This window comes from Colias philodice, chromosome 18 (assembly GCF_061535455.1).
Source record: "Colias philodice isolate Cphi_HAF_F1 chromosome 18, ilColPhil1 Martin Lab GWU primary, whole genome shotgun sequence".
Classification (NCBI taxonomy): domain Eukaryota; kingdom Metazoa; phylum Arthropoda; class Insecta; order Lepidoptera; family Pieridae; genus Colias; species Colias philodice.
In genome coordinates this window covers 4,316,462-4,530,176 of record NC_143103.1, presented here as the reverse complement: position 1 = coordinate 4,530,176, position 213,715 = coordinate 4,316,462, and the positions used below count along the sequence as shown (strand labels likewise).

At 34.6% G+C, this 213,715-nt stretch overlaps 17 protein-coding genes and 2 long non-coding RNA genes across 24 annotated transcripts; 10 read left to right on the top strand and 9 right to left on the bottom strand.

Annotated features, from left to right (window-relative positions):
* Nucleotides 1-17,506: 17,506 nt before the first annotated feature.
* On the bottom strand, nt 17,507-25,255 carry LOC149480380 (uncharacterized). Its single transcript, XM_089706519.1, has 3 exons — nt 24,984-25,255; nt 23,658-23,754; nt 17,507-17,931 (listed from the first exon to the last, which is right to left on the bottom strand). The coding sequence occupies exons 1-3, from the start codon at nt 25,101-25,103 to the stop codon at nt 17,579-17,581; spliced, it is 570 nt and encodes a 189-aa protein (XP_089562645.1). The 5' UTR covers nt 25,104-25,255; the 3' UTR covers nt 17,507-17,578.
* LOC149480381 (uncharacterized) lies at nt 18,927-19,794 on the top strand. Its single transcript, XM_089706518.1, has one exon. It carries the CDS (start codon nt 19,018-19,020, stop codon nt 19,768-19,770), a length of 753 nt encoding a protein of 250 aa, XP_089562644.1. The 5' UTR covers nt 18,927-19,017; the 3' UTR covers nt 19,771-19,794.
* A 2,397-nt stretch (nt 25,256-27,652) lies between the features above and the next one.
* LOC149480378 (putative Rho GTPase-activating protein CG5521) lies at nt 27,653-56,469 on the top strand. Of its 2 annotated transcripts, none has more exons than XM_089706527.1 (34): nt 27,653-27,925; nt 28,537-28,647; nt 28,828-28,845; nt 29,477-29,648; nt 29,724-30,304; nt 30,385-30,678; nt 30,856-31,037; nt 31,174-31,320; nt 31,892-32,070; nt 34,535-34,617; nt 34,710-34,861; nt 35,144-35,333; nt 35,678-35,785; nt 35,931-36,029; nt 36,151-36,252; nt 36,755-36,984; nt 40,154-40,257; nt 41,918-42,048; nt 42,435-42,589; nt 42,946-43,071; nt 43,458-43,625; nt 43,875-43,971; nt 44,082-44,266; nt 46,995-47,150; nt 47,450-47,678; nt 47,884-48,022; nt 48,208-48,316; nt 48,768-48,928; nt 49,492-49,680; nt 50,055-50,181; nt 50,994-51,149; nt 51,491-51,649; nt 52,477-52,723; nt 53,353-56,469. In XM_089706527.1, the coding sequence occupies exons 1-34, from the start codon at nt 27,820-27,822 to the stop codon at nt 53,517-53,519; spliced, it is 5,559 nt and encodes a 1,852-aa protein (XP_089562653.1). In that variant the 5' UTR covers nt 27,653-27,819; the 3' UTR covers nt 53,520-56,469. The 2 variants fall into 2 exon arrangements, with proteins under 2 accessions (XP_089562653.1, XP_089562652.1); XM_089706526.1 differs by having other exon boundaries at nt 31,165-31,320.
* Nucleotides 45,451-46,788, bottom strand: LOC149480379 (endocuticle structural glycoprotein ABD-5-like). Its single transcript, XM_089706522.1, has 3 exons — nt 46,482-46,788; nt 46,284-46,399; nt 45,451-45,834 (listed from the first exon to the last, which is right to left on the bottom strand). Exons 1-3 carry the CDS (start codon nt 46,491-46,493, stop codon nt 45,642-45,644), a joined length of 321 nt encoding a protein of 106 aa, XP_089562648.1. The 5' UTR covers nt 46,494-46,788; the 3' UTR covers nt 45,451-45,641.
* Nucleotides 56,470-56,909: 440 nt separating the features above from the next.
* mr (anaphase promoting complex subunit morula) lies at nt 56,910-59,384 on the bottom strand. Its single transcript, XM_089706468.1, has one exon. It carries the CDS (start codon nt 59,328-59,330, stop codon nt 56,994-56,996), a length of 2,337 nt encoding a protein of 778 aa, XP_089562594.1. The 5' UTR covers nt 59,331-59,384; the 3' UTR covers nt 56,910-56,993.
* A 945-nt stretch (nt 59,385-60,329) lies between these two features.
* Nop10 (Nop10 ribonucleoprotein) lies at nt 60,330-61,764 on the bottom strand. Its single transcript, XM_089706674.1, has 3 exons — nt 61,599-61,764; nt 60,691-60,733; nt 60,330-60,495 (listed from the first exon to the last, which is right to left on the bottom strand). Exons 1-3 carry the CDS (start codon nt 61,650-61,652, stop codon nt 60,398-60,400), a joined length of 195 nt encoding a protein of 64 aa, XP_089562800.1. The 5' UTR covers nt 61,653-61,764; the 3' UTR covers nt 60,330-60,397.
* Nucleotides 61,765-63,709: 1,945 nt separating this feature from the next.
* LOC149480368 (uncharacterized) lies at nt 63,710-159,030 on the bottom strand. The gene is made up of 3 exons (XR_016317004.1): nt 158,975-159,030; nt 64,568-64,890; nt 63,710-64,245 (listed from the first exon to the last, which is right to left on the bottom strand). It is a non-coding gene; the product is annotated as an uncharacterized LOC149480368 (long non-coding RNA).
* On the top strand, nt 67,469-79,443 carry Epp (Ecdysteroid phosphate phosphatase). 2 transcript variants are annotated; one of them, XM_089706474.1, is made up of 14 exons: nt 67,469-67,734; nt 67,959-68,199; nt 69,663-69,858; nt 70,251-70,337; nt 70,916-71,085; nt 72,471-72,609; nt 74,030-74,125; nt 75,904-76,074; nt 76,167-76,231; nt 76,425-76,591; nt 77,276-77,442; nt 77,756-77,894; nt 77,998-78,107; nt 78,264-79,443. In XM_089706474.1, the coding sequence occupies exons 1-14, from the start codon at nt 67,628-67,630 to the stop codon at nt 78,512-78,514; spliced, it is 2,106 nt and encodes a 701-aa protein (XP_089562600.1). In that variant the 5' UTR covers nt 67,469-67,627; the 3' UTR covers nt 78,515-79,443. The 2 variants fall into 2 exon arrangements, with proteins under 2 accessions (XP_089562600.1, XP_089562601.1); XM_089706475.1 differs by lacking the exon at nt 70,251-70,337 and having other exon boundaries at nt 78,264-79,441.
* Alg12 (Alg12 alpha-1,6-mannosyltransferase) lies at nt 80,462-89,005 on the bottom strand. The gene is made up of 8 exons (XM_089706469.1): nt 88,784-89,005; nt 85,964-86,096; nt 85,687-85,860; nt 85,347-85,500; nt 84,976-85,120; nt 83,030-83,256; nt 81,866-82,006; nt 80,462-81,781 (listed from the first exon to the last, which is right to left on the bottom strand). Exons 1-8 carry the CDS (start codon nt 88,907-88,909, stop codon nt 80,557-80,559), a joined length of 2,325 nt encoding a protein of 774 aa, XP_089562595.1. The 5' UTR covers nt 88,910-89,005; the 3' UTR covers nt 80,462-80,556.
* puf (ubiquitinyl hydrolase 1 puf) lies at nt 89,352-134,359 on the top strand. The gene is made up of 58 exons (XM_089706849.1): nt 89,352-89,531; nt 89,681-89,777; nt 89,917-90,680; nt 90,902-91,173; nt 91,382-91,600; nt 92,019-92,186; nt 93,177-93,255; nt 93,521-93,596; nt 93,946-94,064; nt 94,486-94,597; nt 95,285-95,441; nt 96,238-96,375; nt 97,003-97,130; nt 97,219-97,297; nt 97,508-97,731; nt 98,021-98,201; nt 98,497-98,662; nt 98,911-99,211; nt 99,434-99,626; nt 99,795-99,923; nt 100,246-100,425; nt 100,737-101,076; nt 101,234-101,358; nt 101,525-101,644; nt 101,942-102,064; nt 102,565-102,714; nt 102,895-103,006; nt 103,090-103,304; nt 103,446-103,614; nt 103,872-104,098; nt 104,696-104,899; nt 105,470-105,642; nt 106,111-106,277; nt 106,387-106,480; nt 106,728-106,905; nt 107,185-107,325; nt 107,698-107,855; nt 108,081-108,207; nt 109,355-109,465; nt 109,765-109,841; nt 109,920-110,028; nt 110,691-110,849; nt 111,179-111,373; nt 111,619-111,765; nt 112,209-112,376; nt 112,957-113,232; nt 113,596-113,730; nt 120,758-120,948; nt 126,594-126,791; nt 127,491-127,627; nt 128,097-128,212; nt 128,634-128,828; nt 131,856-131,937; nt 132,180-132,353; nt 132,698-132,837; nt 132,934-133,068; nt 133,312-133,516; nt 134,064-134,359. The coding sequence occupies exons 1-58, from the start codon at nt 89,489-89,491 to the stop codon at nt 134,357-134,359; spliced, it is 9,894 nt and encodes a 3,297-aa protein (XP_089562975.1). The 5' UTR covers nt 89,352-89,488.
* On the top strand, nt 108,404-108,887 carry LOC149480373 (uncharacterized). Its single transcript, XR_016317037.1, has 2 exons — nt 108,404-108,680; nt 108,789-108,887. It is a non-coding gene; the product is annotated as an uncharacterized LOC149480373 (long non-coding RNA).
* On the top strand, nt 121,160-125,575 carry LOC149480372 (uncharacterized). The gene has a single exon (XM_089706289.1). It carries the CDS (start codon nt 121,227-121,229, stop codon nt 122,190-122,192), a length of 966 nt encoding a protein of 321 aa, XP_089562415.1. The 5' UTR covers nt 121,160-121,226; the 3' UTR covers nt 122,193-125,575.
* Nucleotides 139,010-140,816, bottom strand: LOC149480370 (iron-sulfur cluster assembly factor IBA57, mitochondrial). Of its 2 annotated transcripts, XM_089706434.1 has the most exons (3): nt 140,734-140,816; nt 139,557-140,660; nt 139,010-139,397 (listed from the first exon to the last, which is right to left on the bottom strand). In XM_089706434.1, exon 2 carries the CDS (start codon nt 140,645-140,647, stop codon nt 139,622-139,624), a length of 1,026 nt encoding a protein of 341 aa, XP_089562560.1. In that variant the 5' UTR covers nt 140,648-140,660; nt 140,734-140,816; the 3' UTR covers nt 139,010-139,397; nt 139,557-139,621. The 2 variants fall into 2 exon arrangements, with proteins under 2 accessions (XP_089562560.1, XP_089562558.1); XM_089706432.1 differs by having other exon boundaries at nt 139,519-140,810.
* Nucleotides 144,813-147,768, top strand: LOC149480369 (THAP domain-containing protein 1-like). The gene is made up of 3 exons (XM_089706558.1): nt 144,813-145,011; nt 145,125-145,320; nt 145,819-147,768. The coding sequence occupies exons 1-3, from the start codon at nt 144,935-144,937 to the stop codon at nt 146,218-146,220; spliced, it is 675 nt and encodes a 224-aa protein (XP_089562684.1). The 5' UTR covers nt 144,813-144,934; the 3' UTR covers nt 146,221-147,768.
* LOC149480367 (uncharacterized) lies at nt 149,964-172,161 on the bottom strand. 2 transcript variants are annotated; one of them, XM_089706496.1, is made up of 7 exons: nt 171,991-172,161; nt 153,002-153,114; nt 151,585-151,932; nt 151,303-151,465; nt 150,950-151,093; nt 150,430-150,631; nt 149,964-150,179 (listed from the first exon to the last, which is right to left on the bottom strand). In XM_089706496.1, the coding sequence occupies exons 2-7, from the start codon at nt 153,069-153,071 to the stop codon at nt 149,964-149,966; spliced, it is 1,143 nt and encodes a 380-aa protein (XP_089562622.1). In that variant the 5' UTR covers nt 153,072-153,114; nt 171,991-172,161. The 2 variants fall into 2 exon arrangements, with proteins under 2 accessions (XP_089562622.1, XP_089562623.1); XM_089706497.1 differs by lacking the exon at nt 171,991-172,161 and adding an exon at nt 168,121-168,723 and having other exon boundaries at nt 153,002-153,099.
* Nucleotides 172,162-173,508: 1,347 nt separating this feature from the next.
* LOC149480366 (uncharacterized) lies at nt 173,509-180,625 on the bottom strand. Its single transcript, XM_089706678.1, has 4 exons — nt 180,026-180,625; nt 179,712-179,888; nt 177,245-177,372; nt 173,509-177,087 (listed from the first exon to the last, which is right to left on the bottom strand). The coding sequence occupies exons 1-4, from the start codon at nt 180,114-180,116 to the stop codon at nt 176,299-176,301; spliced, it is 1,185 nt and encodes a 394-aa protein (XP_089562804.1). The 5' UTR covers nt 180,117-180,625; the 3' UTR covers nt 173,509-176,298.
* LOC149480365 (uncharacterized) lies at nt 178,170-182,058 on the top strand. 2 transcript variants are annotated; one of them, XM_089706679.1, is made up of 4 exons: nt 178,170-178,214; nt 180,715-180,837; nt 181,382-181,535; nt 181,731-182,058. In XM_089706679.1, the coding sequence occupies exons 2-4, from the start codon at nt 180,725-180,727 to the stop codon at nt 181,950-181,952; spliced, it is 489 nt and encodes a 162-aa protein (XP_089562805.1). In that variant the 5' UTR covers nt 178,170-178,214; nt 180,715-180,724; the 3' UTR covers nt 181,953-182,058. The 2 variants fall into 2 exon arrangements, with proteins under 2 accessions (XP_089562805.1, XP_089562806.1); XM_089706680.1 differs by lacking the exon at nt 178,170-178,214 and having other exon boundaries at nt 180,538-180,837.
* A 2,681-nt stretch (nt 182,059-184,739) lies between these two features.
* LOC149480364 (putative RNA helicase mov-10-B.1) lies at nt 184,740-202,446 on the top strand. Its single transcript, XM_089706746.1, has 20 exons — nt 184,740-185,007; nt 185,157-185,279; nt 185,794-185,914; nt 187,658-187,820; nt 187,906-188,033; nt 188,387-188,493; nt 188,595-188,729; nt 188,890-188,986; nt 189,221-189,317; nt 190,687-190,792; nt 191,334-191,504; nt 192,112-192,259; nt 192,768-192,916; nt 194,041-194,175; nt 194,424-194,617; nt 197,731-197,879; nt 198,150-198,268; nt 198,834-198,945; nt 199,426-199,602; nt 200,148-202,446. The coding sequence occupies exons 1-20, from the start codon at nt 184,985-184,987 to the stop codon at nt 200,373-200,375; spliced, it is 2,682 nt and encodes an 893-aa protein (XP_089562872.1). The 5' UTR covers nt 184,740-184,984; the 3' UTR covers nt 200,376-202,446.
* A 1,035-nt stretch (nt 202,447-203,481) lies between these two features.
* Gnpat (dihydroxyacetone phosphate acyltransferase) lies at nt 203,482-211,907 on the top strand. The gene is made up of 11 exons (XM_089706477.1): nt 203,482-204,008; nt 204,202-204,378; nt 204,512-204,641; nt 206,137-206,340; nt 206,660-206,811; nt 207,648-208,137; nt 208,568-208,705; nt 209,209-209,288; nt 209,844-210,005; nt 210,765-210,913; nt 211,280-211,907. Exons 1-11 carry the CDS (start codon nt 203,826-203,828, stop codon nt 211,419-211,421), a joined length of 2,007 nt encoding a protein of 668 aa, XP_089562603.1. The 5' UTR covers nt 203,482-203,825; the 3' UTR covers nt 211,422-211,907.
* The last annotated feature ends 1,808 nt before the right edge of the window (nt 211,908-213,715 follow it).

Below are 213,715 nucleotides of genomic sequence, written 5' to 3'. Positions count from 1 at the left end.
ACAAGTCAGAGGTAGATGTAAAGTGCACTTTTCAATTCAGAAATTGTTGTGTTTCAAATATAAATGTAGCACAGGAGCCCAAGAGAGGATTTTGGTATTTACTCGTGCGAGACAGATAAACGTATCGCAGCATCTCTACCATGCTAGCGGTCCGCCCGCCCCAGCTTCTCTCGGGGTAAAAAGTGCCTTTAGCACTTAAGGATCACGTACACATACACCGATGAAAGAATTGTGAAATCGGTGTAGAAATTTGCGAATCCAAAAAAATAAAGAAACTGCAGTATTATTTATTTGTTTATATTTAACCCCTATAATTTATACATAACCGAACAACGCGAACAGTGAGAAGTGAGAACCGGCTACAATTTTCGATGAATTTTTTTTAAATCTTTAGATGTTTGATACAGTGATTTGTCGTTCATAGAAAGTCTAATGTATGATCTCACAATCACTTTAATTCCATCTACTTACTATAATAAGATTTGTTTTAATTACATTTATTTTTCATATCTAAAAAAATTATCAATCCCAATTATTCGATTTAAAGTTGACTGTATGGAGTAGGTAAGTTTTACTTATATCGGGCCATATCTGTATAAATATTCATGTTATTTTAAGGCTTAGATTTATGTGTCACGAGTTTGACCCACTTTTTGTGTTATTATAACACGAAGCAAATAGTGGTCATAAAAGTAATTGGTTATGTATGTAATTAAGCGCCTAGCATATTTTTTACACATAGAGCGAATAAGAAACGACGTTACATGATTTAATTAATTAATTTGCATGTTTTCTATATACAAATTAGGTATTATTATTTAAATACACCGCAAAAGGTTAAAACATAATGAAATTTAAGCATTAAATCTATCTAACTAGTAACTGACTTTCGCGTAATCCATCTTAAATTCGCAAAAATATTGTACCTTTCCTACCGCTATATGCTACACTTGAACATATACTTTTTAATAATTGGTTTATATGTACTGAGGTACATATATAATAGTGTAATTTTATTATAATACTAACTTCCGCCCGCGACTCCGTCCGCGCGGATGTCGGTCTTCGCGTGGATGGTCTCCATTTTGATTAACTCTGACAATGACATCTTATAAATATCTATTGGACCCAAATACAGCTAGGCCTATAATAATACGCAACGTGTGTTCGCTGTTCTACAGAACAACGTCTATGGATAAAACTGAAAAATTAAGATTAATTTTTTTTCTAAGTATTTTTCCAGGATAAAAAGTACCCTATTTTACGCCCAGGATAATAAGGTATAATTATACCAAGTTTCATCGAAATCGAACCGTTAGTTTTCACGTGATGTCTTCACATACAGACAGACAGACAGACAGACAAAAAATTTTTTAATCACATATTTGGGTTTGGTATCGATCCAGTAACACCCCCTGCTATTTATTTTTTCAATATTTTCAATGTACAGAATTGACCCTTCTACAGATTTATTATATGTATGGATGATGTAGGTCGCGCCTATAATGAGTATCCACTGACCTACTTGCCTCACGATGTTTGCTCTCGTTGTGTGTAGTTCATCAATGTCTATATCCTGATGCGTGAGGAAATATTAAGTAAAGTGTACTGCATGCACAGTCATTACCTAGCTTACGTACTTGTATCGTAATTTGATGTACTAAATAAATATCGCACTATATAGAGCAGCCCGTACCTAGATAGCAGAAGGGCTAAAAGACACTCACAATCCACCGTAAATACTGATAGTCTGACACCAATGACCTAAGCAAGGCACTTGCATATTTTTGTAGGTAGATATTGAGTTCAACAATTCACGATTAGGCTTTACAGTAACAGTTTAGGCTAATAATAACATAGACAATGTTGAGATGTATGATGAAAATGTTACTCACATGTACAGAACACGCCATACATTCTTCAGTACCTACGTTAAAACAATTTTTCATCTTACAAAATAACTTTTATATTAATCCCGATGAAACCTTACTATCGTCAAATCTCGTTCGAGGGTTGAGTTTGAAATTGAAGGTCGAAAGCAAGAAATCGCTAATCAGGCTGATGGGCAGTGGTGAACGAATGTGGGTCAGCGATCAATTGCGATAGCAAACTTGGTCGCGATTATATGGAAATTAATTGAACTTAAGGTTGATGTTCCGACCGTCCCTCCATACATTTTTGATTACCTCTAAACACTTAACACAGACACTATTTCTTTAAAACTAATCATTTTATCACTTCTCTATAATGAAATGTGTGCGCGTTCGACCTTTTTAATCAATAATTTACAATATTTACTTAGAAAAACAACAGTAAAATACCGGAAAAATTTGACACTTCTACAGTAGTGTGCGTGACTTTTGCCAAGCGAAACACGACATAAAGCACGACATCTAGCGCATAGACTATATACTTATTACAGATCTAGCGCGTCAATGTCTAAACGAAAGGCGATGTTTAGACATTGACGCGCTAGATGTCGTGCATTCGCGTTCGTTATCTTATGCATAATGAGCATAATTCTAATAAATCAAAGTTCTGTGTAAAAATTGAGTAATTTCATTTCCAATCGTTCAAAGAAAATAACAATAAAATAAAATAAAACTAATGACCTTAGAAACTATGTTTTTTTTTTTTTATTACTCATTATTGTTCGTCCGTCGTAGGTCTGTAAACTGTATTGTACACTGAAGGTAAATGGTACTGTAGGTACTTTAGTTCGGCGTCGTCGCTCGTCGGCTTGATATAAAATTACATTCTTGATTTCATTGACACGCGCTATGATTTGCGCGCGGAATTTCTTGTGTTGTGAATTTATTTTTGTATGCTATGCATTTTAATTGATTCAAATTGCAATGTTTCTCTAGTATGCATTTGAGACTATATTGTAAATTGTAATAATTGATCGTGGGTATAGTAATTAATTATTCTAATATCGCAATTAGTAATATATGTATTTTCGGTGGGATTCAAAACAAAAAATTGGCCCGTGATTTTTATGAAATTTCACCACATTGCAAATCACATCAATCATAGTTCATACTTCATACACATGTATGACGAAAGTGATTAGTATTGTGGCTAACATTGACTCATCAGTTCATCACTGAAACCAGTGATAAATCAGTACCTATATCATATTGTGTTTGAATATTTTTAAACAATGATATAAGTATACAATTATTATAAATCGGTAAACTATCAAAGTAATCACAAACTTGCAAACATTGGTAAAATGTCCAGTAGTTTATGAGCCTATTCATTACAATCAAACAAACAAACAAAGTTTTCCTCTTTATAATATTAGTGTAGACAAACACTATGAATACGATCACGAATGCAAATTCGGGGATTTTCTAATTATTGCTAAATAATAATTGAATTCGTTTTGAAATACTCTATAATTTTTAGTGTATAAATAGACATTTATAATGTGGTGCTCATTTTTTTTGTACTGCTAACGCTATTGTAGGTACCTATTTTCGTTGTTTTATTTCAAGTGAACACGGCCATACAATTTTGTCACGAGCCGCCTATGATTGTAGGTACTTTTGTTAGGCTCCTTCGTCGTCCGCGTCGGCTCGAAAGTTCTTGATTTCATTGTCACGCGCTATGATTTGCGCGCGGATTTTCTTGTGTTGTGAATTTATTTTTGTATTATTATTATTTTTTATTTTTTTTTTTTATTTTATTGATTCAAATAAAATATTTCACTAGTATGCATTTGAGACTATATTGTATTATGTATAATTTATCGTAGGTATAGTTATTCTTATAACGCAGTTATATTTTCGGTGGGACAATTTGACCCGTGATTTTTCTGAAATATCACCACGTTGCAAATCACATCAATCATACACACGTATGACGAAAGTATAGTGGCTATAATTGACTCATCAGTTCATCACTGAAACCAGTGATAAATCAGTATATCATATTTTATTGTGTTTGAATATTTTTTAAACAACGATATATACAATATTATTATAAATCGGTAAACTACCAAAGTACTTCCGAATTTTCAGACAGACAAACAAGTAGTTTGAACACGCAGTTTTCTTATACTAGTAGCAAAAATCAAAACCATAATATTATGTTTACCTACTATATTTTACTAAAAGTCGAGTGCGTCGAAATCGTAAATAATAATATGTTTTTCACCTTCCTGGTTATTTTCCCATAGTAAATAGTGTTTTAGGTTTGTTGTTGTAGGTAGGAATAATAATAATTATTCTTACATGTTGGTTATGAAATGTATATTGAAATAATTTACTTTTACAAATCATTAGTGATATAAGTTTTGAGTGAAAATGCTTGGATCAGCATAATATTATATGGTACTTCAAATACATGTTTTGATAAAAAAAACAATAGTGTAATAAAATAAAACTGCGTTTTATTGTAATCAATGTTGACAATTTTAAATTCCAAAATTATTGATCAATAAAATAGTTTACACCAACAAATATAACTTTTATTTTTATAACAATCGTTCATAATATAAACCGTAGCAGGTGGCGTTTTGAAGTTCTGTCTACTCATACAGAAAAATGGAAAACTTGTTTTTTTTGTAAACAATTTATTACTCATGTTGTTTGGCAACTCGAAGCGTGGTCGTCCGTCGTAGGTACTTTTGTTCGGCGTCGCGTCGTCGTCCGCGTCGGCTTGATATAAAACATTCTTGATTTCATTGACACGCGCTATGATTTGCGCGCGGAATTTCTTGTGTTGTGAATTTATTTTTGTATGCTATGCATTTTAATTGAATCAAATTGCAATATTTCTCTAGTATGCATTTGAGACTATATTGTAATAATTGATCGTGGGTAGGTATAGTAATTAATTATTCTAATAACGCAATTATATTTTCGGTGGGATTCAAAACAAAAAATTGGCCCGTGATTTTTATGAAATTTCACCACATTGCAAATTATATATTATACAATTACAATTACAATTATTATAAATCGGTAAACTATCAAAGTAATTACAAACTTGCAAAATATGCTTTTCCGAATTTTCAGACAGACACACAATTTTATTAGTTTGTTTTAGCAAAGTAGGTACCTATACCTATACGCTTACGTCGCGCGTCGCGTCGTCGAAAACGGTGCGCCCAGAAACAAACATACCTAATTCAGTTACAATCCTTTTTTTGTTCCGTAATTTATTGTATTTATTCTAATACGATTTTTTTTATTCGTCGGCCAGTTCTACTAGGTATAAAAAGATAAAATTGAAATATAATTATTGTAGCGACAGCCATATTATGTTACTATGTTTTCGTAAATATGTTTTTCACCTTCCTGGTTATTTTCACATAATCTTATCTTATATATAAAAATGAATCGCAAAATGTGTTGGTAAGCGCATAACTCGAGAACGGCTGAACCGATTTCGATCATTCTTTTTTTATTATATTCCTTGAAGTACGAGGATGGTTTTTATGTAGAGAAAACGTAAATATTATGTACCACGGGCGAAGCCGGGGCGGACCGCTAGTATATATATATAAATGAATCGCAAAATGTGTTGGTAAGCGCATAACTCGAGAACGGCTGAACCGATTTCGATAATTCTTTTTTTATTATATTCCTTGAAGTACGAGGATGGTTCTTATGTAGAGAAAACGTAAACATGTACCACGGGCGAAGCCGGGGCGGACCGCTAGTCTTATATATAAAAATGAATCGCAAAATGTGTTGGTAAGCGCATAACTCGAGAACGGCTGAACCGATTTCGATCATTCTTTTTTTATTATATTCCTTGAAGTACGAGGATGGTTTTTATGTAGAGAAAACGTAAATATTATGTACCACGGGCGAAGCCGGGGCGGACCGCTAGTATATATATATAAATGAATCGCAAAATGTGTTGGTAAGCGCATAACTCGAGAACGGCTGAACCGATTTCGATAATTCTTTTTTTATTATATTCCTTGAAGTACGAGGATGGTTCTTATGTAGAGAAAACGTAAACATGTACCACGGGCGAAGCCGGGGCGGACCGCTAGTCTAATATAAAAATGAATCGCAAAATGTGTTGGTAAGCGCATAACTCGAGAACGGCTGAACCGATTTCGATAATTCTTTTTTTATTATATCCCTTGAAGTACGAGGATGGTTCTTATAGCTAGAGAGCTAGTTAGTTTAGTTTTAGTGCAGTGGCAGTGTAAATGTTGTTGTTGAGGTTATGTAAATTTAACACTTTAGTTAACTACCAAGATATAAAGAAATGAGGATAGGACACAATAACTATTGGTTGAGGTATTTATAAACTCATAATATACTTTTAAAAAAATCACGTTTTAATAAATTTCTAGAATTAAATTAGAACAGCTGATTCAAAATAGCCTAAAAAGTCTTAATAATAATAATTACGCTTCACAGCAAGAAGAAATGTACCATATGTACCCGCACAAAGTCGATATTGTGTTGCCTACCGTTCGACTCAATGGCTAGGGTTGTAACTACCTTTAATAATTATTACCAAACTAATAAACCGAGTGATGCGAAATAACCATAATTCTTTTAGAGTTTGATAAAATGATCAGGCAGGTATTTTCTTTAATCCTCTGAATTCTCGGTTACTAAATTGTATCGTTGAAATTATTCTTAATCGCGTAAATTTAATAAATAATCATATGGAAAACACTTTTCATTTGTTTTTTTACTTTCACGCCCAACTACTATACAATAATTACGTTGTTTCGGTATTTTGACGAGAAAACGCAGGAAACATCCGTTGTATCATTTTAGATAGATTGTATATTTTGTATCTGTAGAATTGAAATCAAAGCTATGTATATGTTGTCTCCATTCTTTTCTTATCGGATTGTTGATCCCAATGCGAATGCGTCACTTAAATTTTATAAAAGACAATTAAGAACATCAAAAATAAAGTGATACGTAAATATTTCACAGTGCAATATATTATGTAATTAATAATAATTATATATTTATGAAAAAATAATTACATCAGATTTAATAATAGCAATTGTTTTGAATGTACATAATATGAATAAATGATTACATCATAATAGTAATAATCACAATTGTTTTATTTCCCATTTGTTGCAACCCTAGCATATTTTCATGTAGCAGCAGAAGTACCTACACTGGCGGCGCGGCGGCATCGTGCGACATCAAAGGCATTGCCTTACTAGGTAAGTTTATAATGACTCATTTCTTTTATTATATAATTTACGTTTTACTTTTACAGAATCCGATTCAATGGATTATGAAGACGAGTCACACAACGCCATACGATAGTGATGATGAATGAACATTTCAATAAATGCATGCGTGTTTTTTTATGTTGTTTTGTAATTGTTAATTGTTTCTTAAATAAAGAAATAAACTAAATATTTAAATGATGATTTGTTATTTGCAACACAACTTTATATTTGAGATTCTTTACAAATGTATATTTAGTTTTGTATCATCAAATTTATAAATTTTATTCCATAGTTTTCAAAATTAAATGTAAATGACCATAAAAACATTAATAAAGTAAATCATTGATGTAAGGTCAGGGAACGTAATACATATATACATCTGACCATGTAGAAGCTAAGTCTTGTTGACTGCTGAAGTCTGTAAAGTTTTGTTGTCTGCTGAAGTCTGTACGCAATGAAAATGTCTGCCGTTTCGAAAATAAGTTTTTAAGACCCTAATAAATAAAATATATGAATGGCAGATCTGGTCAAATACTTTCAAAATTGTATTTTTTTCAGCACTTTCATAAGTGTCTGCCAGAATGTTATCCGCGTGATAATGGTCTGCCATTGTTATTTTCCGATAGTAATAATAATCTATTTTCAAATATCAAAATGGCAGACGTGGTCAAATGGTTTCAAAGTTCGCCAAAAATTTCCACCTGTCTTACCTAAGCGCGCGCCCCGTCCACCACTCTGGGCTTAGTGACTCCTCATCTCATGTATAGTAGGTATAGGGGAATCAACACACAAAAATCCAGGTCTGGTCAAATACATACAGGTAGCTTTGCGCTAGCTCTCTAGCTATTACTTCTTATGGAGAGAAAACGTAAACATGTACCACGGGCGAAGCCGGGGCGGACCGCTAGTAAATAATAAAATAATAAATAGTGTATTAGATTTGTTATTGTATCTTGTATACCTACGAATAATTATTCTTACGTCTTGTTGGGAAATGTTCAAATACCTACCTATTGAAATAATTTACTGTTACAAATCATTAGTGTTATTAGTTTTGAGTGAATAGGCATGGATCAGAAATTCAGAATATAATATGCTACTAACTACTCAAATACATACATGTTTACACAACAAACACCACTATAACTTATAGTTATAGAGGTCAGTGACCGTCAGTGACAAACACTATGGATACCTACGCTCGCGAATGCAAATTCGGTGATTTACTAATTATTGATACCTAGTCATTGAATTCGTTTTGAAATAGCCTGTACTTTGTAATTTTTAGTGTTATAGACATTTATAAAATGTGGTGCTCATTTTTTTGTAATAAATCATCCCGAACGCTATTGTATTTTCGTTGTTTTATTTCAAGTGAACACCTAGGTATACAATTTTGTCACGAGCCGCCTCTGGCCTCTGGGTGAAATAAACAAGTCAAATGATTTTTGTTCTAATTGTATTTTGGTAGTAGTTTGTTTAGAATTTACATTACCATTGTTTAATTTTTATTTTGTATTTGCAGTAAAATAAAAAGATGAAAAACTTCATTAGGTATATTGTACGACACCTCACTCTGAATCGCGCTAGCGAAATTTTTTCGTTACAGAGCACATATACAACTTTCGGACAATCTTCATTGAGGCCGGCCGGCAAATCGAGTATGTCGAGAAACTTCACTTATTCGATGGAGGTATTCTACCTTCCTTCCTCCACAGTTGTGGGACCCCGACGTGCATTGAACACGCAGCTTTCTGATACTAGTAGCTAAAATCAAAACCACAGATATGTCTGTGATCAAAACCATAATAATATTTTTACCTATTATTTTACTAAAAGTCGAGTGCATCGAAATCGTAAATATGTTTTTCACCTTCCTGGTTTTTTTTCCATAGTAAATAGTGTTTTTGATTTGTTGTTGTATGAATAATTATTCTTACTTGTTGGTTATGAAATGTATTTTGAAATAATTTACTTTTACAAATCATTAGTGATATTAGTTTTGAGTGAAAATGCTTGGATCAGCATAATATCATATTTGCTACTTCAAATACATGTTTTGATAAAAAAAAAACAATAGTGTAATGTAGGTAATAAAATAAAACTGCGTTTTATTGTAGGTAATCAATTTTGACATTATTTATTTCCCAAAATTACAATAAAATAGTTTACGCCAACAAATATAACTTTTATTTTTATAACAATCCTACTTCCTACTAATGCGAAAGTTTGTGAGGATGTGTATGTGTGTGTTTCACGCAAATACTACTGAACCGATTACAATGAAATTTAGCACACATATAGAACGTAACTTGGACACATTGAATAGGTTTTATCCCGGAAACCCCACGGGAACGGGAACTATACGGGTTTTTTTTTGAAAATGCGGGCGGAAAGCTAATCGTTCATAATAATATAAACCGTAGCAGGTGGCGTTTTGAAGTTTTGTCTACCCATACAGAAAAATGAAAACCACAGGAGATTGCCCAAGTGACTATGGCACTTGGTATCGCAATCAAACTTATTGTGTCAAGATGAAATATAGCTCAATTTAAAGCTTGATGTTAGTACTTTTAGATATGATTAAAGTTTTTATGTAAATAAGCCGCAGTTCGCGACAATAAAAATAAAACAATAGTTTTATTCAACACTTCAAAAAACTACTTAATCGAGTTTAAACTAACGATGAACGTTAAGTTTTACATTTATTACATAGGTAATATTTTAATTTACAAGACAAATGTGAAAAGTAAATCGTAATTTAAACATTATTTCAAAATAACATCGAACAATGCGTCGAACACATTCATTTGACATTTCAAATAGAAACTATGACATATGACGTTTGCAAGAGAGATAGATATAGGTATGTGTCAAAACAAAACTTTTACTTTTATTTCTATTTATTCGGTATAATTACAACTTAATAGTGATAAATATGATCATTATAAATACAAATAGGAATTAACAATATCACGAACACGTGACACAACTAGTATTTTACCGATTCCATACGTAGTCATACATGTTTCAAAAGAAAAACTTTTACTTTTACTATTATTTCAATTTATCCGGTTTAATTAAGACTTAATATTGATACATATGATCATTATAAATACAAATAGGAATTAACAATATAACGAATACGTGGCACAACTAAAATTTTACCGATACCACCCGTGGTCATTCTCCTTTGTGGGTCATTTGTAACAGGATGGCGGTTCTACAGCGAAAAAAGAAAAATGATGGTCAGAACGCTGATACCGGATACCTTAAGATACTGTAATATAAAATATTACTAGATTAGATAAAATATTATAGGTAGTATCTTCACCGTGTGTGACGCGCTTTACATTCACGCCATCTAGAGTTAAATCTTTATCATTTTTGTATACGTCTGTGTGTGTAAACGACCCTGTATGCAATGACAGATGTTAAAACGCATAATTTTACCGAATTGGGTGGATTTTAAGGCAATGATATAACATATTTCAATAAAATATAATATTCAGTAACCGCCATGACTATTCCTAGGTTTGATGACTATTCCAATTACGCAAAAACTCAAATAAACTAGAAATGTAGAATTCAGCGCCATCTAGCGGGATATTGGCTGGGAACAGATCGTAGCAATCACCTTAAGAATCAGGCTTCTAGAGTAATTTATTTGACCCCAATTTAGCATTTTTTAATATTTTGTTAATTACAGTCAATAATTTCCATAAATTGTGCAACATATTTGACTCACTAAATAAATTAAGTAAATTACATAGTAAAATAAATTAAATTTGATTAGGTATAGGTAAACCAGAATCTGATGGCAATTAGGGAAATCAAAATTTTGAGTGTGCAACCCTAGGGAAAATGGACTGAACGATCTTGATACTGCTTATTTTTTATTTTGTCCTCAATATCATTACTCACATTGCATAAGTGGACAATACTGTACTTAATAATGATATATCCACTTAATAGTAATAGTAATAATTATGTAGGTACATACTTACATGTATAATATATAGACTACAAGCCCGCATAGGACAAAAATATGGGTCAAATGAACCACCAGGGGACATATCTAGAACGATAGCAGAGCAAAAAATAATAAGATTCATCACTATGCCGTCACTTGTAAGCTGTCCAACTGAGTGCTGATGAGAATTGAAAAGTACAGGTAGACTCGGTAAATTTTGGTCATATATTTTTGTACGGCATTCTTAACCATCGATAGATCCATTAAAAATAATAAGAAACCGCTCAGTGCCGTACAAAAATGGTGGTCCACCAAGTCGGAATTTTTATTTAATTTCCGAGAGTTACCGGGGGTAAATTTGGTCATTTGACCATGTACGGCATCTGTGTCATACTATTGCTATACTGCTTTAAATCCATTATTCCGCAACGCCGTACAAAAATCATGGGGACAAGGGGAAAAAATCGAGAGTTGTAATCCCCTCTCTTTCCCCACTCCAGGGGGTCATTTGACACAACACGAAATAAATTTATTTTTAAAGTATTTTATGCATAGATAATATTTTTTCATGTGCCGTACATTTTCGTTGGTTCAAAGGGGAAAAATCTGAAAAAGAAAAAAAATCGATATAACGAAATGTTTGCTTTATATTTTTATAATAAAATATAAATATACATTAATATTAAGAAGCTCGAGGTGGTTAATTATCACCTTGGAAAGTCGGAGTCAGGTGGAATGGACTCCGTTAAATTGATGAACTAATAAAAAAGCTATGAACGAAAAGATGTGAATTATATGCAATCAGTCCATGAATACAGGTAAAGTCACAAGCAAATGCTAGTAATATATACATATTCAAAATGTACAAGTAAAGCGCTTTCAAATGATACCAAACACTGCATATTTATCTTAACTTTATTTTTTTACTCTGTATGTTTTGTCCGCTAGAGGGCGCCACATTAGATTTTGTGAAACCCCATATAGCCTTTAGCTAGCTGGTCGTTGGTTATCCAGTGAACAATTCAGACGCCTCTAATGATATGTCATTTGTCGAATTCTGATAAGTAGTTTAGAAGTTACGAGGGAATAGATGAACATACATACATGACCTGTAAACAACCATAACCCTCCTTTGGCTTTGCCGTAGTTGGGTAAAAATATGTTAATGCCGTACTGTATCAAATGGCCATAAAGCACTCTTAAAATTGTAGCTTTTGTCGCTTTCATCAGCCTAAAAGATGTGGTCTGCACAAAAATGTACGGCATCGTTTTTTCCTAATTTATCTATGTTAATACTATTTAAAACAACGGATAAAGTGTAGAAAACTATTATATTTCATTAATCTACGTTGTTTAAACTTTAACAAAATTTCTGGTTTTGCATTTCTCTATAACTTTTTTTAGAACGGTTTCTTTTGAACGGCAATACTATACAACAATTGAATTTTACAATATCATGTTAAAAAAAAAGTTCCCGTGCAGGGTCAAATGACCTTACAGCTCTTTATATCAAGAATTCGATGAAATTAAGATGATTATTGGTATACATTTAAAAGAACAATTATTTTTTGACGGCATTGCTTTTAATAGTACTTTTGAGTGCTAGATAATGTTTTGGAACCGAAGCCGTACTTAGTCAAATGACCCCCTGGAGTGGGGAAAGAGAGGGGATTGCATCTCTCGATTTTTTCCCCTTTTCCCCATGATTTTTGTACGGCGTTGCGGAATAATGGATTAAAAGCAGTATAGCAATAGTATGACACAGATGCCGTACATGGTCAAATGACCAAATTTACCCCCGGTAACTCTCGGAAATTAAATAAAAATTCCGACTTGGTGGACCACCATTTTTGTACGGCACTGAGCGGTTTCTTATTATTTTTAATGGATCTATCGATGGTTAAGAATGCCGTACAAAAATATATGACCAAAATTTACCGAGTCTACCTGTACTTTTCAATTCTCATCTGCACTCAGTTGGACAGCTTACAAGTGACGGCATAGTGATGAATCTTATTATTTTTTGCTCTGCTATCGTTCTAGATATGTCCCCTGGTGGTTCATTTGACCCATATTTTTGTCCTATGCGGGCTTGTAGTCTAATACAATTATACAAATTACTTTTATACAGGTAATACATATTATTATTTACACATACCTATATTTGTATATTCATTACCAGTATGCCATGTGAAAATATCGATATAATGATAATGTAGATCAAAACTGCTTATATAATTTTTTATAAAATAAAATAAAAATAAAATAAAATTATGTTTATTTTCGTAAGTATTAACAGACACACATTATAAAATTGACTTGGACAGCTTGGACTTGACGAATAGCCGTATTAGTACGGGATACATCGCCCATTTTTGCAAGTGATTACTATCAAGCTAATTTTTCGTGAGTAGCTTTATTTTGATGAGATGCCCAATAATTTCATATACGAAACTCTCGATTGTGGTAGCTTACAGAGGTAACAAGGATAAAAATTTATGATTTGACGGTTCTCAAATATTTATTACGCAATTTGTAGGACAATATGTCTGTTGAATTATATAAGTATTAAATAAGTGAAAATAAAAAAATCAGCTGGTTAGTAATCATTTATGATGACTTCGTTATCGATACACATTGGAAAGGGGGACTCTTTGATCAAACCATAGATTTTGTAGGACATATATTTTTTCGAATAATTTAGATAATTATCTTGAGATTGAACAAAAAAAAACATTCAGTTAGTAATTAATATTTGAGAACCATCAAATCAAAATATTTTATCCTTGTTTCCTCTGGTAGCTACCACAATCGAGAGTTTCGTACATGAAATTATTGGGCATCTCATCAAAATAAAGCTACTTACGAAAAATTAGCTTGATAGTAATCACTCGCAAAAATGGGCGATGTATCCCGGACTATATTGGAAACTCCTGTAATAAGTTTTCATAAAATTATATTCTTATCAACAAACAATATTATAGTTACCTACATACATGGACGTATAAAAAAAGACGGACGCCGTATTACGAACAAACAACGTGAAGCCACCATAGTAAGCTAGCGATCGTGTCAAGACAATAAACACGCACACGCTCTCACCATAGTAAGCTAGTCGGCCGCCATTACGTCGTGAACTACCGACTGATTAGCTGCGTCACTGTTTCACAAAAAATATTTAAAATGCCGTCTTGCGTGGTTAAATGGTGTCGCATCAGTACAATTTTAAATAACAAAACACAAGGGATTACATTCCACAGGGAAGCAAGTTATTTCTTTTATGTTTTAATGACAAAATTATTACGGCAAAATTTATAGAAAAAAATACAGCCGCCATTGTCATCAGGACAGCTGTTGCCATGGCAACATGGCACACACACATGGATGTTTCGCCGCCATTACTAGGCTTCACTCAATGTTTAGGCGATATACCGTCCGTCTTTTTTTATACGTCCATGCCTACATATAATATTTTTTAATTTATAGTATCAAAACGGGTAAGTCCAATTTACCAATAAAATCTTCAAAATTGAAAATTGTGATGTGTTTGACCCTTCTTCATCGAATGTTTTTCTATACACATTATAAACAACACCTCTTGCTTGTGATCGCAGCGGCTTTTTCGACATTTTCGAAGATTTTTTAGACAAAATCCTAAAAATTATTCATCAACTGCAAAAAAGACAAATAATTTGACATCCAATTTGATAGTTGTCAAATAAGTTGCCACATAAAAATCTTTTATTTCTTAAATATAAATATGCCATCAGATTCTGGTAGACCATAATAATGCAAACTACGGTACTAGAAGGACTTGAATTACCTGAGATCTTTTAGTTTGCCGTGTATTTAAATATGAACTTAATTTAATATTTAAAATATTTATTGATAATTTAAAAAATATGTAAATATGGTAAATATTAATAAATTCAATTTTGAATGTGACGTTCACAATTTAAATAAGTTTACTTAGTATATTTAATTTAGGTGACATTGGTTCTGTTGGAGTTATACTAAAAGTTAAGAAACTATAGTTTTAAATACTCACATATTTAAATATCTTCATAAATTATGTCCTCCTATTTAAAGTTACATAGTATCTTGTATTATTTCACTGAAGTTGTTTATTACAGAAGTTCAATTATTATATAAAAAACAAAAATGTTTTACAGAAAATAAACACGATTGAAATTATAGAAGCAAAATACATTCAGATACTTTGCACAACACAATAGTTCTTGTAGCGTTGGTATACAGATGGACGCCATGGCAACAAATTACTCCGCTTTATTACCATGGATCCCAGATGGAGTTATTCAAATCATTTTATAGTTTAGACCTAAGGTTTAGACTTTGACTTTCGAGCGATTTTAAGAGCCACTTCTACCATATTTCGAGCATTACCTACGTATTTGCACAATATCTTTGTAAATTTTTTATTATTTGCTTTGAGGCAATTATTTAATTTTGTTTACTTGTAAAAAATATAATTCCATCGGGGAGCTTCTCGCATTTTTATTTATTGTAAATTCTAATCAGTGATATAATCTATCGACATTAAAAAAGAGCTTGTGTGCCGAGCACACGTGTCAGAAGTGAAACTTCTTTGGCAATATTCAAAGATACCAAAATCGTCGCCTTACTCCATGACGTGACCGTATTGACGCGACCGTGAAATTTTATTTTCAACACTTCTAAAGAAGTTTCAATTCAAAAATTCGCGTGGTTTTGGGGAGATATCTTACAAAGTTTCTTTTAATTTTGGACGTGTGTTGAGAGCTGTTAAGAGAAATTTGTTGTCATTCAAGCTTAATAGAGCATTCAGTAGATTTCTACGATTTAAGTCTTATAATTAAGTTTTAATTTCTTGAATCTTACATAGGTACATGATTTTATTATAAACTAGCGGTCCGCCCCGGCTTCGCCCGTGGTACATAATATTTACGTTTTCTCTACATAAGAACCATCCTCGTACTTCAAGGAATATAATAAAAAAAGAATTATCGAAATCGGTTCAGCCGTTCTCGAGTTATGCGCTTACCAACACATTTTGCGATTCATTTTTATAATATACAGGGTGTCCCACTATTGGTATACTAAGCGCGAAGGGACTTGTAGTTTTGCATATACTGATCACGTAAAAAATACTTAAAAAAGAAAATTACATCAAAAATTTTTCGCTAAATTTTTCCTGAAAATCTATATTTTCTTCTCTAGCTTCGCGCAGCCGGCATATACCGCTCCTCTAATGTGAGCATTTTGTCTATGAAAACATAATCTTAAACGATAGCTCACGTGCTGGTGGCAAAGTTGGGTGGGTTGCTTGTTATGGGTGTACACATAGAGTTTTAAGAATTCATCTTTTTGAAAAAAAAATGCGTCAGGAATTTTTTAATTATTTTTTACGTACTCAGCGTATTCAAAACTATAACCTCCTTTGAGCTTAGTATACCAACAGTGGGACACCCTGTATAAGAAAGAAGATAGAGGAGGTAAAAAATAAAGATCGATAACAGGGTTTTCCCCGCGTAATTACCGATTCAAATATTTATGATTTACCTTTATAAAATATGCATAGGTAATAGGAATAGCAATAAAAAATCCCTATTCAGTATAACATTATTTTGATAGGTACGATTCATATTTGTAGGTATATTATGATCTCTCTTATCGACAGTTTCAGCCTTAGAGCATTAAAGTTGGTTTAATGCTCTATGGTATAACACTACATTTTTAATTACCTTCAATATCTTATTGTACCGCGCTACAAATAAATTATTAATAAGCACTTCACCAATACATCATCATCATCATCATCATCAATGCATACACTCGGGTGCAAAAAAATCGCACATCCCGTACATTTTTAGTTTAACCCTTATTAAAACGCTGGGAGCTATACTTCCCACGTCTCAGATTGAAGTAAATCGTGTTTTATTTTTATATGCTTAAACCTAATGCAGTGTAACATTTATCTACGCAATCTTAACATTTCAGAGAACTTTTTTTCATGGAAACACTTTTCAGAGAATTATTACATGTCATGGTAAACACACGTCAAAGTCAGGTGACGTGATTTTGCAGCCGAAAACGACCGTTATTTTTTAGTTTTTGGTGTAGTGCTGAAAAAAAATTAGATAAGTAGATTTGAGTTCTAGCTATGTAAACTAGACTATATTACGGTTGCGTGAAACGTAAAATATGCCCACAATCTTTCGTTTATACTTTGGTAGAGTCGATTGAAATTAAGTCTTTTAAGTGGGAAGATATCATCCCAGTGTTCGTCACTGCACAAGACATTCGGAAATTCTATACCTATATAAAATCAGCTAGTTGATAAATAAAACTTCATAACCGTCAGTATATTCATAGTTTATTGAAGCATTAGCTTTTATATAATTTTACATAAAAGTTACATTATAACGAATTTACGTTATCAAAGGCATACACTTCTTCTTAATACTTCTTTTGCAACCCGGTAAGCAAGTATCACCGATATCGGAGACAAATCTGTTATCAATATTTATAGGAACACAATCTACAGTGACTGTGGTTGCATTTATCCAAAGGGTTGAGAGAGGGAACACATTTCTACAAGGTTCCATGGCACCTAAAGCCTCGCATTTCCCATTCCACAAAACTAAGCCATCTTCACAAGGATTTTTATTACAGACTGGTATAACAGATGTTAGGGCAAGCAGTATCAAATGTTCATCTTCCTTACACGGTCCACGTCGATACGATGGCCAGCAAGCATCTGAATCTGGGTGGTATAGATAACCTGAAACCAAAATTGATTGAACCGTAAACGTAGGAACTTTAATATTGTACTAATTCTAGCTGAACTCGCTCGTTAAAGCCCACTTCGGTGGACGTTATGAATTAATTAATACATGTACATTAATCAACGAACAAATATTATGGCATTTGTCAACATTTACTTTACACAGTGCGATCACGAGGTTACAGAAAAAGCGATCTACATCGCGAATTTCGTGTTATAGTCCAGTTATTTCAGGCTTTGACCAAGGAAAATTGAGATACCCAGTATATTACAACGAAAAAACGTATGTGAATTTTGAGGACAGTTTAGTTTTAGGATGCCAGAATACAAAATGTTACTTGGTAATATACTGAGTATCTCAATTTTCCGAGATTTGCACCTAGTTTGGCCTAAGATTGCTGCACTTTTATGGTTCTAATGAGGATTAGTTTCTAGAATGACTTTATGAATTCTATTAGCTATTATATTTACCAAAAGTCTGTTTTAATGGTGAAATCGAACTGATAAAACGAAAATATAGCAAACTCGAACTGAGTTCTACTGAACGTATTTCTATGGGTTGTGTTTGGAATGTGCTAATGTGAATGTCAGCCCTTATTGAGCGACTGCTTTGATTTAGTTTGTAAAATCAGATAACAATTCAGCACCATATATTTTTGCATAGCAGGATTTCCATAAAACGTTCATCGACGCACGCAATTTTACTTCGTTTACGGCTATGGTTTACGGTATTACTCAATACATATGAATGATTTTTTTTAGATTGTGAGACACGTGCTATAAGTTAAACATTCTCATTCTCATCTCATGAATGATTGTTTATAATTTATATTAATATGTCCTATCTACTTTAAACAAAATCTTTATACGTACCTACCTACATTATTGAGGGTAGGAGCAAAAAGTAGAAACACGTTTTTTTTGAAAGCTCTTGTATTTAAATTCGTTTTATATACATAATTACAGTTGTTTTCTTACCTCTATGTGTTAAATTTGTGCCTTTGCCCACTAGTTCACTTTCCTTACATAAATTTTCAACATTTCAACACTACTGTAATAACATCATTTTTGAATCTCATCACAATGGAATCCGTCAAACACTCAATGGCAGAAATGGCAGCATTGTTTAATGATAAAATGGCTGAATTTCAACGAGAGCTGCAGAATGTCAACAGCACTAACAATCCTCAACCTGCATCTGCCAGCCCCACTTCAAGATTAGCGGCGGAGTTCAATAGCTTTCGCTCATTTGTCATATCTTCTCTTCATACTTTACAATCCCAAATTGAGTTCCTCTCTAACCAATACATTAAATGGGAGATGAGAAGTCGGAGAAAAATGTTGCTGATCCATGGAGTGCCAGAAGCAGTAAAGGAAAACCCTTCCAGTCTTGTAACCAAAGTTGTAACAGATCACTTAAAAGTCCCGCATTTTCAACAAGAAGCTATATCCCGGTGCCACCGTTTAGGAGCTGTGAAGTCAGATAAGCCCAGACCGATCATCATTAAGTTTAAAGATGTTTCTGTGCGGGACACCATATGGTTCTCAAAAACTTCTTTGAAGGGTAGTGGTTATACATTATCCGAATTTCTGATCAAAGAAAGACATGATGTCTTTATTTCGGCAAGATCTCGCTTTGGTGTATCCAATTGCTGGACCAGAGACGGTCATATTATTGTGCAAACCACAGATGGAACAAGACACAAGGTCACAATGATGGCTGAACTTGATGGCATCCCATCTGCTGCTGGGGGTTCTTCTGGCTCGGCTTCTACTTCCACTAACTCAAAACAGATGCCTAATTCAAGACCCAAGAGGTTCGGTAGAGTTAAGTAGGTTGCATTCTGTACTCTTTTATTGCTTTTTGACTTCACTTGTTAGACTCAAAATTGGTAGTTGTTTTATCACTGTATTATAATATTTAATATCTCATTTCAAAATATTTCTATGTTTCGGTATTTACTACTTTAACTTCTTGATTCTTTAAATAGTGTGAACGTCTCTTTTCTTCAAGTAACTTTTAGCTGTATTTTAGCTGTATATGTTATTAAATTTTAAGGTAATTTTAAATTAAAATTTCACATCAAGTAATTATTATTGTAGGTACCTTTGTTTTTGTAATTTGTTGTGACATTTGACAATGATAATTCGTGTCATTCTTTTATTCTTTTAGTTGTCACGGATACTAGCGCTTTGGACATTTGAATTGTAATTTACTCAAGTAGTGTGTTAATTTCGGTATATAATAACTGGTGGTAAAGGTCTTGTTAGATTATTGGATTTTAAACTTAGACTTATTATTATATTTAATATATATTTTTTTATTACTATATATATACATATTATATTTTAAGAATATTATTTTTGATATTAATTATTTATTATTTTCGTCATGGCTTTAAATGATAGCACGGAAAGCGAAGCGTTTTTTTCACTCTCTTCAAATGGTTCAGAAAGCGACAGTTTTAATAGTTTGACTTCCTCTTCTTCTCCTTGCATTTCCTCTCTATTCTCCAATCAACCTAATAACTTTAATGTAATTCATATAAATGCCCAGAGTATTCCGGCACACTACCCTGACCTCCTTGCTACCTTTGACTCCCATCCTGTACATGCCATATTAATTTCAGAGTCCTGGCTCAAACCCTGTCTCCCTTCCTCTTCTTATAGTCTTCCAGGATTTCAGTTAATAAGGAACGATCGCATGGGTCGGACCGGAGGAGGGGTTGCAATTTACTTACGTTCTCACATTCCTTACACTATTGTTAGCTCCTCCCCTCAGCCGCCACCTAGCGATGCAGCTGAACATCTCCTTGTCGAAATAACTTCTTCCAACACTAAAATCCTTTTAGGCGTCTTCTACTCCCCTAACCTCTCTGTTAACTATTTCCATTCCTTCGACCAGATCCTTGAATCCTTTTCTCCTCTTTATAATCATATTATATTTATGGGAGATTTTAACACCTGCTTACTCAAGGGTGATCATCGTAGTAATAAGCTTATAAATTTAGTTGATTCCTATAATCTTAAAATCCTCCCTTTACAGGCTACCCATTCCTCTCCCAACTGTACCCCATCCCTCCTTGATCTCATTATTGTTTCCTCCCCAACGCATGTCGCTGAGCACGGACAGCGTTCAGCTGACATGTTTTCCTTTCATGACCTTATTTTCCTTTCTTACAAATTAAAACTTCCTAAATCGAAACCTAAGATTATTTTGCAACGTAATTTCGGTAAAATTAATTCTGAGCGCTTGTGCGAAGACGCAATAAACATGGACTGGTCGGTTGTTTCGTCTGCTGAAACCATCAATGATAAAGTGTCACTTTTTAATTCATTAATTCTTCAACTTTATGATTCGCATGCTCCTATGCGTCCAGTTAAGTTGAAGCACCTGCCTGCCCCTTGGATGACCGACAACCTTAAATCACTTTTACGGAAGAAGGCGCGTGCAAAGACTAAATTAAAGTTGTCTAATTCGGATATAAATCGTGAAAAATTTAATCGAATTCGAAACCGCTGCAATACTTTGTGTAGGGATGCTCAACGACTTTATATATCTAAGTCGGTTGACAATGGTGATCCTTCTAAAACTTGGAAATTCCTAAGATCCCTTGGAATTGGCAGATCCCAACAAAATCCTTGTCTTAATTCAACCCAGGCCAATGTTCTCAATTCCCATTTTTCCAATCCTCCCTCAGATTTCCATCCTACCCTTAAATCTTATACACTATCCTACCTAAATAACCTACCCCATTCCAGCTTTCCTCCTTTTGTATTCAATCGTTTTACCGAGTGTAGTGTTAAGAAAAGCATATTGTCAATCACTTCAAAGGCCGTCGGTAGTGACTGCATTGGTCGGAACATGATCATTCCAATCCTCCCTATAATCAATCCTACTATCACACATATCCTAAATTTTTCCATTACATCTGGCATATTTCCTGATGATTGGAAAAGTGCTCACATTATACCTCTCCCAAAAATTCCTAACCCTTCCACTACATCTGATTACCGACCCATTGCCATCCTTCCATTTCTCTCTAAGGTTCTCGAACGACTGGTTCAAGAGCAATTGAGTATTTTCCTTAACTCCAATAATCTCCTTAATCCTTTCCAATCTGGTTTCCGTCCCGGTCACAGTACGACCACTGCACTTATCAAAATCACTGACGACATCCGGCGAGGTTTTGACAATAAGCAGCTCACAATTCTAACGTTGCTGGACTTTAGTAACGCTTTCAATACGGTCGATCACGACATATTGCTGGCTTTACTGCGGTCCCTTAATTTATCTGCATCGGCTATCGATTGGGTACATAGCTACTTAAGGGGACGTCGGCAACGTATACAGATTGAGGAGATTTCCTCATCTTGGTGCAATGTTACTGCTGGCGTTCCTCAAGGCGGCGTTCTCTCTCCCCTCCTTTTCTCCATTTTTATTAACACCATTTCCAAAAATATTGAGTCACCCTACCATATGTATGCAGACGATTTCCAATTATATAAACACGCATCACTACTCGAACTACCTGAAGCGATTTTTCAAGTAAACGCTGATCTTGCGACAATCGTCTCATGGAGTAAACATTACGGTTTAACAGTTAACCCAATTAAAACCAAAGCTATTATTTTCGGAAGCAGGCAGCTCGTATCAAAAATCGACTGGGCCGATTTACCAAGTATAGTTGTTGATGGTGTGTCTATCCCTTATAGCACACAAGTAAAAAATCTTGGTTTGACACTTGACCAAACTTTTTCGTGGGATGAGCAAATAAAACAAGTCCGTAAAAGGGTTTTCTCATCGGCGTTCTCGCTACGGCGCTTACGAAACTTTTTACCGATCGCTACGAAAATTACGTTAGCTCATTCTTTACTCCTTCCTCTCCTTGATTTTGCCGATTCATCCTATCCAGATCTCCACGAATACCAACTAGACACCCTTGAGAAGCTTCAAAATTTTTGTATACGATTTATTTATGGATTACGTAAATTTGATCATATTTCTGAGTTTAGAACAAAATTAAACTGGCTCCCCGTTCGCTTCCGCCGGAATACTCACATTCTTCATCTCCTGTATTGTATTTTATTTCACCCTAAAACACCGTCCTACTTAAAAAACAACTTTAACTATCTTAGCTCTACTCACACTCTCACTCTTCGTTCTTCCAACCTTTTATTATTATGTACTCCTGTCCATCGGTCAAACTTTTATGACAATTCGTTTACTGTTCGTGCCATTCAGCTCTGGAACGCCTTGCCGGAAAGTATCCGACGTGCACAAACGCTCTGTTCTTTTAAGTCCCTATTGAAAGCTCATTATCTAGCCATGCAATAGTTGCATTAATTTATGTATAATTATAATTTTTGTATATATTGTTATATATATATTTTTGTAGTATGTGTAGTGTATAATACAAGTATATTTATATAACTATGTGGTATCTATGTACAGTATATGTAGTTTATGTAGTATGTAGGCATTTTTTTAATATATCCTTTCTTTTATTTCTTTTTGCGCTATCCTTATTCTTCTTACATTTCCTTTCCTACCAGGTTGCCTGGCAGAGATTGCTGTGTAGCAATAAGGCCGCCTATTGTGCAAAATTTTCGTACCTCATTAATTTGTATCTACCACATTTCCTATATTGTTTTGTACAATGAAGTGTTATAAATAAATAAATAAATAAAATAAATACTATAAATATAATAAAAAAACTCACCGGGGCGACAGTCACAAATCCAATCATCTTTTTGATCTCCTGGATAATACAACTCGTTTTCTCTACATGTTGATGGCAAGAAAACTGGCAGCCGATCCTGTACGTTATTGTTCCAATATTAATTATATGTGCCGTTTAAATATAAGCTATAATATAATATTAAAATAATTTTACTATGAGAATTGTATACGTATTGTCAAACCTACTTAGTCCACCTTATTAACTTAGGTACTACTTAGTTTTTACACCTCAGTACCTACCAGCCTTTATGTTTTTCATGAATTACATTCTATCAACATATTCGCTATTTCTAATTGCAACAATGGCCATTATTAACAATCATTATACATATTTTTATAATTAAGAAAAAAACTTCACCACAAAAATTAATCATAGTTGTAATATAAATTTAATTAGTCGGAACATAAAATACGAACAGGAAAACATGGTTAATGTGTAAAGTGACCTTGCTAAATTTTTCAGTTCATTTGTCTGTACGTTCAAAATTGAATAATGCTGCGAAGGTGAACTTTATCAAGTCTTTTAGGTGTGCATAAATATGATTGATAATTATCATAATATGGAGAGAGTAAAAATAAATGTATTGAGTAGGTACATAATTACTTTAGCATCTTTTACGAAATTTTCAGACAAGTAACTATGTATATATATTGAGGTACACATATACTTATAAAGAAATTCATATTGAATATATGATTATGTAATGGGATTCGGGTCATTGAATTAGCGGTATTTTTGCAAAAAAGGTAGGTAACTCTAAATACCAGAGATTGTAGGCTAACTGTTTTTAAACCGGATACCTACTTTTAGTTTTAAGTGCCAAAGCATTTTTAACTCTGTGACCTGTGTTTATGATACATGTAATCAAGGATCAACTAAAAATTACAGATATAATGTAGCTTATTCTATTTCTAATCTGTTTTGTTTACTGTGGTCTCTCTTATCAGAATAATTTACAATACATATTCCAATAGCGAAGGACGACTGTGGTTATAATACCACTAGCTGCTCCGCGCGGTTTCCCCCCCGTGGCTCCACTCCTGTTGGTCGTAGCGTGATGATATATAGCCTATAACCTTCCTCGATAAATGGGCTATCTTACACCGAAAGAATTTTTCAAATCGGACCAGTAGTTCCCGAGATTAGCGCGTTCAAACAAACAAACAAACAAACAAACTCTTCAGCTTTATAATATTAGTATAGATTAAAAACACACAGATTAACTATTTAGAAAAATATTATTAGTTACAGAAACAAATATTGTAGTTTCAGGTTTGTTCAATATTTAACGTAAGATAATCTCACCTGCTTATTAACTAAAATAATATTTTCCTCGACCTCCGGAAAACCAATAGCGTCCTTGATTATTTTCGCTGACTTAACACTAATGAACAACGAAACCCACAATACATGAAATAAAAGCATTCTAATGTACCTCACTTTACTTAACTTTATAAATAAATTATTTTCCCTGAATATTTTCTACTTTAAGTACGATTTGTATACGGGTGATTAATAGGCAATCATTATAGCAACTGGAATGAGTCTGCGTAAATAACACAATGAACTTGCGGTCATCTTTAAATCAAAATACGAGGCATTGATAATGTACGTTAAAACCAGTTACGTATAATATAGGCATTAGGTAGATACAAACTTAAACATAGAATATGTAGCCTGTAGGTAGGTATATGAGACGGTTTTTACGCGGCGTGGGCGTTGAAATTAATTTTATTTATATCATAGTTAGTTAGTCTTTGTTTTAGTTACTTTTGTAAATACATAGTTAGGTATATAAAATATATTAAGTAACTAATAAAATATTTATTAATATTATACTTAGGTAAACGCGAAAAATACAGTGTTTCTTCTTCACGCCTCAACCATTGAACCGCTTTGCATTCAATTTGGTAGATACAAATATAGGTCGTTTTTGACCCGAGAAAGGACAGAGGATATATATATTTTCCTAACCCGGATATGCCATCTGAAAGAAAAACATGCGGGATTTCCTTTTCAACAGGTGAAGATGAAACTTTAAACCTCTGAAATTAAGAAATAATAATATTTAGACTTTACGGTCACCGCCATCATCATGAGGCAGGAAGAAATACCCACCTGCACCCAAATTTCTAATTTTGACTATTATCCTTCTAAATTCAATTATTGATTTTCATAAGTGAGAATTACCTGGCGCCTGCGCTAGAATGAAGGCAATTTTTAATGTTTTCATGTTTATCTATTACTAGCTGTGCAGTGTGCGCGGTTTCACTCACATTGCTCCGCTCCTGTTGTTCTTACTTCTTAGTGGATCATATTATACAGACTTTAGCCTTCCTTGATGAATGGGCTATCTAAACACCGAAAGAATTTTTCAAATCGGACCAGTAGTTTCTGACATTAGCGCGTTCAAACAAACAAACAAACAAACTCTCCAGCTTTATATTATTAGTTTAAATTTAGCACCAAACAACAGTGGGTACAAATATTTTTAAATGTAATTTTGAATACCGAGTTAAGTACCGAGTACCGAGTAGGTACCGACCTCATTATTGCTCTTAGGTACCGACTCATTACGAGGTATGAATTGTATTGTAGTGTGGTATGAAGTAATCGTGTGGTAATGTGGTAATCGTCATCAGATCAGTTAAACTGATCTTTTGAGATATCGGTGAAATCTGGGAATCAACCAAAGAGTAGTATACCTAATATTATGAACTCAACCGCATGCGCTATACACTACCCGTAGGGATTAACATTTAACATACTCTTTGTGTACACTACCTTGACTTTAGTTTTCACAGATTATTACAAAAGGCAGATGGAGGCGCCAAGAAGCTTGGAGGCGCTTAAAGGTCACTCGAAAGTCACGTTGGAAGATTAATCTTGAATCTTGCTATTATTTTTTTGCAGAAAAAACACGAGTGAGACTTAAAAATCCAACTGCTATTACTTCACTAAATTCTTCTTTTTAATTACTCTTTTAATATTTCATAATATTATGAAATGATGTAGCCTTAATGCATCTACAGACGCTCCGATTTGGTTGGTGCCAACCATCCGACCACGACCAAATCGGAAAGTGTAGAGAGCGGTCGGTCCGACATAATTATTATTAATATTGGTTTGACGTGGTCGGATGCGCCAGCAATACCGACCAAACCAACTTCCTATCCGATCCAACCAAATTGGAACGTGTGGAAGCTTTGTTCCGACCAAATCGGCTCATTCCATAGAGTAATATAGGTAATTGGCTCATTCACATTTGCAACGCCGCCGGTGTAGGACGTCAACATGAACGCCGAGGGAGTTACGGTCACCGAACGTGACATATTAATAAAATTACTGGAACTATATAAAGACTTTCCCTGTTTGTGGGACTTAAGTAACAAAGATTACGCAAATAGAGATGCCAGAAATCAAGCGTATTTTATTATGTTAGAAGTATTAAAAAAATTGACAGTGCGGCTACATTAAAAACCTTAAAAAATAAGTTATAAGAGCCGCATATGACTGTAATTTTCTCTATTTCTATAGTAGAATTTAGCCCATTCTCTTCGTACTATGGTCAACTGACATATTACTCTATGGTCAACTGACAGTTGGAAGGCCAACCGTCGGACAATCTGTAGCAATGTTGGAATGGTTGCCATGTCGGTTCCAATATGGTTGGCACCAACCAAATCGGAGCGTCTGTAGATGCTATTAGATCATTAAGTAATGATCTAAGGATGTAGCGCCAAAATATATGTCATATAGTCTATGGTCAATTTTATACGAAACTAAGAACTGGATAATGAATATTGTGAATAAATATAATTCTTTCAATTTCACTGATGCTATTTTTTATAGATATTTTTATATACATTCACTTTAAAGTACAATAAATTTTATTATTAAAATTACAACAAGTTTTAGAACGAAAACGTAAATAGAAATTGTCTATGGATGTCAAAAACATAGCTTACGTCAACTTGGGAATCATGATATTTGTGACAAAGTGAAAACGAGAAACTTAATTCGTATTTATACTTATGCAAAAGTTAAGTTAATTTATTAAACTTAAAGAAAAACAATGTGAAGTATCATAATGTTAACAATGCATACAACTACGTCCTAAAATTTAATTATATTTAGCGATATGTTTACAAAAAAATCTCACCAAGATGTCAAAAAATCTACAGTTAAAATACAAGACTCTAAAAAAGATTCTACAACCCGATTAAAACATTTGAAAATAGTACTAGGTAAGTATATTTTATTTTTTATCATTTAAAATACCATCAATAAAGTTTTTCCCATCTATAGTCGCCGGATACCGTTCAACATGCTAATTAGTAAAGAATAACTGTATCTCACTTTTCTCTATTATGATTTGTAGACAGAGGCTTATTTTTATTTAAGAATTTATCTTTTAATGAAATTTGTTTGTCCATGAAATGTAGTACAATGGTAAATAATAAAAATGTTGATTGATACATTGATTGTAATCAATATTATTTTGACTTAAAATATTCTATTGCTTGGTAATTGTTACTGAAGGGACTTTATTCACAAATCTATTTATTACATACTAGCTTTCCGCCTGCGGCTTCGCCCGCGTTTTCTAAGAAAAACCCGCATAGTTCCCGTTCCCGTGGGATTTCCAGGATAAAACCTAGCCTATGTTACTCGTGGATAATGTAGCTTTCGAATGGTGAAAGAATTTTTAAAATCGGTCCAGTAGTTTATGAGCCTATTCATTACAATCAAACACACAAACAAACAAACAAACAAAGTTTTCCTCTTTATAATATTATATTATTAGTGTAGATTTAAACTCAGTTGAAGTGAATCATAAGTTAATTTTTTTTTTCAGAACATTTTGATGCAGATGAAGCAAAAACATATTTCGAAACAAATTTTAGCCATGTTTATTTTATTTTGTATGATAATTTCATTTTGGCAGAAAATAGTTTACGGCAAAGAGGTATGTATCAAATATATAATTATTGTTTTTAGATTTTGCTTATGTACCTAACTTATGTTTCAATTTAAAACATATATATTGAAATTTTTTGTGTTAATCTGTATAAAAAAAATTATCTGGAGCTAGTAGCTTGAATATGATTTTCTATTTACTTATATTTCTTTCTGTTTTGCCTCACAGAACTTCCGTTCCACCTTGGTGAGTTTGGTGTTAAAAAATTCCATCGTTTTTTTCATTGGTGGTGATATAGCTTTCATATTACATTGTCTTGTGTCTCTTTAATTTGGATTACTACGCATCAGCATTCATTTACACACAAACATTATCAGCTTATCTCTGTTATCTGATAATCATCACAACTTTTGAGTGGATAGGCTTAAGTTTTGTATGTTGTCATGTGATTTCAATTTTATTTATTGCATACATTTAATATTCATCAAGAAATAAAATATATAAAAAATAAGAGGGCTAGTTTATTAGAGTTTTTAATAATTTATAGACTCTCCACTCCCACAAGCATTATGGCTACCTCAAAAATTACACCAAGGAAGCTTGCAACATATTTTTTAATAGCATCTACTTCAGTATGGCTATTTTATTTAATTAATTATCCTATTTGACTTGGTGAATTCTCAAGCTTTGCATCCAGACTTAAGTTATTTTAACCCAATAATCACAGACAAACACAATAATATCATTCAATACATTATCAATTTAACACATGCATTATATAATAAGGTAAATGAAGATTCATATTCAACTAATATAACTAAATGCTAGTGATGGTGCATTGTGTTTGGTGAAAGAAAACCATAAAATTATATTTTAGTTCACAAGGCTGGGAAGGAAGAGTTGGAAGGTGCTCTAGCTCTTCTTGAAAAAGTTTTATGTCTGCTACCAGAGTTATTAGGTAAAAGATGGCAATTGCATTCATTAACAAGAATATTTTCAAAACTCCTCCACGGTGGAAATTCTCAAAAGCTCCGTGCAGATGCAATAAGGTAATGACTTATCATTAGAGAAACATTACCTCTCTGCAATGTTGTTACTAATCCATGAAATTATTTTTATTTCAGATTTTTTTTATTATGGTATCAAGCTCTCGGTGACAATGCCCCAAATGAGGTACACAGGATGTTTGCTTCCCTTGTGCCTGGCCTACCAGACTCTTGCTTACCTCCAATTGGCTCGCCATTCAAACCAAAGGTCTATGATGTAGTTACAAATATTTCACAAGAAAGTAGCGAATTTAAGGTGGATGATATTTTGCAACATCCAAATTTTGCATCCACCACAGATAATGCAAAAAAAATAGTAGTTGAACAAACATCCACTGGATTCATGGGGAAATTAGCAAATGTGTCAGCTTCAATATTTCATGATACGAATGCTTTGAATCCTGTTCAAAGTGTTGACATTCAGCCTTTACTACCTCCCAGTGCAAGCGAGAAAGTAATTGAAAATGAAACTAAACACTTTTTTGAAGTGTTGCTTGATGCGATGGCCACATCTGTTACTAAAGTACACTGGAAGGACAGATCGCACGCAAAGGCAATGAGGAGCTTTGCATTTTTACTAGAGAAATTTAAAATATACTACTTACCAGTGATATATCCTCAATTTAATTATAGAAACTCTCTATATAAGCCAAACCTAGGTAAGTTAGAAATTGTATTTTTTTTAATCGTTAATAAAATATACAGTAACAAAATTAATTCAAACCTTTATCCATTTTAGAATTGCCAGTGCAACATAATATATTGGAAGACGACTTTGCCCTGTGCAGAGTAGTATTGATAAAATGGGTTGCAAATTATACCCATTTCATGAAGAAACAAGGGAGTGATGGTGGCCAACCATCTTCAATGACGAGCACGGGTTCACATATCGTTCACTCGAACACTCCCACACCTGCAACATCATTACATCATGAAGAAGAAACATCTTTTACTGTAGGACACCCATCTGATTCAAGTAGAGCATCTTCTCACGATTCAGCGTCGAATACACCGCATCCTAGTTTGGAATCTGGTAAGTAATCAATTTATTAAGTACCTCAACAGTAGTTTTAAAAATTATTGATTTTCATTTAAATTTTTTTCAATATGTTACAGAGAATATATTTTTATACAGTAGCATCTATTTTATATACCTAATTTATCTGAAATTTAATCTATCAATCGCCTATAATATGTTTTATTTAAATAGGATCTGGCATGTATGAAGAACTGTCATCTGATCAAGTAGTGCGCGACGTACTGTGCTGTTCGTCGCGGGAACACGTTGATTTCACGATAGAAGTATTACGTCAAGCATTTCTGCTACCTTTCTCGCATGCTGCGGCTGTTAGACGAGTTATAGCACTGTATAAGGACTGGATCCAAATGAATGTAAGTTAAATACTTTTAAATTTGATGACTCAAGTGAAAAAAATTGTTATTTACCTGAGTGTAAATAGACCTTATTTAAACATCTCCAATTACGTAAATCTCTTGATGAATGCATTAAAGATTATAGTATTTACAGGTTACTGAGATACCACCATTCTTATTGGAAAATACATATGATCAGCAAGCAAGTGGGGAACCACAAGTGCCTCCTAGAAGGCTGAGAAATGATTCTTACTTGGGAGCAGTGGGGAGGGACAACCTGATGGTTCGGGCTGGTTTACAGGTATATAATAAATCCAATGGAATAATAAAATGCATAGTAAAAGTTTCATTTTATTTAGCTTTGATATTGATGGAAGATCACACCCCAAGTATTATTAAAAAAAATTGATTTAGCTTTGACTTTCCTATGACTTTATTATATTATATACTAGGTTTCCGCCCGCGGCTTCGCCCGCGCAGTCAAAGAAAAACCCGCATAGTTCCCGTTCCCGTGGGATTTCCGGGATTGCGTAATTTTCCCGGGATAAAAAGTAGCTTATGTCCTTTCTCGGGTATCAAAATATCTCCATACCAAATTTCATGAAAATTGGTTCAGTAGTTTAGGCGTGATTGAGTAACAGACAGACAGACAGAGTTACTTTCGCATTTATAATATTAGTATGGATATACATGAATGCACTAATACTCGAAATTTATTTTTCATTGATTGGCCATCAGTCATGTCTGATCTAAAACCTTCCTATCTGCAGTTCATTTGCGTCATAATCATCTGTCACATAAACTTACCCATATGCTTACGAGCTTTAACGACAAAACTTACCTTTGTATAATCTGTACATGGAATGTTCCAGAACGTACTCCAAGTATTCATGACGCAAGCGGCGAACGTGTTCGTGTGCAGTGCGGGCGTGGCGCCGGCGGGCGGGCCCGCACCCCACCAGCTGCTCGACGAACAGACGGACACGTGCAAACGCGTGCTCAATATATACAGATATATGGTCATGCATATCGCTATGGATGATCGGTCTTGGTGAGATGCTGTTTTTTGTGGACTTTAAAATCATTTTAGATTCACCTTTACGATAAAAATTCATGTTACCCTTCATTTTTTAAATTAATAATCTATATGGATGTGAACATGTCTGATACCCACTCTTAAAAATAACCTATCAGTGGAAGCTAGAAATTGTGTAATTAATGTTTTTATTAATATATACAAGCAAATAAACATATTTAATTTATTTGTAGTACAGTCACGAGCAATAATATATGCCTAGGGGGCGATGTGCAAAAATATCTGTCACTAGAACTAATTCAATAATATCTGTCTGCCCGTATACAGCAAAAATATCTGACATTAGTAGGCAGCATAATAAAGTGGCATCAAAATTATGTGACGAAAATGTTACAGCAAATAATTGTGACAACCTCTCACGGCATAAATATGTGACATCAACTAGGAAGCAATAATATCTGACACAATTTCATATTTCTGTATTTTGCATCGATTCCTCATACAAATCTATACTTCTATACTAATATTATAAAGAGGAAAGATTTGTATGTATGTATGTATGTATGGTTTTCACGCATAAACTACTGGACCGATTTTGATGAAATTTGGCACAGATAATCTTTAGACCCTGAGAAAGAACATAGGCTACCTTTTATTTCGAAATATGTACCACGGGCGAAGCCGGGGCGGACCGCTAGTCATAAATATGTGACATCAACTAGGTGGCAATAATATCTGACACAATTTCATATTTCTATATTTTGCATAGATTCCTCACAAAAAGCATAAATATGTGACATCAACTAGGAAGCAATAATATCTGACACAATTTCATATTTCTATATTTTGCATCGATTCCTCACAAAAAGCATAAATATGTGACATCAACTAGGAAGCAATAATATCTGACACAATTTCATATATTTTCTGTATTTTGCATCGATTCCTCACACAAAGCATAAATATGTGACACCGACTAGGTGGCAATAATATCTGACACAATTTTATATTTCTGTATTTTGCGTTGATTCCACACTAAAAGCATAAATATGTGACATCAACTAGGAAGCAATAATATCTGACACAATTTTATTTTCAATTTAATATTGAATTAATACAAAATAAATAAATTTTATTTTAACTCCGTTGTTCTAAAATATTATTACCATATTAATTAATTTGTGCCGTCGTTGTAGTACATATTGTATGTCTAGATATTACATATATCTTACTAGTTTAACACCCGCGGCTTCGCCCGCGTTTTCAAAGAAAAATCCGCATAGTTTCCGTTCCTGTGGGATTTTCAGGATAAAAGCTCTCATAAGCGTTAATCCAAGTTACCTTCTATGTGTGTGCCAAATTCCATTGTTTTGTCTTTTATTTGTGTGAAAGAGTAACAAACATCCTTACATGATACGAACTTTCGCATTTATAATATTAGAAGGATATCATATCATGACAAAATTAAAGTATTCATATACTTATGTGAATGCCCACTTGGGTAGATCTATTTTATTTGAAGGTTCAGTGTAACCTTCATGTATTATTTAGAAATTGTTTTGTCACATGTTTTGTTATATTTGACGTTAGCGGCGTTTGACACGATTGCTCCGTTATTCATTTTCATTTACCTATAATTAGCCTATAATATTGCTATTATTCTATTGAGTATCGAAAATTATGGCAAGTTATATTATCGTAATTTTATTAAAAAAAAAAATATTTACAAAATATAATGTGTCTTTTGTTCATATTCTTACCCCAGCAAAATACATAACACTAATTCAATAAATAACGTTTTGCCTTTTTAAAATCCTATCCTATCTTATCCTACTAGTCCTACTATAATCCTACTTCCTATCTTACTAATCTAGTATTATTAAATATTAATGCGAAAGTTTGTGAGGATGTGTATGTGTGTGTTTGTTACTCTTTAACGCAAATACTACTGAACCGATTACAATAAAATTTAGCAGACAAATAAAGGGTAACTTGGGTTAACACTTAGGATAGGTTTTATCCCAAAATTCCCACGGGATCGGGAACTATGCGGTATTTCTGTGAAAACGCAGGCGAAGCCGCGGGCGGAAAGCTAGTGTCACATATTTATGCTTTTTGTGAGGAATCAATTATATTTTACAATACAGAAATATAAAATTGTGTCAGATATTATTGCCTCCTAGGTGACGTCACATATTTATGCTTCGAGAGGTTGTCACAATTATTTGCTGTAACATTTTCGTCACATAATTTTGATGCCACTTTATTATGCTGCCTACTAATGTCAGATATTTTTGCTGTATACGGGCAGACAGATATTATTGAACCCGTTCTTATGACAGATATTATTGCTAATCTGCAAATGGTAATATATTTATGCTTCTGACTGTACATACATATTAGTATATCAATAAAACAATCAATCAATAAATTAAAGGTTTGTAAATGCATGTTTTAACTAGATATTTTCTCTTTGCAGGGAACAACTTTTGTTGGTTCTTCTCCAAATCACTTCAATCGTTTTGACTAAAATTCCACCAAAGAAGAAACAAGATACCCTAGGTAAGTTGTTTTGTATCATAATTATGCTTTTTTCGAATTTTCAAAAAAAATAGCATATGAATCCAATTTACGACTATTTTCTTCCATTTCAGGAGGGTTTTTAGCTCCAGCTTTATTCCAAACATTAATTGTGACGTGGATTAAGGCAAATCTGAATGTAGCTGTAAAACCAGAGCTGTGGCAAAGCTTTATGGAACTATTGACGAGGCTCACGCATTGGGAAGATTTAATCAAGGAATGGGCGGTAAGTTGAATTGTTTTTTAATCAAGAATTCATTTTTTCGAAACTAACACATGTCAAAGTTATTTCGTTTGCATAATTATTTTTTACTATTACGGATTCGAAAAAATTTAAAATGCTAATTTTAATTCCCTAACAATTTCTTTAGATAATTTTGCATTATTTACAAAATCTTAACCTTTGGAACATACATATATTCAAATATCCTTTCTTGTCTTACAAATATATACTAACATTAAAAAAAAACTGACCTACCTAAAACCAAAAAAATCGTATTCCTTCTAGAAAACAATGGAAACACTGACTCGCGTGCTAGCGCGTCACGTATACTCGCTCGAACTATCAGAATCCGGGTCTAGCGGGGCGGGTGACGGGCGAGGCAGGGGGCGAAGGCCCGCGCCCGTCGCCTACCCGCACAGGCCTCCGCCCCTGCGCAGGCCGGCGCTGCAACCGTGCGCTGATACCAGGACACCGGGTGAGATTATTGTATTTTGATATTTATATAACCTAAGTTAAGCAGAAAAAATATACTACGAATTAAGAACATTCGTTGTTTTTTAATGTTAGTTAAAAAAAGAATCCAGGCACAATATTGAATGATATTCCAAAAATTTTAAATTTATTTATTACTTGTATTGTATGGCAACAAGATGTTTTTAATATGGGATTTTTTTATAGGTGATTATGTATATTTAAAATTATTTGTGAATTTTCTCTGTTCAACTTAAAGGAAAGACACGAATGAACATAATATATACGTGTAAAAAATTTGAATAAATATTTTATATTATATTTATATAATAATGTACGTACATGCAGGAAAATCGCCCCGTGTGAGTCACGAGGTACACCCGCGAAAGGACGCACGACGACCGTTAGCACGATGTCGTAGCGACCCGCATCTATCGCGACATACACATCATAGTGGTAAGTGCACATTAAATTAATCAATGTATAAAAATAGCAATTATATAAAAAGATAAACTTTTAGCTACGTCTTCTCTCCAGAAATCAGGAAGCTACGAATAGCATGTTAATATATAACTCACAATATTTAATTTAATTTTAACAGAGGAAACTAAAGACTCGATTGACAACAAATCTCGGCGGTGGTATTCACTGGATTCATTAAGGCAATCATCGCAACAGGAAGAAAGAGATTCAGCTAGCGGTAAGCATTTAAATTTTAATATTAAATTAATTTTTTTGGATCAATATAAAATATGTTAGCTATATTTGTTTTCAAGTAAACGTGATGTGTTTCTAAAATTTTAACTAAAATGTTTCTTTAGGATCTCGCTCACCTTCTCCGGCTCCATCGAGCGGCGTTGAAAGTAGTTCTATCAAAGATTCACCGTTACAAATAGACTTGGCATCTGATGGTGGCAATGTTGGTAAGTAATAATTTTTAGTCTGTTTTTATTTTCACGAATTATAAATTTTTATTGTAAACAAAAAGTTTTCATATAGATTTTATTGTATCTATGGCGATTCATTTGAGGAAAAATTATTTTTTTGAGAGTAGAATTATAAAAAAGAAAGATTCTATTTTTAATTTGAAAATTTAATTTAGTTGTAGGGCTAAATGTATGTTTTAATATTGAATGGGTCGAAAAAATATCAGCCTTTGTCAAATAGGACGCGTACTTAGCGCGCGTCAGACCGTCAGCCGTAAAGTGTTTATAGCACGCTAGTTAGCGATCTGACGCGCGCGCGATATTCTTTAGAGTACAAAGAGATGAACAAACGAATTGAACCAACTGAAACGAAGAGAATAAAATAAAAAAGAGCCTGTGAGCCGAGAACACGTGTCAGAAGTGAAACTTCTTTGGTAAGATTCATAGGTACCAAAATGGCCGCCTTACTCCATGAAATTCAACCAACTCCGTATTCCAGAATGGTCGGAAGCGGACGGTTCCGGGGAAGGTTCCGGCGTGTCCGGGGTGGGCACGCTCGGCGTGGGCGTGGTGGTGGGGGGGCGCGCCCGGGGCTGGCTGCCCGACGTGGCGTGGGTCATGTGGCGCCGCATGCTGGCCGCGCTCGGCGACCCCAACGCGCTGCGCGACCCGCACGCGCACCAGCACCTGTTCAACTACCTGATACACCTCAACGCGACGCTGCTCAAGGTGCGTACACTTGTAAACTTGTTCAAGCTAAAAAGGAAAGATCTTCACCAATTTTCATTATCGAATCCATATACTTACAGGATTTTACACAACACCAAAACACTAATTGTATGTTTATCTGAAATTAAAAATAAATAAACGTTGTTGTCTTTCAAAAATGTAAGAAAAATTCTGTTCGTCACTGTCCGTAAATTCATGGAGGATACTGCGCAAAAGACGCTGACGATTGCGAGGCTACAGCCAGTCTGAGACTCTGAGAGCTGTGTGTGGACGGTGTGCGAAGGGGCGTGATTAAGTCTCCTTGCGTGCACGAATAGTGAAATAATTTTAAGGAAAAATTGAGACATAAAATATATATTTTTTTATTTTATTGAATTTACGTTCTATACGTGAAACCAAACCACCGATTTCAAGGATAACGGTGTTTAATAATTTAATTCATTAAATAAAATATTTTTGAATATATTGTCACGTCAACACATTGACCAAACCTGTACGAATACCCACGGTAACTAAAGCTGATATATTCCCAGTATTCACTAATATAATTTTTGTAACTAAAGTTTACAAAAATTGCGGTTAATGAAAAACTAATCTACTTTTTTGTAAGTAAATATTATAATAAAATGTCCATTGTAATAATAATAGTTAGTATGTACTAAATTCAAATATATTTTAATACTAGCGGTCCGACCCGGCTTCGCCCGTGGTACATGTTTACGTTTTCTCTACATAAGAACCATCCTCGTACTTCAAGGAATATAATACAAAAAGAATTATCGAAATCGGTTCAGCCGTTCTCGAGTTATGCGCTTACCAACACATTTTGCGATTCATTTTTATATATAAGATTACCTCCAAGTACATACGTAAATAATAACATGTCTATTCACAGACGGACGCTTATGAACGAATGCAAAAAATGCACTGTACTAATCATTACTAGTAGCAAAAATCTAACAAAAGCTTTCTCCTTTAAAAAAAAATGTCAAGTTGGTGTTTACGTCATCTATATAATTTTTTATTACATAACCCTACTTATTAACGCTATACGCTGTGCCGTGTTTTAGTATTTGATACCACTTTAACATTTTTAAGTCGATCAGAATCTAGGTTTAACAGGTTTGTTAAAAAAACTTAACGAATATACCGCGAAAAATAGATAATATCCCCGCGTTCACCTGCGTTTAAGTAAATTAAGGCTAATATGGTGTTAAAAAAACACCAGGACCCGACTCTCGCATATAATCAAACATAATTGAAAAATATACACGATAATTAAATTTTAGCAATTTACAAAATAACCCAAAAGAATGACTTACCTGGAAATTTTTTATACTTTTTTAATTATAAAGATTTAATATCAAGATTTAATTAGTTAAAATATTTAAATTTTACCTATTATTTAAAAAGTTAAGGTAACATTAAACTTCTTTGTATTTAAAATTAATGTCTTATATATCCAAAAATCTTTTTCACGTAGGGCACACTAGAACTAATGCCGGTCAACGAGCGCCACTCCATAGAATGTGTAATTTGCATAACTCTCTACTTAATGACACTGATATGTTTTCATGCTCTCAAATTAGTTTTAAGAATTGAAAGAAGTTGTTTTTTTAATTAATTTAATTTAATTAATATCTAATTAATAACAGTTGTTAAGATAACTGCCTGCTGTATGCTTATTTTCTGATTTTTTTTGTTATTTATGTATTTAATATGTACACAGTGAGACGTTGAGGGTGCAATTTAGATTTAAATACCTAATGTTCCGATAATGCTATGCTATCATTTTTGTAATTGTACCTGTGTATTCTCCAAATAAATAAATAAATATAAAACTTCTATAGGTATTAAATATTTTGTAATACGCTGATGAAAATACGACTATTATTTATTATCGTAACATAAGGAAAATTCTAGGAAAGCGATAGTGAAACTATAACATTAATGCATGTCCGTAGCGATTTTCACGGTTCATTATAGACTATTATAATTTACATAACTACTGGAACTGTGAAAGACTTTATACGTTTTTAATTTAATTTTGTGTTTACTTAACCAATGTTTATACATTCTTATGTCCGTGGAGTCATAAATTTAAATGTGTTTTGTGATAGGTTTTTATTTCTGTAGTATCAGTAATCTATTAAAGTGTACAACTAAATAATCGTGACTTAACAATAAAATTGAGTATATAAATTATAAATATACGTGAAACCCGTTATAAGTTACAAATAGACAAATCGTAGGATGTTCATTTACACTCAAATTAGAATGTAAACAGAGTGGGTATTTAACCTTAACCGTCAACACCTACGTCAGGAGCCGTTGGTCGTTTCGTACTACGCATCGCTAATATTTATCACAAATATGATGTATGACTTATCACACGGTATCGTGCAACGTTCGACAGATGGTGAAATAGGATATTTATAAATCCACGTTTATCTCACTTATTGAAACATTTTGTGTATTCAATTACTGCATTGTTTTTAAACACGTTGAATCATTGCGCGCTCTGTCCGTGCATGGTGCTATTCAGGTTGTGCGAACTGTTGTCCAATACTAAACTCTTTAAAGACTGCCAATGCGAAAGAGGAGCAGGAAAAAGAAGATTGTTAAGGCGGCTGCGAAAGAGAGAGGTTTTGAATTGATTAGTTTTTTTTTCCGAGGGTAGATTGAAATTGGTTTGTTAAAATGTCAATTTGAAGTACAACTTGCGTGTTATTTGTATGTTGAAGTTAAAGTAAAACGTTGTCGAATGGAATGTGATGTATTATTTAAATCCAATGGTTTCTTCAATGGTAAAGTATTTTTTTGTTTTAAACAGATTTAGATTATCAATAATCTCAGATTAAGTTTAAGTCACAACGAAATACAGATATAATATTTCGATTGTTATTTAAAAAAGATTACATATTTATTTTGTGTTGATATTAGTGATGAATTTATAAACATCTAATTTACCGCCCGCGGCTTCGCCCGATTCGTCTAAAACCTGATAAATTATATACTAAAACCTTCCTCTTGAATCTATTAAAAAAACCGCATCAAAATCCGTTGCGTAGTTTTAAAGATACATATAAAGGGACATAGGGACAGAAAAAGCGACTTAGTTTTATACTATGTAGTGATGAAGATTAGTGATGAAGTAATGTTATTGCAGATAAGCGCAAATCAGACGCTTAATGGGAACACGGAGATCCACGTACCTTTCAACTTGGTGGCAGGATGGTGTCTGGAAGCGGAGGCACTGCCTCCATCACACAGGTATTAATTTGTTTTATTTTTATGTCAATAATTTAAATAAAATAAATTGAAACAATATGAAATGCAATAAGATAATTTAAAATTACATAAGTAGAATATTAATTTAAATGAGTTAGAGTGGTAGCAATTTGATAATAATCTGTGTAATTTCAATTAATTCGATTTGTAAGATTGCACATACTGTTGATTATGTATATTGTTTAAGATAAGATATTGCATTATATGCAAGTGTGCAAGTTACTTAATTTATGTAAAATTGCAGTTTCATTGATTTCTTACTTAATCACTTTTGATAACATTTTTATAGATTTTTTTCTATTATACTTATACTTTTAAAGAGTCTAGGAAAATATAACGTTAATTTTTGAAAACATAGTTTTCCCAAACTTATACATAATAGTGATTTCTGAAAAATATCATTTTTTTTAAAGTTAAAGGTGTAAATAGTGGTTGGTTCTATTAAATTTTTAAATTTCCATAAAATTCCAAGTTCGAGAACTATGAATTGCGGAAACATTCCTTAATTTTTTATTCATTTTCACAGCCATCTAAATCTAAAAAAAGTTTGGAAAATCCAAAAGTGCACGCCTCATAATTTTTTTTTAATAATTATTTATTAATTATTATTTTTGTTTATTTAATAACAATTAAACCACATCGAATCAGACCCTGAAAAATGAAAGGGTTCTATTCCTGAGCATACTCAAGCGTAAGAGAAAAAAAAAGACTCGATTAGTAAAGTATTTCGGTCGCTATCGTGTTAACAAGAATAAAACCGGCCAAGTGCGAGTCGGGCTCGCGCACAAAGGGTTCCGTAGCAGCAAATATAATAAATTACAGTTAAATCAACCTATCTCAAAAACTATAAGAGATACTTTGATCAAACCAAAAATCGTTGAAAGAGTTAATTAGCATGCATCACCTCTATTTTTTTTAGAATTTTATACCCCGTAGTTATAAAAATAGAGGGGGGGGGACATACTTTTTACGACTTTGAGAGCTGATATCTCAAAAACCGTTCACTTTAAGAAAAATGTTTTTTAGAAAACTTTATATCATTTTAAAAGACCTTTCCATTGATACCCCACACGGGTATGTACATCGAAAAAAAAAATTTCATCCCTCAGTTACATGTATGGGGGGCCCCACCCCCAATTCTTTTTTTTACTATTTAGTGTCATATTTTTGTAGCGGTTCATACAACACATATTCCCATCAAATTTCATCACTGTAGTACTTATATTTCCGAGTAAATCGGCTGTGACAGACGGACAGACGGACAGACGGACAGACGGACATGACGAAACTATAAGGGTTCCGTTTTTGCCATTTTGGCTACGGAACCCTAAAAAGGATCCGCACATACAGACACACGGACGTCCAAGACAGAACTTTTTTAAACTGTTTTTTAACTAGTTTAAATAACAAAAATGACATCAAAAATATCATGAACGTTAAAAATAGTGTTTTTTCTTAATATGTGTGTGTATGTATTATCTTACAAGTGCAATGTATGATACATAAAGACATTTTAAGTTTGAAAAATCAGATGTTTTGCGCGAAGTGACAGTAGTACCCACCTCAACGCTTCGCTTATGAGGCGTGCAATATATATTCATTATTAAAGCCACTTCTTTATTTAACAATTTATTAAAAACAGGGCGGGCAAGTTACTAGCTCTCCGTCTTTTATGCGAGTCGACGCAAGCGCAGGGCCCCGGATCGCCTTCCTCATGCAACAATCGGTTACATCTAGCCCATTTGAACTTGTACCAGCGGGCTTTGCATCATGGTGAGAAATATTTTAATAAATTAATAACCGATTTCATAAGTTATGGATATGTTCCGGATAGGTTATGTTGACAAATATAATGTTTGAAATGATTATTGTAGAATTTTAAGTGATTCAAAATGTAAACTCTTCTTATATTCGCCATAAAATTGGATTAAAAATAAAATCTTACGAAAAAGATTTTGTTCATACACTAATTAATAATTCTTGTTAATTTTATCAATGTTTGGTGTTTATTAATCTCACTTAACTTATTAAATATCGATTTGTTGTCACTTTTAACTTTATAGGAATATTTTTTATGTATTTTTGTTTGTATAATATAATGATGAAAGATTATTTGTTCAAATAGGCTTAATATACAACATTTTCTTTTTTCGTAACAGGCTTAACAGGCGAAGATCGTTCTGTGGTAGACGTATTAGTTGAATATGCTGCGCCGCGCTATCTCTCTCTCGCTCTAGACGGATACTCTCTATTGTTACTGGACTTCGTACACGCATCCACTGTGGTACTCAACTCTTCGGATATGGGGCCGTCTGTAAGTTGTGTTCATTATTTGTATAAAACATATTCGTTTATTATTCCTGATATTCCCGATTGTGTTCAATTTTTAAACCATAAAGTAGCTTTATAATAAAAATGTAATATTTTTTTTATCGAAGAATTTACTAAACTTACTAATTCGTTCTAAGATTTTCCTTTTCTCTTAGAAAACTAAATAGCCAGAGATTGTATACAAATTACAAACACTTTAATTGTGCCCAAATTTTGAAATAATGAAAATTAAACGCATATTTCACGAATATTTTTGAATGACAGAATGGTTATTACATTAATATTCGAAAAATATATATAAATTATAAAATAGGAAAAATAACACACCATCCCTTACAGTGTCCTCGTACAGCGGCGGTCACGTTTCTCGGCTCGCTGCTCTCTCTACCCGACGGGCTGATGAATGCGCCCATGTTGCAGCCCTACCCTCATCAATATAACACCGTATCTTGTCCTGATCTTAAGGTAAGGCATTATTCATTTGGAAATATCATAATTTTTAATTCATGTTTGTTGCTTATTGAAATAAAGCAGACATTCAATTTGATTGTTAAAAAATGTTGGTTCGTAGAGGGAAAAATCACATAAGAGCGTAAAACGCCACATTCTATGATGTTACCCAAAAATCAATTAACCAGAATATCATAAATCGTTAATTTATCATACGTAATTAAAAATTTCTCACGATTAGCGCGAAAATTTAGTTCAAAAATTACCAGTATATCACATAATTCAACTTTTTTTTTTAAATGTACCCATTTAACTTGAATAAGTTTATGGGTGGATGGAAGAAATATTAAATATTATATTATGTTAAATAAATAACAAAATAACCATAACCCGTTGCGCAGGAGCACGTACTAAACATAGTGGTGCGTGTATGTCGGCGAGAGGGTGCCGCCGCAGCACGGTGTGCGGGCGCGTGTGCGCTCACTGCGCACGTTGCGCATGCGCTTGCGTCGCGGATTGCGTGCGAACGTCTGCCTTCTTACGTCACGTGCTTGTTGCAGATGCTAATGGTACGATTGAAGAATGAAGTATGGAATGAAATTATCTGAAGTGTAGAAGAAAATGTATCTGTAAATATTATGTTTATAAACACAGTTCCACTCCTTATGTACTTAAAAATTATCAAACAAAGCTTTATATCTAAAGGAGTGTCTGCCTCAATATTAAATAAATTTATAACATATACAAAAACAATTTTTACTTTGTGATAAATAAATAAATAATTTACGATCCGCTGTATTGTAATGATATTGTTTCAGATGAAAAATAAAACTATTGCCAAAGTTGTGAGTGATTGTATTCTGGTACTGGCTGACTATACCGATCGGATCGTGGAAATGTACCCGGGATTAATAGGTAGGATATACGAATAAAACCAATGTATAATTTCGTATAGCGTAATAATAACATATTGGCACTCATATTTCGTGAGATCACTTGAAAATCAAGCAAAAATTTGTCCACAGAGAAAATAATAAAATGGATATGCGCGTGCCTGGCACAAATATCGCACGCCAGCAGCAGGGACGCAGTGAAGCCGCTGGCCGGCTCGCTGCTGCTCTGCCTCGCCGAGTTCGCGGTGCGCTGCGGGCCCGCGCTGCTCATGCGCGAGCGGGACGCCGACCAGACGCTGCTCTTGATGATATTCCGGGTGAGTGGCACAAATATCGCACGCCAGCAGCAGGGACGCAGTGAAGCCGCTGGCCGGCTCGCTGCTGCTCTGCCTCGCCGAGTTCGCGGTGCGCTGCGGGCCCGCGCTGCTCATGCGCGAGCGGGACGCCGACCAGACGCTGCTCTTGATGATATTCCGGGTGAGTGGCACAAATATCGCACGCCAGCAGCAGGGACGCAGTGAAGCCGCTGGCCGGCTCGCTGCTGCTCTGCCTCGCCGAGTTCGCGGTGCGCTGCGGGCCCGCGCTGCTCATGCGCGAGCGGGACGCCGACCAGACGCTGCTCTTGATGATATTCCGGGTGAGTGGCACAAATATCGCACGCCAGCAGCAGGGACGCAGTGAAGCCGCTGGCCGGCTCGCTGCTGCTCTGCCTCGCCGAGTTCGCGGTGCGCTGCGGGCCCGCGCTGCTCATGCGCGAGCGGGACGCCGACCAGACGCTGCTCTTGATGATATTCCGGGTGAGTGGCAACTTTAATCAGCCGTTTCGTTAAAAGACTAGTGTCAATCACGCCGTTTAATTAACGGCCTAAATTATATCCAGTCATTTCGTTTAATAGGACATTTAATGATTGAACTTACTAATGCTTAGCTTATTGTGATAAAAAGTAAAATAAAAATAATATAAAGACCTGGATTTAGAAAAATAGTTATAGACTTACACAAAGTGGAAAAAATAGATATTTTGAATAATCCGAGCTTTTGATATAACGAGTTTTTCAAGGCCTATATCCTATTTGGATATGAAACGTGTTAATGAAAAACTAAACAGGATAATCATCATGCTTTTAGAAAAATCTTAAACATAGCTATAGGTTCCTTTGAATATAAAAATATTAAAACAGTCTAAGCACATGATAATGTGACATTATTATGATCAACAAGTTGAAAGATTTTTCAATATATCTTTTATGACATGCCCAAATATGTATGTTGCAAGTAGGTTAAGTGTGTTTAACACTTGTCAAGCTATTTACTATTAAATGTTAAGTGTAAATGTATATTTTAAGATCCCGAGTTAGATTTTTTTAATGTTTCCATAATCTTGGAACAGATTAAAATAAAAGAAACATGTAAGGAACAAAACTTTATTTGCATAGATTTTTAAAAACAATATAAAAAAATAACAAAATGTAACAAAATTTTACAATGTAAAAATATGAGTTCTACCCAAACATTGAATTCCATTAATGTAATAGAAATCAATATCTGATAAAGTTACAAAGCGACATGTTTTCAATTTACATTTATGAATAGAAAGTGCAAAATTTATAAATAACGAGTAAAAAATTACCCGCAATTTATAAGCGAAAGTGCGAAGAAGGAATGACAGAAGACAGAAGTTCTAAACTAAACTTATTGTCCGGGGTGTTCAACATGCTCTTGTGGTTGGAAACCGTGTTCGTCAGCGACGTAGGTGACGGTGTAAATGAGGCCGTCGGGGGCTGCGTACTTGTAGCTGCCCTGCACTTGGAGGGCCTGCACGTTCTCGTCCAGTTGCTTCAGGTTGCCCTGTTCTTGGCGCTGCGTGCCGTCGCTTGTCTCGAACCTGTTAAACGATTTTCAACGCTATGTTAAACGGTACAACTCTATGGTAAACGGTATATCTTAATACTATTATAAAGGCGAAAGTTTGTATGGATGTATGGATGTATGGATGTAGGGATGTATGGATGTATGGATGTTTGTTACTCTTTCACGTAAAAACTACTGAACCGATTACAATGAAATTTAGCACACATATAGAGGGTAACTTGGATTAACACATAGGATAGGTTTTATCCCGGAAATCCCACGGGAACGGGTTACGGGAACTATGCGGGTTTTCCTTTGAAAACGCGGGCGAAGCCGCGGGCGGAAATCTAGTAGTGCATAATTGATGTAAAAATATGTGTTAAACATTTTTCAGTGGAGACAGTCGTGAATGTTTGTTTGATTTGACCAATTGAAAGACTTTCTAGTATTTAAAATTTTATAGATAATTATTCAGTAACTTACTCGAAGTTATAACCGTCGGGGTTGACAACAGAATCCTGTTTGAGAATGTAGGTTGGCTCTTGTGGCTGCTGGGGAGCTGCAGCGGCGACGGCGAATAGAGCAAGGGCTACTAACACCTAGGGAAAAAATGAAGTTTTATTGATGTTCACTGTACAATTTATCGTCTAGATTAGAATGTTGAATTTAAAGATAACTCACGTATTTCTGCATGTTGAACAAGTTTAGATGTTGTTTTTAGAAAATACTAAACAAGGTACTTCAGCTGAAGTCGAATGTTGAATGTGAAGATTCGGTACCACAGCGGCCGTTATAACTGCAAAACAGTAATTGATGACAAAACTATCTCCCGACGAAATATTGCACTCGTAACATGGTGCTAATGAATAAAGCGATGGATATCTAACAAATATGTCTAGTGCTAAGTTATATTTCTTTACGTAACTCGAGTTTGTTTTATCAGAGACTTGAGAAAAGCCTTGGCTCATTTTTGCAGACTTGAATTGTCGCAATACACACATTATGACCTCTTGTATGACTCACCCCATTTGCTAATTCAGATGAACTGTTTGAACGAATCTTTCGTTGTCATAGTTTCAAATTTGCTGTTTTAACTTTTACGCCAATTAACTTGAGTTACTAAAACACTAACTATAGTTTAGTTTTATTGGGTGTCTTTTAATACGCGATTATAACTAACGTATTCTGTTTCAGGTGTTGTATGCTGTAATGAAAGGCACGAATGGTTCAGATATTGAAGGCTTGACTTTGCCAGTGGATGAAGATTTCGACCCGAACATTCAGCTCGATAATCTTGGACCAAAGACCGCCCCTGCTTCGAGTATCGATGTCAAATTATGGGCTCAGACGGTAATATATTTTGTTCAACTCATATTTAAATTTGAAAGTATGTGAAAGTAACTTAAACGTGTTTGAAAATAAAATTTAAAATGATAAATATCCATATCCCAACGATAAATATGTAGATAGACTCTAATTTGATGATTATATTTACTTTTCAACATACTGGTATTATACTTATCTATCTTTTTTCCTGTAAGTTGTTTAAGATTGTGGATTTTTCGCATTATATTTATTCTGATTCCTGTAATTTAGTTACCATTTTGTTTTTGTACTGTTCATTAACATGCAATAAACTTACCCCCCAGATCTGTTCCCAACTCGTGCTATACCTCGGGCACTGGCCCCTCTGGCCCGGCTGCCAGCTGTCGTCGAGCGTGTGCGAGCAGCACGACAGCGTGCCGCCGCTCGGCAGCGAGCTGGGCCCACCTGTACTCAGCGCACCGCATATACAGCTTATGCGGCTTAGTGATTCTACTCTAGCGTCATTTATTGAACTACCCTCGCTGGACGCAACACAAGGAGGGACTACACCGGGTATGTGTTCTATTTTGGTTTGGAAAGCGTCACGATAGCGTGCCGCCGCTTGCAGTGAGCTGGGCCCGCCCGTGCTCAGCGCACCACATATACAGCTTATATACAATATAGCAAACCGAAATATATTATATTGGCCATGTGCACTATTCCCTTATATTTCTAAATAATCAGTAACAAAACTCATCCCATTCATAAATGTTGTCAGGTCTAATAACATCGGATCGGCAAGTGCGTGTGCTACTACGTGATATAACGGGCAAGGCGTGCTGGGACGCGTCCGCGCTGTACTACGACCCCGCTGTGGTGGCCGCTGACGTGCTCGAGTCGCTGCCTTTGCCCACTGTGTACGTAAATATAATAATACACAGTAATAAGGATTATAGCTGTTGTGAATTTCTTTAATTTTTTCTATTATTTATAATTTGAATGCCATAAAACCAAAAATATCGAATTTTTTAATCCTTTTCTTTTCTGATTTATGTGGTATAGATATTGGTCTTAAATAAAAACTTGTTTCATTTCCTTTCAGTGTGGACAGTCCCCGAGACAATACTTTATCTTCTCTCCCGCCGCCGTTACCGCCGGATCTTTTGCCCGACTACAGAAATTCGCCCCCGGATAAACATCAATTAGATCATGTATGAGAATTTTGCAATATTTTAGCGTACTTTAAAACTTCTTTTCAAGATCGCGTCATATCAATACCGTCACGTCATGGAGTTAGGCGACGATTTTGGTATCTTTTGAATCTTGCCAAAGAAGTTTCACTTTTGACACACGCTCTTTTTTAATTTAATAATTTGTATTAACTTTTTTATCTTTAAATCTTGCCAAAGAAGTTTCACTTCAGACACACGCTCTTTTTTAATTTAATAATGTGTATTACTACGCGGTCTGTCCCTTAGACACATAAAACTGAAAGAATAGAATTAATTCGATCGCTCTGGCGGGTCACGGGTGGCCGAGTTGGTGAGGCATCCGCCTCGGATTGGCGTGAAAGGATTCGAGTTCGAGTCCCGCCTCGTGATCGAATTTTTTCTATTCTTTATAAATTTATAATGTGTATTAATTTATTTTTTATATGTATAGGTGCTAGCGTACATAGGGCACACGTCGCCCGAGGTGGCGTGCGGGCGGCGGCTGGACGAGGCGGGCCCGTCGCCGCTGGCGGCCGGCGCGGAGGACCAGCTCGTGTGCGCGCTCGTGGCGCACCGCAACGCCGAGCGGCACTATCTGGCGCACCGCGACACGTGAGTATTGCCATCTTACAAATTAAAATCGTATTTAAAAAAAATATTCGCCAAATGTTGTTGCAAAGCGTATTATTGAATTTGATATTTTTGATTTAGTGGTATTCAAATGCTTTATAAATATAAATTTATAAAGAATAGAAAAAATTCGATCATGAGGCGGGACTCGTACCCGCATACTTTCGCGCCAAACCGGGCGGATGCCTGACCAATTCAGCCACTCGTAACCCGCCAGAGCGATCGAATTATTCTATTCTTTCATTTTCATGTGTCTAAGGGACACCGCGCGCCATCTATCGGGGTTCGAGTCCCGCTTGACCGATTCGGCAATGTTTTTAAGGTTTTGTTAACGTTCACAAGGTTCTTTTGACGATTCGAAAGTGCTTCTAGTCTAATTGAATACATAATTAAATGTGTGAGTTTGAGTTTGAACGTCTGCCATGATGGATACTTTTTAACAACTATCACGTATTCATTTATATATTATTAATTAATTATCAGTTAAAATAATGTTCTAAAATGAAGAAAAAAAAACACTATATTAAATTGTATCTTTCCACCAGTGAGGAGGAAGTGGATTCAGTGGAGTGGTCATCCCAAAGCAGCGAGTGCACTCCGACCAGCCCGTTCGCGTGGAGCCGGCAACTTGTAGCGCAACTTGGCACGTTAGCGCCCGCACGCCGTGCGCATGCGCATCTATTGCGTCGTACTGACCGTCTGCTGCGGGAGCTGAGGAATTTGGATGCGCAGAGGTAATACACAGAAATATGGACACGTTAATATATATGCGCACGCACACACACACGTGCTGTTAAAAACGCGCGCACATAGAAATACGTGCATATACAATCACAAGTGCATTCGCGTGCACAAAAACTCGAACACGTTTACACATTTTCTGTATTTTATTAAGCGAGGTTCAGTATAGAGATAGTGACAAATAATACTTTTTTTTTCAACTTAAATCAAAATTTAGTGCTTAGGATTCACTAATGGTACACAAATCGTATTTATTAAACACATCAAAAGTATATGACTTTTTTAATTTTAATTTTTATCTAGAAAACTAACAAAAAGTTAAAAAGACGACATACGATTCACATCAAATATTATGTATTTTGAACAGGTGTCGAGAAACACACAAAGTTGCAGTTATTTACGTTGGAAAGGGACAAGAAACGCGCAATGAAATATTGTCGAATCGCTGCGGGAGTCCGGCCTACGAAGCGTTCTTGGCGGCACTGGCCTGGGAGGTATGACTTTTTTGAACCTATGAATCTGTTATTTTTTTAATAAAATAATTATTAAAACGACACCAACATCTTTTTTTGTTCGTAATATACTTAAAAATATTCCGAGCGTTCAAAAATTTAATTGTGTTCTTACTTATCAATATATTATCTACGTTACCAGTGCAGGTAATATGCAGGTAATATACAACAGGAGGTGGTGTATTCAAGACATCATATTATTGTAATATCTACGAAGCCGCAGTTGGGCAATAGAGTTTATGTTTAGAAATAAAAGATGTATGTTTTAATGTGTTATACTCGCGTAAAATCAAACACAAGAAAAGAGTCTTTTCTTTTCAAAAGACTAAGTAGAGTTTATAGCTTATGACCTTATTTTTATTTTATTTTTAAGCTATTGCATAGCTTCTATCGCGGGCCTTGAGCGCGGGGACCGAATCGAGAAATTCCGTAACGAAAAAACCTCACGCTCCCCACTCCGACGGGCTCGGAGGTGTGGTTTGAAGGCATGCTATGCAATAGTTTTACCGCGGAAGTCCCCTTTTTTTTTCTTTATGTTTGCGCCTTCGCGTTTAACCAGCATCGTACATGTCCTTTATTTTTATGGTTGCCTGGAAGAGATTGCTTTAAGCAATAAGGCCGCCTATTGTGCACTTACCATATTCATGTTCTCCATGTTAAATTATATATGTTTTTATTACTGGTATTGTACAATAAAGTGTCATAAATAAATAAATAAATAAACCTCATAGGAATAGTGTCTTAGCGCTGGACAAAACAACAAACAGAGTAAATTGGCAATAATGTATGTATAGGTGGAGCTAGAAAGCCACGTGGGCTTCGCGGGTGGTCTGCGCGGTGGTGGTGGGGGGGGTACTAGTGCGCCATACCTCGCCACGCTCACGCTAGAGGCGCTGTTCCACGTGGCCACGCGCATGCCTGCGGATACGCCAGACGCTATACTTAACAAGGTCAGCTTTATATCTACTCTTTGTAAATATCTATAGTAGGTTATAAAAAACTTCAAAGTTAACAGTTTTACTATAAATAATGGATAGCTCTTTTAGTTATCCGTACTTTAGTTTATAATAAGTTTATGATAAACGGCACTGTACAATAATTAGGAAACTACAAAAAAAGAATTGATAGATTGTTCTATTCTGAGTTCCTAAAATTAATTTTTGGTAATTAAAGTTAATGTTGCTTAAAAAACAAGGAAAAAAGCATGTTTATTTCTCGTATTATTTCATCCTCGCTACCACATTTTTATGCGTGTATGTATATGCATCACATATTTAAATAATATTCCCAGACTCGACACTTGGGCAACGACGAGGTGCACGTAGTGTGGAGCGAGCACTGGCGGCCGTACAAGCGCGACACGCTGCCCACGCAGTTCTGTGACGTGCTCATAGTGTTGTACCCGCTGCCTGGCGGCTTGTTGCGCTGTACTGTTTCGAGGAAACCTGATGTGAGTGACTTGTATTGTTTTTTCTAAATACAAATATCATAGTGGAGCTTTAAAATGTAAATATGATTTTATTTTGTAGCCACATGTTATTTATTTGGTTATATCTATCTTCTTCTTCTTATATATAAAAATGAATCGCAAAATGTGTTGGTAAGCGCATAACTCGAGAACGGCTGAACCGATTTCGATAATTCTTTTTTTATTATATTCCTTGAAGTACGAGGATGGTTCTTATGTAGAGAAAACGTAAATATTATGTACCACGGGCGAAGCCGGGGCGGACCGCTAGTATACGATAAAAATAATAACAAAGACTTGATTCAATGTTATATACTATTTTTTTACTGCTCAATAGTTTATAACTGCTTCTTTATGGATAGCTGACTAGCAAGAAAATTCTTACGTAAAAGCATAGATCTGTTGTTGCATACCCTACCAAAAGGGTCTTCATTACAACTGTAATCTTATCCTACGTATTGTACATCAGCCCATTACTTTAGCGATTTGATTGCTAATTGTATCTGGAAGAATCGTATGTCTAACCACTTTCAAACCCCTTTAGCTATACGAGTAGATATCCATACTAATATTATAAATGCGAATGTAACTCTGTCTGTCTGTCTGTTACTCAATCACGCCTTAACTACTGAACCAATTTGCATGAAATTTGGTATATAGATATTTTGATACCCGAGAAAGGACATAGGCTACTTTTTACCCCGGGAAATAGGATAGGTTTTATCCTGGAAGTCCCAAGGGAACGGGAACTATGCGGGTTTTTCTTTGACTGCGCGGGTGGAAAGCTAGTATATGTATAATTTATCCAGGTGGGCGTGTTCGGTCCGCTGTGGGAGGAGTGCGTGGTGCGCGCGCGGTGCGGCGCGGCGCTGGTGCGCGGCGCGGCGTTCGCGGGCGGGCGGGCGGTGCGCGCCACCATGCCGCTGTACCAGCACGCGTGCAGCGAGCGCGCACGCGACCTGGACGCGCTCGTGGCCGCGCACACGCTGCCCGCGCCCTTCGAGACCTTCGTCACAAGGGTGCGCGACCCCGTGCACGCGCACCCGCCGCCCGCTGGTTGGTTGACACTACACTAACAGTTTAAAGTGCCATGATAAGTGATAACATTATGCTTGTGAACAGTAGAGTCTTGTTGGTTTATCCCCGTGCACGCGCAGCCGCCGCCCGCTGGTGTGTACACGCCATCAATTATTATATAATAAAAAGTGTAGCCGTTCAACTATTTTATGAAGTTCTTATATTCCACTTTGTATTGTTACGTGGTACTTTGTTGCCCCTTGATGGAACCATATTTTATAGTTAAAATTTCTTATAGAAATACACAATTCACTAATTGTGTTTCTTAAAAATCTTAACTTTGTGAAGTTCTTTGACTTTAATCGAAATTATATCCTGTTTTTAAAGTATATTTATAGTGCTTAAAAATTAGTTACATCAATGTTATAATAATTGCAATTTATAACGAGAAATACATTATACAACCATTCTTTTTAACAAAAAAAGTCGAACAGTGGGATAATATTTTTTTTAATAAAATTCGAAGCAGCTAAATACCCAAGAAGATTAATATTAATGGTCATAGTGCAATCTCCAGTGTATTAGATATAAGCTTCTTGTAAATACCCAATTTGTATTAACTCGAAAATTGCAAAAATTTATATATAAATCAAAATATCCATCCGCAGATCAAAACAGCGGTCGTCTAGCCGCAGCGCTGCTGGACCACGGCGCGAGCACGTGGGCGTCGTGCGAGCCGCACTCGGTATCTCCGCGGCCGGTCAAGCGGCTCGGGCCCTTCAAGCGGCCGCAACAGGCCGCACCGCCCGCACCCGCGCCACGACGCAACCGGTGAACCAGTGACGTCACAGGGAGACTAGTGCTCGATGATTCTTACTACCTACAACACCTAAAGTGAAGAATTACAATACCCAAAGTGAAGAATTACAACACCTAAAGTGAAGAATTACAATACCTAAAGTGAAGAATTACAATACCCAAAGTGAAGAATTACAATACCCAAAGTGAAGAATTACAATGCCCAAAGTGAAGAATTACAATACCCAAAGTGAAGAATTACAATACCCAAAGTGAAGAATTACAATACCCAAAGTGAAGAATTACAACACCAAAGTGAAGACAAATGTTAACACAAGTGCAACTCCTAATAGTGATTACAAGAGTTTGCTGATACTTACCATCTTGTATGATACCTAATAGTGACAAGTGTTTGATAATTACCACCTCATACAACACCTAAAACTGTGGAGACAAGTTTCTCATGATATTTATCATACAACACCTAGTATTGAAAACAAATATTTAAGTATATAATACTATGATGCATTAGGTATCATACCTAATGCATCATAGTGAAGATAACATAATATGTTCGATGCGCGCCTGAGAGAACATAACATGTGTTCTATGATACCTAATGCATTTATGTGAAGATAACAAGTGTTTGATGATGTTAACCATCACTTTAACACATTATGCAACTTAGTGAAAGCAAGTGTTCAATAATATTAACCATCTGTATGGACTCCAGACTCCCAGATTTAGTGAAGTACTCATTAAATGATTGTCATTCCCAAATTAAGTCTCCCCTGTTTCTTTTTTTACAAATGTATTGAAACTACTTAAGGCCTATTGCTAGACGAATTTTCAATTAAGCTTAATGATTTAAACAATTAAAATCTTTGTTTTACACTTACCAAAAAATATCTTTATTGCATTTTACTCTGTAAATAAGATCTAGAGAATATAAATTTCTGGGAGTCTCAAAGAATAGGATCAGAATGCTGGTAGGAGTCAGAAAGCCAAAGTTTCTAACTTCAAACTATTGATAAATATTATGTTACAGATACATGATATTTGTAACAATAAAGTAATTGAGAAAGAACATTGAGTTTCTTTATAAAAAGGTATTGCTAAATTTACACTTGTATTAATATATTTTGCGACGCTCAATCAATGTACTTTAGTTTAATAAAATTCAATTGCAATGATTGATGTGTTGCTCGGCATGAAGGTAAATAGATATTAAATTAAAGTTATATTTGTTAAGATAAATATTTATTTATTTTACATTAATTTAAGAAACACTTAAACTAATTGACTGATACGACTTGTATGTTGGCACAAATCGAGCGACGGTAACTTTATAACAGATTTGTGAATTACAAAGAATCGCAGTCGAATTAACGAATCGTCCAAAAAGAGATTCTTAGAATAAGCACTAATGCGGACTTAATGAAATTTTATGTACTTAATAATTTATTGCGTAAGTTATTTAACATTAGTATCGTTGCATTTAAATTAATTCTAAAGTATGCAAGCCTTATCTAAAATATTATTGTATTTGCCTAGAGCTAATTGTAACGTCACTTTGAGATCATATACTTTGACTGTTAACAACACTCAATATTTAATTGTAACTTGCGAATGTAATAGCGTAAACAGAAGTGTAAGGAATGGTAGAACCTCTGTGAACAGGGTGAGATCAAAAAATATAATAGAATTGTTATTTAATATCTCAAATATTTATTCAAAAAATAGTATCATTACAAACATTGAAAAATAGTTTGGCCTATTTTCATGACTTTTTTGTTGAATTGGGGTCTCATCTTAATCTGTGAGATATTTTTGTGAGTTCATATTATATTCTAATTATCATAATATCGATTAATATTTCGATTTCAAATTTCCGATTTATATCAAATTCTCTTTACTAACCTAGGAAAAATTTACCTAATTTTAGGGACAACTTAATCCTATATGAACTCACCTTGCTGGACTCTACTAAGAACAGAACTCAATTTGCAGCTTCTACCAATTGTGAATATAAACTGTTAGCCCAACGAGCTACCTGCGGTTCTAGACCCTAAAGCCAAATAAACTGGCAGCATGTTCTTGCATCTGTAAATATGTAAACTACTTGTAGAGCTTTAACTGTTGTAGTGTTTTACAATATTCTAATATTTATTTTTGTATAGATGTTTCTATTAATATGGCTCTAACTCTTATTGTGTTAAAGTTTCTGTAATTGGCTATAGTTATGTTGTTATTTTTCTATTTTACGTGTTTAAAAGATCTGTTTAGTATTAATTTTTGTTACTTATAATTTTCATTAAATATTTCATTAATTGGGTTCAATTTAGTTATGTGAATTTGCCAAATATTTTATATTATGTTTTATTCGTTTGGGTGTACATATTTTATAAGTACAATTAAAATGTATTCTTAAGAAGGTATTTATTTTTAAATATGTATATTCATTGATAATACATGAAACTTCTGATATATACCAAACAATCTTAACTCAATATGAACCCGACTTTGCATTCCAAAATGTAAACTTTACTGAAAAAAATTCTCATTATTATTTTCCACTTTTTCTGTTATAAATGTATTCTTAAAGCTTTGAGTTATTATTATTACCTTATGTAGCAGTTTGCTTGCATTTATTTAAATTTGTATATTATGTACTAGAAAGCATTCCATTATATTATTAAGTATTTGTATTATTTTACAGTATCTATGATTATGTTTACTTTAAACAGTATTTATTAGATGTTAAGACTGACACCATATTATGTATTGAGATCACGAAGTATTAATGTAAACAATTTATTGTAACTGTGGTGGTTTATTGCTAATTTTTTGTTCATTTGTTACTCATACAGTCTAAAAATACAACATGTATTAAAATATAACACATTTGTAACTCACAGATATTTAAGTAATATAATAACCAAATTTTTATATTTAAAAGGTGAAAATAAAATTCTGTTATACCTTTATTTGTATTTTATTTTAAATTCAATACATCAGATATTCAAATAAATCATTTAACTTATGCTACAATACATACACACTACATAGTAACATGAACATAGACACCAAAAAAGGTTTAGGCAATGTTAGGAAACAAGGAACTATAACATTCATTTATAGTTATACAATTTTTATTACAATAAGATTCTTAAAAGTACAATGTTCAGTTATACTGAATTTACAAACTTTATTAAAATACAATAGAGATTCAGAGTGGCATACAAGGTTCATAGATAAATGAATATATGGAAGATGATAATCCATGGAATTGCTTAAGAACCCTTGGATTCTGCATCATTATTATTTAGAATGTAGTTCTTTACAAATGGTAATGATATGGTTTTGAACTACTTTGCTGGCGGCTTTCTACTTTCCAAACTGGTGTTTTTTATTATTTTTACGATACATAAGTCTTTCTAAGATTGAGTTTTATGACATGACAAAGTCTATTTTATTTGAACATAAATACTTTAAATAACTACACACTTACTCAATTATTTTTTGGCAACTTATACATGCCACTCTGTAATACAAGTTGATGTGTTTGTACTTTTGTATCCAAAAATTGCTTCAGTTCTAGCATATGGCATTCTGCGCCAGGAACTTGTGTAGCAAACATTTTGAGCATTTGATATATTCGCTCTAATGGCAAAGTTTCTAAGTTGGTTAACATACCAACAATATATGACCAGAACATTTGAAGTTCACCTTCTCTTTGGTCGTGTACAGAGGCCATTACACTCTCACTTTCCTCATCTTCACAAATCATTTCTTGCACCTGATTAGATGTTACATTTGATTTATTCGCCTCAGATTCCTCAACAACTACATACACATCGGGAGACTTCTCAGAGATGAGACCGAGTGACTGCCAGTATGTTATTTTTCTTCTCAATACATTTATTGGCACTTGCATTATCTGATGAAGTTCATCAATTGACCATTCTGGTTTTGTTTGAAAGTGCATAATTAAAGTTGCATTAAATGGTGACACAGTCAAATCTAATTTTTTCTCACCAATTTCTATCTCAATATTAACATTGCCTAGATGAGGTTTCCAACTTAAAGTTCTGTTCCCTTTTAATGCCTCATAAGCTTTTGTATATTTTTCTAAATGATGTTTAATTTCCTCTGGTAATTCCAAACTTTCATCCTTAAAGGGGGGCCAGAATTGAGCAGATAATATCATTGCATTTGATGTAAATTTTTGATTTAAATCTACAAAGTTTGCATCCTGTTGTATGAGAGCATTAATTCTCTTAGAATCTGAAATATCTTTTAACATTACTTCACAAAAGTGTAAGTGAGACTCTCCAAATTTTATTTTCAACAACTCCAAGTATCGTATCTCCTTTTCAGTGTTGATTACACTTTGTGCTAACAATCTATCTGCTAACAGAGTTCTATATTCATTAACAAATAATTCTTTACTGCCATAAACATTAACAAGCATTGATATAATATCATTGCTTCTATTATTGGTAGGTTTTTGTTTGGGATCTGCATCCACAGGCTCGGGAACCCACTCATCCCAGGCCTCTTCCTGATCAATCTCTTCTCCTGTAGTAGCTGCATATTTAGCTAATTCCTCAGCTAACTCACTACCAGATCCCTCTTCTGTCAAACTACTGACAACACTGCGAACAGTATCTTCTCTATTCCTTAAGTAACTACGAACAGGCCTTGTGACTTTTTCTAAAATGACTCCAGATGGATCTAAATATCGAAGGGCTCTGATAGTGGAAATATAAGCTGTAAGTATATCTGGTGTATTTACTCCTGGGTGCAGAAGTCGGGTCTCTAAAGCAGTTTGTAATTTTTTACACAATGAGGCACACAGATCTGTTTTATTCAAACAAGCTTTGATATCTTCAATAGCAGGCTGAGAGTCGGGATATTCAATAATTATGTTAAATAACTGATCAATTCTTAGTTTCATATATGTATGATACAAAAAATAGCTCAATTTTTTATTAAATTTGTCAATAGCATATTGCATATTTTTATTGTCCGGTGGTGCTTTTGATGATCCTCCACAATATATTCGTGTCAACCATGTTATTACAGTTTTTTCTAACCAATTTTCTAAATGGGATATATGTGAAACATCAAAAGTTCCAGTACAGAGTTTTTGTATGTGTGTTTCCATTCTTACTTGTATAAAATTTGTAAGCACTTGTCCAGCAAGTCTCTCCAACAATTGCAATTCCATCAGTTTCCTGTTGGTCTCATGGAAAACTTTAACAATATATGAACAGCTACACTCGGAATATTCATTAAAACATCCTGCACATGTAACATCAACACTCATATCTGAATTATTTTCATTTTCATTATCAAAAACATTGAAGGCTATTTTATAAAAATGAGTTATAATAACATGAAAATCAACAGGCAATTGTGAGAGTAAGGTAGATCTCACTAGTTGCCTAAATCCATTAATAATATCCCTCTCACCCAAAATAGGTCCTTTGTTGGGACAAACACTGTTTAGTCTTATTAGTCTTCTAAGCATGTAACAAAAACCTCTCATTGATTCATATAAGTCTTTTACTGCAGACTTGAACAGCTGAAAGCCCTTTATCTCCTCATCTACTTTACTAAATTTTGCCCAAAACGTAGGAACTATATGTTGACGCATATATTTTTCCATGTTAACAATAACAAGATCGCGTATTTTAACCTGAATACCTAAACTGGTTATTAGTTCTTGTATTTGTGTATATTCAGCCTCAGTGCAGTCAGTAAATAAAGTATCGTTGAGGATCGGAAATCCGTAATGAATTTTATTCCAATAAACATTGAGTTCATCGCCTTTGAGAGACATTTTGGAGAAAAGAAAATCACTTGCTTGTAACTTTATAATATAGATTTACCAAAGATGGACACCACACAAATCACAATTCGCTCAAGTTTATATATTTTTGAAATAAGTTACCATGCCCCATGGTCTGGCGTTTCAAGTTTGAAATTCAAATTGTGTTTTGAGTTATGAATTATGATGGTTTTGATTGAGTTTTGAGTTTTGACCTCTATGGTTTTGACTTTTGGTGTTTGAAAGGTTTGAAATTTGTATTGACAGGTATTGACCAAATTTACTTTTGATCATAGATAAAATATATAATTGAATTATATGATACTCATAGATAATACAAATTTTCGATGGGACTTGGAGAGAAAGTACTTGAAATACTGGAGAATATACATTCCATTATTTTTAAAAAGAAAGTACGGCTGGATCGGTCTGTAGTCGCCAAATCAGATTAAAACTTCAGCAAGATTAGTTTTTTTGCCATTTCCACAGAATACTTGTATGGTTTCTCAGTGAGAAGCCAACTAAGCATTAGGAATTTGTTATCATATTGAGTAATTTCTATACATAAATGATATACCGGGTGAAATCGTTTCAGCACTACACTATCCTAAATTTTATTGAGCCTCTTAATTCTCAAGTTCATTTAGAAATAAGTCTTAACATCTGATCACTGTCTTAAATTTAGACACAAAATTATTATAAAATGAAAATTGACTGTTTCAGAACCAAAGGGTGTAGAAATTATCCACAATAATGAATTTGATATCTTTATACATATTATTAAATCTCAGACTCATTTAATTCAGAAACAAAATATGTACTTATATATCCGACCGTTTCCATTCCTGTGGATATGTCTTATTCTGTATCTTCAGCTACCTACATATTAAAATTCATTGTAAATGGTTCAGTATTATTTGCGCAAAAGAGTAACAAATCCATCTTAACAAACTTTCCCATTAACAATATTAAGTAGGATAGGATAATGTGCTTATTAAAAAAATACAAAAATTGTGTTGTTATAAATTTATTTTACATTTAGTCACTTATACTAATACTTATATTTAGATTGTTACATCCTAATGAATAGGCTCTGGTTGTTGAGTCAACAACAAACCAAATCTCTTTTTAATAGTGATCCTTTGTCTTGAATATTTATCCTCAGGAGAGAAACGAGCTGCAAAAGCAAAAAACAATTAGTTGTAGCAAATAATATGCAAAATAACAATAATGATAATATTTTTCTTGTTTTTTCATAATTATATTTATGATTAACATTTTGTGTGCTTCATTTTGCCATTCATCGAGAGGTAACAACTAACAATACAAAGTATGAATTACTTCCTATTTTGACCTAAAATTTAATTCATACCTGGATGTGCAGACAATGTAGGTTTTCCGCTAGGATCAATGGTCTGAAATATTAAATTTAATTAAGATGTTATTCTAAGAAATCCTACTTTCAGGTAAAGTATGTTCCTAGGGCAGGCGGAAATTCGTACAATGACCTAACAGGGGTAACCAACCTGTTGGTAACCTGAGAACATTATTAATCCATCAGGCCCCGGAATCACAGACACAATAGAAAATCTATTGTGTCGTGGCCCGATCGGGGCGCTCGGTGGTCAATGGGTTAAAGGGTGAAAGTGAAAATGAAAATCTTTATTTCAGTAACCTACATTACATAACACTTTGACTTTGACTTGATTAAATCTAACTTACTTTGCAGTAAGCTGTAGGTATGACACAATTTACAACAAAAAAAAAATGTTAGGCCACTTCTGCTCTTAGGTCCTAACTTCTAAGTGTTTTATAATAAAAATAATAGTAAATATTTTAGTAACATCTTATGTGAAATTAGTGAATTATTTACTTTTAGTAAATAATTCACAGTTAAAACAAGTAGTCAAAACAAGTTTGTTATCTCTGAACGACCGCGTCGCTCACCTCACCCTGTACCATGAAAACCGGTACGCTGCGTAAACGATAAAGTAGTGTATGAAGAGCGATAGATATCGTTTTATTTTGTGATAACATAATACTTCGTGTCATTGTACGAATTTCCGCCTGCCCTAGGAATATACTATAGTGTTATGGCTAGACATAAAAAAAATAACACGGTTCACGCTTAATGCATTTTTATTGTTAAAGAAAAAGAAATTTGAATGATAACCAGGATCTAAACACGAAACGAAGTTAGAGACTATCTTATTCATACATTTGGGTAATGTTTCTAATTTATAGGAAGGTAACCACAAAAGGTAAACACGTGATTCTTACCGCTAATGTGTATTGACGGTCTCCATTCTCGTTTAAAAAGTATCTCAAATACATTTTTAATTATCTAATCAATTAATATCCAAGCAAAATAACAAGTTAATTATAATTCGGATTCGGAATCAACACTCGAAGATTAGCAGAAGAAAAGAATACTGAATATCGTAGTTCGTACACAAATGCAAACATATCTACCTAACACAAATGTACATGTGAGTTTTGACAAGTGACAAACACAGATGACAGAGCAAGTAATATGTAATTTGTGACCGTGACAAACCGTAGAGAATCCTAAAATGTTTTTATCGACATCATTTTGCTTTTGAATATGCTGTAAAATATTATACTTAAAGCATCTACAGACGCTCCGATTCGGTTGGTGCCAACCATCCGACCACGACCAAATCGGAAAGTGAAGAGAGCGGTCGGTCCGACATAATTATTATTAATATTGGTTTGACGTGGTCGGATGCGCCGGCGATACAACTGCGACCAAACCAACTTCCTACCGACCGTTAAAATTATTGTGGGTTATCCATAAGAGATAGATATATACCATCGCGGACTTTTCTGTAGACCTTTTCAATGTTTACAATACTTAGTACATTATTTTGATAAAACTCGTAGGGTTCAGCCTGCGTTTGCAATGTAAGCGGAAAAAATGTAATTATTTACGACATCACATTAGAAACCTCAAAAATAACAGTACTTCTCCACTATTTAATGGATTTTATTATACATATAAACTTTCCTCTTGAATCACTCTATCTATTAAAAAAATGGTTGCCTGTAAAGTCGGTTTTACGGGCGAAGATTTTACGTGACAACGATCATAGTTGAGTGGGAGAGAGACGCAAGGCATTCAGCGGGCCTCTCTCTCGTTTGGTGACTCATCGTAACGTTACCGAGCGTTACACTTTTTCATAAGTGACTCCCAGCCGCAACCTAATTTAAGACGTTGTCACGTCAAAAAACCGCATCAAAATCCGTTGCGTAGTTTCAAAGATTTAAGCGTACAAAGGGACATAGGGACATAGGGACAGAGAAAGCGACTTTGTTTTATACTATGTAGTGATGATGGTCAACTGACAGCTGGAAGGCCAACCGTCGGACAATCTGTAGCAATGTTGGAATGGTTGCCATGTCGGTTCCAATATGGTTGGCACCAACCAAATCGGAGCGTCTGTAGATGCTATTAGAACAGATAATTTTTTTTCTTTTGAAATATTACCGAAAAGCCGATACAAGAGAAGATATAGAGTTCGAGAAGTGTGCCTGATTTAGTAAAAGCACATTATCACACTGTTTGTATGCATTTCCTGAGAACATTTACTATGGTGGTGTTTATTTTTTTTTTACACTATATGAAAGTAGAGATTTCAATGAATTAACCCTTATTCAAACGCGAGCCTGTGGAGGAGCTAACAAAAAAGTAAGATACGTTCCTGGGTAATTTTGGGTCGTAGATTTCAAAAATACACACAAAAAAGGGGTTAGTGGGGGGGAAGTACCCTTTTTTCGGTGGGAAGTATATATCCCGTCATCTGTTCTCTCTTGTAAAAAGTTTGGATAGGTGGGAACTATAGCACCCAGTGTCCACTCCAGACATCAATATTTTAAAACACTAGTTAGTTGCCCTGACTCCACTTGTGAATTTAATGTTATCGTAAAAAATTATAAAGATCAAGTTTTTTAATAAAGGAGGTGAAAGTACTCATCAATGCAAGTTTATTTTACTGAGGGAAGAATTCGGGAATTGAAAAATGAATGACTTCAACATAAAAATGGCATTTTTCTAAAACAAAATAAAATCAATAGGTAAATACTAATGTATTGAGTTAAGATTTCTAATTATCTGATCAGGAAATAACGAATAACTATAAATAAGTTGCTTATACCAACTAAAAAAGATTTTTTAGACACACAGATTTTATATATAGAATTTCCGAATGTCGTGTGCAGTGACGAACACTGGGATGATATCTTCCCACTTAAAGACTTAATTTCAATCGACTCTACCAAGGTATAAACGAAAGATTCTGGGCATATTTTTACGTTTCACGCAACCGTAATATAGTCTAGTTTACATAGCTAGAACTCAAATCTACCAGTGCGACACAAAAGAGATGAAAATAAATGAGGGCGCCACCGTCGCTCATATAGCAACACTGATACTGCGACGCAAGCGATCTTGATACTATAGAATAAAAATCCAAAAATGTATATAATATAATCTAAAATAAATACCGCGATTTAAACCGTTATAATTGTTTCAGTGTAGCAATAGTGTAATTTAAGACAAAAATACATTAGTATTTTAATTGACCTACCTAGGTCAAATTTTACTTAAATGTATTTGAAATTAGTTATTTTATAAAAATCGGTCAAGTGTTTAGACTGCAGAGGCGCACATAGAATCAAACATACAAACAAACAAGCATACATGCAGCTCAAACACATTACCCTCTTTCTGGGTCCGTCGGGTAGAAAAAAACAAGGCGATTTGAAAACCACATATTTTTATTTTTTTTGTAGATAAATTTTGTACATTAATATAATTCATCAAAATCTAAATATTCTACTCCTTCAAAGGACTGATCATCACTCTGTTTCGAAGTACTGGCAAGAGGGTACGGGGCATCTTCAGTATCTGTAAATATGATACAGTAAATATGATTTTTTTTTATGGTTTGATTGATTAATAGATAGATAGCTGTATGAAAACAGTTATCACTATACTATGTAGTAAAATCTAAACTAGGTACTTTATTTGAGGCTGGTTGGATTGGATATAACTTCTTGACTCAAATTGTGCTGGTCGCACTATAAAAACTAGTTTTTGTTTACATACAAATAACCTCAAATTAATTTGCGAAAACGTAATAATCGCCATACATACATACATTAAACACTCGTTACTAATGGAATATTCTATTTTACGTAGTACTGAGCAAAAATAAATGGAATCTCACCTGTATATTCTGCTGTACGTTTGTAAACGTTTTCCAAATCAGTCAATAAATTTCCAGCTTGAAATTCGGACAAACACCGAATAAAAACTTTATACACCACATCACGGACACCGCTACGTTTAACCTTTTTCATGATGTCTCCTTTTTTATTTAAATTTCTTGTTCTAAATAACAATTTTATCTCAATAATTCTCCACTTCACGAAAAAAACAACAAATTTTTATTCAACTTGACAGCTACATTGCCAATTCAGGGTTGCCAGGTAATGAAAAACGAATTAGTTCCAAAATAATTAATTTCATCTCTTTTATGTCGTACTATATCTAATTTTTTTTGAGCACTACACCAAAAACTAAAAAATAACGGTCGTTTTCGGCTGCAAAATCACGTCACCTGACTTTGACGTGTGTTTACCATGACATGTAATAATTCTCTGAAAAGTGTTTCCATGAAAAAAAGTTCTCTGAAATGTTAAGATTGCGTAGATAAATATTACACTGCATTAGGTTTAAGCATATAAAAATAAAACACGATTTACTTCAATCTGAGACGTGGGAAGTATAGCTCCCAGCGTTTTAATAAGGGTTAAAGTCTTCCCAAGTTTTTGAAAAAAGCTGATATTTTGACGGGTGACTTTTCGATTGAAAATTAGGTTGTTTTTTTGGTATTAATTCAAAATAAGGCGAAAAAATAAATATTTTCAATCAAATAAATTACAGTGTATTTGGAACATAATAAACTAAGTTTCCACCAAATTTCGTAGAAAAAAAAAAATTTTGAAGTAGATAAAAATAAAAGACCAAAAACTTGGTTTTTTGAATTTTTCACCTAAATTTTGAGGTAATGTGAAAAAATTGTGAATACAAAAGTTGTAGAACTTTTAATTACCTACAACCTTACCTACAACTTTGACGTTTTTCCGTAAGACTTGTAGTTTTGTCGGAAATAAAGAGAAACCATTTTTTTCTCTTAAAAGCTCCCCCCTCCCACTTCCCGAACTTGGATTGACCGTAATTTATTTTTCCTTTTATTTTCATCATATTCCCCTCCTTTTCTAATGGGTTTCATCCGACTGCGATTTTTTTTATCTTTTTATTATTTTTAAAGGCTTCTACCCCAGTCTATAGTTAGAAGGAGACAAGTTGGGAACAAGAACGCTCTCAGAGCGTTTTCACATTATCCGATCCGATATCGGATATCGGACGCCGATAGCCGATATCCGATATCGGATACAATTTGCCCTTTCACATTGTCCGATAAAATCGTTCCGATATCATCATGAGTGTTGCCAGAAATTTTTAGAGAAAACTAAACTAAATTGCCAGTTGATAAAAAAAGGTATGTATAATTAAAAAAAATCAAATGTTATAAATCAAAGTTGTACATGTACATTAAAAATAACTACGATAAAGAAAAACAACTTCAAAAAAGAAAAGTAAAATGTAAAAAAAGATTTGATATCACAAATTACTGCATATTATTTAGATGTGCTATTTACTAAATAGTTTTGATATCGGTCATTTGTATAACATAATATACTTATGTTAACACATTATAAATTAAATAAATTTATATCAATACCTACTACAACCTAGTAAGTTAATATGTTTAGTAATACCATGGACGAATATAATTTATATTTGTCTATGGTAATACATATTAGTAAATACCTTTCAAAATCTATTAAATGTATTTTTAGCAAGACGTACCTACTCATTTAGTCATTTTTTCACTACATACATTTATAAAAGTTCATGTAGTACCTATGATAAATTTATTAAGTGATACAATCTTTGTTCACATTTTCTTTTCTTTTTCTTATTACACTGTAATATCCTAAAATAATATTGTCACTCGTTCAAATATATTTGTAATATGATTGTTGTAATTTCCTGTAAGTAAAGATACATAAATTATTTTATTGTCATAAACAATTATTTTAGAATTAAGAGTTTTCAAACTTTGTATTCTTTGTTGTTAATTCAAAATAAAAATAAAATCCCCTCCTTTTTTGAAGTCGGTTAAAAACAAAGCACTCAATGACAACAATACAATAAATAGCACAACCAACATCCGAGTAGGAGGAGGAGCGAGGCAGAATGAGATAAAATAAAGATGATAGACACTAATGTTTTCGAAGATAGATATTTGAATTTAAGAACGCATTATATTTTTGTTTACTTCAGTTCAGCCAATTGCCGTGTATTTTAATACGGCAAATAAAAATACTTGCCGTATAAATCGTATTTTAAATGCCTATAAATACTTAAATGTGTGTTTTCTTAATAAAAAAAGGTTTCTTTTAATAGAAAGGGTTTTAGGTTAAAAACAAAGAATATTTTTTTGAAGATTGAGCGCCCTATAAGACTGAAAATACACAAACTAGTGCTTTTTTGCTGTTGGTATACTGCCTTTTCGAAAATTGAGTTGGCAACACTGAACATTATCGTCCGATAGCCACTAGGAATATCGGTGTCGGCTCCGATATCCGATATCGGACCGGACAATGTGAAAGACAGGCACATATTTCATACATTTTACTTCCCTCCGATATCGGATATCGGCTATCGGCTTCCGATATCCGATATCGGATCGGATAATGTGAAAACGCTCTCACTCGGACTGTTTTTTGCGCCCTAGTGCACAAACTAGTTAGTAGTTTATTTTATTAAAAACGGGTACTAAGGAGCCTGTTACTTCTATTGGTTACATACAAACACCATACAAACATACGTAAACAGATTATAAGAGCGTTTAAAAAAAATAGTCCGTGGCGCAGAAATCAGAATACAAAATATAGATTATTTAAATAATCTGTCATCTGTGTTGTTGACAAACATTTGACTTTTGAAAATTTTATCGTCGGTATTCCGTATTTGTCAAATCGTTATCTGCTGATTTCGTATCGATATAAAGATATTGATAAAAATATTTTTGTTCGAGACTGTTTGATAATAGTTTAAATTGAATATTGGTTGATTTTGGGTAGATGGGACTCGAGCTTTTTGTGCTTTGTTTACAGTCCTGTAGTTATTGATCTGCAATCCGAACTGACTGAATATGACTAATCTTCCTCCTAGAAAATTTTCTACGTCTAGTAAAACTTCTAAACAAGATGCATCTCCGTTACAAATACTTTTACAAATGGGTTTTCCAAAAAACCGAGCGTAAGTTAAAATTTTTATAAAAAAAAATGTTATAGGTAATTAAATAAGACGTAATCTACTGGGTCATTAAATTAATTAATATAGTTAAACTGATGAAATGATTGTATTATCACTTTAAACAAGCAGATTTTTGTCTTAAGGTGTTAGTTACATACAAATATACAGGGCAAACTAATAAAAGCATGTTAAAAAGGAAACAATTACAATGAATTATTAAATTCCAGTTTAAAAGCACTAGCTGCAACTGGTAACCGCAGTGTGCAACTAGCTTCAGACTGGCTACTCACACATGTCAATGACGCCTTCATAGATACAGAACAACCAAGGGAATACATATTTTATGCGACCCCCACTGGCCCTTTGCTAAGTCAGTTACATGCATTCTGGGAGAAGTCTAAGGCCATTGGTAGTTGGAATGGGGCCCATAATTTTCCACCCCACATAACACTTGTCTCGTTTTTTAAGGTAAATTAACAGAATCATACTCATAAGTGTACTTTTTATATAATACTTTATTTATAAAATATATGTTGACTGATTGTTTTTAGTTCTTAACATTGAATATTACCTCTATTGTCTTACAAACAACAGACCAGAAAAACTATAAGCATACTAGAAATAATCTGATCAATATTATTAATCACATCAGCCTATTCCCGTCCACTGCTGGACGTAGGCCTCTCCCAGATCGCGCCACTTTACTCTTTCTTCGGCATACCGCATCCACCCAATACCGGCCACCTTCTTTAAGTCGTCAGTCCATCGCGCCACAGGGCGTCCTACACTACGCTTGCCTGTACGTGGTCTCCATTCGAGCACATGCCGACTCCATCGACCGTCTGTTCTCCTACACACATGGCCAGCCCACCGCCACTTCAACGTGCTTATTTTGCGGGCTATGTTGGTTACTTTGGTTCTCTGTCGGATAACCTCGTTACGAATTTTATCAGACAAAGAAACTCCCAACATAGCTCGCTCCATAGCTCGCTGCGCAACGTTGAACTTATGGATGAGTCCGCATGTAAGAGTCCACGTTTCGGCTCCGTACGTCATTACAGGCAGGATGCACTGGTTAAATGCTCGCGTTTTCAAACTCTGAGGGATTGACGACTTAAATATATAGCTAAGCTTGCCGAATGCTGCCCAACCCAGGCGAATTCTTCTGTTGGCTTCCACTTCGAAGTTTTGTTTGCCTAGCTGGATGTTTTGGCCAAGGTATATATAATTTTGCACAACCTCAAGCGTGGATTCATTAATGATCACAGGCCTTGGGACTGCGTGCGCGTTGAACATTACCTTCGTCTTGTCCAAATTCATCTTGAGGCCTACCCGTTGTGAAGAATCGTTTAGGTTGTTCAGCATATCGTTAAGCTGTTGCACGGATTCCGCTATTATAACTATATCATCTGCAAAGCGCAAATGCGAGATGTATCGACCGTTGATGTTGATTCCGCGTTCTTTCCAATCGAGTGTCTTGAAGATGTCCTCCAACGCATTTGAAAAAAGCTTTGGCGAAATAACATCACCTTGCCTTACTCCACGTTGCAACTGGATTGATCTTGTACTCTGCCCTTGTACTTGAACGGTCATCGAAGCGGTTTCATAGATACACCTCAGCACATCGATATAGCGGTAATCAATTTGAGCTCGCTGCAAAGAGTCCAACACTGCCCAAGTTTCGATGGTATCAAAGGCTTTTTCGTAGTCAACATATGCCAGACAGAGAGGTCGATTATATTCTTCCGTTTTTTGAATAATTTGTCTAAGTGTGTGTATGTGATCTACGGTACTGAAACCTTGTCGGAATCCTGCTTGCTCAGGTGGCTGAAATTCGTCAAGCTTACGAGCGACACGATTTGTGATAGTTCTAGAGAAAAGCTTATATACATATTATTAATACAAAATATTAATCATCACCATCTTGGTAGGCTGCAGATGAAGCATCACTTCAGCTTGCAAAAGCAGTGAAGCAAGTGGTGGAAATGGTGGGGGATCCACCAGCATGTCAGCTTAAACTTGAACCATATATATCACATAATTTTATGGGCCTCTTTATATCTGAAGAACATGCTGATTACTTAAAGAAAATGGCTATGCAATTTGTCAAAGAAGTATCTTCAATATGTAAGTTAAATTTGGATAAATAAGAAGTGTCTATCTCATCAGTGTTGATTAATACAAGTACTTTATTTCACTATACATATTATATTATGATACTTTCATTCTATCAAAGTGTATGAATCTTAATTAAACTAGCCCTTAATCCCTATATTCATTCTACTAATATTTTATTCAGAAAGTACAAAATAAATATTTCAAAATAAAGTAAAGAGATTATGACATCCTTTATTACTAATGACTTGAGTATATACTACTAAAATAAATAATACTTTTAAAAACCTGTAAATCATTTCTATATTACTCTGGCTTCTTGCAACTAGTGAATTACTTGATCCTATTGTGATAATATTAGTATGTACATCATTATAAAGTTAACAACAAGCTTGTTTATACAGTGGGTGTAAAAGTGGATACTTATGAACATTTGGATGCATTGGGTGCTTGCTTTCCGTGGTGCACAATGCCTCAGGAGAAGGATATATGTAAGAGTTGTAGCCAGAACTCGGATAGCATGCATGATATGTGGATATTAATGCTTGATTTTTATTTATTTTTTATGCTACTACAATATATTTATTTTATATTTTTAGTTTGCAATGTCAATAGTATTAGTTGGATGCTGATATAAGGTATACTGTTTTTTATGTTTTTTTTTTCATAGATTTGATGCCAGTATTATTTTTTTTGCATATTTCTAAGTCTATCCTATACATGTTTTATTTGAAATGATATATACCTCATATTCCACAATAATAAACATCTTTCAACTCACCTCTAACCATTTAGCGTATACCTATTTACCTATTAAGGGCCGATTTTTCAATGCTTGGATAAAACTTATCCGTCCAATAAAGTATTACACGATAATATTAAAATGTCACGTAAACTGTCAAATACGGGCAATTAGAATACGTTTTTAAAATGGTAGTTTTATACATTATTTGACGAATAAGTTTTAACCAAGGATTGAAAAATCAGCCCTTAAAAACATGTATGTTTTTGATGACATTTTTATACTGATTATTATTATTATCTTAAATTCCTTTAAAATGTATTGTAGCAACAAATCTGGAAGCCCATGTAAAGTCTCTACACATAACATTAGCATACCATTTTGAGGAATCAGAGTATGATGCACTAAAGGCCCTTGTAGAGGAGCTGAAACCTGATCCTCTTACAAGTTGGGAACTAAGACTATATTCCAGAGATCCCCGTTTTGCTAATCATCAGGTATGTCTAATTTTTATACCCAATTAAATTTAAATAAGATGATTCAACTTTTCGGGCGTGATCAATATCTATACTCGTACCAAATTAAATAGTACATATTTCAATTAAATATTTTTATTAAAAAATACTAGACTGCATCAGTAAAGCCATAGTAAAAAAAGAGCAGTACGTTATCTTCGAACAAGGTACATCGCGCCATTTGTTTGTACGCGGAGCCCTTGGCCACGCCCCCCGTTTATGTATGTACGCACGCACACAAAGCCGCTCGGTTCCCACTCTGGTACCAGTCTCGTGAGGGCCGCGCCATTTCTGTGAGCTGGCGGTGTTTGTTTATACAATTATTTGAAAATATCCATGTCACAAGTGACAACCCTGCGTCTCGCGAGTTTAGGTCCCCGCCCGCGCCGGGAGTTCGCCTACTTCTCTCTTTTTACTATGGTAGAGCTGTAAAAATTTTATTAAAAAAACTACACCACATGTAATAGTTCAATAAAAAATAATTTTATAGGGTGCTAAACGAATATTTATTGTTTTCGTAGTTCGATTCAGGATATTCTATCTGAAATTATTTATTCACATGGCGCTCGTTTTCATCAAAAAAAAATTTTTTTTGTGTTGATGTTAAAATGTTTAAATAAACTGAACAGTAAAAAGAAACACTATAATATAAATTAAATAATGTTGTATTCAGTGTTAACGTCAACCTGTTTTATATTATCTGCATTTCACTTGATAACGTACAAAATAATCTTGCATTGGAGAAGCGAGAGACGGCTCTGAAGGTCATTGCTACAATTTAACTCAAACTACTCCGATAAGATACCGATTAAAAAAATGATTTACCATTAGAAGGCAAATCTTAAAGCTCAATAGGACGAAGCCAGGAGAAGTGGCTAGTAATTAAAAAAAGAGCGTCTGTGCCGAGCACACGTTTCAGAATTGGAACTTCTTTGGCACGATTCAAAGATACGTCGTCTTACTCCATGGCATGACTTTGAAATTTTACTCTCAACGCGCAGAAGTTTCAATTGAAAAATGTCTCTAACTAAATCCTAAACAGACATAAAAACACATTAAAAAAAATGTGTGCGTGTACACACGTAAGAAGTGAAACTTCTTTATGACCTTATTTTTCAAAAAATAATTTACTATATAAGTACCTATGCAACTTTCAGAAATACAACTTTACATAAAGATGGCGCGTAACGGAAAAATGTCACGCGTAACGAAAAAACGTTACACTAAATTTTTTTTTCCAACCCCGATAAAGAAGTTTCACTTCAAAAATCATGTAACGGGTAATAAAGACCTGTCTTTACTATCAAGTTATAATTTATGATCATTTTTATTTACAGACATTTTAATTATGTAAATTCTTTTATCAGGTATATAAAGTAACACAAAGTTATGTACCGGAAGCCAATGACGAATTGGAGCTGGTACTCGGCGATTATATTTACATTGAAGAAAAACAATTTGACAGTTCCCCCGACGGCTGGGTGCATGGCACTTCTTGGCTGACAGGTAATGTATTATCTGTGCCATTTTTTATAATCTAAATATGACGTCTATATTTAGTTGATCACAATGAGTTTCATCGGGAAATGTTTGAAAACGTATAGACTATTAGGTTAGTATTACATGTGTTATATAATAATCGTAATATGATGTATGTTAAACTTACACAATTTATCTGGATGTTAATATAAGATCTATGTGTATGTTTGTCGGTAACTAGTATGCATCAACGATATTGTATCAGGAACATTATCTCATTTGCAAGTACATTACTATGATTATAAAGCATGTCCGAGGAACGTTATTGTAATTTGATATGTTTACACAACATCTCTAGACTCTATCTAAATTCAATAACATTGAGTTACAGCTAACAGTTTTAAAATGTGCATTTATTTAGTGCATGATGATATTTATTATTATAATAATACCCAAAAAATCTGAATCACATTTAAATTAAAAGTAAAGATATATTGTATATCGATACTTAATCGTGTAAAAGTTATGATTACGTATTTATTTCGTTATGAAAATATGTAATAAGAATGACTGGCGATTTGTAACCTCAGCCTTATCTTTGAAACTTGGTCTGTGAGCTGTATTGTTTGTGTGGCAATACAATCGAAGGTGAAGGTCACATTTTTTATATAGGTAGTGAATAGTTTATCAATACATACTAGTTTTCTTACGTATTATTCAATCTAAGGTGTTTTGTTGATTTTGAAAGATTAAAGCAACTGATAGCTTGCCTGTTTTGACCCTTCAAGTAATAACTTATTGTATTTAAGTATTTTCCGTCCCTTTTATTAATTAAAAAAAAAACAGGTAGAGCCTTCGTTTCATAAAAAAAATATACAGTTACGATTTTTAATCTGGTTTGAAATACATACTCTAGGGAAAGTATATTAATAGATATTATATGTCGTGGCCAGATAGAGATATTATATTCTATACTATCTTTGCGCCCGTGGCTTCGCGCGACTTACTCTCTCATATGCAGTCCAGGGGATTTTTTATTTATTAATACATATGTCGAATTGCGGTATTAAATCTATCTTTGAACCAAATTTCATCCAAATCGCTTTAGTAGTAGAGACAAACAGACAAACAAATTTGTAATTTCGCGCATCGCGTTTATAATATTAGAAGGAATTATTGTTACATATTTATTATTTGTAGAGTCGAATAATTTTAATAATCATTAGAAAGAATTATTTTTTACAATAACAGCTAACAAAATAAATAATTTATCATCAATCGACCTAAAATCCTTTAGGCTCTTCATCAAGAATACAAAAAACATTGTGTTGTGCTCCTATTGTTTTAAGAACAAGATTAGATAACGTTACCTAGAATGTTTTTTAAAAAATAATGACTAAGGCTTTGTCGAATACACTTAATAATATAATGATATAAACTCGTATAGGTGTGAGTGGCTACTTGCCGGCTGTGTACACGCAACGCACGGCGGAGTCAGACGCATGGACGCTACACAGAGCAATATCGCTGGGAACTAATTTAGGTACGTACTTTTTTACAATTATTCATTGAAAGATTAGAATGGATATTTTTTTTAATTTAAAAACATAACTACTTACTTAGTAGAAAGTGTTAGTAAAAGATTATTTAAGTACATTTTAGTGACTCGGCATCAGACTGGACTCTGTAGCAAGAACATTTTGTTTTTGAAGTGAAATTTCTTTAGGTACGTTTAGAGTAAAATTTCAAGGTCGCGTCATGGCAATACCGTCACGTCATGGAGTAAAGTGACGATTTTGGTATAGACTTTGAATCTTGCCATAGAAGTTTCACTTCTGACACGTGTACTACACGGCATACACGCTCTTTTTTATTTTCAATTACAGTTAATTTAATTTTCAATGAAAATCATGTCTTCAGATATTACAAAAAAAAAAAACATTTTGAATTTTATTGATGCATTAGCATATGTTATTGTAACAATCAATTCAAACAACTATTTAGGTATTTATACATTTTAATTGCAATATTTATCTAACCTTCTGTTGAATGTAAATTTTACGCGGTTCGTTTCATATTTTAATTTACTTACATAAATTTCGAGAATTCAATGAAAAACTCATATAAGGTAAGAAAATACTAAATTCTTTATTATACAATATGAATTATTGTTATCTATTATCTCTTTAATTAGGTAGTTAATTAGTTATTACTAATAACATAATTAAATATTGATGAAACCACTATTGGTATTTAAATTTTAAATATTAAAGCCGGTTTCATCGCTTCTTGATAATGATAATTTATAGAATTTAAGATTTGTGACTTAAATTTTTATACATAACATACTTATTCAGAATTTGTGAAATTGATTATATATTTGGCGGGCTGAAGTGGCCGGTGGACCCTTGGGTAAGCTTCTTGGTATTATATTATGTTTAAATTAATTATCTTTCAATTAAAACGAGAAATATATATGGTAAAAGTATAAAATACACTTTATCAGCAAGTTGGTAAGCTGGCCTTTAGAATATTAAGTTCCGCTATAGAAATTTAGAAATAGAAATTAAAAAGCGGTCTCATAAATAAAACAAAACTATTTTCGACGTAAAACAACATGATAATTTAAAGTGAGAATAAATAATGTGAAACTATAATAATGGAAAGTATGCCGATGTTCTTTAAATATTTTATGTTCACGCCTTATATATCTTAAAGTTGCAAAATTATCAAAAATGGTTTAAATTTCTTAGTAACAAGATAGGTTCCTCTTTTTAGTTCTTGTTATGTTTATCTCATTGTTATCATCACTCGGTCACAGATCTTTGGTAAGATTTTACGATTACAGGCAGACTCGTTACTCTTTCTGTTTACGTTTATCTGTACTAATATCAAAATTTTTTACACTTAATTTATCTTGAACTCTAATATAATAACAATCAAAATCTTATAAAGTCTGTTTACATATTAATGTTATTTATTAAAAACACTTCCAGTTTAAATCCTGATAAACCTTACATACAATATAGGTATGTCTTTGTCTCGTATCGAATTATCGCTATATATACATAGATAATGCTTGCAATGTAATACCACACAATCACAAATACACCAAAGTATTGAAGCAAAACATGCCTATCGGCTATCAATCAAATATTCCGTTCATCGCTATCAAAATGCCTCCCAACCTTAGGCAGTTGTAATAGCGCTGTATTTGCAAGGGGTCGTTTGATATACACAATACACATCACTCATTAGTACAAACGATGTCTACTGATCGTTTGTTATTCCTGTGTTTATACTTGATTATTTATAATACAGGAACTGATTCAAAGTCGGAGTCGGACTCGACGGATATTGAGATGGCCTACCCCCATGAGGATTCGCCCGAACTGGGACACGAAAAGTCCGAGGAGACTTACAAGGATTGGGAAACATACTGGAAAACAGTCAAACTTGATAAAACCGAGGGCATATTAAACGTTACACAAGGTGTGTACAAGCATATTCTATATTTAATTGAGTTATTAGGGTTTTTTTGTTTTTATTTGCAAATCGTATAACCGTATAATTTTTCCAAAAAGGTGTTGATTGGAAATCCGACACTGCATGCAATAATGGTGACTCAAAATCGCATGGAGATTGCAAGGTTGGTTTTTTGTTTGTTTTATAATTTCTTTTTGTAGATAGTTTTATTTATAGTGCTCTGTAGTGAGGCATGCTATTTGCCTAATCGAAAAAATTGCTAATATAGTTTGATTATGAAAATTCCTATTACATTTTATTTATCTTACAAATTGTCCTTAAATTTATAATATATTAATGAATTTAATTAATTTAAGGAGACAAAAGCAACAAATGGAACAAGCAAGGATCGTCGTTGGGTATTTGCGATGCGGCACGGAGAAAGAGTTGATCTCACTTATGGTGTTTGGGTGCCTTTTTGTTTCGACAATAATGGGAAATATGTCAGAAAAGACTTAAATATGCCGGAGAAGTTGGGTGAACGGTAAGTTATTCTTATTTTAAATTATTGACTCTTTGTAAATACCGTTTATAACATCTCATTTAATATTATAATTCAGAAAGTGAGTTTGCTTGTCCTTTTTTATGTCGCGACGGAGCTATTTTTTCTGCCTAGAAAAAGGTAGACTACAGAATATCAATATAGGCAAAATTTTACCGCGATATAACACCTTATTCATACGAGAGGATCCATTTCGATGTGTATTCATTTGTAGGTATTACACGAAATTAATAGGACACTTGGCATAAGCTTGATAAGTCACCATTTAGGTGACTGGCACACTGACCCGCATCGACATCGTAATCGACAACAAAACCTATCACGTAGAATGCGTAAATAAGTCGCACAATAAATTAAATTCTTCGTCACACGATGATGAAGATCTGTAACGCGCGTACTTACGGAGCAAGTACGCGCGTTTGTGCGTTGGCACGCAATATGCAGCGTGTTGTGGGCAGTGCGCCAAGGCTTGCATTAGCGGGCTATGGCGAATGTTTATGTTAACGCGATGGGAGCACACGAAAAATCGGTTGACCCAACATGAATCTCGCATGCTAATGATTTCCCAATAATGCTGTTAATTTCATTTGACCACGCGGACGTAACCGCGGCTTACAGTTATCGAATCGAATTATAATCGATGAATCGTTGTGGTGCGCGTTACAGCGTGGGCGGCAAGGATTCTTACGCGCTGGACACGCCGCTGACGCGCGTGGGCCGGCTGCAGGGGCAGCTGGTGGGCGAGGGGCTGCGCGCGGCCGGCGTGCCCGTGCGCCACGTGTACGCGTCCGCCGCGCTGCGCTGCGTCGAGACCGCGCACGCGCTGCTGCTCGGTGAGCCACACACACACACGCACACACGTACAAGCTGGACACGCACGCACACACACGTACGCGCCGGTCACGCACATAAACACACACGAACGCTAACTACACGCACATACACACGCATAAACAAACACATACGCGGTTAGCGCGCTTGCGTGGTTAACAATAAGATGAAAAGTGTTTTCGGTACAAAAATACTAAAATTTAATTCCACAGCACAGCACATACGTTTCATGTTTTCAAATCAACGCATACTTAAAAACCGCTAAAATACATTTTACTTAAAAGCGAAATATAACCATTTATGTTGTATTTCCAGGTCTGCAAGCAGATCCATCAGTGAAAATAAGAGTGGAGCCAGGTTTATTTGAATACAAGATGTGGCACCTTGCTAAAGGAATGGCACCATTTATGACTCCTCTGGAATTGCATAAAGCTGGACTTAATGTCGATTTGAAGTTAGTATTGCACTAATCACTATCCACATAAATGTGCTAAAGCATGTACAAAAATTTTGTTTATATTGTCTTTTATAATCTAAATATTTATTTCCTTTTGCAGCTACAAACCCTATGTCGACTTGGAATTGAACACACCAGAGACTTTAGACGATTTCTTCAAAAGAAATCAATACGTGATGCATTCAGCTGTGAAAGATACAGAAGCGGAAGGTAGAATATCTTATAATTCTTGCTTTTCATGAAAGAAATTAGTTTTTCCTGTACATTCTTCAAAAAAAAAAATATTTTGTATATCTTAAAATGAGATACCAAATATCGACGACAATCATTATCATCAACAAGTAATAAATATTTTTTTTATCACAGGTGGCAACATTATATTCATTGGACACGCGGCAACACTAGACGTCAAGGTGTTGTCCATGAAGCGGCTGGCCGAGGGTAAATCACACAATGATGACGTCACCTACCAAACCAACCCTAATTTACTGCGGATTCCATACTGTGCCCTCGCAGCCATGAAGTCCAACCCCTGGGAGATTGTCTCACCCCCCTGTCCACCGTCGATAAACTCTAGTTCCGGAAGGTACAATTGGAAAATGCTTTTGGACCTTTAAAATGGATGTTTGTGTCCTTATTAGGATTATGTTGTCAATTTACAGAAATGTATTGTTACTAAAATTATTTGGATAATGTTTTATTCCATTTATATAAGTTGTGTTTAAAGATTAGTTATTTTCCTCTCGACAACACATCTAAATTAGTGTGGCAATGTTTTACTTCTAATGTCGATGTTAAAACAAAATTTAATCGTAGACTATAAGGCTATCGTCTTTATAAAGACTGCATATTTTGCTATATTATTGTAATTGCACCAATATAAGTTCAAATTGTTCATTTTAGGGTTAATTTAGTTTAAGCTTAGTTTATTAAACAGACTTTGTATAACGTTCACTTTAGTATAAGATGAAGTATCATATTCCAATATACATAAAGTTTTAAAGTTATTGTATCAACCATTCTGATTTATTATACATAATATCTAGTCATATAACAAATCACTTTATATAGAATTCACTAACAGACCTATCAAACTGCACGTAGTACAATTTACAATTATTACATAAATAATAAAATCAATTGAATGTATGCTAGAAAATGTATGTCACATATTTTACAATTACTGTTAGGCAGGTATTGAATTTTTTGAACTATAATATATATATATAACTATAATTATTATCTCCGTTACTGTATTACATAGTCATATTTTATCAGTTTTATGTTACAATCAGAGACAATCATTTAAAAATTATGTGATGTGATATTATATTTTATGCTTTTTTTGTAATGATACTATTTAATTAATAGTACATACCTTAAATTGTATTAAATAAAACACTTATGTTTATAATTTATATTGAATTTTAATTCAATAAAGTTTATTTTTTCTTATAAATTGTTTTATTTATAACCCTTAAAAGGTAAACCTTATGAATAACAACAATAGTTTCATAATAATTACAGAAAAAGAAATCCTTATCCAGGATACAATGTATGACTAGTAACTTCAACTTGATACACATAGAAGATAAAAAAATAATGTGAAAAACATTTTTAATATGAAACATTCAATGGGAAAGAAAGCTAACAATTTATTAAATTCTTTGTTATTTAAATGCAAACACTATAAACAAGAAATTAAGCAGTAGCCATGTGTGGCATTGATTGCAGGTTCCGTGCTATAAAATTTTATCAGTAACCCCCTTCGCATACGGATATTACACGTGGTCGCGTAAGCATAGTCGTAGGCTAATCGTTTTGTAAGTTCTCAGATGAATCAGTAGTTCACAAATGTTTTGGATTGATTTGATAATTATTTTTCCTCCAAAAGGAAAGATAGAAAAGATGAGCTTTTTTAAAGAATAGAAAAAAAATCGATCACGGGGCGGGATTCGAACCCGCCTCTTTCACGCTAATCCGGGGCGGACGCCTGACTATTTGGCCACCCGTGAGGCCAGAGCAATCTAATTTATTCAACTCAGTTTTATGTGTCTTAAGGGACGTGATCGACTTTTTTCTATTCTTTAAAAAAATATTTATTAATCATTTATTTATTTATAAAACCAAAATATCTAATTTTAAATGTAGTCTCAAAATGACATGCTCTTGGATCCTTAGATCCATCCATATATCGCAAAATATGTCATTATAAGAAGACTGTTGCTTCCTATAAGCTTTTACATAAGTAAATAACGAAGTTTTTATCGAATGACATTCAGAACACTTATAAACATGAACCTATCTATTGAAACCAGCTTCACGAATTTAATATTTGATTATAATTATTCAAGAGAGTGATATAAAAAAAAATAATAAAAAATGGCTTCCTTTTCTATACCATTGCAATTGTAATGATTGTCTCCAACGATACACTGCCACAATTACACACTACATACATATTACACTGTCACTATGTAGTAATCCGTGGTAGTATGATTATTGATTACACTTTTGCCTCATGTGCGAAGGGGGTTGATTACAAAAATAATACGTATCCCACAATTACAACACAAATAGATTTATTGAAAACTTTAACATTGTATAGACAAAAACGAAACAAAGTATAGAGATCAAGTTTTATACTTTTGTAAAAATATTATAACGTATTATTATCTGAATTTGTGAAGTTCATTCTTTCCGACAAAATTTCTTCTACAATTTTTTGAATTACTTTTCGATCTTCAATTTTGATATCCTCAGGCTTCGTTTTGTCATCATAAATTTTTCTATCTATTAGTCTTGCTATAACTTCCTCTACAATAGAATCAATATTTTGATCCGTTCGATCCTTCTTATCACTGTCTTCGTTTATTTCTACACTTACATCAGGTGTTACTTCTGTTTTATCTACACTAAAAGCTTCCTCGAGAGACTTCACAAAGTTATCTGTATCATCAATCGTAGGTTCAACAATATTTGAATTGCCTAACTGTTCTTTATCAATGATTACTTCATCTTCAATTGCTGGTACGTCCGGGATATCCCCTCGACCATCTTCTGATTTTTGTTCCTCTGTTTTAGATAATATATCATTCTCGGAAATTTCTTTGGCAACGTGCTTATGACGTCTCATTATTTCTTTTAACTTTTCTTTCGCAGACGCTACAACTTCCTTTCGAGTTTCAGATTTTATTTTTTCAATGGCTTTTTTCTTACGTTCGGATCGATTCAATACGATTTTTTCATTAACCTCTTTATTGGGTTTTTCTGTTTTGAAAAGAGATTCTTCAATTTCCTTTCGAAACAATTCAGTTTCCTCGTCATCAACGAATGTAACCGTGTTTTCAGTGGAAATATTTTCTGTCACCGTATTTTCAATTTTTTCTGCAGTTTCCAATATTTTATCCTCTTCCAATCGTTCCTCCGATTTATCAATTTCATCGTAATTTATTAAATTGATTTCTTCTTCTTTGCTGTCTGTTTCACTTAAACTGATTTCTTCAGAATCTTTATAAATATTCGTTGATAAATATGGTTGTACATCATCTCTAAAGTTGTTTCGTTCTAATATAAATAGCGCTGGTTTTGTTTTTATTTTTATAGGAGGTATGAGTCTATAATTCATTGCTATTTGAGAAAACGAGTCTATACTATCTAACACTGAATGAGTTTGAGCAAAAGCTTTAACGCTTGGTGAATATTTACTCTTAGCTTCTACGAGAAGATGAGTATAACCTTGCAGCTCCTCAGAACTCAGGGATTCATTTTTGCTGTAAGTCCACTGATCATGAATTTGAGTAAATCGCGTAACACCAGTCTGGGCCGCTAGATTGCTAATGTGAACGTGCACGTAAGGTTCGTTCCTCAATAGTTTATGGAAACTGTAACAATAAGAATAACATAATTAACAAAAATAATTACGTAATGCCGACACAAAAGCTTCAAAGAAAACAAATTATACATACCGTGTAATTGCTACTCCTCCTGGGTAGTTAGTCATGGCTACCATTACTAGAGTGGCAGTAAATACTATATTACAAATGATTATTATCATTAATCCCCAAAATAGTAATTCATATATGGGTGCTTTTGTTCGCCGAATATATCTGAAATCATATGAAAGTTGTAATTTACTGGTCGAAAATAAATTGTGCAACTAATTGCACATTTTATTTTCGACCACAAATTATAAATGAGTATGTTTAGCGTATCTACTATAAAATGTGTGAATACATTTTAACTTAAATTTCATGAAACAACTGTGATACAAAAACATTTGATCTAATTCAAACAAGGTGGGTGCGTGCAGTACATTATTGTCACTAAATATTAAGTGCGACTAATTTCTATACTCTAGAATCCTTCTCTTTACCGGATAGATCTTGTTATCTTCTTCTTCTTATATATAAAAATGAATCGCAAAATGTGTTGGTAAGCGCATAACTCGAGAACGGCTAAACCGATTTCGATAATTCTTTTTTTATTATATTCCTTGAAGTACGAGGATGGTTCTTATGTAAAGAAAACGTAAACATGTCCCACGGGCGAAGCCGGGGCGGACCGCTAGTTTCTAATAAATCATAAATTTCTTATGAATCAACATAGCCTTATTATTTATTCGTAAACATCTAATAAGTATTTTACATAATTTTCCTTACCATTATTTTAATGAAAATAGCTTGGTCGATTCCAAATTTTAAGAATTTACTGTTCAGTATCTATGGCCAACCCTCTAATTTTGTCACCCATCCAAAACTGATTGACTATACATTGAAATTGCATGCAATGCAATCAGTAGAATGTTAACATCAATGACTGCTTCACTTCACATTGTTTGATCTAGACAAATCGAAAAGCTACTTAAGTACTTAACAAATAAATAATAATGCTTTACACATATTACATTGGAACAATTATAAGATAATGGCGTGGGGCTTAGACACATAAAACCGAAAGAGTAGAATACATTCGATTGCTCTGGCGGGATCACGGGTGGCCGGTCAAAGGCCGGAATGGCTAAAGACGCGGGTTCGAATTTTTCTTCCTCATCTAATTTTTTCTAAGCTTTAAAAATTTTTAATTTATAATATAATTGTATTTAAAATGAATAAATAAATAGAGCAACTTACACATAAGAACATGTTATAGCTGATGACACGTTGAGCAGTGGGAAAACGTAAATAATAAATCTCAGCTCTTTATGGGGCAGGAATGAGAAAAGCAGTATATAAACAAATGCTGAAACACCTATAGGAACTACTCGTTTGTCTAGGTACAAGCCCACTGGGATCAAAATAATGCTTGGACCTAATCCACGAGGGAGTGCTGAGTAGAAGTACCAGAGAAATGGTGATGTCTGTACAAAGTGATTTAAGGAAATATAAAACAGAATATTATACAAGTATACAGGGTGTAATCGTTAAGTGTGCACAGGCGATTATTCCGTAACTATTGCAGATATCAAAAAACTTAAACTGATATCGAAAGCCCTTTACCTAATGAGTAAAATGACAATAACAACGTTTTAAAAATAAAACCGGTAATATGTTTATACACATACTTCTTAAAACTGATAACTGTGAACATGCATATGTATGCATGTTCACAGTTATCAGTTTATATGTATGTATGTATATGTATACATACATATAGTACACATACAGTGTGGAAATTTTCTATGGGCCCTGGCGGGAAAGTACTTGAAATACTGGAGATAGCAAATTTTGCTGAAAAGAAACATTCCTTTATTCTTCAATAACAATGAATTTTTTATGTGGTATGTGGGTAATTTGGTATGTGGCTAGCAGAAGACCCAGAATAATACATATGCTACTTCTTATACCGGAAATTCCACAGGAACGGGAACTATGCGGGTTTTTCTTACGCGTCTGGAAATCTAGCAAATACATAAATAGCTTCTTATACATATTGTAAATACACTCCTATCTTAACTTCTGCCGTCAGCACTAACTATCGTCAAAACTCATTTATTCTTCGTGTAAACAATAAATTTACCAAACTATCAAAACAGTTCGATTTTTACTTATTCTGCAGCAGTCCTTACTCCTTTAAGTGTCAGTTAGCAAATTAGTTATTTCGTCAGTTTGATGTTCGAGTTAATATGTAATTTAATAAGTGTTATTATAGTATTGATTTGATGCATTCGGTTCATGTGCGTAATAGTTCACATTTGTAATTATTACATATTATTGTTATTCTAGCCGTGAGAATCTGTAAATGGCTTATTATGATTGTATCATGTGCCTATTTTTAAGAATACAGCTATAGATTCTCCTAAAACATAAATAAATAACATAAGTATTTATTCTTCTATTGTACCAAAGGTTGTTTGGAAGGTATCACTCTAAGCGATAAGACCGCCAATTGTACTTTGTGTAAGCTATCTTTAAGTGTTTGTATTTATTTTAGTATCTTTAAGTGCAATAGAGTACATATCTTATACTAATATTATAAAGCTGAAGAGTTTGTTTGTTTGTTTGATCGCGCTAATCTCAGGAACAACTGGTCCGATTTGAAAAATTCTTTCGGTGTTAGATAGCCCATTTATCGAGAAAGGCTATAATAGACTATACAATAAAAATTAAAAATGTTTAATTCCATGATAGTTCTATTTCTAAGAGCAAATATTTTTTAGATAAATTAGGAATTAATTATCTTTAACATTGTCCGAGTCGATTTTAAGAATTTAAACAAATTTAATTTTTTTTTTAATTTTTAGTTAGTTCGATTCCCGGTCGATGCAAGTGAATTTTCTAATCTTTGAATGCAGTTCTATTTCTTTTAAAAAATAATGGAATTTTTCCCTTCAGCTAAATTTGCTACCTTCATTATTTCAAGTGCTTTCCCTCCAGGGCCCATCAAACATTTCCACACTGTATATTTGAAAAACTGGATTTCGTATCATTTAGTAGTAGCTCACTTCTAAGACGATTTTAATGAAAGGGAAAATAATATCTAGAAAACGCTACAATTTGAAAAGTCTTCATCAGTAAATTTCAAAATAGTTTCAATGTGTTATGATATAAAAAAAATAATATAGCTTCATAAAGGATACACCCCAGTCTGAGCTTTTATTCATCACGGTGTTGAACCAGAACACTTCTGCTTCAGGCCAAACCAAACGGCCCCAGAATATGGAATCAATAATAACTGTTAGAAGTACAAGACCAGCTCCAGCTGGTGCTACGATTTTCATAAGCCTGTAATTAAAAGTACATAATCAGTATTTAATTAATGATTTTTATTACAAAAATATTTTATGCAATTCAAAATTGGTCAAATAAAAAACTTCATACTTCAAGATATTTGATTAAAATTTAATAAAATGTTCACAGTTTCATCTATACATTGAATATTAAAACATTTATCTTGAAAGCCATTGGTAAATACTTAATTCCAAAACTTATTATTACAAAAATAACTTACTCAAGTATAGTGATTTTCTTGAAATATAGATCGATTATCAAAAACAGTCCAAATAGCATAGCCAGCTCTGATCTAAATATCACAATTGATGCACCAGCTGACACTATGAATTGTTTATATTTTCCTGTAAGCCAGCCATCAAATGCAAGTAAAACTGAAAGGAGAGGCATTCAGCAGTCATAACATTATTCTTTTAAAACGGTTATATCTTGTTACCTTAGTATAATACATTTTACAATGAATAATATATCCATTTTAGGTGCTAATTTGTGTGGCTCATTTCTATAAGTGCTCATTTACTATAGTTAAGTTATTGGAAGATCTATAATAAGTTACTTACCAAGGGGCAAAGCCATAATATTAGGTAATGGACGGCTCATATAGAACATAAAGTGATACTGCGACACAGTAATTGTTGTAAACCACCATGCAAACGTGTTTCCAAAAAGTTTTTGAAGGGTGCTTCGAAGGCGACTCCATGCTGCTATCACAATGAGTGCTAAAGTTAATCGTACTGGAACAAAACAAAAACAAAAGGTGTATTTCAAAAAACAATATTCATTGTGATCGTAACTATTGGAATTGACGTCAACGCTTCCATCAATATAAATACTCACCGACATACTGCGTCCAAAATTTATTTATACCGAACAAATGTAACAAAACCACAACAGGTGAAGAGAGCGCGGAAATAACGAGCGGTCCAATAAATGTTCTCGGTACAACACCCGGGAACTCATTATGATCGTACTGGAAAAAATAGATTAATAATTTTATCTCGATACGCAACTTATGAATCCAAAATTAGATATTCTCTATATCGACGTCCCCCGCGAATAATCCGGTAATGACCTATTACGGGGTTCTTCATGTTATGCGTTTTTCGGCATCTAGAAGTTAAAATACACCATGTAAATTTTTTTCAGAATTTTTCTATCTTTATTTACGAAGATATAAAAAATTACGCGTATATTCCATAAAATAACATTAAAATGTATTTGAAACGAATAATATGGTTTTAGATCTTTACGAAAAATAATATCAATATGATTTGACAGTAAACGTTGTTACGATATTATTCAGGTAAAAAGTTTTCTACATTATTTAATTAAGTGCTAGTACAGGGTTATTCGGGGTTTTATTAAGAAATCGATTTCCCGTTACTTTTATTATGGAGTGCAAGTATGCAAGGTATTTTTTTAAACACTCTTTCTATTACTGAGCAAATGATTTACACAGCCTTAGAAAAAATTAAAAGAGATGAAAGTTTGATAGATAAACGAGGCAGGCATCAGAATAGACCATATCGAAACCTTCATCTTCATCTTCATTAGATGCTGGTCGTCTGACTCAGTTTCTCCCTGCTGCCCAAAATAAGCCCCCATCAGTATGGCTTCATGCCACAGAGGAGCACCGAGGACGCCCTCTATAGACTAGGTAGCCACATCAGAAATAAGAGGGAGGAGAAGAAGATTTCTGTTGTGGTATCTCTAGACATAGAGGGAGCCTTCGACAGCGCCTGGTGGCCAGCCATAAAGGTGCGGTTGGCCGAAGTTGGGTGTCTGGGGAACGTAAGGCGGGTGATCAGCAGATACCTGAGTGGAAGAGGTGTGAAAGTTAGGTATGCGGGTGTGGAAGTGAGTAGAGAGACCAACAAGGGGCGCGTGCAGGGTTCCATAGATGGGCCGCTCCTGTAGGACCACCTCTTGCTGGATCCTCTGCTGTGGATGTTAGAGGAGATGGATGTGTTTTGTCAGGCTTTTGCCGACGACATTGTGCTAGTGTTTGATGGAGATACTGCTTTAGAAGTAGAGACGAAGGCAAACTGCACATTGAGGAAAATTGACGAATGGGGTGGGGTGAGAAATAAACTAAAATTCGCGCCACACAAGACATGTGCCCTGCTCTCGACACGAAAATTAAAATTTGACAGGCCACGACTTGTAATGGGTAGTGTGGACATCCAATATTTCGAAAGTATTAAGATACTGGGCCTTACTATTGATGGCGGCCTGACATTCAACGCCCATGTCGGGAGCGTTTGCAAAAAGGCAATCGCCCGTTATAAGCTATTAGCAAGAGCAGCTAAAGTAAGTCGGGGGCTTAACCCCCAAGTAGTTAAGACTATATATATCGCAGTTATATAACCGACTATAATATTGTATGCATCAGCAGCGTGGGCACCAAAAGCGGAAAAGATGGGGGTCCAAAAGAGGCTTAACACCGTTCAACGGGGTTTTGCCCAGAAGATCTGCAGAGCATATCGGACTGTCTCCCTGAACTCTGCGATGCTGTTGGCTGGGATTCTCCCTCTTGACCTCAGAATACTCGAAGCTTCGAGGCTTTATGAGGTCAAGAGGGGTGTGTCGCACCCGGCGGTGTTGAGGGACAGGGAGATGGAACGAATGGCACCCGCGATACGGACCCACATACGGCAGAGCAGGTAGAGCTGGGGTTTGGGTTTGGCCTATGCCGACGTGGTTAACAGCCACGTCTTCAGGGTCTATAGGAACGGAAGCAAGATTGCGGCCGTCGAGTCGGAGTCGCCCTTTCCGGAAACCGGATTACGATCTTTGTCCTGTTTCATTCGTCAAGCGTATTTTGAGACAGGATACGATCAGCGAATGGGATAGGAGATACGATGTAGGAGGAACGGCCGGAGTCACGAAGGCCTTTTCCCAGGCGCTGCTGTGGTTATACAAGGTAGTCGCGAAAAAGACATCACACACCACACCACACAAGTACTGACTGGTCACGGCGGATTCGCCTTCTGTGAGGTTCTGATGAGGATTCTGATTACATTTTTAACTGTAATAGGACCATAGTATAATTTTCATGATTGTGTAATCATGTGTAATAGTCGTGTTTTCAGTGCAGTGTCTATTTTCTATGATAATAATAACTATCGTGTTTTGTGAAACAATCCAAAGTTGTTTCATTTACTAAAATGTCCTGTATTTCATAAAACATACTATAATAATCATCAAATAATACTTAAGTAAACTATTCGAATAAACAGTAATAGTTATAACAATAAAATGTACGTTACTGTTAAACAATCGAATAACCAAATAATAGATTATTACAAATGTTCAGTATACAAAACAAATAACACGAATATTAGCGCAACAAGATTTTACTGTTGCCGTCGAAAATATAAATTTACACGAACAATATCGTAAGTGACATTACTGACCAGAGCTTGACCTACACTAGTATAGTAAAATGAATCCAGCTAAATTATAAGGAAGCCCTTGGGACTACTTAAATTTTGTTGAAATATCCAGATAGCTGAAAAAATTAGCTTCCATATGCGATATTAAAAGTCTCTGATACTTGTTGTTTAATGGAGTTATTAAGGAAAAATGGTTTTTTATTTTTCCTGAACATTTACACTTTTACGATTACCGGATTATTCGCGGGGGGCGTCGATATACCTCCGACAGGTTAAAGCGGTGATACAAAATATCGTGAAATGCTTGTATGTTAAAACTTTCTTCAACTTTAGTGAATGGACACAAAAGAACGTGTAAACTAGACACAATATATATTAATTGCACCATTTCTTTTAGTTAAAAAAAATCTTAATTCCTCGATAAATATTAACCCATCATACACATCGTCACATTATTTTAAGAGGTGTCAAAATATTTATAACAATCAGCTGTCGGCTGGATTATGACACAGTCAAAACTGAAATGTCATATTAAAATTTTTACACAGATACAAAATTATTTAGATTTTCATCACCTCTTCATCACTAATATAAAAAATCAATCGAATATTAGTACCAAATATGTATTGCCCTAAGGTATTCCCGTTTATAGAATCATAATGTTATATTTTATTCTATTGAAATCGTGAATATAGGATGAGTATAAATGAATAATATAATAAAAGCAAATTATAGATAAATGTCTAATTTCTGAATGTATCCGAACGTTGCTTTGACAAGTATCGTCAACAATGGAGGAACATTACTTGCTCTGTGGGAGGAACGGATTCTTTGACATTTCAAAGGCAGTGTTCGTTTTCTGATACGAAAATATCAATAAATAATAATGATCAATATCTCAAACAAAACAATAGTTGCGACAATATTATAACAATATTTCGCTCCTTATTCAAACAAAACTTTAAGAATGTGTGATGTTTGTTCGGAGTTTTCACAGCTTTTAGTCAACTGTAAGGAACATTGTTTCGAAATTTTGTGGTTTATTCACTTTGCACAATATTATTTTGTGTATATCGACTTCAAAATAATCCTATTGGTATCAAATTGAACCGGTATGAAGAACTGTGAAGGTTTTTATTTATATTTTTCTTAATTTTAGGCGAAACGCGACTAACCGACGATGTGTCCCAATATCCCTCAATAAGTCAGACTGAGCTTGAAACAGTATTAAATTACATTCTTTCCTGGCCACAGAGGTAATTACGTCTATTTGTTTACATTTCGAAAAGTATTTTATATTTTATAAAATTACGTTTCTTTAGAATACCGAAGTAAAACTTTTACACACGTTTTATTTGCAATTATTTTCATCTTCATATTTTGTGTATTTTGCAGGCAATGCATGTGTTGTTACCGTGACGTTAAAAATTTTGAAAGATTTAATCTTGTTGTTCAAAGTATTATTTGTCTTTCCGTATTTCAACTGAAATTACTTAAAGATGAATTAATTGCTGCATCAGTGAATCCACCAAATAATACATCAGATACCAGTCAAGAGATACCAAAGGATGAAAAGAATAGCTCAACAAAGAATGATGAGAGTGATGAGAAATCAGAGGGTGATTTAAAACAGGAGAGTACAAAAAAAGCAGAGCCCAGCGAACAGAGTTCTAGTGATGTAGCTAAAACGGAAAAGTTATCCACAAGTACAGAAAATGAGCCATGGCCCATACAGCAGAGAGAAAAACTTTTACACATTGTGTCTAAAGTTTTTCTTCATAACTTTCCATTGTACATAGCTTGCAAACACTCCACTTTGAGTAGACTCGATGATCTCTCCGCTCAAGAAATATCAAATCTAAGCTCATATTGTGACCTACATGATACTGAAATACCACCATATTTATTGAGAAATGTAAATTTATTTTGTAAATTGGGTGGGGTGTGTGCGATGACAGCTGTGTTTGAACATGCCACAGCGAGTACTCTACCACTGTCTATGGCACATGCAATTGTAGCGGCAGTAGGAAATTTGAAACTGTGGTTGAATTTTAGAGCTGTAGCACAACAGTTCATGCCTCTCCGTAGTAAAATACTCAAATACATGTGCAGCTTAGAGGATAAGGACTTGAGAGTCCCTGCAGTCAAATCAATGGCGGGTGAGTTGCTTTTATAAATTATCATATTATACTTGGCATTATACAAGTAAATTGTTATCGAAAATATTATTTTTTCACTTTGTTTATTGAATCTATAACTCAATTCTAAATACTAACTTATTTAGTTACTAGTTACTAGTTACTACTATTTAGTACTAACTTACTTAATATTGGATGTAAAACATTAAATGCATTTAAAAACCAATGTATTTCTCTCCTAGACTTCATGTGGGGTGCAGCTAAAGAGCCTCTAGACTCACCGCTTGCCTTTGACGAAGATGGGCTCGCACTGGCTTTCAAATACTTCAATAGCAGTACATTAACCATGAGGCTAGCTGGTATAGCCCAGATCAATGCTCATATAGCTGCGCACAATGAGCTGTGTGCAGGAGAATCAGCAGCTGACGCAGAGGTAGCTGGACAGCAATTGGCTGCATGGCTGTCATTCAATAACATCATTGAACATTTGTTTGGGCCAAATTTGCATGTTGAGGTAAGGAGATAAGTCAATATTAATTCAAAATTGTTTTCAATGTTCTATACGTATGACATTGAATATTGAGTTAAATTGTTACAGTTACATAATTTTATTTTACATATTGTTAATTTCTTCATGATCAGTTTGAGTAAATCCATTGCACTTAAGTCTAGTGCCTCGTCTATGCATGTGCTTACAATTTTAAAAGTAGAAATGTTTCTAGGTTATCAAACAGTCCCACATGATCCTCAAATTCCTAGCAGTGGAGGGACAAGTTACCTCCGAACATGTTGAGCTTGTGTGGGCGGCAGCTCAGCTAAAGCACTGTGGACGGCAAGTGTATGACCTCCTGCCGGGATTCATTAGAGCTTTATCTCCAAAACCATGTGCCCATCTCTATAGCCTCCTGTGTTCTTTACCACCTAAGGAACATACTGAGCAGGTGAATAAATTTAGTAGTTTATGTGACTTGCATGAAATTTTCAACTACCCTAAAAAATTAATTTAACCTAAAACTTTCAATCTCAGAATGTTTTGATAAATTCCTCACAGATTATTTTTTAGTTTCAGTGCGATATATAAGACAATTCACTTTTCAGACATATTACTTTTTGCTAGTTTAAATCATGTATAATGGCACGTGATTTGTAAAAATAACTTTTAAGCAAAGTGTTAGTGGGCCTAAAAAAATCTACGTGTACAAAAACTTCATGCGTGAACTCCTCTCACTGCGCCAAAAACGTGTCAAGCTACATACCAACAATTATGTGCAACCAGAACGTTAAAACAATTTATTTTATGTGACGTACATTGCTTTCTAGTCAACACTAGCTCAAATTATCACATAAATGTATTTCCAGAGTCTCTACCTAGCGTCCGCACTAATGCGTGCGATGTGGACGCGCGGTCGCGGCGCGGGCAGCCCGGCGGGGGAACCGCCGCGTTTACCCCCACCCGCGTGCAAACCGCACCGCTCCTCGTCTGAAGCTAGCGTTAGTATGGACCAGACGAATTCGGATGATGATCCTGTGAGTTATTGCTCTTTTATTATTAAAAAAAGAAAACTATAATTAGTTAATTTTATTTAAAGATCCTTAGAAAGTTGGTATTGAAAATGGTACCTAAATAATGTAATAAGAAAATATTACATTATTTAAGTACATCATGTCCGAAACATACACCTCACAGTACAGCACATATACACTAATACATATTATAAAGAGGAAAACTTTGTTTGTTTGTTTGATTGTAATGAATAGGCTCATAAACTACTGGACCGATTTTAAAAATTCTTTCACCATTCGAAAGCTACATTATCCACGAGTAATATAGGATAGGTTTTATCCCGGAAATTCCACGGGAACGGGAACTATGCGAGTTTTTCTTTGAAACCGCGGGCGGAGCCGCCGGCGGAAAGCTAGCAATATTTTGATATCAGTATACTTTTTTCTGAAAGAAATTATAGTAGAGCCATTTTAATAGGCAACATTTGACAGTTCAACAAAATTCAACAACGTAACCTAGTAACGACAACATAGAATAACATGATATTTCTTTCTGTTAGATCTGCACATTTGCTTAACTTTTTTCAATAACGATTACATATTTATAATAATAATGACCGAAACAAGTAATTTTAAGATTTCATTTTACTGATGAACCATTCTAAACATAATAAACAATTTCTGAATTGAAGAACTGACGTCGCTACAATTTTGTGTCAATAAACCTTTTTTATTTTTAAATACCAGAGATGTTACTCTAAAAATCGAGATCTGACGTCTAGAATCGAATGCATTGATTACTTGTGAACAAAAATCATCATAAATTAATAAATTCGATTTACAAATGTTTCAAATCCGTATCGATTAATTCACTTTAATCGATGTTTTTAAGCAGGTTACCTCTCTTCGAAGATAAAATTGATAGACGTCAAATGTTGCCTATTAAATTGGCTCGACAATAGTTCCATGATGCATAGTTAATTGAAAAAAAATCAACCCTATTTGCCACTTTAGTGTGAAGAGCTGAGCACATCTGGAGAAGAGGCTGGCCCCACGCCACGAAAGCAAAGCAAGCATCAGCGTGAGTTAACAGGTAATATTTAAAGAATCTATACTAATATTATAAAGCTGAAGAGTTTGTTTGTTGTTTGTTTGAACGCGCTAATCTTGGGAACTACTGGTCCGATTTGAATTGTTAGATAGCCCATTTATCGAGGAAGGCTATAGGCTATATATCATCACGCTAATACCAACAAGAGCGGAGCCAAGCGGGCTAAACCGCGCGGCTAGTGCTTAAATAAATACCTATTAAACAAAAAACTAATTTTAAATTTAATAATATTTATTTTTAATTTTAGCTGAACAAATCGAATGGCTTCGCGAGGGTGAAGAACTTACCAAAAAGGAGTGCACAACACTTAAATCGTGTCAAAAGTGAGTAATAGTTTTACAGACATATAGAAATACAATTAATAGCCACAATACAATGTATCATATTCATTGCATTGTTTTAACTTTTACAACAGTTTTTGACTTGATTTGATATTAGAGAATAATTTTGATTATTGCGTTATGTCACAGAATAATAACTAGTGTTATGTTTACGTGTTTTCTTGCGATCAAATGAGTCGCTCCTGTAAACTTTATAGTACATAGATTTTTTTCACATTGCATAATTGTCATTATTTTATTTACGTATACGATAAAATGATCATTTCATTGACTGATTATTGATAGTATTTACGACTATTTTCTCAAACAAATTAATAATTACGAATAACAGACGCAACAAGCGCGCCGGCAGTAGCGGCAGTGCAAGCAGTGGTCCTGAAGAATTATTGCGGCCGCGTAAGAAGAAACTGTATAAGAAACGGCACAAGCCCGGCAAGCCCAGGCATTTCCGTGAGTGCATGGTCCATACAGTTCATAAAATATGAATTTTATTTATTGTTAACATTTCCCAAAAAATGTTTTTAAAGTTGTAATAAGTACCTATATGTTGTACAGAATTCGTAATGGCAAGTCAGGTAATTGCCCGACTCGTGAACTACTTACGAGCGAGTGTGATGAAATATGTTTTGTGCGTGATAATGAAAGAACGCGACTTTTAAATAGTTTTAAAATAAATGGTTGGTTTATACGTAGACAAGTTAAACCATAAACAGTAAAGTATAACCTTTAATTCATTTTCCCCAAAATATTAGCGTAAGTTTTTACGATCACAATCAAGTTAAGGTTTTTGTTACCAAGTTAATAAGTATAACATATTTAAGTTAATGGAAAAAGCTTTATTTTTTATTATATCGAATATATTGTCAAATAGCAGCACAACTAAAAACTGCGGAGCTCGCGGAGTCAGTGTCGGAAGTCGAGGAAGAGTCGTCTGGAAGCGATACAGCGCACTGCCAATTGCTATGCGATAATGTTGATGCAAGGTTAGTGATATTCTTCACTTAAAAAACTGTTTATGATAAACTTTTGCAAGTTAATATTGATTAGCTATTTGAAATCATGACCGCCTCCTTGGTACAGTGGTTGACGCGTGTGCGTAGCACCGAGGGGTCCTGGGTTCGATTCCCGGTGGAGACGAAGAAAAAAAAATGTCTCGGTCTGGTAGGACACAGAAGGCTGATCACCTCCTTGTCCCTAAAGAAAATCGATCAGTGAAACAGATGTATAATGCATCTGCCCCTTACCCCACTTGGGGACATGGGACTTCACTTTTTATTTGAAATCATAAATTTATTCCTTCATTACAGATGTTTGTTTGTTCAAGTTGGTCTCCTAAAGCTAGCCTAACTTTTCATCGATAGAATATTTATTTATTTCAGTTCTCTATTAATATTATTTAACATGGGCATTGGACAGGTTTCGATTGCTAATTAAACCAAGAAAAAATGATTCTACGTTTTTTTTCTGATTCATCTAACTAACCAAAAATACTAGACAGTAAAGTTTTTACTATCATTTTATATGCTTTGAGACATAATATGTTTTTAAGTATATTTTATATGCTTCGTTTAGGAGATTGATGGAACTCCGTCTCCTGGAGAGCTCATTTTATATGCTTTGATTTTTGAGACATAATATGTTTTTAAGAACATTTTATATGCTTCGTTTAGGAGATTGATGGAACTCCGTCTCCTGGAGAGTTACAAGCGGCGTTCAGAAGAGGAGGGTAGTGCGTCATCAGCCGTGTCACCGCACTCGCACCGTCTGCCAGATCTCGATGAAGATGACTCCGCGTGTGAGGAGGAGCTGGCTAGACTTGCAGCTCAGGTATGTGGTAGAGTCGTAACCGTTCCCGCAGTTCCGTCCCAAGGCAGCGTGATGGAACAGAGTGGGGTTTTAGTCGGTAGATATCCGACATAACCACGGCTCCATCCCCGGGAGCCGGGGGTATCTAAGAAGATTTCCCCACTATAAAAAAAAAGGTATGTTATGAATTTTGAAGATGTGCTGCTCATTTGTGGTGATAACCATTATGCTGCTAATTTGTGTTTTACTGAGCGAATAATTACGTTATATGGAAATCAATTACCACAGATCATATTCAGCAAGAAACTGGTTTGATTTTGGTTAGCAATTGGTGTTGAGTATTTTTATAATATATAGGGGGGCACCCTGTATATTGGATGTATATTTGACGGTGTACTAAGCGAAATGGAACTTATAGTTTTGCATACACTAATTGCGTAAAAACAAAGTAGTAGTAGTAGTAGTTAGCAGTTCAATAAAATTTTACTCGATGTCATCTCTAGCTTCGCGCAGTTAACATTTACCGCGCGATTATCTCATATAAAAGAATAGTTTGAATGTCTCATAAAAAATTTACGCACACAACTGCAGTAAACAAAATCAAAACAATACTTCGCGTTGTGTGCGTGTCATCACACAAAAATATGAGAGCGACTATTCGTTCGCACACTAGTTTGTAAGTGACGTACGTATACAGCACCGCTACAGCTTGTTCTTTTTTTGGGCATATTGCTGCGACACCGGCCCCGCCCCCTAACCATATCTCCCTTTAGTTTCTGTGATCTGTGGTTGATACATACGGGATACACGTTTTCAGGCGCAGTGCATCCCCGAGTACGGCGCGGGCGCGCTGGCGCTGGGCGTGGCGGCGGGCGGCGCGCTGCCCTTCAGCGTGGACGACGTGTGCCGCCCCGGGAACACGCTGCTGTGGGACCTGCTGCAGGACGGCGCTATCGTATGTATACCTGCCGATACAGAACACGCTCCTTGTGTAAATACGCTCAAACATTGAATATAACTGAATGAAAATAGCTCATAATTAGTGGTGTTCATAGTAAAAAAAGACGGGTTGCACTCCGGAGTGCCGGCAGAAGCGAAAACGAGCGTAAGAGAGAGGGGATAGCTGTCTACTCTCCATCCGTCTTACGCTTTTTCGATCAGGTCACGTGTCCTGACGCGAGTTTAAGATTTTATACCCATTATTACAGAAAAAGTGCTCAACGCCGCTAAAGAAGTTTTCACTTCAAAAAAAAGTTGAGAAATTCTTGGTATTGCTCGTATGAAAATGATATATTGTGACGATATACTACATATTATGTGAAATTTGTGTTGCACGCTTTGAGACCACCACGCGTTTGGCCTATGAAGAAAATTCATGAACATTAACTGTGTGACCATAGCACGGCGAACAAAATTTTATTAATTGAAACATTTTTAAATTGTGATACAAAAATTGTTCTTAAATTTCAATTTCGTGTTTATAACACAATAATTTCTTATCCGATCAAGAAAGAAGAAACCGATCAAGAAACTTCCCTTCTTATATGTATAACGAAAATGTAATACAAAATTATCATTTCAGGAACAACTCGGGGAAGGTCTTGCGTTGGAGGCTGAAAAAGCTCTGTGTGCTCTGTTGTGCTTCAGCACAGATAAATTTATTAGAATTAAGTTCATAGAAGGCTGTCTTGACAACCTCGCGAATCACAGGTATGAATTTAAGTTCATATGTTTAGTAATAAATTGGGTTAATACTTACTTTTAAGGCATATTTTACTGAATTGTGATGTTTTTTTAGGTCTGTTGCTGTTTCTCTTCGTCTATTGCCGAAGTTGTTTTCGTCTTTTCAACAATTACGTGGAATGGATATGCATCAGGTAAGATATGCTAACTTTGACTGTATAGAAGCGAAAATATATTTTAAAGTATGCTATTTTAAATTTACAAAAAGATTTAAATTCCGTTTTAAAATGTTGAGTCACAATCAATTTAAATAAAATAACTTTATATTCTAAACCTGTCTCTTAGTTTTTTGTTTTATAAATTATAATACTTCTTACCTAATTTTCATATTTCCCGAAAACTAGGTGGTAATGTGGGCGGAGCGCGAGCGCGGCATGATGCGCTTGTTCCTTGAGGACTTGCGGCACTACGTCAAGCAGCGAGCCAGTGCAAGTGCGAGCGCTAGCGCCAGTGGTAGCGTGAGTGGTGCAAGCGAGGCACAGCACTACGCGCATATCACTGAGTTGACTGTGCGATTGCACTTTCTGACCGCTATCTTCTCGCCGGTCGGATCGCCGCATCATTTTAGGTGTGTAATGTTATAGACAGTTTAATTTAATAATTTTAAGAATAATATTAATTATTATTTCATTTTTGTAAAGATTGTATAGTGTATACGCATTTATACATAGGTACTTAAAATATATATTCCTAATTTTTCAATTTATTATTCTATTTTTTCAAGTTTACGGAAAAATCTTTAGAGATAACGATTATAAGTTTTTCTTTAAAGAAAAGTCAAAATTTCCTCTTCAAAATCAAGACTTACAATGGCGATAATTAATTATTTAAACTTATATAAAATATTATTTTTCCAGACTGACAGTAGAGCAAGTGGAGGAGCTCTGGCAATGTCTAGTAGTTGAAGGTACCAGTGAATGTGCCGACTGCCTGTACTCGTGGCTGCTGTCGCACACCAAGACGCCCGATCAACACGCGCTTGGGTTGGATGCGCTAAGATTCTTGTATGTGGAAAAGATGCCCACTCTTGATCCAGAGGTATGATGATTTGTGATTTTGTTTTTACTCAGTGTTGAAGATTACTGATTATATTATTTATGTCAAACAAATAAAATGTAGGTGCAAATACTGCCGAAGCAATCCTTAATTCAATAAAAAAATATGTATATTTCATTATTCCCCATCGACTTTTTATTAATGTAATGAATTCGAAATCTAATAAATTGGTCTAATATATAAAGTTCTCAGCATACATTTGAACAAAAAAAAAAAACTCGAAGTGAAAACTTCATCCTTTTTTTTGATGTTGATTAAAATCACTTTCACTTCGCAGACGATAAGCATAATGGGGCTCAGCCTGTACCAGCAACTCTGCAACTTGGCGCGCATGGCGCTGGGCGCGGGCGACTCGCACCCGCACCACGCGCACCACGCGCACCACCCGCACACGCTGGCCATGGACCACCTGTGGAAGATCGCGCTGCGGGCCAACAGCACTGGTGAGCTAGTGTTGTGTGCAGACGGTACAAGTAGTATGTGGTGTACCGGCAGCTGGGCAACTTGGTGCGCGGCGCGGGTGTCACGGACCCGCATCAGCCAAACATATACACACTATAATAAATTATATTGAAAAAAAAATCCAGTCTGATGAGATATTTTTTTATAAAAGACGCATCCATTTTCACAAATTATTGCGTATATAGCTTTAAAATTTATTGCACATGTGATAAAAATATTTTTTTTACAGATGTATCAATGGGTGCGATCCAGTACTTGAACAGCTATTATATGGGGCAGCAATTACAGCAAGAAGATGATTTTGTGTCAAAGTGCATGTTTCACTTATCGTCTGCGGCTGAGAGGCTCATTACTAAAAGTCAAGATGGCGAGGGTACATCGAACCAGGATATAAAATGTGATGATACGAAAGAAGAAAAGACGACCGATAAACAGAATATTTATGAACATATGACTGAAGAGGCGGCTCTGCAATGTATACAGAGGGCATTACTATTGTTGAAGACTCACTTGGATACTTTTAAAAGAAGGTATGATATATTACAGCATCTAAAATTATTAAAAAAAAGATCGATATAGAACTTATTATTTAGTTTTTCAGTTGAATTAGAAATAAATTTACCACATAATATTTCTATTATAAAAAATATTGAGTTCTCAGTGCAATTACGGTGTAAGCACGTCGTATCACGTGATCGCAGCACTCGTTTCATGGTGCAGCACGCGGCTAACGTTTGTGTATGTTGGTACAGATACGCGTACCACCTGCGGCGCTGGGCGCTGGCGGAGTCGGGCGCGTGGGAGGGCGGGGCGGCGGGGGGCGCGGGCAGCGTGCGCGTCACGCTGCAGCCGGCCGGCGCGGGCCCGCGCGCGCTGCTCACGCTGCACCACTCCGACCTGGTGGCGCACCTGCGCGCGCACGTGCACGTCTGGTGGGAGAAGCAGGTGCGCTGCCTGCTCAACTGATACATCGTGACTGCATTTTTTTTATGAATTTTATTTAGCTCTTTTTAGCGGCCGAAATTATAAATATACGTTCCGAAAGGCAAGTATGAAGTCCTATTTTTCTTCTGCAAACAAAAGTTATTAATAACGAACCCTTTTATTTTGCAGATTCAAGGCGAGGAAGCCGTAACGGCTCTATCGACGGATGGACCTCTGAGAATGATAACTCAAGGGCAAGAACTCACGATTGACTATGATGAACGTACTCTGTATGATATGGGGTTTAAAGATAATCAGGTAAAATAAGTTTTATACAATTTTTTTATGCTTTTTGCACTTTGGTGCTGATCGTTTTTTTATTATCAATTTATTTTGTACATAGAAATGTATGAAAATCAGTCGAAAGCTCTCGTATATAATTCTAAACAAAAAAAAAAGACGTGTGGCACTCGGGAACTGCCGCGGTAAAGCTATTGCATGCCTTCAAGCCACACCTCCGTGCCCGTCCCCGTGGGGTGGGGGGAAGGGTTTCGTTACGGAATTTCTGCATTCGGTCCCCGCGCTCAAGGCCCGCGATAGAAGCTATGCAATAGCTTAATAAAACATACGTATCCCACAGTTGGTGTTCGTGTCGGTGGGCGTGGGCGGGCGCAGCGCGTGGGCGGAGTGGCCGTCCGCGCAGCCGGCGCCGGCGCGCGCGCGGCTGCCCACGCACCTGCTGCTCGACCCCACCTACTTCCACCACCTGTTCACGCTGATGCAGGCGCTCGGCCAGATGAAGGAGCCGGCCGCTAACGGGGTGAGCATTGTCACGTGTTTTAGCTAGTACCGTGTCGGTGGGCGTCACTTCAATAAAGATGTTGAGACAATGTTGGGTGGTTGAATCATTAAAAAGCAACATTGGGACGTATAACTTCTAATTAAATCTACCTTGAAAACAGACATATTATTATGTTAATAACAAATAAATTACATTCCCCAAATTTTATTTCAATTTGATTTGTATTAATGTCTTAATCTGAGTTTGTTGTCTTCAGAACTACTAACTATTATTTTGAAAGTAGAAGCATTAAGTAAGAACGAAAGAATAAGTATATTTCTTCTGTTTAGGAACTCATGGCCCATACAAAAGCACAACTACTATCACGTCGCGTATGGGACATTCTACAAGCGGTTCCACTAAATCCTACGCTTTTGGAAGCATTTCAAAATCCTTCCGAAAATAAGCTGCCTGAGCTCTTGGATCCAATGAGTCCGCAAAAACTCATGTATTCCTTACATATTATCGATAAGTTGAGCTCAAATAATGGCAACCCAAACGTGAAGGAAAGTTCTGGAATAATCACTGGAACTTTGGAAAAAGCCGAAGAGAAAGTTGTTGTTGAAAATTGGAATGAACTGTTCATAAAGAAAGGCGGTCTGAGGTTGCTGTATGATATTATGATGTCTGGTAAGTTAATTATTATTTATGTCACATATATTCTGATTTAATTTAACTACCTACTTACATTCTAAAGTTTGATCCCTTTTATGTTGACAAAAAAAATGTGTTAAGAAATAAAAATATTTTTGGAAATTAATTTCTAAAGCTACTCTAATGTCTTTAGGTGTATTACAACGAAGTGATGACAGTGAATGGCGACAGGATTGCCTCGCGTTGTTACTGCAGCTTTTATGTCGCATCGGCACATTACCTTGTGCTGAAGCTGGTCAAACACCAAAATTACATCCGGTAAGTTATATTCTAATAATTATATCCTTTTGGCTCATAAATTTGCAAAATGTGATGCAAAAAAAATATAGTAATAATCAAAATGTGTTAAAAATAACAATTTCAATGTTAAAAAATGGAGGTTGAATTTTAATAAATGAACTTAAATTTTAATATAATGTTTTAGGCATTGCTCTCTCTGATGAGTGTAGAAGAGACAACGGACAGGCTAATATCCATTTTGTGCGAGGCTGCTACTGCTAAGGAACCTGTTACATACAAAACAGGATTTTGGGGACGGGCACAGGTATGCATAAACGCATTTTTTGACAGATTGACGAAAATTGTATGGGCTGATTCTATGTTCATTATTATAAATAAAAAAATGAAACAATTATTTTTTGATAAAAATCGTAATTATGTAAACGTTATAAGAATTGCACCTTTTATTTAACCCATTGAGCCCCGAACGGCCCGATCGGGCCACGACACAATAGATTTTCTATTGTGTCTGTGATTCCGGGGCCTGAGTTATTAAATCAATAGCTTTCAAAAATGGTTATTTTTATTATGAACAGTGAACTATTTAATTTACCACGTGCAGGTGGTCCAACACGCTATGCGTATGTGCGTGGTGTGGGCGCGCGGTGGTGGTGAAGCTGCTGCGTTAGCTTGGGCGCTGAGAAAAGCGGCGCCGAGATTGTTGCTCGATGATGCTGATCCGGCGGTAAGTTTGTTACTTTTAACTAGCTTGTTAAGCTATTGGATAGCTTCTATCGCGGGCCTTGAGCACGGGGACCGAATCCAGAAATTCCGTAACGAAAAAACCTCACGCTCCCCACTCCGACGGGCGTGGAGGTATGGCTTGAAGACATGCTATGCAATAGCTTTACCGCGGCAGTCCTCGAGTGCCACACGTCTTTTTTAATTAAAAAAAATTATAATAGAGGGATGTATAGGGATAGGCTGGTTTGCTTTAGAAACGTACACGTTATCAACCAAAATTTCATAGATATAAATTGCAATGGAATACTGTTATCATATTTTGGACAATATAACATGATTTACTCTTACAAATTCGAGACAAAACATAGATTGTTTTGGTTTGATAAATAGTTTTTACCATTGTGTAAAGTTTGAAGATATTAGATACTATTATCTAATCTATATAAGTTATTCTTGTTTATAAATAGCAAAACTTTACTCGAATCTATGTATTTTTCGCAGGTACGTCGCGAAGCCGGCAGTGCATTGTACCGGTTATGTGCGGGCGGCGAAGTATCAGTTTTAGCGCCACTTTTGCAATTACTTCTACAGCACCTACCAAGGGCAGCTGATATGCGACCTCATCACCATCACCACCATCATCATCATGAGGTGATACTTAGTTACAAAGTTACCTTAGTATTAACGATTTAAGTTATGTTACCATAAATCCTATATTTATTTTTAAACTTTGGTTTACCAGCAAAGTTAACTATAGAAATAGTTTCTTCTCTGAAGATTTCAGTCATCTATAAAATTTTATGTGCTCAAGTTTTTGTTAAAATGTTTAAGGTTGTTCACCATCACGCGGAAGAAGGCAAAGAACCATACGGACCAGCGTGTCGTGATTATTTCTGGCTAGTTTGTAGATTGATAGATGGATTACCAGAAGACTTCTTTAAAGGTATATTTTGCCTATTTTCAGAAAATTCAATTTGTAAAATTTCCCAGTATAATTTGACTTTTATACTTTTATTAATCCTGCAGAAGGTGCATTATCTGAAGATAGCGGAGCCCCAGATCTCAATGAATTATGTGAACAAATCAGTTGTTCGCTTGAAAAGAGGGAAATAATAGAAAAGCGTTCAGAACCATGCACGCCAGATGACGGACTATATGGACAATTGAGTTTACTCACACATCTGCTGAAACACCCTCTAACATTCAAAACTTCCGAACAGGGTACTAGGACATTAGAAATGGTAAGTGATAAGATTAATTTAAATGTTTCAAAATACTAAGATTACAAAAAGGGAAAAATTCGATCCAAACATTTCAGAAGTCATTTTGTTTAATTTAAAGACATTTTAATTACTTAACTATTTATTTTTTTGTTATTTTAGGTGTTTGGCTTTCTATTCGATGTACCGAACCCGTCACAACGCAATTTACCAAAGTGCAAGTCGCAGAAATCTCGTGCTGCGGCGTACGATTTGCTTGTAGAGTTGGTTCGCGGTGCTCCCGATAACTATATGGTGCTTTATCAGAAACTCATGGAACATCATAAACCAGGTAAGAGTTGCAAATGTTTTCATTTATGTAAGATTGTTTTGTCTTATTGTTCTATGTGCAAATTCTTTGATATAATATGAATTGTGAATATTGAATCTATGGTAGCTTTGCTAAGGACAATATGAGTAACTTGTCTGAAAGAGAAGTACCCAGTAGGCCAGGATTTGCGTCAAACGCAAATTTGATAGCTAACGAACTACCACTAACATAACTTGTTTTCTTTGAATCTAGTTGACATATTTAATGAAAACAATCAGGTCCAGCATCTTCATACCCGTGGGACTACTGGCCAGCGGAAGAGTCGCGGTCGGAGTGCGGCTACGTGGGGCTAACCAACCTGGGCGCCACGTGCTACATGGCGTCGTGCATGCAGCACCTGTTCATGATGCCGCAGGCCCGCGCGGCGCTGCTGCGTGCCGACCCGCAGCACAGCCGCCACGCTGCCACGCTGCATGAGATGCAGCGCATGTTCGCTTATCTGATGGTATGTGCCGCCTGTAATTGATCATTTTTCTTTATCACTACATAGTATAAAACAAAGTCGCTTTCTCTGTCCCTATGTCCCTATGTATGCTTAAATCTTTAAAACTACGCAACGGATTTTGATGCGGTTTTTTTTAATAGATAGAGTGATTCAAGAGGAAGTTTTTAGTATATAATTTATTATGTTTTAGACAAAGAGGGCGAAGCCGCGGGCGGAAAGCTAGTTGCTAATATACAAGAGAAAAAAAAAACAATTTGTTAACTTAAAGATAGCTTAATCATTGGCCATTGGCGGTCTTAGCGCTTTAAAGCGATTTCTTCCAGACATTGATTGTATTTAACTAAATAATAAAACAAAAATTGACACTGGATAATAATCCAGAGGTTGCGCGAACACCCTGTGATGGATAGTGCCGTTAAAAAAAACACAAAAAAACCATGCCGCATGTCACTTGCTGCTGTGTAATAACTAATAAGTAAATCCTCAATAATTTAAATTCAGGACCATTGTCTTCAAAAATAGGGTTTAGATTTAATTTTTTTACAAAATATCTCAGTTAATAGTAGGTATCTAATTTTATGTTTTGTTTTCTATCAGGAAAGTGAACGAAAGGCGTACAATCCCAGAAGCTTTTGCAAAGTGTACCAAATGGATCATCAGCCGTTAAACACAGGGGAGCAGAAAGATATGGCGGAATTCTTTATTGACCTCGTGTCTAAGCTAGAAGAGATGACGCCAGAATTGAAGAAATTAGTCAAAACATTATTTTGTGGGGTGCTCAGTAACAATGTTGTGTCTTTGGTAAGTTTAATTAATCTATTATTCCTTGATATTGTATTGTTTATAACAAGTTATAGTCTTTTTCATCATCTCTTTACGAGCTTATTGTGCCTTAAATTTAGTCCACAAGAATTGTCTAATAATCCATATATTAATTTTAAAATAATCTTTCTACATAATGCATAGATTTATAGGTTAACTATTTTATCTTTATAAATATGTATAAGACTTGTACAGTAATCACTAAACTTAATGGCTGGGCTGAAGTTGGCACTGCCGTTATCTTGCTTATGTATTTTATTACTGTAGTACAGTCGATATGTTATGTTCCACGAATTGACTGCCTAATTTCAGCCCGGCCTTAAATATTGGATTGGATCTAATTATTGAAGTGAAAACTTCTTTAGCGGCGTTGAGCACTTTTTCTGTAATGGGTATAAAATCTTAAACTCGCGTCAGGACACGTGACCTGATCGAAAAAGCGTAAGACGGATACCATTCCAAAATAACAAACATGCTCAACGTTAATAATCAAGTTTTCACTTCTGCCGGCACTCCCGCAGTGCAACCCGTCTTTTTTTCCCATTCCAGGACTGTCCGCACGTGTCGCGCACGCTGGAAGAGTTCTACACGGTGCGCTGCCAGGTGGCGGACATGCGCAACCTGCACCAGAGCCTCGACGAGGTCACCGTCAAGGACACGCTCGAGGGCGACAACTGTTACACGTGCTCGCATTGCTCGAGCAAAGTGCGGGCTGAAAAACGGTATGTATCTGCCACTTTATGTAACACATTCCTCGCTAGGACTGCCTGCACGTGTTTCGCACACTGGAGGAGTTCTAAACGGTTTTATTCCAAAATTTTAGTTTTAAATTGACGCAGATTCATTCAAACGCACCTTAGTGTACAAAACTTCAAATTTCTTTTCTATATTAATGTGTAAAAAAAATTAATCGTATTATAGAAACATTGTTTTATTTATTTTTCATTTTTTCATGGAAAACCTTTTACAATTCTTAAATACTGAACAATTAAAAAAATATACTTAAAATCTAAATTTACATTAACATAAAAGAAAAATAAAAATAAAAGCAATGTTTCCTGAAGAGGTCTTGGCTCAGCACAATGTCATAGTTCTAAAAAGCATGACGCCTTAGAGAAGCTTATTGAAGAAATATTAATTAATGCTACATGACAGTGACAATAACTCCAATTGGATGATTTCTATTTCAGAGCGTGTTTCAAGAAACTCCCGCGAATACTCTGTTTCAACACGATGCGGTACACATTCAACATGCTCACAATGTTAAAGGAGAAAGTGAACACGCACTTCTCGTTCCCGATGCGGCTCGATATGTCCGGATATGTGGAGAAACATCTCATGCCGGCACAGTATCAAGGTAATTGTGTATTTCGTATGTCATAACTGTATTTAAAATATCGATAAAAATGCCTCCAATTTATCAACATTTTCTCTAACAAAACTTTTTATTATGATTTATTTCACAGAAGAGAAAAGGAAATCGGCTGAACTAAGGAAAGATGGTGAAAGCAGTCCCAATAATGAATCTGATGATAGTTTAGAGGAGGAGGAACATTACGAGTAAGTAACCAAAAACTGAAAGTCCTTGAAATATTTTTTACTTGGTGTCATTGTCTTGTATGATATTTTGCGTTCTTTAAATGTCTTAAGTTATAAAAATAAATTAATAAATTGAACATAAAAGATAACACATGATGTCATAGCAGGTGATATCATAATTTTATTTCTGTTTTTTTTTGTTCGTATTTAGTCCAAGTACTGTTTTCATTATATCATTTATTGTTTTTTAATTATTGTGTGCCTTTAGATACGAGCTGATCGGCGTCACAGTACACACGGGCACAGCGGACGGCGGGCACTACTACTCGTTCATACGTGACCGCGAGCGGCCGCAGCACGACCGCTGGCTGCTGTTCAACGACGCGGAGGTGAAGCCCTTCGACCCGGCGCATATCGCCGCCGAGTGCTTTGGGGGCGAGATGACGGTGAGTATGAACATACACACACGAAACAATACATACAAGTAGACACACACGCACATACAAACGCATGCACACGCACACCTGTATACATGCACGCACTCAGGCACGCACTCATGCACGCACACACGCACGCACACACGCACGCACACACGCACGCACACACATACGTACACATGCTCGTATGCATACGGTCGTATACCACATAACGTACAAACACAAGGAATCTGAATTGTATCTGAATAACAGATTATAATAAAAATTCTGATAATTTTCTCATTGCAGAGCAAAACATACGACTCAGTGACTGATAAATTCATGGATTTTTCCTTTGAGAAGACAAACAGTGCATACATGTTGTTCTACGAGTTGAGTCCGCCGCGGAACCAGCGTGGCTCTGACTCTGGCCAGCAAGAAGAAGCACAGGTAAATGTAGAAGAATAATATTATACCAGGATAAACTCTTTCATATAAGATCTGTACTTAAATAAATATGATAAGTTGGGTAAAATTCATTATTGAGGAAAATTAATGAAGAATTTCCTCGCACACACCCTATAATATAGGAATTCACACTATCACTATATTTTTCAAGTTACAGTTCATTTTTTACATAAAAATAAAATATTTGTCCTTTACATTTTCATTATTTCATATCAAATGACTGTATTGATGTGGAAATTGGAAAAACTTACTTAAGATCACTATTTTGAATGGCGCTAGTTTTATATGAAATTTAAATTTATACTAATTAAAACGGGAAATTGCGAAATATTTATAACAATATATTTTTTACAGTCATCGACTGCAGAAGAGAGTCCAAGTTCGTCGCTAGAGCGGCGCAACGGCGACAGCAATCCCGAGATCGAACTACCTCCGGATTTGCTCAACTGGATATGGGACGATAACATGCAGTTCTTGCACGATAAGAATATATTTCAGCACGCGTATTTTACGTGAGTTATTTTACTTTTCGCTTGTGTAGTATTTTTATTGAATTTCATAGAAAAACGGAAAACTTAACGCAGTCTATGTAAATGTGTTTAATTAAATTTATTTTCATGATGTTAAAGTTGAAAATGACCATAGAAAAATATTTTAGGTTTTAAGACTTTATTACTGACCAGAATAATTTTCCATAGACGACATAATATGTTTAATTTCTATTATTTTTTTTTAAGATTCATGGGTCAAATGTGTAGTTCTGTACCGCAATCGCTTTTGACATTGCGGCCGGAAATCACAGAAGTGGCTGCAAGATTGTCCACGTCGTTTTTTATTGAAACGTTTATCCATGCTAAAGAAAAGGTATGTATATTTTTTTTTATCGAATTAAAGATTTTTCATGGATTAATACTATTTAATTTTGAAAATATTTAAATATTAATTAAAAAAAAATATAACTGCGGAATTTTTTCTATTCTTGAAAAAATCAAGTCTTTATAAACATTTATTAAAATGATTTAAAATTTAAATTGAGACGTTTAAGGAGAATAATATACATAATATAGGTCTACCAGAATCTGATGGCATAATTATATTTAAGAAATAAAAGATTTTCATGTGGCAACTTATTTGACAACTATCAAATTGGTTGTCAAATTATTTGTCTTTTTTGCAGTTGATAAATAATTTTTAGGATTTTGTCTAAAAAATCTTCGAAAATGTCGAAAAAGCCGCTGTTATCACAAGCAAGAGGTGTTGTTTATAATGTGTGTAGAAAAATATTTGATGAAGAAGGGTCAAACACATCACAATTTTCAATTTAGAAGATTTTATTGGTAAATTGGACTAACCCAATTTGATACTTTCATTTAAAAAATATTATATGTAGGTAACTATAATATTATTTGTTGATTGGAATATAATTTTATGAAAACTTATTACAGGAGTTTCCAATACGGCTATTCGTCAAGTCCAAGCTGTCCAAGTCAATTTTATAATGTGTGTATCTGATAATACTTACGAAAATAAACAGTTTTATTTTATTTTTATTTTATTTTATAAAAAAATATAAGCAGTCTAGTTTTCTATCGATATAACATCGATATTTTCACATGGTATAATGATAATGAACATACAAATATAGGTATGTGTAAATAATAATATGTATTACCTGTATAAAAGTAATATGTATATTATACATGTAAGTATGTACCTACATAATATTAAGTGGATATCTCATTATTAAGTACAGTATTGTCCACTTATGTAATGTGACTAATGATATTGAGAACAAACTAAAAAATAAGCAGTATCAAGATCGTTCAGTCCATTTTCCCTAGGGTTGCACACTCAAAATTTTGATTTCCCTAATTGCCATCAGATTCTGGTTTACCTATAACAAAATATATTGCATTTGGCTAACATAGCTAAAAGCTTGTACCATAAAAGGATTGGAATAAATAATATGATAGTTACATTTAAATAGTACAATTTAAATATTAATTCACAGCCAACAATGGTATCATGGGTGGAGTTAGTGACGAAGCAGTTTAACGCGTCCGCCGCTGCGTCTGAGTGGTTCTTGGGACACATGGCAGATGACACGTGGTGGCCGATGCAGGTTTGGATTATTTGTTTTTAATTCTATATTTTCTTTATCCAGGAATTATTTGTGTATTAAAATAAAAACATGTGATAAGGGATGGAAGATTTCTTTCAAAGATTTGAATTTTTTAAGTATCTATTTATTTTTCCTTGTTCACAGCTGTTATTAACATCTAATATTACTTATTATTCAATGATTCGGAGATCATTTATTGAAGAAAACATAAAATTATTATTTTTTGGCCTATTTCAATCGTTCGACTTCATTATGTTCTTTGGAGACATTTCCTAATATATTTCTATATTCTTTTTCAGGTGCTAATAAAATGTCCGAATCAAATGGTTCGGCAAATGTTTCAGAGGCTATGTATGCACGTCATACAGAGGCTAAGGTAACATCAATATTTAATATCAAATTTAATGCTATTACTAAATGCTAGATACTCTATTAAATGTGATATTTGTTTCAGGTCTAGTCATTGTGCGTTATACCTACAGGGTATGGAGGAAGGCGAGGATAGTAGTAAATTGGGCGAAGCGAGTTGTGTTACTAGGTTTATAAGGATGTTGTTATCTTTGGTAAGTTATATATTATTTTACGTAATAACTTTACTTTAGAAAGATTTTTAATACTCTTTTACCAACTTACAAAATAGGGGGAAAATTAGGTATTTTCAATTTTATTTCTACTTTTTGAAAAATTCGACATTTAAATCTAAACTTATATTATAAAGCTGAAGAGTTCGTTTGTTTATTTGAACGCGCTAATATCAGGAACTTCTGGTCCGATTTGAAAAATTATTTTGGTGTTAGATAGCCCATTTATCGAGGAAGGCTATAATTACGCACGCTATGACCAACAGGAGCGGAGCAAAGCGGGTAAAACCGCGGAGCATGGTTAGTGTTTCATATTCATGGGAAAACATGTATAAATAAATAAATAAATAAATATAAATAATAAATATTTCAGGAAAATTTTCACACACGGCACAGTCTGATCCCATACTAAGCTTTCGCTTGTGTTATGGAAACCAGATGGCTGATAAACATACATATATAATTTTTAAATAAATACTTATATAGATAATTAACACCCAGACACAGAGCAAACATCTTTGTTCATCACACAAATATTTGCCCCGGGTGGGAATCGAACCCACGACCTCTGGCTTGGAAGGCAGGCCCACTACCAACCAAACCAACCGGTCAGTGTGGTCAATAAATTGGTACTATTGCATCAGATGGAGTCAGGCGCGCGGTCGCACCTGCGCCACCTGACGGAGTACTTCAGCCTGCTGTACGAGTTCAGCAAGATGGGCGAGGAGGAGGGACGGTTCATGTTGCGCGTCAACGCTATATCGAGCATGGTCAACTTTTATCTCGGACAGAATTCTAATACGGTACGTTGGTTTTTGTTTTATTTGCACTGATATTAAAAAAAGGAAAAATTTGCTGTCTGTATGTTAAATAACTGATAATATGTATACTTATTGTTTTATCAAAAAAATTATCTAGTATAAATGCGGGTTTTATGTATTTAAAGAGTTTAATAATATCCGTTTTCTTTTTTATACTTTTGAAATGAAACTTCTCTAGGTGCGTCACGTCATGGTCATAGAGTAAGGCGACGATTTTGGTATCTTTGAATCTTGCCAAAGAAACACTTCTGACACGTGTGCTCGGTACACTCTTTTTTATATTTTGCTAAAGATAATACAATGTTCCCCAGGTGGAATCCCCCACCGAGGAGGCAGGCAGTAGCGGCAGCGGCAGCGGCAACAACGAATCTGGCGGTGATAAACTACGTCCCGGGGCGTTGGACAAGATGGTCGCCCTCGTGGCGGGCCTGCTCGAGCGCAGCCGCGACGCCGCGGGGCAGCTCGCGCTGGGTGACAGCGACGCGAAGGCGCTGCTTCACGCTAAGGTATTGTTTCTTATTGCAACCCTGTAATGACATGATCAAGTATGAATTGATATTTTTGGTTTTATGGCATTCAAATGCTTTAAATTTTTAATAATAGAAAAAAAAATTCTACTCTATAAATTATTTTAACGCACACAATAATTTTAAACCGTTCAATTGTACTAACTTTTCTAGCAGGAACGAACTCTTATTAATAAAAATTTGGAAGTATCTAATTAGTATTATATAAAACGTTTTATTTGCAGGGGTTTCCATTTCTCTACCAACAAACACGAGACTGCCTGAACCTGCAGCAGACGCGCTCGCTGATATTCGCACTGTGCCGTTGGAACGAGCCGCTCGCGCAGAAGATCGTGCACATGATATTTCAGGCGATTGCGAAACACTCTGAAGTTAGTTGTGTTTTAATTATTGGCATTAGACGTATTATTTTAAGGGCTGATTTTTCAATCTTTGGTTAAAACTTATTCGTAGAATAACGTATTAAACTACCATTTATGAAATGTATTCTAATTGCCAGTATTTGACAGTTTACAGGTGACATTTTAATATTATCGTGTAATACTTTATTGGACGGGTAAGTTTTATCCAAGCATTGAAAAATCGGCCCTAAGTAAATTTATAGTTGAAAATTTATAATTGATAAGAGAAAAGAAAATGACACCTTGGTTATCTTTTAAAAATGTTGATTACATTTATTTTAAGTATTAAAAAGTTAATTTAAATGTATGCAGTCTAAACACAATAATTTTTTTATATAATTTGTAAGCCTCGTTATAATCTACCACATTGAACTTATAAAAAATCCTTATTAAAAATCGAGATATTTTCGCAGAGCTGCGGGCCGTTTTTTAAATTGATAACGCTGCTGGTGGAGGGCAGCGGCGGTGGGAGCGGTGGGGGGGCGGGCGGCCTGCCGTGCTTCACGCAGCTCGTGCTCGCGCGCCTGTGGGACCTGGCCGACGTGTGCCCGCACGCCGCGCTCGAGTGGCTCGCCATGCAGGTGCGGGACGGTTACGAGACGAAGTTATTGACGAATTTTATGCTATTTATAGAGGCTAAACTGTTGCTATCTAGTTACGTTAATCGCAAGATGTAAAAAAATATAAAATTGTTGCAACAGGAGAGATATTGTTTGAGAATAAATGTTTGTCCATGTTAATGTCTTCATATACAATTGTATATGAGCGAGGTTTTTTTTAGTCGTTTAGAATGATATAAATTAACAAATACGTTTATTTAAAAATTTTCGACATTTTTCTTAGTATATACTAATATGAACTATACATTTATATTTGCACCGTAATTTATTTAATTAATTAGGTTCAATTTGAACCTTAATATGTACTTTCCAATTAAGATTTATTTTGTTTATCAAATTAGTTATTTTATGCAATGAAACGTTTTTATTGTCCATTAACAAGTTGTGGCAACTTGTCATTAAAACAACACTCGGCTATCTATTTGTATCTTTTATATCTGTAATCATGTAATGAGGACTGTTTTGTAAGTTGCTTAAATAAATTCCGTTATTTTTTGGACCCATTCTACATTTGTTAACATGGTTCGTAACAACGTGTCAGGTGCCGCGCAACAAGGCGGCGCACGCGTGGGCGCTGCGCACGGCGGAGCGCTGGGTGGAGCCGCAGCTGCTGGCGGCGGGCGCGGCGCGGGTGCGCGCGGCGGCCGCGCTGCTGCTGGTGGCGCTGGTGCCGAGCCAGCACTTCCGCGCGGGCTACGCGCGCGCGCGCCCGCACACGCACCACTCGCCGCACGCGCACCACGCGCACCACGCGCACCATGCGCACCACGCGCACCCTGCCAAGCTGCCCGACACAGCGCATCACACGCTGCATCAGGTAATAAGTGTGATAATACATAGATAGTTTTTATACTAAATTATTTTCTTATAGGAAAAGTGGTACAAGAGAATGATAGTTTTGAATTTTGGTAGATACTGATTTTACTGATATGGACCATATTCATTCAGTTTGTAAAAATATTTCAAGTTTCGATTATCTTTTAAAATTGATCCTAATATTTTGCTAAAAATGCACTGTCATTTACATTTTATTTTTTGCAAAATATTCCGCAACTAAAAATATATTATTTTATATGAGTAATTTTAACGAGGAACTTGATTGCAAATATTAAAATTAATAACACCGCAATATATTATATCAAACGAAAAATTTGCCACTTGCATTTTAATCTTTTCCAAGGTATATACGATGTTGTTGAGCAAACTGAAAGCAGCCCGCAAGTACACAGACATCGCGGTGCACGGCACTATGAAGCTAACTGCGTATTTTGGTGTAATGTCTTACTGCGTTGTGAGCAGAGTGGAGAAGTTAATGGTCAGTATAATAACATGCATTTCTTGTAACACTTTAATTAAATCTTTAGATTTAGCCAAATTATTTTACTTATTTAACACGCTCTAAACAAATTAATAGACTACAAGCCCGCATAGGACAAAAATATGGGTCAAATGAACCACCAGGGGACATATCTAGAACGATAGCAGAGCAAAAAATAATAAGATTCATTACTATGCCGTCACTTGTAAGCTGTCCAACTGAGTGCAGATGAGAATTGAAAAGTACAGGTAGACTCGGTAAATTTTGGTCGTATGTTTCTGTACGGCATTCTTAACCATCGATAGATCCATTAAAAATAATAAGAAACCGCTCAGTGCCGTACAAAAATGGTGGTCCACCAAGTCGGAATTTTTATTTAATTTCCGAGAGTTACCGGGGGTAAATTTGGTCATTTGACCATGTACGGCATCTGTGTCATACTATTAGCTAGAGAGCTAGCGCAAAGCTACCTGTATGTATTTGACCAGACTTGGATTTTTGTGTGTTGATTCCCCTATACCTACTATACATGAGATGAGGAGTCACTAAGCCCAGAGTGGTGGACGGGGCGCGCGCTCGGGTAAGACAGGTGGAAATTTTTGGTGAACTTTGAAACCATTTGACCACGTCTGCCATTTTGATATTTGAAAATAGATGATTATTACTATCGGAAAATAACAATGGCAGACCATTATCACGCGGATAACATTCTGGCAGACACTTACGAAAGTGCTGAAAAAAATACAATTTTGAAAGTATTTGACCAGATCTGCCATTCATATATTTTATTTATTAGGGTCTTAAAAACTTATTTTCGAAACGGCAGACATTTTCATTGCGTACAGACTTCAGCAGACAACAAAACTTTACAGACTTCAGCAGTCAACAAGACTTACTACATGGTCAGATGTATATATGTATGTATTACGTTCCCTGACCTTACATCAATGATTTACTTTATTAATGTTTTTATGGTCATTTACATTTAATTTTGAAAACTATGGAATAAAATTTATAAATTTGATGATACAAAACTAAATACATTCGTAAAGAATCTCAAATATAAAGTTGTGTTGCAAATAACAAATCATCATTTAAATATTTAGTTTATATTTTCTTTATTTAAGAAACAATTAACAATTACAAAACAACATAAAAAAACACGCATGCATTTATTGAAATGTTCATACATCATCACTATCGTATGGCGTTGTGTGACTCGTCTTCATAATCCATTGAATCGGATTCTGTAAAAGTAAAACGTAAATTATATAATAAAAGAAATGAGTAAAGTCAAAAATAATTATTAAAGAATTAATCATTATAAACTTACCTAGTAAGGCAATGCCTTTGATGTCGCACGATGCCGCCGCGCCGCCAGTGTAGGTACTTCTGCTGCTACATGAAAATATGCTAGGGTTGCAACAAATGGGAAATAAAACAATTGTGATCATAACTATTATGATGTAATCATTTATTCATATGTACATTCAAAACAATTGCGATTATTAAATCTGATGTAATTATTTTTTCATAAATAAGTATATAATTATTATTAATTACATAATATATTGCACTGTGAAATATTTACGTATCACTTTATTTTTGATGTTCTTAATTGTCTTTTATAAAATTTAAGTGACGCATTCGCATTGGGATCAACAATCCGATAAGAAAAGAATGGAGACAACATATAGGTACATAGCTTTGATTTCAATTCTACAGATACAAAATTTAGTTAAGGAAGAGCGGGTCCTCCTGACACAGGTTTTTGTAAACTTACTAGGAGGACTCATCCACTTTCTGTATTTGAAAATTGTGTGTATGAAATAAATTTATTTTTCATTTTTTCATTTTTCAAAATATACAATCTATCTAAAATGATACAACGGATGTTTCCTGCGTTTTCTCGTCAAAATACCGAAAAGACGTAATTATTGTATAGTAGTTGGGCGTGAAAGTAAAAAAACAAATGAAAAGTGTTTTCCATATGATTATTTATTAAATTTACGCGGATAAGAATAATTTCAACGATACAATTTAGTAACCGAGAATTCAGAGAAGGATTAAAGAAAATACCTGCCTGATCATTTTATCAAACTCTAAAAGAATTATGGTTATTTCGCATCACTCGGTTTATTAGTTTGGTAATAATTATTAAAGGTAGTTACAACCCTAGCCATTGAGTCGAACGGTAGGCAACACAATATGGACTTTGTGCGGGTACATATGGTACATTTCTTCTTGCTGTGAAGCGTAATTATTATTATTAAGATTTTTTAGGCTATTTATAGCGTAGTAATTTTCACTTTTGCATGGAAGTGATGTATCTGCTAGTATCTAATCTGTACTGAAAACATCTGGCAATAACCGTTAGAGTGGGAACCGAAAAGAGCCCTCTCAGGTATAAAACCTAGACTATTTGAATGCTAGTAACAATATAAAATAAAAATACTATAGGCTAGAGTGAGAATAATATTGATATATATGGAAAAAAATAGCTACAGAGATAGTACTGTATGCATAGATCTGACCATGTATTAGCTAGTTTTTGTTGTCTGCTGAAGTCTGTACGCAATGAAAATGTCTGCCGTTTCGAAAATAAGTTTTTAAGACCCTAATAAATAAAATATATGAATGGCAGATCTGGTCAAATACTTTCAAAATTGTATTTTTTTCAGCACTTTCATAAGTGTCTGCCAGAATGTTATCCGCGTGATAATGGTCTGCCATTGTTATTTTCCGATAGTAATAATAATCTATTTTCAAATATCAAAATGGCAGACGTGGTCAAATGGTTTCAAAGTTCGCCAATAATTTCCACCTGTCTTACCCGAGCGCGCGCCCCGTCCACCACTCTGGGCTTAGTGACTCCTCATCTCATGTATAGTAGGTATAGGGGAATCAACACACAAAAATCCAGGTCTGGTCAAATACATACAGGTAGCTTTGCGCTAGCTCTCTAGCTATATTGCTATACTGCTTTTAATCCATTATTCCGCAACGCCGTACAAAAATCATGGGGACAAGGGGAAAAAATCGAGAGTTGTAATCCCCTCTCTTTCCCCACTCCAGGGGGTCATTTGACACAACGCGAAATAAATTTATTTTTAAAGTATTTTATGCATAGATAATATTTTTTCATGTGCCGTACATTTTCGTTGGTTCAAAGGGGAAAAATCTGAATAAGAAAAAAATCCATATAACGAAATGTTTGCTTTATATTTTTATAATAAAATATAAATATACATTAATATTAAGAAGCTCGAGGTGGTTAATTATCACCTTGGAAAGTCGGAGTCAGGTAGAATGGACTCCGTTAAATTGATGAACTAATAAAAAAGCTATGAACGAAAAGATGTGAATTATATGCAATCAGTCCATGAATACAGGTAAAGTCACAAGCAAATGCTAGTATTATATACATATTCAAAATGTACAAGTAAAGCGCTTTCAAATGATACCAAACACGGCATATAGTCCATTGAATAAAAAGTTCTAGAGTGCGTGAGTTAGTAACGTAAGATGTTTTTTCGGAAACATGTCAAGAGTCCCTAGGTAATAAACATACTAAAACCCCGGGACACTAGGAGGAGCCCCGGAGTGGGGGGAGGGGGGAAATGGGACCATTTTTTCATTTTTTGCTTAAATCTCAAAAACGGTACATGTTAGAGAAAAACTTTCAAGGAAAAGTTGAAAGGCCATAAAATTATCTACAAGTTGTACCTCAATCATTTTTTCCTATATCCTACCGTTTCTGAGTTATACGCAGTAAAAAATGATTTTCGCTCAAACAATTTCCCCATACTACACATCAATCGATCAAAAAATATTTCTTTCTTCCAAAAAACTCAAATGTGCAACTTGTGACCGGTACTGATAGATTGCTCTTAATTAGGTCTATAATTGGTAAAATAAACACTTTCCTCCATGGAAGCCTTTAGGAGGAATCGATTATCAAAATATTATATTAGGGTAGTTTGAGTTACTGAACTTGATCTTTTTATTTTTTTTCTTCCAAAAAACTCAAAAGTGCAACTTGTGACCAGTACAGATAGATTGCTCATAATTAGGTCTATCATTGATAAAAATACCAGATTCCACGACGGAGGCGTTTACGGGGAATTGAATTTTGATTACGGTAGTTACTGAACTTTATCTTTTTATTTTTTTCTTCCAAAAAACTCAAAAGTGCAACTTGTGACCGGTACTGATAGATTACTCTTAATTAGGTCTATAATTGGTAAAATAAACACATTCCTCCATGGAAGCCTTTAGGAGGAATCGATTGTTAAAATATTATATTAGGGTAGTTTGAGTTACTGAACTTGATCTTTTTATTTTTTTCTTCCAAAAAACTCAAAAGTGCAACTTGTGACCGGTTCTGATAGATTGCTCTTAATTAGGTCTATAATTGGTAAAATAAACACATTCCTCCATGGAAGCCTTTAGGAGGAATCGATTGTCAAAATATTATATTAGGGCAGTTTGAGTTACTGAACTTGATCTTTTTATTTTTTTCTTCCAAAAAACTCAAAAGTTCAACTTGTGACCGTTACAGATAGATTGGTCATAATTAGGTCTATCATTGATAAAAATACTAGATTCTACCACGGAGGCGTTTACGGGGAATTGAATTTTATTAGGGTAGTTACGATACTTGAACTTTTTATTTTTTTCTTCCAAAAAACTCAAAAGTGCAACTTGTGACCGGTACCGATAGATTGCTCATAATTAGGTCTATCATTGATAAAAAAACCAGATTCCACCATGGAGGCGTTTACGGGGAATTGAATTTTATTAGTGTAGTTAGTTAAAAAGTTCAAGTATCGTAACTACCCTAATAAAATTCAATACCTCCTAAACGCCTCCATGGTGGAATCTGGTTTTTTTATCAATGATAGACCTAATTATGAGCAATCTATCGGTGTCGGTCACAAGTTGCACTTTTGAGTTTTTTCGAAGAAAAAAAATAAAAAGTTCAAGTATCGTAACTACCCTAATAAAATTCAATTCCCCGTAAACGCCTCCGTGGTGGAATCTAGTATTTTTATCAATGATAGACCTAATTATGAGCAATTTATCTGTACCAGTCACAAGTTGCACTTTTGAGTTTTTTGGAAGAAAAAAATAAAAAGATCAAGTTCAGTAACTCAAACTACCCTAATATAATATTTTGACAATCGATTCCTCCTAAAGGCTTCCATGGAGGAATGTGTTTATTTTACCAATTATGGACCTAATTATGAGCAATCTATCAGTACCGGTCACAAGTTGCACATTTGAGTTTTTTGGAAGAAAGAAATATTTTTTGATCGATTGATGTGTAGTATGGGGAAATTGTTTGAGCCAAAATCATTTTTTACTGCGTATAACTCAGAAACGGTAGGATATAGGAAAAAATGATTGAGGTACAACTTGTAGATAATTTTATAGCCTTTCAACTTTTCCTTGAAAGTTTTTCTCTAACATGTACCGTTTTTGAGATTTAAGCGAAAAATGAAAAAATGGTCCCATTTCCCCCCTCCCCCCACTCCGGGGCTCCTCCTAGTGTCCCGGGGTTTTAGTATGTTTATTACCTAGGGACTCTTGACATGTTTCCGAAGAAACATCTTACGTTACTAACTCACGCACTCTAGACCCCCCTTGGAGGGACTCATTCAATGGACTAATATTTATTTTAACTTTATTTTTTTACTCTGTATGTTTTGTCCGCTAGAGGGAGGGCACCACATTAGATTTTGTGAAACCCCATATAGCCTTTAGCTAGCTGGTCGCTGGTTATCCAGTGAACAATTCAGACGCTTCTAATGATATGTCATTTGTCGAATTCTGATAAGTAGTTTAGAAGTTACGAGGGAATAGATGAACATACATACATGACCTGTCAAAACCATAACCCTCCTTTTGCTTTGCCGTAGTTGGGTAAAAATATGTTAATGCCGTACTGTATCAAATGGCCATAAAGCACCCTTAAAATTGTAGCTTTCGTCGCTTTCATCAGCCTAAAAGATGTGGTCTGCACAAAAATGTACGGCATCGTTTTTTCCTAATTTATCTATGTTAATACTATTTAAAACAACGAATAAAGTGTAGAAAACTATTATATTTCATTAATCTACGATGTTTAAACTTTAACAAAATTTCTGGTTTTGCATTTCTCTATAACTTTTTTTAGAACGGTTTCTTTTGAACGGCAATACTATACAACAATTGAATTTTACAATATCATGTTAAAAAAAAAGTTCCCGTACAGGGTCAAATGACCTTACAGCTCTTTATATCAAGAATTCGATGAAATTAAGATGATTATTGGTATATATTTAAAAGAACAATTATTTTTTGACGGCATTGCTTTTAATAGTACTTTTGAGTGCTGGATAATGTTTTGGAACCGAAGCCGTACTTAGTCAAATGACCCCCTGGAGTGGGGAAAGAGAGGGGATTGCAACTCTCGATTTTTTCCCCTTGTCCCCATGATTTTTGTACGGCGTTGCGGAATAATGGATTAAAAGCAGTATAGCAATAGTATGACACAGATGCCGTACATGGTCAAATGACCAAATTTACCCCCGGTAACTCTCGGAAATTAAATAAAAATTCCGACTTGGTGGACCACCATTTTTGTACGGCACTGAGTGGTTTCTTATTATTTTTAATGGATCTATCGATGGTTAAGAATGCCGTACAAAAACATATGACCAAAATTTACCGAGTCTACCTGTACTTTTCAATTCTCATCTGCACTCAGTTGGACAGCTTACAAGTGACGGCATAGTGATGAATCTTATTATTTTTTGCTCTGCTATCGTTCTAGATATGTCCCCTGGTGGTTCATTTGACCCATATTTTTGTCCTATGCGGGCTTGTAGTCTATAATTATTGTTTATTGAAGAAAAAATATAACTTAAAAATTCAAAAACATTTTTGTTACAATAACTTTAAACAACATGGTCCATATTTCATATCAAATTTTTATAGCTTCTAAATTAATTGTGCTGAAAATCCTTTACACTTTGTGCAGTTTGGACAATACTTCATGGACCTATGGGATCTATACCACCCAGGGATATCAGAACCTTCAGTGGCCGTTCACCCCAACAAGCAAGCGCTCATCACCTTCTGGCACGCTGTCTCCGTGGACTGCCCGGAGAATGTTCAGCTCATCGTCTCCAACCCCAGGGTCATAAAGCATATCGCCTTCAATTATATACTGTGGGTATTGTTTTTATGCAATTACTTGATTAAAATTAAATATAATTTATAAAAACATGTTTTATGTCTGACCTCTACTCGAAGAGCTAAGTTACGTTTTAACACTAACTTTGATAAATGTTGCGCACGTATTCTATTAATATGCCGCAATCTTCGCTGCTTTTTCTTCTATAAATGCAAATTGTATGATCTTAACTAATTACCGTCAGTCTGCAACCGGCTACCGCTAATAACGCACGCCTAGTACATCTACCCCCAGTTATAATAAAAAATAAAAAATGTCTAAGTGTGACTCCTGCAAAAGGAACCTATCAAAATCTTCTCCGGGACTAGAATGCTGCAAGTGTGAACGGATAGTGCATCTAAATCCAAAGTGCGCGGGGCTAACAAATAAACAGATTACTGCCCTAAAAGCGGCCCCCAATCTGGAGTGGACGTGTCACGAATGCCAGCAAGAACTCCCAAGACGTACATCAATTATTACGCCTGAAGAGGACGATGACGAAAGTGATGCACCGGTTCAAATCGATGCAAAAAAATTACTAAGTAACATCTCAAAAGACGTAGAAAGAGCGATCAAAAGCGAAATGGCGCAGCTACACGAATCCTTGCAATTTCATAGCGCAAAACTCGATGAGGCCATGGAATGCATCGAGGGCTTCAAAAAAACAATTAAAGCTCTCGAGAGGAAGAACACAGAACTTATAAATAAAAATAACAACCTTGAAACACGTGTCGGCGCCCTGGAACAAAGGATACAGGAGGCGGAACAGGAGAAGCTAGGAAAATACATCGAAATATCAAATATACCAAACCAAACAAAGGAAGACATTCAATTAATTACTGAAAATATCGCAAATAAACTTAACCAGCCTAAACAAGACATCAAAAGTGCACGGAGACTACAGGGGCGGAACGAGCAAACAGCAAATATACTAATTGAACTGATTGACGAAGAAGTGAAGGAAAAATGGATTACAGCAGCTAGAAGTACAAAGTTAATAGTTGCAGCATTAATTCCGAACGAAAAAACTAACAACAACGTTGTCTATGTACGCGAAGCCATGACAAAGCATCATAAGCAATTGTTCTGGAATGCCAAACAGGAGCTGAAAAATAATCTCAACTACAAGTATGTGTGGTTTAAAAGGGGACTAATCAAAGCACGCAAAGGAGACAATGATAAAATTATTACTTTACGGTCCATTAAAGACATACATGCATTGACTAACAACAAGGAATAATTAAGTAAGAAATTTCATGTCTCTGCACTTATATTATTATCTTTGTCTATAAAAATGGCTAATTTTTGTAATGATATAATCGAAATCAATGATTGTAGTGATGTCAATAACTTTTTAAATTGTATTCCTCACAGTCACCTCAACTTATTATGTATACATATTAATATACGATCGATTATAAAAAACTTCACCGCACTTGAACAAATTTTAAGTAAATCAAACAAATGCATTGATATTGTAATTCTAACAGAGGCTAATGTGTCAGAAAATAATAGCGTATTATATGAAATAAGCGGTTACCGAATGTACAAAGCTCTTCGTAACTATAGAAAAGGCGGTGGTATAATATTATATGTCAATAACAATCTTAAATGTAATATTATAAACGCAAAAACAAAATACTTTGAAAGCATCTTTTGTTCTATAACCACAAACACTAACTACACTGCCAACATATGCGCGGTATACCGCCCGCCTAACTTAAGTAAAATTTTATTTATTGATGAATTGAAATGTACACTTAAAAAATTCACTAACACCACTGAATTATATCTACTAGGCGATACTAACATAGACCTTAAGAGTGAAAATCCTGTAAAGCATAAATACAACAACATGTTATATGAAATGGGCCTTGTATGCGGGATCACTGTACACACTAGACTAGAATTAAATAATGGCAAACTAAGTAAATCTTGTATAGATCATATATTTGCACGATCCCGCTCACAAGACCTATTCACGGCGGCACTCGGAACTACACTGGCCGATCATCGCGCGGTGATACTCGCTTGCATTGGTACACGAACACAGGATGTTCCCAAAGAAAAGATTTGTATTAATAATACAAAACTTCTTAACTATCTCGAGCAAATTCAATGGGAGGAATCGTATGATACTAACTGTCCAGAAACATTATATAACTTTATTAATTCTAAATTTCGGGAGTGTTATAAAAAATCTGAATACACAATTAAAATAAAAAACCGATCAACACATCGCAATAATAATTGGATAAACAAGAAAATTACGAATGCTTGCAAGAATAGAGATACATTATTTATAAAATGGATAAAAGATCCCAATAACCTAATATTAAAGCAAAATTATAACAAATCGAGAAATTACGCTAATAAATTAATTAATAGAACTAAAAATAATTATTACAAATCAGAAATAATTGCAAACGGGAATAATACTAGACAATTATGGCAAATACTAAATCGAATCACTGGTAGAATTAAGAGGTCGATTGATGATACAATTAATAATGCATTTCAAAAAACTAACGTGTCATACAAACAGATTGCAAACAACTTTGCACAATTTTTTAAAGATAGCACAAAAAATATTACCCCTAACTGTTCAATGCCATTACTTAATAAATCACTATACAAAACTTCGGCCCAGGTCACTATGCGACTAAAACCCGCGAAGCCTGATGCAGTCAAAAATATAATCATGAGCTTAGACAATAATAAAGCCCCAGGGATAGATGGTATTAGAGCCTGTGACTTAAAAAAAATATGTACAAGAATTCAAACAGTCATCACAAATTTAATTAATTTATGTATAAAAACCTGTAGCTACCCATCAGTGCTTAAAACCGGCATTGTCCGACCGATTTATAAAAAGGGATCAAAAACAGATTATACCAACTATAGACCGATAACAATATTGCCTACTATTGATAAGATTATTGAAAAATATATTGCCAAACATATATATGATTTCTATGAAAATAATAAAATTTTAACCAATCATCAATATGGATTTAGGCCAAACAAGAACACAACACAACTTCTTTCAGCGTTTACCGACAGCGTCCATTCACATTTAAATAACAAAAAACATGTACTAGCAGTATTTATAGACTATAGTAAGGCGTTTGATACGCTTTGTCACGATAGACTATTAGAGTGCCTGCATGACAGCGGTATTAGAGGCAACCTATTGGACTGGTGTTCGGACTACCTCAACGATAGAAGATACACTGTTAGAGTCTGTAATGCGACTAGTGACATTGTTATTGCTACGGAGGGCACTGCGCAGGGCTCGGTCATCGGGCCATTGCACTATCTCACGTACGTAAATAGCCTTACAAATGTCATTAAACACAGTGAGACTTATCAATTTGCCGACGACACCTGTCTCGTTGCTGCTGGTAACAACGTAAGCGAAGCACTCGAGAAGTTACAAGAGGATTTTAACTCATTGTTACGATGGTCACATGACGCAGGTCTAGCTGTTAACGAGAATAAGACAAAATTAATGTACATAAGCTCTAGTCAGAACAGAAGCTCTCATATACCCAGACTAATAGCTCACGAACACCAATGCTTGCACGGAAATCAGAACTTTAATAACTCACCACATTGTAACTGCAACGCTATAGATATTGTAGATTATCAAACATACTTGGGTGTTACTATTGATAGCAGACTGAACTGGCAAGAACATATTAACGGAGTATGTGATAAATTGAGGTGTATCCTGGCTAAATTTTCGATAATTAAACACAAAATTCCCTACAAAACTTTATTATTGCTTTACAAATCACTAGCCGAATCAATAATCGCCTATGGATTGTCTAGCTACGGACGGACTTGTAAGACCAATCTTGACAAAATTTATACACTCCAATTAAGATTACTTAAAACGATCGTTCCATATAACATTAAGGCTAAATATAAAAATGATTATCGTAAATTATTTGAACTGTGTAAAATCATACCGATACATGAAAAAATTAATCTAACACTTTTAAAAGAGGAATTCTTTAATATTGACATAAACAAAATTAAAAAAACGCCTCATAATAATATAATAACTCGTAGCGTCACAAACGCTACGCTAAGACTTCCATCTTTTACAAACCTTCACGGGAAGAGAACGTTAAATTATATGGTACCCTGTCTCATCAACAAACTACCTATATCTTTAAGAGATTCAATTACTCACAAAAATCTAAAATTAAAACTAAAGCAATACTTTTTAGTTAATATAAATAAACTATCATAAAAAAAAAACTTCTAATAACTCTAAAATATAATTAAACTGTTCATTCATAAAATAATAAGAACTTACTACTAATTTTATCTAAATATAAATACAAATAATACAAAATTATAGATTCACGGAAAGATCATACTGTATGTTTACACGGCCAGCAAGATTACCGATGTCGCTCGTCACTAAAAATTTTCTAAGTAGAGGGTACTTAGAAAATTTTTATTAGGATTAAGGACTAACAATAAGTATTAAAACATATGTAGCGGTTTGTGGGCTTATGGTGCACAGAAAAACTTGAATGAGTTTATGATTGCATCAATGTAAATTAGATCATAAGAATTAATATTATGTTAAATAAATAAATAAATAAAATAACTTGCTTACTCTTCAACTTTCACAACTCGAATGGCTCTTTGCTTTTGCTTTATGAAAATAATTTTGAAGTGAAACTTCTTTCGACGCGTTGAGAATAATATTCTAATATCGTCATGGCAAAACCGTCACGTTGTCAAGTCGGAAGGCGAATATTTTGGTATCTTTGAATCTTGCCAAAGAAGTTTTAACTTCTGACACGTGTGCTTTACACACATGCTCTTTTTTACATATACCCGGCGCGGCCTAAGATGATCCCTATGACACTGACAGTTATTCTCAAGAGACAAACTTGTAATGGCGTCACCATTAAATTAGAAACGTATTGGAGGCGTCTAATAATGGCATTTATTAATTTTTACGTAGCTTTATGCCATTACAATGATATTCCGTTGGAATTATAACAATTCTTAACATTTACGAGAAATTATATCAATCTGACTTTACGTTTACGTCCTTCAAAACTTACATCGTTGGCATTTATCGACTAGTGCGGAAAGTATCGATAAACAAATTTCGATAATGGAAACGAGTTCACATTTTTTCCATGCTTAAGCTATAGTTCATTCTCTATTGAATGGAACAGAAGATCGCAGCATAATTAATTAATTAATTACCGTTCGCGTTAATTTACTTACCTATGATAATATAAGTTTTTTAGGAAAATTAAATGGGGGATTCCATTTTCATGATAAAATAATATACACTGTGTTAAACGGGTTAAAGATTACGAGAAAATGAAAAACTTTCGTTTTACTTACCGTTTCGTTTACATAATAGACGTTAAAAATTCATTTTATAATATTTGTAAAAACATGTTTACCGACGTGGCTGAATGCAAACCACGCCTTAGCCTATAAAATAGTAAAGTATCGACACGATCCATCATACGAGCAATCACTAAGACGAACTGTCATAGGGATCATCTTAGGCCGCGCCGGGTATAAAAACTGTGCTTTTTAGTTAAAAGTTTAATTTTTTTATTCGTCATACCTTAAAATGACGTTCGTGTTCTAGTGCGGATCACGAAGACGGCGAAGTGGTTGCGTACAACCGGGCCATGTTACCTCCATACTACGCGCTATTGAGGTTATGCTGCCGACGCTCGTGCTCGTTCGCACGCACGTTAGCCCAGCACCAGAACGTGCACTGGGCGTTTCGGAATATAGCGCCGCATTCGCATCTGTACCCGGCTGCTGCTGATGAGCTGCTAAGGTAACAGTTACTATTGTAAGATCTAAGTTACCATACTACGCACTATTGAGGTTATGCTGCCGACGCTCGTGCTCGTTCGCCCGCACGTTAGCCCAGCACCAGAACGTGCACTGGGCGTTTCGGAATATAGCGCCGCATTCGCATTTGTATCCGGCTGCTGCTGATGAGCTGCTCAGGTAACAGTAACTATTGTAAGATCTAAGTTACCATACTACGCACTATTGAGGTTATGCTGCCGGCGCTCGTTATCAAAGATTGCTGTTAGAAAAGAATTGAAGCGTATTTGTTTATTATTTCTGAAATTTGAACGATTTTAATAATACTCTGTTAATAAATATTTACTTTTGGACTAATGCCTATTATTTCATAATAGACGTTAGGGATGAATAAAAACTTCCAAAAACATTGAAATTTTTGTTAGGACATGTGTACAAAGAAAATTACATCCTTGATGTTGAAGATTAATAATTGTAAAATGCATCATCATGCAATTAAGATTAATTATAATAAAAATCGCTGTGTTGTAAAATTTAGATATTTTTATCAAAGTTAAAATCGGTATTTTGATGTTTGCAAAATCTTTTTGCGATAGAGTTCATTTTGTAATATTTAAAGTGTCGAGTCACTTACCTCTTATTAATTAATCCTGCACCAATTTACCAATCATGAATTTAACATCAAACCTTTACCCCAATATAGGCTAGCCCGCATCCTAGCAGCACGCGGTGGAACTACCAACGGCGCTGGCAGTTCGACCAGCAGTACGGCGGCGCCCGAAATAGACGAGCGGGAGGCCTCCGCGTTCAGGCGGAGCACGCTAGCTGCGTACTTGCAGGGTAGGTGCATAAGTTCAACTTTAGGGGCCGTTCAGAGTAGGAAAAAAAGAGTCAAAAAAAATGTAATAAAATGTACATAATGTGTTAATTAAGATGTATATTGTAGTGAAAATACTGTAAAACAAATTAAATTTATCAGGTGTTTATTAAGTTGGAAATCGGTTTAAATGCTAAAAAACAAATTTGCTTTGACAGGTTTGCTTCGATAAAAATTTAATCTAATTTATTTGCTTGGCTGGATTGGTATTTCTTTAAAATTAGTTTGATCAATTATACCTAAGGAACTGGTATATTATGATTTTAGTATAATTTAGAAGGCAATTAAACAGGCACATTACGTTATCTATACGCATCTGCGTATAAGATACGGAAAATAATATACGAAGTAGAACTTGAACGGCCCCTGCAATCACTTTGTTTAACCTTTCAGTGTTGTATAAAATGTTGATATAAGTTTTCAACATGATAGGTTTGAACGGGCGAACGTCGTGGACCACGTTGATATCGGCGTTCTGCACGCTAGTGGAGACTGGGGACGATAGACTGTACGTTGTTTATAACGGCGGGTTGCAGATGACTTTTGAAGTAAGATACGTATTCTCTATATTAGGAAAAAACATTTTATTTATGTAAATAAACACTTGATTAAATAAATAAGAAGTTGATAATTTAATTTAGCATGACAAATGTGTTTTACCAATCTTATAAATCTTGTTGGTTTCGAAATAAACATTTTTAAATGGGTTTTATATGCGTTTGTTAATTTTTTTTTTTTCATTTCGACGTGTCCAACACGACAATGAGGGTAGTTTTGCGCAGACGGAGTCGTTACATGTTTTGACGGCGATATTTTTTATTTATTCGCGATCTACCTTCATATATTTATTTTTTCAATACATCGCGTAAAAAAAACATGTATTTTTCTAAATGCTCGCGGAAAACAAACAAGAACATAATTAATTTTTATTTTTTTTTTATTTTTTATCAGAATATTTTTTTGTGTTAGGCGTTGCACAGCTTACACGCGGTGTACGTAGAGGGCGGCGCGGGCAGTGCGAGCGGCGCGGGCGGCAGTACGGGCGGCGGCGCGGGCGTGCGCGGCGAGCTCACGGCGGCGCTGCGCTGGGCGCGCGCGCTGTGCCGCACGCTGCGCACGCGCCGCGAGCCCAAGGAGGCGCGCGCGCTGCTGCTGGCCTGCAAGGTTATATCGAGTTAAATCAAGCTGTAATAGGGGTTTATTTTATGAAATAACTAGCTTTCCGCCCGCGGCTTCGCCCGCGTTTTCAAATGAATGCCCGCATATTTCCCGTTCCCGTGGGATTTCCGGGATAAAACTTATCCTATGTGTTAATCCAAGTTACCCTCTATATGTGTGCTAAATTTCATTGCAATCTGCTCAGTATAGTCCATTGAATGAGTCCCTCCAAGGGGGGTCTAGAGTGCGTGAGTTAGTAACGTAAGAGGTTTCTTCGGAAACATGTCAAGAGTCCCTAGGTAATAAACATACTAAAACCCCGGGCCACTAGGAGGAGCCCCGGAGTGGGAGGAGGGGGGAAATGGGTCTATTTTTTTCATTTTTCGCTTAAATCTCAAAAACGGTACATGTTAGAGAAAAACTTTCAAGGAAAAGTTGAAAGGCCATAAAATTATCTACAAGTTATACCTGAATTATTTTTTCCTATATCCTACCGTTTCTGAGTTATACGCAGTAAAACATGATTTTGGCTCAAACAATTTCCACATCAATCGATCAAAAAATATTTCTTTCTTCCAAAAAACTCAAATGTGCAACTTGTGACCAGTACTGATAGATTGCTCTTAATTAGGTCTATAATTGGTAAAATAAACACATTCCTCCATGGAAGCCTTTAGGAGGAATCGATTGTCAAAATACTATATTAGGGTAGTTTGAGTTACTGAACTTGATCTTTTTATTTTTTTCTTCCAAAAAACTCAAAAGTGCAACTTGTGACCGGTACAGATAGATTGCTCATAATTAGGTCTATCATTGCTAAAAATACCAGATTCCACCACGGAGGTGTTTACGGGGAATTGAATTTTATCAGGGTAGTTACGATACATGAACTTTTTATTTTTTTTCTTCCAAAAAGCTCAAAAGTGCAACTTGTGACCGGTACAGATAGATTGCTCATAATTAGGTCTATCATTGATAAAAATACCAGATTCCACCATGGAGGCGTTTACGGGGAATTGAATTTTATTAGGGTAGTTAGTTAAAAAGTTCATGTATCGTAACTACCCTAATAAAATTCAATACCTCCTAAACGCCTCCATGGTGGAATCTGGTTTTTTTATCAATGATAGACCTAATTATGAGCAATCTATCGGTACCGGTCACAAGTTGCACTTTTGAGTTTTTTTGGAAGAAAAAAATAAAAAGTTCAAGTATCGTATCTACCCTAATAAAATTCAATTCCCCGTAAATGCCTCCGTGGTGGAATCTAGTATTTTTATCAATGATAGACCTTATTATGAGCAATCTATCTGTACCGGTCACAAGTTGCACTTTTGAGTTTTTTGGAAGAAAAAAATAAAAAGATCAAGTTCAGTAACTCAAACTACCCTGATATAGTATTTTGACAATCGATTCCTCCTAAAGGCTTCCATGGAGGAATGTGTTTATTTTACCAATTATAGACCTAATTAAGAGCAATCTAACAGTACCGGTCACAAGTTGCACTTTTGAGTTTTTTGGAAGAAAAAAATAAAAAGATCAAGTTCAGTAACTCAAACTACCCTAATAAAGTATTTTGACAATCGATTCCTCCTAAAGGCTTCCATGGAGGAATGTGTTTATTTTACCAATTATAGACCTAATTAAGAGCAATCTAACAGTACCGGTCACAAGTTGCACTTTTGAGTTTTTTGGAAGAAAAAAATAAAAAGATCAAGTTCAGTAACTCAAACTACCCTAATAAAGTATTTTGACAATCGATTCCTCCTAAAGGCTTCCATGGAGGAATGTGTTTATTTTACCAATTATAGACCTAATTAAGAGCAATCTATCAGTACCGGTCACAAGTTGCACTTTTGAGTTTTTTGGAAGAAAAAAATAAAAAGATCAAGTTCAGTAACTCAAACTACCCTGATATAGTATTTTGACAATCGATTCCTCCTAAAGGCTTCCATGGAGGAATGTGTTTATTTTACCAATTATAGACCTAATTAAGAGCAATCTAACAGTACCGGTCACAAGTTGCACTTTTGAGTTTTTTGGAAGAAAAAAATAAAAAGATCAAGTTCAGTAACTCAAACTACCCTAATAAAGTATTTTGACAATCGATTCCTCCTAAAGGCTTCCATGGAGGAATGTGTTTATTTTACCAATTATAGACCTAATTAAGAGCAATCTAACAGTACCGGTCACAAGTTGCACTTTTGAGTTTTTTGGAAGAAAAAAATAAAAAGATCAAGTTCAGTAACTCAAACTACCCTAATAAAGTATTTTGACAATCGATTCCTCCTAAAGGCTTCCATGGAGGAATGTGTTTATTTTACCAATTATAGACCTAATTAAGAGCAATCTATCAGTACCGGTCACAAGTTGCACATTTGAGTTTTTTGGAAGAAAGAAATATTTTTTGATCGATTGATGTGGAAATTGTTTGAGCCAAAATCATGTTTTACCGCGTATAACTCAGAAACGGTAGGATATAGGAAAAAATAATTCAGGTACAACTTGTAGATAATTTTATGGCCTTTCAACTTTTCCTTGAAAGTTTTTCTCTAACATGTACCGTTTTTGAGATTTAAGCGAAAAATGAAAAAATGGACCCATTTCCCCCCTCCCCCCACTCCGGGGCTCCTCCTAGTGGCCCGGGGTTTTAGTATGTTTATTACCTAGGGACTCTTGACATGTTTCCGAAGAAACATCTTACGTTACTAACTCACGCACTCTAGAACTTTTTATTCAATGGACTAGTAGTATTTGCGTGAAAGAGTAAAAAAACACACACATACACATCCTCACAAACTTTCGCATTTATAATATTATACATAGTAGGATGTGGAATTTTAGAATTTTACGCAGTCTTGAAAAATAATGAAGTAAAATTAATAACAGTTGCGTAAACTCACTAGATAAAAATGTTCCAAAATTGTTAAAATTATTTGATAAACTTTACTAAGATTTATAATTATTGACATGCAATTAATTTTAAATTTACTTCTAAATATGTTCTTAATCAATTTGGTAATTTGTAAACAGGACTGGCCCGAGTGCGCACGTCGACTGCTTACGTTGTTGAATTTGCATCAACGCTCCGCGTTGTTACCGCAAGCTGCGCTCGGTAAGTGTTATTATTATTTGATATTTTATATTACTTATATAAATAGCCTTATGATACTTATTCCAACTTGAAATTTTATTTCAAAATTTCATTGCATTGAAAACACAATTAAAAAAAAATAACACCACTCATCAGTTAGTCACAACGTAAATCAGAAAACAGATACCACATCTATATAAAATCACATAAATTGTGCACTTATTAATTTATTTTCGTTTAATTATCACTTGTATCCGTTGCAGGCGTGCTCCGCGAGCTAGTGATGATAGGCGGCGGTGCAGCACTCGGTGCACTAGTGCCGCTCGCTGCGGGCGCGCACGCTGCGGCCCGCACGCCGGCCCGCCCGCGGCTGCGCACGCGCTCGCACCCGCACTGCGCGCCGCCGCCGCTCTACAGACCGTACCATCGGTTTATTGGTGAGCGTCATATCAACTCTATAATGGAAGATATTATTTATTTATTCAGTATTAATAATTATGCGAGTAACTGTAAAATTATTGCGGCAAATTTTTTTGGTGATATTTTAAAAGTCTGAGGATCATACTAAAATTAAAATCGTCAAAATATGTGAGATAATATTCTACATAAAAATTGTACAATAAAGGAATGAACGAAAAACTTTAAAATATATTATTTCACCTAATTTATTCCTTGCGTTGCATACTATATTCATACAGTGAAAAAAAAATTTTTTTTTTTATGGCTTTGTATGGTTAACTTCTAATATGAATTTATAAAATACTCTATTTCCTGTTAATAGATACGTGCTGTCGAGTAGCGCGCAGTCAGCGCTGTATGTCGGAACAATTGGTGCTATTGTCAGCGCTGTGCGCGCTTGAAGCTGTGCCGCTTAGGTTCAATTATTTCGCAGCATTTTGGAGAGATATCGCTAATACACCGGTATTTATAATGAAATGTTTTATAAAAAGTTTTAAATGTTTATGTTTATATAATTACTTGTAAATTGTAAACTAATATGTTTTTTTTCTTGTCTAGGCGGACGCGAAACTTGAAGAAATGCTCTTAGAGTGCAGCGTGCTAACGGAATATATTGATGCAATAATTTTAGATGAAAGGGAATCTTTAGAAGATCCCACTATTTACGAATTTATGCAACACTATTATCCTAAGGTAAGTTTTGAACAATAATTTTATTTGTATTCCTTGAATTTCAAATAATTCAGTTCTAAATAATACAGCAGCTTTCTAATACACGAAGGTTTTATTATTTTCTTCTGTAATTAAACTACAACTTTGATACAGTAAATGTTTACCATTACGTATTTAATTTTTTACTTTCTAATAAAAAAAGTGTGGCTACCGAAACATTGATGTACGAATATAAATAATACATAATATATTTTGTTCACTTAGGTGTGTCAGCTGAGCGGCGGTGGGGGCAGCGGCGCGGGCGCAGTGGAAGCCTTAGCAGAGGAGCTGGGCACATGCGCGAGCGGCGCCTTGCTGGGCCCGCTGCGAGCTCTGCTGCTGGCTAGCGCGGGCCCGCTTCCACCCGCCGCGCTGGCGGCGCTGCAGCGGGCGGTCACCGCGCTGCAGCAGCGGACCTTCTCGCTTGAAGGTGAACAATGATAATTTTAAACATCCACACATATTATTCTTGTATTTTCACCATTCTACTAAATATTTGTAACGATCATTGAAAGGACCAAATAAAAAATGAAAACCTAACATAATCTTATTTATGTAGCGAGTAATTGATCCAAATAAGTAATAAGATCCGTATGAAATTAAATAGTGAGAGATTAATTCATATTAGGACATATACTAGTTTTGAGAATCATGTAATGTAGCAGCGTGGTAGCAAAAATAGTCATTCATTGTAGTGTATATTCCATCACACGTATTTAATTCCCATACAGCAAGCGATTGTAATATAACTTAATCTTACTAATAATATTATAAATGCGAAAGTTTGTGAGGATGTCTGTGTGTTTGTTACTCTTTCACGCAAATACTACTGAACCGATTCCAATGAAATTTAGCACACATATAGAAGGTAACTTGGATTAACACATGATAACGAATATTAACATGAAACATGGTATTTATGATTATATCGTTGTGCATATAATATGTTGTAACGTTTTGTCGCGTGTGTGTCACAGAGGAGGAGAGCGCGGAGGGCGCGAGCGGGTCGGGCGGGGCGGGGGGTGGCGGGGCGGAGGGCGCGGGGGAGGGGACACGCTGCCACTCGGCGGACGGCAGCGACGCGGAGGACGCGCTGGACGACCTGCCGCCCGACTCGGACGACGAGCCCGACGACGCGCCCGCGCCGCCGCCGCCGCCGCAAGGCGCTGAGTACATCGCGCTCGTGAGTATACTTCTTGTGAAATATAGGGCTGTGTATATAGCGCTCGTGAGTCACGCTACTAAATTCCCAATATTCAAACTACGGTTATAGATTGACAGCTATCTCCGATAGCTAGTAACGTTCTATCTATCGTGAGATAGATACGATATTGGGAACGGCCATTGTACGCTTATTTTATCAAAAACGTTATAAGCGCTAGTAGAATAAAGTATAAAAAATAGAACTGTAGTGATTTACATCCTATTATATTATTATGTAATACATATATCTCAATCAGTCAGTTTTTCAGCAGTTTAATTAAAAGCTCTACTCTGCTAATCGGCACTGTTCAATTTGATAGCTTGTATGAACCGTAACCATTATAAGTTTTGTAATACTTGATGTCCAACACTAAAGTCGAAATATTGATCTCACAGGTGAAGGAAGCAGTGCAGGCGCTAGCGACCCGTGCGACCCGCGGGCGAAGCACCCGGGCCGACTGAGTGTCGCTCACCCCGTGGCGCCTCACCGCGCGCACGCTCAACATGTTCAACGTGTAGACTCGCACACCCGTCGGGTACTTGCCGTATACACGGGGTACTTGCCGTATACACGGGGTACTTGCCGTATACACGGGGTACTTGCCGTATATACGGGGTACTTGCCGTATACACGGGGTACTTGCCGTATACACGGGGTACTTGCCGTATATACGGGGTACTTGCCGTATACACGGGGTACTTGCCGTATATACGGGGTACTTGCTGTATGCACAGGGTACGTGTCGTATACACGGGGTACTTGTCGTATACCCGTCGGACACAAGCCGCATACACATCGAATAGTTGTCGCATACCCGTCGCGTAATAGCCGCATACGAGTCGGGCCGCATACCCATACGAGTCGGCTTCTTGTATACCCGTCATATAATAGTTGCGGATATCCGACGGGTACATGTCGTATACTAGTAGCAGACCCGTCGCACACCAGTCGCATACTAGTTGCACTCCCCTCCCCTACCCGCCGTATTCTGTGCCAGTGTACCCTAATCTAAAGCTGTGCTACACTGTGTTGTTTGCGTAGTCTGCACGTAATTCGAACTTTGGACACTTTACGTTCGTTAGTATGTACGTTTGAAGAACATTATTCGCGAGTTTACGTGTGTTTAGAGACGATTGATGTTACTGTCGTGATTAAAAGACTAATAAAACTGTTAAATAAAAATCCTCAAGGGCGAAGGCTTGAGAATAACTTACAATACCTAAATATTGTCATGTCAATGATGTTAATACATATGAGAATGGCAAAACCATGATTGAACCATTTAAACGGAATGTTCCTCCCAATATTTATTATTAAAATCGTTTGTTATTGCTCTCGCTTTCTTATGTAACATCTGTACATTCACTGAAACGTTTTATAAAAACTTTCGCATTTCTTCTAATATCTGCTATAGATAGCAAAACAATATTGAACGATTATGAAACTGCGATCTAATTCATACATTTTAATATAGCTGCGTAATAGTTCCAGTGGGAATTTATTATAATGTTAAATATGAAGTGCGGAACGTGGACTTCGTCGATATAACGAGTCCAATTTTATCTCGTAGATTTAGTATGAAATTTGGTGTATCTATTAGTCTCTGCAAGGTGTGTTTAATTTATCTTTATTGATATCAATTTGGTCATTCTAAAATACAAACTCCTTTTGGAGTGTGCATTTTAGAATAAAGTCAATGTTACACGAACTTCAGTTTGTTATTATCTTCGTATACGTGAAGAGTTCTCGTGTATTTCGCATTAAAACTTAGATATGTGCTATTATCGGCTAGTGGAGCGGTTTTATTGTTTATTACATATATTTATCACAATTTTTATTGAACTAAGTAAGTTAAGAGTGTTGAGTGTTGTTTAGATGGCGCTTTATGTGTTGCTTAAATTAATATTGCGTCTATTCTGTTGAACGTATTTGCTTGAATGAAAGAATTGTTTTTGTATAGTTTTTGTAAAATTTAATTTTGTACATAATAATGTACAATTGGTGTAAATGTATGCTACATTCCATAACCCACATCACAATATGTGTTTATTTAGCCAAAATGTGACAATGTATGTGCGTTTTGACTAAATTAGGCCATATATAATTGATTTTGTCTTAAATGTATGTTTATTGCGAAAAAAACGTATTTAAATACGCCCAATTATTCTACAATAGTTTCAGTTATTTAATGCTTAAAGTCCATTTTCGCGTGCATTGATCTCTGAATGATGCGTATTAAATGATAAATGCACACGAAAGTCAACTTTAAAGTATGTACCTATTATACCTTATTATAAATAGGCATACAGGTAAAAATAAAAATTATGGCTATGCATTATTATTAGTTTTGATAGTGATAACCTTATTTATGAATAACTAATTATGTTTATTTTCGCAATAACCATTCTTCTTTTCAACTTTTCGTACAGTCTTTTCTTAATTTGAAAAGACTGTACTAATTTATAAATTCTTTCCTATTTTCATTTAGATAATATTTCGTATGCAATCAAAATTTAATATAAAAATGTTTCGATGTACCTAATTTAAATTTTACGTTTTTAAGACTGTTTTGGTTTTAAGTTTTAGGTTGTATATTATATGAGATCGTGTGTGTAGAAATAGTTTGATAAATTTAATCCTTAACTATTGTAATGCTATATTCTTAAAAACAGTTGTAGTATTTTTAATTATTTAGTTTCAAAAAACTTTTCGAAGAAAAACATATTTTTCTTGTGTAGGAATCTCGTAGTTTTCATATATTATTATTTTTTTCGTCAATAAACTAGTTGGTTAATTATAAACATGTACACCGTAATAACACGTCAGGAAGCGTGGATTCGTTTTTGGTTACTGAAGTCGGTAAAGTATTGGTAGAGGTTGCTCTAAAGCTATTTGGTTTTCGCAAATTGCTTCGTCAAAATTGTGTTACGGCTGTGAATGATTTCCTAGTTTAAGAGTGTGTGACCTAAGTAGAATGTAAAATTGCCCGCTTAGATAATCCCAGTACTAATGAATGTATGATAATTTTATACCTATCGTAAGTTTTACACCCGTCCAAACACCTTAATTCATTTAAACCATCGCGATTTTAACTTAGGCCAGTACCAACGTATAGGGTATGAAATAATATGATTAAAATTAATAATGAATGAATAATTTTGACGTAATAATTGTAAACTCGTAAATTCGTTGTTATCGATGTGAAAAACAAAATTTATAGGTGAATTAATAATAAGTAATTTAAGCCGCTGGCAGTGCATGTAGCATTATATTATGTTTTCATTGTTCGATGGTTTAAAAAATTTGTATTAAAATAGATACATATTTGATTTGATTAAAATTTTACACATTTTGAATTCGTATCAATAATTAACATGGTATTTTTGTATCGATATTTTAAAAATAATAATTGACGTGATAGGAAAAGCTGTCTGCGTGTCGCTATCACGTATTCAGAAAATCGCGTTTGACATTTTTGTACATAGCTCCAAATGAGCTTATGTTTTGTACATCAGTGTCGCATTACATCTACCGCTATATTATATCATTAAGATTTGATATCAATAACCTTTCGTCATTAGTATTAGCTGTGTGTGCTGCTCTTCTGTTTTTCTGTATCGATCTTATAAAAGATTCGTATTTATGGTAACAATTACACTGCCGAGTTATAATACCAATATATTTCTTTTTATAGTGATAACAGACAAAACAATTTTATATCGTGCATTCTAAAATTGTATGGTCTGTTACTTTAGATAACGCACTTATGGGTGTCAATGTATTTGTCTTCGTAGAAAATCAGGATGGTTCTGATAGATCAATGAAACTTAAAATGACATCTTTTCTCCTTCATAAATGCAGAGAAGGTGTCATATTTTGCTTTCTTTTATAAAAAAAATAATAAAAGTTACAGTATTTGATGATAAAAGGCTTGCGTTTACTGAATCTAAACAGTGTAGCGATGAATGTATGAAAATGAAAGTTAGGGTCGCGCAATTTTCAAGTCATCTAAAAGCGCTTAATTTCATCTGCTATGGAATCAGTCTGCGTGAAGCCTTATCATTTCCGGCATTAGATAGCGGATAGCATTTTTTAACAATCCATAAGTAATTAGGGATCATATGAAGCAATATTAGTCGGTTTTAAATCTTTATCTACACGTATTTGCTGTTAAATAGTAAGCATTTGAATATTTTGGATTGTTAGAGTCACTGGTCGATTTTCTAAAAGGGTTATGATGTAATGTGGTGCTAACAATCAGAGTCGAGTGGACGGTTAATGAGACAAAATGTATATTTGATTTTGTCCTGATTTTAGAGCTTATTAATATATATCTAACATTACTATAGCTACACTGTAATTATCTTTATTTTAAGATTTAATATTAATTTTCACACGAATTGTGCCGCAACATTTAAGCTTTTTATAGTATTTGCGGAATATGACCTTGTATAATCGTTTATGTATTATACTTAGTGATTTGTAATAAAAGTTCAATGGAATAAAACTGTGTTACTATAATTCATTTGTAAAAATTGAAAATACTGTAAATCGGACTGGAAAGCCAAAGTAAACAGTATTTTATACATTTGTGTATTATTTTTATCCTCATCCCCTATGATATATTCCTTCTGATGTGATTTAATTGTTGCCTATTAGTTTTAAACATTAGTATTTTAATTATTTTCAGATTATTAATGTTAGAAATGAAACCAAAAATTTAGAATACAATTTTATTGCCTTGCCCAATTTCATAATTATTTACATAATTGCACTATTTTACTCTTGATTTCAGCAGGGAAATTATCAATGGAAGCTTTTGCACACTGTAAACAATAGGATTTACAATAAAAAATACTACATTCTTTACCAATGCACACTGCTTTGTCACATGTAGCACAGTCAGCTCCTATAACCATTATTTCTCCTTTTCCCGGAGGACTGAATGGATCTTTCATAATGTAGCTGCTATATTTCAATTCTATATTACGAGAGAATGGAGGGTTAGTTCCCTTGTAATGTGCCTTTTCTATGAGACCACAGCCAGTACAAGTGAAATCATAATGCACTGGGGCATCATCTGCTTTTTTAAATGTTTCCATTAAATCTAAAATTAAAAAACATAGTCTATATAATAATATTACTGCAAAAGTTAATTTATTATAAAATAACATCTTATAAAATGGATTAAGAAAAATAATGTATTTGTTATGTACATATTTTATTACCTATATTACAATTCAAATCTATATCCAGTTATACCCACATATGTGCTTAAGATCCTTTTGTTGTCACTTGAGGTCCTTGTTGTTGTTATTGTTCTTGTTGTTGCTATTCAGTTTTAGGGACTTCCTTTGGTGCTTCTTTTGGCCACCAATCCGGTTTTACAGCTTCTGCTGAATAATTACCAACATTTAGAGCTTTGCAATCAAGTGCTTCCTTGATTCTTACAAGACCTAATCCATAATTATTTTTGACACCCTTTAGTTTACCCAAATTCAATTTAGGATTATCGGAGGCTATTATTTTTAAATCCTTTTCTAAGTCTTCTTCAATGACTTTATTGAATTTGATGGGCATCATTCGCTTACGAACAACTCCTGTGTGATGTACTCTGGCTGTGAGCTCCTGCCCTATGTAACAGCCCTTATGGAAACTCACTCCATGGAGGTAATCACAGTTAACTTCTAACGGAAAACTTGTGCCTGGTGGCAAATCATCAGCACCTTCGCTTACTCCCAACTTGTACCTTAAATATTTATAGCCATCATCACTTTGCTCAATAGCTACATCATTTCCTATACTTGTAACTATCTGAGAGCCACTCAAAGGTGCTGCTGCTATTATCCTATAACCCAAGTCTGACAATCTTGGGTCTTTATATATGTTCACCTCATTTTTTGTATCTACTTTCTCATTTAACATTGAATCTGCTGGAGTGATTACACTCCAAAGTTTGAATTGCTTATTTACATCTTCTATGGATACTTTTCTCCTTAATTTAAACATTTTTAAATGTTTCTCAAGTAATTGCGCAATCTTTTCGTCACATTCTAACATGAAAGAGTTTTCATCGTCCCATTTATGTATTAGGGTGTCGTATAAAACCCTACCTCTATTATTCAAGAACATAGCGTATACAGATTTAGCACTCTCTTCAAAATGCCTCATGTCATTTGTTATAAGTCCTTGCAGGAAAAGTGAAGCTTCATTTCCAGTAATTTTAAGTAAACTTCTATTGAGAAGTGGGTACAAGATTTTTCTAGGAGGATCTTTAACATTGTGAACGAAACGTAAATATTGTTTTACATAATGCGGCTTACGAAAGTATTTATTTACCTGATGAATCGACAACATCGTGGCTGTAGCACTATAACATTGAAATTATATTTTTAAATGTTCTTTAATAATATAAATGCAATATCCATTCGGGGTTTAAATACCTTTAAATACTTTAAATTAAACACAAATTAAACTTGAATCTCCTGCTCGCAAATTCGCAATTGACAAACAATTATTGTCAAAATTAAATCAAAACAAAATTGACAATTGACATATTATCAAATATGACAGCGTAGAGTGAGATGACAGTAATGATTTGACAGTCATTGTACTGTCTCTGTCTACGTTGCTACCTGACCCCGTTTTCCAATTACAGCACTAGAGCGCATTATGCGGCATAATGCTTAACGTTGAATGTTCCAACTACAGCAACGCTTCGCACAATCGAGCACTAGAAAAAGTAATGCGCGTGAATTGATGCGTGCAATCGATTTATCGTTAGTAATTATTAATTTTTGGAAAAAAATTTAAAGCTTTCGTTTCATTGTAGTTTTTTCGAAATTATCAAAGTTAATTCAAATTGTGTTAAAAAAATAAATATAAGTATGGATGAAGGTACAAACATTGAAAAAAATGTTAATGAAATAATCAAAATCCAAATTACTTAAAATAACCGTAAATATTTTTCAACCAATTACCAGGGAATAAGAGGTCCAGCGCACAAGTGGCTGACCTCATACTTGACTAACCGTATGCAATGTGTAGAGATATCGTATATAGACAACAATTCGTTAAAAAAGTCGGTAAGATCACAATACGTACATAATAAATACGGAGTGCCACAAGGCAGTATCCTCGGGCCTCTCCTGTTCTTATTGTACATAAATGATCTTCCTAACGTTACAGAACATAAATGTACTCTGTTCGCGGATGATGTATCCATCACCATACCTCGTAACAAATTGACTACCTACAAAGAAGACATCTATTTGACTATCAAAAATGGACAGTGCGCACACGAGCAACTTTGTCTCCGCAACTATTTTGTCTCTCCACCCATGGGCTAGTATGAAAGTGCGCGCACGTAGCGACGCAACTCCCCATACTACTACTATACAAATTGATGGGAGAGACAAAATAGTTGCGGAGACGAAATTGCTCGTGCGCGCTAGCTCTTACAGAATGGCTAAAATATAATAATTTAACATTACAAAGACAAAACTAATGCAATTCTGTAATTATCATAACATTAGACATAACCTTGACATAATTTATAATGGACAACGTATTGACGAAGTTACTGAAATGGTATTTTTAGGTATCACATTAGACAACCACTTAAATTGGAAAGCTCACACGGATTCTGTTTGTACCCGTGTATATAAGTTTGTATTTGCCCTCAGAAGAATTAAACAGATTATTGATGAGAGAGCGGCAATCATTGCATATCATGGTTATGTTTCATCTGTGGTTTCATCGTTGCTTCGGTATGGTCTTATTTTATGGGGCAACTCTACAAACGTAAAAAAAGTCTTTAAAGCTCAGAAAAGGTGTGTCAGAGCAATATGTGGAGTAGGGCTCTTAAAAAGTTGTCGAGACTTATTTAAGCGACTCGGACTTTTAACACTTACTTCTTTATACATCTTGGAGGTTGGAATATTTGTAAAACAGCATCCCTATATTATGTACATTAAAAGTTGTCAAAATAGTCAGTACCCAACCAGGGATCCTCACAGATTGCAACTTCCAATTTGTCGCACTGCTTTATGTAGCAAAAACAGCCATGTTATGAGTGCGAAAATATATTATAACGGAATCCCAATGGCATTTAAGGAATTGCCCATGCAATTATTTAAACTTAAATTAAAAAAGTGGCTGCAATCTCATTGCTTTTATAATAGCATTTACAGACGCTCCGATTCGGTTGATGCCAACCATCCGACCACGACCAAATCGGAAAGTGTAGAGAGCGGTCGGTCCGACATAATTATTATTAATATTGGTTTGACGTGGTCGGATGCGTATGCGTAACTCTATGAATATTTTTTTTTCAACACTGAACTTAGCGCAACCTGCTGGTGCGTTTCACGTTCCAATTAAGCATCAGCATAATTCGGCATTGTGCGGCACTGAGTCGCATTATGCTCTGTAATTGGAAAACAGCCTGAGATTGCTACCAAACTATTTATTATGTGAAATCAGTGAAACTCGGAGCAAATGCCTGCCTGGAGAAGTAAAATAAAGCGGCCTTTTTAACTTATGGCCTTTATTACTTGCTCTGTACTGGCAAAATGTCATGCGAAAAAAGAGGACATAAAATATTATAAATTCAATTTACAATTAATATTAATTAAAATATTTTTAATTGGACAGTACTCCAAAACAGTTTATTTTTATGTTCTAGAAAACTTTAATACACTCATTTGAATGCTGCGTCAAAAAATGCGGCTGACACATGGCTGACAGTATACTGGATTGCGTTCCGTTTTAAATCGTAACCAGTATAACTGGCTATAAAGGAACGGCTTCACAGTATACTGAATTGACGTCACACCTTAGAGCGTTTTCACATTATCCGATCCGATATCGGATATCGGAAGCCGATAGCCGATATCCGATATCGGAGGGAAGTAAAATGTATGAAATATGTGCCTGTCTTTCACATTGTCCGGTCCGATATCGGATATCGGAGCCGACACCGATATTCCCAGTAGCTATCGGACGATAATGTTCAGTGTTGCCAACTCAATTTTCGAAAAGGCAGTATACCAACAGCAAAAAAGCACTAGTTTGTGTATTTTCAGTCTTATAGGGCGCTCAATCTTTGAAAAAATTCTTTGCTTTTAACCTAAAACCCTTTCTATTAAAAGAAACCTTTTTTTATTAAGACAACACACATTTAAGTATTTATAGGCATTTAAAATACGATTTATACGGCAGGTATTTTTATTTGCCGTATTAAAATATACGGCAATTGGCTGAACTGAAGTAAACAAAAATATATTGCGTTCTTAAATTCAAATATCTATCTTCGAAAACATTAGTGTCTATCATCTTTATTTTATCTCATTCTGCCTCGCTCCTCCTCCTACTCGGATGTTGGTTGTGCTGTTTATTGTATTGTAGTCATTGAGTGCTTTGTTTTTAACTGACTTCAAAAAAAGGAGGAGATTTCACACCGATTTTATTTTTATTTTGAATTTACAACAAAGAATACAAAGTTTGAAAACTTTTAATTCTAAAATAATTGTTTATGAGAATAAAATAATTTATGTATCTTTACTTACAGGAAATTACAACAATCATATTACAAATATATTTGAACGAGTGACAATATTATATTTTAGGATATTACAGTGTAATAAGAAAAAGAAAAGAAAATGTGAACAAAGATTGTATCACTTAATAAATTTATCATAGGTACTACATGAACTTTTATAAATGTATGTAGTGAAAAAATGACTAAATGACTAGGTACGTCTTGCTAAAAATACATTTAATAGATTTTGAAAGGTATTTACTAATATGTATTACTAAAACTGGAATGGAATGGAATGGATTACTAAAACTATTAACTAATACTAGGTTGTAGTAGGTATTGATATAAATTTATTTAATTTATAATGTGTTAACATATAAAGTATATTATGTTATACAAATGACCGATATCAAAACTATTTAGTAAATAGCACATCTAAATAATATGCAGTAACTTAGTTAATTTGTGATATCAAATCTTTTTTTACATTTTACTTTTCTTTTTTGAAGTTGTTTTTCTTTATCGTAGTTATTTTTAATGTACATTTACAATATATGATTTATAACATTTGATTTTTTTTTTAATAAACCTTTTTTATCAACTGGCAATTTAATTTAGTTCTCTAAAAATTTCTGGCAGCACTCATGATGATATCGGAACGATTTTATCGGACAATGTGAAAGGGCAAATTGTATCCGATATCGGATATCGGCTATCGGCGTCCGATATCCGATATCGGATCGGATAATGTGAAAACGCTCTTACAGTGGTCGCAGTGCATAGCGGAATACACCCCTAACAAATTGCTCTTGAATCCGTCCTCACTGGGATCGGGAGTTGCCATTTGCTAAAAAGAAGAAGAAGAAGAAGAACAAATTGTCAATCCAAGATGTCAGCTCGACAGTTTGAATTTGAAATGACATTTCGCCATTTCGGCATTTCATTCCGTAGTATTTGTATACTCTTTGATTTCATTTTGTTTTGATTTTGATCTCCAGTCTGGTGATCATCGCTTGGTGATTTTAATTATTGTTTTTTTATGTGAAAACGTGTGTTTTAGTTTAATTTGTTATTTTCTGAAAAGATAATTGACTACAGATAACATGGCTTGTGTTGCTTACGGCTGTAAAAGCCATAGTAATGGGAAATCGGATGAAGATAGAAATGTGTCATTTCACAGGTTAGTGATTTTGATCAATTTTTGGCTAATTGTATTATAAATAAGTGAATTTACGTTATTTTCTTAATCATAGTTATCTTAGTTAATCTTAGTTATTTTATTGTTATTTGTAGGTTTCCGGCTTGTGAAAAATTAAAAGATGTTTGGGTTAAGACTATACACAGGGCAAATTGGAAGCCTTCAAAACATTCTCGGCTTTGTTCTAAACATTTCGAATCAGACTGTTATTTGGACGGGAAGAAAAGGAAAGTGCTTTGCAGAGATGCTGTGCCAACCATATTCGAAAATTACCCTACTTACTTACAGAAGGTACTGTATCAAGTCAATTAATATATCCAAAATAACATTCGAAATAGTTATGCGACTCTTGATAATGTGATATCTATCACTTTTATGCTTTAGTTCAATATTTTGTATTTTATAAGAACTTCATAAGATTCTAGACTAGAGGTGCCTCGTGGCTTGGCCCTCATGTTATTAGAGAATTGTAAGATACATGAAGAGTGCCCTATGTCACTCTCCAGGCTCCCAACTATATTTCCACTCTAAAAATCATTGCAACATAAAGACCAGACAAATAAACCGTGACTGTGGTGTGGACAAATGTGTTAAAGATTAATTTTAGGTTACACAACAGCATTAATTAGAACCAAAAATAAAACTGATTCCTCTGCCATTAAAGTAAATCATAAATGATGTTAACTTATAAATAATTTACCTAATTTTTTGTTTTGTTCATTGGTTCGTTTCAACTCATATATAGCCCAGCCCTTTTTTATTTATGGTGTTTTTATTTTTTTATTTCAGGAGTCTAAAAAGATAGCCAGAAACAAAATCATAGATTCTCAGAGAAAACTTCGACATATTATTAGCAATCTTCAGCCTGTTTTAGATGCACCATCAACTTCAAGTAGTTCATGTGCACCATCCACTGCTACTGAATCACTTACAGAGACATGCGTCAATGACACTTCTTGGAAGAAAAAACTTGAGAAGATTATTGTAAAACAATCTAAAATAAGCTCAAAACGTCTGAAGAAGTTAAAAGCTTTGCAGCAAAAGTGCAGGCGATTAAAACAAATAATAGCATCACAAGAAAATGTAATAAGTGACTTAAAATCCAAAAATTTAATCATTCATCATGATGCTCAGATTTTAAATACTATTGGGGGTGAAAATAAGTACATACTTTTAACTAAGATACATTGATAAAAAAAGGTCAGTCTACCTCGAGAATATTGCCCAGAGTTAAGGAAATTTGCAGTGACTCTAAATTTTTTGTCTCCTCGGGCATACACATTACACATACATTAGGCAACAGTTTGATAGTGCGTTACCCCATCCAAGTACTATTTCCAAATGGTACAAAACTATAGACTGCCTGCCCGGTTTCACTGCTGAATCCTTTGAAACTATTAAACAGAAAACAAAAGATGGTAAGAAAATATACTCTGCACTTATAATTGATGCCATGGCAATCAGAAAAATCATTGAATGGGATCGCACAAAATACTACGGATATGTTGATATTGGTAATGGGTTAACAGGTGATGACATACCTGTAGCTAAAGAGGCAATAGTATTTATGTTTACAAGCTTAAATGACAACTGGAAAATTCCTTTTGGTTTCTTTCTGGGGGATACCATAACTGGAAATCAACTAGGTTTACTAGTGAAACAATGTATCACTCTTTTGCGAGAATCCATCTTTGCTTTTTGAATTGTGAGGATGTATGGAAATTTTTTGAAAATGCAGAGAGGTACATTAGAAACCTCAGATTCGCGGATTCTACACTGGTATTGAAGTCGAGGAGAGAAACCGGGTTCTTAGGTTTTATCATTTGTATAAGAGCTATACGACATATCTTCATGTTTCGCCCAAATCAAACTTTGAATATCTAACTACATACAAGATCAGTCAAGATCACCTTGAATTCTTTTTTGTCGCTATTCGTGCAAAAGGTGGGTCTAATAATAATCCGTCAGTTCGCCAATTTATATCGGCTTATAAGCGATTGCTAGTCCACGCTCAATTAAAAAAAGCGACGGAAAAGGTAATTGCCTTAGTCTGAGCGAAATAAATATCCTTACAAGCTCGTCGTCTAATTGTTATATCAGTAATATAAATATTTCGACCGACAGGCAGAAAATGAATGATAATATTCATATTACACAACAAGTAGAATTTGAAGATCATGATTATTTCTATGATCAATCTCGACTGACTGAATTCGTAGAAACAGTAAAAGAGTACATAGCAGAATTTGTCGTCCAGAAAAAAAAAACAGTGCTATATTGTCAAATTTGCTTAGACAGCCTAGAAAAGTATAGTGCAAACAATACACTGACTATGATTAAAAACAAAGGTGGATTATTATTTGCTTCACAGGATGTAATAAAAGTCTGTAAAACAATTGAAAGAATTTTAAAACAGTATTGTACAGTACATTGTAGTTAAACAAATAGGACTTTCTAAATATATGTTAACACATATAAGCAAAACATTAGCTAGCTAGACACTATTTAGCTGCGATTATTTATTTGGAGATTTATTTCAACACAGTATTGATCAATGGAATGTACAATCACAGAAATTTATTGATAAAAGCCATAGCCGAGCACTATTTAAAACTAAGAATGCATTACTTATGCTAAAGATTTTTAAAAGTTTACGGTGGCATGTACATATTTTTAATAATAAATTATAAATATTGTAATTTGGTTTTTAAGTCTCAAATTAAAATTTTGTAAAAAAAAGTATATTTGTTTTATTTATTATTTAAGCAATTTATTTTAAACTTGAGGTACCTTCGCGACTTTGCCCGCGTGTTCTCAGGGAACAAACAATTTGAGTGCAGTGCAACCGGCCACGGTTGACCTCTGTTGAGCGGAACATAATATTAAGTGATGTAGGCGGTGTCTTCCTCCATACGTAGTAATAGTATCACAACGAGCAAAGGATAAGGATATTTTCGAATTTTCAGAAATCTCGAAAACCATGTTTTTCTACACTACACTTCTACACTGCCAAAACGACCTTTTGCCGCTGGTATTTTTATTGTGTAAAGTGAGCGTAATGTACGTGTTATGAGTTGTTTATGGGCTATGTTTTGACCGCCTTCTCGGTATAGTGGTAGACGCGTGAGCGTAGAACCGAGGGGTCAGCTGGGTTCGATTCCCGGTGGAGAGGAAAAAAAAAAGAATGTCTCGGTCTGGCAGGACACAGAAGGCTGATCACCTACTTGTCCCTAAAGAAAAATCGATCAGTGAAACAGATGTATGAATAATGCATCTGCCACCTACCCCACTACGGGGTCACGGGACTTCACTTTTATGGGCTATGTTTTATTGTAATTGGAAAAATTAATAAAACGATGAGATAAGGATAAATCAAATGCATAAATTAAATTAAACTCTTCTTTTATTAAATACATAAACATAATTAAAGTAACAACCCCTTATAATCATTTCACGAAGGTATAAAATATACATACTTTATTAGGTACCTACACATATCTTTAATATGATGTATAATTGTAGTGACATAGTATTACTAGATTTATATAATAATATTATCATATAATTTCAATTCAATTTAGTAAGCAACCTTAAAGACAAATTATCTCCATTATATTATGAATAACATAATTTATGAGCCTTTGAAAATGTTTTAGGCAAAGAGCGAACACAATATTTTGAGCGATTTTTAAATCTTACATAAGCATTCTATTTTTCTATTTTTCAAATTTTGAGCATATTACAAAAGATTTATTTCATAGAAATCTAAATAACAAGACACATAGAAGGGCTATAATGTCATAATTCGTATGAAAACCGCTGTCGCCAAAATCAACACATTCAAACCGAAAGCTAAACAGTACACACAAGTAAACTATGCCTTTTATTGGACAGCTTGATTTTAGTGAAAACTAACTATCTATTAAATTAAGCTTTTGAATATGTATCCTAACGCACGAATTTACGGTTTATTTTAGAATAACATCCCTAAGTATATGAGACTTTTTGCTCCAATACGAACAAACGTGATAATAAGAATGGTCGACTGTGTCATTTATTGTTATTTCGATTACTATGGTGACACTCGTAATACTTGTAAATATTCTATAATTTTAAGGAAAAACGGCATTATTTCTAAAAAAATATATTTTCCGATGAAATATTATTCCTTTATAAGTATAATTACAACTTGTGGAAGAATTTCCGCAATGGGAATTGCTGAAACACACCATGTATACACTCATACGTCTCCAGAGCAACTGAACAGTGACGAATGCACTGGTGATGTGCAAATCACCTGAGTGGCGACAAGGTCACGCACGCTTACGACTTCTAGTGTCTTGTTATTTAGATTTCTATGATTTATTTGTTATTAGAATTATATTTCAATTATTTTATCTATATATGTATTTATTAAATATTATATTTATTGTCGCCTAGTACCCACAACACAAGCCTTAATTGAGCTTACTGTGGGACTAGGTTGATTTGTGTAATAATGTCCTATAATATTTATTTATTTATTATTGTAATACATTTTATAAAATGGTATAAGATTAATAAGACATTTTCGGAAATATTCATAGCTATAATATAGCATTACATATTTCTTATCTCTAATTCAAAATTATTTTGAAGTATCAAGCAGTCTAAAAAAATTGGCAGGCAGTAAATTATACACCTAAATATGACTTCAGAACTGAAGATCACTGGCATACCTATAACAATTAACAGTCATCACACAAGAAAGCATATTAATAAGGTTTATGTAGGCACATCTTTTGTCTTCCTTGTGAATAACAAACGGTGTTTATGCGACTGTGAGCGTTGCTAAAAATCTCGTAAGGTTTCGCATCGCAAAATTGTGTTTTAAATAAATGTGAAAGCTTATTTTCTAAATAAATAAATAAAATAAGAATCTTGATTAAAATAGTTTAGGGTGGTGTGGTCATTTCTATCGATTCCTTAAAAGCAGATTTAACGGGTGTGACTTGCAATGAAGCCGGCGCCGTGTCTTGGCCTTGTTCTATGGAAGCTGTAACCAGCTCCGTTGTAACAGTGGGCTCTGATTGGATGGATGTGTTATCTCGTAATTTATTCGGTGAGCTGGTCGTCACACGCTTAGTTTTCTTCAGATACGGCGTTACTTTCTGTAAATTAATATTAAAATATACTTATTATATCAAAATTATTATCTTATATCAAAATTTAGCTATTTAGGTACCAAGTGGTAATTTAGTTTATAATTATTTACTGAGGTCAATTTATCGAAAACTCGAACCAATTTATGAGAATAAAAAATCTCATAAAACTGCCTATTCACGAGAATGGACAGAGTTTCGGACAAATTTTGAGCGTTATTGTAAGTTGTTTCTGTTGATAGCATTTCACACTAATTACATTGTTCGGATCTTTCAAGTACGCGCCGGTGCGTCGCACACGGAAGTCCGGCGCGGCGAGGCAGCGGGCTAGGAACAGCGCGGCCGCACACGCCCAGCTCGCCCACACGGCCGCGCTCGCCGCCCGCGTGGCCGCCGCCCGACCGCCCCACGACCATGTTGCGTTCACGGACCGCAGGAGGTATTGGTCCACGGATGAACAACTGGAATTTCGAGATAGATTGTAGTAGAATTGTTAAATGTATAGAAATAAATGTATTAAAACATATAATTGTATTTTATTTACCTACAAAAAACCTACAAATATCTCATATTTTTATATTTTGCAAACATAACTTTTTTAAGTTTTTTAGATGCTATTCGATTAATTATATTTATATGAACAACATCGTACCTACACATTTCATAATTTCAAAATTAAAATTCAAATAATTTATTTCTTTCATTTGCATTAGCTTGCTATAATTAAAAATTTTACTTGAAATTACAAATTAAAATAATAATTAAGTTTTAGGACTTACGTCGTTGCGTTTGTTACGTTATAAAATGCTGCACAGAAATTTTGTAGCCCCATATTCGTTCTTGCAAAATTGTGTCCAGTCAGTCCAACCATTAAAATGGCGAAAATTAACGCAGGCGCTAATATTCGCCAAGGCTGCTGAAGCCTGAAATTAAATTGAAGGTGATTCAAATAAACTTTTAGAGCGGTAACAGCACAAGTGAATAAAAGCATATACGTAATGTTTTTGGAAATATATATTTGATCCAGCAAGTTGCAAAAACACACCTCCTTGGCACAGAGAGCGTAGAACCGAAGGGTGGGAGGGGTGTTCGATTCAAACAAAGTATGATCATAGTTACTACATATATTTACCCAGATCGTGAGTGTCCTCCACCAGGACACATTGTAAATAACGTCGCCCATGTCGCTGCGACGATCAAAGACACGACCGGAATGTACTCAGTAAATTGACAGTCGCTGTCTCGTCCAAACAGTGTCCGAGATGTGTCCAACACCAGCCGTTGTCTCTCGTCAGCTGCAATGCGATTTCATATATATTTTAAAAATTTCAATGACATATGTTTAATGCTTTAGGAAAGAAACAGCACATTTTCTTTTGAAATTTATAGTCTCAACAATCAAGTAATTTCTCACCAGTAAGTGTAATGTCACCAATATCAACACTCGTCGAAGTCGATTCGTTTTTATTTGATTCTGTTTCATTCAATTGTGATATATCCCTTTTAACGTTTTCAGTATTTTCTTCAGTAATGTTGTCAAAATGGACAGGTTCTAATTGAGCATTATTATTGGCAATTTTGTTACTATCATTGAGCGAACTTGATTTATTTTCCACGAAAGTCGTCGCATCGATAATTCGAAAAGCGAGTTGTCGCGGAAATATGACGCAATTATTATCGACCATTTCCATCGCATTTTGTAGGAACACATAGTTGAGTATTCCGAATACCGCCGCCAGTGCATACAATATTAAATGCCATGCTAGAAAACAAAAAAAAACATTATTAATTTACTTATATATAGTTTATATATATGTAGTTAGTTTAATAAAGAAATTAAGTACTTAATTATTTTAAATTAACGACGTGTTTTTTTTTAATTAAATTGTACACCTGACTCTTTGTGCGTAAAAGGCTTCTATTATCAAATCCAAATCCATCTGATTAATAAATCAATAAAAAATCGAATTCAAATTCGTATACCAACAATGATGTCATGAATGGTATCCCGCAATATGTGCCGCAGCGCACGGTTATAGCCACAACAAACCGGCCTCATTCGACAAATTTATCCTGTTCTATATCACTAGGGTATTTTTAACTTTTATACCCACGTTCCATGGTAATGCATAATACGATGCGAAATACATTGTAATCAAATGCCCGGTAGCGTTACCACTATCAATTATTATTATTCATAAGTTAGTATGTGAAAAATATTTTAACGACTAAACAAACCTACGCTAAATATTTAACTCTTCCAAGAAAACAAATGTTGTTCCAATTTAAACAGTGCTAAGATTACACAGCAATGTGATAAAATTAAATAAATGCACGTTTAATTTCGATCGTGGGTTTTGTTTGTAGAAAAGAGCTATTATCTATTAAATTGGTGCTAATGTACGTTTATCGAATTCTGATTACAACTATTTATAAACGTAGGAATCATTTGTTATTCAAACTGAGGTTCTTAAATGCTTTTAGTTTTAACAAATAATTTGTTAAAACAACAAGACAATGAATTATTCATTGTCTACTCTACATGAATGTTACTCAACACAATTTGCATATTATGTGATGATATTCGATTTTAAAATTTAATCAGTGTGCTATATTATATGCTCAATCCTTTTGTACATAATAAACATAGTGATACTTTTTTATAACGGATCAAGTAGGCATTTGACCACAGGTCTACCTGATGTAATGTAGATGTAGAGTACTTAGGTGGTCTTAGTACCTATATAACGTAAAAAAATCTATGAAGAGATAAGTACCTATTTAGATTTTTTAACATGACTGTCATGTCAATTCAAAATTAGTGTAGGTACCTTTCCAAACGTTGAGGTGCCTCGAGGCTCTTTCCTCCAGTTCGTAAGCATTATAAAGAAGAACGGTCATCTTGTTTCTCTTGCGTCACATTTTTATTCTGAAAAAAAAAAAACTTACGTAAGGACCTTAATATAGGCACTCAGGAGTTGATCATTAATTTAGCTACAATATATCTATGAGTCATGCATTATATTCCAAAGGGACACTTATCAAAAATGAGCTTCATATGATAAGAACTAACAACCCAAAGTAGGTCGCGTCGTAACGCCCAATTAATATCGATTGATTTTTACATCAATTGCTAAAAACTGAATATCCTATCCTGTACCTCCGCTATCAGATTGAATATCGTCATCTAGTCCCTTTGTCAATTTAGTCCATTATTGGAAAAAAAAAATTATAGAGATAGAGCTGCAAAAAATAATGTTTTCTAGATACTCTTGAAATATACATGTATTGCAAACAAAATATAAACAGTGCTTTTAAGAATTCGTATTGGTAATTTATTTATTTACATGCTTTATTGTAAATTGAAAAAGAAAAACAATAGGTATGATAAAATTAAATAACAACTTAAAATTAAGGCACCAATGCCGGCTCTATGGCTACCAGTCAACTTTTAGTATGAAGGTATTTGCTTAAAATATGTATATAGCTTTGTCATTAATAACAAAATAACAACAACTGGATAACAATGCTCAAATTAAAGTACATAAGTACCTATACATATTTTAAGAGCTGTGGTCATAGTTCGTCAATTTGCCAAGGCCAACTGGTTCTATGTAGTAGGTAACTATGTGATTTAAGTACTGACATTATATTCAAAGTAGAAAATTGTGACATCATAATAAGGATTTTGGTAATACTAATATACTTAATATTACCAAAATCCTCAGAGATTTTCACAAAGTTTACTCTTTAAAAATAGGTAAGTACCTACCTACCTATGACACATCACACAATATTTCAAATGCATAGGTACCTACCTACCTACTTAATAAGGTTGTGTATTTATGTTTTATATGGAAAGCAAAGAAATATAAACAACTAAGCAATTAAATAGTCAACGTTGATATTCAAGGGCGGTTTCGCTTTCGACACTTTCTGATAATATTCCTTATAGCCGTCTTAGCACATTTTTACGTATATTTCATACATTATTTGCCATTTTCATGGACACAAGTCACAAGCTAAACAGAACATATATCCTATGATAACTAAACCTACCCCAAAGCTGTGAAAGTAGAGCTATAAACATTTGACACCTCTAACAAATAACGTCTGGTTAGGATTGACTTATATTATGTACTAGCGGTCCGCCCCGCCTTCGCCCGTGGTACATATTTACGTTTTCTCTACATAAGAACCATCCTCGTACTTCAAGGAATACATATAATAAAAAAAGAATTATCGAAATCGGTCTACCCCTTCACGCGTGATGCCGCGGTGACCCAAACTCAAACTCAAATATATAATATTATAGATTTGCTGTTAATGCTAATTAGTACAATATTGCTGTATTTTACTAAGTGTGTACTTTGTACAATATGAACACAATAAATAAAAATAACTAAACAAGTCAGTGTCTGCCAATTAAGGTGAATGTTAATAACTTGTGATTCAGTAACTTGCACTATATTAACACCTCAGACCTCTGAGATCATCCTTTATGGGAATAAAATTTTACTCATACCGCTGGCGCTTTAATTGCGCAAATTCATAGTGCAACTTTTTTTGTATGGAGTGCACCGTCTGTTGTATATGTAGTATATTATTATTAAGTAGTCTGTGCTCATACTTATGTACGGTCTTATTCTAAAATTGGATGACTGTTCTTAAATAATTAAAGAAGCCTTTTTCATGTTATTCGGCGCCACATTTATTAAGGAATTTCCTCTCTAAATGGATACATTATTCGTATATCCCTATTAGGTACGTACAAACGCGACTTAATGTACAACAGTAGCAGCTCTATGCTATATAGACTTTTTTACATACTTACTTACTCGCTCTTAACGTTTCTTCTCTCTCATTACTTAATCTCATATCAAATAAAAAAAACTGCATAAAAAATAGGTTGTAATTCATATACTTTCTACTTTCGGTATTAATCTGTAAACTATGTAGAGCACTGTAGAGTCATGAATCATGATATAACTTTTTAGAAGGTAGAGAAAATTGGAGTACGCAGATAGGACAGAATGTTCTTAATTTGTAGTAATTATTGTGTTACGTCGAGATCTCGAGGCCATGTTTATAATAGATTTCTATCAAGCTAATTTTCCCCCAGTAGAGCTTTCCTTCTAACAAGACGTATTTTTATTTTTTTCACGAACAAAAATTTTCGATAGCTTACAGAAAAAGCGTATATGTATGTATGTCGATTCGATCATTAAGGGCAAATAAGGGGAATTTTTGCACGCCTCATAAGCGAAGCGTTGAGGTGGGTACTACTGTCACTTCGCGCAAAACATCTGATTTTTCAAACTTAAAATGTCTTTATGTATCATACATTGCACTTGTAAGATAATACATACACGCACATATTAAGAAAAAACACTATTTTTAACATTCATGATATTTTTGATGTCATTTTTGTTATTTAAACTAGTTAAAAAACAGTTTAAAAAAGTTCTGTCTTGGACGTCCGTGTGTCTGTATGTGCGGAGGATTTTCTTGTTAACACGATAGCGACCGAAATACTTTACTAATCGAGTCTTTTTTTTTCTCTTACGCTTAAGTATGCTCAGGAATAGAACCCTTTCATTTTTCAGGGTCTGATTCGATGTGGTTTAATTGTTATTAAATAAACAAAAATAATAATTAATAAATAATTATTAAAAAAAAATTATGAGGCGTGCACTTTTGGATTTTCCAAACTATTTTTGAATATTTTAAATTTTAACTGTTTCGGAAACAAACTTGTTTTTTTTTGTGAAATATACCTACATGAAATACTTTTAGATGGAAGGAGGAGAACGGACACTTTGAAGGACCATGTTGTCTATCTTCTTTTTCCACATAAGTATTATATCGTGAAATAAGAAGATGTATTAGGAACTATGAGAAATATTTGAAGTAGATACGAGTCCACAATGTGTTAATATTTTGGAAAATACCTACGCAGTATTGCATCAAATATCGACGCAATAGGTAGTTAAATTCAACTCGATTGTATCGCGTCACCCGATGACGTAATTGATTTATCCCACCATTGTGTGGTTCTCCATTTGTTGTTTGTTTATATTTACAAGTCGGAATTAAATCGCAATTATTAATTTGTTGATTGTCTGCAACCCTCAAAACGTTTGACAAATCAGAATAAAAATCATCCTAGAAGTTACTCCTTATTACATCGGCTATCAGTCAGAGAAAGTCCCGTTAAAATCAGTCTAGCTGTTCCAGAGATGTACCATGTTTATTATTGTGATACTTATAGGTTAAAATGAAGGACCACTTTATGTTGCTAATTGTGAAGTGGTAAACAGCTACATATACCTCGGATCCACTATTACCAACACAGGAGGATGTGAAGAAGAAATTGGACGTAGATGCGCTATCACAAGATCTGCAGTGGAAAAACTAAATAAAATCTGGAAGGACAGGCGCATCACCAAGAACACAAAAGTGCGACTTATGAAATGTCTGGTATTTCCTATCTTCCTATATGGTGCGGAAACCTGGTCGCTCAAAATGCAGAATCGCCGAAAAATTGATGCGCTGGAGATGTGGTGTTGGAGGCGGATGCTGAAAATACCGTGGACGTCGTTCCGAACCAACGTCTCGATACTCAAGGAACTAAACATCGAAAATAGGCTTTCGTCGATTGTGCAGATGCGAATATTGAAGTTCTTTGGCCATATCACCAGAAATGAGGATTCCTTGGAGAGGCTTGTGGTGCAGGGACAAATTGAGGGCAAAAGATCACGGGGCCGCTCACCTACACGTTGGACCGACCTTATCGGTAAAACGACCCAGTCCAGCCTTGTAGAATGTGCTCGTAATGCTACCGATCGTCAGAAATGGAGACGTATTGTTGGACAGGGAGCGAACAAAGAAGTGACCACATCTAACAGGAATAGAGCACCATCACCATAACCACGACCACTCTGTCAAGAGTGCACGACTAAGAAGAAGAGATAGGTTAAAAATAAAGTAATTAATTACAGATAGGTACACTTGGAATCAAGATTTTTGCTATTATACTTACCTACCTTGTAATATCAGCTACCAATATAATATTAATGTGTAGGTAGGTAATAACTATTAAATTTAAAATTATAATTAAATTCTCTATCATAAAATAGAGGCCTTTTCAATATCTATCTTTACCTACTTTGCCAGAGAGAATAAGGTAAATGTAATTTTAAAACACAGTACATACAGGGTGTCCCAAAAAGTAGTGATGAACGGAAGCTGGGAGGTAGAGGACCTAGAGGGCTATCCTAAATAACATTTTTGCACTTACCACATTTAGATTTCAATTTTTCGATTGAAGCCTTCTGAATAATAAAATGAAAATTTTAGGTTAGCTACCTGATAGATAGAGCAAGTTTTTAAAAGCCAAATGGAAAACTATTTTATGTGATTTTATTTTTTATGGGTCCTTGAAGTTGTGAACATACTGGGTAATTTTATCTTTCTTGGCATTTAATTCTTTTTTTTTAATTCCATTCGAAGATCTAACGATAGTAAAATGTTACCATACTGAATTGGCCTATCTTTCAGCTTAGCACACAAAAAAATCAAGCATCTAGCGCAATTATTCACGTCACCATAAATAAAAATCTCATCGTACTCAGCGATAGATGAAAAATTGAAAAAAATGTCATAACTCCGAAAATACGAAAAATCGTACAACATACAGTGCGACACAAAAGAGATGAAAATAAATGAGGGCGCCACCGTCGCTCATATAGCAACACTGATACTGCGACGCAAGCGATCTTGATACTATAGAATAAAAATCCAAACATCTATATATATATATTCTAAAATAAATACCGCGATTTAAACCGTTATAATTGTTTCATTGTAGCAATAGTGTAAATTTAAGACAAAAATACATTAGTATTTTAATTGACCTACCTAGGTCAAATTTTACTTAAATGTATTTGGAATTAGTTATTTTATAAAAATCGGTCAAGTGCTTAGACTGCAGAGGCGCACATAGAATCAAACATACAAACAAACAAGCATACATGCAGCTCAAACACATTACCCTCTTTCTGGGTCCGTCGGGTAGAAAAAAACAAGGCGATTTGAAAACCACATATTTTTATTTTTTTTGTAGATAAATTTTGTACATTAATATAATTCATCAAAATCTAAATATTCTACTCCTTCAAAGGACTGATCATCACTCTGTTTCGAAGTACTGGCAAGAGGGTACGGGGCATCTTCAGTATCTGTAAATATGATACAGTAAATATGATTTTTTTTCTTATGGTTTGATTGATTAACAGATAGATAGCTGTATGAAAACAGTTATCACTATACTATGTAGTAAAATCTAAACTAGGTACTTTATTTGAGGCTGGTTGGATTGGATATAACTTCTTGACTCAAATTGTGCTGGTCGCACTATAAAAACTAGTTTTTGTTTACATACAAATAACCTCAAATTAAATTGCGAAAACGTAATAATCGCCATACATACATACATTAAACACTCGTCACTAATGGAATATTCTATTTTACGTAGTACTGAGCAAAAATAAATGGAATCTCACCGGTATATTCTGCTGTACGTTTGTAAACGTTTTCCAAATCAGTCAATAAATTTCCAGCTTGAAATTCGGACAAACACCGAATAAAAACTTTATACACCACATCACGGACACCGCTACGTTTAACCTTTTTCATGATGTCTCCTTTTTTATTTAAATTTCTTGTTCTAAATAACAATTTTATCTCATTATTTCTCCACTTCACGAAAAAAACAACAAATTTTTATTCAACTTGACAGCTACATTGCCAATTCAGGGTTGCCAGGTAATGAAAAACGAATTAGTTCCAAAATAATTAATTTCATCTCTTTTATGTCGTACTATACATGGTGGTGATTCGTATAGCCCTCTAGGTCCTCTACCTCCCACCTTCCGTTCATCACTACTTTTTGGGACACCCTGTATAATTCACACAACACACAACCCATATTTTTGTGTGCAATTTCAGAAACATACATATTACATACCTACCTACTTATTTATATGTTGCATTGACTCGCTCGTTTATCTTTTCGTTTTGGTAGATAAGGCCACCCATAGATAATAAAATAGGTACAAAATACTTTTTTGTACCTACAATATTATGTATTATCTCATACAGTACCTACCTTCATAGTATAAAGGTACCTAAAAGGTTTAGGAATAACATTTTTTTTTATTGAGCCTATGGGGTTTTGTTACCCACGTAGAATGAAAGTAGTAAATTGTATTAAACATTTATTCAACCTTTCACTGTGGTACGGGAGCTATTAACGTTAAAAAAAAAGTCATTTTAGTATAGTTGGTTTTTTGATATACTGTTCCTCTTGCTATTTCGGTTAGAGTCCAGGCTGTCTGGCTGGTCGCAGTGGTTGCGTTTTTTAGTGCGCATCTCATCTGCACAGGATAATTTCCTTAATTTAAAGTCATTTTTTAACGCGTAATTTTTAATATTTTGCCTTTAGATAGATCCGTCAGACATAATTTTTTTATTGCAAGACGTTTTTTTCGTTGTTAAATAGGTGCCAGACGCAATTTTTTATTTCGTTTTTATAAAAAATTCAAATTATTTTAGAATGTCTGTAAATTTCATATTATGTTCTTCAAACATAATATAATCTAAAATTAATTAGCCAGACGCTAATTCGATTGTTAAGTATTAAATATGTACAAATAAAAACGTAGTGAAAGTAGGTTAGTATAACAATTTGATGATTGTGTTTATGGAGAGATAGTTTAAAGTGCAAGAGAGATAGAAAGGGTCGGCCGCGAAAATTAAATAACAATAAAAAATAACTTTTTTTTTTTCGAAAATATAAGATGCATAGAAATTGAATTGTTCCTACTCTAGGATTCCCTGTGTTGTGGGAACAAGTACCTTCCATTGGTACATTTTATTCCTTAGGCTAAAAAATAAACTATTAGGGTACATCAACAATCTTCTATACAAAACAATTTTTTTATTACTTAACTATTAAGTTATGGGTTTAAATGAAAACAGCGATTACATAAACTTATTTATATATTGTTTCCAATAGCACATTGCCTAATACCACACATTACACACCGCGTACAAGAAGAAAAAGAACCACAGACAAAATACAGTGTTGCCAATACAAGTTAAATTTTCTAATATATATCTAATATTAACTAGCGACCCGCCTGGCCCTGGCTTCGCACGGGTGCAATGCTGATACTAAATACACTACAGAAAAACTGTGAACGTTGAATATAAAAACATAGCGGCCCGCTCCGGCTTCGCACGTGTATAAAATATATAGCCGGGCGGCCGACTGGTACCGCCGCAAACGCTACGTCCCGCAATTTTTAAATCTGTAATACATATCTTCGAAAATATTCACTTAAATCATACGGTGTAAAGGGCCATATAGATCTATATTAAATGAACAATGTATTCAAGGTATTTAATTAGTTAAGGATTAATGCTGTATTGGTTAAAATCGCATCGAAAATTAGCCATTATTTGTCGTAAAAAGTAAATGACAAAAAAAAGTTATTGTGGGTTATCCATAAGAGATAGACATATACCATCGCGGACTTTTCTGTAGACCTTTTCAATGTGTATAATACTTAGTACATTATTTTGATAAAACTCGTAGGGTTCAGCCTGCGTTTGCAATGTAAGCGGAAAAAATGTAATTTTTTACGACATCACATTAGAAACCTCAAAAATAACAGTACTTCTCCACTATTTAATGGATGTTATTATACATATAAACCTCCCACTTGAATCACTCTATCTATTTAAAAAAACCACATCAAAATCCGTTGCGTAGTTTCAAAGATTTAAAGAGACATAGGGACAGAGAAAGCGACTTTGTTTTATACTATGTAGTGATGATGATAACAATATTAATTCATTAATCTTAATTCTTAATATATATACATAAATCTCGTGTCATAATGTTTGTCCTCAATGGACTCCTAAACCACTTAACCGATTATAATAAAATTCGCACACCATGTGCAGTTCGATCCAACTTGAGAGATAGGATAGTTTATACATGTAGGTACCACGGGCGAAGCCGGGGCAGACCGCTAGTATACCTATATAAATTCATGCTAACTACTTTAGTTAAATTCAATACAAACTTAAACATGCGAGTGTGTGTGTGTTCACGTGTGTGTGTCGTGTGTGGTGTGGTGTGTGTGTGTTGTGTGTGTGTATGTGTGTACATCAATATTGAAACAAACTTTCTAGTTGTTTACAGATGATGGAATATTGGAAAACAATAACAATTCCTTAGACGATAACATAAATAATTCTGACAGTGTGAGGGAAGATGATGATGATGATGATTATGAAGATGGCTTTTTAAATTTAACAATGTAATTGTTTAACCTTCATTGATATAGTTTTTATTCCATTCTTTTCAATGTATGGTAACTTTAATTTATTTTTCACTTTTATGTTTTTTTTTTTCATTTTAGCTTTTATTTATAAGAACAAGTGTAAATAATATTGTATTCTTGCAATTATTTCCTGTCGCATAGTTAAAATACACTAGCTGATGAGCTGCATGCTTCATTACTTTTTTTTATTTATACACATTATTTAATACTTAACAATCGAATTAGCGTCTGGCTAATTAATTTTAGATTATATTATGTTTGAGGAACATAATATGAAATTTACAGACATTCTAAAATAATTTGAATTTTTTATAAAAACAAAATAAAAAATTGCGTCTGGCACCTATTTAACAACGAAAAAAACGTCTTGCAATAAAAAAATTATGTCTGATGGATCTATCTAAAGGTAAAATATTAAAAATTACGCGTTAAAAAATGACTTAAAATTAAGGAAATTATCCTGTGCAGATGAGATGCGCACTAAAAAACGCAACCACTGCGACCAGCCAGACAGCCCGGACTCTAACCGAAATAGCAAGAGGAACAGTATATCAAAGAACCAACTATACTAAAATGCTCTCTTGTCAACGTTGGTAGCTCCTATACGACTGTTACAATATTATTTAAATCTATACGAATGTTTCACCAAAGAGTCTAGTAATTAAGGAGACAAATCACAAGCAAGTGTTGAGACAATGAAAATAGGTTACGTATCTACCGCGTAGTGGCTATTGCGTATTAACTAAGAAAATTAACGGTCGAAGCTGTTTGAAACTCTGTCAAGTGCGTCCCGCTTCGGAACGCCACAGACAAATAAAACATAGATAACAAAAGTGGCAACGCCACACCACCCCCCTACGGAGAGAAATAGGCTACGGTGAAAAAAAAAAATTAAAATAATAATAATTAAGCAATAAAACAAATCAATTAACTAATTTTTACGGATGCTTAAATTTCACTCGTCTACCTGACCTTGTGACATAAGGTTGTGAGGATGGAATGGGCGCGGGAAGCTGCGGAGGTGATTGAGGAGAATTTCTTGCCGTAGGTATCTCGGCAGGCAGGAATTCGAAGAGGCCAAACGGCGTAACGATTGCCGTCTTCGAAATATCACTTTCAAATACTGGTATTTGATGATAGGCGCGCACAAGGTCGACTGTGCTGAAAATCTTAGCTCCAGCAAGACTGTTGGCAAAGTCATTAATATGCCGCACAGGATATCTATCCGGAATAGTTCTGGCATTCAGGGCGCGGTAATCGCCACATGGACGCCAGGTGTTGTCTTTCTTTGTTGTCATGTGCAGAGGAGATGCCCATGAACTTTTAGAGGGACGAGCCGTACCGCATTGCACCATATCCTCGAACTCTCGCTTTGCAGCAGCCAGTTTATGAGGAGCAAAACGACGAGGGCGGCACGACACGGGTGGTCCTTCTGTGGTCTTTATGTAGTGGACCGTATCGTGTTTCACGACCCTGGGCAACCCTGGCGGCCGGGTTGTATCAGGAAACTCAGCAAGGACTTCGGCGAACGGCGAGTGTGCAGAAGACACAGCTTTCACGCTGTCCTGCTGATATTGTGCGATGGAAGCGCATACAGACACCGAAACCGAAACGTATCGCTTGCGTCTGCAGTCCGGCAACAAGTTGTAATAACTTAAAAAGTCGGAGCCAATGATGGGCGTGCTGACGTCGGCGATGACGAAATTCCAGCGAAAATCCCGGCGTAACCCTAAATTGAGATGGAGGGGAATATTACCGTATGTCTTGATGTTGCTCCCGTTCGCTGCGCTGAGTTCATAGTCTTTTGAAAAGAGTGGACCCTTTAATAGGCGTCGAGGGAAACAACATAGATCCGAACCCGTATCAATAAGAAATTTATTCTTAGAATTTGGGTCGGTGACAAATAAGCGGCGGCCGGGAGAGAAACAATCAGATGCCACCTCTACTGATGGTTTTTCTAGTTTTCCGCCTTCCAGTTGCAAGGCTTGATGCACTTGTTGGCCTTGTTCTTAAATTATTCCAATTCCAATATGGGGTTTTGTTACCCAGTGAGGCTTTTACTGATGCCCTCTTGAGGCTTCTGGTTTCTCTACCTAATATCTGGATCTGCTTAGGCCCTGTGTCGGATACAGGGACAAGTGTATCGGATGCATAATTATGTCTGAGATGATGCCTCGGCCTCCATATCCCCTTCCTCCTCCGACAGATCGTTGCGGTCATGGAACGCTATTGGATTGGCCATTTGGGATGATGTGATTGTGGTTGGCTGTTGTCGTGTGGATGGTTAGTTTTTAAAGAGAGATCTTGCTCATGGCTTTCCTGGTTTTGCTTTCCTATCTCCTCCTGTGTGTTCTCTGTCTCTTCCTGGATCCCTCTTCTCTTTCCTCCTCCGAGTCGGACTCTGACTCCTCGCTGTCCATCACGGAGGCTGCACGTCGGGTTGGTCCCTTACTAAGAACATCAGCAAGTGGTGTTGTGGGTACCAGGTAGCCTTTTCTGACACGGAGCCACTCTATGTGTTCTGGCTTGAGGGTACTGGACCCTACAGAGGATGTTGCCATCTTGAGAACCTTCCGCACTATATCTTGGTTAATGGCTTGATCAATCAGGGACTTGCTCCCCAAGTAATTCTTCTGGACTTTCTTTGTCCTTCGCGCCCACTCTAGAGTGGCTGCATAGAGGTTTGGGTAGTTCGAGTGGTTTAGTTTTGGGTATTTATTATTGTCGATTAGACGGCATGTACTATAATGAAGAATGTTACTAGGTATGCCAAATCCCTTGAAATTGTGTCTCAGTAAAGCCTGTATGTATACAAATACACTAGTTTTTGTCGTAGTCAAAAATACCAAGTAGTTTTGATTTTATACGCATTCAAAGTTTCGAAAAATATCGAGTCCCGCTAATAGTCACGTGACCGCTTGTGACGTCACGTCACAACGCACCGCGCGGTCGCGTCCCCGCGCGGTGTGTATAAAGCAAAATTACCAATCTTCTATTGGATGATACGTGTAATATTCAAGACCAAATCTAAAAAATAAAATATATATCAAACTAGATGATATGTTCAACGATTCTGTTTAATCAAAAACATAAAATATTAAAATTTACTCGATAAAAAAAAATTACCAAGTTAGCTCTAATTTCCACACTTTTACGTTTTCTACTTGACATGGTAATACTTATTATGATTTTTTTTTAATAAACAATTATATTTAAACATTTGTAAGATATTTGTCAGATCATTTTGTGTAATTACTTTTAGTTTTGGTTTCATTTTTGGCGCTCTTTTTTTCTCGAGATAAACGTTTGGTTTTGTCACGATAAAAGTGGTTTATCGCAGATAAAACCAAAACTAAAAGTAATTACTCAAAATGCTCTGACAAATAACTTGCAAATGTTTTAATATAATTGTTTATGAAAAAAAATCATAATAAGTATTACCATGTCAAGTAGAAAACGTAAAAGTGTGAAAATTAGAGCTAACTTGGTGATTTTTTTTTATCGAGTCAATTTTAATATTTTATGTTTTTGATTGAACAGAATCGTTGAACATATCATCTAGTTTGTTATATATTTTATTTTTTAGATTTGGTCTTGAATATTACACGTATCATCTAATAGAAGATTGGTAATTTTGCTTTATACGCACCCTAGTATCAAGTCGGCAGCGCTGTAGTAGGTGTTATAGCTTGCGCAGTATTTTGATGGGTTTTCGTCCGCGAATTTCGTTAATAGTCCAATAATAGTAATTATTAGTCGTTTAATAAAATAACAGTCATGCCAAAGTTTCATCTTTATTTAATAGTTTCTCAAAATATTCTATACGATTGCGTTTTTGCACTGCTGATCTCTGAGGTTTATCTTCATTTTCCTGTTGACATTTGAATTTGTGTGGAACTATACCCTGTTTTTGTTTAATTCTTCCCCCGACCAACTTATATTTTAGTATAGTTCTCCATATCATTCTCAACTTAAAACAAGAAAAAATCTTACTAGCCATCTACCTATACTTAGCCCATACGAGCAGAGCAGAAGCACAGTCTAGTATAGATTAAAACTTGTATAGAAAACAAAGGATAACGCAAAACAGCTGCAATGTTCTCAAAATATTATAATATGTAGCTTACTTCCTTTGCAACTATAAAAAACAACTTATCCGGCGAATTGGTAGTTGTATTTTTACATTTAGGAACAACACATGATTTTCTGGTATTTGGATTGGACATTTTTAAAAGTATTTAATTATAATTTCGACGGCGCGGGCGCGCGATCGCTAGCGGACTGAGTGAGCCAGATTGAGCGTGTTGTGGTGTGACGTCACACCATCACCGGGCGTTTACAACTTGTTTTACTTCTAAATCGGAAAATAATTGACGTATCGAAGTAATTTTTTCACTAGTATTATTTATTTTTGACAGAGAATATGGAGTGCTAATAATCAAAATTAGTGAACATTCTCCATTGGGCCCCTCAAGAGCCTTCACCCTCGCCAATTCGCTGTCTAGACACATTACCTCCTCTAACACGACAGGTATCTCCAGAACCCTGCTGCCGGACGTGGTAAACATGTCCATGAGGTTAACTGATTTTAGGTATGCGTCCTTGAACACTAGGTCCAGTTGGCCCAGAACGGCTCGGGCTATAGGGGGCTCGTTGTCCCTGTTGGTCGAGGCCAGGTACTTCATCATGAGCTCCCTTCTGACATTTGTTGAGCTGTATAGAGATGGTTTCTTGTCAACAATAAACTGCCAGATTGTGTCCATATAACTATCTGGCAGGGCATTAGCTTTAGACACCCCAGCCAGCCCCGCTGCCCACCTTTTCTTGCAGGCCGGACCGTTGACCGGGGTGGGATCCTTGACCATCCCCATTAGGAAGGCCAACCCAGTGTATCCCACCCCTTGCTGTCCGACCAGTGTTGGCTCCGTGCTAGGCGTGGTCCCGGTTGAGTACGCTACCACACTTGATGAGGTGATGTTCAGAACCCAGTACGCACTGGATACTACAAAATTACAATTCAAGGCCCCTAACAGGGAGCTTGGAGATGCTGTTACCAGTACTGTCGCGGCCCTTACCACGTGCGATGAAATAGTGAATCTTTCCTCAAGAGAGAATTTCTTGTGATACGAACAAACTCTCTCTTGAGAAGGTGTGGAACTATGTGACCGTCTAGGAGATGAAGATCGAGAACGTGTAGTGGGGCGAGAGGATAATAAAGCACAAACCTGTCTCGACAGCTCCTCTACCCGCTGTGTCAATTTATCCAAGTCTGAAGGTTCGGAAGGATTCGGAGCAGAAGATGTGAATACCTGTTTCGGGCTAATTACATCTGCGACCTTGTCAGCTAATTCTGCCAATTTATCCAGAGCAAGTTCTTGTTGTGATGCTAGAATAGCTTGTACCTGTTGAGGTAAGCGGCGCATCCATAATTGGCGCACAATGCTTTCATCTGTAAGCGTAGTTCCAGCTAACGAACGCAGATGCCGGAGGAATTGGGAGGGACGACGGTCACCCAGCTCCTCATCAGATATAAGCTGCCTCACTCGCTCTTCTTTGGAAAGTCTTCTAATAAGTTCTCTTTTTAATATTTCATACCGTTGACCAGCTGGCGGAGGCCTGGTAATTATGTCCTCCACTTCTTGAGCATACCTTTGGTCGAGGTGACCTACAAGGTAACTATATCTTGTGCTATCCGTCACTATACCAGCTATTTCAAATTGGGCTTCCACTATAGCGAACCAGACTGCAGGCTTATGAGGCCAAAATGGTGGTATTTTAGCGGAAACTTTATAAATTTGAGACGTTTGAGTTCCCTGAGCAAGCTGTAACTGCAATGCAGCATTATCAGCTTTGAGCTGCTCAATTTGAGCTTTCTCATCAGCCATGGTAACAGCCAGATAGACAGAGTGAAATTAGGAAATACTTAAAAATTTAAACCGTTGAAGGATGGGTGTAAATATAATCAATTATTTGTAAATATCAAAATACTCTTAATGTAGTGCTTGTATTAAAACCTAAACAATATTAAAAACTAACATTCATATGCACAAACATCAGATAAAATTAAAAATAAGTTTTTCTATACTTAGATTAGCTACAACAATTGTATATAAAATTTTACAATAAACACAAAGTTAAACATTATTCATGCCACATAAGAACAATACAACAACACATATATTTGTAGATTTTTCAAATAACAATACACAATTAGTTTTAAAATTATAACAAGAAATTATGAAATAACTAATAACAGTTAGTATACAAGCATGTTAACTAAATCTAACAAAGGTAAGTTTTAACATATTATTATGAATCAAAACAAATGATCAACAAATAAGAAAGAATATGCAATGTTAGTTTAATGCACAACTAATTATTCAATGTTAAATACCTATGCAATTAATAGTTAATAATGACAGTCAGATGTTATATTGAAATTGTTATTTTAAAGTTATAATTAGTAAGTATTATTAGAATTAAAAATCCAAACCTATAAGCTTCATGTTATTAGTCTAATATAAGTTGTCTCTCACTCATGATAAGCACCACACAATAACACAAAACTGAACACAACTTGGAGATGCACCACGTAGGCAGGGGCCTGGATCCAGCCACAAGCAGTGGCACCAGGCAGGCAGCAAGCAGGCAAGGCACGCTCAAATATGCGCAGCAATGTGTCGACAGCAGGTCGACAGTTAGCGACGTGAAGATTGCGTAGCAACAGATTCTGTAGACCACCTCTCGGGAGCTCGTTAGTGCTCAACCGAAAAGCAGGCCGTGAAGAAAGCACGAGGTGACTGATGGTGAAACGTATAGATTGCTTTCGACGATCACGTCGGGGTCACCAATATGGGGTTTTGTTACCCACGTAGAATGAAAGTAGTAAATTGTATAATATTAAACATTTATTCAACCTTTCACTGTTACAATATTATTTAAATCTATACGAATGTTTCACCAAAGAGTCTAGTTAAGGAGACAAATCACAAGCAAGTGTTGAGACAATGAAAATAGGTTACGTGGTATTAACTAAGAAAATTAACGGTCGAAGCTGTTTGAAACTCTGTCAAGTGCGTCCCGCTTCGGAACGCCACAGACAAATAAAACATAGATAACAAAAGTGGCAACGCCACAAGCCTATGGTAAACATATGTATAGACGACTAGTTACCTCATAGACATGTATATTTAAGTAGACAACGCAAGTACCGCGATCTGTATGAAAACCAAGCGTGTCATATTTTTTGTACTGACCTTGACGCGTTAGAGCGTTTTCACATTATCCGATCCGATATCGGATATCGGACGCCGATAGCCGATATCCGATATCGGATACAATTTGCCCTTTCACATTGTCCGATAAAATCGTTCCGATATCATCATGAGTGTTGCCAGAAATTCTTAGAGAAAACTAAACTAAATTGCCAGTTGATAAAAAAAGGTATAATTAAAAAAAATCAAATGTTATAAATCATAGTTGTACATGTACATTAAAAATAACTACGATAAAGAAAAACAACTTCAAAAAAGAAAAGTAAAATGTAAAAAAAGATTTGATATCACAAATTACTGCATATTATTTAGATGTGCTATTTACTAAATAGTTTTGATATCGGTCATTTGTATAACATAATATACTTTATGTTAACACATTATAAATTAAATAAATTTATATCAATACCTACTACAACCTAGTATTAGTTAATAGTTTTAGTAATACATATTAGTAAATACCTTTCAAAATCTATTAAATGTACATATTTTTAGCAAGACGTATGTATGTACCTAGTCATTTAGTCATTTTTTCACTACATACTTTTCTTTTTCATATTACACTGTAATATCCTAAAATAATATTGTCACTCGTTCAAATATATTTGTTATATATGATTGTTGTAATTTCCTGTAAGTAAAGATACATCAATTATTTTATTCTCATAAACAATTATTTTAGAATTAAGAGTTTTCAAACTTTGTATTCTTTGTTGTAAATTCAAAATAAAAATAAAATCGGTGTGAAATCTCCTCCTTTTTTGAAGTCGGTTAAAAACAAAGCACTCAATGACAACAATACAATAAACAGCACAACCACAGAGCACAACCAACATCCGAGTAGGAGGAGGAGCGAGGCAGAATGAGATAAAATAAAGATGGTAGACACTAATGTTTTCGAAGATAGATATTTGAATTTAAGAACGCAATATATTTTTGTTTACTTTAGTTCAGCCACTTGCCGTATATTTTAATACGGCAAATAAAAATACCTGCCGTATAAATCGTATTTTAAATGCCTGTAAATACTTAAATGTGTGTTTTCTTAATAAAAAAAGGTTTCTTTTAATAGAAAGGGTTTTAGGTTAAAAGCAAAGAATTTTTTTAAAGATTGAGCGCCCTATAAGACTGAAAATACACAAACTAGTGCTTTTTTGCTGTTGGTATACTGCCTTTTCGAAAATTGAGTTGGCAGCACTGAACATTATCGTCCGATAGCCACTGGGAATATCGGTGTCGGCTCCGATATCCGATATCGGACCGGACAATGTGAAAGACAGGCACATATTTCATACATTTTACTTCCCTCCGATATCGGATATCGGCTATCGGCTTCCGATATCCGATATCGGATCGGATAATGTGAAAACGCTCTTATGACGTCCGCGTCACGAGCGCTTTTTAGTGATGTTAATTTCATTTTACGCTAAATCGATTAGGCCGCCACTCGCGCGGCGATTCTAGTATCGTCCTATCCCATCGAAGTAAATCGAAAGAAATCAGATCAAACTAGATCTATGTCTAAGAGGTAGTCAAATAAATGAATCGTAATCGATTACTAAATCGATTCATGACAGAAAAATGATAATTACCATAGACAGAGGGATGATAAAATAAAGTTATAAACCTTTTAATATTCTAACAAGTAAACTAATGTGTTTTAGTTTTTTCTTACATATGCCCATTGAGTTACCATGTACTACGTACTAGAGAGGCCATCGAAAGAAAGTAATGAAACTGTCAATCAATCAATCTTTATGTCCCGTTGCATCGATCCATTTTCCTTTTATGTTCCGGTTACTCGGAAAACTGAAAAAACAAACATAGTCTAAGCAATAAGGAGTTTTCTTAAAAAACTCCCAAGATGACACTTTAACTAATGGCGTCCATGTCATAATATTTATTTTTAGTACCTTTGTATTAAAATACTTAAAAGTTCTAGGTCAAGTCGTATTAAATGACAAAAAAAATCTATGCCTTTTTTTCTGAAAAATTGCTCCTTCAAATTATCATTTTTCTGTTCGATTATAAAATCGATTAGAATCGAGAACTGTTGCATCAAATGAACATCACTAACCACAAAATTGGACAGAAAAATGAGAACAGAAAAATGAGAAGACGCTATTCATTGCTTGTTATCATACGACGCGATCTTTACCGTGCCAAGTAAAAGCCGCAATGTATTCCGAATCATTTCGTATGATTTGGTATCCGTGTTTGTCACGATCGTTTTCCACGGATATTCTTTATTTGATTTTAAAATAAATAGTGCATATTCTGATTAGAAAATTACTTACCGGTGGAAGGAAACATTTCTGCTAACTCGGCCACTCACAGCTGTGGAGTTTCTACAGTTTATAACGGCGCGATTCGGCATTTTACTTTATTCAGCTTCACGTCTTTCCTTGGCGAACTGCAAGCGCGGACTGAGTGTAGGCCAGCGTCAAGTAAGTTTCATAAACTTAGTTTGGACACGGGAAGTACATACACTCGCTTAGTCTATCTTGATACATGTCTGTGAGTTACCTACCTATAAAAAGTAAGTAAATAAAAAAAGGAATAGTTAAATAAAAAAGATAGGTAGGTATTCATAAATTTATAAAGCATTTGAATGCCATTAAACCAAAAATATCAAATTCAAGGTAGGTATTTATTTAAAAAAGAGAAGTTTTATTCTAAACGTTCATTTGTTTATTCAAGATGATATTTTCCTGTACGAGCATGACGTAAGTAGACAAGTCAGGCAGCCAGATTTGAATCGCAAGCTCCTTCAACTTTCAAGGTTGAGAAATATAGTCAAGGACCAGTATTAATGCTTAGCCAAAACTTGAATATAATATATTAACTAATCTAACTACTTTAACTACTAATCGCTAATATAGTTTTTTAAGCTTATTTCACATTTATTTTAGCCGAAAATAAAATAAACATGTTTATTAGCTTAATACTATCTTAACTGATAGTAGTTACATATTGCTGTAAGTATTACTTGAAACCATATAATACAAAACGAGACATAAATTAATGTAAGTTTTAGGTATATACCTTTAAATTTAAATAAAAATCATATTAAATATTATAATTTATAGGCAAACACATTTAATGTTCTACTAACTTACCTACCTTAAAAACAATAAATATCCATAGCATTGGTAAATTAATAATCTCTGTTGTCAATTTTGATTCACATTTTAATTCACAAAGTTTATTCACGAAGTAAATATTTCAAAAACTAAATATTATGTTACTCAAAGCACGTCTATTAGTCCGAATGTATGCGGCGGTGACTGACATGATACTACAATATAGGGATGAAATTATTATGAACCTTTTCGCTGATAATCATAAAGTTCAGTTTTGTTTAACAGCTCTTTGCTATTGAGGTACATGAAATGGCATACCATAAGAGTGAGAGAGATCGCTACATCATTGTTTCTGAGTACATGTAAAAAATATTACGTAACGACTACGGAGTACGGAGTACCGACTATTGACTAACCTCTCCTCCTATGAAGAGGCATAGCAGCGCCATCTTGCGTCTTATGTGGGTTCCAAGAACATCCTTACACCATCTTCTCCACAAAATAGCGACATCTAGGGAAGAATTTGCTGTATAGTTAGATTACTCATTTTTAATTTTGATATAAAATTGTTAATAAGAGGATTGTGTATTTGAAAATCTTCATTATTGTAGATAATAATTTATTATATTTTAATCATGGAATTTAATTTATTCATTCAAGCCTTAGGTGATCATTGATTGTAGAGTGGCGAGGGTAGTTTTAATTTTAATACTGTAGTAGTAGGTAAACAATATTTTTTTTATGTGGAATGTTAAGAATTAAATTAAAACAATATTTAAGACAATTTTGTTTATTTATTAAAAATTAGTCATAATACATATAACTTAAATACCTACTCGAGGAATATACAGGGTGTCCCAAAACTCAACGTCAAGCCAAAACGGGGCGACAGGATTGATTGTAACCATCATGAGAAAAATCTAAAAAAAAATCTATCCCATGCATTTTGAAAATTATGGGCATTTAAGAAAAACCTAAAAATTTGGTCAACCTGTAACTATTTTTCGGTTATTGTGGTTAATTTTTATTATTTTTGTTCATTTAAACTTTGGAACCGTAACCCTAAATATCATTTCTAGAATCACAGTCAAAAATAATGACACAATTGCCCCAAGTTTCCTTGAATTGAAGACTATTTGTTAAACTATGAATTTAAAATTTTCTAAATTTGTCGACTTTGACGGCCCCTCCTTTAAAAAAAATGTACTAGAGTGCCTTGGCAAGTGCCATTAAAAGTTGGCGCATTTAATCAGGATTGTAAAATAGTACAATACTTGTTAGTTTCATACTAAAAAAAATGAATGAAAAATAAAAACCTCAAGTAACCCGATTTTTGCTAACCCTTTTTATTCAGTTAAAATGTTTTTTATTCGCACAAACTCTTGGTAGGTTCTTAGTTTTACGGTAAAATGATGAGAGAGATGGATAGTGGACATGTTTGCCATGAGTGAGCGAGACAGATAGTGACGCCACTTTTACCAAAGTCAACAAAAGTAAGTAAAATTAAAAAAATAATTAAAAATCTTGACCTAGTTTACTTTAGGTTTATTGAAATAAAAGTCAGATAGGGAAATAACATTATTTATTACAACAAATGTTCAAATTGTTTGCCATCAGCCTCAATACACGCCCTACATCTTCTTAAAAAAGATCTACTTATTTGCCGGGCATATCCTCGAGTGTTGATGTCCTCAGCAGCTTGAGAAATTCGTTCTCGCAGATCGGCTACACTCTCAATGGGCTTTGAATAAATTTTTTCTTTGAGAACGCCCCAATAAAAAAAATCCAGGGGATTTAAATCTGGGGAACGGGCTGGCCACGAGATAGTGCCTGAACGTCCAATCCACCTTCCCGGATATTTCTGGTCAAGGAAATTTTTTACTTGCACTGCGTAATGCGCTGGGCAGCCATCTTGTTGATACCACATGTGGCGAAGATCTGCTAGTGGTACGTCCTCTAACAAAGTTGGTAAATTTTCTCGTAAAAAATGTAGGTAATTCGTGCCATTCAAGTTCTCAGGCAGCTCAAAAGGCCCAACAATTTTGCCGTTTAAAATTCCGGTCCACAGGTTTACTTTAAAGCGATACTGGGATCTGTCTTCTCGCATTAAATGTGGATTCTCCACATGCCACTCGTGAAAATTGTGTAAGTTTATGTAGCCATCTTTTTTAAATGTACATTCATCTGACCAGAGAATTTTTTGGATGAATTGGGGATTTTCATTATGCCTCTGTAGCATTGTTCTACAAAATGAAATCCTTTCAGGATAATCTCGAGGGAGAAGACTTTGAACTCGTTGTACGTGAAACGGATGCATTTCGGCTCTTTGTAAAACACGATGTGCTGTGCTTTTGGGTATTCCCGTTCTTTCTTCAATTCCACGAACTGAAATACTTCGGTCATCTGCGACCTCTTGCAACACTTCTTCCTCGTAAGGAATGCGAGGTCTACCTCCAGCCCGCATTTGATTCGGGAAATGGCCGCTCTCCGTGAGTGAACGGTGCACATTAACAAACACGCGGTGATCCGGATAGCGCTCTAAATTTGGATATCTTTCACGATAAAGTCTAGCGGCGGCACTTGCGTTGCATCTGCATTCCCCATAAATGAGGTGCATGTTTGCATATTCTTGTGAAGTATAGCGAGTAGGCATCGTAGATAACAAGGGTATTATGCTAATACCAAAGTCCAATTCCAAAAGAAAGAAGCCAAAGTTGCCGGTATGTAATCAACAAGTCCAATTCACAATAATCCAAGTCCAAAAAGAGAAGCCAAAGTTGTCAGTACTAAATCAACACAAGCGAATACGGAAAGGTGCGCAGTAGACGAATGAGCGAAACGTACTAACTGATGTCAAACTGGTAGCGTAGCCATTTGCTTGGTATGGCGTCTGTATCTATTTCATTCGCACTCGTTTAAACGACGCATCTTCGTCTCACTGCGTGGCGTCACTATCTGTCTCGCTCACTCATGGCAAACATGTCCACTGTCTATCTCTCTCATCATTTTGCCGTAAAATTAAGAACCTACCTAGAGTTTTTGCGAATAAAAAACATTTTAATTGAGTAAAATGGGTTAGCAAAAATCGGGTTACTTGAGGTTTTTATTTTTTTATTCATTTTTTTTTGTATGAAACTAACAAATATTGTACTATTTTACAATCCTGATTAAATGCGCCAACTTTTAATGGCACTTGCCAAGGCACTCTAGTACATTTTTTTTAAAGGAGGGGCCGTCAAAGTCGACAAATTTAGAAAATTTTAAATTCATAGTTTAACAAATAGTCTTCAATTCAAGGAAACTTGGGGCAATTGTGTCATTATTTTTTACTGTAATTCTAGAAATGTTATTTAGGGTTACGGTTCCAAGGTTTAAATGAACAAAAATAATAAAAATTAACCACAATAACCGAAAAATAGTTACAGGTTGACCAAATTTTTAGGTTTTTCTTAAATGCCCATAATTTTCAAAATGCATGGGATAGATTTTTTTTTAGATTTTTCTCATGATGGTTACAATCAATCCTGTCGCCCCGTTTTGGCTTGACGTTGAGTTTTGGGACACCCTGTATAATTATGTAAATCGAAGCTCCTTTTGAAAAATACAGATTTTATTATTCTAGCATATCTATACAACTGATAAACATATATTTTAATATGTATATTTGAAATACGTATAAGTCCATACACTGAAAATAATGATCATTTCGACCTTACAATTAACTATTTTACGAAATATAAAAATAAAAACATAATATTATCATGATAAAATAGCAAGTTTACTAAATACTTGGTATTTATTACAGGGTTTTTTATTTTTATAAAAGGGTTTTTCATAGACAAAGCCATGTGCTAACACAACTACTATCCACCTGAGATAATATAATTGGAAATTGATGAAGTAGTTAGCAAGTTGTGATACCTACTCATTTTTAGTTACTTAAGTATGTTTTTCACAGCAAATCCATTTTAACGTGCGTTTTGAATAGTTTCTATGCGCTGCCCGCTATGTATAACTGTTTATAAACAAATAGCTATTGTCTATTGTTATACTCCATAATCTATTTATTATTTATCATCTTAAAACCAATGACTATAAAGAAATCCTTTAAAAATAATATTTTATTCCGATTTTCATAAATAACCCAAAAAATAACAGTCTATATGGGGTGTCGTTCTATTTCACAGGATTTTAAATATTATTAAAATCACCCATTGCACCCCAACTTCTTTAAATTATTTGCAATAATCTTAACATTCGTTAAGTAAACATAGTAAACATTACATTCGTTTGAATAATACTGGTCATCACTTAATTTTCATATTATAACTAAACCACGCAGTCTTTAAAAGTTCTGTCAACAGAACACGTATGGTCTTACACATATAGGACATCGATCTGATGCAGCCAGACATTTTCTTAGACAGTCGGCGTGGAAGAAATGAGCGCAAGGAGTCACTCGAGCTGACTTCATAGCCCCGAGACAAACAGCACACACATCTTCCAATGTCGACAATTCTTCTACTGTCGCGCGTCGAAACCTGGCTAGAGAGTCACAGGCCTCGTTCAGTTTAACCAATACTTCCCCGAGTCTATGTCTTCCGTGCACGTAAACACAGATGTATGCAACGAGCAGAGCGAGCCTCCAACGCTCGTGCCACGCAAGAGCTGGCACTAACGGTATCGCTATTGCAGTCGTGATACCTCTTGCCCAAACTCCGCAATACATTGCCTCCATTCCTTCTAGTCTTTCTAATTTCATAGCAGACAGCGCCAACGGCCATAACTCCAGGAACGTTCTTTCAGTTAATAAATAATAAGTTCCTGTAATGAGAGTGTAAAGCAGATTTGGCCTGTAATGTTCCAATCCTTGTTCCAAGCCTAGTGTAAGGAGAATAAACGTCATGGTCACGATAAACGTGACCGCTTTGGTCCATTCGAGTACTATTTTGGTAGCAGACATTGCAAGGTGCTTTACTTGGGAGTGACGAGTAACATTGACATAGGGAGACCAGTCTTCTTTTGTGCATATTTCTTTAATATAGTTCACTGAATATGTGATGACATTGTAGAACATGAGCGAGTAGAGGCAGGTGAGCCTGCCACTTGATACGAGGAGGCGGTCACATGCAGTGAAGATCAGCAACTGTAAAATTTTATAATTTATTGTATCATTTCTTACAAGAATCTTCTAGGAAATGTTAATTAAATATGTTTAAAAGAAAATTTATGCAATGTACATTTTGAAATTGGAAAAATTTACTTAAAAAAAATCAATCTTGGATTCGAATGCACTATCGCACCTGGCTAATCATTGTGGAGAGATTATTCAGTTGCAGAAACAGTCGTTCTGCGCGGTCAATAGGGGAGTATGCAGTTTTCAGGACATATAGAACTCTTGCTACTGGAGCTTGTAGCCTTCGCGCTATCTCTGAAAAATATATTACTGTTTATTATTTGATTCCTTCACTGAATGATTTATCACAGGTTACTTAAAAATTAAAATAGGATTATCGAACTTTGGTCAATTTTAGAGTTAAGTTTTGACGGAATATGTATATGTATTGAGAATTAATTTATGGTACAATACAAATTTCTAGATAAGCCCTAGATCTAAGCCCTAGATAATATTTATAAAAAATATAGTTTTTCTGGTTTATCTTTAATCAGTTTTATTTTTCGTTCGTTAAATGTCACTTTCTATTGTCCACCAGAATATCAACTTTCCGAGTGAACTGATTTGCATAAATTATTTCTAATTTATAAAAAAGACTTAGCGATAATATTGGACGCGTAATACAAAAGGTAACCAAGAGCAATAAATTACCTAAGTACCTATTTTTATCTAAATAGTAAATTGTTGAAGTGAAACTTCTTTATCGGGGTTGGAAAAAAATTTAGTGTAACATTTTTTCGTTACGCGTGACTTTTTTCCGTTACGCGCCATCTTGTTCTTACACCTACCACGCGTGATTGGATTTAGTAATAAGTTGCATACCTATAGTAAATATTTTTTTTTAAAATAAGGTTATAAAGAAGTTTTACTTCTTACGTGTGTACACTAACTAGTACACGCATACATTTTTTTTTAATAACAGAATAATATCGACTAGATAAATGATTGTTTCCCTTTCGAATAAACTGCAACATTTTCACTGACCTGACATCCCTTAGGAAAATGGGAATATAAAAAGGCAACTCTTTTCAAAGGAAATCAGTTCAGAGCTGGACTCCTTAGAAAGAAATAACTCAGCCAACTCCATAGATTCTCTGGTAAGTTTAAGAATCATGTTTTTTATTTGATATAATAATTTCTTAATTATCCATTATCCAATAATCCGATATCCAACTACTATTGTCTGGCCCACTATATCTAGTCTATTTTTAAGTTCACACTACCATGTAGGTATTTACAATGTCTTTACAAAAACCTTAACAAAAACTTATTCGGTCTACAGAAAATCCATAAAGAACTAAACTTGAACTACACAAAGTAAATAATTTCTTAAATTTAGAATGAGAGAGATATTATTATAATTAAATCCGTGACTTATGATCGTATGTAAATAAGAATAGTATTTATTCATCAGGCGATTCCTTTGAAAACCATAAGTAAAAATAAATGAATAATATCTAAATTTAGACTATAAATTCACGGCGTATATATCTTCTCAAACATTTCACAATAAAAAGAAAAGCTAAGCCATGTATAATCTGTTTGTATACGTTTCAAAAATATAAGTAAAAGTCCGACTGACGCACTTACGCTGGCTGCCGGCCAGTTTCCGTCGCTCCATTCAGCTTCATCGACAATGACCTGACTCCCTCGCAAATACATCTATACGTGTAAACAAAAATATTGTACGTTACAAATGCTTCTATACATATAAATCATCGTACAACTTTCTTTATAGATCTAGATCTTTTTAATAATGCAAAAACCGTTACAAATTAAAAATATTGTACGGTTTGATTGTTCGTGCATTTAACGAATGTCTGCCTTATAAGTAGGTGTTCTCTGTATATATCACCCTATGTACTTAAATCGAATACGCAGAAAATGGTGACGCTCTATAGAAGAATTCAATAATATAGTTACAATCATAAACAGACTACGCATTTAATAAATATTTTAAAAATGATTCATACCAGTACTTGCACTCTGTGTCGATAGGTTTTCCGCACAGGTTTCCCGTATACCAAATTTTTCATCCTTGAGTTGATTTAATACATGTTTTGGCACATATTTCGAATGCTAAAGAGATTTAAAACGTCTTGCCAGTTCGATTTCAGACAATTTTATATTGCCGGCCGTGACCTTATTATTCACTCTAATTGTTATTTCTAAATGAAATCTCAAGGAATTATTTGACTAACGCTTCAAGAGGGATAAATTTACAATACCTACCTACACCTTCTTAATATAAACCGGAATTTGTTATTTCCCTGATAATAATACCATTATATATTTCCGCTAATTTTGCAAATAGTTTCATGATTGCGTTTGGGATTACGGAGGCGGTACGCCTAGGTCAGGTTGGCACACCCCCATGTTTACAGTTTGTTTTTTGTTTGTTTCTCTATTTTCGTATTTTACGTATTACCGTCCATTCAATAATATTGACTGATAGAAGCCACAACACTGACAAATTTTCCTGCTTCCTCCATTTAATAGCGGTCAGAAAGCTGTTTGTTTTGAGATTTTGCTGTCTCCTAAAATATACCTATTGGTAGTTTTCTGTAATAATCCCAACCCCGATCGATACTTACTTCGCGCAAGTTTGACAACGGCCGGGTACCATCTAGCTGGGTATCGGTAGTTGGCAGAGATGAGGACTGGAACCACAAAGCATGTGTAAGCGGCCATCAGCCAGGCTCCCCCTAGCGCCACCAGGAGACCCCGTGGTGCCCAGTATGGGAGAAGAAGAACTAGCGATATAAGCCACACTGAAACAATATATAAGCAAGCATTTTGAGAAAGTAAAACACAAAGACCTATCATATATAAGACAACGCAAAAGATTATGTACACACATGTCATAAATAAAATTAAAGTTATTAAAAAAAGTCAATTTAATACATACCGATATTAGCTATTTTATCCTCGGATTTCATTTGAATTTTCGAGAAAGAATCACTTCGGATTCGACCGCGTACACGTGAAATCATACCCATTTTAGAATTAAAAGTGAATAAACAGTAACAGACAGTCTTTTAATAAAATTAACCTTAAGATTTCAAACAATATTTTTTAATTTTTTTTCAAAACGAAAAACACTTTTAAACGTTTGATTGTTTTTCAATACGACTGGATTGAGCAAACTATGTCACATGAATGCGCGCTACTTGGGCGGCAGGTCGGGCGGGCGGCGTTGGCGCTCAGACTGACCCATGATCACATGCACAGTGCCAATTTATTTCAATTATTTTTCATACACTCTAAATATCGATATAAACTTTAGTATACAAAATGTATTGTGGTATAAACTTAATGCGTCCAACATTTGTTGCGCTACATTATTGAAACGAATACATTGGACGTTTTATATAAAAATTAATGCATGCGTTGCCCACGTCATTGCCTCCTGAAGAAAATTTTATTTTTGATGCATATTTGTTTACGTGTGTAATGAACCCTGGAGGTTCAATGATATCGGAAAATTTATGTACATATGAAAAATTTAGTTTATAGTCTCAATAACTAGGTACATCGGTATAATTTTACCATAGGTACTTTGTAACAAACTGATTTATCGTGTTACGCATATTTCAGGACTCTGAAAATGCATCATTTACTTTACATTCTGCTAGCAGCCAGCACATTATGCATGGCACATTACAGAGGTTACGAGTCTCGTAACCTCATCGAGAGAGAGGAACCCCACCCCGTAGATGGGTAATAGATGATAGACAAGTTATCGATGTATGTGGGCTCAAGCTTCGGTTTTTAATTTGCAATTGATTTATTATTTTATTTATTTCTTGTTCAAATTTCAAAATGCAAACAAGGCAAATACTTTTGTTTTTATTTATGTTCCTCTTAGCTTTTTTTAACAGGCTATTACAGCGCGGCAATCTGCAGCATCTGATTGAGTGTGAGTATAGAAATATCGTAATTAAGATTCATCCAGTATAATAAAACATTCCATTTTAATAACTAAGTATTACTGATTTATGGAATTCGAAATCATTTCAAATATGTAACTAAATATTATGAAGTGGCAAGTAGGTAAGTGTTCGACTAGTAAGTAGTAACCTACACCTTACAGCAATACAACGTAATTTTATGAACCAGCGATAGCTCATCAAAACGTTCTCATACATGATACGAATTTTACAGTTGCTTCTATGGAGTTTATGCAATAAAGACAGTGGTCTATAAACTCAAGCAATTCAAGTAGAGATGATAAAAGTTAAAATAGCTATTCATATGCTTTCAGAACTTTAGTCGAATGTCCGGTTTGCGAAAGCAGTCTGTCGTGGTTGCCAAATCATGAAGAATGTAACATTGTAAAAGGAGAAAAACGATACAAGAAGTGCGAAAGAGGAACATATATCAATGAAGTATGCGGAGGCCGTCGGGATTGCTACCGAGTGAGACGTCATTTTCAATTTTTTCATTTCCCCGTATTAATTTATTATTATTTTTTTTTTGAACGTAGATAGTTAACTACAAAATATGTTTTAATAGAATAAGATATCAAACAATTTTTCTGTAAAAAGAGAGTAAATTATTCCCAGTTCTTAAACGCTTTAAAAAAATTATATTTCATACTATGTTTACAACAGGGCCCTGGTGAACACTGCACGGAAAAAATGGACTACGACGTCTACGGGCAGAAGTGCGCCCACGGCTACTACTGCGACAACAATTTCAACGTTTGCACTGGACTGGGCTACGCCATCGACAGCCACGTGCGTTGGATCCTGAACCACCCCTACCGTTACCCCCTGCGATCGCAAAACGAAGAAGATGCTCTGAACTCGAAACCTCTTATGTTACTCGCCTAAAATACCCCTGAAATTACATGTAACGTACTTTTTCGATTAGGCTCATTCGTTATGAAAATACAAAAATTGTACTATGAATAAATGGCATAGAATATCTATCCCACTTTTTTATTTGATATCCAAATTTAATAGTGATGTGCACGCAATAATTTTTAAGTGTGTCCACTGTCCATCACTACATGACTGTACAAATGTACAGTCATATTTACATTATTGTTCGCGGATAGGGAATTTTTGCAAATCTTTAAATAAAGATTTGCAAAAATTCCCTATCCGCGAATCGAACTAGCTAAAATATTAAAAAAAGGTTTTTATACCAACAAAAGACGAGACGAGTATGCCTATTGCCTAGTTTCATGTAGGTATTCTTACTTTTACAAAACTACAGCGTTTTATTTCTGCAGACTGCAAGTAACTCCTTTTTTAGTAAACACTCTAGCTTAAAAAGGATTCACAAATACGCCGGAAAAAAGTTAGTGCGGAAAGTTAATTTTTAATTATTAATATCTCAAAAAATTGCTCCTTAAATGCTCCATCAGAATCAGTAATTGCTCCACTTCTATAATTATTATTATAGTAGAGCCATTTTATTAGGCAACATTTGACAGTTCAACAAAATTCAACAACGTAACCTAGTAACGACGACATAGAATAACATGATATTTCGTTTTGTTAGAACTGCACATTTGCTTAACTTTTTTCAATTACGATTACATATTTATAATAACAATGACCGATGCAACTAATTTTAAGATTTGATTTTACTGATAAACCATTCTAAACATAATAAACATTTTCTTATTTAAAGAACTGACGTCGCTACAATTTTGTGTCAATAAACCTTTTTTCTTTATAAATACCAGAGACGTTACTCTAAAAATCGAAATCTGACATCTAGAATCGAATGCATTGGTTACTTGGGAATAAAAATCATCATAAATTATTGACATGTGTTTCAAGTTCGATTGACAATTGTTTCAAGTACGTATCGATTAATTCGCTTTAATCGATGTTTTTAAGCAGGTTACCACCCTATGAAGATAAAATTGATAGACGTCAAATGTTGCCTATTAAATTGGCTCAACTATAAGTAGTTTAAGAACACTGACCAAATACCAATATATACAAAAAAAACTATAAGTAGGTATATGCATTTAAAAATAATTTTATAATAAATACAAGTAGTTAGTTAATATTTACAAATTTAACACCGCTGATTACGAACATAATAATTAAAACTTTAGAAACCTTTAAGAAACGCTCCCTCCAACTTCGAAGTTTCCCGCACTTTCTCCGTCTTAACTTTTTTACAGTCCGTATGTATCCGTATCCGTTTTTACATGTAAGACCGCAATTTTGAAATTCAATTTTTTTTTTGTTTCCAGAAAATAAGATATCATTAGTAAAATTTTATTTGAAGTAATGTTATGAAGAGGAAACATTAATTGTATTTAAAAATATATGTTTTTAATGTGTTCCTATAATAACATTAATATTGTATTTCTATGTATGTTTTTAATGTGATCCATAAAAGCAATACGCATTAACTGTCATATTTAAAAAAAATTGCCAGCTCAAAGTCCAATTTTTCCTGATCATAAAAAAACAAAGCTAAAGCTAGGTAAGCTTTATAGCCTAGTTATACAGAGCAAGTACCTAGTTACCAGAAAAGTAGGTAAAAGAAAATAAAAGCCACCAAAATTGCTTAATTGTTCTTCTTCTTCTTCTCTTAATTAATGGCTCCACCCAATAAAAAGGGACTTCGCCAATGTCCAGTATTCTTCTTCTTCTTCTTCTTCTTCTTTTTAGCAAATGGCAACTCCCGATCCCAGTGAGGACGGATTCTGCCAATGTCAAGTTTTGATCGGATGGTCAGTTTAAGTTAATGCTCATGTTAAGCATACTCTGTGCTAAGGAAAAATCACGATTGAGATGGTTCAGTTTTGTTTACTCATAGATAATGTCCAGTATTGTTTTCACTTGTGAGTTGTGACAGTTGACAATTGACATATTTTATCAATGACTTCTGCAATCAGTGTTGCCAACTTAGTGCTTTCGGCATTAGATCTAGTGCTTTTTTTAAAGTGAAACTTTTATTACATCGTCTCAAACTTTTTGGTCTGTGTAGCGCATGTCGCGTACGTATCGCGGCTGCCGAGTAGGTATACCTACTCGGCAGCCGACTGACACGCGACATGCGCTACACAAAGCAGTGTTCGGAACCGTTCGAACAGTTTCACTTTTACCGTGGTTTCATAAAACCACACAACATTTTTCATGTATTAGTGCTTAAAATTCAATTTTAGTGCCTAGTGTGTAATCTAGTGCTTCTTAAGAAGGTTAAAGAAACAACGAAATCGAATGGGTCTGTGCTTGCTTAATTCGTTATTTGTGGTTGTTATATATTCGGACGGGTCTAAAAGCAACAAATAAATCTTGCTTCAACTACGAAAATCCAAGAGAAGTTATACAAATCGTATCAAATTCAAGTCGTTGCAAGTCGATTTCAATGAAGAAAGTGATTATAAGATTATTTTTTCTTAATCTTTATTGAAAAGTTTCAAAATAATACAGTTAAAAATTTGGGGAAATTAAAGCCTGTGTTAGTTAAAAACTGTGTTACAGGCTTTAGAATCCCCTCACAATCATAATCATAAAAAGGGTTTTTCTTATTAAAGGATTTTTTAACGTTAAGCGCCCTTTTTGACTGAAAATACACAAACTTTTTTGCTGTTGGCCTTTTCGAAAATTGAGTTGGCAACACTGCTTGCAATGATTTATGATCTCCTTTGTTTTTTGCGTGGGACGGTGGGTTTTGCAGTTTTGCTTTTTGTCGGGGGTTTCCGGTACTTTTTAGACTTTATTGATCATTATTAACCCGTTTATTGATCAATGCAATGTTAAAAATCATAAAAGTTTAGATGTATTAATTTAAAAAAAGACTTCAGACCGTGATGGTGGTTTAGATAAACACATAAATAATTGTAAACAATCGGTGTATTTCATTTTCTAAAATTGTGCATACTTGAATAATGGAGGTAGCATCTTTACATGAGTAAGTAACTTCTTTTTTAATATAAACAATAACAAGCTCTTTGTTTCTTAATCAGAAACGATATAACTTTCAACTGAAAAGAAATATAAATAATTATATTAGAGCGATCAATCCCAAACTTATCAAACTGACAAGATGATATTTTACAGGAACTCGCACTGCCGTGTGTGTGGTGTGGTTGATGAGTACTATGACGAGTTTTCTGGTATTAACCACGAAGATACTCCAAAACATTTGTGTAATGTTATATTGCAAAACTATATAGTCAACAAGTAAGTAGTGTACCTATTGATAATATAATAGACATAGACATTTTAACATGAAGTGCATTTGAGTCATATTGATGAATTTGATAAACAGTTCTTAAGGTACTATCAATAAAGCTAACAGCAAAGAATAATCTAATAGCCTTGAACATTAAAAGTTTTATGTACAACTAGCTGTGCCCCGCGGTCTCACCCGCATTACTCCGCTCCTGTTGGTCTTAGCTTGATGATATATAGCCTATATCCTTCCTTGATAAATAGGCTATCTAACACCAAAACAATTTTTCAAATCAAACTAGTAGTTCCTAAGATTAGCATGTTCAAATAAACAAACAAACTCTTCGGCTTTACTTGTTAAACTTAAAGATGGTTTTGCTCATGATTTTTGGTAAAACTACTTGCACTCCTAATATTCTGTTAAGCTAACCTTTCTAAAGAGCAATAGACATTCTGAATTTGCAGCACTATTGTTTAATTTTTGCTATAAATGTATTTCATTAACAATTCTATTTTTTTTCAGATCATACTTCAGTAAGAATAAACACGGTGTGTCTATATTCGGCCATGCAGAGAGTTTACCGTTGAATGATGCTCCTGTTATGAAAATTGAAAACTGCGACAACCATAAAATGAGATTATATGTATGTATTCATATTATAATGTATGCTTGTTTTTATTTTTTATAGATTTTTATGCAATTTATGAACATTTTTATGATATTTGTTTTCTAATAAGCATTATCATGAATAACAAGGAACATAAATTAAAAAAAGAAAAACAAATAGATGCTTAATGTCCAGTTGTACGAACATCAATATATAAATAATTACATTTTTATTGTTTGTTCTTTTTCATCCTAACATGAATTTGGTTTTGATAAGGTCTATTAGCAGTGGCGTAGCGTGAGTATCGGCTGCCCGGGGCGGAAGACAATTTTGCCGCCCTCTTAATTAGGTATTTCAATTTAATGTATACTATACATTCTATACATTAATTCTAGAGAACTTTCCGGCAAGAAGAGTCATCATTATTTTATTATACAGGTTAGATTTTAAATAAAAAAGTTTATTTGTTTTATAATCACGTTTATTAATACAAAAATTCTTACTTCAACCATTGATATAACAGGTACATAGGTATTATTTAATCATGTCGATCGTCGAGGTGAACCCTAATTTTAAGTTTGAATTGAATATAAAACGAAAATCAATTTTTAACTAGAACTAGGATAATACTATTAAGTAATATTTATATCTTTATTGAAAAATAATATTAGTAGGTACTTGTTAGAGTTAAAAACAAAACTTCCGGCTTTAATTAAAAATTTATACGTCTACTTTTTTAATAGCAAAGTCTTATTGCACCATCAATGTCTACCTATACCATGACACACACCTCTTGTTCAATGATACAATAACATTGAACTACAATATTGATAATAAATGCAAATAATTTGGAAAATCCAAAAGTGCACGCCTCATAATTTTTTTTTAATAAATAAGTATTTATTAATTATTATTTTTGTTTATTTAATAACAATTAAACCACATCGAATCAGACCCTGAAAAATGAAAGGGTTCTATTCCTGAGCATACTCAAGCGTAAGAGAAAAAAAAAGACTCGATTAGTAAAGTATTTCGGTTGTTATCGTGTTAACAAGAAAAAGGATCCGCACATACAGACACACGGACGTCCAAGACAGAACTTTTTTAAACTGTTTTTTAACTAGTTTAAATAACAAAAATGACATCAAAAATATCATGAACGTTAAAAATAGTGTTTTTTCTTAATATGTGTGTGTATGTATTATCTTACAAGTGCAATGTATGATACATAAAGACATTTTAAGTTTGAAAAATCAGATGTTTTGCGCGAAGTGACAGTAGTACCCACCTCAACGCTTCGCTTATGAGGCGTGCAATATAGCAAAAAACCCATAGGAAATGAGATATTTACGAAGAAAGCGCATACAACCGATTTTTGTGACCTTAGACCTTGAAATTTAATAGTTGCTTACACCCTACAATATGTAGGTTTGGAGACAACTTTTAGGGTGTCAATATACAAGTATTTACAGACGTACAGCTGGGTATCTCGAATTCCGAGATTCTTACCTAATTTAACCTTAAATGACTGGGCCAAGTTGCGTTAAAAATATGAATTAATGGTTAAAATATTTACAAAATATATTTTATTATTTACTGTGAAATTTTGCCGCCCTCTAAAAAGTGCCGCCCGGGGCGGGCCGCCCCCCGCGCCCCCGCTACGCTACGCCACTGTCTATTAGTAATTTAGTAGTTTATTTATGTATACTATGTAAATATTTTATTTGAATCGTCAACACTCAAAATTTAATTTTCTACTGATTGTTCCTACATTTTCAGGTGAAACCAACTCAAACTGTGAACTTTACTTTTGATATCATCAATGAAATGAAAAGCGAAGATTTACTTATTATTGGCGTTCAACTGGCCCATCCTCAGCCCCAGTTTCAAACTGTTCAAAATCCATTCATCTTTGGTCAAGAACCCAAAGTTATTACCAAGAGTATGTTAATTAAAAACTATTTATAAAGCATTGATATTTCAAATAAAAACAAAATTATCATTAATAATTATTAATCTGGTTTTAGAATCGGAAATAAAGGGCTCAATCGTCATTCAATTCCAAGCCATGGATATTGGTCACTATGAAATGCCAATCATGTTCACACTGTTTCGTCGGTGTGATGAAAAGAATTTAATTTTCGTCCGGGAAATGGTAAGTAAATTTAATTAAGTAAGTAAATTCTTTGCTTAAGAAATAATGCACAGCGAATGTAGTCTGCATGATGCGAAATCAATATCCTATACTGCATATTAAAAATTAAAGTTATTTCAAAATGCAGGTGGTCTCTTAATAAACTTATTATCAACATATTTGAAAACGAAATAAAAAAGGAAATAGTTGAGGATAATCCAAATGTTAATGGAGAATGTTACTGGGAATACAAAAACATTTTTTTCAGTTTAAAAAAAAAATGGTCTCCGCTAAAAAATGGTGATGGTGCTTCTTTTGCTATAAAATAAGTTTTTGAATAAATATTATAATATTTATTGTTTTATAATTTACAGGTTGTGTCAGTACAAGAAAGTCAAGATGCAACCACAAACATAAAATATCCATACACAAACAAGTATTGGGAGAAATCTTTGGTTTGCGTTAGTTCAACAACTCAACCGTATGTATGCTTTACTATTCGTTCATATGAATATGTGTTGGTAGATGTAAATAATTACTTTTACATAAAAATACAAAAAACAATACTCTCAATTTTAACAGGCAACAATGGAACTTTAAAATCCCCAAGTTGTTGAAGATAGTCTTGCCTTTGGGTCTCGAAGAAAGCGCATTAGAAGAGTTACATGAGCGACCTGAGATGATGAAACAGCTGCGAATAGTACTTCAGAAAACCAGGTGAAGCACTTAGAGTAATGGCAACATCTTCTATGGTTAAATGTGACGAGTTAATATGTATTCTCGTCTAAATAGACAGCCCTTTTTAAAATTCCCTCTATTAAAAATAACTTACAGTTCCATCCCTTTTTATAATCAAGAATGAAAATTATTTCATTAGGCAAATTTTGGAGGAGGGATACACTAAGAAGAACTACATAGCATTTTTTCATCACCTACTCTGGTGGGAGGAAATTGTCGCCAGGATTAATTTGAAGGTAAGAGGAATATTATTTTAAATATCTGTTTAATTTAATTTTGAAGTGAAACTTGCTTAGGCGTATTAAAAGTAGAATTTCAAGGGCGCGTCATGGCAATACCGTCACGTCATGGAGTAAGGCAATGATTTTGGTATCTTTAAATCTTGCCAAAGAAGTTTCACTTCTGACACGTGTGCTCGGCACTAACGCTCTTTTTTTACTTTTGTAAATTCTTGATTATATTATTAACAGAAATACAACATGTCCGAAGTTAAGATAGACCAAAGAAATGAATACTACTTATTGGAAGTTCCCGGTTTGGCAGAGAAGCGACCATCGTTGTTACGAGGTAATTTAGAGAATTTTTCTTTAAATTAATTATTTATTTAAACATATGTAATTTCTTTTATTTGGTTTGACTACAGTTGTTACTAATAGGCTATAGGCATAAACTCCACAAATAGAAAATGTTGACGAAGTATGTGTTTCAGTTACTTGTTACTATTATCGAACCTCTGTTTTCAAAATTGATTACTTTAGTTACTTTTAAATAATTTCAAAAGGGGCCTAGGACTCAGTAGCTTGGGTTAAAGTCCTTGATAAGTAATTTAAATACCTAGTTGTTTATCTGAAATATTTTTTGTGCATATAATTAGTTAAAGATAATGAGACTAATGGCAGTAAACAATAAAACATTAGTGAAGTTAAAAAATAAATAAATAAATATTTATCAATACGGTAACAAATTATCATTAGCTATCAGGTTTTCATCAGAAAATGTAATCTTTTGTTGCATTTAATATCTGACAAAGACGATCTTAATCTAGTTAATTATGTACAATCCTTAAAATAAAGTAAATTTTTATATTGTGCGGAATGTCTGATTTGAATTATAATTATAGACCATAAACTATACAAATACATGTATATTCAATATTGTATACATGTTGTGGCCATATCGTAGATTTGCTCATTTCATGAAATGGCCAACATAGTTTGATCAGATCGTTAAATCGTCAACTTTTCACGATTTGGTCATCGACATTTGGCCAGATCGTATAAAATATCTTAGAGAGTCCATAAAACATTAAAAAATTCAGGATATTTTAAGAACTTGTTTATTGTCATTTAAGTTAGTGCCGCGGTAGCGCCGGCGAATACCAGAAGCGAATGTTTTTTTTCAATAGAAAACAGTTAGGTTAGGTAAGACTTTAATAAACAACGCACGAGCCGAGCGAGCAAAGCGAGCGTGCCGCGGTAGCGGCCGGCGAGTGCCAGAAGCGAATCGCTTTTTAAAAAGAAACAAAAATGGTCACATTTCGTGAAATGGCCATCCACGTTTGAAATGTGGATGACCAAATCGTGAAACGTTGACGATTTAACGATCTGGCCAAACTAAATTGGACATTTCATGAAATGAGCGACGATATGGCCACGACATACACACAAAAATATTAATTATAAATAAATTCAAAACAATTTTTTTATACACTATCGTCATTAATTTATTCCTATAACTAAAATTGCAATCTAGAATGAATTTTTAATCGACATTTTTAATGTTCGCTCAACAAGTGAATGTATAAAATAAATGGATGAAAAGTATCCAAAAGTACCAAATTCCATAGAATTATTGCGAAAGAGCACATACTTACAAACTCGCGTTTATAATATTATGTATTAGTAGGATAGGTAAGTTCATTAGAGTCCATTTTCAGGAGACCGCGTTTTCATACGGCCGCGTCACGCAGCTTCATACGTGTTCGAAAGTACCATAAAAGAGATTGAGGATAGCACAGTTTTATTGACTGGCTTGGATGAACGGTAATTATATATGCTTTTAGATTAAAAAAAAAAAAAAAACAATTGTTGGCAGTCATTATTTGTGTATTTATTAAGTTTTATGGAAGATTAACAGGATTACTATACTAAGAGACAGAAAGAAAACTCGCTTCAATATAAAGTTAATGTAAGAGCCCAATATACAGATACAACCAGATTGGTTGTATCTGGCTACTGGTTGTATCTATATTTTGTAGTAATAATGTCATTACTGTTTTCTTGATGAATTTTCTATATGATTCCGTTTTAATTTCCCCTTTCCCTTTCACTTTCCCTTTTTCTTAATATTTATTTATTCATATCATTTTTTTTATATTTTACTGTACTCCGCTCCTGTTGGTCTTTGTGTGACGATATATAGCCTATAAGCCTTCCTCGATAAATGGGCTATCTAACAACGAAAGAATTTTTCAAATCGGACCAGTAGTTCCCGAGATTAGCGCGTTGAAACAAACAAACAAACAAACAAACTCTTCAGCTTTATAAGTATAGAAGAAGATTGTTATTTAATCTCTGGCCACAGGTTCAAGCAATACTACGATCCAGGACTAACATACGATATTAGGTTCATAATGTCTCGCATCCCCATGGAGCGGATGCACGACGCGGTGAACAAGTTGTTCGAGAGCAAGCAGGAAAGGCGCGTGTTCCCGGAGCCTGTGAGGAAGAAGATCCCAGCGAAGCCTATCAACCAGTATGTATAACATAATATGACACAGTGGGGTTTTGGTCGGTAGGAATCAGACATTACCCACGGCCCCTTCCCCGGAGGCTGTGGGTATCTATGCAAGATTTCCCCATTTAAAAAAAAAGGTAGTTTATCCCATCGTTTAGGACTTTAATCTTTATAGGATCACTTTGTTGTCCATCTGACGGTCTGTCTGTCTGACAAGACCCTTTTTCTCGCGAGGAACGCGTGAAGGTATCGAGCTGAAATTTTAATTGATAACTATGGTCTACGGTCCCTTGAAGCTGTCAAACTTATAAGCCAACGATTTCAAAAGATTTAGCTGCTTATGTTGCAAATTTTCGTTATTCGCAAGGGAATCAAAACCTACAGGGTAGTCCCGTGCCACACAGAATCTTAAAATTTGGTAGGAAGCAACGTCTTATAACACAGATTTTTTTATCCTCAGTTGCACACAAGCTTAATTAAATCGCTAAATTTATACTATGTAACATTTTTTAATACCGTACTATAATTATTGTAAGTTTTACCCCAGTAAAACATCTCATTCCCAGGGGAATTTCCTTTGATTACACGGGCGGAGAGCTAGATTTAACACAAATTCCACTTACAGATTCTTCAACCCGCTGATCCAAGGTAACGCGGAACAGCGCTCGGCCGTAGAACACATGGTTTCGGGCACTTCGGGCTTGGCCCCATACATCGTGTTCGGCCCGCCGGGGACTGGCAAGACTATGACGATCGTTGAGGCTATTTTACAGGTGATGTTTTGAGAAACAATTTATCAATAATTACAAATATGCAAAACAGACAATATTTTTTTTTTTGTTTTTGAGGGTAGTTTTTGATTTTGTGTGTAATGTAATGTAATTTTTTGTAATGTACTGTAATTTGTAAATACTTGTTACTTATACTCAATCTGTTGGTCATAAATAATTTACTAATGATCAATGATATTATAAGTAAAAAGGTGTTACCTACCAACACAAATATCGATCGTCAAAAACGTCACACTAACGCAGACACGATTAGATGTCAAAGTGAGGTAGCACAATTCAAATATCGTGTGCGAAAAAGAGGTAACTGAAATAAAATGTGGCTAGTCAGCCACATTTCGACCTTTTTACCTACAATATGATTGCTAAGAATGTAATATATTTCACCCGTGTAAATAAACATCCAATTTCACCTATTTTAACAATTTGCTAGTTACCTTTAGTGTGTGTATAATTTTCATTACTAGTAACTTAACAAAAATATAACACGCAGATAGTGGTTCGTAACACCAAAAACCGCGTGTTGGTGTGCACCGACTCCAACATGGCGGCCGATCACGTCGCTTTGATGCTTCTCCAGTTTCATAAAAAACTCAACATTAATAACTTCCTGTTTCGTGCCAACTCACAGTCCCGCGAATGGTATGCTGTTTGTTTCACTTGAAAAGTATGTCCTTACTAGAAGTAAGGTTCGCGACGCGTAAGCTGAACTTTGCATGTGTGAGTGACCGCCAAAAGTAGAGCCAGAAACCGTTGACACACCGTAAAAGGGCTGATAGACGTACGAGTAAGTACGCGAACTTGTGGCTCGACGACCTTTTTCGATCGTGTATCACCCCAAGTACGCGTACTTAAAAGCCGTCGAGTAAGTTCGTTGACGATCAAACATGTTTGAAATTTTACTCGTAACCCGCCTTCACTCGCACGTCTGTCACCGCCGCGAGCCGCGAGCCTAGCCTGTCTAGCTATAATAGGTGTTATTAAGTGCAAAAGTTAATCATATAACGGCGCAGGCATCCTCAAACAATTATGCAAGTCTTCCTTCTCTTCACGTATTAGCTATTTCACCAAATTTACGTGAGATAAACGCTCTTTTTTGAAAGTCAGTTTTTCACCCACTTTTTCCGATTTCGTCTTCTGCTTTTAGTTTTATGGATATAATATAATATTATAATTCCCGAATAACACAAAATTCCCTCTGTTGATGACAAAGTGACGTCCGATATCGGTGACACGTGACAAGCTACTGACCAAGCTCTACGTGTGTCACCGACGTCGAGCCGAGTAAGTACGCGAACTTCAAAACCGAATTTTCAAGTTCCTACGTCTATCAGCCCTTTTAAAAACTGTATAAAGTATAAGTCAATCAGCTGTCACCTTATCTACACTATTTATGTACGCTCGCACAAAATCAAAGTTCACCTTATGCCTCACTCATTCTAATTTTATATTCTAATACAATCTACTTACTTAGATTTTGCTATAGATTCACGTTATGTTAATAATGTATACTAGTTTTTGGACTTAAATTTTTTTCTGACTGCTATGACCCGGCCTAGCCTGCTTTGACACACCCTGTATATTATGGAAGTTTGTACGAGTATTCACAACTACCCTCTAAATAATGTAAAACACAATGTACATAGTTTAATAAACTGTTTTAAGAGTTTTGAAGAGAAGATTGCCGATTTTGGCATCTTTCAATCTTGCCAAAGAAGTTTCACTTCTGACACGTGTGCTCTTTTTTAATTAATTCGTTGAACCAGGACGACGATGCCTCCAGAGCTGGCGCCGGTGTCGAACGGCACGAGCTACGAGTCGTTCTACCCGGTGAGCAACGTGCACGTCGCGCAGTACCGCGTGCTCGTCACCACGCTGCTGCACGCCGCTAAATACGCTTCGTAAGTGACCCTGCATATGTATATGTATACGTGTAGTTTTGTGTGTGCGCACACATGTCACATGAACTGGTGCATGCAGCGTTTTATGTGTGTAAACATAAATAATTTTTATTTTATTTATTTTTTGTTATAAGAAAAAACTTACAGCGTCTCGTGAAATGGTTGCTCACAAAAAATTTTCTTGAGAATCGGTTATTAAAATGGTACAAAAAATGTCCGAACTAATATAACTTTTACGGGTGCGTCAGAAGGCGCAGCCAGGCGGTGCACCGGCTGCAGGTGACGCACGTGTTCGTGGACGAAGCGGCGCAGGCTATGGAGCCGACGGTGCTGGTGCCGGTGACGGGGCTGCTGGCGCCCGCCGGCCGCCTCGTGCTGGCCGGCGACCCGCGCCAGCTGGGGCCCGTGTGCATCTCGCGCGACGCCCGGGAGCGCGGCCTGGGTGCGTACTGCGGGGCCATAGGGGTATACCTATATTAAGAAGAGCTGGAACGTCAACACATTTACACATTGCACATGTTAGGCCGGGAGATACTGACAAAAAATTTCGGGTCATTTGTAACAGGATTGTAAGATTTTATTCGTAGTTACACCGGAAAAGTATGGCATGACACTACCGACTACATCTTTTTTATGGGCTATCGGTAAATTCTAAAATTTTTGTGTTACAAATCGTTTGACTTTCGCTATTTATCCGACGAGTTCGACTAACGAGCACGCGACTAGTCCGCCGGTACCAGCGTTCTGACCATCATTTTTCTTTTTGTCATTGCGTAATAAGATCCCTGTAGAACCGCCATTCTGTTACAAATGACCCGAAATTTTGTGTCAGTATCTCCCGGCCTATGTGTAGCTTTTATTTTGCAATTGTTTATAAATACAGGGTGATATTGTAATTGGTGTAGTACAAATATCTAAAAATCTATGAAGAATTTTGTGATACAGTAAATGGAAGAATTATAGACTATTTTACAGTATTTAATAAAATCATTTAATTTGTTGTTCATTTTCATTAAAAATGTCAATTTTTCTTACCAATGTGGAAATTTGGATGATAAGGATCTTGTTAGAAAAATATAGACTAAAATCGGCATTTTTTTTCAAAAATCAAATTACCAATTAGTAATCAGAGTTATCACCATTTACATTAATTTACAAACGATATCGGTTGTTCTTACTTAAAATTATTGAATACCAATGTCTTATTGCGGTACATGTGTTCTTTGGAAGTGTTCGTAAAGTTGTTGATTTTGCGGAAAATCTTTTAGAGCGCTTAGTTGTGACATATCCTAAGCATATTCAATAGAATTAAAAGACGAGCGAATATGCAAGCCATTCTAAAACTTGAATATTTTGGTCTCGAAGAGCGGCCGTTCCCTGTCATGTCGTATGCGAAGGGACATTATCATTCATGAGTAAGAATTTCTGGTCCATTTTTACTTTGTATGAGACAATACTTTTTAATTTACTACTTTAATTTACTACCTCCTCGTGTCTTTATACTAGGGTGGATGTACCACTAGTTGACCATTTAAGCGGTTATATCTTTAGCTATATATAAAAAACGGGTTATTTGTTTTACGTTCAATGTTATTTTTGGGACACAGATAATTGAATACTCACTGTAACTATTGTTCTTAATATCAATTTGATAACCTTCAAAGGTTTTATGAAAACTACTCTGAAAGTTATTTCTGCTAAAAACACCATTACTTGACCACTGATCACCAATATCTGACCATCATTACTCTAAAAGTTGACCATTTTCAAAATGGACACAATGTCCTTCTTCGAACATTAGTTTTGTTTAATAAATAAATATATTATTTAATAAATAAAGATAGGTTGATGAAATCAAACCACTTGGTCACGGAAATCAAGTGGACAACTCAAGGTTAATAATATTCTCGGCCCCGAAACCTGACCAACTAAGTTCGGTATAAAAATCTTACGGTGGTCAGCTTTTGGAAATATGCAACATAAAGCTATGACTTAACTACGGCTTATATGGTTTGTTAAATTAGGTAGGTATAAGCACAAACCAAAGCAAGTCTTTCTTAGCAAAATATAAAGAACCAAGAGCTGACCATACTGGTCAACAATAGGCGAAAAATTGTTTTCGTTGCTCCAAAAGATAACCAGGCCGCTAAAAATCATGAAAAACTGTTCATGCCAAAAATGAATCCGAAAGTCTATAACAGAATGGTTCAACATTATGCCTATAACAAGACATATAAAGAGTAATCGATTGCATTCAAGATAAATTAAGATTTCCCAATCAACTCCCGATAAAAAACTCTTAGTAAAAAATGTGATTACTTACGGGGCACCTACTTAATTACATCTTCGTGTTGAAAAAATGTCAATATTTCTGACCAATGGCAGCAAGGTTTGTTTTTATTTTATAGAATATGATGTTGCTTTATAGAAAAAACAATAAACTATCATCTGGGGCTGCCGTATTTTCTTAATTGGCGCGTATATTTGAATTTCGGTCATGTATTGGCGCTTGGTCAGCTAGTGGTACATTGACCCTACCTTTGTAACCAACAAACGCGCTGGGTTCATGCGCCAAAGAGGACTCCTGATCCGGACCCACATTATGATATTCCCGTGATGATATAGACGTACCTCCTGAGGATGCCACAGATGGCTAACTATCCCAAGCGTTTCTCCGGCTCGTGTTCTTCGTGGATCCGGATGAAAACCTAACCGGAATCATTGGTGTGTTCAGTGTTGGGAGTGAGCGTACACGTGTTATTTGTATTGTTTTTATGATTGTATTGTTGTATGTTTTATTTTACCTGAAATTTAATTATTATTTGATAATTGAATACTTTTATCCAATTGATTATTATTAGAATAAATAATTAAGTTCATCAATTGATTTACATACTTTTAAATTATAATTTTACATGTAAATTATGAGATCTTTCATAATTATATTTGCATATAGTTATTTATCTACAACGCACCATTTTACAATTCAAGTCTAAAATGAAACTAGAGTCGCATTTATTTTTGAACATACTGTAAGTGAAATTGTATAAGTGTGAGTACTGTGAACATGCCAGCTTTCCCTAATTGACCTATACATAGGGCGTGTACACCCCGCGTACTGCAGGCACTACTCACGTTCGGGGCGTGCGCAGCGCGTACTGCGTGCACGGCGCGATCTACGTGCGCTGGATGCGTGCATGGCGCGTACTGCGTGAACTGGATGCGTGCAGCGCTCTTACTGCATAAACTGCACGCGTTAAGGCCACGTACACGTGTGGGGTGCGTCACCGAGTGATGCTTGGCGCCGTCGTTTGATCTTGATAATTCAGATCTCGCATGAGCACAATAACCATGGCTAAAGCTCGTTATATATTTTGATCATGGAAAACAAATTTCATGATAGATTTTATACAACTTCTTCATTTCTATATAACTACAATAGATTGTGCTATATAAATATAGCAACAATCAATATTGAATATATTTCATACATACAACACTTTTTCTTTTACTCTTCTAATGTATAATAATATTAATATCACTTATGCATTACAGGTCAATCACTACTGGAGCGTTTAAAAGAGACGTACACAAACATGTACTCCTCAGACCCGGACTACATCACGATGCTGGTCAACAACTTCCGCTCAGATCCCGACATATTGGCCATTCCCAATGAACTTTTCTATGAAAATAATTTGAAGGTATGTTTACTTTTTACAATATGTGGATAGAACTTAATAATTTCAAATATAAAAAAATATCGAAAATACCGATATAAAAAAAATATCCGTAACCGTAACTGAATCCGAAATAAAAGGTTCCGAAAATGAGTTCATTGTAAATTCTAAAAATTTTATACTTAGCATTGAATAAAACGAACAAATTTAAATTCACTACCATTATCAGTTTCAATATGTTTAATAAGTTATCATCTTTTAAAAAATGTATTATACCTATATTTTATTTTTCAGCCCTTAGCTCCATTAGACCCGTTAACTAAGGTCAGCATCCTGGGCCTACCGGGAGGTGACAAAGCTACCATCTTCCACGCGGTGCACTCCCGTGAACAAAGAATGGGGAATGCACCCAGGTAAGATACAATTTCAAGTTATTTTAAATTTTAATGTACGCGTCTTTTGGTTGTAGATACGTATTTGAAAAAACTGGTATAGTAGACAACTAGACATATTCGAGGGATATAATTTGTTACGTTTGTTAAATAAATGCATTAATTCACTATAGCAACATCCTTAGTATTCCTTATTTGCTTTTATATTAAACATTAATAAACTCTTAGAAATTAAATATTTTAACGGATTTTAAACGCGATTTCCTTGCAAAGTATGTGAAACGTCAGGATAATAATATAATGAATAAATCCGTTAAAATCTTTAATAATCAAACGCAAGAAAATACTATTAATAAACTCAATACTCATCATCTTTTTACATGATTTTCAATTATTTTTCACATAAGTGTCGCTGAAAATCAGCTCTGGAATGAAGGCCTATGCTTTTCATTGTAAAATGCTGAGCGGCAATCCTTTTAGCATGTAGATTGTTATTAAGTAGATTGTAAGTACATAAATTGTTAATTTTAATATTGCCTACCTGCTAATAAAGAGTTTATTATTTTTTTATTTTATTTGACTATAGTTACTTCAACGAAAAAGAAATTGAAATGGTGAAGAGATACACAAAAGCTCTTATGGAATCTCACAACGTGTTACCGAAAGATATTGGAATTATCGCACCATATATCCGACAGGTACATGATTTTATGCTCACTATTATAAAAAAAATCTATTCATTTATCGGCCTCTTTGTTCGTTCGTGAAATAATTTTAATAAAGATTTGGCACAAAGCTAACAATACTACTTGGATAAGATAGGCTTTCTTTGATTGCCAAAATACCCGTAAAAGCTAAATCGATGTTGCGAGCATCGATTTAGCTTTCGAAAAAGCCTAGCAAAGCACATGCATGATAAACGAAAGACAAAAGCTGCGTATGGAAATCTAATGATAATAAAAATATACGACAAAAAAAACGCATCAGTTTTTTTTTTGTGTACAAACCTATTTTTTTAACTTCACCTGTTTGTATGTAAGTTACATAATGTAACTGACTTCTTTAGTCTGGATTGGGACCCATTTAAAATGCGGACAGATTAACAGATTTATTCGAAATTTTATACTTATCAAGAACGGATAACAATTAAATAATTTTTTACTTTTGTTATTAACCAGGTGTACAAAATAAAGAATTGGCTGAAGAGCGTGGACGTGTCCGGCATAGAGGTGGGCACGGTGGAGTCGTTCCAGGGCAAGGAGAAGCGCGTGATACTCGTGTCGACGGTGCGCGCCAACTGCCGCCTGCTCGAGTACGACGCGCGGTATGGACTCGGCTTCTTGGTGGACGATAAGGTACAGATAAAATATATTTTTGGTTTTTTTTCTGCGGCCAGTGTAATTTTTGTTTTTTTTTCTGCTGTCAGTGTTATTTTTTTTTCGGCCAGTGTTTGATGTAGAATGGAAGTTTATATAGAAATCAATTTTTTTTAATACGTTCCAAATATGAAGTGTGAAATGGAGTGTAGCGAATGTGGTGGGCTAAGAAAGTTGGAATTATAATTATTAAAAACGCATAATTCTTAGTAGTTACGTAATGAAAATCTTGTCAAAAAAATAGGTTTGCGTGTGAGTTGCGCACGTTTTATGCGTGTGTGAGAGAGATTGTTTCAGTTGGACGTTATGAAAAAGACTAATAAAGTAGAAAATTTACTGGACCAGGAGGATAATAATTGCTTCGTACTATGAACTTCGAAAATAATTACGAAAATTATGCGTTAAGAAATTAAATAATGCCAGAATTTCTCAACTACGACTGCATTGCATTAACGATTCATCAGTACTGTTCCAAAATATTTTTGTTTCAAAATTATATAATTAACAATTCTTTTGTGTTATAGCGGTACAATGTGACACTGACGCGGGCGAAAGCAAAATTAATAATCATCGGGAACCCGACGTGCCTTGTCAGGGATTTCAAATGGAGGAAATATATGGACTTCTGTAAGGAGAAGCAATGCTACTTCGGCCATGAGACTCAACAGGTGGAGCGTTCAAGCGCATTGCTTGTAGAAGTTGCTAGAACACGCTTCGATCGATGCCGCCTCACACAAGCGCTCAAAAATTAATATATTTTTTTATTTTTTATAAAACCATATACATTTTCATGTTGATTTTTATAATATTTGATAAGCTCTGAGCTAATGTTCGACCATTTTTTGATACCCAAAGATTTTATTACATGCTAAGTTTAAAATTATGTACTACTAAAATATATATTTTTGTTAAATATGTTTACTTACTGTATTTACCCATTGATCTCTGATTTATTTTTTGAATGTGTATTTCCCTACTACGACTACTATGTAATCATCTCATATTTTCATATTATACTAATATTCTCTATACTATACTTCTATTTTTGTATGTACTTATCTCGTTCTTTATTTCTTTGTTATAAATTTTATATTATGCATTAAAAATAAATCATAGTGCAATGGTGATTCAATCGATTTTCTAGCATTTACTATTTTTGTGATAAATTGAACGGATCGTATTAGCGAAGGTTAATAAAATATTATGTTTTGCATACTTTTGAATCTGTTTTTGGTAGTACGAGATCGGAATAAAGATCGACCTTCACCCATCTGCCATCAATATATTATGCCTGTGTTTCTTGCCTATCAAAAAGTGCTCATGGCTATTTTTTATTTTATTAATGGATTTTCTTTCATTACTTTTTTCTTAACCAAATCAAAAATTGATTTCAGCTGATAGTTTTTAACACATAGAATATGCCAAGGTAGACTTGCCTACTCATTTTTGTGTATGGTTATGAATACAGGTGTAAACAGGTAAATAATATAGGTGACTACATCGATCTACTAATTGAAATGGATATAAAAGGTTAAGTTAGGTAATTTTATTACAAAATCATCATCATACATAGACATGCTTGCAAAAAATCGTACTTAAGGGCGGCCGTACATGGACCGCTTCAAGCAGTTGCGACCGACGGCTCGAAGCCGCGACCGCGCGGTGAACTATGGACATTCATTCACTCCCGTACACATGACTGCTCGAGCAGTCGCGACCGCTTCAAGCCGTCAACTGCATGACGAAATTCCACCGTGCCGTCGACCGCTCGCGAGCGGTCGTGAGGCATACACCGACTGCTCGAGCCGTTGACTGCGCTAGAGCTCTCGACAGCTCCCTCCCCCCTGAGAATCAATGACTCGACTTCGTCAGATAATCAACTGATCGAGCGGTTAGTAGCGACGGCTCGAGCAGTCAACAACCGACTGCTCGAGCAGTTGACGCCAACCGCCCGAGCAGTCCGTGTACGTCGCTCAGCCGTTAACTGCTCGAGCTGCCCGTGTACGGCCGCTCTAAAGTACGTATTAATTTAAAAAAAATGCCATGAGCACTTTTTGATAGGCAAGATATCATAGGCATATTTGTTCATAAATAAATTATATTTGATGAAAAAAATATATCTCATCTGGTTGTCAGATCGGTGAAGGTCGTTACTCGTTCCCTCATCGTCTCTTAGACCATTAAGCATTAAATATTTTTAATAGATCTTTTACACTTTTACATCAATATTTTTTAATTGAAACGATTTTGAGGTGATATTTTTACATCATTATATAAATGATAATTCCATATTCTGATGATAGGTACTATTCTACTACCTTGCTACAGTTAACTTGTTTTCATATTGTTCGAATTATTTATCCTTGACTTTGGTTAACATTAGCAGGGTAGTTTTATGGTACATACTAATAAGTTTCGTATACATTTCTCTTCTTAATTCCTTTTGATATTTATGTAACAAACGCATCTTTCTAATACTTTTAAGTTTTTAAACTAATACAATCTTTAATCATCCAAAATAATAATATTTACATTCTAGATTTTTTAGATTTTTCTAAACATATTTCAGTTTGTTATTTTGTGTGTGAAGATTGTGTAAGTGACATTTTGAATGTTGTTATATTAATAGATTTACATGATAATTAAATGAAAGAAGAAATGTGATAAGTAATTATTAAGTGATATAGATTTACTATAAGATACTGTGACAATTTGATTTTTTAATCCAATTAATCACTTATATAAGTACCTATTTTAATATGTAATTTAAGCATTAGTTTAATTATTGATTGGATTATAAAAATCATATTATCACAATAGGATAGATTACTGTAATTAGTTTTACGGTTAAAAAACGATTGATGTCAATTCAATAAATGAATAAAAATAATACTTAATACTGTTGTTTAATTCCTGGTTTATTGTGAGTTGAAGAATCTATCCTATTATAATTATATATCTATCTAATAGTATACTAATATTATAATATAATAGTAATAATGTAACGGTTTAAACACGCTAACCTCGGTAACTACTACCCCAATTTTAATAATTATATCACCGCTGGATCATGGATGTGTATGTTCCCTATGAAAACTTTTGTTCTTATGCTAGGCGTCCATTAGAGGCGGATCGGGCCGGGCCGCATCGCAACGGGCCGTCTCTAATGGACGCGCTGTTTGCTCCTGCGTCCATCTGTATGGGGCGCGGCGGACCGCCTAGGCGGATTTTATCTAACAGACGCTCGCCGCTTACATCCGCCTGCCTGCGTCCACTAGACGGGTCGGGGCGGGCCGGGCCGCAGCGCACCGCCGGCAGAAATCCGCCTGCGAAGCGATATCCGCCAATGCGTTGCGGCCCGCCCCGACCCGATCCGTCGCTAATGGACGATGTTTCATACAAAACATATTTTTGCGTTGCGATGCGGCCCGGCCCGATCCGCCTAGTGGACGCCAGCCATTACACGTATATGTATTGATATACCCAAGAAGCTTATATCTAATACACTGCAGATTTCAGTATGAACATTAACTTGTGACAGGAAAATATGACCTCGAGTGCCAAGACTTGCCAAGTTAGGTGTGAAAGGGATAAAAAACATACAGGCGTCATTCAACTCCAGTGTATCAGAATTCAGATATAAGCTTCTTGGATATACCATTCAACGTCATATTTTCTTGTTACAAGTTAATGTTCATACTGAAATCTCCAGTGTATTAGATATAAGCTTCTTGGATATACCCTGTGGATATACCTCAAATATACTCTAAGCGTCAAATCCTCAAATAATTAATATACCTGAAAAATTTAATTTTTATAAATTAGTGTATGTACATACTCTGTATATTTTAATACAAAATGGTAATGTCAAATTGACGGCTGTCATTCGTTTCTGATTAGAATTCACAATTGACATTTCGATAATCAGTAATCGTCTGTCATTTGTTAAAGTGCACGGTTTTTTGTGATGGTGTGATTTTGAATTATCGATAATTATTTAATTTTCAAATAGATATGATCTGAAAGAAAATAATATCGGGACTTTCCTTATTGAAAGTATTATGCCACGTGCTTGTTTAAGTAACTAATGCACAGTATTATTTATATAAACATTATAACACAGTATCCAGAAAGCTCTTCAACAGTGGTTAATGAATATTCTACAATAAAAAATAAAAATAGTTGTAAATAATCTTGTTAAAATGCGGGAGAAAGCAGATTTTACGGATATACTTGTACCTCGAAATACGCATTTCGGAATAATCAAATTCATGACCCGGCATTGGAACCCTAAAAAGACGCTGAAACTTGATAAGGATTATTCACCCCAAGATATAAAGAATCTAGTGTGTAAATCGGTCTACTTGGATTCATATTTAGAAGCGGTATGTGTACACTATCATTAAGTATTTTAACAGCAATCTGTAACACAATTTGACGAACTACATTATATTAAAATGATCATTCTTAAGTCCTCACTGTGATCTTTATTTAGTAACCAGCAATGATTTTCAACCTTAAAAGTTAGTAATTAGTAAATACATACTATATCTAAAATATAAATTTATAAACCAACAGGAGAGTGTTAGAAGTGGCACTCCAAAGGAGCTATTAAGAAAAGAAGTTTTAAAATATTTAGATGAAATAGCCATGGATAAGAAGATGCATGTGATCCGATGGATGGGCGTGTTCTTCCTTAAAGTTTCGTTTATGATGAAAATTGGCATATTCGTGAATGAACCAGCCATTTTAAAGGTTTGTGCATGCTTTTAATATTTTCTTACTTAGTTATGAAAATAGTTCATCAAACTTTTATGTACATAAAAACAAAATATTAACTAATGATTTAAAATAAGTGGGTAAATAATGATATAATTCTTGGTTTTAGCTGAAAGATAGTATGGGTGAGAATCCAGTACTATTTCTTCCAACACATAGAAGCTACGCAGATTTTTGTGTCTTGACATACCTTTGCTACCATTATGATATAGAGCTTCCTGCCGTAGCAGCAGGAATGGGTAAATATGTATTTATAGTCTAATAATCTTCTTATTTAAGTGAACCTATACACATAATTTAAGATTTACTGAAGAGGTATTTTCATCATGAAGCTGAAATTCATAATAATTTAGAATAATGTTGCCACTATAACAACAAATAAATAAATCGAGGTTGAGCAACCGTTGGTGCGGTCATAAATTAGATGGGTCAGAATTTTTTTTGCAGATGCCCATAAGCTTATGTATCCGAATTGTTCTATAAACACTTTTTTTAAATCATGATATCCTATTAAAAAATTTTAAAAAGGAAAGGAATTCGTGAAAAAGTGCACACGTAATAACCACAAATTTGTTTCCTCGAATTTTTCTATGGTAGTGTATTTTTTGCAAGGTTTTGAAAAATATTTTATGTTATCATTAAAAAAAGGTGACAACACTGTGTAGGAGACTGGTGTAAGCAATAACACCATAAATTTATTTCACAAAATTTTCTATTTTGGTCAGGTCATGGTTTTATAGTGAAGTTTATTAGGTAATCAGATATTTTGTGAGGTTATTAATTGTTAAAATTACACTTTTTTTCAATTACACAAGCTTTTTCGTTACTTAATATAACCTGACGAAATGATTCATGTTAATTTGATGACTGTATGTCCCTCTGGGCTCTATCAAATGATTACGATAAAATGATACGAGTTTACTAAGAAATTTCGTAAAGTATAATTTGGATTACCTACGTTGATGACATCGCATAATAATTAAATAGGAAACGTGGCGATAACATATCTGATTAACCATATTTTTGTACGATAAGCGCTGATTTTCGTATAGGTATTTAAAGTTCACATCACCGATAGTACAACATTTTTATATGACCGCCTTACGATTTGACACAACTCCTTTTTAATTATTATGTCTGTCTGCCTACTTTTAAATTAACATAATTATTTTATTTTATAATTAATAATTAATAATATAACAATACATAGGTAGACCATGAACAAATTACAAAATAGTATAGTAAAGATCCGGGTCTCAGCCGTAAATAACAAAGAAATAAAAAATAAAAATAAAAGTGGCAGTCCCACATAAAAGCATAAAATATCTTAATGATTGTAAAAATGTTAGAACAAAGTACGGAAGACCTGGGTGAAAAAGCGCCGGCGGAAAAACTTGTTAGATAATTCTTATACGGTACATTTACGTTCAACTTACAAGGTTATAGAATGAATATTCTGTATACATATTGTATGAGATAATTATTTCATTAATTGAAGGTATTATCATTAATGGAAGGTATAATTATTCTAGCAAAAAAGTCGAGCCGTATATTATGTATTAGATATTTTAATTGCCAATTTGTTATAGTTTATACTTTATGGTTATGCAAAAGTTTGCAATATCGGGATTTTTTTTCCTAATATTGCACAGCTGTCTTTATAAGTAGGATAAGACATAAAAGTGGGTTACAAATGTTATTTTATGTCAAATGTGATTCACGAATCACTCGTAGATTTCTACTCGATGGCCATAGTGGGTCAGATGATGCGCGAAACAGGCGCGTTCTACATGCGTCGCACGCTGGTGGGCGCGCCGCTGTACGCGGCCGCGTTGCGTCACTACGTGCGCACCGTCGTCGCGCACTACGGGGCGCCCGTCGAGTTCTTTCTGGAAGGCACTAGAAGCAGGAGCAATAAGTGCCTCCCGCCCAAGTATGGTGAGAACTTTTTACTTGTGTAATTAAAAAGAAGCGTCTGTGCCGAGCAAACGTTTAGTTATTCCCCATTTTTAAAAAACATAAGAAGCTCTTTCATCTATTTTAAGAGCTTGTTTTTTGTTCCTGGAAATTAAAAGACCGTGAGAAAAAGACTTTTGAAAGCCTTTAATTTCTTCTCCAAAACAATTTTAGAACGATTATAGTTACGGTAGACTGAATGCAACATGTCTGCTACAAATTATTACAACGTAGTTTATTTTTATACATGTTTTTTGCCCATTGTTTTTTCAAATTGTTTTAAATTATGTCTATTAACCAGGTATGTTGGCTATGAGCCTGATGCCGTACTTTGCCCGGGAGGTGGACGACATTACAATAGTACCGGTTAATATCAGCTATGACCGTATCATGGAACAGACTTTGTTCGCCTACGAGCATCTTGGTGTACCTAAACCGAAGGAAACTACAGGGGTGAGAATCATTTTATGAATCATAATTTTTACCTAAAAACTAAACCGTCTTAAAATTGTCAGAACTAGACCAAAATGCTAAAGGGTAGCTTTCAATAAAAAAATCATCAAAATCGGTCGAAAGTTCTGAGTCACAGAGATCACAAAAAAAGTCGAATGCAGCAGCTTATTTATATTTCGGTAGAAAATATTTTTCTCTGAGATTTATTGTTTATTCTGATATTTCTAAACTCAACAACCTGTCTATGCGTGATATAGGTTAGGTACCCTAGAAATTATTAGTTGGATGGATGTTTTGTTCCAATCTTTTGTTTAATATTGTTATTATGTTTGATTGTATTCGCGTACAAGTGTTATTGTTTGTATCAATAATTGCTTATGTTATTGTTTATTCATAGCTCTATGCTCTTAGCTTTGTGTTACAAAGTAAATAAACTATGAATGTATGCATGCTATTATTTATTTTAGTTTGCCATGCGATGGTCAAGTAAGCGATAAGAGGGCTTATAAAATTAAATAAACATAGTGATTGGAACTGACTTCTTTGTGTTTAATGATATTACAGGTTATTGATTTTTCAAAGGTTACCGCGAATCGTCTGTTGTTGATATTTCTAGCTCATTTTACATGTTTTTAATATTATATTCATCAGTTCAATTCTTAAGGGTATTGCCCTATTTTCCTACTTGTAGGGAATTCGATTACCACGTAACAAACTTATTATACCATATTAAACGAACCAAGAAAAGAACTATAGAGATGATATACACGATTTTCTTATAGGTTAGTTATATTTCAATCGCCATTTTTGTTTCAAAAATAAAACACAAATTTCAGGGCTTATTGAAAGCATTGCGCAGGCTCAACGATCACTTCGGCAACATCTACATAAATTTCGGGACACCAATATCCCTCAAGCAATATATAGGTCACACTGGGCTTTCCCCCGAAAATCTAAAGCCCAGAGACTTGCAACAGCTGACAGACCAAGAAATGAAATTAGTTCAAAAAGTCGCCGACCACGTGGTCACCCTACAACAAGAAAGCACAGTTGTTACAATTACCAACCTTATATCTATAGTGCTAATGCTCAGTTTATATCAACGCAAAGTGATGGATATTGAAGAAGTGGTGTCGGAAGTTGATTGGTTGATCGAAGTCTTAAGAACTCTAGGGGCGATAGTATTTGAGAATGATGTTAAGAGTAGTATGGAGAGGGTCATGTTGGTCCACGGGACTATAATGAGACTGGATAGAGAGAACAGGCTGAGATTGGTCTCCAGTGCATTGATGGATGTTAATCCTGATGTGCAGAAGAAAATGAAAGGTGAGATTCTATTTCTGTGTCATTAAAAAATGAAAATAAATTTATCAAATTTTTTATTGAATGAAAAATGTTGCTTTGTTTAAAATATCTATGTGTACAATTATACTATTTTAAAATATACACATGATATGTTTAGAGTTTAAAGATCAATATCATACAATGTAAGAAACAATTATATTTACTTTATGGAAGTATGGCAAAGGTCAGATTGCTATGCCGTGTACACAGCTGTGCTCTAATGTTAATCATATTTTATAATTTGTAATAGGGATGTATATTATTTTCGAAAGAAAAAAACCTAAATGCAATTTAATAGCAGGTACCTACTCTCTCTTATTTCGACGGTAAAATGTACATAATATAAACATATTCTTTCATTAGTGTAAACCTTTATTCTAAAACAAGTTTAGGGATTTGGTTACATTTTCAGGCCATAAACTAAAAGCGGAGACGATGGTGAACTCCGTGCCTATAATACAACTGCAGTTGTACATAAACCCAGTGTTACACTATCTAGCGCCGCCCGCACTATTGTACCTTATAGTAAGGAGACGAAATGTTGACACGCGTAAGTATGGGTTATTTTTTTTGTGTTATAAGGTAACTATTATGTAGCTATATATAAAAATTTTTTTTCTCTGTCCATATAAATTATGTTTCAATATATGAGAGATCAGATTTTTTTAATACTACGTTTCTGATTTATTTAAATGTTATTATGCCATAATATCGTTCCATGTTTTTCGTTGTTTTTCATAAATGTTTTTTTTTTCATAATTTGTAGATATTGCTACTGAGAAATGGAACCGTTTTTTGCTGTAACGTTTTTCTGATAAGTTTATTCGTGATTTTTTTTTTGTTCATATAAGTACATACTTAGCTATAAAAAGTTTACTGTCATCATTTCTCATTTTTGTACGTTCTGTAAAAATCACCGGTCTATTAAAAGTCACTAAATAAATTTTCTTGGAACGTTTTTAAATCGAATCAATACGTGTTTGCCCATTCCTTAATAAAATGTTGAAAATTCCGAAAACCAAAAACTTCACAAAAAACAATTTTTTTTTTCAGGTGAACTTTATGCTGAATACAGTCTTGTCCGGAAAATGCTAAGACATGAGTTCTTTCATTTAGAAGAAAATGAGACTGCGGTAAGAAATATTTTTAATATTTTATAAATAGAAAATTAATATTCAGCATGCTAATTTTTATCATGAAACATGTACATATTAATTACGATTATAATATTGGTGTAAAATTAAGGTAAATTGTATTTTTTGCAGTCGTGTTTATAATGGTTTTTGTAAATGTTTGAGTTTTTGCTTTGTATGTTTATTTTATGTTGTATTTTTTACTACAATACTTACGTTGTTTTGTTCATATAACATTTGTGTTTATATTTATACGAACTGATAGTATAAAGGGATATTTTTTTATCAATAAAAGATATATGTTTTCTCATTCTAACAAATCGATTACAATATGATAATATAAAAATATCTAGTCTGATAAATAATTTCTTACTTCGCATTAATAATATTTCAGACGTAATATTGATTAAATGTATTTTTACATACTTTAATATAATATTACACTAGAAATGTGTTGCCATATAATATTATTTATAGGATTAGATTAAAAATTTCCATGTTATGATACTTATGATTCCATTTATAATTATTATTATTTACTTATCTGTTTAACAGACTTTCAACAACGCGCTAGAGTACTGTGTGTCAAAACGCGTAGTATTTTTATCTGGCAATACAGTGACTTGCGGAGATAATGACAAGCTGCAGTATTTGCTGCAGTGCGCGATGTTGCCAGCTTTAACATCGCTGTTAACTTGTATGGAGGTTATGGAAGAGGTATTTAAAATATTGATTATACACAGAAATTTTTCTCAGTCATATTATATACGATTGACTAGCAAACAACTGGAATCACAATTGCACATTGAAAGACCGTGAAAAATGTCAGAGCTACGTTGTATAAAATATTCATTAAAATTAACACGTAATATCGTAGCAGAAATATTCATAGTACATTAGAAAACTGTCGAATAGACGCATGGGCAGAGTTTTGCTTTGGACAATTTTTGAGCGTAATTTTTAGTGTAGTTATATCTATACTAATATTATAAAGCTGAAGAGTTTGTTTGTTTGTTTGTTTGTTTGTTTGTTTGAACGCACTAATCTCGGGAACTACTGGTCCGATTTGAAAAATTCTTTCGGTGTTAGATAGCCCATTTATCGAGGAAGGCTATATTTCATCACGCTACGGGCAACAGGAGTGGAGCCACGGGGGTGAAACCGCGCGGAGCAGCTAGTATTGTAATACAATGGTGAGATGGTTGTTTATTGAGAAATTTATAAAGAATAGATTCGAGGATGAGGCGAGGACACGCGTCTTATTACCATGCTGGAGCAAAGCTTAGCCTATCTCGACCACTCGTGATCGAATTTTTCGTATTCTTTAAAATTATCTCAATTAACAATCTTCTCACCATTTATGCACAATAAATAACTCACATTCATGCTCAAAAATTGGCCGAAGCAAAACTCTACCTATGCATCTATTCGGTTTATCTTTATTTCCAAATAAAAAAACAAACAAAATATTTCCAGAAGCGTAGTTGCGAGCACTGGTCAGTAGTGCGCAGTGTGCAAGCGGCAACAGAGCGCACACAGCGAGGCGGCGCGTGCCTCAGCCTCGACGCCGCGGCCAACGTGCTGCGGGGATTGTGCCTCGCACACGTGGTACATAAGGATACACGGTATGTTATTATTTTATAATATTAATGAATAAATGGATATAATTAATTATTTTCAATCACGTAAACAATGGCTTCTTAAGCGCTAAGCGTAACATATTATATTTTAAATTTCGCAAGAAGAGTCCCAAACAGCCATTTGAGCTATAAAACCGCCATACGATCAAATAGATTGTATTCATAGTTTTTTTGATTTTTGTTTTTCTATTAGGTACTTATTTACATAAATGCTTTTCTTATGCTTTCGATTTTAAACGAAAATCACATTAATATCTTTCCATGGTAACTAACAAAAATATTAAAACTGGTGTGATGTCATAATTTTTAATTTTTATGTATTCTCAATTTTATATTTCTGTTATTTTGCAGGGAAAAGGATGTAATATATGAAGTTGTACCTGACGTGATGCAGCAGTGTCGACAGTTAGTGAGTTCGATACTGCCGAGCCTCGCTCTAGTGACCGATAATAACCCGGTTATAGTACAAAATACGCCTAAAGCGCGACTATAAGTATTGTGTTCAATAGACTATAATATTGTGTTCAATAGAATTATGTTCTAGGGTAATAGCCAAAGAAAGACTCATTGTAAACAGTTGACGAAGACATTGTGATAGTACAGTGCCATCTAACAAATGAAATATACATAATATACTAGCGCTCCGCCCCGGCTTCGCCCGTGGTACATGTTTACGTTTTCTGTTCATAAGAACCATCCTCGTACTTTAAGGAATATTATAAATAAAGAATTAACGAAATCGCTTCAGCCGTTGTCGAGTTATGCGCTTACCAACACATTTTGCGATTCATTTTTAATTTATAGATTTTGTAAATCAAAACCAGTTTCATCGATATTACCATAGTATTAAGTTGAAAATAGTGAGCCATTGGATTGTTTACTGTGGACTTTACTTACATTTACATAATAAAGCATTTATGTCAATAGAATAATCAATATCTCATTTAAATAACTCGTTGTTTGGAGTTATGAATTATGAATTTTCATACATTGACAAACCTATATTAAATTTTGTCTTCCTAAACTTTTTATCCTAACAATCGTATAAATTTACCGAATAGTGTAGGAAAATTAACAATTACTGCAGTTTTTTCTATAGTCAAGCAAATTACAATACTCTAATGCACGCTTATTCAATAATCATATAAAATATACCACGGCCAGCTTTATCTAGTTCCATTGTATTATAAAAAGTATTTATAAAGACGTAGGTATAGAATTTTGTTTGTATATACGATATTATTTTTAACGCTTAAAGGGCACTTGCAATGTTTTAAATGAAAGAATTTTATGTTATGTATTGTTATTATTTTATATTATGTGTTATTATCATTTAGAGCGGCCGTACACGGGCAGCTCGGGCGATTGGTCGTTGACTGCTCGAGAGGTCGCTACAAACCGTGCAGTTGACGGCTTGAAGCGGTCGCGACTGCTCGAGCAGTACGTGTGAATGAATGTCTAAAGTTCACCGCGCGGTTGCGGCTTCAAGCAGTCGGTCTCAACTGCTTGAAGCTTGCTTGCTTGTCTGTGTATGGCCGCTCCTCAGCATTTGTTTTACCAAGGGACAGGTTTTTTTATAGATTAATTGTGAGATTATCTGTATAGTATTTCTGCAATTGTCAGTATCCAATGTAAAATACCAGTATTTTTAAACAATTGAAATTATCTATGTCATATATTAAGGTGATATATAGAATAATTCCCGCGCATTTTGCATTATTATATTTGTTGCCAGTATCCATTTAATGTGAATTTAAACATATTATTAAGCCGTAGGAGAATTATTGACTAAGCTGTGATAATTCAATTATTGTTTGTATTATTTTGTGTTGAATGTAATAAATAATATAAAAAATTATTTTGTTTTTTGATTTCGACCCATCTTATTGGAAATACCCATAATCCTGTTTAAAAAAATGCAGAGCTTCCTCTTGGGCGAGTTTTAGAGTTTAAAAAGTATGGTTAAATAATGCTTGGTAACGATTCGGAATCTTAACCTTGAAATTCAATTGCGTTATTTTGTTCTATCGCTCCAAAAACTGTGGACAACGGTGGACAAAAAAAAACAGTAATGCAGTCCAATTATAGACCAAACACGCAATTGCAATCAACGATCGTATTAATCTATGATCTCCTGAATAGTATAAAAGAGATAACAAAAAGACGTTGACTTATAAATTATAAGTAGCGATCTGATAACACTGGACAAAAGTGATTGAGAAAGCATCACTCTGAGATGGGTGGCATGAAGGTGGCATGTTTTACTGTCGGTGGCAAATTAGTCACCGCACCAGAGAGTAAACTGTATTGAAACAACAGTGCAATACAAACGCAAACTTCTACAAAATACGCAATATTGTAGAAGTTGGCGTTTGTTTTGATTGTAACGGTTAAAAAATTATTAACGATACAAAAGCCACGCCTTCTTATCAGAATGACTGGTGCGTTTTTTTTCATGCAGTTGCAATGATAAATAATTATTGTCGAATCGTTTATAACACCTGGCACCAATCATGGTAATTTAGTTGGATATTAAACAGGGTAACAGGATTTGTGTATAACATTTAATATTGTAGAGCTGCGCTTTAAGCACGTTAAATTTTTCATGAACAGGTGAATCAGCTTTAGTGATGGGCAGAAACCAGAGGAAATTAAAAAAACTTATAACTTTTATTTAAAATAAGTCTACTTCGCCATCGTTTCTTGTCTAGCTCTCATAAACTAATGGAAGATTCACGCTACAGTCTACACCATGTCGCGACCGGGCAGTGTCTCGGCCAGGGCAGG

Coding starts and splice junctions, on each gene's coding strand:
- LOC149480381 (XM_089706518.1), top strand. CDS start 19,018: ATGGAATCCGTCAAACACTCAATGGCAGAAATGGCAGCATTGTTTAAT.
- LOC149480380 (XM_089706519.1), bottom strand. CDS start 25,103: ATGCTTTTATTTCATGTATTGTGGGTTTCGTTGTTCATTAGTGTTAAG. Junction 23,755..24,983: donor TTATTTTAGTTAATAAGCAG/GTGAGATTATCT, acceptor AATAACGTACAG/GATCGGCTGCCAGTTTTCTT. Junction 17,932..23,657: donor GATTTGTGACTGTCGCCCCG/GTGAGTTTTTTT, acceptor TTTTGGTTTCAG/GTTATCTATACCACCCAGAT.
- LOC149480378 (XM_089706526.1), top strand. CDS start 27,820: ATGTTTACAAAAAAATCTCACCAAGATGTCAAAAAATCTACAGTTAAA. Junction 35,334..35,677: donor CGCTGATACCAGGACACCGG/GTGAGATTATTG, acceptor ACGTACATGCAG/GAAAATCGCCCCGTGTGAGT. Junction 48,023..48,207: donor TCGCTGCCTTTGCCCACTGT/GTACGTAAATAT, acceptor ATTTCCTTTCAG/TGTGGACAGTCCCCGAGACA.
- LOC149480379 (XM_089706522.1), bottom strand. Junction 45,835..46,283: donor CCCGACGGTTATAACTTCGA/GTAAGTTACTGA, acceptor ATCGTTTAACAG/GTTCGAGACAAGCGACGGCA.
- mr (XM_089706468.1), bottom strand. CDS start 59,330: ATGTCTCTCAAAGGCGATGAACTCAATGTTTATTGGAATAAAATTCAT.
- Nop10 (XM_089706674.1), bottom strand. CDS start 61,652: ATGTATTTGAGATACTTTTTAAACGAGAATGGAGACCGTCAATACACA. Junction 60,734..61,598: donor ACCGTCAATACACATTAGCG/GTAAGAATCACG, acceptor TTAATATTTCAG/ACCATTGATCCTAGCGGAAA. Junction 60,496..60,690: donor TACATTGTCTGCACATCCAG/GTATGAATTAAA, acceptor TTGCTTTTGCAG/CTCGTTTCTCTCCTGAGGAT.
- Epp (XM_089706474.1), top strand. CDS start 67,628: ATGACTAATCTTCCTCCTAGAAAATTTTCTACGTCTAGTAAAACTTCT. Junction 76,232..76,424: donor AATCGCATGGAGATTGCAAG/GTTGGTTTTTTG, acceptor AATTAATTTAAG/GAGACAAAAGCAACAAATGG. Junction 77,895..77,997: donor GGACTTAATGTCGATTTGAA/GTTAGTATTGCA, acceptor TTCCTTTTGCAG/CTACAAACCCTATGTCGACT.
- Alg12 (XM_089706469.1), bottom strand. CDS start 88,909: ATGGTGCAATTAATATATATTGTGTCTAGTTTACACGTTCTTTTGTGT. Junction 82,007..83,029: donor GCTATAACATGTTCTTATGT/GTAAGTTGCTCT, acceptor ATATGATTTCAG/ATATATTCGGCGAACAAAAG. Junction 81,782..81,865: donor GGAGGAGTAGCAATTACACG/GTATGTATAATT, acceptor TTATTGTTACAG/TTTCCATAAACTATTGAGGA.
- puf (XM_089706849.1), top strand. CDS start 89,489: ATGTGTGATGTTTGTTCGGAGTTTTCACAGCTTTTAGTCAACT. Junction 99,212..99,433: donor TTGGATACTTTTAAAAGAAG/GTATGATATATT, acceptor ATGTTGGTACAG/ATACGCGTACCACCTGCGGC. Junction 132,354..132,697: donor ACCGTACCATCGGTTTATTG/GTGAGCGTCATA, acceptor TCCTGTTAATAG/ATACGTGCTGTCGAGTAGCG.
- LOC149480372 (XM_089706289.1), top strand. CDS start 121,227: ATGTCTAAGTGTGACTCCTGCAAAAGGAACCTATCAAAATCTTCTCCG.
- LOC149480370 (XM_089706434.1), bottom strand. CDS start 140,647: ATGTTGTCGATTCATCAGGTAAATAAATACTTTCGTAAGCCGCATTAT.
- LOC149480369 (XM_089706558.1), top strand. CDS start 144,935: ATGGCTTGTGTTGCTTACGGCTGTAAAAGCCATAGTAATGGGAAATCG. Junction 145,012..145,124: donor AGAAATGTGTCATTTCACAG/GTTAGTGATTTT, acceptor TGTTATTTGTAG/GTTTCCGGCTTGTGAAAAAT. Junction 145,321..145,818: donor ACCCTACTTACTTACAGAAG/GTACTGTATCAA, acceptor TTTTTATTTCAG/GAGTCTAAAAAGATAGCCAG.
- LOC149480367 (XM_089706496.1), bottom strand. CDS start 153,071: ATGACCGTTCTTCTTTATAATGCTTACGAACTGGAGGAAAGAGCCTCG. Junction 150,632..150,949: donor AACGTAACAAACGCAACGAC/GTAAGTCCTAAA, acceptor TCGAAATTCCAG/TTGTTCATCCGTGGACCAAT. Junction 150,180..150,429: donor ACTTGAAAGATCCGAACAAT/GTAATTAGTGTG, acceptor ATTAATTTACAG/AAAGTAACGCCGTATCTGAA.
- LOC149480366 (XM_089706678.1), bottom strand. CDS start 180,116: ATGGGTATGATTTCACGTGTACGCGGTCGAATCCGAAGTGATTCTTTC. Junction 179,889..180,025: donor GGATAAAATAGCTAATATCG/GTATGTATTAAA, acceptor ATATTGTTTCAG/TGTGGCTTATATCGCTAGTT. Junction 177,373..179,711: donor CGTTGTCAAACTTGCGCGAA/GTAAGTATCGAT, acceptor TATATTTTTCAG/AGATAGCGCGAAGGCTACAA.
- LOC149480365 (XM_089706679.1), top strand. CDS start 180,725: ATGCATCATTTACTTTACATTCTGCTAGCAGCCAGCACATTATGCATG. Junction 180,838..181,381: donor GAACCCCACCCCGTAGATGG/GTAATAGATGAT, acceptor ATATGCTTTCAG/AACTTTAGTCGAATGTCCGG. Junction 181,536..181,730: donor GCCGTCGGGATTGCTACCGA/GTGAGACGTCAT, acceptor TGTTTACAACAG/GGCCCTGGTGAACACTGCAC.
- LOC149480364 (XM_089706746.1), top strand. CDS start 184,985: ATGGAGGTAGCATCTTTACATGA. Junction 192,917..194,040: donor AACTCACAGTCCCGCGAATG/GTATGCTGTTTG, acceptor TCGTTGAACCAG/GACGACGATGCCTCCAGAGC. Junction 194,176..194,423: donor CACGCCGCTAAATACGCTTC/GTAAGTGACCCT, acceptor CGGGTGCGTCAG/AAGGCGCAGCCAGGCGGTGC.
- Gnpat (XM_089706477.1), top strand. CDS start 203,826: ATGCGGGAGAAAGCAGATTTTACGGATATACTTGTACCTCGAAATACG. Junction 208,706..209,208: donor GAGACGAAATGTTGACACGC/GTAAGTATGGGT, acceptor TTTTTTTTTCAG/GTGAACTTTATGCTGAATAC. Junction 210,006..210,764: donor GTATGGAGGTTATGGAAGAG/GTATTTAAAATA, acceptor AAATATTTCCAG/AAGCGTAGTTGCGAGCACTG.